This window comes from Mauremys reevesii, linkage group 1 (genome assembly GCF_016161935.1).
Source record: "Mauremys reevesii isolate NIE-2019 linkage group 1, ASM1616193v1, whole genome shotgun sequence".
In the NCBI taxonomy this organism is placed as follows: domain Eukaryota; kingdom Metazoa; phylum Chordata; order Testudines; family Geoemydidae; genus Mauremys; species Mauremys reevesii.
The window spans coordinates 298,947,030-299,177,061 of record NC_052623.1 but is presented as its reverse complement, the minus strand read 5'-3'; the positions used below and the strand labels follow the sequence as shown (position 1 = coordinate 299,177,061).

General features: G+C 42.0%; 2 protein-coding genes, 2 long non-coding RNA genes and 1 pseudogene across 9 annotated transcripts; 3 read left to right on the top strand and 2 right to left on the bottom strand.

Annotated features, from left to right (window-relative positions):
* The first annotated feature begins 228 nt into the window (after positions 1-228).
* On the top strand, positions 229-51,012 carry TBK1 (TANK binding kinase 1). 3 transcript variants are annotated; one of them, XM_039502242.1, is made up of 21 exons: positions 229-453; positions 12,610-12,729; positions 14,990-15,130; positions 16,189-16,318; positions 17,055-17,236; positions 18,241-18,401; positions 19,837-19,947; positions 26,881-27,060; positions 29,234-29,430; positions 30,085-30,143; positions 31,951-32,042; positions 32,603-32,704; positions 40,285-40,360; positions 42,772-42,896; positions 43,004-43,080; positions 43,412-43,451; positions 44,953-45,054; positions 45,150-45,246; positions 46,039-46,145; positions 47,113-47,184; positions 48,159-51,011. In XM_039502242.1, the coding sequence occupies exons 2-21, from the start codon at positions 12,643-12,645 to the stop codon at positions 48,208-48,210; spliced, it is 2,190 nt and encodes a 729-aa protein (XP_039358176.1). In that variant the 5' UTR covers positions 229-453; positions 12,610-12,642; the 3' UTR covers positions 48,211-51,011. The 3 variants fall into 3 exon arrangements, with proteins under 3 accessions (XP_039358176.1, XP_039358185.1, XP_039358192.1); XM_039502251.1 differs by having other exon boundaries at positions 230-453; positions 42,775-42,896; XM_039502258.1 differs by lacking the exons at positions 229-453; positions 12,610-12,729; positions 16,189-16,318 and having other exon boundaries at positions 15,020-15,130; positions 48,159-51,012.
* A 16,753-nt stretch (positions 51,013-67,765) lies between these two features.
* Positions 67,766-207,157, top strand: RASSF3 (Ras association domain family member 3). 4 transcript variants are annotated; one of them, XM_039502108.1, is made up of 6 exons: positions 67,766-67,885; positions 116,913-117,034; positions 196,493-196,600; positions 199,936-200,203; positions 202,271-202,386; positions 204,335-207,157. In XM_039502108.1, exons 2-6 carry the CDS (start codon positions 116,984-116,986, stop codon positions 204,482-204,484), a joined length of 693 nt encoding a protein of 230 aa, XP_039358042.1. In that variant the 5' UTR covers positions 67,766-67,885; positions 116,913-116,983; the 3' UTR covers positions 204,485-207,157. The 4 variants fall into 4 exon arrangements, with proteins under 4 accessions (XP_039358042.1, XP_039358050.1, XP_039358036.1 ...); XM_039502116.1 differs by lacking the exons at positions 67,766-67,885; positions 116,913-117,034 and adding an exon at positions 141,710-141,871; XM_039502102.1 differs by lacking the exons at positions 67,766-67,885; positions 116,913-117,034 and adding an exon at positions 141,989-142,338.
* Positions 162,450-175,863, bottom strand: LOC120383855. The gene is made up of 3 exons (XR_005588549.1): positions 175,544-175,863; positions 174,919-174,995; positions 162,450-162,525 (listed from the first exon to the last, which is right to left on the bottom strand). It is a non-coding gene; the product is annotated as an uncharacterized LOC120383855 (long non-coding RNA).
* On the bottom strand, positions 178,310-202,945 carry LOC120383848. Its single transcript, XR_005588548.1, has 4 exons — positions 202,712-202,945; positions 198,433-198,531; positions 193,467-193,745; positions 178,310-178,486 (listed from the first exon to the last, which is right to left on the bottom strand). It is a non-coding gene; the product is annotated as an uncharacterized LOC120383848 (long non-coding RNA).
* Positions 207,158-208,906: 1,749 nt separating the features above from the next.
* LOC120375604 lies at positions 208,907-228,573 on the top strand (annotated as a pseudogene).
* Positions 228,574-230,032: the final 1,459 nt, after the last annotated feature.

Below are 230,032 nucleotides of genomic sequence, written 5' to 3'. Positions count from 1 at the left end.
TGGTGGAGGAGTCTGAGGCGGCCCGGGGGGCAGGGTCTGAGGGGATGGATGGGGGTGAGCAGGGCTGCTGGGGGGTCTAGGGATGGGTGCGGTTGAGGAGGATGTCGAGGGATGGGGGGACAGGCGGGGGCGAGGACTGAGGAGGGATGTTGGGGGACGGGCGGGGCGGGGTAAGGAGGGATGGGGGGCGAGGACTGAGGAGGGATGTCGGGGGACGGGCAGGGGTGAGGTCGGTGTAGCTGGGGCCGGGATCCGCGCTGTGGGACGCTCCCCCGGCGGGACCCGGGGCTGAGGAGTCCCCGCGCGGAGGCCTGGCCTGACACGCAGTGGTACCGCCCCGCCTCCCCGACGCCACCGTTGCAGGAAGCCGGAAGCGGCGGGAAGAAGCTTTAGCTTGGCAGGGCCGGGCTGGAGGCGCGGATCGCGGTGCTGGGACGGGGTCCCTGCCTGCAGGTAGGGCCGGGCCCGCGCGGGAGAGGTGGCGGGTCTAGGGCCGGTCTCACGGGGCAGCGCGGTGGTGGGAGCCGGGGCTTGGGCCGCTGCCGGAGGCTGGGCTGTGACACTCGGGGGGCGGGATCAGGCCCGCCAGTGACTTGCCGCGTGAGCTCGGGACCGAGTGGGGAGAAGGAACAGGGGCCAGGCCGGGGAGCCCGCCGCTCCTGGGGGCAGCCCGGCGGCTCCGCTCCAGCCCCCCAACCGCCCCGGTGACCTGACCAGGCCCCGTGTCCTCTGCCCCCGGTGCCGGGAGTGGGGCAGGTCAGTGAGGCGCCTTTGGTTCCCCAAGCTGGGCTCTAGTCCCAGGGCAGCAAGCATCAGCCTGGGGCTGCTGGGGCTCGCCTTGGGGTGACAGCGCTGCTGAGTTGTGGCCGCGAGTTGAGATTTTCAACGTCTTTAACATTAAACACAACAAAATCTTATGGTACTGGAGCGAGAGCTTTTACAAGCTGCCTTGAAAATCTGTCCAGATGGAGGAGGGAGTCTCCTGTAAGTGATACATATGCTGGGTAAGGCACTGAGTTGGTGCCTGGATGACATGGTTTCTGACTCCAAGAACAGAATCCTGATTTGTCCACAGATGTATATGAGTTTTAATGACCTCATCTCAGAACTGAACCACAGTTCGTTCAGTTATTTCAGGGGTTCTCAAACTGGGGGTTGGGACTCCTCAAGGGGTTGCGAGGTTATTACATGGGGGGGGGGGGTTACAAGCTGTCAGCGTCCACCCCAAACCCTGCTTTGCCTCCAGCATTTATAATGGTGTTATATATATAAAAAATCCTTTTTAATTTATAAGGAGGGGTCACACTCAGGGCTTGCTCTGTGAAAGCGATCACCAGTACAAAAGTTTGAGAACCACTGAATTATTTTGTTTTTAAATCTTGTAGTCTCTTCAACTAGGCACCTATGGAGAATGGGGGAGGGAAGGAGGAGGAGGTAGGAACCATTATCTTTTGTGGAATACAAGCTTTCAAAATTTAATTTAAGAAAATAATTCTAGCTGATGGAATAATTCCAGCTTTTGTATGTTGTGAAGGCCAAGACTATAACACGATTCAAAAAAGAACTGGATAAGTTCATGGAGGAGAATAAAAAGAGGCAGTTAGAGACAAAAAGATACCTTTTAAATTTAAAAGGTAGCATCCTATTGAGGAAAACAGAAAGGAACATAAACTGTGGCAAGTCAGGTGTAAAAGTATAATTAGGCAGTCCAAAAAGGAATTTGAAGAGCAACTTGCCAAAGACACAAACTAACAGCAGATTATTTAATTACATGAGAAGCAGGAAGCCTGCCAAACATGGGGCCACTGGACAGTTGAGCTGCTAAAGGAGCACTCAAAGAAGGCAAGGCCACTGCAGAGAAGCTATATTTTCAATTCACCTAAAACAAGTACTGTAGTGCAATCTCTTTATCATGAAAGTGCAACTTACAAATGTATTTTTTTTTGTTACATAACTGAACTCAAAAGTAAAACTTTAGAGCCTACAAGTCCACTCAGTCCTACTTCTTGTTCAGCCAATCTCAAACTTTGTACTGGTGACCCCTTTCACATAGCAAGCCTCTGAGTGCAACACCCCTTATAAATTAAAAACACCTTTTTATATATTTAATACTATTATAAATGCTGGATACAAAGCAGGGTTTGGGCTGGAGGCTGACAGCTCGTAACCCCCCATGTAATAACCTCGTGACCCCCTGTGGGGTCCCGACCCCGAGTTTGAGAACCCCTGCATTAAGAGAAACGAGTTTGTTCACATTTATGGGCGATAATGCTGCCTGCTTCTTGTTTACAATGTCACCTGAAAGTGAGAACAGGTGTTTGCATGGCACTATTGTAGCCAGCGTTGCAAGACATTTACATGCCAGATGTGCTAATGATTCATGTGTCCCTTGATGCTTCAACCACCATTACAGAGGACATGCGTCCATGCTGATAATGGGTTCTGCTCAATGACAATCCAAAGCAGTGCGGCCCAATGCATGTTCATTTTCATCATCTGAGTTAGATGTCACCAGCAGAAGATTGATTTTCTTTTTTGGTGGTTTGGGTTCTGTACTATCTGCATCAGAGTATTGCTTTTTTAAGACTTCTGAAAGCATGCTCCACACCTTGTCGTTCTCAGATTTTGGAAGGAACTTCAGGTTCTTAAACCTTGGGTCGAGTGCTGTAGCTATCTTTAGAAATTTCATATTGGTATCTTCTTTGCATTTTGTCAGATTTGCAGTGAAAGTGTTCTTAAAATGATCAACATGTGCTGGGTCATCATCTGAGACAGCTATAACATGAAATACATGGCAAAATGAGGGTAAAACAAAGCAGGAGACATATAATTCTCCCCCAAGGAGTTCAGTCAAACATTTAATTAATGCATTATTTTTTAACAAGCGTCATCAGCATGGAACGATAGCCGAAGCATGAAGAGGCATATGAATCTTTAGCACATCTGGCACATAAATATCTTGCGATGCCAGCTACAACAGTGAATTGAAAAATACTATTTATTTTGTTTAATCGTGCAATTAATTTGTTGAAACTATTGTAAAGAACAGAATTATTAGACACACAGATGGATATGATATGTGGTGAAAAGCCACATGGACTTTTCCCCTAATCTATTAGAATTCTTGGAGGGACGGGGGCGGGGGGGCTGCTGTTCAAGAATCACGTGGGCAAGGGTGATCCAGTATATACAGTATACTTGGACTTTCAGAAAGTCTTTGACAAGGCCCCTCACCAAAGGCCCTTAAGTAAAGTAGGCAGTCATGGGATAAGAGGGAAGGTCTCATGGATCAGTAACTGATTAAAAGACAGGAAATAAAAGGTAGAAATAAATGGTCAGTTTTCACAGTGGAGAGAAGGGAAAAAGTTCGGTTCCCCAAGGATCTGTATTGGGATCAGTACTGTTCAACATGTTCCTTTTTCAAAATCATTTATGGATAGACAGTGAGGTGGCAAAGTTAGCAGACAATGCAAAATTACTCAAGATAATTAAGTCTAAAGCAGTCTGGGAAGAGTTACAAAGGTATCTCAGAAAACTGGGTGACTGGACAGCAAAATGGCAAATGAAAATCGATGTTGATAAGTGCAAAGTAATGCACATTGGAAAACATAATTGCAGCTATACCTACTTAATGAAGGGGTCTAAATTAGCTGTTACAACTCAAGACAGAGATCTTGGAGTCATGGTATATAGTTCTCTAAAAACATCTGTTCAATGTGCAGTGTCAGTCAAAAAAAAACAAAAACAAAACAAAAAACCCCACCTTAAATGTTAAGATCTATTAGGAAAGGGATAGATAAGGAGATAATAAATATAATAATGTCCTATATAAATCAGTGGTATGTCCATGCCCTGAATATTGTGTGCAGTTCTGGTTGCCCCATCTCAAAAAAGATATATTAGAGTTGGAAAAAGTACAGAGAAGGGCAACAAAAATGATTAGGGGGATGGAACAGCTTTCATTTGAGAAGAGATTTAAAAGTACTGGGAGTTTTCAGCTTAGAAAAGAGACAACTAAGGGGGGCTATGATAGACATCTACAAAATCATGAATGATGTGGAGAAAGCACGTAAGGAATTATTTACCCCTCATACAACACAAGAACCAGGTTTCACCCAATGAAATTAATAGGCAGCAGGTTTAAAATAAACATAAGGAAGTACTTCTTCACACAATGCACAATCTACCCACGGAGCTCGTTGCCAGGGGATGTTGTGAAAGCCAAAACTATAACCGGGTTTAAAAAAGAATTAGATAAGTTCATGGAAGATAGGTCCATCAGTGGGTATTAGCCAAGATGGCCAGGGATGCAACCCCATGCTCTAGGTGTCCCTAACCCTCTGACTGCCAGAAGATAGGACTGAACAACAGTGGATGGATCACTCGATAAATTGCCCTGTTCTGTTCATTCCCTCTGAAGTGAACAGGATACTGGGCTAGATGGACTATTGGTCTGACCCCGTCTGACCCTTATGTTCTTAAGATCTTGGGGGCATAGTTCATGTCTTAAGTGTTTGTACAACAACTAGCACATTAGAGGTTTTGGGCATCTTCATAATACAAATAATGATGTTTGCTGGGGAGGAGGCCCAAAAACCAGAAGCAGAGAGAATGGCAGCAGAGTAGAAGCCAGGAGTTTCAGAGAAAAATAACGCTCCTCCTTTCCAGGGGGTAAGGGTTTTGAATTTACTAGAAACAACAATGGATGAGTTCCCAAGAAGAGTACCTTAGTAGGAATCCCAGCAGCTTTGGTGTGGGGGTGGTCAGACTTTGCCTTCTCCTCTAGGCATTGCCCCTAGACAGAGGGACCTCTCAGTGTTGTTACGTCTTCCGGCTGTTAGAGGTCTGGTAAATTTTTCAAGTCCTAGGTATTATGCATGCAAAGCAAAACTGGGTCAGTTCCTCCTGCTGACTAACATACAAAAAAGAGCAGTAAGCTTCTCATCTCAACCAAAGCAGTCAATGCTCCCTCCACTAGAAGATCAAAAATTAAAATAAAAATAATCCACAATCCATTCCTACTATATACAATCCCTTCCTGGATTCACCAAGCACTAACCTGCTGACAAATAGAGAAAACCTCCCCACCAAAAACTGAAAAATGGTCAGGATGCTAAACCAACACCTAAAACACCAATATATGAGTCATTGGGAAGAACAAATTAAAACAAATAGTAAGCGAGACTGCTTTAGGTTCCTATACAGAACTACTTCCTCATCAGTGATCGTAAGTTAGAAGTGAAAGTGAAACTAAGTTTTTAGAGCTAGTTCAGAAAGTTGCAGTCATGCAAGGACAACAAAGGACAGGTTGAGACAGGGTGACATTCTAATCTAAAGTCCAAGGTACAAAGACATGTGAGAAATTATTCCTAGCAATTTGAAAAAAATAAATTTTAATGAAAAATCCGCTCCCTCACTCTGGGGAAAAGGGAGAGAAATTACAGAGAAGGCAATGTGCATCTTTTCCGGAATTTTTAGTATCTGTTTCCTTTTTTCTTTCTCAGTTTTTGCCTTACCTTGCATACTTTTCTTTTGTCCTGCTATGTTGTGTACTATATGCTCTGTTTTGTCCACTTCTCCTCAAAGTTTTAAATGCATTCTCTCTTTCTGGGTGTCTCCATTTTAGTAACATCAGTCAGTATCATCCTAGTTGTAAATCTCTAAGGGAGGGAAAAGAATGAGTGGATTTGGGAAGAAGAGGAGGAAAAGGAGGTAGAGAGAGACAAAAAAGAGGAAGTAATAGATGCTGCATACACATAAAAAGATATATTCTGAACTATTATAAGAAAAAAGGTGGTGTGAAGCCAGAATGGGAAAGGAAGCAAAACAAAAGCAAGGAGAAGATGTAGGAAGTTATATTTTTAGAAGTTAAATAGGAAGTTGATTGAAGATTGTTAAAAGCAGGTCAGAATACAACTGTTTTATTCCTTTAAATTGAGGGTTGTGATGTTGGGGGAATGGTTATTTTTCACCTTGGCTAGGGTGAAACCAGAGTAAGTTGCAATGGTGTATTGTATTAGTTAGGAAGGAATATGTGGGCCCCAAGAACAAAGGTGTTAATATGACCCTATAACTGTCCAACATGAAACAGTTTTAAACAAGGCTCAGGGTTTGGAATGCAAAGACCTGAGCCATCTTAATACCATGGCAAACTCATCATTAAACATTTTAAAACCCTTTATTAAAGATACAGGGGGGAAACAGAAAGGTAGAGCATTTTAAATGTAAAGTATTAAGTCACGCTTTCGTTTTAAAAACATCCCTTATTCCCTTTAGCTGTGGAGAGTCTTTAGAACAGGGGTGGCCAACCTGAGCCTGAGAAGGAGCCAGAATTTACCAATATACATTGCCAAAAAGCCACAATAATACATCAGCAGCCCCCCATCAGCTCCCCCCCCGCCATGCTCCCAGCACCTCCCACCCACCGACAGCCCTACCGATCAGCGCCTCCCCCTCCTTCCCTGCACCTCCCGAAACAGCTGATCATGTGGGGGAGGAGCGAGGGCACGGCAGGCTCAGGGGAGGGGTGGGAAGGGGTGGAGTGGGGGCAGGGCCAGGGGTTGGGCAGCGAGCACCCCCTAGCACATTGGAAAGTTGTCGCCTGTAGCTCCAGCTCCAGAGTCGGTGCCTATACAAGGAGCTGCATATTAACTTCTGAAGAGCCGCATGTGGCTCCAGAGTCACAGGTTGGCCACCCCTGCTTTAGAAGATTACAAAAATAGAAAAAGAAAATCCTTGTGTGCAGTCTTTTAGATGGTATTGAAGATAGTAATTACTGTTATTTTGGGGAAAAGTTAGCTGAGATGGGCTGGAGCTGGCATTGTTGCTGTTATTAACGGCCATTCATAGGAAAACAAAACACAGACAGAAGAGGAAAGAAAAGAACAGCAAAGATAGAAAATGCAGTGTCTGTCTCTGGTGTTGATTCTTACTTATTACCTCACTACTGGGAAAAAAACCACAGGTGTGGCACAGTGTTTTCAGCTGCTCCAAGACCTGACATACTTGTACCAGCATCAGGCTGTCCAGGGTATTGCTTTTAGCTGCCTTTTTCTGGTCACAGGCTTGTAGCAGTGTTGCAAAATAAGCATCTGCTTAGCCAGCCAAGATTCTGTATTACACAGAAGGAAAAAGGAGGGCTAGGAAAGAGAAGAAATAAAGTGGTGAAAGAAAAGAACACCCAAGGAGGGGAGACAACAAAGTCACATCTCAGGTGGTGTTTGGGATTCAGCAAGTGGCGGTGGCAATGTCATCTGGTTCCCCCTCTTTGGAACTGATGTCCTGATCAGACATTTCTCAGAATTAGGATAAAGGAGGTCTGGGGACCCAGGAGACAGTGGGGATGGCAGCCATGATGATGAAGTTTCTTCCTTCCCCTTCTCTTGTCTTTCAGCCAGCCAGCATTCACCAGAGCTAGCTTTTCCTGAAGTCTCTTTTTGAAGACTCCAAAAGGGAGTGATGGTCAGAATAGCTCAGTGGTTCTCAACCAGGGGTACGCAGAGGTCTTCCAGGGAGTACATCAACTCATCTAGATATTTGCCTAGTTTTACAACAGGCTACATAAAAAGCACTAGCAAAGTCAGTAGAAACTAAAATTTCTTAGAGGCAATGACTTGTTTATACTGCTCTATATACTATAAACTGAAATGTAAGTACAGTATTTATATTCCAGTTGATTTATTTTATAATTATATGGCCTCCTGAAAGGGGTACAGTAGTCTGGAAAGGCTGAGTGCCACTGGAATAGCTCATCCCCTCTTCTCTCCCCATTCACCAGCTAGGCCTAATTTCCAACAAAACAGTTTTGGTCTGTTGATTTCCAGTCCAGCACTTCTCTTGTTTACCAGGCATGACCTTGGCATAGTCCTTGAATTATATCAGTAGGCCTTTTTGTTTAGGTTAATACAGTCTTACTTCCTTTTGCACCTTCTCACATCAACACTTGTTGTTATAGGTTACTGAGACATTTTATAAACTTTCTATAACTTTTTACAGTTGAACTCACAATTCGTGTAAATTTGTAGGCCCAATCATCACAAGTGCAAGCTCTTGTTTGCACCAAGGTGCCACGTGTACATTAAGCATTTCCACTGGTGTAGCTATATTAGTGTGATTACATCAGTACAAATATCCTAGGCTTAGATCTGATTCCTATTTTCACTGTTTGAGATTTTTATCAGTATTTTGTACCATATTGTAAATGGCTTTCCTGTCTGCTAGATTTTGTCATCCATCAAATGAAATCCTAGATCTGATAACATGCTAGTCTGTTTTTTAGGGTGCTATGGCTCATGCAATTCTTTTCTATTGGTCTTGGCATACATTACCTTTCAAAATAAGAGTGGAGGAGGACAAGGGACCTCGTATGTAAAAATGTCACATTTGTATCTTTTGGGCTGTGAGATGATCACTTTCTAGTCAGTCATTAAATTGTTTAGTTTTTGTGTACTTACTATCTATGTGCACTTTTCTGCTGAACAAACAAGATTCAGTAGATTTGCCTCTTGGCAAGAGGTAGTCAAGATGGCATCATGCAAAGCAGCAATCCCATCTTCACTATATCCATGCCACCTGGCACATCACAGGTAGTGGGTCTCATTATCTGGAAGACATTTTTAGCCCAGTGTTTTTTCAAGCTTTTTCATAGCATGGACCTTGTTTTAATACAGAAACTGCCCCAGATTTCCTCAGGGACCTGTCTCCTGCCATTCAGGTCTGCATAACATCTCCTTGGCATCTACAGCAGTTACCAATATGGGAAGATTATGTTTGACTAGTATTTTAGGTACTTTTAGTAGAGCTGGTTGGGAATTTTTGAGGTTTTGATGAAAAGGTATCACAGAAGATTTCCACTGTTTTCTGACCAGCTGTTATTTTGGAGTTGTCTTTAATGCCTTTTAGCAGCTTGAGAAAAGGAGGACCAGCACCATGTGACCAGCCAGCTTGCCACCCAATTTGTGTACTGCTGTCTTTTGTGCTATATGGAGCCCTTCGTCCCTAGCCCATGTGTTAAGAAAGAGTAATGATGGAAATAGATAAAATACAGTAGATTGGAGCTGCTTCATAATATTGGATCGATTTTGCAAGAAGTCCAAGTCTTTACCTGGTGACTCCACCTTTCACACATTACAAGATGATTGGACTTGTCTAAATGCCTTGGGACTGGCTTATAAGAAACACTTTACACATAGTAATGTACCTTAATGAGAATCTAATATTAGAAATTATTAGAAGTAGAAACTTGTTCAGGCAAAAATCATTTGAAAATTCCTGTTTTAATGCTGTGTTTGCCTGACTACTACACCTCTACCCCGATATAACCAACTATAAGGCGGGTTCGCATACAAGGCGGTAAAGCTCTGACACGCTGCTCTGAGCAGCGTGTTAAGGGTGCCGGGCCAGGCCGGAGCTGAGGGGTTTGATAAGGGGCAGAGGATCTCGGGGGTGGTCAAGGGTTCCCCCGCCCAGGAGCTGGGGGGCAGGAGCTGTGGGAGGGCACTTTTGGGGGCCCCGCAGTCCCAGAGTGGCACGGGGGGGGGGCGGGAGCAGTCCGCTTTGCTTCCCTCACCCCGGCCCCAGCCGTGTTGCTCAGGGGAGGGAGTTTGAGGGAAAGGAACTTCCCCCCCGGCACTCACCAGCAGCAGCGGAAGCGGAACAGCCCGGCTCCAGCCTGCTCCACTCCGCCAGCTCCCAGCCGCAGCGCTCCACTTCCCGCCACGGGTGACTATGGGGGGGGCCTCCTTTCCCCAACCTCTCCGCACTCACCTGTGGTGGAAAGCGGAGCGACGCGGCCCCAGCCTGCTCCGCTTTCCTTGCCCCGACCCCAGCCGTGTCGATGGGGGGGAAAGGTCCTGCACTCACCTGCCCGGCGGGAAGTGGAGCATCACAGCTGGGAGCTGGCGGAGTGGAGCAGGCTGGGGCTGGGCTGCTCCGCTTCCCGCCGCCAGTGAGTGCGGGGAGGTTGGGGAAAGGATGCCCTCCGCACTCAATGGTGGAGGGAAGCGGAGTGACGTGGCCCCAGCCGGCTCTACTCTGCAACCTCCCAGCCATGGCACTCCACTTCCCGCCACAGGTGAGTGCGGGGGGGCATCCTTTCCCCAATCTCCCTGCACTCACCGGCAGCGGGAAGCGAAGTGACATGGCTGGGAGGTGGCGGAGTGGAGTGGGCTGGGGCCAGTCGGCCCCGCCTCCCGCTGCTGCTGGTGAGTGCCTGTCTGGGGGCGGGGGGGTGGGGTGAGTGGATAGGGGGCAGAGCAGTCAGGAGATGGGGGGCGGTCCTGGGGGTGATTAGGGACGGGGGTCTCTGGAGGGGGTGGTCAGGGAACAAAGAACGGGAGGGCCAAAGCAAATTTGATATAACGCGGTCTCACTTATAATGCAGTGAGATTTTTTTGTCTCCCAAGGACTGCGTTATATCGGGATAGAGATGTATTAGAAAGGTAGGCCCCTGCCTTGTGCTAAGCACCGTAATGTGCCTGATTAACTGTACTTGATATTGCAGCACAACGTCCTCCATTCTGTTCATTTTCCTGTGGTAAAACCCCTTCTGTGTTGTTACAGACTTTCTTTGCTGTTGTATGAACCAATGATTTCTTCAAACAGAGCTGAACAACTTAGGTGATAAATATGTTTCCCTTAGATCTCTCTAAGAACAGAAAGTTCTTTTATATCTTTTTCCTGTTATCATGCGGGTGGGGAGGCTTGATAATGCTTTTCATAAGAAGAGTAAGGAGGCTTTTCTTGGGGTGCTAGCAGGAATAGGGGGAAAAATCCTGATACAATGAATGACCGAACTGATGTAATTCAGGTTATCTTTAACTCTGAAGTGTTCCATAATTTATGGTAACTTACTGTTTTCTTTAGGCATTGGCAGCACACACAGTATATGAGATATTACAGTGTCTCCAAACAGTGTAATAGCTGGTTGTATTGGGCTTCTGCTGAAACAATAATATTATTGTATTGGTTGTGTATGGAAAAATAAGAGATTTGCTTTAATTAAAATAGATACGTTGTGGGCCTTTTTTAAATTTGGAAAACTTAGAATCTCTTATTAAAATCAGGAATTAACTCATAACATGATTGAGTTCTATTATTAATAATTGGGGGAAACTATCCAGGGAAATGCTGCTTATCTGGCACACCTGTCGTCAGAAGCAGTTTATAACCCATCTGAGGGCTAGAAATGGGTCTCTGGTTGCTGACAATTTTCCTTTATACCATGCTAGAGTAAGAGTGAGCCTGTTATCATCTGTACCTTTCCAAGGACAGCATATAGGGTGGCTTTTATTTATGTTACTTAGGCCCCGATTCTGTAGGCTACTTTATTCAGGTGCTGGGGTCTGCTTGTGGAAAACATAGTCATTCTGTTCTATATAGGTCTTTATACCATCTGGCTCCTCACTGTAGTATCTGAGCGCCTTCCAGTCATGCATGTTGTTTGTTCTCTCATCCTCTCCTCAGGTGATGGAGCATGTGCAGTGAAGTGTCTTGTTTAGGTTGGGATTTGGGGTTGGCTTGTTTTTTATACATGTGTCTGTTGCTATGTGTTTTTATTAGAGAAGGTGAGGTGAAAGAAGTGTGCTTTGAACTTGAAGTGAAAAGTGGCAGGGTTTGTGCTGGTCCTTAGTTCCTTGGGAGAGGGGTGTCATTCCACAGTCTCAGACTGTCCCCAAGAAGGTTCTGTCTCCCACACAAGTGAGCTTTACTGTGGTTGTAGAGTTCCGTTATGACAGAAGAGTGGAGTTGTTGACCCAGTCTTTGTTCCGGAGTTTTAGATGGTCTTTTGGGCATCCTGGGCCAGGTCATGGACCACTTGGGAGAAAAAACTGAGACCTTGTGCTTGATTTAAAGTTCTATGGGAAGGCAATGTAGAGAGCAGAGGACAGATCTGATGTGCTCACAGTAGCCTGTGTTGCTGAGAAAAGAGACTGCAGCATTTTCTATTAATTAGAGTTTCCCGAGTGCTGAAGGTTCTATGCCCATGTATACTGTATTGCTGTAGTCCAGCCAAGTGGTAATGAAGGCAGGACTGGCTCTAGGCACCAGCACCCCAAGCACATGCTTGGGGCGGCAGTTTTGTGGATACAGACTAACACGGCTACCCCTCTGATATTTGATATCACATAAACCTGCTGTTATCTCACTTCCGTTATGCAGTCTCTCAGATATGCTGAACCATGAAACTTATAGAAATATTGTTTCCCTTAAAGGAAAGACAATTCCCACATTATTTGAAACCTTTTGTATTATTCTCTTCTATCTTTTATGGTCTCTTTTGTCAGCTTCTAAATGGGGCACAAAGAATGGTTATTGAGACCTTTATTTGATTTTTAGTTTATTCTTTCAAATGGAGCAAGGGAAAAAGAATACCTCAAACTCGGTGACAGATTTTATATCTGAAGTGTTAATTTTGATTTCTGGTAGCATTTAGCTTGCCTTTGTTTCCTTTCTTCCTGCCTCCCCATCTCTCTAATTAGTGGATTTTTAATTCCTCTATTAAGTCTTTAAATCTCTGGAGTAGTGTTTCTCTGTTTCATTAAGAATGTATTGATTTTCCTTTAATTTTTGTGTGTGCAATATACTCAGTAACATTTTTTTATTTTTAAGCTTGAAAAGAGAATCAACTAATCGAGAGAGAACATGCAGAGCACTTCCAATTATCTATGGCTTTTATCTGACGTTCTAGGACAAGGAGCCACTGCAAATGTTTTTCGTGGACGACATAAGGTTTGTGTGGTAACAAACTGGTTACCATATAATAAATATTTTTTTCAAGAACAAGGATCCTTGTATTAATTCTTAAATAGTCTTCCTGTCTTGTTTCCTTTGTTAATGCATGGAAGTTGTTTTTCTTTCTTTAATTAAAAGAAAAATACTGCCTATATACTAAATCCACAATCTGGATTCAGTAAGAAAACAATCATTAAACCTGGCACCTGTAATGTGAAAGCCCTTGAAATCTGTTCATCAGCCTTTTATGGAAAAGTTTTGATTTTTTTTAAATTGGATATGTCTGTATAAGAAAACAACACAGCTTTTATGATATTTTATCTTAAAGTCCCTAATAATCAGGAAAAAAGTGTAAGATACATGTTTTTAAACACCTTTATCATTGTTATTAACAACACAATTGGTATTAATACTGAAATCATTTGTAAAATGTACCATTCTTTTCACTGTGCTTGCTCCATGCCTTTTGCATTTTATCCAGTTTGGACAGTGAAATAAAGCAGTCATTTTCTGGTTCTTATGCACAAGTACACAATGCTGCTTCTGGTTCTTATGCACAAGTACAGTGCTGTTGAGTTTCCAACAGTGCAGGGAAATGTTTAAATAAACAAGTAGAAAAGACTCTTTTGGGGCCTAAATTACTAAACGTATATGTCCCTTTTAAACTGGAAAGAAATATATATCCGTGTCTTTTTAAAGAAACTGTTATTTCTTAACTCATTTTGGTGGGGGGGGGATCTTAATTCCAGATAAATATTCTGTTTGGGCTCTCTTTACCTAAACTTAGTTTCTAATATCTGAATGTATTATTATTTAACATTATGATAGTGCCCCAAGGCCCTAGCCAGGTTCAGGTAACCATTGTGCTAAGTGCTATACAAATACAAAGTAAGACATGATCCCTGCCTCACTATGTTTTTGTTTCCAGGGGTAGATTGGTTTTAACATTATCCAGAGTGCTTAATTATGTCTTAATTTATTTAATTGCCTTACTAATGTAAATAAAAACAGTGAGAAAAATAACCCACCTGCTAATACCTTCTCTTGACTATAAATTATTAACAATCATTTTATAAATTTAAAGGAAAACTGAAAGGATTTTTATCTGCCAAGGTGTTTTGGGGGGGGCTTTTGTTTTCCCCTGAAATAGCTCAGGATATCACAAACTGTAAAAGCCAGGGCTGCCGAGAGGAGGGGGCAACTGGGGCAATTTGCCCCAGGCCGCTCAGGGACTCCGCGAGCCCTGGCGTGGCGGCAGTCTGGATCTTCAGCGGCGGGGGTGGGGGGGCCTTTAGTGCTGCCGAAGACGCAGAGCAACTGAAGGGCCCCTTGCTACCGAAATGCCGCCAAAGACCCAGACTGCTGCCGGGTGAGTACAAGCGCCGCAGCTCTCCTGCTTTGCCGCAGGTCCCCTGAATCCTCTGAGCGGCCCTGGTAAAAGCATATGGAGCTGCACTGCTATTTGAGATGTAATGGCTATCCAGTGGTATAGGAAAAATGCTAAATCCCAGGATTCAGGTCAGCAGATAAATAAAGCCCGAATCCTGCAAATACTTTTACATGATTAGCCCCACTGAATTCATGTGAGTAACTTTTTCCAAAATTGAGGCATAAAACAGGAACTAATTTTTAAGTGTGGTGTTCTAAACTGTATTAATTGTAGTTTTTAAACCTCTACATACTTGGCTATGGATTTGGCGTTTTACACAAATTTTCTAGAAGATGATTTTCAATTAGTCTTTGTACAGATACTAAAATCTAAAGTTACCCCTCAAATTTCTCCATCTTCCAGCTTTGTGAAAAATTACCCCCTAATTGGTGTTTATTACCTGAATTTAGATGGGAGTTGAGGCTGTTCTTTGTCATCAGATTACATATTTTCTCTCTCTCTCTCTCTTTCTCAAATTGCCTTAAGTTTCCAGTGTGTTCTGGCATTGTCTGTTAATAACCCTCAAGTGTTTGTAAAGAAGTAGCTTATCTTGAGCCATTTTTTCCTTCCTTCTTGTTTTTCCTTACAGCCCCCTATTAAACTAAACCAATATATTCATATAGTAAATATTCCAATAACCAGATGAACATACAATATTAATAAATTATTGCAGAGAAGCTGCCATTATATCATACTTGTATATAAGTTTGAAAAGTGTTCTGGGATCCTTCAGGATGACTGGTACTGTATAAATGTTAATTACCGGTATTACAGCTTTTTTGTACTTGACTTTGATTTTTAAAAATAATCTGAATATTTTTCTGATAGAAAACTGGGGATTTATATGCCGTCAAAGTATTTAACAACATAAGCTTCCTTCGTCCTGTGGATGTTCAGATGAGAGAATTTGAAGTATTAAAGAAACTGAATCACAAGAACATTGTCAAATTGTTTGCTATTGAAGAAGAGGTAATTAGCTGATGTGGTTTGTAGTAATGCCATCCATGAGCTCTGCGTATGTATTTCATGTAAACTCAGCTGTATGGGATAAGGTTGTATTTTTATTAAGAAGTATATAGGAGCCTCTTCCGACTGGCTCCTCTCCTTTTGCTGAGAATCTCACCTGACCTGGAGCCACAGATTGAAAGATAGCAGAGGCTGAGTGCTGATACTGCTACTGAAATACATAACTGACTCCTAACAGCCTAGCACGTCAGTACACTTGCCCTGCTGTCTTTAGCATACAATCAGGTTCAGTGCACAGGCACTGAATCTCATCCACTGCATCCACATGTGCATATTATGCAAATACTGTCCTAATTATAAAATCTTAAATTGAAATTATTTAAGATAATAGATTTTAATTACACTACTGTATATTTTTATATTAATATGGAATGCATGCTACTGTATGATTTGTTCTTGCTTGATAATTTTGCAGCTTATTCATAACCCCTCACTTTAAAAAATTATAAATAAGATTTGAGGTGTTCCACCAGACTGTCAGAAGATAGGCATCTTGCTGTATAAAGTTCACATAATGATAGAGCAGATGTAGAATTGCATCCAGGGATGAATTAAAGTAGCACTTCTCAAAGTGAGGCTGGCTAGGGGTTCACAGGAAAATGACTAAAATGCAGAGGTAAGTAAAGACTTTGGGGAGGGGGAGTAATCGAACGAGAGAAGTAAAAGTGCTGCTCCAGGCTCTTCTCCCACTGTAGTTCCTCATTTTTCATTTGCCTACACCACCTGCTACTCTGAGAGGGCCATTTTAAAGGTGAAGAAGGGCTAGCACCCATAATCTTTTGGTCTCCCTAGTTTCTTCCACATCAAGATAAATTTTAAAATGGAACCAGGTTTTCTTTTCTTCCTTTTCATTTTTTAAAAAGCCATCAGAGTGAGACTTGTATATAAAATAGCATCAGGTTACAAAGCTTTGAAAATAGGAGACTATGACTTGATGTAATCTCTGGCATTATTAACAGTCTTCATATCATTGCCAAATCTTTATTTTTTTTATTTTTCAGACAACCACTAGACACAAAGTACTTGTTATGGAATTTTGTCCATGTGGGAGCTTATACACTGTTTTAGAAGAGCCATCTAATGCCTATGGGTTGCCAGAGTCTGAGTTCTTAATTGTGCTGAGAGATGTGGGTATGTGGGATTTAATTTTTTAAAACTCTGTCTAATTTTCCCTGTTGCTCAGCAGTTGTTTGGTTTAGTTTGGAATTGGAGTATTAAAATTCCTAGTTTGACAGTGTAGATGAAATCATATGGATTATAGTATTACTTTTAATCTATATCAACAAATGTAGTTGCATTATAAAGCTATTTATGATTTTTTTTCTAAAAATTAGATTTTTTTAAATGCAAAGATTTTTTTTGTCACACACTGGACTGTCTTCTTGACAGATCATCACAGAATAGATTAAGAGGAGTGATGAAGTCCACCAGTGTCTGCCCCCTATCGCTGCAGGAAATCTGGCAATTAAAATACGTCCACTTTATCTGCTCAGTGTTCCAAAGGATGATGGCAAAACCCATTGTCATCTCTTGTTTCCTACATTGTAGACATTCCTCTGGGAAGAGAATAAGATCACTAAGGATTATAAAATCTTATCTAAAATATGGAAGAAAATAGGTTTCAGGAAAGGCATTTTTGAGAGCAAGATGTGCCATTATATGCTGTTTGAAGAAGAAAAGGCAAAGATAATTAGAATAGAGACAATAGGATATTCTAATCCTAGTAGCAGCAGTGGTCCTTGCCCTTCTCCTATGCACACACTGAAAAACAATAGTCTATGAAAGTATATATGCTTTTTTGGTATTTTAACGTGTCCTGTCTGTGTTGATACGTATGTACTAACTGCTATACAAATCTGTATTTAAGTGGCTGGGATGAATCATCTCAGAGAAAATGGAATAGTGCACCGTGACATCAAACCAGGCAATATAATGCGAGTTATAGGTGAAGATGGTCAGTCTGTTTACAAACTGACAGATTTTGGAGCTGCTAGAGAGTTGGAAGATGACGAACAGTTTGTTTCTCTCTATGGCACAGAAGAATATTTGGTAAGCCATTTAGTTTCTGACTGATGGACTTGTTAAAGCATGGGGTATTTCTTAGTGAAAACAGAATAGCTGAGAGACAGAACCCCAATTGGGAATTCATTTATCAATGACACATCTAGTCCGGTAGTTACTGTTATAACATCAATCCTACCTTTTGCATCTTTTGTCATGCTGGGCCTCTGCTGATCTGGGGAACAAGCGCGTTGAGGTCATTTCCTGACCCAGATTCTCCATGTTTCATTGGGTGATATAAAGAATTGCAGCATAGATTGATTAGAGCTTCCTTCCCTCTCCCTCTCTGGATATTTTTAAATGTTCTCGTTAACTGTTTGGATGATGCTGGGTATTGCTCAGATCCACTTTCCTGGTATTTTTATTGACCAAGCAGTGTGCAAGGGCACTGTAACTTGGAATTTCCAGTGTAGTGTTTTAAAGTCAGAGTACTTTAATTCTAAAAAGAGACAAGTAAGGGAGCCAGTATAGCTAAAATACTTAAATTGAATTTGAAAGTAAGTATATTTTTGTGGAAAAACAGAAAGAAAACAGTTGTCCCCTCTGCTTCTGTTTACATGCCCCTCACATGTCAGTGTCCTAATAAACGTTCTCAATGCTCTTTTTCTGTGTTCTTCTTAATGCATTTTCTGAAATAGTCGTTTTTGTAATGTTTCTCTTCCTCTCCTTTTGTGTGGCTTTTCTCTCCTAATCTGTAATTTCATCTGAATTTTCTTGGCTAAATTCCCTTTACTAGATTTTGAACTTTATTGTAAAAAGGGTGACTATAAACGGCTACTGGCTCTGGCTGAACAATTTTGCAGTATGTTCTTGAAGCACCTGTTGTGTGAAAAGCTTATGCAAATTCTACAGCAGACGCTAATTTCCCTTTTTGATGAAAGAAATGCTTAGAAAGTTGGTGTGGCCTGCTGTGGTTGCTTGCTTGAGTTTTGGTGCTTTATAATGGTTTACAAAGCAAGTAGTTCTAAGTTTTATCCTTTTTTCCCCTTAAGCATCCTGATATGTATGAGCGAGCAGTGTTGAGGAAGGAGCATCAGAAGAAGTATGGAGCAACAGTTGATCTGTGGAGCATAGGAGTGACATTTTATCATGCAGCAACAGGGAGTTTACCATTCCGACCTTTTGAAGGGCCTCGCAGGAACAAGGAAGTGATGTGGGTAATTTAGAGGGAGAGTTCTGTCTGTTCATAAATGAATTCAACCAATAAAAATATCTGTATTAAGAGTTCTATGCACATGCACATAGCAAACAGTGTAAAAATAATGCAAATGATAGGTAGATTTCATATTTAGCAAGGCTACTGCCATGGGAAGATTTCATATTTAATAAGACTAGTATCTCATGCAGCACATTAGACCGAATCATGCAGCAGAGCCTCCAGAAAATTGTGACACTATCTTTTGAAGCCTCTTGCCTTCTTTGCTGCACTTGTGGTCCAGTACAATCTGTGAAATCTACATTGTGTAATTTTCTTATGTTACATTCAATTAATTTTGTAGTGTCTAAGATCTTATATTTTCAGTGCTTCTAAATTCTATTTTAACTAGTAGCTGCCATTTAGGTGTTGTCAAATAACAGCCAGAAATTTGGCCAATTGGGAGTTCTGGCACTGAAGAAAGTATGGGAGCTGTTTTTGGTATCCAGGAGGCAGTGAAGTCTTTTGCTGCTGAGGAGGAAATGCATCTTATCATTCCCTCTCCCTTTGCAGACAGAGATTTGGGATAAATTGGAGTTAGAGGCTTAATATTTTAAAATGAAATTTTAGATTCTAGAGTGCAATTATGCAGCAACTTAAAAATCAGTTTTCTGCAACAGTTTATGCAGCTGCATAATTGAATTATGTACAGGGCCTTACTATCATATATCGTACATTTAATTTTTCAAACAGGCTATGAAGCATGAAAGCAGTTGCCTCTGATGTCAGTTAGCTGTTTGAATCTTCCTTGTCTCTACACCGTGTGTGTGTAAAGTAACGTTTTTCCTAAAGCTAAATACAATTTAATGCAGAGTTCTCTCCTTTCACACTTATTCCTAAATTTTTTGTTCAGAGTTGGGAAAAAATTGTGAATATACAAAATTGTGCCAAAATCTGTGGCTATTTTAATATTAATGTAATCTCTGCTGAACCCAAGCTGTATTCCTTTTTTCCCAAATGAACATTTTTGGTAATTTTATGCTATACATTCCCTGGAACGTTGCACGTTCAATCCAGTAAATGCCTGTACTATACGGACATAAAAATCTGACTTTGACATTTTTATTTTTTCCAGTGAGTTCCTGGATCCCCTCCCTAATTTTTCTCAATCCTGAGTCAGCCAAAGGGGCTTCTTCAGTTCAGCATAAGGTGTTTCTTTTCATTAAACATTAAGTGTATTATTTCAGCACCCTCTGCCAGTCTGGAGATGAGCCTTGAGCATTGTACTCCTACTGATTAGCAGATTGGCCTAAATTCTTGTACTAGCTTTAGAATTTTTAATTTACATTACAAGGTCCCATTAGAGGACCCATTTACTAGACTTGTACTTGAAGAGATAGTAATTCAGGATTGCATATTTATTTTGCATATTTATTTTTGTAATATCTCATAGGTATAAAATTATCACTGGAAAGCCTTCTGGTGCCATATCTGGAGTACAGAAAGCAGAAAATGGACCAATTGAATGGAGTCGAGATATGCCTATTTCCTGTAGTATTTCTAAGTAAGCTTATTTGAATTTTTTACCAAATACTGCAGTGCTAGCTGAGTAAGGTTTTTCTCATTATTTTCTCAGTATAAGATGTTTGGGACTCTGGCTGTCTCTGACTTCTTTCTTTGAGTTTTTAAAATTATGTTCTTTTATGGGCTACGAAATGCCTTTTTCCATTCCATCCAAGTGCTTCTGTAATTGTTCATTTACCCAAGAGCACTCAAGTGGTGAAAAAGAATAATATGGCCAAGAACCAGTCTGTGCAGGGAGGGGGAGAATATGCTATTGCACAGGTAGGCATTAGCTCCATCACCAAAAGAGAGGATAATTATTACTGTGGATATACTGTAGTTTGTCTAAACCTCAAGTTTGACCTCCATCCTCCTGCCTGAGTGTCCTAAAGGGATTCGAAGAGCTAGAAATTATACACATGAATTTAATGGGAAAAAAGTCAGTAGAAAGAGACTTAAATTCTTCCCCTTCCTCTGGAACACAGTCATCTTTGTAGACTTGATACCTTCCACTTAAATATCCAGTTCTTGATCCCTGTAGAGCCTTATGAAAATGTTCCTCCTTGTTGGTATTCCTGTATATAAAATAGGATTTAACATTACAGAATATTATTTGCTCATAGGAACCATACCAGGCTAATTTGGGCTCAAAAGGACAATTTTCCCTCATAAACGTTGCAGTCAAACATCAAGGGAAAAATGAAGGTGTTTAAATCAGAATAATCCAGCTCTCAGTATTTTGTTGACTAATGCCCCATTTCAGTAGATGCATAAATAAGCAAATGAGCCAAAAATACGTAGGTCAATGGGACTGCTCACATTCTTAAAGCTACACGGATGCCTAAGTACCTTGCTGAATCAAGGCCTAATTACTAGGGCTGTCGAGCGATTAAAAAAATTAATCACGATTAATCGTGCGATTAATCACACTGTTAATAATAGAATAACATTGAAATATTTTTTGATGTTTTCTACATTTTCAAATATATTGATTTGAATTACAACACAGAATAGAAAATGTACAGTGCTCACTTTATTTTTTATTTCAAATATTTGCACTGTAAAAAACAAAAGAAATAGTATTTTTCAATTCACCTAATACAAGTACTATAGTGCAGTCTCTTTATCATGAAAGTTGAACTTACAAATGTAGAATAAGGTACAAAAAAACTGCATTCAAAAATAAAACAATGTAAAATTTTAGAGCCTGCAAGTCCACTTTTTGTTCAATCAATCGCTCAGACAAACAAGTTTGTTTACATTTTCAGGAGATAATGCTGCCCACTTCTCACCTGAAAGTGAGGACAGGCGTTCTCATGGCACTGTTGTAGTCAGCGTTGCAAGATATTTACATGCCAGATGTGCTAAAGATTCGTATGTCCCTTCATGCTTCAACCACCATTCTAGGGGATATGCGTCCATGCTGATAACAGTTTCTGCTAGATAACAATCCAAACAGTAGAAGTTAAAAACAATTATCAAGTAGAAGTATGGTTTTTAAGTTGAGGGTGTCCCTCTCACATTCGGATGCAGTTTGAGACTACGGATTTCAAAGAGCTCCATATAACAGTAATTCAACCTGATTTTAGCTTTTGAGTGAAGTCCCTGCCTCACAGTTAGTTGTTTCATAGTTGGGGGCAGTAATTTTTCCTATAAACTCTTGTGAAGAAAATAGAGCTGTCTCCATTAGAACAAGTTGGGAAGGCTGTACATTATTTTTGAAAGTGGTGCAGAGAGACCATGTTTAGCCGTCTGTTAGAAAACTATTCAGCTATAGGTATGTGGGGTGGGATTTTCAAAGTGATTTAAGAGCACAATATCTGTTGACTATAAATGGGATCTGTGCTCCTAAGTTACTTAGGCTCTCTTGAAAATTGCAGGTTTGATTTATGGACCCATACCAGCATGTTAATAATATTAATCTCTGCATTAGCCTGTAATGAAGAACAGGTACAAATTCAAGATACTTAAGATGGCTGCTGCCACACCTTAAAGTAATCACTTGAAATTTCCATAGAATCATAGAGTCGTAGGACTGGAAGAGACCTCAAGAGGTCTTCTCGTCCAGTCCCCTGCACTCATTGCAGGGCTAAGTATTATCAGACCATCCATGAGAGGTGTTTGTCTAACCTGCTCTTAAAAATTTCCAATGATGAAGATTCCACAACCTCCCTAGGCAATTTATTCCAGTGCTTAGCTACCCTCAAGTTTTTCCAAATCATAGAATCATAGAACTGGAAGAGACCTCGAGAGGTCATCTAGTCCAATCCCCTGCACTCAAGCCAGGACTAAGTGTTATCTAAACCATCCCTGACAGGTGTTCATCCAACCTGTTCTTAAAAATCCCCAGTGTTGGAGATTCCACAACCTCCCTAGACAATTTATTCCAGTGCTTAACCGCTCTGACTGTAAGGAAGCTTTTCCTAATGTCCAGCCTAAACCTCCCTTGTTGCAATTTAAGCCCATTGCTTCTTGTTCTATCCTCAGAGGATAAGAAGAACAATTTTTCTCCCTCCTCCTTGTAACAACCTTTTATGTACTTGAAAACTGTTATCATGTCCCCTCTCAGTCTTCTCTTCTCCAAACTAAACACACCCAATTTTTTCAATCTTCCCTCATAGGTCATGTTTTCTAGACCTTTAATCATTTTTGTTGCTCTTCTTTGGACTTTCTCCAATTTGTCCACATCTTTCCTGAAATGTGGCACCTGGAACTGGATACAATACTCCAGTTGAGGCCTAATAAGCGTGGAGTAGAGTGGAAGAATTACTTCTCGTGTCTTGCTTACAATACTCCTGCTGATATATCCCAGAATGACGTTTGCTTTTTTTGCAACAGCGTTATACTGTTGACTCCTATTTAGCTTGTGGTCCACTAGGACCCCCATATCCCTTTCCATGGTACTCCTTCCTAGGCAGTCATTTCTCATTTTGTATGTGTGCAACTGATTGTTCCTTCCTAAGTGGAGTACTTTGCATTTGTCCTTATTGAATTTCATCCTATTTACTTCAGACCATTTCTCCAGTTTGTCCAGATCATTTTGAACTTTAATCCTAACCTCCAAAGCACTTGCAACCCCTCCCAGCTTGGTATTGTCCATAAACTTTATAAGTGTACTCTCTATGCCATCATCTAAATCATTAATGAAGTTATTGAATAGAACCAGACCCAGAACCAATCCCTGCAAGACCCCACTCATTATGCCCTTCCAGCATGACTGTGAACTACTGACAACTACTCTCTGGGAACGATTTTCCAACCAGTTATGCACTCACCTTATAGTAGCTCCATGTAGGTTGTATTTCTCTATTTTGTTTGAGAAGATCATGCAAGACAGTATCAAAAACCTTACTCAAGTCAAGATATACCACATCTACCGCTTCCCCCGCCCCTCCCCCCATCCACAAGGCTTGTTACCCTGTCAACAATTTGTTCTTGACAAATCCATGCTGATTGTTGTTTATCACCTTATTATCTTCTAGGTGTTTGCAAATTGATTGCTTAATTATTTGCTCCATTATCTTTCTGGGTACAGAAGTTAAGCTGACTGGTATGTAATTCCCTGGGTGTCCTTATTTCCCTTTTTATAGATCGGCACTATATTTGCCCTTTTCCAGTCTTCTGGAATGTCTCCCATCTTCCATGACTTTTCAAAGATAATTGCTAATGGCTCAGATATCTCCTTAGTCAGCTCCTTGAGTATTCTAGGATGCATTTCATCAGGCCCTGGTGATTTGAAGACATCTAACTTGTCTAAGTAATTTTTGACTTGTTCTTTCCCTATTTTAGACTATGATCCTACTTACCTCATTTTCACTGGAATTCACTATGTTAGACATCCAGTCGCCACCAACCTTCTTGGTGAAAACTGAAACCAAGAAGTCATTGAACATCTCTGCCATTTCCACATTTTCTGTTATTGTCTTTCCCCCCTCATTGAGTAACAGGTCTACTCTGTCCTTGTCTTCCTCTTGCTTCTAATGTATTTGTTTCCTTTTGTGTCCCTAGCTAGTTTGATCTCATTTTGTGCTTTGGCTTTTCTAATTTTGTCCCTTCATACTTGTGTAATTTTGTTTATACACCTCTACCCTGATATAACGCGACCCGATATACCACAAATTTGGATATAACGCGGTAAAGCAGCGCTCTGAGGGGGCAGGGCTGTGCACTCCGGCAGATCAAAGCAAGTTCAATATAATGCAGTTTCACCTATAATGCGGTAAGATTTTTTTTGGCTCCCGAGGACAGCGTTATATCGGGGTAGAGGTGTATTTATCCTTTGTAATTTAACTGAATTTCCACTTTTTGTAGGACTCTTTTTTGGAGTTTTAGATCATTGAAGATCTCCTGGTTAAGCCAAGGTGGTTTCTTGCCATACTTCCTATCTTTCCTACGCAGTAGGATAGTTTGCTCTTGTGCCCTTAGTAATGTCTCTTTGAAAAACTGCCAACTGTGTTCAATTATTTTTCCCCTTAGACTTGCTTCCTATGGAATTTTACCTACCAACTCCCTGAGTTTGCGAAAGTCTGCCTTCTTGAAATCCATTGTCTTTATTGTGCTGTTCTCCCTCCTACCATTCCATAGAATAATGAACTCTACCATTTCATGATCACTTTCACCCAAGTTGCCTTCCACTTTCAAATTCTCAACCAGTTCTTCCCTATTTGTCAAAATCAAATCTAGAACAGCCTCCTCCCAGTCGCTTTCTCCACCTTCTGAAATAAAAAATTGTCTCCAATACATTCCAAGAACTTGTTGGATAATCTGTGCTTTGCTGTGTTATTTTCCCAACAGATGTCTGGGTAGTTGAAGTCCCCCATCACCACCAAGTCCTGTGCTTTGGATGATTTTGTTAGTTGTCTAAAAAAAGCCTCATCCACCTCTTCTTCCTGGTTTTGTGGTCTGTAGTAGACCCCTACCATGACATCACCCTTGATTTTTACCTCTTTTAGCCTTACCCAGACCAACCTAAACTACCCTTGCTGCAATTTAAGCCCATTTTTTCTTGTCCTATCCTCAGAGGGTAAGGAGGATATTTTATGTACTTGAAAACTGTTATCATGGCCCTCCCTCTGTCTTCTCTTCTCCAGACTAAACAAACCCAGTTTTTTCAATCATCCCTCATAGGGTAATGTTTTCTAGACTTTTAATCATTTTTGTTGCTCTTCACTGGACTTTCTCCAATTTAGAATCATAGATTAGAGTTGGAAGAGTCACCGATACCAGATGGCATTCACCCAAGAGTTCTCAAATAACTCAAATGTGAAATTGTGGAACTACTAACTATGGTTTGTAACCTGTCCTTTAAATCAGCTACTGTACCCAGTGACTGGAAGATAGCTAATGTAATGCCAATATTTAAAAAGGGCTGTAGAGGTGATCCCGGCAGTTACAGACCTGTAAGTCTAACATCAGTACCGGGCAAATTAGTTGAAACAATAGTAAAGAATAAAATTGTCAGACATACAGAATAACATAAATTGTTGGGCAAAAGTCAACATGGTTTCTGTAAAGGGAAATCATGTTTTACTAATCTGTTAGTTCTTTGAAGGAGTCAACAAACATGTGGACAGGGGGGATCCAGTGGACATAGTGTACTTAGATTTCCAGAAAGCCTTTGACAAGGTCCCTCACCAAAGGCTCTACATAAATTAAGTTGTCATGGGATAAGAGGAAAGATCCTCTCATGGATTGAGAACTGGTTAAAAGACAGGGAACAAAGGGTAGGAATAAATAGTAAATTTTCAGAATGGAGAGGGGTAACTAGTGGTGTTCCCCCAGGGTCAGTCCTAGGACCAACTTATTCATAAATGATCTGGAGAAAGGGGTAAAAAGTCAGGTGGCAAAGTTTGCAGATGATACTAAACTGCTCAAGATAGTTAAGGCCAAAGCAGACTGTGGACCTCCTTGCCTGAGGAGGTTGTGAAGGCTAGGACTATAACAGGGTTTAAAAGAGAATTAAATAAATTCATGGAGGTTAAGTCCATTAATGGATATTAGCCAGGATGGGTAAGGAATGGTGTCCCTAGCCTCTGTTTTCAGAGGGTGGAGATGGATGGCAGGAGAGAGATCACTTGATCATTACCTGTTAGGTTCACTCCCTCTGGGGCACCTGACATTGGCCACTGTCGGTAGACAGGATACGGGGCTGGATGGACCTTTGGTCTGACCCAGTACGGCCGTTCTTATGTTCTTTTGTTAAGAGACCTCAGGAGGTCATCTAGTCCAACCCCCTGCTCAAAGCAGGAGCAACCCCAACTAAATCGGATCACATATCACAATTTGTCCACATCTTTCCTGAAATGTAGCACCCAGAACTGGACACAATACTTCGTGCTGATTAGGCTTCAACTGAAGTAGAGCAGAAGAACTACTTCTTGTGTCTTGCTTACAACACCCTGCTAATACAGCCCAGAATGTTTGCTTTTTTTTTTTTTTTGCAACAGTGCTGCACTGTTGACTCATTTAGATTGTAATCCACTCTGATCCCAAGATCCCTTTCCACAGTACTCCTTCCTAGGCACTCATTTCCCATTTTGTCTGTGTGCAACTTATTGTTCCTTCCTAAGTGGAGTACTTTGCATTTGTCCTTATTGAATTTCATCCTGTTTACTTCAGACCATTTCTTTGAGTGCTTCTTGCCCCTATCCCTGCCTTCATGATGAAATTAGGATTCAGTATTTGCCAAATTCCAAAGGTAAAATATTTGGTACTCAAATTTTGAAAAAGTGAATATGGTATGTCTGTCTCTATTCAGGAAAAACAGTAGGCAATGTTGTTGAACAGAAGTTGTCAAACAGTAAAGGAAAGGAATGCTGTAGAATTTCTCAAAGTACAAAAATGTCCTACTTGTGATCTGTCCAATAGGGAGATCTTATAATGTCAGAATTAGAAACATTCCAACTTGTGGTGTCTCTTTTTTGTGTATTCACAGGGGCCTGCAAGTACTGCTCACGCCTGTTCTTGCAAACATTCTTGAAGCAGATCAGGAAAAATGCTGGGGATTTGACCAGTTTTTTGCAGAGACCAGTGACATACTCCACCGAAGAATAATTCATGTCTTTTCGCTACAGCAAATGACCTCACACAAAGTTTATATTCACAACTATAATACGTAAGCATTCTTTCCATATTTTCACTACTTCTGTCTTATCCTGGCAAATAATGCTGTGACCTCAGATCACATCAGTATGACAGATTCAGTAGCCATTCCTTGACAGTTATCTGGTTTGGGGCAAAAGAAATGTATGATGATGATGTGTGCTGCAAGTTTGTAAGGCCCTCCTATGTCAAGCACTGTGTGTATATATGATGTGAATAGGTGTACGTTATCTTTTTGTTCTGGCCTCTTATTGGTTTGTCCCTTTCTTTTTCTCTGTGATTCACCCTTTGACAACAGAGGCCAAGTACTATGTTCTCCAAGAAATTGTGACAGGGCAAAGTCCCGCTCCTGTCTTCTGCTGTGTCTACACAGACTGTTTGGAGACTTTCAATTGTTATTCAGCGCCACGTAGTTTATTTACATTGCTTTTTCCACCACCTTTAGAGATCTATACACCACATTTACAGCATCATATTACACATACATCAGCCCTCTGCTGAGGAGACAGAAGAGATCTCTCTGCCCTGAGAGCCTTCTTAGTTCTGGCTCGGTTAGCCTGCATCTCCCCACATTGGTTCCTTCCTGTGGTTTCCTCTACATTCTGTGTTAATGTGTCAATTAGCTCATTAGTCCTCTCCGAGCTCATTTTAATCCACTGATTAGGCACAGTCTGGTCCGTCCAGGGGGAATTAATTGATGTTTAAGTGGTCAGAGTGGTGGCTCAGCTGTTTTGTTCCCAGCACTATGTCACAGGAATCTTTTGTAATGCTAAAATATTTTTAAGATATAAAACTTTTTAAAGGGTCTATTTTATTTCTTCTCACAGTGTCATTGAGCTCCAGTCTAGCTTTTCGCTTCACAAATTCCGCTTCTACTGTTCCTTAAGAAAAATCTGTCTTTTTATCGTATTGATTTTTAAAAGGGCTGGATAACAATATTTGTAATTGGTTCACACCTGTTTTAGTATGCACATTCTCATGCTTCAGGGTGTAAGATCACCACCTGCAGGTGTCATGAAGATTTTTTCTGTAATGTACAGCACTGGACAATTGACTAGGTCAACGTTTCTCAAACTGGGGTCAATGAGGGTGTCTCCAAGGGGTCCATTGGCCCCACTGTTCAACTCCTCCCCTTCCCTCCCAGCACCTCCTGCACTCCCGGGAACAGCTGTTCAGAAGCGGGGATGGCGTGCACTTGGGATAGGGAGCAGAATCATGTTCGGGGCTGCTGGTCCCACTGATCAATTCCTCCCCCTACACACGGTGGAACAGCTGTTCAGTGGTGTGCAGGATGGGGTGTGCTTGAGGGAGGAGACAGGGAAGAGGAGGGAGGGGCAGGGGTGGAGCAGGGGCGGGAAGAGGTGGGGCGGGGTAGAGCCTTGGGGGAGGGGGGTGGGTCCTGGACTGAGTGGAGGGGCTTGAGGGTCTGCAAAAAATGTAAATCAAAATGGGGCTCCTCGGGTTGTTAAAGTTTGAGAACCGCTGGACTAGGTGATAGATTATGGCTAGTAAGTATTATTGGCCGCTGTTGGAGACAGGATACCAGAATTGAAGAACCAATAGTCTCTAGTACAACAAATGCTTTATTTCCTGGTACTAGTGCTCCATGATCTGCACTGGCTACCTATGGGTTTTCAGTGTGCATTTAGGGTGCTGGGTTTGATTATATATAAAAGCCTAAATGTTCTGTGACTTTGCTTCTTGAGACACTGCCTCTCTCCTTGTGCCATACTGCCACACTTGCCATCAGTAGAACTGACTCCCTGTCAATTTAAGAGAGGGGCTGAGAGTAGAGTGTTCTCTGTGAGAAGCTCCGAGCTCTGGGTAGCTTCCCTCACTGGGTCCAAAGTCACCCTAGTCTATTACCCTTCAAAACATATCTATTTATGCAGGCTGTTGCGGAGATGGGCCTTTGAGAGAAATCAGATCTGTGGAGAGGAGTTTGGTGTTCTGCAGGCAATTTAATTTTATTTTTGTAATTTGTGCAATAGTTCCCAGGGCCTTAGCTAGGCTGCGCACTGTTTATTATTTGTGTAAATCTAATAATTTATATAGGAACAAAACCAATACTTAATTCACTAAATATAAAAGGTATATTTAAAAAAAAATCTGTGAATTTTTTGCATCCTGTTGCATTTTAGTGAATTTGATCTGGTTGTTTCCTAAGTGTAATGTTTTTCTTACAGAGCTGCCATATTTCATGAATTAGTCTACAAACAGACAAAAATAACTTCTCAGAACCAAGAACTGATATACGAAGGCCGTCGTTTAGTACTAGAGCCTGGAAGATTGGCACAACATTTTCCTAAAACCACTGAAGAAAATCCTATAATTATAGTAAACAGAGAGGCTGCGAACATCGTAGGATTAATCTATGAAGAAAGTATGTTAAAGTCTTTTCTGCCTGTTCTTAAATAAACAAGATTAGGCTGCTTATAAATGTTCTTTGAAAATAGGTTTGATTACTGAATATTTCTGACCTCTAATAAATATATTAAAATCTTGGATCAAGAGTTTGTCCATATTTAGGCACCTAAACAGGCCTGATTTTCCTAAGTACTGAGTATCCATCATTTCCCATTGACATCAATGGATGCTGCTGGTACTCAGTACTCGGAAAAATCAGGCCACTTATTTTGATGCTTAAATATGGATTTAAAATCTAATTTTAGACCATTTTTTAAGAAGTCCTGGTCCCTGAGCATTAATATAGGTAGGATTTAGTAATGTGCATGGAATTGTAAAATTATTTTGTGAACCACGATATTTAAATAAGTTGAAAGGAATTTTATAAAATAGCACTTTTTAAGTAATCTTATTCTAATTTCCAGTAATATCTGGAAATTCAAGTGTTCTTGAGCTCTGATTAGTCTTTCTAGTCTGTTAACAGAAGCAGTTCTTATTAAATTTGATGTTTCACTGAACACACACAAGAAATGTTTCTAAACCAAAACGTATATTGTGTATTCATTCACTAATGTATTACAGACTTATTACATATGAAATATAAAATAAAAGTCCATCTCTTATGTTTCAGTTTCACTTCCTAAAGTACATCAGCGGTATGACTTAGACAGTGATGCCAGTATGGCTAAAGTGAGTATTTATTTAATTAGAACTAGAATTAAATTGCTATCTCAAATAAACTAAAGCTACCTAATGTTGAATTGAATAATATGAGCCATCTTGTTTGTTTTTTTAATGGGCAATGCTTTTATAAATGTGTGTGTGAGGGTATCAAATGACAAATATATATATATATATATAAAGCTCTTTCTCTCAATTAGTACCTTATATTTATATTAAACTATCAGTTTTAAGTGGCTAATGATTGTAAAATGCTTTGAAGGCAAAAAGCATTATAAAAGTGCTGTCCATTATTATTCCTCATCTGCATTTTGCTGGTCTGTGATTTTCCTGAGGGGAAAGTCAGTACTGAAGAAATTAAGGACCAAATCCCAAAATCATTGCTCAAGCAAAACTTGCATTGAAATCAATGTGAGTTTTTCGTGAGAAAGGGCTGAATTAAGATTTATTATACTACAGTAGGTTTCAACCTATTTTCATTTGTTAACTCCTAAATATTTCAAATGGTGTTGTGGACCCCTTTGAAAATCATAGACAGTCTGTGGACCCCCAAAGGTCTGCAGGCCACAGGTTTATATGTCTAATGGATTTTTACAAGTTGAGTTCATTTACAGTCAAAGAAAATGTTTTCCTACCCTAGCCTTATACAAAAAGATAAAAAAAAAAACAAAAAAACCCCTACAGGTTAGATAACTTTCAGATAAATAAGTTTTTAATCTATTAAGTTCTGATTTTTATTTAAAGAATAAATATTAAAAACAAAAAATTACTTCATAAATATTTGTGCATGAAATTTCATATTGAGTTATGTGCATAGGAGACAGTCTAAGGTTAGCAGAAGAGAAGCAGATCTGAGACTGTCTTCCCCTGTGATGCTAAGCAGGAGAGAAATAAGGAGTTCCTTTCCTGAACTCTGTAGCAGAGAGGAGTCTCAAGGACTCTTTAAAAGAGTGAAATCTCTGATGTTTCTTTCCTACAGGGTTTCTGAAACTCCCCTGCCTGACAGAGCTCCATAGGAGAAAAGTAGAGAGTCCACTTTCAGGACATATTCTGTAGCGGTAGTGTACAAGTATCTACTGTTGACTTCACTGAGTCACATATATGGTAGTGGTAAAATTTGTGCCCCGTGAAGAACTCTGTTCATGTGCATCTCCCAAAGTGTGCAAAAGTCTTATGTATTTCTCCCTGTAGGCCTCCTAAAGTCTTTCAAAGTTCTCATATTTGAAATTGTATTCATCATAGTCCATGGCATAAGTAGTAAGCTATGAGTAATAATATCAATAACTTTTAATTAAAAAAAAAGTTAAATTAGCTTCTGCTTGAGATTTTGTTTAGATATACATCTACCTAGAATTCCAAGTGTTAAAAAAAAGTTTGTAAGCAGAATTGGGTGGACGCCAAAAAAATGGGACCGCAGCCCTACAATTTAAATGTATTATTTAAAAAAAAAATTCTTTACATTCCTATACACTGCTGAACACATTTACTTGTAACTTTCTAGAAAATTAAATCTGAACTCCAAGAGTATGTGGTATAACTTTGATTATGACACTTACTTTCATGCCTAATGGAGTCAGAGAAATTTCAGTGTAATGGAAAACTCATCTTTGCTTTAACTATGCTGCCATAATAAATATGTGGATTCCCCCATACACTCTAATTTATGGGCAAAGTGACCCCATTTTGTGTTACCATCTTCATGTTCTAATTTCTTCTAATATTAATCAATGTTGCTTTCTTGTGATCCATTGACTTGAAACAAACTACAGTGTTGTAAGCACTGAATTAGTACTGACATTGTTTATTTCTCTGTCAGGCAGTAACAGGTGTTGTATGCTATGCCTGTAGAGTTGCCAATGCTTTGCTGCTTTACCAGGAATTAATGCGAAAAGGAATACGATGGTTAATGTAAGTGATTGATTGATTGAATTTTGCTGGGTATGGTTTCTTTATCAAGACTTGTTCTGGTCGTTCACACATTGCATAATTTTGTGGGCTTCCAATGACTTCTGAAGCTTTCTTCCTTCCCCTTCACCATGGGTGTGAGTAGACTTTCACAGTCTCTCAAATATTTCCTCCTCTCTCATCAGGGGTAACTCTGAACACCCACTTTCTGAACACTAGATCCTCAGTATCCATGTTATTTAGTTTAATCTGCTCCTACAGAAGTTTGGATAATTTTAACTTAAGTATAGTGTCAGAACATATGACAAATAAGTAATGAATTTCAAAATTTTAAATGATGATTTTGGTAGTTCATGTTGTTAATAGGATTGTGAAAGATCTCTCTAGCTACTAAACTATTACTGAAGTAATGTCTGCCGGAACATTGGAATAACATTTTATATGACAGTAGTATGTAAAATCTTAGAGATATTACTTTCCATTACCAGATTACTGTAGGCAAAGATATGTGATAAGAAGGAAGTGAAAACTTATTTTTGATAGACTGGTGCTATTCTTTCCAGTGAAATAATCAAGGAAGACTACAATGAAACGGTGCACAAAAAGACAGAGGTTGTCATCAAGTTGGATTTCTGCAACAGGAACATTGAGATAGCTGGAAAAATGTGAGTAGAAACACTGTATTGTTCTTTGGAAGTAAATACATTGCACTGCCAGTGGAAACTGGATGACTTGGTAGTTTTTTCTTCTCAGTGACAGCTATATTTAAAGATAACTTTATTTACCGTGTGTCTGCACACAAAAAAGGTTATTACTTTTTAATTACAATTGTTTCACTGATGGCAGTGGCCTAGCACCAAGTGAGATCAGGAGTGGTCTTGGACCTCACTGAATTCTGCTCCTTAAGTTAGTGGAAAGGAGAGTAACTGTTGAGTAGTGTGTATTACTCTTATCTCCTTCCCCCCTCCCTGCCTGAGTTCTCTTGATGGCTTAGGGAGCTACAGTAAAGGGTAGGACAAATAATCTAGTAGTTCAGTCATATGGTAGCGGTTATAGCAGTAAGATTGCCTTGCGTATGATTTTAAAGATGAATAAAAGTGTAATGAAGGCAGGCTGTTAAAGACCTGGGGTCCCTGCTGCAGAGAGTGGATTTTAACATTGTAATACATGATTGCCTTTAATATTTCTGTAAATATGACACAAACAAACTACATTTAAAAAAACATGATGAAGGTTGCAAAGTCAAGCATTCACAAGTTAGGAAATGCCAGAGTTAAAATTGCCTGTGCACGCAGACTTGAGGTTGCATTCCTTAATCATGACACCATCTTTCTGTTCCTGCAATCTCCTGTCTCATTTACTATACACTCTTCAAAGTCTGCTACAGAAGAAGCTGGGATACTACAGACAAGAGTCTCCTTCACTATACAACCCTGATTCATCTCTAGAGCAGGTTCGTCCTGTACACTGAATGAGGCAGGGGTCCTATGGAAATTATATTGTGTGTTAATAATTTGTATAGTCAATTGTGTGACCACACTTTGGTTTATTATTTCGTTATGAAATATACTTAAGAGACCAAATAACCAGTTCAGTCGGGTTTATTAATATAGTACAGGAAAAGGGTTCTACACAGTACCAATCTTCTGAAAGCAGTCCTGTGCAACAGTATTACGTTCACCTTACGCAGAAGGTGTGCTCCTTGAAATTAGATCCCTAAAGCCATCTTTTTATACCCTACCTCTTTACCAGTAAAAGGTACTATATACATCACCTGAAACTGGATTCAATTAATCAGCTTTTTACCTTGTTTATTTCTGGTACTGTGGTGTACCCCTTTATCTTTTGTTCCAAACCCAGGCTTTCCAGGTCATGATGCACCCTTAGCATTGTTCTGAGCACATGCATTCCAGGTACTAAGGGTCATGAAGACACCTCCTAGGCTTGTACCAGAATAAATATGTTTGTGAGGGTAACTCCCTTACTGTTGCTATGAGGAAACAATTATATGATACTGACGGTTTTCCTACCTACTTAAGCAAAAGCTTTCTTCAGCTAATGGAAAGTGTTATGGGATACAAAGTGTTATGGGATAAGTGAACAGGATTATAACAAATGCACATGCTAATTTGGGCTACATGTCTGCTATATTAATGCTTAATATGTGTACTTAATACCGCATATATATGTTTGCTATAAGTCAACCATATGTGATTATGGAATTAAAAACTGTATCATGATGTACAGTAACTCCTCACTTAACATTGTAGTTATGTTCCTAAAAAATGCAACTTTATGCGAAACAATGTTAAGTGAATCTAATTTCCCCATAAGAATTAATGTAACTGCGGGGGTTAGATTCCAGGGAAAAATTTTTTGCCAGGCAAAAGATATTATATACATATACATAAGTTTTAAACAATTTTAAACAAACAGTTTAATATTGTACACAGCAATGGATGATTGTGAAGCTTGGTTGAGGTGGTGGAGTTAGAGGGTGGGATATTTCCCAGGGAATGCCTTGCTGCTAAACGATGAACTAGCACTCGGCTGAGCCCTCAAGGGTTAATACGCTGTTGTTTAATGTAGCCTCACACTCTACAAGGCAGCATGGACTGAGGCCAGAGGGAGGAAACATAATAGATGCAGGGCAGTAGCTGCAAACACTTCTTGTAAAAACTGAACATGATGATGAGCCCATGCTATCCAGCTGGAGTGCACCACTCCCTCCTCCTGACAGCACATGCATGGCTGCACAGGTGCTGATTTTCCAAAGTGCTGGGGAGTGTGTGCATGAGTGAGAGAGAGAGACATGCATTTCCCCTTTAAGTACACTGACACCACTTCAAGTACATTGCCCTTTTAAGCAGATCAGACAGGAAGCAACAGCTTCCAGCAAGGTCCTTCCATTCAGTCCCTGAGCCCTATCCCCCTCCTCGTACGGAGCGGTGGGGCAGGAGCAAGGGGACATCCTGATATCAACACTCCTCTCCACCCTCCCAACCACTCCCAGCAAGGAGGAAGCTCCCGGGAGCAGCTCCAAGGCAGAGGGCAGGACAGGAGCAGCATGGCAGTGGGGGGAGGGCCATCTGAACTGCTGCTGGACAGCTGCCGAGCCACATACTTTACAGGGAATTTAGGGGAGCAAATGAGGGAGGGGCTGCTGGCCCACTGGTTCTAATCCCCACAAGGAGGGGCTGCTCTTTCAGAGAATCCTGCAAGCAGTGGACAAAGCGGAAAGCTGCCAAACAACATTATAAGGGAGCATTGCACAACTTTAAACGAGCATGTTCTCTAATTGATCAGCAACATAACAATGAAACATTAACTGGACAACTTTTAAATGAGGAGTTACTGTATGCACACACAGGGTCAAATTAAGGTTGCACACGCAGTCTTAATTCTGGCATTGCCTAATTTTTGAGTGCTTGTCTTTGCAATCTTAAAAATATTATTTGAATATACTGATTTTTGCATGATTTCCTTAATTTTAAAAAAATCACACTGAAAAAATAGAAAATGCATCTTTTAGCATCACATTGACACCTTTAGATCCACCACACAGACCTCCGCTGCTTGAGCTAAAGGAGTGAGGGCTGAATGCTCGAAGAAGTTAGATACCTGGAAAAATCACTCTGATTCTCAAAGCCTGGTGCATAAATTCCTTCACAATGAATGGTAAGAGATAGGTGCCTTAGACTAGAGCCCTGCGTGGGACTATTTTTTTTTTTAATCCCACTCCTATCCCAGCCTGCAATACCCACTCCCACCTGCTCCTGCATTGTTTCTTGCATTTTTATCCCGCTCCCACCAGCATGTATATATAAACAGAATTCAGGCACAATTTTTACCACTAAAAGAATAAAACAAATCTTGCTTAAACCATATAAAAATACTTTAACTCTTGTGATAATCGACATCAAATCTCTTTCCAGGCCTCACTTAAATTTAATTATTAAAACCTTTATTTTTAAAAAAGAGAAAAACTTGCTTTACATTGCTGAAATTCTATTTATGACAAACTGATGAGAGATTTAGTGTAATTTGTGGGAAAATACTAAATCTCTCATCAGTTTGTCATAAATAGGATGTTCCCTGCTGCCCCCCATCCGATCCTGCCCACAACAAACTACATTTTACCCTCTCCTGCTACTATGGCAGCAGATCTTGCAGGACTTATGGGATCCCAGACCTGCCGCAGGGCTCTACCTGAGACTGCAATTCACAAAAGCCACCACACTAGACATGGAGGCACCTAAGCTAGCCAGTGGGAGATGCCAATGAGAGGGATATATGCTAAACCTTGCTCCTCTCATGGATATAGGTGCCTGTTTGCGGTTCTGAAGTTGGGTATCCTCTTTAGAGTTGGATGCCTTGGGGCTGTTTTAGCAAGGAGCTATTTCCGGTGGTGGTGCCCACTTTCTAAATTTTAGACCAATAGTTTAGGGCACTCACCTGGAATGTGGGAGACCCAGGTTCAATTGCCCCCTCTCTGCCAGAGGGGGAGGAAGACTTGCTCAGGGATCTCCCACCTCTCAGGTGAGTGCTCTAACCATTGGGTGATGAGATATTCTCATGTGGCGTGCCCTCATTCTCTCCCATTGAAGTTGTTGTACTCTGGATAAATAAATTAGTCATTGGAGCAGGGGAATTGGATCCTGGGTCTCCCACGCATTGGGTGAGTGTGTTAACCACCACGCCATACAGTCATTCTCATACATGCATTTTCTGTCACTTGCTCTCGTTTCATTCGGACCCCGTATGTGATTTAGGTGGTTGAACACCTATCTTTTCCCCTTTTTGTCAATCACTGTGTGACTTAGTTAGGAGATAGGTGACAAGACACCTTCAGAGATGCAGCTGTTACTGGTGGGGGAATTCTGCACCAAAAAAATAAAAATTCTGCACACACTACTTTAAAATTCTGCATATTTTGTCAAAATAACACAATATAATCACAGCAGTTTCAGTTATTTTAGTAATTTATTTCAAAATACCTGTCAGCAAGTATGTCTGTAACAATACAGAAGATAAAAAAAGATTCAGCATTTTTTGAGATTCCTTACTAGCCATATTAATACAGAACTCTGAGTAATAATTCATTTAAACTGCAGTACAGACCCATATTTCCTGCACCCCTCAGAAGCAGTGCAAAGACTTGGGGGAGTCAAGGGTAATGGAGGAACTGAGGAAGAGGGAAGTAATTGATGGGAAGGAGCCTGGGTATGAATTTGAAGGGTTGTTGGGTATGGGTGGGAAAAGTATGGAACAGGTGTTTTGGGGAGTTGGGGAGGGATTGTTAGGGAGCGTCCCCATGCCGACCGTGGCTGACCCTTAGCCGCTCCCATTCAGTCAGGCAAATTTGCCCTGTCCCCATGTGTCTTTGTGCCCCCACTCAGCCATCCTCCTGCCCCCCCTGTAGCTCTGCACTCCTCCCTCTCTGCCCATGTGTCCTTGCACCTTCTCAGCCAACCCCCTCCCCTCATCTCCATGTGTCTCTGTCTGTGCCACCACTCAGCTACCCCGTTCCCTCTGTAGCTCTGCACCTTCTCCCGCTCTGCCCTGTCATCCCCCACTAGCCATTATTAGCTCTGTCTGACCGCCCAGCTGCCCCATGCTGTATGTCTCCCGACCTGGCCTGACAGGCACTGTGAAGTAGGCAGGCTCTTTCTCTTCGCTATCATAGCTGGGGCTTGCCAGGAACAGCTACTGTGTTCTAGTGCCACAGCACCCTCTGGTGGGCAAAAAGTGGAACTGCAGAAGTTTCTTTTCTCCTGGGAGCTGCTGCTCTGTTCTTGTGGCACAGCGCCTTCTGGTGGGCAAAAGGTAGAACGACAGAAACTTTTCAGCTGAAGCTATTTTCTGCCCCCTCTACCCCCCCAAAAAATTAAAAATATGCACGGTACATGAAATATGCACAGGTGCAGTGATGCAGAATTCCCCCAGGAGTAAGCTGTGTGCATACTCAAAGGCAGAAATGTAGGCACCTAGGGAACTTTTAGTGCAAAAACTTAGGTGTAGAGCAAGTGTAGGCACCTGCAGGGTTTGGCAGGGGGTTTTGTGCATTGCAGTGGTACCAAACCCAGGTTTTAGCTGCCAGTAATAGGGACGTAGGCACCTAACTCCTTTTGAGCATCTGGGCCTACCTAATAGCAGTAGTACATTGTTATCCTCTATGTGGACCTGCACTAAGGGGGATGAAACGCTTTTCCCATTGGTTTCACAGATATTTGCTGAGAGCAGAGGAATGGTGAGACTCGGGTGTTTGGGGTTCCATTCCAGGCTCTGCAGAGGAATGTGCTCTAGCGGATACAGACTTTTCTGCCCATTCCCCAGGAGCATGACCCCTTTTGCTCCATCCCACCCAGCCTGTCCCTGTCAGAGTCCTGTCTCTTTCTCATCCCAGCCCCATCCTTGTGTAGCGAGTGACCTTCTCTAGTCCTCAGATTTTTCATCCGAGTTCTAGTCTTTTTCTCTTCCCTTTCCTTGTCTGATCTGTTGCTCCCCCTGCCCTCTCCCCCCAGGCAAAAGCCTCCACGTTCCCCAGTCCTGTTCTCTCTCCCCAGGCTTCAATCTCAATGTCCCTACCTACTCCAGCATCTTATCCCAGTCTGTTTGCCCAGCCAGTCCCAGTTTTACCCCTACACCTTGGCTTATTATATCTGTCTCTCCTGCCTCCACCTTCCCCCCCGTCTACTTGTCTCTTTGCCCAACCTGTTCCAGTCTCTCCTCCCAATTCCTAGTCCCAGTTTCCCTCCAACATCCCCACCGCCAGGAGCCTACAGTCCCAGTCTGCATCCCAGATTCCTTGTCCCATCTTTATTCCCATTGCTGGGCTGCCTCTTGTACTCTCTGTATTCAAATCAGGCAGCTTCCTCTACCACACTAACTGGACCCAGTAGGGGGTGCATTTTGAGAACGGGAGAGACACTCTCCCTGTTTTTATGTCTAGTGTCCCTTCACAGAGCACAGCAATCAGAGCTGTAATTGCAGGAAAAGTACTGTTCAGCCCCGGGCTGGAGCATGCTCAGTGTGGACAGAATCTTTGGAGCTTTTAGCTGTTAAACTCTAAGGATTTGACTACGCTGCAGCTGTGATTTGCAGCTAATGTAGACAAACCCATGCTTGCTGTACTCTCCAGCTCACTAAAAGTAGAAGTGAGGACACCACAGCACGGCTGCACAAGCGAGTATGTATCCAGCGGGACTGGGTAGGTTTGTGCAGCCTACACTGAAACCTGCACCATGGCATCCTCAGTTCTCTTTTTAGCAAGCTAATTAGAGCACAAGTAGTGTGGGTATGTCTACGTGAGCTGGAAATCACAGCTTTACTGAGCATATGAAAACTGCAATTTTTCAAAGGCTTATAACTTGGTCAAATCTGAGCAGATTTTCACTGGGGTAGCAAAAGGCACATCCTGGATACAAGGGCCACCTCAATGCCGAATTTCAAATCCTTTGCTCCAAAGTATGGTGATGCAAGTGCTTGTCAAAAAATAAATTAATTAATTAAAAAGCTCACCAGACTTTTTTAACATGGGCAAACAATGTGTTTTTCCCTATCCTCATTCTTGGAAACAGCAGAATCATTTTGGCTGAATCTTTCTGAAAAAATTCAGTCTGAGGCAGTCACCTGGCATTGAAAACTTCAACCCAAAGGGTTAAAGTTTAGCAAAAGTTATGAGCAATTGAAAACTGGGTCTTATAATGGGAAGTGGTTGGGTAACCTTAATAGGAAGTGCTACCAGCCCTTCCTATAATATTTGGTTATAACCCAGGTTTTCCAAGATGTTTCCATAGTCGTTGGAGAACTGGTGCTTGATGTGTTTGACTATTTTTAAGGAGTACATTTCAGGAATAGATTGAAGTGATTACATCAGACGTTTCAGCTGTCTATAGAATACAAGTAATGAGTGAAAAGCAGGAATGCTAGGAATGCAAATAGTTTAAAACTTTTTTATGGTTCAGTGAAAATATGGAATGAAGGGGCAAGAGTCTGTTACTGAACTAATGTTTTGTTTGTTGTTTAGGGAAGCTTTAAATTGATTGCTTCTCAAAGTTAAACATAATTTTGGTGGATTTTTTTTTAACTTTCTAACTTTTGTTAGGACAGGGTAGACAATTGTATTAACTTCTTGTTTTCAGTTCTAGGAACAAAATGATCCCCAAAACATGTTCTTTGTTTGTTTAATACAAAAGTATGAACAGCAGTCATGTGTTTAACTGAATTACATTTTTATGAACAGATACGAAAATCTGATGCAGATCCACTTGGAAACAGAAATGGATGAAATTTCAGAGATACATACTAAACTATTGCTTGTAAGTGTCTAATATTGTAATGAGAAGTTCTCCTCAAAATATTGAGTGTACCTGCATAAAAGTCCAAAAGTGCAGTTTTGAAAGATGCTTTCTACAAAGGAAAATCTCTAGATTTTCTTAGCAGCTTTCCTCTTCTTCTGAGAATTTCTTAGCATACGAAAATTCTGATGAGGTTATTTTCTAAAGAAAAATACAGCTGTGTTATCTGGCATTTTACCAACTGGAAAGTTCTATAAACCAGCATTTTGGGAGGGTGTGCGGGGCATGGGCTCTGGGAGAGAGTTTGTGTGGGAAGGGGCTCAGGACACGGGTCTGGGGCATGGGAGAGATTTCAGGGTGCCGGATCTGGGTGGCATTCACCTCGGGAGACTTCTCGCAAGCGGCAACATGTCCCTGCTGCTCCTAGGTGGAGGTACAGCCAGGCAGCTCTGCGGTCAATGCTCCTAGGCAGAAGAATAGCCATGAGGCCTCCATCCGCTGCCCCTGCCCCACTCTGAGTGCTGGCTCCACAGCTCCCATTGGCTGGAGACTGTGGCCAATGGGAGCTGCCGGGGCTGCGGGTGGAGGCAGCGTGCAGAACTGCCTGGCCGTGCCTCTGCCTAGGAGCTGCAGGGATATTTTGCCACTTGCAGGGAGCTGCCCAAGGTGAGCTCTGCCCTGATCTGGCACCTTGAAACCTCTCTCATGCACATTCTAGTGGAAAGAGCAATGTGTCCACTGAAGGAGTCATCCCAGTTATCAGACACTCAGAAAAATAATCTTAGCACCAAGCTTTAAAAAATCTAAATGTGTTTATTTTGCATTTCAGTTGGAAAGATCCCAAAGTTCTTCACAGATTTTGTAAAATGTGTATGAATCATATCACTATCATGTCCTTTGAAATCTGCAGAGTTTAGATTAAAAAAGGAAATTTAAAAATATTAAATAATGGAGAATTTAATATTTGTCCCAGGATAGTATTATAGTAAAGTTGTTCCTTTTCTATAGGCTATGTAAATAGGAGAATGAAAAACTATAGAGTAGTTTTAATTGTCAGATACAAAACAGACGAGGAATATTCTTGTGGGATGTAGAGAAAGTGAAGCTTTGAGTTTCTCACAGAAAGAGCTAGTATGGCATATAAACCCTACTGGATTTTAGCTGTCCCTGTGCCCACACTAACTCCCCCTTGTGGCTCATCTTGGGAGTGGAGATTACATCTCCGGCATGCCAAGAATTTCATACTCAGGGTGATACACCTCTACCTCATTATAACGCTGTCCTTGGGAGCCAAAAAATCTTACTGCGTTATAGGTGAAACCTTGTTATATTGAACTTGCTTTGATCCACCGCAGTGCGCAGCTTCCCCCTCCCCCCCGCCCCCGGAGCACTGCTTTACCGCATTATATCCAAATTTGTGTTATATCGGGTGGCGTTATATAGAGGTTATATAGAGGTAGTGGTGTATATTGATGGTATCTCTGATGGGCTCTTTGTTGATTCTCTGTCAATATTGGGCTCCTGAACCCAGTTGTCATGAAATAAAAACTGATTTTATTAGCAAATTACAGAAACAGATAATATTAAAGTAAAATGGTAGGCACATAATACATTAACTTGGGCAAATATCATGGAAAGGTGGGTTTTTTTTAGGTAGGTCGTATGGTTAGAAAGTTATTTTTTATGACCTTGTGGAGTTCCATGATTGATGTTTCTCAGTGACTTCAGATCTCCTCTGTTTAAAAGTGTGTGTTTGTGTGTGTGTGTGCGCGCACACACCTCAACAAAATAAAGATCATGCAATAAGAATTCAGTTAATAATTTTTTGATATGCAAGCCGAAACAAAAGCCAGCTTGCTATCTTCAAGTAGTATTGTTTCTGTAGCATTAACAGTGTGAATAAACAACACAAAATGCATTGGGAGATCTAGAGGAAGACTATCTTACTGTATTTTTCTTGTCTTTTGTAATGGGTTGGTTGCAGCATTTGTATGGTTGAAGGTTGGTGTTATGAGGCTTCATGGAGAAAGAGTTTGATGCACTGAAACAGGGAGGAAGTTCCAGGATTGGGCAGTATAGGAGAAAAAGCATGAAGATAGGTGAAAGAGAGAGACAAAGAGAAGATACTGTTTACTGAGAAAATAAATGTTAATTAGCAGAAATATTAACTCCATAGAAGATACTTTTCCTAATAACGCCATGTTTTGTATGTTCTTAGAGTGAACATTTGAGCTGCTAAATACTTCATAAATTGTCTAGGCATATTCCTATGGTTGGAGACAATTAGTCAAGTGAGGACTAGGTCATGGAGGTGGTATTATTATTATTATTTATTATAACTATACTAAAGTGAAAATGCACTAAATCCCATCTAAAGTGCAAGATCACTTGTGATTTTTGGCAATGGTAGTGGTGAAACTGTTGTTCTTAAGCAGCTTTCTAGCTCTCGGGGAACAATAGAGCCCAGTCTTCAGGACATTGAAGATAAACTGTCTCCTGGTGGATTGCTGAGTGATACCTGGGCAAATCAGGAAGGCACACATCCCAGAGACAGAAAGTAAGTGACAACTTCACATTCATTGCTTGAACATACTCTGATTTCTGGACTGACCTACATTCATTATAATTAACCTTTTGTTTCCACCCACCCCCACCCCCTTCTAGTCCAGAAAAGCTACAAGTATTGCTGAGTTCTATCACAGATATTTATTATCAGTTCAAGAAAGACAAAGCAGAACGTAGTAAGTAATTTTATTTTTAGTATACATTAAGAATAAGTATAAAGAACAAGTTAGCCTTAAGTCTGTTCAGATATTTTTAGTAGTGATGGGGAGAGACGGCCAACAGTGAATATGTCCTCAGTGCTCTGTAGGACAACAGTTAAGAAAAGAATCTGAGGGAGTCAGTGAACCACAACTTTGGTTTTATAAATTTAAACATCTGCATTGAAAAAACTAAATGTGAATGCTTGCTACCTAATGCTTACCCAGACAGGAAAAAAACAATTCTGTAGGATGATGGCTAAATTAATAAAATTAAATCAGTAATATCTTTGATTTCCTCTGATACTAGGACTTCCTTATAATGAGGAACAAATCCACAAATTTGACAAGTAAGTGTTAAAATTACATTTAAAAAAATATCACTTGTGCTAAGGTCCCTGACAAATCTTTGGTAGTTACCTTTCCTGCTGGTTCCTCTTTGTTTGATATATTATAAACTCTTTTGAACAGCAACTTTCTTTCTTTTAATTTCTGTCAAGCATGATGAGAGATTTTATGCATATTTATTAATCATAATTATCTGCTTCCTAGAGATGGGGTAACTTGATGTACCTTGAAATGTGGATGTTAACCACTTGGTCTTTGTCTGAGGGCATATATGTATTTGAGTGCATGTGTATGTAAAATACCTTGTGTCCAGTAGACATTTTGTAATTCCTGCCTCCTTCCTAATTTGCTACTTTTAAGGAATATCTACAGTAGATATCTTTCCCTAGAGTGTTCTGCCTTTGCTACTACCAGTGGCACTCCAGTGTTTTCCCTTTGGGGTCTCCAAGTGTCACTTGGGATCCTGAGCACATCTCATTTTACTCCATACACTCCCAAAAAGAAATTGCTAGAGGATGGCATATAGTATTACTTTCTGTTTTGCGATTGCAGTGATTTCAGCGCTGGTGATCTGAGAACTCAGCTCCTAGATTTTGGGTCTTTTTGGTGGCAGCAAAATTACTTAGCTGGCCATTCCAGTCTTAATTGTAGCACTTTATCACTGGGTAGGCAAGTGAGCAGTGTTCATTTCAGCTGCTTCCTGGGCAGATGACGGTTGTGTGAGATTAATGAGAAACCAGGTACTTTGTCCATATGTAAACCATACAGGTAAGATTACCAACTAGCCAATATTCAAGACTTTATTCAGTAAAAGCCTAAAAGCTGACATGTAGTTGCAGTCTTTCAGAATTTCACATCCCATGATTCCACTTCCTACTTCACACATACAAGCATGGTTAGTGCTGAGACCACTGCCTATCAAACTGACCAATATTGTCTGACTGTGTCCTCCTTTGCCCATCTGTATCCACTTCTTGTCTTATGCTTAGACTCTAAGCTTAATGGGGTATGGGTCTGTCTTTTTGTTCTCTTAGTACAGTGCCTAGCACAGTGGAGTCATGAGCCATGACTGATGCTGCTAGGCACTATGGTAATACAAATAATGAATTATAGTAATTTCCTCTGTCCTTTCTATCCATCATTTCCTTTCCTTTAATATAATCAAAGTTTCAAATTTCAAACGGAAAGAGTAACATGAGTGCATAGTTTGTAAATAATAGTTAAAACTAGCCAAAGTTTTGCCTCAAATGTGACATTTGAAATTGGAACATCTTGGAAATTAATTTTGAAATATAACCTGGCAGTTTATCCAGTATAAACACATTATACTAGTGAATTATAATGAATTATAGTAGCACACAAAATAAGTTGGATAAAGGTTTTTTTAGACATTTTAAATCTTCATATATACCTCATATGCCTGAAAGCTTTAAAGAAATAATTTGGGGAATGAAGTCCTGCAAGTGATATAACAATAATCTGTTCATTATTTCTGTATTGTAGGCAGAAGCTGAATTTACATGCCACAAAAGCCATATCTCTGTTCAAAGATGAATGTGTCAGCAAGTATGAGACATTTTTGGACAAAGCAGAGGACTGGATGAGGCAAGAGACTGATTCATTAGAATTCAACATTGTGACAGCACCATGATTTTGCTGATTGCCTTTTTAAAATCGTTTTTTTATTTTTTTGCTTTCAGAAAGATGCTTCATTTGAGGAAGCAGTTACTGACGATCACCAGACAGTGTTTTGATATTGAAGAAGAGGTATCCAAATACCAGGACTATATAAATGAGGTATACTGGTCCTAAATTATGTCCAGTTTTTAGACTGAGAAAAAACACATTTTAGGAACAATATAAAATTGGAAGAAACTGTTAAAATCTCTGCCATGAGGCAGGAGTTATTGAATTTTTTAGCACTCGGACAGTTACCATTTAGAGTGCAGATCTATTCAGAGCCACCAGGTTCAGTTCAAAACCAGGTTCCCGGGGAAAAATCAGAGGCATGAAAGTGTATATCTTGCTTTCTTCTGCAGAATATAACCATTCATTAAAGATGTGTCAAACGTTTAAGACATTCAGACATTATATGTATTAGTCTTCGTTACACAGTGTCCCCAAATACAGAAAGAAGTCTGGTGGCAAATAAACATATTTTAGTACAACAAAATTACTTTTAAAAAACACAAGTGTAAAAATGGAGGGAAATCCAGCTGATCTCCCTGAGCAAAAGTCTGAGAGGAGCAGGGTCATTACTATATTTATTAATAATGTTACTTGTGCCTAGGGGCCCCAGTCATGGATCAGATCTCTTTTATGCTAGGCACTGGACAAACATACAAAGGGATTGTCTCTGTTCCAGAGAGCTTACAAAGTGTAAGATGAGAGAATGCAACAGACAGACAGGGGAGAGCACAATGAGTCAATACTACTCAGCATGATAGGCCACACACAACTGCCTAACCATTTTCATGGCTTTTGTAGGGGAATATTTCAAGGAGGGATTTGAAGGTGGACATTGAAATGCACATGGCAGTTTGTTGGCCTGTGATCATGTTACTTACTTACCATATTTATTTATTGCAGTTACAAGAAACTTTGCGACAGAAAACGTTTGCAGTTTCCACTGGGATCAAACATACAATGAATCCAATCTATCCAAGTTCAAACACTTTAGTGGAAATGACTCTTGGGTAAGAATTAGGTGGATAATTGTAATACATTCATATGCTTTCTATAAAGAAATTAGAGAAAATTTGGGTTTTATGAACAGGGGCGGCTCTAGGCACCAGCAAACCAAGCTGGTGCCTAGGGCGGCCAAATCTAGGGGGCGGCAGGCTGGGCCGGTGGACCTGCCGCAGTCATGCCTGCGGGAGGTCCACCGGAGCCGCGGACGACCGGACCTGCCGCAGGCATGACTGCGGAGGGGGCGCTCGTCCCGCGGCTCGGCTGGACCTCCCGCAGGCATGACGGCGGCAGCTCACGCGGAGCCGCCGACCCGCGAACCGTCCGCAGCCGTGCCCGCGGGAGGTCCGCTGTTCCCGCGGCTCCGGTGGAGCTCCCGCAGTCATGCCTGCGGCAGGTCCGCTCGTCCCGGGGCTCCGGTGGACCTGCCGCGGGAGCTCAACCGGAGCCGCGGGAAGAGGGGACCCGCCGCGGGACCGAGGAAGGGCGGCGCAGCACACCGCGCTGCCTGGGGCAGCCTACTTTCTAGAGCCGCCCCTGTTTATGACCTAACTTAACTGCTTTAAAAATGGAAAGGGAAGTGACTACTGCATAAAGGTGGGCATTAGCTGTCTGTTACAAAAACAAACTGGTATTTCTGAATGCTAATGTACTTATGGGCATGAGGGAAAAATCATACCATTCACTGTTTCCATTTATCACTTTTGTCAGATTTTGTTCTCAAGCCAACCTAATATGCTTCTCCTTTACTTTGTACACGATTGCAAGTTACTGGAAACTTCATTGTCACGAGTCACTCTAATGTTTGGGCATCTTCAGAATATTTTTTCTTCCAATTTTATTATTAGAGAAACTGTTTCTATTGTACAATTTTGACACATTCATTTCATAATGAATGTAACATTAAAACTGGCATTCAATGGATAAAACTGTTTATAATCACTGAAGACCTTTCTTTTGCTTTTTATCATACAGTATGAAGAAACTGAAGGAGGAAATGGAAGGTGTTGTTAAAGAACTAGCTGAGAATAACCACATTTTAGAAAGGCAAATAGTAATTTTTACTTTTTGGTGGGGGGTGTTATAAGTTGGTATGGAAGTTAATGGATCCAGTGAGCAAGAAAATGGGAAATTTTATCTCTTGGACAACTGCAGTATAGGTACCTGTTTCCAAATTGTTGCTCTGAGACATGTTTCAAGCTGATTTGGCCACAGTTGTTAGCATTGTTTTCAAATAAAGACATTTGTTCCATTACTGTGGAAATCAATAAATGAAGGTAAAAGCACCAAGACAGCTGAAATTACCTACAGCCACTTAATGGAAGTAACTGTTGCTCAGAGTGGTGAATGCTGGATTTACACAGTATTTCTTGAAGTGATTCACAGGCTCTTATCTAAACTTTTTTAATTTTCAGATATCACTTTAAGTTTAATAACTATGGAATGATACCAATCTGTGTTAGTCATTCAGCAGTTTGAGCATTAGCTGTAATGAAACAGGACTGAGAAAACAAGTCACTCATACTTTCTATAAGCATGCTGAAACAATGCTTTCTTTAATAGCACTGAAAATGATTATATTCTGTCTATGCTAGCAGTCAAATTATTTTCATTCACTAGTTCAGGAGTATCCATTGCAGATGGTAGCTGTTAGTAATGGGGTCCGTTTTCTAGTGTAGATAGTGCTACACAGGTGTTATGATCTGCCTAAGGCCTCCTAGTGAATTAGTGAGTCAGTGGTAGCGCTGGGCTAAGAACTCACTTGTTCCTGGTTCTCAGTCCTATGCTTAGATCATGCAGTGTCCTGTTGTGTGCACACTCTTCGTGTGTCTTCAAGAATACTGTTTTAAGAAATAAATGTGTTGGGGCGTAGCAAGAGGGGAGGGAAGAATATAATTAAGTTATAGTTAAATGAACTAAAAAAAGAAACACATTTTAATTTTATTCTAGACTAAGGATTAATTTATTGTGTATTAAATCAATTTAAATCAGCTAAGAATAAAATGTTTCTTTCACTTTAGATTTGGTGCTTTGACTGTGGATGGTGGCCTACGGAATGTAGACTGTATCTAGTCAACAAAGGAGCATGAAAGGACTGTTCATTTTTCACAAAAAAAAATGCTATAAGGGGCATTTAAATGCAGAAAAACCATTCTGTACAGCAATTTTTTTCTGCAACTCTAGTATAACAAAAGTATGTAAATATGTATATACTGTAAATATAACCATTATATCAGTCTTTTTTGTTAATGTTAAAATAGAATTACTGATACGTTTTCTGAGATGGTTAAACATTTTATCCATTTAAAGAACTCTGGCAAAGGCTTACAGCATGCATAATGCTTAAATAGACATTCATTGAATGTTGATTTTTAGGTCATGATTTACTTTTGTTTCTTGAAAGAGAACTTGTGGCTAGAACTAGCCTGCATTTAGAGAAGTTATTAATAGTTTTTAAAGCCGTGGTTCCCAAACTTGGGGGGTGTGAAATAATGTTTGGGGGGCACAAAGCGGGGCACCACTACTTTAAAGGGCACCTGGGCTCCCCTTAATACCAGTATGTTATTTCAGAACCTAGTCAATGACTCATCATCAGCTACAGTACTTGAATGAAGACCATTTGATCTTGTCTTTGCTTCTGTAATTCAATGTGAACAACATGCACTTAGGACAAAGAGAGGAGATACGTTTCTTCCCTCTTGTCTACCAAGTTAATAGATCACTTGTGAGTCAGAAAATAAATTCACAAGGTTTTTAGTCCTGTCCATGTTGGATGCCATGTTCTCCATGATAATCATTTGGCTAAGTATTATGGGAGTTTAGTGTTGGAGTCCATAAACCATTTTCCATCTTGCTTCAGTGCTTTTAACATCAGCAAAACAACTATTTTTTAAAAATGTAATTCTCAGAAAGAGACCAAAACCAACAAAGTACAATATCACAGCTTATGACTAATAAGACTTATGACTAATGTTAAACTTGTGAGAGAAAATATAATAATACTTTTTTACATCGGTGGTACCCCATACTGCAGGCTTCTGGCATCTAACAAAAATCATTTGAAACTAAAAGCAGCTACTAAATAGAAAAGTTAGCACATTCAGAACCAGTAAGTGCACCCAGCCCAACCTCAAATACAAAATTAATACTACACCCTGCTCCTCCAACACTCCACAACTCAGCCCAAAACATGGAGAAGAAAACTGTCTGCTCCAAAACCTACGAAATTAAAAAGGAAGCAGACATCCCGAGTCTTGCCACCTCCTGTAGTCTGCTGCATATTGTTGAGGAAGAGCATTCAAGGATCATGGGCCTCATCCTTTGGGCCTGAAGCAACGGCCTCATCCTTTCTCTTTTGAGACCATGCCAGGGATGTCCAACAGTTCCATCTCTGCCATTCCTATTTTCAATAGAGCATGTAGGGTAACATGTAGTCCCTCAAATAGATTAGTCCTAGATTATTTCATGCTTTATATAACAACAGTAAAACCTTGAAGCATGCAACCAAATGAAAAGCAGCCAGTAACAGGTATACGTGTGTAAGACTCAGTTTTGTGATGTTTATTCCTTTGTCTTTCTGCCCCCATCACAGTATAGGAATAAAAACATTAAAATGTATTTTATACTTAAAATGGAAGTTATGAAGTTGGTGTTTCTGGTTGGTTGCTCCAATATTAAAGCAGGATATATACACTGTTTTATAGTCTCTGATACTGGGTTCCTATCCTTACCTGTTCAAATATAATTTACCCCTACATATAGTAAAAGATGTTCCTCAGCTTGCAAACTTTTTTAAAAAAATTGCTCTCCAAAACCCATTTTTTCTGGTTTAGCCATGTCATTTAAAAGTGTTTACTGCGAAGTATTTAAATTATGGGAATATTTTAGGGCCAGATTGTGCTAGCATTCACATGAATGTCATTAAATTTTATGTGCATAGATGTTTGAAGGATCAGGTCCTTAAATTGTACATAAATGTAGATTAGAATCACTGAGATTATTTCTATGCCTGTGTTGTTTTGTTCATTATTTTAAGGTATTTTAACTTTGGAAAACAAATTATATTGGTTGAAAGATCAAATTTTCAGAGAAAAGAGAAATGTAAGAGGAATAGAGGAGTCTTATTTCTCTTACATTGAAGCCGTCTGAATGGGGAGAGTTAATTGTTGTAAACATAGAGTTTGTATGCCACGGTTTACAGTCGCTTACTATTTTCACAAGGATGAAAACGTTCAATTTTTTTTTCTATCATGTTTCTTCATAACATGTCAATTTAAAAATACTGCTGGTTTTAGTCTTGTAAACCCACCACTAATGTATGTAGGCTTGTTAAAATTGTTTTGAAAAATAATTTGTTACATCTGGCTAAGGGACTTGAAGTAATCAGTTAAGCATATTACTGATTACTTTCTTATGAAACTTCCCTTACTGGCTTTAGTCCTTGATGCCTGGTGTGTCATGAGATTGGCTTTGTTCATACCAACTGTCATAATATTGTGAGTCCTTAATATGGAAAGTAATAGGTTTGCCAAGACAGACAATTGATAGTACTATGGGTTTTTTCCCCCTCTGAAACAGAATTACTACTTTAGAGTTATAGTGTTAAGTAACTGATTCAAGTAATACATTAACAAGCCTGTCTACATATTAATTGTAAAATTGCATGAGTGAATGACTTGTATACATAAATACAATATCAACAACTTATTCCAAGATGTCTTTAATTTCCAGGCTTCTTTTCATAATTTATTTTCATTTTGTTTTGTAAAAATTGGCTTTTAATGTTCATGATATACCATTATTTCCCCCTTAAACCCAAATGAAATATAAGGAATAAAATTACAAATGTCAAATCATTATTTAGATTGCAGTAGCAGCAAAAGAGCGCTCAGTACTGTCCTAATACAGAAAAGAGAGTTTCTGTCCTGCACAATAATGGAAGCACTAGCATAGACTAGGTGCCAGCAGCAACTAACTTTTTTACCACTGTATTGTTTAAACTTGTTCTGAGCAGTGTGGGTGTGCACATGTTGTGTCCCATCAGTGCCCATCCTACCTGATATCTTTTCTGCACAGGAGCTCCCACTGGTGGAGCTGAATCATTGCTAATAAAAATAGCAGAAGCTTTAAGAAAAGCATCACTATAGTCACAGTATGTGAGACTTCATAAAATACCTAAAAGGTATAATGCTATGGCATGAATTACAAAAGGCAGCAGGAGACACTTCAGTCATAAACATTTTAAAAAGTTGAACAAGCCTTGAAAGGGAGAAAAGGTGAAACAAGGAACAAATGAGCTAGAGAAACCTGTTTGGGTAAAATTAGAACCAGTCTAGCCAATTCTGAAACAGCTCGTTCTTTCATTTAAGTTTGACTGTTCAGTATTCCAATATGTAACTTTCATGCATGTTTCCTACCTGTCACTTTCTGATTTTGATTTTGATTTTTTTTTTGATGGATGCATTAACCGTAATAGTTCCAAAATGACTAGTCTCCAACCAACCTGAGACTAATAGTTTCATTGAAGCAGAGAGGAAAGATCAATTTTTACAATAATGCTTGTTGGAAAACACTAGGGCTATCTCTAGTAACCAGAGGAGACTAGGGTCTGGTCTATGCATAAAAGGTTTGCCACCACAGCTGTGTTGGTTAGGAGTGTGGGGAAAAAATCACAACCTAACCAACATTGCTATGCAGGCAAAAGCCCTAGTGTAGATGCGGTTATATCAGCAAAAAAATCCTTTTGCCTATATAGCTTATTTCATGCAGGGAACTCTTGCCAGTATAAGCTATATTTCCACTACGAGGATTTGCCAGAGTAGTTATTCTGGCAAAAAGTCTAGTGTCGACAAGATCTAGGCATGCATGGAAGAACCTCTGCAATACTGTAGCAAGGTCATGTAGCAACTGCTTTAGTTAAGTTACCGTAAACCTCCTTTTTCAGTCATTCAAACTTTCTGAAAGCTTTGCCTCTTGAGCTGAAGATTTTCATGTTTAGTGCCAACACAAAGTTTCTTTTGATTAATTGGAGCATACTTCAATCAAATCTGAGTTCTGTACAGCTTAAAAAGCAAGTTTTCCTATTTAATAATTGTGCAACTTATTTGTATCACAAAAACAGATGAACTGTTATATGTGAAACTTTGTATGGATATAGACCTTGCTCTGCAATGTACATGATTTACTACAGTTTAGAAATATGGGGTGAAGAAATTAGAGTTGTTCCTGTTTAAAATTTGCCCAGCTACTCATAGAAAACACAGCTAAGTTCTGAGTTATGATATGAATCCTGAATGTGCTACACATGTGCGCAAAGCTAACTTAGCTTTCCAATAAAATCCCTAGTCCCTTACTTGCTAAAAACCAGTATGTGCATTTGTTCAAAAGGTTAAAGGAATCCCAGAACTTGGAAAAGGGATCTCCCTTCTGCACTCCTCCAGTATTCTCCACCAAACTACTTTGCCCATGGCTTGGGGCACGTTGGGACATTTTGCTATAAGGTAAAGCTTGTCTGTGCAGAAGACAGCTTTCTGAGCAACGAGTCCAAGACTGTGGCACAAACTCTCAAAAAACCTAATCAGCAGAAACCTTAGCACCTTCCCCTCTAAGTGCCACTTCTTCCACCTTGTCTTCTCTAATAAATATATATATTAAACAAACAAAAAATTCTACCAAAATGAAATACTGCATTGCACCCAATTCTCTGGGGGAAGATGTTGAGAGCGAGAGAACAAACTACATATGACAGATTTCAGAGTAGCAGCCGTGTTAGTCTGTATCCGCAAAAAGAACAGGAGTACTTGTGGCACCGTAGAGACTAACAAATTTATTTCAGCATAAGCTTTCGTGGGCTACAGCTCACTTCTTCGGATGCATAGTGTTTTCCATTCTGTGCATCCGAAGAAGTGAGCTATAGCCCATGAAAGCTTATGCTGAAATAAATTTGTTAGTCTCTAAGGTGCCACAAGTACTCCTGTTCTTCATATGACAGATGTTAGTCATGTTCAATGTACTACTGGAAGGTGCTCACATACTGTGGGGATGAGAGCAGGTGGTATAAGAGTCTATTAGGGTATAGTGATAGCTGTGCTATAGTTAAGATTGCATTACAGTTTTAAGAGGAATTTTATACTTGTATTTGTAAAAATCTCAAAAATGGCAAAAATATAAATTTGGAGCATTTTGAAATTTTCATGGTGGTTTGATTAAAAAAAATTAATTGATACAGAAAGAATTAAAAAATCATCCTTTCTGGTGATTTTTTTCCACAAGATTGTCCTGGTTTTCTTTGTACCTCTTTTGCAAGAAATCTAAAATACTGTGCAATTTGTCTTTTGGGTACATTTTTGCTTCTTGTGTATTGATTCTTAGAATATCAGTTACACAGTAGCATGTGTCTATAGAATATTTTATTACTTTTTATTCATAACAAAAGATATGTCAAATTTTAATTTGGTGACATATTGGCTCTGGGGGTACGTCTACACTACGGGACTATTCCGAATTTGCATAAACCGGTTTTGTAAAACAGATTTTATAAAATCGAGTGCGCGCGGCCACACTAAACACATTAAATCGGTGGTGTGCGTCCATGGTCCGAGGCTAGCGTCGATTTCTGGAGCGTTGCACTGTGGGTAGCTATCCCGTAGCTATCCCATAGTTCCCGCAGCCTCCCCCGCCCCTTGGCATTTCCGGGTTGAGATCCCAGTGCCTGATGGGGCAAAAATCATTGTTGCGGGTGGTTCTGGGTACAGCCTCACCCCTCCCTCCCTCCCTGACAGCGGCAGACAACCGTTTCGCGCCTTTTTTGCTTTGCTTGGTGAACCGTGCAGACGCCATAGCACAGCAAGCATGGACCCTGCTCAGCTCCATACCGCAATCGTGGATGTTTTAAACACCTCGCGCACTCTCGTGCAGTATATGCTGAACCAGGACCTTCGAACCGAGGCGAGTAAGAGGCGGATACGGCAGCGCGGCGATGACAGTGATGAGGACGTGGACACAGAATTCTCTCAAACCGCGGGCCCCTGCGCTTTGGAGATCCTGATGGTAATGGGGCAGATTCTATCCATTGAACACCGATTTTGGGCCCGGGAAACAAGCACTGACTGGTGGGACCGCATTGTGTTGCAGGTGTGGGACGATTCCCAGTGGCTGCGAAACTTTCGCATGCGTAAGGGCACTTTCATGGAACTTTGTGACTTGCTTGCCCCTGCCCTGAAACGCCATAATACCAAGATGAGAACAGCCCTCACAGTAGAGAAGCGAGTGGCGATAGCCCTGTGGAAGCTTGCAACGCCAGACAGCTACCGGTCAGTCGGGAATCAATTTGGAGTTGGAAAATCTACTGTGGGGGCTGCTGTGATGCAAGTAGCCAAAGCAATCACTAAGCTGCTGCTACGAAAGGTTGTGACTCTGGGAAACGTGCAGGCCATAGTGGATGGCTTTGCTGCAATGGGATTCCCTAACTGTGGGGGGCGATAGATGGAACCCATATCCCTATCTTGGCACCGCAGCACCAGGGCACCCAGTACGTAAACCGGAAGGGGTACTTTTCAATGGTGCTGCAAGCACTGGTGGATCACAAGGGACGTTTCACAAACATCCACGCGGGATGGCCAGGAGGGTTCATGACGCCGCGTATTCAGAAGCACTACTCTGTTTAAACGGCTGCAGCAAGGGACTTACTTCCCAGACCAGAAAATAACAGTTGGGGATGTTGAAATGCCTGTCGTTATCCTGGGGACCCAGCCTACCCTTGATGCCATGGCTCATGAAGCCATACACAGGCAGCCTGGACAGTGGTCAGGATCTGTTCAATTACAGGCTGAGCAAGTGCAGAATGGTGGTGGAATGTGCATTTGGCCGTTTAAAGCGCGCTGGCGCACATTACTGACTCGCTCAGACCTCAGCCAAACCAATGTCACCTATGTTATTGCTGCTTGCTGTATTCTCCATAATCTCTGTGAGAGTAAGGGAGACCTTTATGGCGGGTGGGAGGCTGAGGCAAATCACCTGGCCGCTGATTAAGCGCAGCCAGACCCCAGGGAGATTAGAAGAGCACACCAGGAAGCGGTGCGCATCAGAGAAGCTTTGAAAACGAGCTTCATCAATGGCCAGGGTACAGTGTGACTGCTGTGTTTGTTGATGAACACCCAACCCCCTTGATTGACTCAGTCCCTGTAAGCAACTCCCCCTCCCCCTTCGAGTACAGCTTACTTATGCAAATAAAGTCACTTATATTTAAAAAGCATGAATTCTTTATTGATTCATTATAAAAAGAGGGAGAGAAGTAAGGGTGTGCTTTGGGAGGAGGAAAGGAGGGATGGAGAAGGCCATTAAAAAAAATTCAGAGTAACGGCATCCTTCTGGTTGGGCTGTCCACGGGGGTGGAGTGGGCGGGTGCACGGAGCCTCCCCCCACGCGTTCTTACACGTCTGGGTGAGGAGGCTAAGGAACATGGTGAGGGGGGAGGGTGGTTATACAGGGGCTGCAGCGGCACTCTGTGATCCTGCTGCCGTTCCTGAAGCTCCACAAGACGCCGGAGCATGTCAGTTTGATCACGCAGCAGCCCCAGAGTTGCATCCCGCCACCGCTGATCTTCCTGCCGCCACCGCTGATTTTCCTGCCGGTCTTCCTGCCGCCACCTCTCATCTTGGTTGTCCCTCCTGTCCTCACGTTCACTGGCCTCTTTCCTGTAATTTGAAACCACGTCCTTCCACTCATTCAGATGAGCTCTTTCATTGCGTGTAACTTCCATAATATCCGAGAACATCTCATCTCGCGTCTTCTTTTTCCTCCGCCTTATCTGTGCTAGCCTTTGGGATGGAGGAGGGACGCTTGAAAAATTTGCAGCTGCATGAGGGAGATAAATATTTAGAAAGATACATTTTACAGAACAATGGTTATACTGTTTCACAGTGAACATCAGTATTCACCTAGCACATGTGATTTCCTACAAGGTCGCATTTTTCATCTTAATAGTGACCGCTTGCAGCTCTGGGTTTACAGATCTCACAGACACATCAGGTCCAGGCATCAGAATTCAGCTTGCATGCGGCCATGGTAAGCCACTGTCTCAGTGATTTACCCTCCCCCGCAACGCATGGCTAATACCACGCTAGCTCCCTGCTAATCAACAACCTTCCCCTCCCCACCCACCGGTGACCAAACAGAAAAGATCATCGGCATTTCACTCCTCCTCCCCGCTCACGTGCAGGAAAGTGTTTTTAAGCTGCTGCATTCCACGAAACCAGTAGAAAAATGGCCACCCCCCTTACTTAAATTCCTGATTTTTAACCAGGTTATCCTGAACGATATCACTTTGCTGAGGATAACAGAACAAGATAAAGAGCAGATGCTTCTTGAATGCCAGCAGTCCCCGGGACCATACGCTGCGATGCTTTGCCACGCAATGATACCTGATTACTTGCTACATGCATGGCATGGTAAAGTGTCCTACCATGGTGGGCGGAACAAGGATGCCTTGCCCAGAAACCTTCTGCAAAGGCTTCTGGAGTACCTACAGGAGCGCTTCATCGAGATGTCCCTGGAGGATTTCCTCTCAATCCCGGACCTGTTAACAAACTTTTCTAAGTAACTATACTGTCTGCGAATGCATCCCAAGTCCTCTGGGCAAATCAATCATTAAAAAAGGCTTGCTTAAAAAACACTGTTTGCTATTTGCAAAGGTACACTCACCAGAGCTCCCTTCCAGGGCGTCATTCTCTGGAATAGTTGCTTGTGAGGGCTGGGAGCAGGGTAATTCCGTCAGTGTGATAAAAAGCTCCTGGCTGCTGGGGTTCACGGAGTGCTGTGTGCTCTCTGCGAGGTCTTCCTCTTCTTCCTCTTCATCTTCCCCGTCTGCATAATCCTCAGACATGGCAGAGATTACAACCCCCACCTCGGAATCCACGGTCAGGGGTGGGGTACTTGTGGCGCAGCCCCCTAAAATTGCGTGCAGCTCAGCATAGAAGTGGCATGTTTTTCGACCTGCCCCGGACCTTCCGTTTGCTTCTTTGGTTTTCTGGTAGGCTTGTCTGAGCTCCTTAACTTTCACTCTGCACTGCACGGAGTCCCTGCTGTGGCCTTTATCCGTCATAGCCTTAGAAATTCTTTCAAATACTTTTTCATTTCGTCTTTTGGAACGCAGTTCTGTTAGCACTGAATCATCTCCCCATATAGCGATCAGATCCAGTACCTCCCGTGCAGTCCATGCTGGAGCTCTTTTTCGATTCTCAGGAGACAGCATTGTTAACTGTGCTGATGAGCTGTGCGTGGTCACCTGTGATGATGAGCTCTCCACACTGTCGAAGCAGGAAATGAATTTCAAAAGTTCGCGGGGCTTTTCCTGTCTACCTGGCCAGTGCATCCGAGTTGAGAATGCTGTCCAGAGCGGTCAGTGGTGCACTGTGGGATAGCTCCCGGAGGCCAATACCGTCGATTGCGGCCACACTAACCCTATTCCGATATGTTAATACCGATATTAGCGCTACTCCTCTCGTCGGGCAGGAGTACAGAAACCGATTTAAAGAGCCATTAAAATCGATATAAGGTGCCTCCTAGTGTGGACGGTTGTGGCGTTAAATCGGTTTTACGCTCCTAAAACCGATTTAAACGCCTAGTGTAGACCAGGCCTGGGAAGGAGAAAGTTCCTGAGCTGGGAAAGAGGAGAGCAAGGAGTTTGTATTGTCAATTTTAAATGCTCTTGCAATTCACTACCCTTATGATTGACTACACCAACAAACCCCAATCTAGAAGGCAGGGAAGAGGCGCTGAAACTCTTCCCCCTTGCCCTCTGCAAACAGAGAATCTAGGTCTCTAATATGACAAACCCCAATCTTGTCCACTGCATCACATTGCTTCCTTTCAGAGTGAGTAAACCAGATTTCCTTTTCCTCTCTCCGTAACTACTATAAACCACACTCCTCTCCCAGAGCCAAGTATAGAATACAGGGATTCCTAATTGCCAATATTCTACTGCTGACTGCTAAACAGTTGTGTAATCCATTGTTAGGGTGTGTCAATTCCTCTTCCAGTGACTGTTCTAGAACAGAACTAGTAATTATTTCTGTAGCTCAAAAGGTAAAAGGCCTAAGCTAGGGATCTGCAGATCAAAGAATTCAAATTCTGCTGCTAAACTATATGAAGGCTGGCATGGTCACATGTAAAAGCAGCAAAGAATCCTGTGGCACCTTATAGACTAACAGACGTTTTAGAGCATGAGCTTTTGTGGGTGAATACCCACTTCGTTGGATGCAAGTAGTGGAAATTTCCAGGGGCAGGTATATATATGCAAGCAAGAAGCAAGCTAGAGATAACGAGGTTAGTTCAATCAGGGAGGATGAGGCCCAGTTCTAGCAGTTGAGGTGTGAAAACCAAGGGAGGAGAAATTGGTTTTGTAGTTGGCAAGCCATTCAGTCTTTGTTTAATCCTGAGCTGATGGTGTCAAATTTGCAGATGAACTGAAGCTCAGCAGTTTCTCTCTGAAGTCTGGTCCTGAAGTTTTTGCTGCAGTCTGTCCTATCTCGAGGACTCTCTTTCTGCTCTGCCACCCCCACCAACATGATACAGTTCTGCGGCGATCTGGAAGCCTACTTTCACCGTCTCCAACTCAAAGAATACTTTCAGGACAACACTGAACAGTGCACTGATACACAGTTACCCTCCCACCAACAGCACAAGAAGAACAACTCCACATGGACTCCTCCTGAGGGTCGAAATGACAGTCTGGACCTATACATTGAATGCTTCCGCCGACGTGCACAGACAGAAATTGTGGAAAAACAACATCACTTGCCTCATAACCTAAGTCGTGCAGAATGCAATGCCATCCACAGCTCAGAAACCATCCTGACATTATAATCAAAGAGGCTGATAAAGGAGGTGCTGTTGTCATCATGAACAGGTCTGACTACCAAAAGGAGTCTGCCAGACAACTCTCCAATACCAAATTCTACAGGCCACTTCCCTCAGATCCCACTGAGGAATACACTAAGGCCTGGTCCACACTAGGACTTTAATTCGAATTTAGCAGCGTTAATTCAAATTAACCGTGCACCCGTCCACACCAGGAAGCCATTTAATTCGACCTAGAGGGCTCTTTAGTTTGAATTCGGTACTCCACCCCGACGAGGGGAGTAGCGCTAAATTCGACATGGCTATGTTGAATTAGGCTAGGTGTGGATGCAAATCGAACTTACTAGCTCCGGGAGCTATCCCACACTGCACCACTCTGTTGACGCTCTGGACAGCAGTCCAAGCTCAGATGTTCTGATCAGCCATACAGGAAAAGCACCGGGAAAATTTGAATTCCTTTTCCTGTCTGGCCAGTTTGAATCTCATTTCCTGTGTGGACGTCGTGGCGAGCTCAGCAGCACTGGCAGCGATGCAGAGCTCTCCAGCAGAGGAGTCCATGCAATCTCAGAGTAGAAAGAGGGCCCCAGCATGGACTGACCGGGAAGTCTTGGATCTGATCGCTGTGTGGGGCGATGAGTCTGTGCTTTCGGAGCTGCGCTCCAAAAAACGGAATGCAAAGACCTACGAGAAGGTCTCCAAAGCCATGGCACTCAGAGGATACAGCCAGGATGCAACACAGTGCCGCGTGAAAATCAAGGACCTGAGACAAGGCTACCAAAAAATCAAAGCGGCAAACGGACGCTCCGGAGCCCAGCCCCAGACATGCCGCTTCTACGAGGCACTGCATGCCATTCTCGGTGGGTCTGCCACCACTGCCCCACCAGTGACCGTGGACTCTGAGGATGGGATAGTGTTGATGGGCAGTTCCTCGGCGATGTTCGCCGATGGGGAAGATGAGGAAGGGTTTGTGGAGGACGAGGCAGGCGACAGCGCTTACAATACTGCTTTCCCCGACAGCCAGGATCTCTTCATCACCCTCACAGAGATCCCCTACCAACCCTCCCCGGCCGTTAACCCAGACTCTGAATCAGGGGAAGGATCAGTCGGTAAGTGCTATAAACATGTAAACATTTATTTTTTAACAAAACAGGAATAAAAACTATATAAAAAGGTCAATGCATATAGGGATCGAACAGTAATCCTCCTCGGAGAGTTCTACGAAGCTCTCTGACAGGTACTCGAAAAGCCTCCGCAGGAGGTTCCTGGGGAGAGGTGCCTTGTTGGGTGCTCCGTGGAAGCACACTCTTCCGCGCCAGGCCATCAGGAGGTATAATGGGAGCATCGCCTCGACCAGCATGGCAGCATAGGGCCCTGGTCTGTGCAGGGATTCACGCAGTATTCGCTCTCTGTTTCTCCTGGAGACCCGCCTCAGGGTGATCTCGCTCGGTGACTGCTGCATCTAATTAGGGGAATTACTTTAATGTTACTATTGTGAATGCTTGACTTTTCCTTTGCATAACAATGACCGTCGTTTAACAGCCACATGTTGTAGGCTGCAGAGGAAAAGCATACAGGGATCTTTCCCGGGGACAGCCGCGAGGGGCTGGAACAGGGTCAGACTTTATGCTTTCCAGATTGCCTGCAGCAGGAGGGCACTGCTATCCATTAACTGTTAAGCAGCCTAAAGTTTACGGCTTACCAGGCCTGGCTGCTACACGGATTCTGCTGTCCTGCCCCGCTTGTCCGATCTCCAGTGCAAGACCCCAGGCAATGAAAGCGAATGCCGAAAATTCGAACTTGTCCTGAGAGCACATGAGATTAGGTGCCCTGTATGGTCTTGTTCACAGAAACTGAGTAGACTGTGTTCAGTGTTCGCAAACATGTATCTTTGGAAGGAAATCACTGCCTTTTTCCCATCACACAGCTGCAGCTCTTTCCCGAACTGCCCCGGCATCCCCCTCACAGAGGCTGGCGCAGATTAGGCGGCGAAAGAAAAAGACTCGGGACGAGATGTTCGCTGAAATGATGGCCTGCTCCAGAGCCGAGGCGGCCCAGCAGAGCCAGTGGAGGGAGACCCTCTCTCAGCAGCAGCGCTCACACAGCGAACAGGAGGACAGGTGGCAGCAGGAAGACCAGCAGGCGACTCAAACACTGCTTGGCCTAATGAGGGAGCAAATGGACACGCTCCGGCGCCTTGTGGATGTTCTGCAGGACCGCAGGCAGGAGCAGAGAGCCCCCCTGAACTGTATCTGCAACCGCCCTCCCCCGCCACAAAGTCCTGTCCCCCCCTCACCCCAAATCACAAGAAGGAGGGGCGCTAGGGGCCGTGAAAACTGTCACTCCACCCCAGCAGAGCGCTCATGTACCAAACAGCTCTCATTCCCTAAAGTATGAGAATTGCTTGCCTTCCTGGCTCACCCGATCCCAAATCCCAGTTTCATCCCCCAACTGTGTAGTTGAGTATTAAAAACAGTTTGCTGTTCATTACTGTTTCCGTCATGTTTCTTTGCAGAAGAGTTTGTGTGAAGGGGGGGGAGGGGGTTCTTAATTGCATAGGACAGCCACCATTAACAGGGTACAGACATGGGGGCAGGATCAACAGCAGGTCACACACAGAGTGCAGTCACTAGGCACCTGGGTCACTCTGCAAGGTGTCTGCTGCCCCAGGTCAGTCTGGGAGGTGTATGTTGCCCCAGGGTCCGAGCGCCTGGCATCCACAAATGGCAAGGCAGACTGCCCTTACCATGCCCTTCCACCCTAGCCATGAACCTCTCCTATGCCCTGAGCCCCAGCCAGAGCCATCATCCCCCCACACCTACTCACCCTTCCCACACACCCCTCACCCCTTCCTGCAAACCCACCCCTTCCTGCACATCCTCCGGTAACCGTCCTCCCCCCCCCCCCCAAGGACCGCTGTAGGAGCAGGAGCATGTCAGTCCTCGAGTGTAGAAGCGGTCTGTACATCACTGCACACCATACCCACCACAGTCTGCGTCCCTGTTGGAACCCTTGAACGAGAATTCATTAGTAAAGAAAACTTTGTTAATTAAAAATGTTCCAATAACTTTATTTTAAACGTCTGTTGGAAGGGGGGAAACCTGTTGAATGGGGTATGTAACCGCTGAAAAAAGTCAATAGTAACTGAAACAGGGGCAGGTTCAGCTTCTCTGTAAAGAGACTGGACAGTCATAGGTTACCCTGCTCTCTGAGGAACCTAGCTTTCAAAGCCTCCTGGATGCACAGCGCTTCCCGCTGGGCTCTTCTAATGGCACGGGTGTCTGGCTGAGCGTAATCAGCAGCCAGGCGATTTGCCTCAAGCTCCCATCCCGCCATAAAGGTCTCCCCCTTGCTCTCACAGAGATTGTGGAGCACACAGCAAGCTGCAATAACAATGGGGATATTGGTTTCGCTGAGATCCGAGCGAGTGAGTAAGCTCCTCCATCTCCCCTTGAGACGTCCGAAAGCACAGTCCACCACCATTCTGCACTTGCTCAGCCGGTAGTTGAAGACCTCCTTGTCACTGTCCAGGGTGCCTGTATAGGGCTTCATGAGCCAGGGCATTAGCGGGTAGGCTGGGTCCCCAGGATCACCGCGCTGCCGGAGCCTCCTCGCTCGATTTCTCAGCAGCTGACTGTGGAAGAGGTGTTCAATAAGGTGCGAGGAGTTGACAACGGCCATAAGTGCAGCGATGATCGCAGCGGGCTCCATGCTCGCAGTGCTGTGGCGTCCGCGCTGTCACTGACCAGAAAAGTGCGCGAACAGAGTTCCCGACGGCGCTTTCAAGGAGAGAGGGCGGGAGTGACGGTTGAATGATGACAGTTACCCAAAACCACCCTCGACACATTTTTCCCCCAGAAGGCATTGGGGGCTCTACCCAGCATTCCAATGGGAAGCGGGGACTGCGGGAACTGTGGGATAGCTGCCCAGAATGCACCGCTTCCAATGTCGACGCTTGCCCCGTTAGTGTGGACTCACAAAGTCGAATTAGTGTCCTTAGTGTGGATACACAAATTCAAATTCATCAGGTCGAATCCACAAATTCGACCTAAGTTAAATCGAACTACTCTTGTAGTGTAGACATACCCTAAGAAACTGCACCATCTACTCAGGACACTCACTACACTAACACCAGAACAAATCAACATACCCTTAGAGCCCCGACCAGGGTTATTCTATCTACTACCCAAGATCCACAAACCCGGAAATCCTGGACGCCCCATCATCTCAGGCATTGGCACTCTCACTGAAGGACTGTCTGGATATGTGGACACTCTAAGACCCTATGCCACCAGCACTCCCAGCTATCTCCGTGACACCACTGATTTCCTGAGGAAACTACAATGCATTGGTGACAGAAAACACCATCCTAGCCAGCATGGATGTAGAGGCTCTCTACACAAACATCCCACACACAGATGGAATACAAGCTGTCAAGAACAGTATCCCTGATGATGCCACAGCACAACTGGTTGCTGAGCTCTGTGCCTTTATCCTCACACACAACTATTTCAAATTTGATGACAATATATATCTCCAGATCAGGGGCACCTGCATGGCCCCACAATATGCCAATATTTTTATGGCCGACCTGGAACAACGCTTCCTCAGCTCTCGTCCACTCACGCCCCTTCTCTACCTACGCTACATTGATGACAACTTCGTCATCTGGACCCATGGGAAGGAGACTCTGGAAAAATTCCACCACGATTTCAACAGCTTCCACCCCACCATCAACCTCAGCCTGGACCAATCTACATGGGAGGTCCACTTCCTAGACACCACGGTGCAAATAAGTGATGGTCACATTACCACCACCCTATACCGAAAACCTACCAACCGCTATGCCTACCTTCATGTCTCCAGCTTCCATCCCGGGCACACCACACGATCCATTGTCTGCAGCCAAGCACTGAGGTACAACCACATCTGCTCTAACCCCTCAGACAGAGACCAACACCTACAAAATCTCCACCAAGCATTCTCAAAACTACAGTACCCGCACGAAGAAATAAGGAAACAGATCAACAGAGCCAGACGTGTACCCAGAAGCCTCCTACTGCAAGACAGACCCAAGAAAGAAACCAACAGGACTCCACTGGCCATCACATACAGTCCCCAGCTAAAACCCCTCCAGCACATCATCAGGGATCTACAACCCATCCTGGACAATGATCCCACACTTTCACAGGCCTTGGGTGGCAGGCCAGTCCTCGCCCACAGACAACCTGCCAACCTGAAGCATATTCTCACCAGTAACTGCACACCGCACCATAGTAACTCTAGCTCAGGAACCAATCCATGCAACAAACCTCGATGCCAACTCTGCCCACATATCTACAGCAGCGACACCATCAAAGGACCTAACCAGATTAGCCACACCATCACCGGTTCATTTACCTGCACGTCCACCAATGTAATATACGCCATCATATGCCAGCAATGCCCCTCTGCTATGTACATCGGCCAAACTGGATAGTCTCTACGGAAAAGGATAAATGGACACAAATCAGATATTAGGAATGGCAATATACAAAAACCTGTAGGAGAACACTTCAACCTCCCTGGCCACACAATAGCAGATCTTAAGGTGGCCATCCTGCAGCAAAAAAACTTCAGGACCAGACTTCAGAGAGAAACTGCTGAGCTTCAGTTTATCTGCAAATTTGACACCATCAGCTCAGGATTAAACAAAGACTGTGAATGGCTTGCCAACTACAAAACCAGTTTCTCCTCCCTTGGTTTTCACACCTCAACTGCTAGAACCGGGCCTCATCCTCCCTGATTGAACTAACCTCGTTATCTCTAGCTTGCTTCTTGCTTGCATATATATACCTGCCCCTGGAAATTTCCACTACTTGCATCCAACGAAGTGGGTATTCACCCACGAAAGCTCATGCTCTAAAATGTCTGTTAGTCTATAAGGTGCCACAGGATTCTTTGCTGCTTTTACAGATCCAGACTAACACGGCTAGCCCTCTGATACATGGTCACATGTGATTCACACAGTAAAAAGACTTCTTTAAAACAGGTTTGTACCTTAAAGCTATGACAAACTGTAAATTATGGTGTGGATCACCAAAATACATGTTTCGCATTTCACCTCTCTCTCACTTTGCTTGTAGCCTATTGGTCAAAGTGTGTGTTGTGTCCCGTGTTGTGCTAAACCCATGAGTTATCTCCTAGATCAGCTTGCATCTCCTGCAAATTGCTTCATATGTCTCTTCTTTCTTATGCTCTGCAATATGCTAGTAATACTTCTTTACTTTTTAAAAATGCTTTGAAAACTACAGGACAAAAGTGCAATTTAAGTATATTGGTCAATTACATTCTGGCAGCTTTGGTCAAGGGTGGCTGGGTTCATCAATCGCAGAGCATTATGCAAAGTTTGAGATTTTTTAAGAAATGTATTTTAGTTATGAGCTCTGTGTTTAAACTTTTGCAAGCTAGCAGAGCAGGAAGCAGTGGAGACCGAAACAACTTATTTTTGAGCATCTCCGACATAGGCATGTGAAGCAGCATCAGAGTTAAGCCTCCCAAAGTCAAGAAACCAGTTAAAATTAATGCTGCAACTTTAACTCCTGCCTCTGCTTCATGACACTCTTTAATTCAAAATTTAATGTTCAAAATGATCTGGACAAACTGGAGAAGTAGTCTGAAGTAAATAGGATGAAATTCACTAAGGACAAATGCAAAGTACTCTACTTAGGGTATGGTGGGTAGTAATTGATCTATCGGGGATCGATGCCCATACTCCACCTTGGCAGGAGGAGTAAGCAGCGTCAATGGGGGAGCCGTGGCAGTCAACTCGCCGCCGTGAGGACAGCCAGGTAAGTCGAACTAGATATTTAGACTTCAGTTACGCCAATAGCTGAAGTTGCATCTCTTAGATTGATTTCCACTCCCACCCACAATGTAGACCAGCCCCCAAACAATCAGTTACGCACATACCAAATGGGAAATGACTGCCTAGGAAGGAGTACTGCAGAAAGGGAGCTGGGGGTCAGAGTGGATCACAAGTTAAATATGAGTCAACAGTAACACTTTTGCAAAAAAAGCAAACATCATTCTGGGATGTATTAGCAGGATGTGAGAAGTAATTCTTCTGCTCTACTCCATGCTGCTTAGGCCTCAACTAGAGTATTGTGTCAAGTTCTGGGTGATGAGGACAAATTGGAGAAAGTCCAGAGAAGAGCAACAACAATGATTAAAGGTCTAGAAAACATGACCTATGAGGGAAGATTGAAAAAACTGAGTTTGTTTAGTCTGGAGAAGAGAAGACTGAGAGGGGACATAACAGTTTTCAAGTACATAAAAGGTTTTTATAAGGAGGAGGGAGAAAAATTGTTGTTCTTAACCTCTGCAGATAGGACAAGAAGCAACGGGTTTAAATTGCCATAACGGAGGTTTAGGTTGGACATTAGGAAAAACTTCCCAACTGTCAGAGTGGTTAAGCACTGGAATGAATTGCCTAGGGAAGTGGTGGAATCTCCATCATTGGGGATTTTTAAGAGCAGGCTGGACAAACACCTGTCAGGGATGGTCTAGATAATACTTAGTCCTGTCTTGAGTGCAGGGGACTGGACTAGATGACCTCTCGAGGTCCTTTCCAGTTCTATGATTCTACATGATGGGTGTGATTTTTCTAGTACAATAGTTCTACACCCTCTCATGCCTACTACGTGGTACCGTCTATTCATTACTCTTTGTAGGCTAAACAGCCCATCACAGTAACTTACCCAAGTAAACCTGATCCCTGACCTACAGCTTCTCCGATCCAACCAGCAGGGCCCTGGCAGAGGGTGGAGGGGGCTCTGTGACACCGGATCCGTCTGCAGTCTCCTAGCGCTGCCTGGCTGTAGTGACACCCGATTCCCCATGCAGAGGGGCCCAGGCAGAGGAGGGAGGGGGCAGTGTGAGAGACATGATTCACCACCCCACGGCCCCCCCCCACAAATTCCTTTGGGCACTGGCAGAAGAGGAAGGGGGGAGTGTGGGACACATGATTTCCCCCCACACACACACACACACACTCTCCCCATGGCACTGGCAGAGGATGGAGGGAGCAGTGGGGGACACATGAATCACCCCCCCACACACACAGACACAAACTCCCCTGGGCACTGGCGGGGGGGGGCAGTGTGGGACACATGGTTCCCCCCCCCCACACACACACTCCCCTGGGGACTGGCGGGGGGGGCAGTGTGGGACACATGGTTCACCCCCCCACACACACACACTCCCCTGGGGACTGGCGGGGGGGGGGGCAGTGTGGGACACATAGTTCCCCCCCACACACACACTCCCCTGGGGACTGGCGGGGGGGGCAGTGTGGGACACATGGTTCCCCCCCCCACAGACTCCCCCGGGGACTGGCAGAGGATGGACGGGGCTCTGCCCTGGTCTGCTCAGTGCCCGCCCTGGGCAGCCGCAGGCAGCGCGATGCCTCCTGCCTGGGCGGCTGCAGCCGGGCGAGCGCAGGCGGCGCGTCCTACCTGAGGCGCCTGCCGAAGCTGCGGGCTGCGCATGGCGGCGGCGGCCCCCCCGCCCGGCGGGGCCCCCAGCCCGCGGGAGAAGAGGAGGCGGCTGCCGCGGGTGCCGGTGGTGAGGGCGCCCCGGGCGGCCCGGCCCCCTGCGCTGCCGGCCCTGGAGCTCTTCATGCCGCTGCGGGAGCAGCCGCCGCAGCCCCGCGCGGGCAGAGCCGCAGCCCCGGGCCCGGTCTGCGGCCGCCGGCGCCCCGGCCCGCAGCGCCCCCGCCACGTCCGGACCATCTTCGAGCCCGAGCCCGAAGGCCAGCGCGGGCAGCGGCACCGCTTCAGGCTGGAGGAGGCGGTGCGGACCTGGTGCGACCTCTGCTGCCACTTCATCTTCTCCCAGAGCCTGCGGTGCGCGGGTGAGAGCGCCCCCACCCCACCCCGTGCTGCCCAGCGCTGGTGCCCCCGGCCCTCTCCCTGCCCTCGGCATCTCTCTCCCGTCCCTCTCCCCGCCTTGTCCTGCCTCCTCTGCCCCTGCTGCTTCCCCCCCCGCCCCCTTCTCCAGTGGTCTCAGCTTCCCTCCTTCCCCGCCGGGGACAGGGCGACGTTCGCTTAGAGCCACATTCAAACCAAACTCCCTGGTCTAGGTCTGTACCTCGCCTTGCACAGGGCCTTTGAACATGGTTGGGTATCTGACACTAACAAGCTAAAGCTGACTAGGAACCTACTTTGGTCACAGTCCTGATTAAGCCAGGTGCCTAGTTTGGTCACAGTCCTGATTAAGCCAGGTGCCTAGTTATGAAATAGGGTTGTAAGGCATCTAATGACATGAGAAATATCTACAAGTATCTGCTGGTGTAAACATCTGCGAGGGCAAGAAGCTGCTTAGGGTGGTTACAAGGAAATCCAGGATGATTGAGTAATGGGGTGGAATTTAACAGAAACATTTAGGTTGTACATCAGGAAAAACCGGCTAATACTGAGATCTGTTCCTGGGGAGTAGTTATCTAAAGGGTGTGGTGGAAGCTTCATGACTTGGAACATTTAAACTAGACTAGACAAAAAACTGAAAACACACAGTACGGAACAATCTTATATTGGCGGAGGAAGGGATTATTGATTTTTCTAGATCTTGCTCAGCTCTGACTTCTGTATTATACAGAACTGTTTGTAAGTAGAATCATTGTAATTATTATAATTTTTCATATTCTATAAGTTAGAGAAGGAAAATATATTAGGTCATCTAGTCCATCCCTCTTCCATCACAGGGTTGTCCTTGCAGCATGTTTTCCATTAGCAGGGTTTTATTTTTGTATTATTTCTGGTGTGGGGAAGAGGAAAGCCAACTACTGGGTTTTAAGTACAACCATTTTCTTGAGATCTCAACTAGTTTTAGTTATATCTCCATCATTTTCAGTCTCATTTTTGTGTTGTCATTGCTCCAATAACATACTTCATATATTTGTATAAATGTGTTTTTGAAAGTTTGTACATGTAACAAAACCACTACAAAGAAAACAATAGTTATGCTCTGTGAACCTGCTTTTGTATGTGAAGACTAGAAGGAGATCTGAGGTGGTTTTTAACCTGGTGCTCTGAAACTAGTTTTATCTTGCAACCCCATTTTCAAACTATACTTCTTCCTTTTAGCAGAACACCATAGCACATACCTTAGATACAACAGATTTGTGATATAATTTATGGAAGTGTGCGCTATGGACCAAACTAACCTTCCCTGAAGCAGTCCAGAGATTCAGTCCAGACAAATATGATTCCTTCAGCTCACTGACACCATAGACAGGTTTGTGGTACATCCTCAATCTGGTTTTCAGCAGTAAGTATCTTAAATTTATTGAAGAGACACCATCGGTCTGAAGCCTACTCAATTTTACAAAATGAGTTAAAAGTAGCTTCAGATACTACACTTGCCCTTGCAGCTACCTGCTAATTTTTGTCATTTTAAGACCATATTTGTAATCTGATGTTAACACTGAAAATGCCTTTTTCTGTTTATGTGTATTAAAATTAGGAGTTGAGATGGGATAGCATACTGGTTCAGATTTCTAGGGGTACACAACAAACCTAATCTGAAGGAACCGTGTGGGCACAGTAAGGTCCAAATAACTATACAAAACATGTAAGGCCAAGCACCCTAGCTACATATATACACTGCTGCTGTGGCTGGATTGTGGTAGTTTCTGAAACACAAAAAACAAATGAGGGCCACTAGAGGGCCAGCAAACTCTTTGAAGGGATACTGCCCAATTCCTACACACACTGTGTACAATGAAGAGTAGTCATATAATGTAGTCCACTCCCATACACTTGAGTTTTCATGTGTCCTCTATAGAGAGGATATGCCATTAACTATGTTTCTAATTTGTGCAGTTTCACTAGCTAGTCTTCAGTTTCTCATAACTCATTTTAGACTAAGATGTCCTTTTCTTCTACCAGGTGAAATACTAATTCATTGTTCCATTGTTTAGTTCTTTAATTTTAATTACAATACTGTAACATAAAGTACATACACAAATACCTCCTCATTGTTATTTGTTACTTTAGGAGAATGTTCTGTGTTTAAAAAATTTAATTTAGTGCTTGTGAACCATGCTAGCTTGACATCCTTGCAGTCTGAAGTTTTCTTTTTGTCACATAAAGGATGAGCAGCTGCAGTGGAAGCTTCCCCACACTATCCTACCAACGTCACTCTGCCACTTTGGATAAGGTTCACCTCTATGGCTGTAGCTATACTAGTCTTTGTTTCTAAAATTTCCCACTATTGCTTACAGTGCAGTAGTCCTAATGGTGGTAGGAACAGTGGGAGTTTTATTGAACACAGTGAGTTGCTTGCATTTTTACCATCATGTCATCTAATCCTGATCTGAGCAAGTCTAGACGATGTGAAAAAATCACCAGCAGTGAGAGCTGCCTTGTCTAAACTACATCTCCCATTGATGGGGGTGCAATAGGGTTGGCAACATTGGGAAATTTTAGGGAAGAAGCCACTCAAGACAAGGAAAAGGCTAGTGAGAGGGTAATTGTCTCCATATCCATTCAGTGCTTCTGCTTTAGCTGCTATTGTATCAACACCCCTATGCATCTTATTCAGGTTTGAATACTTGTATACAGTATATTGAGGGACAAAGGTCTCCTTGTATGACAATTGCTGTGAGATCCATTCTTAGTAAAATAGTTCCAGTTCAAAAAACTGAAACAGTTGTCATACTATGCTACTGAGATTAACCTAGTGTAATCCTCAGTGGACTGAAGTGTTAGACTGCAGGAACTGTTATCTCCTTTGCCTTTGATTTACATCACCAAGCCTTTGATTAGCAGCTGCTATTTGAAACTCAGGGAAGGACAGAAAGAGCAATCAATGGATAATTCTCTTAGATAACATTCCATTCTGGCTGAAGAGAAGGTAGTAAACTTGTATTGGTTTCTGGTAAAGTGTAAGAGTTGCTTTAATTAGTCTCCTTGCTGTTCCAGTTTTACGCAATACTCTATTGGTTTGAATGAGAATACTTAATATAACTTGATTGTGCATGAAAAACAATTTAGCTTTAGTATAACTGTGAGAGGCCCCATGATGTTTTTATATAAAAATTGACTTTTAAAAAAATATATTGTATTTATTAGCTTATGTGATGGATCAAATATTCTGGTGCTAGTAGGAAAAAAAATCTTAAAATTTCAGCCTTGATAATATATCCTCTAGCAAAACTTTCCCTTCACAGGCACAGCTTTCAGTGATTATATCTTCTCTAAAACTAGCGCCATCTTTATGACTTACAGTACTTCAAGCCTTTCTGTCAAATTGCAGTTTCAGTAGCACAGGAAATGGGCAGATAAATAATTTATAACCTGTACATGAATACATCTTTTTTTAAAAGCTGTAAACAATAACTCAGATGCACAGATATTTCAAGAAGTTGATATTTTATAGTTTTGTAATATTTTTCTTGTATTAAGGCAGTCATTGGCTTTATTTTTTTCAGCATGAACTCAAACCAAAGCCCAAAATAATAGAAAATCCTGGAGAAAGGATGGAGGATGGGAAAAGCAAGCATATGGTGAATTATTTTACCTCAAAACTAGAAAATGGTAATTACATACCATGGCCATTAGCATCATATTTTTCACAGCCTACCCTTCTGCAAGTATTTAGAGAGGACCAGGGCCGGCTCCAGGCCCCAGCACGCCAAGTGCCGTGCTTGGGGCGGCATGCCGCGGGGGCGGTGCTCTGCCGGTCCCGGGAGGGCAGCAGGCGGCTCTGGTGGACCTCCCGCAGGCGTGCCTGTGGAGGGTCTGCTAGTCCCGCGGCTCCGGTGGACCTCCTGCAGGCGTGCCTGCGGATGTGCCACCGGAGCCACGGGACCAGCAGAACCTCCGTAGGCACGTCTTCAGGAGGTCCACCGGAGCCGTGGGACCGGCGACCGCCAGAGCGCCCCCCCGCGTCGTGCCGCCGTGCTTGGGGCGGCGAAATTGCTAGAGCCGCCCCTGGAGAGGACTGAAACTAAACTAGATCCAATAGTAATGGTTTATATTTATCTATTGTGCCTTCCTTTTGAGGATCTTACAACACTTCCCAAACATTGGGCCAGGTCCTCACCTGCTATCAATTGCCATATATTCACTACTTAATTACAGTGATTTAAAGCTGCTGAGGATCTAGACCATTAATGAGTTTATCCATGCTATTATAATTCCCAGTTTATTTATTGGGGAGCTGAGACAGAGAGGTCATTGACTTTCCCCCAAAGACATCTCTGATAGAGCAAAAACTAAAACTCTGATCTCCTCATTCTTAAGATATGTCTATATTTGCACAATATTTGGATGTGTAATTCTCCCCTTGTGACATTCTATAGGTAAATTATCCACACTCCTTTCCTCAGCTCTTCCTCATCTTTCTTCTTGTTGTCCTCCACATTTCAGTTGCATTTTGTAACTATTATGGTTAAAATTAAGTGAATCAACAGCAAGAGGTAGAGGGCACACAAAGACAGACATCAAGGTTCAGTTGGAGAGTTCAGATCTTTCACTCTACTCTAATTCCCAAAAAACTGACTATTTGTAGAGTATATATGTGAGTGTTCCCAAGTATGAATTCCCCTCCATCAGCTGTGGTACTTGGAGAGGCAGGATAGTCTTCTGATTAAAGTACAAGAGTGGGGCTGGTCCAGTACAGCTATGCCAGTAGTAGCAATGGTGGAAATTGCAGGGTCCAGGCATTTTTACAATTGTATCATTGACTCCTGCAAGGGGAACTTCACTTGTGTTATATTGCCACAATTCAACAATGAGGTGTTCTGACAGCTGAAGCAGAGGGAGGACTGGCTGACTAGTATGCTAGGTCTGGTATTGCAGTAACCTATAAAGGTTTCCACAGTTATAGGGAATTTATCAGTCAGAGGAATTCCTAAATGCTTTAAAACTCACTTTACTCACCACTAAAATGGTATATACCCCATGTGTTAAACAATAGACCACACCATTACACCACATTTTAGGGAAGGAAGTGACGAACAACAACAATGTTATATTGAAACTCAGATAATTTAGTTAATCACAATGTAGTTTTCATAAACATAAACTAGACTAAGATGCCAGGACTAACAGCCCTACTTTTGCCAAAAATGTCTTGGGTTTTCTAATGGCCACAGGAGTTGCTGTATGTCTCATCTGAAAGTCAACACCTCCAAAACAGCAGGATCTCCCAGCTGGATCATTGGTGTGCTACTGGGAAAGAAGTAACCATGTACCAAATCACCAAGAGATTCTAGGATCACCAGAGGTGGTTGGGTTGTTGTTTTTTTTTAATTTTTTTTCTATCCAAGTTGTGACCAGGATCAATTCTGTTTGGTTTGACAGGTCAGACAACATCAGAGCTTGAGGTGCTCTCACTGTAGACAAAGAAACATACAATTAAAGAGAACGTCAAAATAAAATTAACTCAGAAAGTTCTTTATGGCTGTATCAAGACAATGCGCTAAAATAGTGTGTGCGCACAGGCATGTATGTAGTACCAACTAAGAGAAAATGACCGCAAGATCTTTGCATCAGGGACTGTCTTTGTGTTTGTTGTATTTAGCACAATGGGGCCATGATCTTCATTGAGGCTTTTGGGCACTACCACAGTACAAATAATAATACAGAATTACTGCAGTGCTTGAAGAATTGTCAAGGACATGATCAGGATGTCAGGTCAGAACTCAGGCAGATCTAATGGTCAGACCCATGGGGCTAGCCAGGCCTGGAGTTTAGAGCAGAGCCAAGGATCAGGACCACACGATACCCCAGGGCATAGTCAAGAGCAGAGCTGAGAGGGTCAGAACCACGATCAGAAGCTAAATACCTGAGCCAATGGGTGAGCCAGAGACTTGGTCAGGAAGCAGAGCCAGGGCATATCAAGGATGAAGAAGGGTAGGGGCTGATAGAGGCACAAGAGCAGGTTGGGCAGGAGGTGGTACAGGAAGCAGGACCAAGCACCACACATTGAGCAGCCAGCAAGTTGTGGCTGTTGCTGGGTTTAATAGTAGTTAGCTCCATCCCTCCATCAATCAGGAAGTGCAGTCAATCAAGCAGCCTCTCTAAAGATCAGCTGTGTCTAGTGTGTTGCTAGGAGACTGCCCCTGCTGCATCTGGCTCCCTCACAACTAAATACTAAATGTTTTTTGGGGGGGACCCAAAAGTCTTGTAACTGGTTGTTTTCATTCATCTGATACAGACTGAAACATATTTTTGAACAACTTGGATGAATAAGATCAGGATTGAAACATACAGTTCAAAGGAAAATGTTCTTTCATTTCGGAAGCAAAGGGACAAGGTGCATATTATTCAAGAAGCAAAGAAGCAGATCTTATTTCTTAGAATAAACTAAACCACTGATTGTATCTTTATCTGGATGGACATTATCCCAGAAAGAAAAATCAAGTGCTATGAACTACTTCTGTTAACAAGGGACTTTGTGGTTGAGCCCTTGTTGCTGTTTGGGGTTACTTTTCAAGAGAAGTCTTTCATTTTTTAGGAGACCAGAGCTGCATACAGCCCTCTTAACCCTCCCATCCCTAATTTTCCAGATTAAGAAATAGACAGATACTCCAGATCTACATAATGCTGTTGTCTAATTTGACCTATACAAACAAATTGGTTTGAGACTTGTGTGGTCTGGATTATTCAGATTGAAACTAATGTAATTTAATGAGTTACAATAAAATACAATTTGTCATTTTTTAAAAAAAGATCCAAAATACTGAATGTAAGAATTCAATGAAGTAATAATAATTAATTGCTTGTGTTTTGCTACTGGCATCATAATTTAATGTTATGTACTGTAGAAAATGTGTTCTTGTATCATGTGACCGGTTCTGGCATTTGGAAAAAAAAATAGGTGTTTATATTGTTGTTAGATGGAAAAGACACATTCTTAACTTTTGGCTGCCAGGATTTGGAATATTGTTTGTGGGTTTGGAAGGACAACATTTTTTAATTTGGTTCACGGAGTGGATGCATGCTTGTTGCAAGGGGAGGAAAGAGAGTGATTTTGTATATACTAGCTCTACATTTCCTAGTGCACACACACATCTCTGGAATAGTTTTTCTTTTTCCCTTTCCTCAGTCTGGAGGCTGGCATTATTATTTATAATACACTGGTTCATTGAATCATAGGAAAATGTTACTGATTATTTTCAGGAAATTTATCCATGATGATTAAATCTTTTCTTTTTTTACCTTATTAACAGCATGGGTGTGTATTTCCATGTATGATTATTATAAGTATACTTTTAAAATATGCAAAACACTGCATACCTGAACAAAGACAAGTTAGGGAACCCAACTGTCTATGCGGAGAAGAGTCCCAACTTCAGGAAAAGATTAAATCAGATAATATTTAGAGGTACCATCAGTTAAGAATAGGCAATTCCTTTTAGGCCATTCCTTTTAAGCATTTAGTGATGAAGCAATTCTGGGAACTGCCAGACACTCCATTTAAAAGCTGGCACTTATGAAGTGAAATCTAATGCTTTTGATGACCATACTCTGTATATGTAATTAAATATATACAAATGTAAAAACTGTAAGGAACTGGGAATCAAATAAAGGTTTTAAAACAGGTTAATGGATGTGTTGTGCTTGCATACTAAAAGGAAGAAACAGAATACTTGTATTAGAGTTCTGACATTTGAGTCTTACTTTAAAAATCAAATACAGTAACTCCTCACTTAACATTGTAGTTACGTTCCTGAAAAATGTGACTTTAAGTGAAACGATGTTAAGAAAATCCAATTTCCCCATAAGAATTAATGTAAATGGGGGGTTTAGGTGTGTATATATATATATATATATATACACACACACACACACAGAGTAGAAGTTTAAACAAACAATTTAATACTGTACACAGCAATGATGATTGTGAAGCTTGGTTGAGGTGGTGAAGTTAGAGGGTGTGTGGCGGGGCGACGACCCACCGGCACGGCACCTCCTGCTGCTTGTCTTGGGAATTAGCTCTTCCCGCCCATAGCACCCTCTGCAGGCCAGTGTCTTGCCTGTCGCTGGCCCCTTGTCCTTCCCAGACCCCAGTGCCCTTTGCCCAGGGGTTCTGCCCACCACAGTACCCCCTCAGTCTGGGTCTCCCCTTCCAGGGGAACCCCCAACCCCCTATCCCCACCTTTCCTCAGTGGCTAGTGCCCGTCATCATCTAGCCCCTGCTCCCTGGGGCAGACTGCAGTCTGTAAACCACTCATCATCAGCAAGGGGGGATTGGACCAGCTGCCTCTGCCTATATCTGGGTTACCCCTCTGCAGCCCTAGTAACCTTTTGTGGGCCCTTAACTCAGCCTGCAGCCTGGGGCTTTTCCAGGCTGGAGCTCCCCAGCTCCCTCTGCCCTTCCCCAGCACTGCTCCACCCTAGATACCCTTCTCAGCTTCCCAGGCAGAGAGGTCCTTCTCTCTCTGAAGCTAGAGAGCATGTCTTTTCTTCAGCTTCTGGCCCACAGCCCTCTTCTAAGGGACAGCTGGGCCCTGATTGAGCTGGCCACAGCTGTGGCTGCTTCTCCAATCAGCCCAGCTTTCCCCCCTCCCCACTGCAGCCCTCTCCCAGGGCTGTTTTATGCCCTTCAGGTCAGGAGTGGGGTGACCACCCCGCTACAGGGTGGAAGTGGGTGGGATATTTCCCAGGGAATGCCATACTGCTAAATAATAAACTAGCATTTGGCTGAGCCCTCCAGGGTTAACACATTGTTGTTAATGTAGCCTCACACTCTACAAGGCAGCACGAATGGAGGGAGGGGAGACAGCATGGCAGACAGAGACACACACCCTGTGTGTTGGAGAGAGAGAGAGATGCGCATCGCCCCTTTAAGTACACTGACCTCACTCTAAGTACATTTCCTTTAAAAAGATCAGGAAGTTGAGACAGCAGCTGTGGCCAGCTCTCTCCGTCCTGAGCCCTGTTGTGTCTCCCCCCTGTGCTATATGGAGAAGGGGTAAGGGGGAGACAGGAGTAGGGGGGAGAGGGACACCCTGACATTAGCCCCTGTTTTCCCCCCTCCCCTGCACAGCAAGCAGGAGGCTCCCGGGAGCAGCTCCAAGGCAGAGGGCAGGAGCAGCACATGGCAGTGGGGGGAGGGACAGCTGAACAGTTGGCAATTGATAGCCTGCTGGGCAGCTGCTGCACAGGGAACTTAGGGGAGTGGAGAGCTGATGGGGGGGCTGCCGGTCCACCCTGGTTGCAAGCCCCCACCAGCTAGCTGCAATGGACTGCTCTTCCTGCAAGCAGTGGACAAAGCAGGCAGCTGCCAAACAACGTTATAAGGGAGCATTGTGCAACTTTAAACGAGCATGTTCCCTAATTGATCAGTAACAAAAGAACATTAACCGGGACAACTTTAAGTGAGGAGTTACTGTAATCAGTTCAATTAGTATGTTTTGAGTACGATTTTAAAGAGATCTTTCAGTCCTTAATCAGTGTCCTGCTTTTATTGTAATGTTGTAATTTATACATAATAATAGGTCTAATAGGTTATCTACTGGTTAAGCATGGTTAGTGTATAGGAATACCAATGTAACTATACCAGCAAAGTTGTGGTTTGCACTGGTGTGGTAAAATCACCCCCCATGAACAAGACAAGTAATACTGGTAAAATCTTTGCTGGAACAGCTGCATCTACACTACGGGCTTCTGTCAGCACAGCTGTGTTGGTCAGGGGCATGAAGAGGTCTGTTACCTGACGAACATAGCTGTGTTGGTGGAAGCCCCTAGGGTAGACACAGCCTAAAAGATCTCTCAAACTTGGGGTATATAGACTTTCTTGGGCCCTGAGGCTGCAGAGATCTTTGCACAACCAGACCACTGCTCCCTTGCAGAACTCAATTGACTTCCATGCTGGCAGATCCAATTGCAGGATTGAGGCTCCATTCTGTAGTTCCTTTTATATTATTTAGTTCTTTCCTTATTGCTTAGATTTGATTGTTACGTTATGCTGCATAAATAGTATCGGGTTATAGTAGGGTGTTGGTTTGTCTTTTACAGTTGAAATGCCCCAAACAAGAACCTACTATTTGCATTTCTTTCTCTCTCATTGAGAGGCTCTTCTATTTTCCCCTTCTCATCACCAAAAGGATCATTGTTCACTCAATCTTCCCTTGGATGTTAGAGGACTGGCATGGTTTCTTTTGGAATTCATGGGTGACATTCCATTTTTCCACCAGAAGGACGTAGTGGAGAAGGACGTGAAGAATTCATTAATATTCTCATAGCACTTGCAGGCCCTGCTATCCTGGGATAAAGGAACCAAGTTTAATTTTTAACAGTATTTTATGATGATACTCAGAATATTCAGTAGAAAGCTATTACTGAAGCATAACAAGCGCAGTGCAGATTAAAAGGATATAAGATTTAGATATTCTTCAATATGTAGAATATGTATGTAACCAAAAGTCTTTTGGGTGTGTGTGGGAAAAAGAAAAACACCTAAATCAAACAGACGAACAAATAAAAATCCAGTGTGTATCAGAGTATTCTAAATGCCTCCTAATTATCAACAAGGTTGAGGTGCTCCGTTGAAGAATTGAAGGTAAAATGTGGAGAGGGAAAGCTTAAGTATTTTTAACATCTTCCTCTCAAAAATATTTCTTTTTTTCTCTTTGAAACAAATGTGTGGAACGTACTCTTGAATTTTATGCAATAGCAATTTAGGCTCCAGGAGCTCTCTTAAAATGTTATTCTACAGAGTGAGAACTGAAACAGCCTCTGGATCAAACTAGAAAGGGTTGTTTAGTTTTTTCTTAGGTGAGTTGTCTTACGACATCCAGATTCTCCATGTTAGAAATATCCCAAAAATGTTTTTTGAAAATCACATTGCATTGTGTATAGGTCATACTTGCATTCAGAATATTTTACTTTAAAATTGTTACACAGCAATTAATGCTGCTCAATATTTAGTAAAGAAAGTGTTCTGCTACTTGTTCATTTGGCCTAATGGGCTCCAGTCCATTTATCACTTAGTTGTAGTGTGCCCATCATTTATTTCCCTTCTCCTCTTGTCAAGTTCTGTCCTCCCTCCTTTTCTCTTGGACAGTTTCTTTCTTGCCCTTGTTAATCTTTCTCCCGCCCAACTTGGCCACAGAAGCCACTTTTGCAGTGGTTCTCTCTCTCTCTGGATGTCCAAGGGCAGTAGTAAGCTTCATGGGAGGTAAGCTTTTCAGGACAGGTGTGTTTGTACAACATCTAGCACAACAGGGCCTCAATCCTGCTGACTGACAGTGAAATTGAGGTGGGCGATCAATGTGCTATCTCAGTGGATGGACCGATCAGGGTATTTATGTGCAGGTTGGCAAAGTATCACAGGAAGTAAGTAATGGCACTTTTTTTTGTCTAGATGGAGTTTTGGGCTGTAAGACAGTTTAGTTTTTCCTAGCTTACTCTGAATACTGACAAACACCTTTCTGACTTTGCTCATTAGTGTCTCAAAAGAGCACAGAGTGTATGGATTCTTAGGGTACGTCTACACTACAAGATTATTCCGATTTTACAGAAACCGGTTTTGTAAAACTGATTGTATAAAGTCGAGTGCACGCGGCCACACAATGCACATTAATTCGGTGGTGTGCGTCCATGGTCCGAGGCTAGCGTCGATTTCCGGAGCGTTGCACTGTGGGTAGCTATCCCGTAGCTATCCCATAGTTCCTGCAGTCTCCCCCACCCCTTGGAATTCTGGGTTGAGATACCAGTGCCTGATGGGGCAAAAATCATTGTCGCGAGTGGTTCTGGGTACAGCCTCACCCCTCCCTCCGTGAAAGCAGCAGACAACTGTTTCGCACCTTTTTTCCTGGGTGAACTGTGCAGACGCCATAGCACAGCAAGCATGGACCCTGCTTAGCTCAATACCGCAATTGTGGATGTTTTAAACACCTCGCGCATTCTCGTGCAGTCTATGCTGAACCAGGACCTGCAAAGCCAGGCAAGGAGGAGGCAGCTACGGCAGCGCGGCGATGAGAGTGATGAGGACATGGACACAGAATTCTCTCAAATCATGGGCCCCTGCGCTTTGGAGATCCTGATGGTAATGGGGCAGGTTCTAGCCATTGAACGCCGATTTTGGGCCCGGGAAACAAGCACAGACTGGTGGGACCGCATAGTTTTGCAGGTGTGGGACGATTCGCAGTGGCTGCGAAACTTTCGCATGCGTAAGGGCACTTTCATGGAACTTTGTGACTTGCTTTCCCCTGCCCTGAAACGCCATAATACCAAGATGAGAGCAGCCCTTACAGTGGAGAAGCGAGTGGCAATAGCCCTCTGGAAGCTTGCAACACCAGACAGCTACCAGTCAGTCGGGAATCAATTTGGAGTTGGAAAATCTACTGTGGGGGCTGCTGTGATGCAAGTAGCCAAAGCAATCATTAAGCTGCTGCTACGAAAGGTTGTGACTCTGGGAAACGTGCAGGCCATAGTGGATGGCTTTGCTGCAATGGGATTCCCTAACTGTGGGGGTGGGGGGCGGTAGATGGAACCCATATCCCTATCTTGGCACCGGAGCACCACGGCACCCAGTATGTAAACCGCAAGGGGTACTTTTCCATGGTGCTGCAAGCACTGGTGGATCACAAGGGACGTTTCACCAACATCCACGTGGGATGGCCGGGAAGGGTTCATGACGCTTGCGTCATCAGAAGCACTACTCTGTTTAAACGGCTGCAGCAAGGGAATTACTTCCCAGACCAGAAAATAACAGTTGGGGATGTTGAAATGCCTGTCGTTATCCTGGGGGACCCAGCCTACCCCTTGATGCCATGGCTCATGAAGCCATACACAGGCAGCCTGGACAGTGGTCAGGAGCTGTTCAACTACAGGCTGAGCAAGTGCAGAATGGTGGTAGAATGTGCCTTTGGCCGTTTAAAGGCGCGCTGGCACACATTACTGACTCGCTCAGACCTCAGCCAAACCAATGTCCCCATTGTTATTGCTGCTTGCTGTGTGCTCCACAATCTCTGTGAGAGTAATGGGGAGACCTTTATGGCGGGGTGGGAGGCTGAGGCAAATCACCTGGCCGCTGATTACGCGCAGCCAGACACCAGGGAGATTAGAAGAGCACACCAGGAAGCGGTGCGCATCAGAGAAGCTTTGAAAACGAGCTTCATCACTGGCCAGGGTAGGGTGTGACTGCTGTGTTTGTTTCCCCTTGATGAACCCCCACCCCCCTTGATTGACTCATTCCCTGTAAGCAACTCACCCTCCCCCTTCGATTACAGCTTGCTTAAGGAAATAAAGTCACTATAGTTTAAAAATCATGTATTCTTTATTAATTCATTATAAAAAGAGGGAGAGAACTGAGAAGGTAGCCCAGGTGTGGTTTGGGAGGAGGATAGGAGGGAAGGAAAAGGCCACTAAAAAAATTTCACAGTAATGACAGCCTTTTGGTTGGGCTGTCCACGGGGGTGGAGTGGGCGGGTGCACAGAGCCTCCCCCCACGCGTTCTTACACATCTGGGTGAGGAGGATGTGGAACATGGTGAGGGGTGAGGGTGGTTATACAGGGGCTGCAGCGGCACTCTGTGATCCTGCTGCCGTTCCTGAAGCTCCACCAGACGCCGGAGCATGTCAGTTTGATCACGCAGCAGCCCCAGAATTGCATCCCGCCACCGGTGATCATCCTGCCGCCACCTCTCATCTCGAGCGTCCCTCCTGTCCTCATGTTCGTCCCTCCTGTCCTCACGTACACTGGCATCTTTCCTGTAATTTGATACCACTTCCTTCCACTCATTCAGATGAGCTCTTTCCTTGCGGGTTACTTCCATGATATCTGAGAAAATTTAATCTTGCGTCTTCTTTTTCCTCCGCCTTATCTGAGCTAGCCTTTGGGATGGAGTAGGGAGGCTTGAAAAATTTGCTGCTGCATGAGGGAGGGAAAAAAGGGAGAGAAGTATTTTAAAAGATACATTTTACAGAACATTGGTTATACTCTTTCACAGTGAACAACACTATTCACCTTACATAGCACATGTGATTTCACTACAAGGTCGCATTTTGCATCTTAATATTGAGTGCCTGCGGCTCTGATGTTACAGATCTCACAGACGCAGGTCCGGGCATCAGAATTCAGCTTGCATGCGGCCATGGTAAGCCACTGTCTTTCGGCTTCTGCAGCCTTCATATATACAGTGCTTTACCCATCCCCCCACCGCATGGCTGGTATCATGAAAGCTCACTGCTAATCACCCCCCTTCCTCCCCCACACCGCGTGGCTAGTAGCTGGGAAGATCCCTGCTAGCCAAACGCGAAAAAGCTCATCGCTATTTCACTCCTCCCCTCCCCCCCGCTTGTCTACGTGCAAGGAAGGATTTTTTTTAAGCAGCAGGCCACAAGCCCAGTAGGAAAATGGGCATCTCTGTCCCCTTAATTAAATTCCTGATTTTCAACCAGGTTACCCTGAACGATATCACTCTGCTGAGGATAACACAGCGAGATAAAGAACGGATGTTTCTTGAATGCCAGCAATCACCGGGACCATACGCAGCTATGCTTTGTCATGCAATGCTACCCGATTACTTGCTACATGCATGGCATGGTAAAGTGTCCTACCATGGTGGACGGAACAAGGCTGCCTTGCCCTGAAACCTTCTGCAAAGGCTTTTGGAGTACCTCCAGGAGCGCTTCATGGAGATGTCCGTGGAGGATTTCCGCTCAATCCCCAGACATGTTAACAAACTTTTCTAAGTAACTTTACTGGCTGCGAATGCATCCCAAGTCTTCAGGGCAAATCAATCATTAAAAAACGCTTGCTTTTAAACCATGTTTTAAATTTACAAAGGTACACTCACCAGAGGTCCCTTCCATGGCTTCATTGTCTGGGATAGTGGCTTGGGAGGGCTGGGAGGGTAATTCCGTCTGGGTCAGAAAAAGCTCCTGGCTGTTGGGGAGAACGGAGTCCTGTGTGCTCTCTGCAAGCTCGTCCTCCTCTTCTTCATCGTCATCTTCCCCATCCGCAGAATCCTCAGCCATGGCTGAGATTACAACCCCCACCTCGGAATCCACGGACAGGGGTGGGGTAGTTGTGGCACAGCCCCCTAAAATTGCATGCAGCTCAGCGTAGAAGCGGCATGTTTTTGGCCCTGCACTGGACCTTCCGTTTGCTTCTTTGGTTTTCTGGTAGGCTTGTCTGAGCTCCTTAACTTTCACTCTGCACTGCACTGAGTCTCTGCTGTGGCCTTTTTCCATCATAGCCTTGGAAATTTTTTCAAATACTTTTTCATTTCGTCTTTTGGAATGCAGTTCTGTTAGCACTGAATCCTCTCCCCATACAGCGATCAGATCCAGTACCTCCCGTGCAGTCCATGCTGGAGCTCTTTTTCGATTCTCAGGAGACTGCATTGTTACTTGTGCTGATGAGCTCTGCGTGGTCACCTGTGCTGATGAGCTCTCCACTCTGGGCAAGCAGGAAATGAAATTCAAAAGTTCGCGGGGCTTTTCCTGTCTACCTGGCCAGTGCATCCGAGTTCAGATTGCTGTCCAGAGCGGTCACAATGGTGCACTGTGGGATACCACCCGGAGGCCAATACCATCGATTTGCGGCCACACTAACCCTAATCCGATATGGTAATACTGATATTAGCGCTACTCCTCTCGTCAGGGAGGAGTACAGAAACCGGTTTAAAGAGCCCTTTATATCGATATAAAGGGCCTTGTACTGTGGACGGGTGCGGCGTTAAATCAGTTTAACGCTGCTAAAATCGGTTTAAACGTGTAGTGTAGACCAGGCCTCAGGCACAGTAGTCTGAGAGCGTGTGTGTGGGGTGGGGAATTTGAAGGAAGTGAAAGGAGTGTGATGAAAAATAGGCTGTGCATTACCTCTTTGTATGTTTTTCTTTCGTATTCCAATTCCAGTTAATATGTTTTAACAGCTGCCAAGACTATGTCAAAAAGTAGAGGGTACAAGATACATCCTTCTGTTTTCTGCCTGTGGAGAGAAAATGTACAAGATTCACATTCATTCATTTGAAGTGCAAACAGCTTGTAATCCCTATCTCCAAATGCAAGCTTCAAAAAAGGATATTTACAGCATTACACTACGTAAAGTAGGTTCAAACTAATTTTGTCTTAAACTGACCAAATTAGAATGCAATAACATAAGAACTATAATCTCTAATTGACAGGCGATAGGCTTCATGGTTAACACAGTAATATTTTCTGTTTTCTATCTTTGACCCCATTCCCTTTGTAGATAGCTCTGTGCAAGCTCCCAAAGAGAAATCTACTCATTTTGGCACATAGTAAACCAAAGCCTACAGGCAAGGTGATCTATCATTCACTGAGTCTAATACTGTGTGTCAAATCATATGATAAGACTGCTCAATATCCCCTCTCCAATCCTAGCCTTTGGCTTTATTTTCCTCTGTTTTCTGGAATGTAACTGCTTACAAGAGTGACCTTTCTTGCTGACTGTCAAATCAAATATCAGTCACTTATAAATTATTATTATTATTATTATTATTATTATGACAACAGTACCTGATAGCTGGCTAAAATTAAGATTAATTTGCTGTTTCCATTATAAACCTTTCTTTTAATCCATTAACAGCTTTTTGTGTTTAATTCATATTTAAGTTTTACACACGCATACAGTACATTTACAACGACTACCTTAAAGAAAGTTAAAGTTGCAATGTGAAGCACAATATCATTTCCCAAGAATTAGCCCATTATCATCATACTTAACCACATCAGCGTAGTATGCCCTCTCTAACTTTCATTTCAGCATTTTCGCTATTCTCTCTTGACATCTCCACATTCCAAACACCAAAGAATACAAAATAAATCACATATGCCAAGTTACTTACCTTATAAAAAATGTAAACAAATGTCTCCTGTATATTTACATTGTGAGTTATACAAAATCAGCTGTTATACTGTATGTACAGCACAGTAACAAACAAAAACAGCCACAAATATTATTGAAATGTACACAAAGACACTTGTTTCACATGTATGTTCATAATATAATGAAATAACAAATTAACTGGTTGGAGTTAAAGTTGTACTTTGCAGTGTGATTTTCTATCTTCATAAAAGCCAGCAGTGGAATTAGAGAATTACAGGAAGTAGGAAGGCTCCTGAAGGAATCCCTGGGTTGGGGTGGGGGGAAATCTAGAGTATTTATGACTCTCAAGCAGATGGCTTGAAGAGTTTAATCCTGGAGGGAGTAGGTTAGGAAGGAAAGGGAGTAGAGAGACTTGCCTTGAAGCTCAGGCAGATATAGTCCCATTTTACAGAAGTGAAAATTGGAAAAACAAAAGAGTTAAGTGACTCACCCAAACTCACCAAGGTTCATTAGAATCGGGACTAGAACTTGAGTTTCTGTTTGTCTGCCCTGGACTGAGTCCACTAGATCAGTGTTTCTCAATGACTGGTCCGTGGACTGGAGCCAGTCCCTGAGATCTCCCTGATACAGTTTAGGAAGTCAGCAAGCTGGTCCATGGTATCAAAAAGGTTGAGAAACACTGCACTAGATCACTCTGCCAGAGTACTTGAAATCATTTTTGGTTTACTACAGTGGCAGGACTGGACATGGACACAGCTATACAGTATGAGACTCAATTCTTTATTTAAGTCTTTATTTTAGAAGTGTCTTTCAGGATATACTGTAATAATAATAAGTAATATATCTCAGGATATCTAAATTATATTTATTCCTTCCTCAGCTTGAAAGATTTGTGATTTGATTGGATTATAGAGATCCTGTTGTATTAAACACTTTTGGCCGTATCATCCCCTCCCACAGGAGAAGGTGTACTTGAAAAACTGTAGGGTGTTGACCCGATGGCATTCCCAGTGCACCAAAGAGTCAAGGACATGGTACTATGGCTTTACAACTGCTGTGGGCCAGAGGCATGGATGACTGGTACATCCATGCTATTCACTGTTCTGCCTTCCCCCATGACAAAATGGCTCCTTTGAATGGGTCATCATTAACATATCACATGCTAGAATTTCCATGGGTGAACAGAGAGGTAATGCACAGAAAAAGTTGCATAGGTTCATAAAAGAGAACAAAGCTGCTTAAGACCATCTTTCCCATTACATGCTTTCTGTCCAGTTTTGGACCCAAAAAATGAAGGCCATATTTTGGCACTTTAACAACAGGTTACATCCTAATCCCAAAAGCCCCATTTCTTATGTAACTCCCACTGAAGTCAGTAGGAGCATTGTGTATGGAACAGCTGCAGGATGTTCAGTGCTCAGTGATTTAGATACACCAAGTAATGCATCTTGGTGCACCAGGATGATTGTCAGGTGCAATCTTAATGTAGTTGGTTTTAGCACTTTTTTATGTCTTTCGCCTATAACTATAATGCATGTAATATTTTCATAAGGTTTCTGCCATTTTTCTCCTTTCCCTTCTTAGTCCTTGTTTTCTTTATTTCAGTGTGACATTTACATTTCTGGTATATAAATAATGAGAAATCTTAGTATTTCAGTGGTAAACATAGGGGCCAATACGTGTGAAAGACCTTTAATCTGACACCTACATAAAAGTACAAAAATAAAACAAAACCAACAAAAAAATCCCACCATTGGAGCTATGCCAATTTATTCACAAAGGCGTGAATTGTTAAATTTTATGACAGCTTGTTTTATTTTACTGAGAAGCAGGAAGATACAGTAGATTTCCATTTGTAAAATCTTTTAAATGGAAGCAAGAGTCTGGAAGAGTCATAAATTACTGATTGCTGGTTAATTTTTAATCCCTTCTCTGTGTGTGTGTGTGTGAGAATGAAAGAGAGAGAGAGAGTGTCTGTAGCTGCTGGGAAAACTTTTTTTTTTTTTTGAAAGCACAAAGATATAGCTAGTTGCTGGGAGAAAGTTTCTGTTAGGAGTGGGTGAACAGTTGAGGTGGAAATCTGAACCAGCAGTAGTGGAATTTGCTGAGCAAATATGGAAGAACTTTAGTTTTTACAGTCTTAATCTCAGTATTTATTTTATAGCAACTGCATAGGCTTGACAGGCATAGGATTGTTACTGTTAAAAAATTATGCCCTGGTAAGGAATCTGTGTCACAATAGTTTGATGTTGCAATGTAGATATCATCCTGTAGTTCTGCAACATAAAATGACAAGTCAAGAAGAAGGTTTCTTATGTTGCATGGGTGGGAGGACTTACGACTTCCCCATGGCTTGGAACCTGTCTTATTTCTATTGTTTCAGGCCAGGTGAATAGATCCAGGAAAGCTATTAAATAGGTAAGCGGGGAAGCTTGTCATTGTGGTAGATGGCTTCAACACTTGTAGCCAATCCTATAATAATAATAAACTATCTAAAGATTTATTAACTAGAAAAAGGAAATAAGAGTTATTTACAAGGCTGAAGCAGGTAAACAAACACACACAAATGAGTTACAGTCTTAAGTTTCAAAAGGTAATAGAAGCTTCTGTAATAAGCAAACTCTATGGGTACCACTATATAGCAATTAGACACCTGCGGCTGGCCTGTGCCAGCCAATTCGGGCTGATGGGTCTTGGGCTGCAAGCAGGGCCGATGCAACCATTTAGGCGACTGCGCTAGGATTTGGGGGGCGCCATTTTCTTCGGCAGTGACCATGGCGGCCGGATCTTCGTCTGCCCCGGTCGCCACTGGCGTTTAGGCGGAGGGAGCTGGGGCAAGGGAGCATGGGGAGGGCCGCCTGCAGCAAGTAAGGGGGTGGGGGATGGCATGCAGGGGAACTCCCTGCCCCAGCTCACCCCTGCCCTGCCTCCTCCCCGAGCACACCGTGGCCGCTTCACTTCTCCTGCTTCCCAGGCTTGCGGCGCCTAAGCTGATTGGAGCTGCTGCAATGGGGGCGCCTCAGGGTAGAGGGGGGCAGCTGCCGCAGGGGGGGCACCTCAGGGCAGAAGGGGGGAGCTGCCGGGGTGGGCGCCTCAGGGTGCAGGTGCTAGGGGGGCAAGGGCGCAAGGTGGAAGTTTTGCATAGGGAACGAAACATCCTTGCACCGGCCCTGGCTGCAGGGCTATTTCATTGCTGTGTTGTGTTGACTTGGCTCAGGCTGGAGTCTGTACTCTGGGACTCTCCCATCTCGCAGGGTCCTAGAGCCTGGGCCCCAGCCCGAGCCTAGATGTCTACACAGCAATGAAACAACCCTGCAGTAGGTCTCATTTTCATGGGGCGGGGACAGCCATGTCTTTTGTCCTCTGTTCAACAATGGTTCATCTAGTATTGATGGGCCTTCTTTTGTTAGGCTGCGCCCTCATTAATGCTTCTCTCCTGTCTGGTGACTTACAGTTACAGAGCAAATGCTAAAATATTACCATATAACATGGAATACAGATATTATAAGTGAGATTAATGCATGCCGCAACTTACAAGCATTCCTTAAAGTCTAAACACTAAGCACATTTTTATAACTCTAATGACTATTTTAACAATACTAACATACAGGTGAGTCAGGGTGGTTCTAGCTATGTATTTGTCAATGTTCAGTTGAGACTGAGGGGCCTTGGCATGAGCTGGTGCCTGGTCTACTAGCATTACAGGGCTCTTGCAGTCTCTTCTGTTGAAGTTGTGCTCTGGATAAATAGTGAACGGGTAAGGGCCTACTTGAATCTCAGGATGATTGTCAAATAATTGTGGCTGAGTTTTGGACAAGACATGGAAAATCACGGAAAAGTAATAATGGACCTTTATTAATTGCTGGAAAAGCTAGCTGTGTGCAGGGCTGACAATGGGAGCCTAGGCTGCATGTGGGGCTGACAGCAGGAGCCCCGGCCACATGCGGGGCTGACTGTTAAAATGTAATATACATACACCTGAATTTAGCATCAAAATTGCTGTGAGATCCTCAATATCATGAATTAAGTAGGGCCTTATGAAAGAGTGATTAGAGCAGGGGGGCTGGATCCATTGTAGCTGTCTCTCTCTATGGCCCAATCACTCTTTTTTATTTATCCACAACAGAATAGCTTCAACAGGAGAGACCAAGGGAGCTCCACATCAGAATATCTCATAGCTCAGTGGTTAGAACACTCGGGAGACTCCAATTCCAATCCTTTCTCCCCCTCGTCCAGGGAAGAGGGAATTGAACTTGGGACTCCACCATCACTTCCTCCTTCTGGAACAAGGCAAGCACCTAACTCATTCCCATGAGAAACTATGTAGGTGTTAAACCAAGAGAGGGATTCCCATTTGTGGATTAGTGACAGAACTAGGCACTGCCCTACAGCCTGGATTTAGGCACCTATCACTGAGAAAGGGGTGGGGCTTAGCAAACACTGTCTCCCATTGGATAGCTTAGACGGGGAATCGCTTAGCATGCCGGCTTTTGTGGATCACATCCTTTGGTGCCTATCTCTGCACATTCATTATATAGGGCGCCTACGTGCTAACTTGGATTCTTACATCACAATGTTGTTCCTGTGATTTCCAAGGTACCTAAAAGGTGCCATGACAATCTGCGTTGATATGCCTAAGTTCCTTTGTGGATTCCACCTTCTGATTCTGAAGCCAGAAGGAACCATTATCTAGTCTGACTTCTGTGTAACACAGGCTCTGGAGTGTTGCTCACTAGTTCCTTCATAGTGTCCAAAACTTATGGCCAAAATAGAGCATATCTTTTAGAAACAGAGATCCAATCTTGATTTAAAGTCTTCAAGTAATGGAGAGCCTGCCACATTACTTGTTCCAATGGTTAAATACTGACTGTTAAAAAACTGAACCTTATTTCAGGTTGAATTTTGCAGGTTAACCTGTTTGTTCTTCTTTGAGTGCCAGTCCCTATGTGTATTCCCCACATGGGTAAGCATGCCTTCCATGTGTCTGAGACTGGAGATTTGTAGCAAGTAGTGTCTGTTGGTCTACACCTGTGCAGTTGTCCTGCTCATGCTCTGAACTTAGGGCATAAATGGCTGTGCTGGCCAATGCCTCTCCAGTTCCTTCTTACCTCCACATGGCCTGGGAATCCTCTGTGTCCATTACTATCCTCCTTCTGAATTTGTAAATATATGGTGTAAGTAGTTTTTAGTAAGATTAGACTTACTATTTATAATTTTAGTATGTTTAGTATTTTTTATAGCTAGTATAGTTGTAGAGTTCCTCCCCTTCTTGGGGAGTTTCTCCGCACAGAGAAGGACTATGCCCAGAGTCCCAAGGTTTAAGAACTGTATCTTCTGCCCTTGCTTCTTCTCCATGAGCTACAAACACCGTGCTGCTATTACTTCCTTGGGGAGGCTCACATCTCTGCCAAATGCAGCATCTGCCGCTCCTTCCCTCCTTGAACCCATGTGCGATGAGAGCTCCATGTGCAGAATCACCTCATGGAGAAGGCCATGAGACCCTCATCAGATCCAGGCCAGGGAGACCCTCCTGTACAACAGGCTCAGATGGTGAGCAGCACCCCTTTGAGCATCAGCTCCAGCGCAGAGGCCAAAACTGTTATGCCTAATAAACCCTCTCTCGAGAAGAGGGGAAATGAATATAGACACCAGGACAGATCCCTGTCCAGATCTGCCTCTAAGAAAAAGGATCCCTCCCTGTCTTGGTCCAAGCCAGGTGAATATTTGCAAACGGTTTCTAAAAATTTAGGTCCACATAAATCTTCCATCCAAGAAGGGAAGGTATTGGTACCAGCTCCAGTTTCATCTCATAGACCGAAAGATTAGCACCTGCTTGTTCAAACTGGGGGCTCCACATTGGATTCCCATTCTACACCTCTGGTATATTCCATCTGGGATCCCATGAGTGCCAAAGCAGCGGATCCTCTGCCTCCAAACTCCAAATCTCCTTGAACTCTGGGAAGGACTGAAACCTTTATATCCCTGGATGATATTTTTGCGTTACCCTACTGGCAATCTTCTCTTCTATCAGAACTGGTCTTCCTCAAGGGTATTTCAGCACCAACAGAAACCATCTTGAGGAGAAGAGGATTCTCCCTTACACATCCACTAGCCAGAGCATTCTCCCTCCAGTACTGCCGGTACCACTAGTAGAAAAGAAACCTACCTTTCCATTGGATGACTCTAATATTCCTACAAGCTTTTCCCTCTGAGGGAGACAAGCCCAGGCAGAACCATAGGAGGTCTTGGAGCTAACCCATTCTGGTTTTCCTGGGGTCCTTGTGATCCAAACATTAGATGCCCCAGATCCATGCAAGAATTGCACTGGTCCTCTTCTCCCATGAAATACCATTCAGCTCCATTAGAGTCCGTGGAGGAGGAAGTCGAGCCAGATCCAGTGGTTATGGTGATTTTCATCCTCATCACTAGATGAGGCAATTAATCCATAATCCCCTTCCCTGCCTGATTACCACAGGCAATACCAGGAGCTTTTGCAGAGGGTGGCAGCTGAGCTCCTGATCCCTCTCGAGGAGGTCTGTGACACCTAGCACAGTCTCTTGGACATCCTGCGACCCTCTGTTTCTTGTAGGGTGTACCTCACAGTGAGTGAGGACATTTTTTAACCTGTTAGGAGTGTGTGGCATATTCCTGCCTCCTTGTGCCCCTACCTTGAAAAAGACTAAAAAATGCTATTTTGTAACATTTAAAGGGGTGTTCCTATTTACCCACCCTATACCCAACTCTTTGGTAATGCAGGCAGCTTCAGAGAGGTCCAGGTTACAGCAACCCAAGTTGACTCCAAATGATAAGGGCACTAAATACCTTGATCTTCTGGGGAGGAAAGTATTGTCATCAACCAGCCTCCAATTCAGGAACTGTTAGCAAAGTATGATCACACACAGTTTCTGGAATTCAGTGACAAACTTCTCCAGGAAGACAGAGTTCAGTTCCAAGCCCTCATCAACAAAGGCAGGTTGGTGGCTAAAACATCACTCCAGGTTGCAGTAGATGCAGCCGATACTGCATCTAAAGCCATTGCAACAGCCATAATCATGAAGCACAAATCATGGCTTCACTCTTGGGGTTCCCCAGGGAGGTCCAGAATACCATCAAGGACCTGCCTTTTGAAGAGTCTAATCTCTTCACTGAGAAGATTGACAAGTCACTTCACCATTTCAAGGACTATGAATCTGAACCTCAATGTCTATCAGGAATGGTCTAGACAGAATTTGGTTCTGCCCTGAGGGCAGGGGACTGGACTCAATGACCTCTCGAGGTCCCTTCCAGTCCTAGAGTCTATGACTCTATGCATTGAACTCATGTCTGTCTGTATAATCTTTGACCTAAACTCTCTCTCTTTTGTTTTTTAATACATTTTAGTTTAGTTAATAAGAATTGGCTGTGGCATGTATTTGGGTAAGATCTGAAACATTTATTAAACTGGGAGGTAATATGTCCAATCCTTTGGGATTGGTAGAACCTTTTATTTTATATGATGAAATAAGATTTACAGAAAATTTCAGCATATTTGATGTGGGTACCTAGATGGAGGCCTGAGGCCTGATCACTTTAAGGGAACTGTGTTGTTGGGACTTCTGAGTAACCAGTAAAGTAATAAAGAAGCTGTTTTATGCTGGCTTGGTAAATCTAAGTATTGGAATATCCACCAGCTTTATGGAGATTGTCTGCCCCATTCTTTGTAGTTCACCCTAACTGAGTGACCACAGCTGGCTCCCCACTAGGACCCCAGTCACAGAGGCATTTATTTACCTGGACACAACAGAAAGAGTTGTCACCAGAATCAGCAGGTATTCCTTCTACTTTAGATTATCGCCTGTTCCTCAAGATGTCAAAACTTCTATTAGCTCCTTCTGGGTCCACCTGGCAGCAGTCAGTGCCTTCCACCCTCCAATGGAAGCCCATTTTATCTTTACTCATACAACTACATTTTGTTTCCTGAAAGGTCTTATTAGGACCTTCCCACCATTGGTGAAACCTATACTGCAATGGGACCTCAATCTGGTTCTCTCGATTCTTACCAGGCCACCCTTCAAACCATTGGCCATGTGCCCCTTGTTGTACCTGTCCATTAAGGTTGCCTTTGTAGTCACTATCAGACTGGCCAGACAAGTGAGTGAACTGGAAGCACTCAGGGCTGACCCACTGTACACATCATATTTAATAAAGAAAAACTCATCCTTTGCCTCCATCCAAAACTCATCTCCAGGATAATTTCTGAGTTTCATATGTACCAACCTATCATTTACTGGTATTCTTCCCAAAACCTCATGCTTCTGAATCCAGTGAGGAGAAGAGACGGCACTCTCTTGATAGCAGATAGGTCTTGGCCATTTATCTGCAAAGAACAAAAATGGTTAGGAAAACACAAGCCACTTTTTCACTATAGCAGAGCTTTTTCACAAGGACAAGCATTATCTGTCCCTAGACTTTCTAAGTGCATTTCTGGATGCATCATTCTTTATCAGTGTCACATGTTCTCTGCCCTCCCCTTCGCAATGGGGAGAGAACCCACTCTACAAGAGCATAAACAACCTCAACTGCATCTCTTTGAGAAGTACTGATGTTGGACATTTGTAAGGCAGCTTCCTGGAGCTCCATCCACACCTTTCTGAAGCAGGAAACCATAGTCCAAGACTCTTCTGCAGATGCAGCTGGGGACAGCAGTATTACAGACATCCATACCAACTACAGGCTCACACCTTCCTCCTGTTTGAATATCCATGTGTGGGTTACACATAGGAACCAGCACTCAAAGAAGAATGAGAGGTTACTTACCCATAACTAGAGGGTCTCTGTGATGTGTGGTCCCTATCTTTATTCTACTACCCATCCTCCTTCCCCTCGGCTTTGGATCTTATCTGATTAGTGATAGAAGAAAGAACTGGAGAGGTGTCAGCCCACGCTGTTATTTATGCCCTCTGTTCAGAGCACAAGGAGGGCAACTGTACAGGTGAGGACCAAAGAGACACTACTCGCTACAAATCTCCAGTCTCAGGAGTATGGTGTGGAATACAGATAGAGAGCACAAATCTCAAAGAACCTGCAGGTACAGATAAGTAACCTCCATTTATGAATGTAACTACAGAACACTAAGAATTAAAATCATTAAGATTTATTTAGCAACTATAATTGCTATCTGACAGACTGGACACTATCTGCCATAAGTAATATATATGTTTTATTAAGATACTGAAAATTGTAAAATGTAAAACTTCTCAGTTGTCATTCTTATCAGTAAAGCCATTTTACCACTTCATTGAGATGATATGTTTTGATTTTTATAGTGAATTTTTAAAATGACTAATAAAATACTAGTACTAACAAAAATAATGTTAATATTTTTATTTTTTTAGATGAATAAATATCCCTGTCTTCTGAGCCTCCTGCTAGCACTAACAGTAAAGCCCTTACATTGAAGTATTAGTTTTAAAACATTGATTTGTGAGTGGACTCTTTATCAAGTTGTAAAACTAATAGTTTTACTCAGCTGCTGTCTGAATGAATAAGCATTTCTTTATCAGTGGTCTGATTTTCAAATGGTTTTTAGATTCAGTTTTCAGTGACATAATTATTGATTATTCATTTATCCAGTAATTGGCAAATCCTCTTTATTTAACTCAAAATTATTTCATCTGATGAGAAAAACAAGTTATCTAATGGGTCTTTAACTCTGATTCTTGCATTTTCTGAACTGGTGACCCATTTGTGCTAAAACTGTCACTTTGTTACTAGATGCCTGATGGCACGCATGTGTGCAACTAGAACAATAGACAGCTCTCTCAGCTGGAGTCCTGGCTCCTCCACTTTAATTGACACTGACTGAAGAATTGTGACAGATCTAGTATAAAAGGAAATGTTTGTTTTGTTTTCAGAGCCATATTGACCAAAGGAAATGCAATCTATCTAGCTTGCGTCTGAGAAAGGGCAATGTGTTAAAATGCCTGACGTATAAAATGGAGTTAAATATTTGACATATTTTAGCCTATAGGAGTACAAAATGAGCTCTATTTACTGAAATTTTGTGAACTTAAAACACTTGCTTACTGCATTTTAAAATGTTGTCTGAAAGGCTCTGTGTTCAATAATTTAGTTAATGTTGGTTTTCAATATGCTGTAACATTTCAGGTTAGCAGAAGAAAGTCAAATAGGATATGAAGAGCTGAATTGAAAGATGTAACATAATTGGAGGAAAACATACCAGAATTTGGACATGTAAATGTTCATACAGTTTAAAAAATACATGCAAGACCACATGTTGTGTGTTTGTATATTAGTGCATGGGTGTATATATTAGTATATTGAATCTCTGGCTATATTTAAATTCATGTCTTGTCTGAAAGCACATAGCGGTGAGATGCTACATAAAAACCTTAGAAAACTAGATAGTAGTAAACAAATGGACTCTTAAATTACTTTGATTTTGCTTTACAATGCCTTTATACTGTTGGGTTTTTTAAAAAATAGTGTTCATCTATAGAAATCTCTTTTTTTAATGCAGAGAAGCTTCATAAAATAATTTTACAAGAAACCATCCATATGGCACTGTTTACAGGAAAATCCTTTTGTCTCAAAAAGAGCTCTTGCAAGGACACTTATCATACAGTTATCTGACATTAGTTTCAGTTTGCAAGCTAGACATGGCCCCTAGAGGACATCAAGAGATTTTAAAAAGCCTTTCTATGGAATACAGTTTATTTTTTTTGAAATTATTGAAAAGACTCAGCCCCGAAGCATTATTCTTTCTTTAGCCAAAGCATCTATTAATATAGATGCTGCTTCTTGTTTTAAAGAGGGAGGTCTAAAGGACATCCAACTGAATGACTGAGAGGGAGGGGATTTAGGACTAACAGGTGGTCTTGAGACATACTGGCTGAGTCTCAGTTCACATCTAACATAATATGTGTGGGTATTCGTGGGCTTTCCTTTCTCATCCTGTCTGTATATTTCTGTTCTTGATGTAACTACAGAGTACTTTTAGCTATGGCAATAAGAAATGAGTTTAGCAAAACCATAAGAAGGATAGCACAGTTTTTTTACTGGTTCCCAAAATCACTGAGCAGCTCAAGAAGAAGGAAATTCAAGCTTCTCTGGAAGTCTGCTGGTAAGTCTGCTGCTGTGATTAAGACAATTATCTTTTCTTTTTTTTCTCTGCTAAGAAAAGAAACTAAAGCTGAAAGTATGTTTACTTTATTGAGAAAACTTTTCCAACATAGTATTCTTTGCTCTTGGGCATCCTGTACAAGATCCTTATGGACACAACTGTAGAAATTATGTGGAGGTACATATAGTGTATTGGTCAGGATTGCTTACACGCAGGATACTACTACAGCTTTATAATTCAATCTTATTAACTTTCATTTCTACAATATTTGGTTTCCCTTTTTATGGGGTTAGGTTTAATTCTTTGTCTCTCTCACATATGTGTACTTATGCGCTCTGAGTCAGGAACTTCTGTCTCAAAGATCGATCAATCAATTCTTTTAAATGTTAACATCCATTCATTTAGTGCTAAAATGTTGGAATGCTAGATGAAGAGGGAATTTGCTGAGGACCTTGACCCATTATGTCAGACTAGCTGGTCTTACAAAATGGGAAGCAAGTTAGAAGAGGACTTGGTTTGGTAATGAGATACAATCTTTAATTTCTGTTAATCACTTGAAATCCAGCCCAGCTCAGCAGTGACTGAATGTCGTTGCATCTGAAGACTATTTAGTGCTTTATGTCAAATGAGTCAGTGGTTCTATCAAAGTTAATGGCAAAATTCCCACTGACTTCACTGAGGCCAGAATTTCAACCCTAATCTTCCCTTCCTCTTAAAGTATACAGTAGTACTAAATAATAATGATGTCTAAATAGCACTCTCAGAAGATAAGTTTAAACTTTACATATGATGCTTTTTTATGTTAAATAATACTTTTGTGTACATACACAAACCAATTAAGAATGTAACAATAGACACATTACTGAAAACTTTAGTCAGGTCATTTATATGTCTAAATGATTATGCAGGTCTCTTTTACTCAGTGCCACTGAAATGTAAGATTGTCTACGATTTATGAGGAGGAAGGAGGAGGATTCTGAGGTCCAGGCATATAAAACAGTAAACTCCAATGTATTTTTCTCTCTCCCCACCCCTACATCCAGTAGTTTTACTGGAATAAGGCTTAGTTTTCTGTATTAATTTTTATATGTATTTTTATTACTTTTGCATTAAAGGTGCATAGGCTGTCAGAAATGCCCTGGGTATCATTCTCCATCAGTTCCTTGTGCTGATGATCACAAAGCCTGTGGTGTTACTGGAAAGATGGCACATGAAGAAATTTTGGAGAATGTTGTACCCTAACACAAAAGAATAAACACTAAAATCAACACAATATTTTTATAAGTGGTATTCCCTGATCTGTTTTGTAGGACTCAGGCACATTTTAACACACCAGAGGTTGAAAAAAATTTGAAGGAGAACCAGGGCCGGCTCCAGGCACCAGCGGAGCAAGCACGTGCCTGTGGCAGCATTCCGTCCATTCTTGGGGCAGCACAGTCTGGGTGACATTTTTTTTTCCTGCTTTGGCAGTTCGGGCAGCGGCAGTCTGAGTGGGTTTTTGTTTTTTGTTTTTGCTTGGGGTGGCAAAAATGGTAGAGTCGGCCCTGAGGAGAACCTATCAGTTTCTGTTGCAAAGGATCTGATACAATTCATAATCCTATTTGGACATTAGAAACGTAATAAGAATTGTACTAGAATTCGTGTTTTACAAGAGAAGTGAAATGTGGGCTCCATTGAAGTCTGTTAGAATTTTGCAATTGACTTCAATGGGGCCAGAGTTTCATACAGGGTTCCTTCCTCCACCCATGATCACCAAACTAGCCTTTGATGATTCCCAAACACTTTAAAAACAAACAAACAAACAAACAAACAAAAATAAAACAAAACCCCCTATTTATTTAGGAAGTTTTAACAAGTTTACAGATCCTTGCCATGTAAATATCAGAAACAAAACAATCATTACAACAGTTTGCATAATGTGTCTTTAAAGACAGCTATCTCCATATTCACAGATTTAACGGACCAACCAGTTTTTCCCCCCTATCTAAGAAGTGGCATATTCCTGCCCTGCTCCTAATATGGTACATCACACTTGGGGGGACCTACTCCAAATCCCATGTATTTCCAGTCCCAATACTTCCTCTGGGTTTGCCTTTATTGTTAACTTAAGCAAGAAGAAACAAGTTAATTGTGTCACATGATTATGGTAGGTCTTGATATTCAAAAGGCATAAATTTGATAGTGTCACATGTAAAAAGATATAGCAGGGTATATATAATTAGGCGCCTGCTCCTGATTCAGGGGCCCTGTAGATCAGCCTGCCCCCAGTTGCTGACCTTGAAGGGAGAGAGGGAGAGGAGTACTAGATGAAGTCATTTTGTTTAAAAAAAAAATCAACTGTAAAAACATTTTGGAGATTTCTAATCTACTGCCTATTGATCAGTGAAAATTCTCTATAGCTATCATACTAATTTTTTGCTTGGATGTTGGAGAAATCAGAACCAAATATACCATTTTTCAAGGAGGGCTCAGAAAGAGAGCAGGCTTCTTTTAGGAAGAAATTGCCACAATGAGATTGATTGATTTTTTTCAAGAAAATGTTTGGTAAAGTCTGGAATAGAATCAGAGCTGGCCTGCATTACATTAGGAAAATCAGCAATAAAGGCTTTTAATTCTTAATCTTTACATTACAATTTACAGCACAAATCCTCTAGGCACTTGCTGCACAACTGAAACAATAGGTTCTAGACACTGTTCACATATATTGATTAATTGCTGCTGCTAATGCTTTAAGTGCACTTAGTTTATTCATCAATATATAAAATTTTAAAATGTGTTAGGCTAGGAGAATGCACTGTGTAAGGTTCTAGTTTCCTTTTTAAAATGCATTATGTGTTTGTTTGTGCAGGAGGAGAAGCTGGGGGGCTGAGTGCAAAGGGAGCTTGTGGAGGGGTTGGGTGCAGGTGAGATGAGGGAGAGCTCTGGGCCCCTCCTTAGGAAAATTGTGGTTGTGCCCCTGAATGCTGGCCACTGTCAGAGACAGGATGGTGGATTAGGGTCTACATAGGTCTGATCTTGTATGGCAGTTCCTCTGGTGCTATGGATGGAAAGCAAAGTTTAGGCCTGTTTGTAGCAACAGGGGCCCCAGTGCATGGTTTCAACTGGAAAAGATATAAAATTACTCCTAAGGGAATTTTGTCCAAAAAATTAAAAATTCTGTGCCAAAAAATGTAAAGTTCTGCACACAATATTTAAAATTCTGCAAAATTCTGCACATTTTATTAGTCAAAATAATGCAATATAATCACGTCATTTTCAATTATTTTGGTAATTTATTTAAACTACAGTACAATGAATGGAGGTGGAAAGCATACCGGGTGCACCGCAATAGCAAGCCAGAGGGACAGAGTCTCTCTCATTCGCTCACTTGTATGCACACCCAGCCCTGCTTCCTCCCCCTATGGTGACTGACATCTCCCCACACATGCATGCACTCTCCCCCTCTCACACTGATTTATGTCTCTGTCAGCTGAGAATTCCCCCAGGAGTATAAAACACAACAGTTTAAGTGGTGGGGGGTAGGTGGGAATTGAATCTCACTTGTACTGAAACTATTATAAAACATTCAAACGGGCACACATATCAGTGAGATTTATACAGCTCTGTTTCTAACCCAAATTGAGTCTTGTAAGAATTTTATTTTAAGGGCTTGGCTACACTTGTAAGTTAGAGTGCATTAAGTCAGCCCTGGGTGCCCTAGCTCCTGAGGTGTCCACACTGACAAAGCATATAGAGCGCCCGGACTCTGCGGCTGGAGTGCCCCTGGTAATCCACCTCCATAAGAATGCTTGCTGCGCCCCGGCTGGAGCACCACGGCGCCAGTGCGGACTTCCTGGTCTATTAATGCGCTCTGATTGGCCTCCAGAAGTGTCCCACAATGCCTGTTCTAGCCACGCTGGTCATCACTTTGAACTCTACTGCCCTGCCTTCAGGTGACCAACCGTCAGACCCACCTTTTAAATTCTCTGGGAATTTTGAAATTCCCCTTTTTGTTTGCTCAGCAAGGCATAGAGTACTCTCAGCGCATCTTTCCAGGTGACCATGCCTCCACGCTCCAGGCGATCCCCAGTATGGAGCAATGGCGTGGTGCTGGACCTCATCAGTGTTTGAGGGAGGAAGCTGTCCAGTCCCAGCTGTAGGAATTGCGATACTTTTGGGCAGATATCAAGGGAGATGATGGAAAGGGACAATGACCGGGATGCACTGCAGTGTAGGGTTAAAGTGAAGGAGCTGCGGAATGCCTACCACAAAGTGCAGGAGGCAAACCGGTGCTCTGGTGATGCCCCCACAACCTGCTGTTTCTACAAAGAGCTGGACGCAATACTTGGGGGCGACCCCACCTTTACTCCAAAAACCACCATGGACACTTCAGAGGCCATAGCAGCACAGAGTTCAACAAGGCAGGAGGAGGAAAGCAGGAGAGAGGGTGCTAAGGAGGAGGGGGAAAGCTCGGCATTCCTAGATGCATGCAGCCAGGAGCTGTTTTCAAGCCAGGAGGAAGGTAGCCAGTCGCAGTGGACGGTGCTTGAGGAAGAACAAATAGCAGAGGAGGTGCCCGGTAAGTGGCTTTTATTTTGGGAAGGTAGTTGTTCAGTGCGGGCTCTTGGGGCGAGGAGGGTAGCAGGGTTAGGGCTGCATACATGCCTAGATGCGGAATAGGCATTGATGTGCTCTCTCACATGGGATTGCCACTCTGCACTTGTTCTCTTCTTTTGGCCCAATCCTCTCCTCTAAGTTTCCCCTCCCTGTATCCTCCCCCTCCCTACCCTCCCCCTCATCTATCCACTCCAGTTAGTGTCATCTGCAAACTTGTTGAGAGTGCAATCCCATCCATCCTCCAGATCATTAATGAAGATATTGAATGGCCCGCCCCCTCTGCTCCCTTCCCACAAGCCACAGCGCCAGAATGGGAAGAGGTGCTCTGTGGGATAGCTGCCCATAATGCACCGGTACCAATGCCGCTGCAAGTGCCTCAAATGTGGCCATGCCACTGCGCTTGCCACTGATAGTGTGAACATACGGCAGCGCTTTCCCTGCTGCGGTCTCCAAGGGCTGCTTTAACTCACAGCGCTCTACATCTGCAAGTGTAGCCATGCCCTAAGCTGTCAACTAAAGGGAATGCTTAAAGCTTAGTGGTTCTGTGTACATCTGAAAAAACTTTCATGAGAAGGAAATGAGAAGTCATTAGCAAATATTTAAACTAGCCAGATCTTTCTCACAGTCAGCAGCAAAAAGTTACACTTTACCTCCAGCAGGAATTTGCATATGACTTTTTTGGCCTGGGTTGCAATTTTGGGGCCTCATCTAAAGCTCATTGAAGTCAATGAGAGTATTTTCATTGATTTCAATAGATTTTGGGTCAGGTCATTGGAACCCAATCAAATAAATCCATGTTCAAGGTACACACATGTAAGAATACATGTTCTGTACAATAAACTGAAACAAGTATAGAAACATAATGACATCCTTTTAAATGAATGCACCATAAAATACATTTATGAAGGTTTAAACTTCTATAAAAACTAAAGTTAAAATGATATGAAAACTGATGAGATAAAAGGAAAGCCTGTTTTTAACTACCTATCCAAAATATGTTTAATTGACCAACAGAGCCCCCTGATACCTAATGAGGGCATAGAGAAACTAAAATAATGTAATTTTGGTGCAATAAGAATATCCATTTTTCCTATGTTTACTTTATAGTTATTTGTGAATTAAAGCTTTTATCCTAATACTACACCAGGTTATATGGAGTAGCCCCCTTGCTTATATTGAGTAGCACTCCCTCCACACATAGTCCTATTGACTTAAACTGGGCTACTCTATTTGAGTAAAGGTAGCAGAATCTGACCTACTGTTTGTAAAACTACATAGCTGGGAAACAAAGAAATAAATGGTGTTAGTAGATTACTCTACTCTTGTCGAAACAAAGTGTTGCATTCAAATTATTTTCCCTTGTAGGGAACAAATTTAGAATTCAGTAGAACCTCAGAGAAGTATAAACACCTCAGGAATGGAGATTGTTCATAACTCTGAAATGTTCATAATTCTGAACAAAACATTATGGTTGTTCTTTCAAAAGTTTACAGCTGAACACTGACTTAATACAGCTTTGAAACTTTATTAGGCAGAAGAAAAATGCTTCTTTTAACCATCTTAATTTAAATGAAACAAGCACAAAAACAGTTTCCTTACTCTGTCAAATCTTTTTTTTTAACTTTTCCTTTATTTTTTTAGTAGTTTATGTTTAACACAGCATTGTACTGTATTTTTTTTTGGTCTCTGCTGCTGCCTGATTGCGTACTTCCAGTTCCGAATGAGGTGCGTGGTTGACTGGTCAGTTCATAACTCTGGTGTTTGTAATGCTTAGGTTCTACCGTAGTTACTTTCTATAGTTAAGTATCAGAGGGGTTGCCGGGTTAGTCTGGATCTGTAAAAAGCGACAAAGAGTCCTGTGGCACCTTATAGACTAACAGACGTATTGGAGCATAAGCTTTCGTGGGTGAATACATGCGTCTGATGAAGTGGATATTCACCCATGAAAGCTTATGCTCCAATACGTCTGTTAGTCTATAAGGTGCCACAGGACTCTTTGTCGCTTTCTATAGTTGTAATTTTAAAAAGTGACAGGCTATGGTACACTTATTTAATTCTCTTATCTAGTGTTGAGATGCACATGTAATTTCCATTTTGTTGTAGTCGTTATTTATTAATAATTTTTATTATTTATTATTTTGCAGTGCTATAGATGTAAATGGTACTTCAACAGATTACAGACAATTAAAAAACAGTGGCCATTCCCTAAGGACTTTACAATCTAATTGCAAATATATGAAATATATCCATGTGCAATCTTTTCAGGTACACTTATTGGTCTGATTTGGAAAATTCAGCCCTACTGATCTGAATGTTCTTAATGTTCATTGAGTAACGTCCACATCTAATGTTCAGATAAGTATACATAGACTGTTAGTGAAAATATACCATTTAATGATTATTTGATTACAATAAGTGTGTTCTTTAAGGTTCAGTTTCCTTTAAAAAATATTTTCTGCATTTGTTTTACATGTTTCTTTTTATTCAGAGCATGTCTGTAATTTTTTTTATTGTGGTACAAATCCTTTGAATGAGACTGCATCACGTGACTCCCAAAGTGCAATATCAGAGGGGAGAGAGAAATGCAATCCTCATTCAGTGTTACTGCTTTCCATTTATTTCCTTTTCCCTTTGCTATTCCTGGACTGGGTTAGTTTTCTCCAGCTATATTTTCTAGGGGGAAATTATTTTGTTTTGTGCCCACACTTCTAATCTTTCTAAACTACTTTGCATAATTTCTCTGTACTGATTAGTATTCATAACTCCTCCCAGTTTAATACCATCAGCAAATTTCATTAAAGGGTTTTTTTACTCCTGCTTTCAGATAATTTAAATAAGATGTTTAATAAGATTAGACAACACCAGTCCCCATGGTATCCTTATAGATACCTTTTTCCCTTTCCTATAAAAAAACCTCAAAATTTGCTTGGCAAGATTTATTCTTTATATGTCTTGTAACAATTTGGATGGAATAGGAAGCCAATAAAGGTGCAGTTGTAGTATTAAACAAAGCACTTTCCTCATCAACACTCACTTTGGCCATGTGCTTCAGGGTGCAAAATGAGAAGTGGCCATCACCAGCGCTATCTGGAGAAGAAGCTGTGGACCAGTGGTGTATGTAAAGGAGTAGTTATTAGTTTACTAGATATGAATGACTTACCAAATGAAGTGATGTAGTGTTAGTGTGAGAACGATTATGCTGATAAATATGTTAAGCCACCAAGCCCAGTGTGAATTCAACATTTCTAGAAGTGTGTGCAGACTCAGACTGAGCTACGTGCTTATGCAATTAATACATAGTGCTGTACTTTCTCTCCTGAGAAACTAGAGGCCTGAGTGCATACAAAACATTACAGTATGGAGCACTATCACAATGCTGGTCAGGTTGGGTTGGGGTGGGGTGAGTGGACCTGGTCTTTCTAGTCTGTCTGTTCCCTTCTGTTGCCCCCTCTGTTCCTCACCCACCCACTCCACTCTGCCGCCTGCATAGTGGAAGTTCACAGTGAAACTTTAGGGTATGTCTACACTGCAATTAAAAACCTGCTACTGGCCCATGCCAGCTAACTTGGGCTAAGGGGCTTGTGCTAAGGGGGCTGTTTAAATGCGTTGTAGACTTTCAGGCTCAGGTTGGAGCCCAGGCTTTAGGACCCTGTGAGGGTGGAGCGTCCCAGAGCTGGGGCTGCAGCCCAAGCCCGAAACGTCTGCATCACAATTAAACAGCCCCTTAGCCCAAGCCCTGCAATCACGAGTCAGCTGGCACGGGCCAGCCGTGGGTGTCTAATTGCAATGTAGACATATCCTAATAAGGGGCCTGATTTAATTAGATTCCGGGTGCTTTACATGAGGAGTCTAGTGAGTGATCACTAATGGGATCTGCACTGCTAGCTCCTTCACCATCATATTTTAAATATAACATACCAATTTCATCACCTATTTTAGGTGCACATTTACTTTCCTATGTGGATCTTTTGGCACTTCACCTCCTTTGGCTTGACTCCACTCTTGCCCCCCATCCACATTTGAATCCTAAGAGGAAACAGGATCCAGGTTTATTTAGCAGGGAAGTCTCAGAATTTAGCCTTCATGAAGACTAGTCTTCCAGTTAAGCAGTTTATTCTGCGCCTATTAAAATGTAAGTCCTATTTTAGCATTTAAATCCATCACCTTAAGGGGTATTCATTGATCTGCCAGTAGAAACTATCCTTTCTGATGTTCAGACTGAATTTTCTGGCCAGGATAGCTGTATCAGAGTTCTTTTCAAAGCTCTGTTGAGCACTGTTCTGTAAATCATCTAGAACGGGCATACTCACTTCTATAGCTTAGTGAATTGAAAATGTTGCCTCTGCAATGTTATTAATTCAAGTAAGAAACAACAGACTCCACTGGGAATTAACTCAAGTTTCCTTCGCATTACAAATAACTTAAAACTAAGCTGCCCCTTTCATGTCATTTCATTTTGGATAGTTTTGTTTTACATTGAAGAACAAATGAAAGAAGAGTACATATTTGTGTTAACTTTATGCCTGCTATTTTGCTACTCAGCGCTAGAGGGTACTAGAGTAAATATTTTTTGAAACCAGTTTAATTACAGCACTGCTGTAATTTTCACACTCCACAATTAACTGCTGGAAGAAATTTGCTTAGTGTGTATGTGTCAATTTTTTCCACTTTATTAGCTTTTTAAATGTAAGAAAGAGAAAATATTAGTGCACATGTAATTCCAGAAAGACAATTATTAGAGACAGTAGATCTTTGCAAATATTGCAAACCATTTTCTCTTGTTTTATTTTTAATTTTTAAACAAATTTGCTTCAGCTATTTTCCACCATATTTTGTGTTTACCTCTGCAGAAATTTATTCAACTATGTTTTATTAACACAGATGTTTGCTGAAAGTGAATATAAAGCTTGTTGACTCTACTACTCCTAGAAGGTGAATTTTAAATGCATTTTCTGAAAGTACCCACACAAAAATACGCTTGTTATGAGTACAAAACTTATCCAATAAGGAAACAGGAAAAAGTACTACAGGATTTAAGGAGCCAATCACAACTAAGAACAGAGATTGAATTTCAAAAAGCAAGCTATAGAATAAATTACTTCTCTAAAGGATTTAACCAAATAATTTTGAATAATAAAAAAATTTGAGAAAACCGTGATCTGTTCACAGAGGTATCACAAACATTACAAGCGGTGAAATTTGTGTAATAAATTATTTGTTATGAATTATTCATTCATTTCTAATAGATTAAAAATGCAAATATTAGTGTTGTCATCACTCAATTTAATTTCAAATCTTGTGATCTTTAGTGTTTCTCTCAAAGGCCCACCTCAGGGAGTCAAGTGCTGACATGAGAAATTCAGCTTTCATTTTTTTTAAAAAGTAAGTTGATAGCCTTTGTGGTAGCTTGAAAACTTGACCCAAATGCACCCTAAAGGGTTAGAAGTCAGAAGACAAATAAAATGAATGTTTATTTAATCTTATGATTTTAAAATCAATTTCATGCTATTTTGAGGCCTGACTCATGATTTTTTAATTCTTAGGGCTGGCAATATGGAAATCTAAGATACAATATATATATAGTCTTTTGTATCCTTCCCACAAATAACGACTAGTTTAGGAAAAAAGATTACAGAGATGCTGACTTCATTGTCATGCAGTTTCCACTAAAACAAGTCCATGTATTATAATAATTTGTGTAATGGTCTTACATGGCCATGAGCTTTCCCATTGTCTGGATATCCCATCTCTTAAATAATATTTATGAAGATTTATGCTTTTCCTGAATCAAGTAGCAGGAGTATGCAAGTTTTAGCTATAATAACCTCTAGGTCAAGCATTTCCTTGCAGTTAATGATCAGTTTGGTTGGAGTTGTGGACCCTTGAGTTTTACCTTGCGATTGTAACTCAGCCACTCATTAGCTGCTAGAAAATGCTCAACCCTAGCAATACTTCATAAACAGTGTGAAAATATAAATACTTGTCACAGGGTGGCTGGCCGCTGTAACTGAAATAGGTCCCTGTGCCAGAGCAGGTGTTCCCAGTCGGGCTGCACCTGGTCTATAAAGGATCTGAGGGAGTTTAAGAGCTGGAAGGGAACAGAACTGGCTGTGAGAAACAGAGTGAGACAGGAAGCTGCAGTAAGCTGTAATAAACAATGGGTAAAAAATGTTCTTACAATTATGCAAAATAAGCATGTTGTTGGAATGGGAAAGCAATTTTTAAACATACAGGGTCAAATCCTTCAGGCCTCAATTCAGCAAGATACTTAAATCCATGTACAACTTTAAGTGCATGAGCAGGTCCACTGAAACACAAGCTTAAAGATGTTGTGCATGTACTTAAATACCTTGCTGAATCTGGGCTCAGTCCTTACTCAGGCGCAATTCCCATTGTGCAACATATTTAAGACCGATCGCTAGACTGCATTTGTAGTTCATTTAGTTACAATACAATATCGCAATGTTTAGAGCTGCCTAATAATTACTAGAATCCTATACAAATAAATGAGCATAAGAAAGATATATTACTCATATTACGGTAAATCAGACGATAAAAAATCATAGAAACTATTATTGAAGTGAAATTGAACTTAATGGTCTAACATCAGATCTGTTATTTTGGTTCTTTTGTGGTGGATCTCTGCTCCAGTTGTGCCAACCTGTAGCACAGAGAATAAAGCTTACAATTTCCTACTTCAGAAATATAAGCCTTTACCAATTGAAGTAATGGAGAAATATTGCTGTCAGTAGTAGTAGCAGCTGAAATGTAGAATCTTAGTCTTGCTGCTACAAGACGGTCACAAGCTTGAGACAGTCTGTCATTCCATCTGAAATAGTAGTGAGGCACCTACAGGCACCAGCCAATATGTAGGCGAAACCAATTATTAGTACAGTGGCTATACAAAATATATTGCTCCACAGAGTCTTAAAAATATCACTACATTCCTGTGTGTTCCACCTGTACAGTAGGCAAGTGCTCCTGCATTATGAAAGCATCCTTTGAACAAGAACAAAGCATAGATGTTTAGTAGCGATTGGACATCTAACATAGTGAATACCAGTGAAAATGAGGTAGGATCAGAGGCTAAAATAGGGAAAGAACAAGTTAAAAATTACTTAGATGTCTTCAAGTCACCAGGGCCTAATGAAATACTCCCTAGAATACTCAAGGAGCTGACTGAGGAGATAGCTGAGCCATTAGCGATTATTTTCAAAATGTCATGGAAGATGGGACAGATTCTAGAGGACTGGAAAAGGGCAAATATAGTGCCAATCTATGAAAAGGGGAATGAGGACAACCCGGGGAATTACAGACCAGTCATCTTTACTTTAGTACCTGGAAAGATAATGAAGCAAATAATTAAACAATCAAGAACAAATCACATCATTATAGCTTTCTTTGACGGGGCAACAAGCCTTGGGGATGGGGGGAAGGGGTAGATGTGGTATATCTTGATTTAACTAAGGCCTTGGCTACGCTTGAGAGTTACAGCGCTGTTAGTGGCTTTATAGCACTGTAACTCACTCTCCGTCCACACTGGCAAGGCACATACAGTGCTGTATTTCCCTGGCTACAGCGCTGCTTGTACTCTACCTCCACGAGAGGAATAAAGAGTATAGTGCTGCTGCTGCAGCGCTGGGGAGCCAGTGTAAACAGGGAATAATCTTAGTGCAGTGTAACTGACCTCCGGAAGCTTCCCATAATCCTTTTAAGTAAAGATTACTCTCTCTGTTTTGTTGTGATGCCTCTCTTTGTTTTGTTGTGAACTCCGGGCTCCCGAAGCTGCTTATAAAAAAGACAAACACAGCTACTGTTTGCTGTGAATGAGCAGAGGCAGGCAGGGGGCTCCCTTTGGAATGCCCACAGCTAGTGTTTGCTTGAAGAGAGGGGGAGGGAGGGGGCTTGAGGAGAGAAGCAGCACGGCACGCGGGAGAGAGTGGGGGTCTGTTTTGGGGTGGCTGCTTATCAGCTGCTGTTTGCTTTCAGTGAGTGAGAGAGGGGTGGGGAGGGAGTCAGAACTTGCAAGGCAGCTGCTGACAGAGTGTCGGCTCCAAAAATCCACTCTCTCTCTCCCCCACGGTCCCTGTCACACTCCACCCCACTCCCTCTTTTGAAAAGCACGTTGCAGCCACTTGAACACTGGGATAGCTGCCCATAATGCACCGCTCCCAATGCTGCTGCAGATGCTGCAAATGCGGCCACGACAGTGCGCTGTCAGCTGTCAGTGTGGACAGACTGCAGCGCTTTCCCTACTCAGCTGTACGAAGACAGGTTTAACTCCCAGCGCTGTACAGCTGCAGGTGTAGCCATACCCTCAGCTTTTGATACTGTCTCACATGACCTTCTCACAAGCTAGGAAAATACAATTGAGATGGAGCTACTATAAGGTGGGGGCATAAGTGGTTGGAAAAACATTCCCAGAGAATAGTTATCAGTGATACACAGTCAACCTGGAAGGGCATATTAAGTAGGTTCCCGCAGGGATCAGTTCTGGGTCTGGTTCTGTTCAATATCTTCATCAATGATTTAGATAATGGCAGAGTGTACACTTCTAAAGTTTGCGGATGATACCAAGCTGGGAGGGGTTGCAAGTGCTTTGGAGGATAGGATTAAAATTCATAATGATCTGGAAAAACTGGAGAAATGATCATTGTAAAATTAACAAAGCTGCAGTTCAGTAACAGATCAACTGTTGGCCTCCCTTGCCTTGTGGCGTGCCTGCTGCAGTTCCTTTGCTTTCATGCAGTATTGCTGCTGATCCCTGTTGTACCCCTTCGCCTGCATCCCCATACAATCTGCTCATAGATTGTCCACATTTCTACATCTGCACCATAGCTCTGCCTGCACAGCCTTTTTTCCCTACAGGCCCAGAAGATCAAATACCTCTTGTCTGCTATAGGCAGGAGCATGTCGGAAGCGTGTAACCAGCATTGTTGGTTGGGTAGGTGCCCTCAAGGGAGCGCTTCTATGAGTGCTTACCAAGTTGGGCAGTCAGGAAAATGCATTTTAAAAATATGCAGGTTTTTAAAGTGGGGGGTGGGGGCTGGCTCAATGGTTTCCAGTCTCTGACCCCTGGGCAGTGGAGTCGACAATTGTGATTAGAATGGTCATTGTTAGGCATTGTGGCACAGCTCCTGGAGAACTGTTAGGGCTGACATAGGTAACGCAATGTATATACTCACACTGTAGGTTGACCAAGGCTCAACACAATTCTGGGAAGTGATGTTACTGCATTGCCATAATGGGGCCCTTACATCAACCGGAGACAAATGTGAGTGTAGATTCACGCACAACTAGGGTAATGCTAGGTGACTTATGTTGACCCAACTTTGTACCCTAGACCAGGCCTAAGTCATAGATTTATAGAAAAGTCTTTATTTTCTAATTTCTATTAAGGAGAAAAATATAAGAAGGAATAAAACATTGTTATATATAGCCCTTTCCCCTCATATGTACAGATTAAGGCAAAACATTTTAAACTTTGTACATTTGTGTTGAAGTTATTTTCAAATGCAAACACTTCCACATTGTCCTATCCCCCCACTTTTATCATGAACAATGTTGTTAAAATGGATAATTTGGCTCACTGAAGTTTTTCAGTACTACATTCGATTTTAGTAAACTGGACCATCTCTAAGAAGCCAATCAATATTCAACGTGAGGTGTAGCATATTACATCCTGGCTTCTATGTTTGTTAACAAGGTTACAACTCTTTAAAGTTACAGGAAGATTATAGTTTAGTTCTTGTTGCTAAACCATTTATCTGCAGTTGTACCCCTTTGATTTTTTAGCTCAAATTTTATTTTTATACAGCAAATACACAACTTATCAGTGTAACCAGTAAAAAGCTTTTGTAGGTGACAGGCATAATGATGGATTAGTGTTGTTGTTTTACATGAATTAAAAATAGTAATAATCAAAATTATATTTGGCAGCTGTATAGAAGAAAAAGATCATTATTTTATCAAAAATGATTAAAAACTGCACTTTGTCCTTTTATACTATTAATATGTACTATCAAATAGCAATTTTTTCATTTGCAGTTACATCCTTCACTTTTCTGTTTGAAGCTCAGTGGATTTCTATATACAGTATTTTCTTATTCCTTATAAACCCACAGTGTCCTTTTATGAGCCCCTATAGCATAACTACATACTTTCTTGATCAACTTTTTTTATCTGCTACAGAGCAAAGGTTAAATTTTTGAAATACAATAGATCAGCTGTTCCATTTTTTATTCTTATTCTACAATAAATGAATAAGCTTATTGCACCTTTTCTGTTTTGGCCACTGGAGCTTATTTATTTGCATACCAGACAGGAAAGAGAGGAAGGTTGGTTGTGCAGCATCCCATGTTCTGATCTGCATTGCAGATGATGAAAAGCAGATGATATGCCTGGCATGTTGGCCAAAGTTTTCAAACCTAGGCATCTAAATAATCACTTGATTTCTCAGAGGTGCTGAACAGCCTAAACATCACTTGAAGTCAATATGGATTCTGAATGTTCAATACTTCTGAAAACCTGCCCATTTCTAGGTTTCTAAATATGGATTTTGTTGACTAACTTTATGCATCCAGATATTAAACTGTTACTTATTTATTGCTTATATATATTTCCACTAGTATTTTTAAGTGGATTGGGACAGTTATAGAAAGAGAGAAGAGCTGTGAATGATTGATAACTTGTACTTTCCAGCAGAGCATTAGTTGCTTGAAAGATAAGAGACCTAGGGTATGTCTGCACTGCAATTATACACCTGTGGCTGGCACATGCCAGTTGACTTGGGCTCGTGGGGCTGAGGCAAAGGGGCTGTTTAATTGCAGTGTAGATGATCTGGCTCGGGCTGCAGCCCGAGCTCTGGGACCCTCCCACCTCGCAGGGTCTCAGAGCTCCAAGCTGAGCCCAAATGTCTATACCACAATTAAACAGCCCCTTATCCTGAGCCCAGCAAGCCGGAGTCAGCTGGAACAGAGCAGCCGTGGGTTTTTAACTGCAGTGTAAAGATACCCCCACTGCCAGATCCTCTGACCTGATACATCCCCTTTGTGCCATTCAGTTTAACAGCCTTCCTGGAGATTCTTCCAGTTGGCTTAGCTGGTTTCCTAGCAAATTTCCCTTAGAAGCTAGTTAAGCCAACTGCATAGTCCCTTTCTGCCTCTGGAATGGCTATGGGGGATCTCTCTCCTGATGACGAAGAAGGCCTCATGGCCTTTGAAGTGAGCCCGAAGACTGAAGGAGTAGCCATATTACTGCAGACAGTCCTTGGCTGGCAGAATGACCTTTGAGGGCTATTGCAGATGGGCACAATTTACAGCAGTCGGGAGAATGTTCTATGTTCTGATACAGATTAAGCTAGCCCTGGGCCAGCCCCAGAGTTGCGGGGAGGCTGGGAACATAAAGATTCTGCAAGTCAGGTATAAATCCATTTAGCAAAGGGAATTATAGAGAGGTAAAACCAGCATAAGAGCAGAACTGAGCTGCAAACAACCTATATTTAGCAATTTCTTGAAACCCAAGTAATCCAATTTGTTTTCTAATTTTCCCATGACTTCTAATGAACCTGGTGAACCAGCCCCAGTCTGGAAACAAAAATGGAAAAATGGAATGTAAGCATCTGAGACTTATTCAATAATGTAAACATAACCAAAACAAGTCCAAACACTTAAGTCAAATATCAGTTAAGTTCAAATTCAAATGTAGGATATTAATAGTAAAGGCACTATATAAATACAGTGTAAATCAAAAGGAGTCATTGCCACATGGAAATTACATTGGTTTCTCCTTCCTTCTGTGATCTGTTGCCTGAAAATAGACTTTTGAATAAAAATATGAAGCATTTTCCAGGAAGCTCTAAAAGTATACTTCTCTTGCAGCAGCTGTAGTAATCATCTTTCTTGTGATGTTGGGAAGCAAACCACAATCAATCAAGTAACATAGGTTGTACTGGCTAACTTCCTAATCTATGGAGTAGTAGAACTATACAGCATAGCTTCCTCAGAGCTTGAAATAAAGACTTATTCTGAAGGATTTATTTCAGTTTAAAAAGATACACGCATACGTCTGTCTTCTTTGTACTCTTTGTTTTGGTTGCACACAGTCTATAGTATGCATATTCATTTGAAAGTCAAATTTGCCCAGGTCATCACAGGAATTAGTGTTCTAATTTACAAGGGCCAGAAAAAAGACCACATCAGAATGTAGGGACTTGTGCTCTTGAGCACCATATTTCTTCCTTGCTCCTATCTGAGCCAATGAAGCTCAATTACCAAGGTCTGTTTGTTGTAGCATCTGCTCAGCTGCCTGCCTATTCAGTTGCTTGTCTATTTCTGCACAACGCTGCAGAGAATCGGTTATGGGAACTGCTATTTACAAGCTATCAAGCAAAATCAAGTTTCAAGTGAAGAAAACACAAGTATCAGGTAGGGACTATGCACCTAAATGAATGCTTGGGACACTCACAGTTTACCACAAAAGCAAAATACAAGTGGTCTCAATATCACATAATTTTAGAATTTATTTAATTGTTTTTTTCTTCAACTTTAGGCTGCTGAATAAGGCAACTTGAATCTAATGCAATAGTGAAATGCTAAGTAACATAAAATGTTAGATTTTGCCTCAGCAATTGACAACACAATTTTTAAAAGATAATATTTGTATATTTAATAAATATTTACACATTTACATTTGCATTTTTAATTTATAACACCAATGAGATAAGTATAGCTAAAGTTTTCATTATACATATACCTCACTTTTACAATAGTTTTATTTCAGAAGACAGACTTAATATCTTACTGATTAATTTGAGCAGGTCTTTTTTTTTATTTTTTTTTTTAAAGTCAGTGAATGTTTTTGTTAGCAGTACTTGTTAAAGGTTTTGATTTCTTCCGGAGCAACAGACATTTCAGATGCCATCAGAAAAGAATACCAGATTCTAATAAATTTCCAAGCAGAAGTCCATTGATAATCTAGCAAAATACTGATCTTAGAAGCACAGATAATTTTTTCTGAAGTTCAGATATTTTGGGAGCAGGAGTAGTAACTATTTCAGTAAAGGATTATCCAATAAGTAAATTCCCTTTAGTCTGACAATACTTGTACCTCTGTTGTACATTGTACTCCTATCTGTGGAATAGTTTTTTTAAAAACTGAACTGCGTGGGTAAAATGTTCTAATTGTGTTTCTGTTATAGTAGAGATAATCTTTTCTTTTTCAGTCTCACTCATTAAACTTACATTCAGTCTGTTAAAATCTAGCTTATGACAGAAAGCCTTAATTGGATTTACAGAGATGAAGCTTTTATGTTTTCTGCAATTATGTCTCTAAGAGTCAGGAGGAAGTTATGGGCCTGTCTTATAAATGACATTAAAGACACACAGATTAAAATGAATGATAAATAAGAAACAAAATAGCATTGAAAGAGAATGTTTCCTAATTTCATTAGTTAATCCTGTCTCAGAATACTATTTAACCAACACACTGTTCCCTAATATGATTTGTCAAAATGATTGTGTATATAATGGGAACATGCTCTATATACACACACAAACTACATAAAAACATTATTAAGGTTGCAAAGTCAAGTACTCAAAAGTTAGCAATGCCAGTGCTACCTTAATTTGACCCCCCCTCTCCCACCTAGTGTATATGCATTATGAGACAGTCTTTAATTACATGATCACATACTGTTTTTCCACCATAAGCCCCCTGCCGCAGTCAGTGCACTGAATGGACCATACTCACTAGCTGAGCATCTATTTAATGTATTATTTTATTCTTGTTATTCATGAGTGTGTGCTTTAGGACTGATTGACTGAATGGCACCCAGACCCTACTCTGAATAGAGAATTATTAACTTCCTTGTGGGCTTTTTTATGGTGCTCATCACTATAGTATCTGAGGTCTTCACAGACATTCATGATTTTGTTTTCACAATGCACCTGTGCAGTGAGGGGTAGTATCTAATATTCAGATGGGGAACTGAGGCACAAAGTATTCACAGTCAAAAGTGTTCATATATTTTGGTTGCCCAACTTGAGACACACGGGACTTGATTTTTCAGAGGACTTAGCATTATATAGCACTTTATATGTTCAAAGCACATCTATTGATTTCAGATGCAGCTCTGAATGCCTAGCACTTCTGGAAATCAGACCCAGGGATTCAAGTTGTACATCCAGAAAATGAGGAATACACAATTAGTTGATGTTTGGTTGAAGTGCCTTGCCCAACATCACATAGGAACTCTGTGGCAGAGGTATGGATAGAATCTAATTCTCCAGGGCATAATTCGGCTGCCCTAACCATGAACTATCCTTTCTCTTCCTTTAGTCTCCTGCCTTATTGATTACACACCCTGCCAAATGAAAACACAAATTCCATCATGTAGACACCCTCATGGGTCATCAGCAGGGTTTGAACTTTCAGATCTACTACATAGACCTCTTGCCAGTTGAGCTAATGGAGTAACTGATAGCAGTAGAAAGGGACAAGACACATAAACTTTGCTAGTGAGCTTCACAGATATTTGCTGATAGCTGAGGAATGATGAGACTCAGGAATGTCCTTCCCTGATCTCAGTCTCTTTTCCCAACCAGTCTTCCATCACCACCAACTTGGCTCCCAGTCTCACCTCCAGAGTCCTTGCCCCAGTATCTCCCCACTAAGTTATCATCTGAATCTCTCCATCTCCCCCAAAAACCTGGTCCCACTCCCAATCTTCTTGTTTAGGCTCCTCATGCCAGTGTTCCCTACCCCAAGGCTCCCTGTTCCAGTCTCCTTGCTAATCTGGTCCCAGTCTCTCTGCTCCCACCTAACTTCTTGATGATATGGCCCACAACAAATGGGGCAGTTTCAGGGAAAGTCCTGCTTGGTCCCTGTAGCCCTAAGCTGGACCATGCTCATTGTAGATGGAATCTTTGGAGAATTTAGCTGCTTAACTCTAAAAAGTCTTTACTAAACATGTGAACTGAGATTTTTCAAAGGCTTATAACTTTGCCAAATTTGGATTTTTATTCGCATGAACATGAAAAGGCACAACGCTGTCACCAGAGCAAAGCCCCTACCAAATTTCAAACCTTTGCGCTAAAGGATAGAAATACTAAAGTTTTCAACTAAATGGTTGGTTTTATTTTTTTAAACATTCCTAACCTCATGCTCAGAAATGGCTGAACCATTTTAGCTGAAACTTTTTGAAAAAACTCAACTTGAAGCAGTCAACCCAGCATGAAAAATTTCAGTCAGAATGGTTAAAGTTTGGGAAAACTGTAAGCAACTTAAAACAAGGTCTTAAAATGGAAAATGTTTTGAAAACTTAACTATAATTGGCACTACCAGCTCTGCTGGTTTTTGATAGATATGAAAACAGCAAATCTAGCAATGTTTCTTAGCAAGCCAGCAATTGCTTTAAAAATGGCATAAAAATAAATATTTATAGGTTTGAGGGTAGAAAATTGAAACCTGATGAGTCTTTTGTCAAAATAGAATTATGTTCTATGTACCTATTGTTATTGATTTAAATATCCAGTGGTCATCACAGCTGATCTTTGTGAGCCAGGAAGTGAAGTTTATACATCACTACTGAATGCAGGTTTCTGATGGTAATACTTTACCACACAGAGTACCTGTGACTTGATGTGTGTTTGTTATCCAGCTGTCAGTGTGCATTAATTTATACCTAAAGGGCACTGAAGCTGGGGTCATCTACAGCCTTTTATCTGAACTTTTGATCTGAAAAATGCTAAGTGTTGCTATGTCCATTTAACAGACTGGTAAATTGAGTTTAAATGACTTGTCCAAGATCATTCAGCAAGTCAGTGGCAATGCCAGGAAAAGAATGCAGGAAACTTAACAAAATCCCCTGTTCTCCTTTGGACAATATTTCCTCTGTGGTAATTAAATGATAATAGTTAATAATACCTAGCACATACCATTTGTAGACCTCAATTCTCTCTAGAAAGGTGTTTTTTCATTTGGCAGGGTGTGTACTATTATTAGCCACATTTTTCAGATGGGGAAACTGAAACTCAAAGACGTTAATTAATTTGCCTGACCTCACACAGGAAATCAGTGTCAAGAGATCTGGTTTCTGTAGCTGATTCTAACCCCCAGTTTCATCTCCTATCTACAAGATCACGCTGCCTCTCACAGGTATACTAGATAGTTCATGAAATTCATAAGTGTCTAAACATAAACTGTTTAAACAGCTTAGGAATTTCACTTTGTAGCTTACTTTGTGGGAGGGATTTTAAAAAAATTATAGCATACATTACATTAAACACGTGCTATTTTGGAAAGAGACCTATTTGCATTCGGATTCTAATTTGCATTAAAATGATTTATGTTACTCTCAACGCAACAGCAAGTTCTTCTCTAAATATCTTTTCTTTATCTATATGTTTCAGATTGCAGATATACATGTCACTCTCACTGCCGAGATCTGGTGCATCTAGACTGTCAGCAGAATGGAAAATTAATGGAATGCATCTCCATATATGACGAGTTGGATCAAACCAACAATGGTCAGGTAATATGTTTTGCATTTGCAGAATAGCTACTATCCAACTGTCAGTTACATAATAAAGAACTTTCTTCCTGTTCCACCCATCTATTCAAGATCAAAATGTACTTCTACTGGTAATTCAGTAGCTGATACTTTCCTGCTAAATCAATACAGAATAAATGTACCAGAAGTTCTGTGCTGCTGGAGGTATAATATTTTGGATAAGAAATAAGGCCAAGGGCTTGACCATTTGTGATAAAGATCCTGCTCAAGTTTTGTTGCGAAAGAATAAGGGTTTTAATCCTTCTGTTGTGATCAAATTCCAATTTGGGTAATTTCATATTTGCTTACGTAGATACTTCTCAAATTTTAAATAGAAACAATGTGCTTTTTCCTTTCTTTTCCTTAACTATTGTATTATGTTACTGCTTGCTTTCCACCCCTGAGGAGGGCCTCATATCAATGTTTTTGTTTTTACTTGTGGTAGACTTCAAAACAGTACAAACAGAGGAGTTTTTCTCCTCACCTGAAAAGGCACGGAGTTTACAGTCTGTGACTAATACACTCTACTGCATGCGTGCACGCACTCACTGTCAATCAGCTGTATAGCTAGGGCAGATAGCACCACCTATTATTATTAAGGTTACCCAATACTTCCCATGATAAGACCCTATTTTCAATTGTTTATAGCTTTCCCAAACTTTAACTGTTTGGGCTGAAATTTTCCATGCCAGGTCATTGCCTCAGTTTAAATTATTATTATTATTTTTTATTTCAGCCAAAACAGTTCAGCTGTTTCCAAAAACAAGGCTAGGGGAAAATACATTGTTTTGCCCATGTTACATTCTGGTGACTTTTTTTTAAAGCTCTAGTGCCCCCAAGCTTTGGGAAAGGGACTTGAAATTTGGCAGGGAGTAGCCTTTGTGTCAGGGATGTGCCTTTTGCCATCCCCATGAAAATCGACCCACATTTGGCCAAGTTATAAGCCAAATGGCATAAGCTTTGAAAAATGGCAGTTCATACATGCTTAGTAGAGACTTCTTAGATTTTGGAAGCTAGATACCCTAAATAGTCCATCCTCAATGGGCATGCTCCAGCCTGGGGCTGAGCAGGACTCTTTTCCTACAATTGTAGCTCTGGGCTACTGCAAGCCATGCTAGGTCCAGGCATCTGACCTGAGAGGAAGGAGCCTGTCTCTCTTGTGTTCTCAAGGACTTCCTGCTGGTGAAGGAGGAAGCAGACAAGTCAAATGCAGAGAGGACTAGGATATATGAATGATCAAGGGAGTAGATTGGGGCAAGGAACCTTGGGGCGGGGGGGGGGAGTAGGACTAGAGCCTGGGGCTGGAGAGAGAGAAAAACTCGGACTGGGAGTTGTGGGGAGATTGGTCTAGTGGGGTAAGGAGACTTGGACTGGGATTGGAAGCCAGGAAGAGACTGGGATTTCTTCTTCCTCAGGTCAATTTGTTTTCTCAATTGGTGTTGTCACTTTGTTTACCTTAGATGAAAATGTACTTTTGTTTTCTTTTGCTTGTGATCAAACCATGCTGTTTTTTTTATCTGCCTGTTAGCTTGATCCATGCAGACAGGTAAATGCACATTCCTTTGTATAGGACAGGCTTGTTTATTAGCTGCCTCCACAACATTTTAAAGACTCTATTTCCAGCATACATACATAACTCTTTATACACAAACCATACATATATCATTCAATGATCTCCATTACCAGCATGTCATTGTTTTTTTATATGATATCTTACAAGATGCTGTTTGGCTAAATATTCTGTCAACAGTGTTAGGTGCACCCTTTGCCAGTTGGCATAAAGGGGCTCTTGACTCACAGAGGAGACAGGATAGAAGGGTCAAGCTGGAAGGAACAGGCAGAAAAGTCTGTTCCCACTATAACACTCATATCCAGAGCCTGGAATGGAACACAAGATTCCTGAGTCTCACCATGCCTCTGCTGTCAGCAAGTATCTGTGAAACCCACTGGCAAAGGGTCCCATTCCTTTCTAGTGCTGATACATGTAGGGTATGTCTACACTGCAAGAAGAGATACAGGACAGCAAGTTTCTGAACCTGAGAAAACGAACTTGGACTCCTGGGGCTTGCACTACAGGACTAAAAATAGTAATGTAGATGTTTGTGCTTGGGCTGCAGCCTGGGATCTGAGACTCACCCCCATCACTGTGTTTCAGAGCCCAGGCTCCAGCCTAAGCCCAAACATCTGCACTGCTATTTTTAGCCTCATAGTATGAGCCTCATGAGCTCCAGTCAGTTGACCCAAGCTCTGAGATTTATTGTCACAAGTCTTTTTTTGCAGTGTACTCATACCCACAGAGGATGACAACCTACTACTGTTATCTATCACTCCCTTAGCTCAAGTGACAGAGGTCTGTGATGGATGAAAAGGTTCCAACCCTGCTGATGACCCATGCTGCTGTCTAGATGATGCCACAAGATGGAACTTCTGGTTTTTTTCCGATTTCTTTTTTAAAAACTAAGGAAATTACACACACAAAATTACACTAAGAGAACATTATTATGATTGCTAAGTCAAACATGCAAAAGTTAAGAAATGCTTGCTTTTGCGTCCTTAATTCCACCCCCGTGTATATGCATTATGATATCTTTAAGTACATGATCACATTTTTCCAGAGAACCCCAACTCATTCACTGTACAGGGTGGATTGAGCTCTGGGGGTAAACCAGGTTGTGTAATGAAGAAGGCTGTTCTCTGTAGGACCCGGCTTCATTTGTTTCAGAAGTTGGCAGGTGTGTAGTGAATGAGGCAGGAGACTGCAGGAAGAGAAAGGATGGCCTCAGGGTTAATGTAGCTGAATGCTGCCCTGGAAAATTAGATTCTATTCCTGCTTTTTCCATGAATTTCCTATGTGATGTTAGTCAAGTACTTTAAGCCAGAATTTTCTTAAGTGGTCACTAATTCCTCATTTTCTGGATGCCAGACTTTAGAGCTTGGGATCTGATTTGCAGAACTACTGAAAATTCACAGCTACAACTGAAGTTAATGGGAGCTGTACCTATAAAGTGTTTGAACATATAAAGTGCTATATAATGCTAAGTATTCTAAAAAATCAGATCCTAGGTGCATCAGTTTGGACACTTTTGACCTTAATATCTCTGTGCCTTAGTTCCCCCATCTGTAAAATGAGATAACACCCCTTCACCTCATAGGTGTGTTGTGAAAATAAATTCATTAATGTTTGTGAAGCACACAGATACTATGGTGATGAGCACCATAGAAAAGCCCATTAGGAAATGTATAATTCTGTCTTCACAGCAGGGTGTGATTAGTGTGCTGTAAATAAGGCCTGGAATCACCTGTTGAATAAGGAGAAAACAAAATATTGAATAGCTGCTCATTGAGTGAGTACTGTCCTTTTGGGTCACTGAATGAGTCCCGTGTAAAAAATAGCAGGTGATTATATAATTAGTGCATCATACTGTTTATGCATAAGGGGGCCAAATTAAGGTTGTAGAGGCAACTTTTTCAGTGATTGACTTTGGATTGAAATAATGTTCTTTCAACAAAGTTTTGCTCTCTGTGTGTAATACACACACCCACCCACACACAAAGCTAACTAAGGGACATATTTGATGCTTATGTGTTATGCTCCTTCTCCTTAATGGAAATTATGTGACTAGGAGAACATATGCCTAAATTGGCTTACAGATGAGGAGACGGCTGCAGTGGTAAGAAACCACAGTCTGCTGAGAAAATTAAAACATTTGCACTTGCAGCACTAAGAAATGGAATGCAGTCAAATTCAAGAGAAAATGTAGAGTGCGATTTAAAATGGGAGGTGAAACAGTTATTATGACAATGAGTTCCCCATTAGAACAACATAGGCAGGGTCTGCCTCAGACAGCAGATTTCAAAGAAACAACAGACAATCCCCAGGGGCTCATTGAAAGAGGCCCCCCTTGGATAGCTGAAAGAAAATTGGGCAGGGAGAGAGAACACTCCAAGGAGATTTGGATGGGAGTAAATCAGCCAGGGTTGGTGATTTGAAGAAGTCCTGGCAGAAAAACACTATGTAAATAGGCATGCTTGTGTCATTTGTAATTTGTAAATTATTTCTTTTCTTTCTGTTTGGACTGACGTTACAGGGTCTGCTCACCACTAGAGCATTTCCTCCTAGTCGCTCTGGGGATTAGCTGATGCCAGGTCTGATGCCTCTTTTCCACCTCTTGCCACGTGCCCTGCCTTCTCTTCCTGGCTTTCAGTGAGGCAAGATGCTCTGTGTACGTGGCTTAGCCCTCCAGCCAAGTCACATGTGTCCTACCCTTCCAGGGTATCAGTCTCTTCCAAACAGGCTCAGGCAGTCTTCCTGTTTGCTGCCCAGCAGGTGCCATTTCCCCAGTGGCTGGCAGGGGAACCCAGGCCCATCCTCTACTCCAGGTTACAGCTCACTGCTAGTGCGCCTCCTCCTGGTCACTCTAGGGATTACATAAGCCACCTGATTCCCCTTAGCTATGGCCTGTCTGGTTAACTGTCCCTCTTCTTAGCCTACATTAACCTCTTCAGGCCAAACATGAGATTAACACCTGATCACAGTTGGGTCATAAAGGGCATCACCATTTTGGACTCCATTGGCATAAAGGGTGGAACTGAGACAGATGGGGGGATGTTGTGCTGGGGGTTGGGTGAAATCTCATTGAAGCTGTTGGGTGTGACAGCCACCCTTCATTCAGCACAAATATAAGAAGCAGTTAAGCTCCTTTTTGGAGCAAAATACCTGAAACAGTAGGAGACACCACCCAAAACTCAGGGTACATACGAAACTGGTCAGAAGCCAAGCTCAGAGACGGATTAAGATTTATTGGGGCCCTGAGCACAAAGAACATGTGGACCCCCATTGCAGTGGGGCCCTGCCACATACTCTTTCTCTTCCTCCCAAGTCTTCACCCTCTGGCCAGGCCAAAAGCCGGAGCTGAGCAGTGGTAGGAGCCGCTCAGGGGGCCTGGGCCGCTGTGGGCCACCTCGGACCCTCTACCTGCCCTGGGCAGCGCACCCCAGGAGGCGGGGACATGGGGTAGGGACTGCTCTTGGGCACCCCAGCCTCCTGCCCAGGGCAGGTGGAAGGTCTAGGGCCCCCGACAGCAACCCAGGCTCCTTCGGGGACTCCTACCACTGTCCGGCTCCAGCTTCGCTGGGGGCGGAGCCTCAGGGAGAAGAGGAGGAGCAGGGAGCAGGCCACAGTTCTGGCACCCCCTACTTCTACACAGGTTCCAGCGCTCCGATGGAAGCCCCCAAATTGGCTGGGGACCCTGAGCATCGGCCCCATGGGCCCTTGCGTTAATCTACCACTGGCCCCTGGGCAGGAGATGATGGAATGCTTTATACTCTGCTGCTCCTTTAACGTCAACATGTGGAGTCTGTTGGCCTCAACGCTGAGAGTTTCACTGTTGTGTGGGCAGGCTTATGGACACTTGGCTTTTGGACTTTTTCAGGCACCAGAGGATTCAGCATTTACCTTGCTAAGGAAGGCAGAACAGACATTTGCCATGTAGTTTCTTTGAGCCCCTGGCAGTTGCTAACTCAGTAGTTCTGTGTTACCTATAGCAAAGCTGTTCAGCCTGTTTTCAGGCACAGGATGACTCACCTGACACTCTAGTTCAGACTATTCTTACAGTTATTCAGTTGCTAGCAGTGGCGGAGAGCAAACAGATTAGTTTGGTAAAATGGCAGTTGGCACAAGACCTTGTTGCATTAAAATGACCTTTTCATTCTTAGAACAAAGTGTCTGGCATGGGGAGCGTTCTGATGTTTTCTTTTTTACCTGGGTATTGTACCCATTGTGACTGTGGTTTGTGGGGTTTGTTTTGAAGTTTTTATTTAATACACATGAACAAAGACAGAGGCAGAGCTGTTGGTCCAAAATGGAGGGGCTGGGATCATTTCCTTTTGGCTTGTTGGTGAATCACATGCCACTCGCTTACCGTAATATTTTCCTTTTTGACGGATGTTATAGAACAGCTGGGTGCCTGCTCCATTTTAGCCAGATAAATAATGCAGGGATAGGAAGGCCCATGAAATACTCAGCACTGGACATCTTCCCCTACCTCACAGCAGCTTCTCCCCACACAGTATTCTAAGTTGAACATTCCAGTCACCCCTTCTTCCCTCTTTATACAGAGATGGGCCTGCCAAGTCCAGCTCCTGGTCTGGGATCGGGTTCTGATGTCGATTACGCATCATTTTGGATCAGGCCCGAAAGGTCAAAATCTCAGTCCTGTTAAAAGTAATGGCAAAGCCCCTGTTAAGTTCAGAGGGACCAGGATTTGACACTGCTTGTGTGCCTTTGTTCACACCTGACCGCTGGGATGATACCCTCTTCTCGGACTTCACCAGCTGACTTTTGGGAGATCCCTCCTCCTAAGCCTCTTGACATTGTCTGACCAGTACTGGCCTCTGCTTGATTGCTGGTTTATACCCCTCTCCATTACAATCTCCTCAGCTTGTCTTTGAGTAAGCAAAGGGATTTGCTCTGGGCAATGGGTCACATTGAATTACAGCTAGTCACAATTATTCCATCAAAACCTTTTTTTAGACAAAAAATGGCCATTTTAATGTTCTGGGGTTTGGGAGTTTTTTTTTAACAAAATCTTCTTTTTTTTTTTTTTTAACCTAAAACTGGAAAGTGTTCCATTTTGGGTAATTTTTTTCAATTTTGAAAAATCAAATATTCCTGCAAACCAAAATGTTTTCACTTTTTCAGTCAAAACCTAGAAAGTTTTTGCCATTTTTTTTTCATTTCTTTCAAAACATTTTTTTTTTCATTTCTTTCAAAAAAAAATTCTGGAAAATACTTACCATTATCTGACCAGCTCTGACCAACTGTCCTGTCTGCCCAGCTAATGGGGTAAAATCACAGTCTCTGGCTATATCTTCATTGCAAAAAAATGTATTTTGACATCGAGATAACTAACCTGAGAGAGTTGTCTTGCTATAAAATCCTAGTGAAGACAAAGCACTGTAGCTTTTACTTCCATGTCTCTGTAGCTAGTTGAGGTCACCCTCCTAGCTGTGGGACTTTGTGTTGACTTTGACTAGCTACATGAAGGTAAAAACTACCTGTGCCTTGTCTCCACTAGGATTTCACATCAAGATAGAGATATCAATATATTTATTATTATTTATTGTATGTATTCTAATAGCACCCAGGAGTCCTAGTCATGGATTAAGATTCTGTTGTGCTTGGCACTGTACAAACAGAACAAAAAGATAGTTCCTGCCCCCATGAGCTTACAATCTATGGGTATGTGTTCACTACCCACCGGATCGGTAGGCAGTGATCAATCCAGCGGGGATCGATTTATTGTGTCTAGTCTAGACGTGATAAATCAACCCCAGAGCGCTCTCCCATTGACTCCTGTACTCCAGCTCCTGGCCACCGCTGCTACTTCAGGGCTCCAGCAGCAGGGCTCTGGCAGCAATTTAAAGGGCCGCTGCTGAGAGCCCCAGGCGTTTTAAATTGCCGCTGGAGCCCTGGGGCTCCCGGCCACCGCCGCTATGCCGGGGCTCCGGCAGCGGGCCTCTTGCGGTGATTTTAAGGGCCTGGGGCTCTGGCTGCTGCTCTCCATTCAATTTTATATTGAGTTAGTGATCCTAATATCAAAACATACCATTTTTGCAGTGAACACATAGCCTTAAACTGAAATAAGAGCAGCCACGCTGGAGTTTACACTGGTTTAACTAAATCAGTTTAAATTCACCCCTTCAGTTAAACCAGGGCAACTTTTACATGTAGATAGCCCCCATGATTATTACATTGCCTTATATTTGATGCCATCAAAGAATGAATCAAAAATAGCAATATATTGACAAGGTAACACATGCAGGGTTAGGGTTACTGCAAGGCCCAGGGTTACAGTTAGGCAAATATTCAAAAAAACATGAGACAGACAAATCAAGACCATAGGTTCTTCCACAGGCTGTCGCTTAATAAATTGATCTTACCTCTCCATCAAAGGGCATCTCCTGTTGTCTTATCCTCTTGCACAGCTTTTATACCAGTGTAACTCCTTTGACTACCAGTGGAATTAGACTGAGGGCCGATGCCCAAAGTCTTGCAGCCACATCCCAGGGCCCAAGCCTGAAGCCCTGTGGGCTGGGGATGGAGCATACAGCTGAAGCCCAGGCCAGAGAAGGTGGTGGGGGCCAGGAGTGATGGGGAAGAGGGGTGGTGAGCCCGGGGCCCTGCGGCTGGGGAACAGAGCCCGCCACTGCGCAGCCAAAGCCCAGGGTGGCAACGGGCACCAGGGACAATTGGAGGATGGGGGTGTGAGCTTGGGGCCAATACCCACCACCACATGGCTGGGGGCCCGAGCCCGAAGCCCTATGGCTGTATCTCAGGGTCAGAGCCTGAAACCCTGTGGATGGATCCTGGGGTCCATGCCCAAAGCCCTGTGGCCAAATCCTGGGTCCCAAAGCCCTGTGGCCAGGGGACAGAGCACATGGCTGAAGCCCAGTGCCAGAAGAGGTAGATGCGGGGAGAGAGATAAGCCCGTGGCCGGAGAAGGCAGCGGGGGCCAGGGGTAATCTGAACACAATATATATTTAATGTAAAATACCATCTGTGCTTTTCTGTGGCATAATTTTTTTTGCTAACTCAAAGTTGTTAATTCACTTGCAAAATGCAACTGTAGAGCTAACAGCACCTACATCATATTTAAACACTTCTTAAGGAAACAATATAGGTTTGTGAAATTCTGTAAGTGGGAGGTGCTGCCTTGTAATTTGAAAAAAAAACTGTTGCAGGACTTGCTGCAGTGAAGAGTTTAATCAGAAATGATTCTATAAAACTTGGCTGTATGTATTTGTGCAAATTATAACCAGGGGTAACCATACTTTGCCTGAGGAAGGGGAACACTGCAACTTGCTAGGGTGCTAAGAGATGCAGTTATGATAATTTGCATTATGTGGATTAGATTGCAGTTTTATTATTATTTCTTGTCTTTAACAAACAAGGACAGCAGTGGTTGGGGCAGCACTGGAGACATTTTTTTGTCGGGATGTGTTCAGACAAGTGGGTTTTGGTTGCCTGGAGAAAGAATTGTGGTGAAAGCAGGAAGGCTGATTTTACTGTTATATTATTTAATGTCTTTTTATATGTGTCAGACACCCAGTTGTTTGGGGATAGGCACCACAATAAATATCTCAGTATGATAAATAATTAAGTGTCTCACTTAATGTGAAGGTAAATAATGAGACTCAAAACATACATCCACAGGCAGAGAGCCAATACCACCCAAAAATGAATGGGTGCTGGCTGGGGAATTTGTGTGTGCAGTGTAACAGGCAGTTGTGCTAATTCAGTGCATCCTTGCAGTCGCCTGCACCAGCTCAGCTCCTATGGAATTCCCGTTGTGACTTCACGCTGCTTTCCTCTTGCAGAAAGCTTCATGTGAGGCTGGTGAAGGTTTAAATGGGTGAGATTTCAAAATGGAATGAGTGAGAGAGTGAATGCCTCTTTGGACACAATTTCTAGAACTCTTAATTGCAAGAGTGAGGGCTTTGCTATACAGAGAAATTGACTAGCTATTATGGAAGAGCTTCCCGGATGGACACACTGTTCCAAAATAAAAGTGATTTTTTAAAATTCTAGAAGAATTACTCAACTTTGGAAGTGCACTAATTACTCTGGAATAAAAGTGACTTTTATTCTGGAATAGTGTGTGTCCATCTGGGGAGAATATTCCAGAGCTATTCCGGAATATCTATGTCAGACAATTCCCTGTGAAGACAAGCCCTGAAGTATTAAAAAGGCAGCAAGTAGAACTGGTCAAAAGAATTATCAAGATTTTTAGTGAAAATTTCATCTTTTTTTAAATTTAAATTGAATGTACTTGAAATTGTATTCATTTATTTTTTACCAGCTCTAATGTCAGTGTTCGTTTATCGACCTATCCTATTTGCAGCTGTTGGAACCTGCAGAGAGAAATAGTCACTGCTGACTATTGACTCAGTGCAGCAGGGGCCAGAACCAAAGCCCTTTGAGGTCAATGGGATTCTTCTGTGTGCTTTGGATCAAGCCCTAGTGTGGCCCAGTAACGCCACTCTGGTTATAAGGAAGGTGAGGAATGGCTTTTTTTTTTTTGTCTTAGCCTAGCAAAGCTATGGAAAAACAAATAACCACATATGGATATAAACACATGTATTTGTGTAATAAAAATGTGTATTAATTAGTACAATTTCTGTAAAATTATATTATTTAAGTAGTATTCATGCCCTAGCTATTAATGACACATCTATTGGAAACTGTACTGTCACTAGAGATGTGTCTTTTAAAAGCAATGGCAATGATGTCATGTTGTTTGAACTTTCTGGGTGTAGCCACTGTGTTTACCCAATGTAAATAAGTTGCAGACTCTCCCTGGAGAAAACATACAACCAGATTCTGAGCTCATCAGGAACAAGCTCAGCACTTCATGGGCTTGAAGGTCATAATTACCTTATATGGTGTAATGTTTTGGTCTTGATTTTCATTCAGCCTCTTGTATACCTCCATTGCTTGATGTAGGTTCAACTCAAGTAGGGACTTTTCATCTCTTAATTCTTGTGACCATGATCTTCCACTGCCCTACAAGTTCCTTGCAGCACTTGGGGCTACAGAAGCTGTCATAAGACAAGAGGCTGCTACTTTCAAAAGCAGTGTGACAGCAATGCTAAGGAATATCTTCCTGCAAGCGTCATTGTTCTGAATTTTTTGTTTTTAATGCCAGCCAGAAAATTGATATGATGATTCACAGATGCCATTACTTGGCTTCTCTAGTTTTAATTTATCATGTGGATGTTATATCCATTCCATCGAACAAAATCCAGCACCCTCACCTAACCTTCTTCAAGATCTACATATTCATACTATGGCTGTGATATCTTTAATCAGATCTTTCATCCCAGAAGTGCGTTCTGGGTTTGGATGACTTTTCACAGTGGTCCTTTTATTTATTAAGCCACGTTATCTACATCTTATTTGATATGCTGACCAGAAAATGAATTCAGGAATAGTCGGTCAGAACAAAAGGGGCAAATTGCGCTGCTGGGAGCTTGTACTCAATGTGATACATCCACCAGCAAATGAAATTAATTGGCTTGCAATCTCCCACTTACTAAAGGTATTTCCCATAGGTATTACTACAAACATTTAAAATATAACCCCCCAGTCATTCCTCAACTGGCCCATCATGGAAAAGACCAACTGTGCAGACTTTATCTTCATATTGTGTGCATGTATGGTGGGGTGAAGCTGCCTCCACAGCATTATCCTCTTCTGACATGGACAGGCCCTCCATAGTGCCAGGAGTTAGTAGAGGGATGGAGCAAGGTGGGGTCATGAAGGGAGGAGATTGCTCTGCCCTTAAGACTTATGGAGAATCTGGAGGAAAATGTGTGCATTCTAAGTCTGTATCAGGTTCTCTGTGAACCTCCTCTGCTCTGTAAATCTCTCTTAAGGGTGAGTTCTGGGGCAGCTGATGGCTTGGGAGTCCCTGAAGCCATGCTGCTTGACAGCCAGAGAGTGCCCCAGGAAGAGTGCAGAAGTATTGGGCTTTTGTGTGTCTCCCTCCTGTGCTTCAGGAGGCTGCATGACAGAAGGCAAAACCAGCCTAACCCTCCCTTCCGTTGGTTGGGAAAACTTTAATGAGAGGACCCCACAAACCCTTCTGGAACATCACTAGTAGCCCTATAAGCCAGTGAAGCACTGCAGGGAGAAAGACCTGTGATGTCTGACCCTGTAGAGAGGCATTACACTTGTTTTAAGATATATTGCCTGTGGATGTGCTGAAGTGAGTATGGTAAGCAAAAGTACTTGCTATACCTTTGAAAAAGTGTAGCCTGTGCTCCCCTTAGTATTGACCTGCTTTTGCTTGCCAGCACGCTGGATGTGTGTGGAGTCATGGCCATGCCCCTTCTAAAGCTTTGTCTTCACTGACACAAAAGTGTTTTTAATATTGAGATAACTAATGCACAATAGGTATCTGACTGAAAAATCCGAAATGGTGTTAAGGCACTTGTAGTTTTTACTGTGAGATAGCTAGGTGATGTCAGCTATATACCCCCAACCCAGGGCTGACCCTGCCTAGTTTACGTCATGATAAAAACATAGTGGAGACAAGCCACTTTAGATAGGTGCTAAAAAGGTGTGGACATGGCAGCATGGGTAGTGGATAATGTAAACCCATCACTTGCAGTCAAATGATTGAAGACTTCTGAGTTGGGGCTGGGGAGAGAGGACTCTTGTGTCACCCCATTCCACCTCCAAGAATGTGGCTTTCAGCACCACTCCTCCACAAAGTATTCTCATCAACACTATCCAACCTCTTTCTACTTGCCACCCTGATCATCATCTTTCTTTATAGGATTCCTCTGCCTACAAATATAACTAATCAGAAAGAAATAATATGATTATTAAGAAGCAATTTATTGTAGGGATTAGAGCATGATACTAGGAGTTGGGAGACCAGGCTTGTAGGACTAGTTCTATCACTGATTTATTGTGTGGCCTTCAGGAAGTCACTTAGACCACAATTTTCTGAAGCACCCATTAATTTTGAGTGCCTCCATTTTTTGGGTGCCCAACCTGAGACAACTCGGTCTGATTCCCCTTCCCCCTCCCCCAGTCCTGCTTCAACATGTCTCAGGTTAGGCACACAAAATTAGCAGACATTTTTTTAAATGGTGGCATTTACCTCTGTTTGTTTCCTATATAGAAACTGGGGATAGCAATACTTACTATCTACCTACCTCACAGCTGTATTGTGAAGATTATTCTTTATAAAGCATTTGGTACAATTTTCATAGTATGTTTAATACTATAAAATGGTTAATAGTATTATATTCTGAAATGTATTTCTTAATCTCTATGCCATAAGTATGTTTTTACTGTATTGGAAATCTAGATATGCTTAAGATTCACTCAAGAACTGCTGTAGAATGATTTATCTTGGAAGAGGCTTTGATTGTATCTGTTAAAGAAACATTTATTGGGGTGGGGGAGGATATTCTTGAACCTAAGGTATCACAAATACGGCAATTTCCAAGGAGTATCAATTCTGGGGCCAGTCTTTGACCATTTGACTCCTTTGTGAGTGGTGATATTGCAATAGTTAATTATGACTGAGGTTAGGATCAGCAGAAGTAATTCTCTGAAAGACACAAAAGTGAATTAGAAGCACCTGAAACTCATGCTTCAAACTGAGCATATAGGTACACTAACTTTGCACATGTCACTAAGTGAGGTTGAAATCCTGACTCCATTGATGCCTATGGCAAACCTCCCATTGATGTCAGTAGGTTCAGCATTTCCCCTGGAGACGGTAGGCATTTATTAATTATAATTTGACTTTTAATGCTCCTCTGTTAATAACTTCATTGCCTCTTTAAACTGTGCTTGCCTGCTGCAGATTAGCATACTTTAGTTCCGGAGCACTCATGGGCTGAGGGGAAGGAACCTGTTCCCTCCCTCCTCAGCCAGAAGGCTGCTTGGGTGACCCAAGACCTCTTATGTCAGGAATGTAAGCCTGCACCTCACCCTTCCCAAAACCTTTGTAACTTTAAGAATAACTGACATCTACGCATTACACAATGTGCTACAGCAGCATTTCACAAAGAGGTCCATTAGGCTATGTTATAGCAAAAGTTGCAAGAGTAATATTTCCTGGTCATTCTGCACTCTTCCGTGCACTTTCATTTCTTTTAAGGCACCTGTGTTTTTTGGCTACAATAAGGAAAGGGAAAAAAAAAGCTAAATCTTGCCAACTCCCTTCTAGTTTTGGCAGTTTCACTCTAGTTACTTCCAGGAATTATCTCCCTGTCACAGATAGGCTGTCAGTGCCAGATTTGGGAAAACCCTCCTTCTTTCTTGTTTTGATTAGGAAATGGATTCTTTTCAAAAGCATTCCCCTTCCCCACTCTCCCACATTTTCACCATGGTCATTCAGTGATGGCTGCTTCCAAAATGCAAAGTGTGCTGAAAATAAATTTGATAAGTGCCCTGCAGAATCTGCTGCCAAGGTTGCTATAGACAGTTCAATATTTGCTCCACTCCCATCTGTCTGTTTCACTTTGGCAGAGACTGATACCTGGTGGCTCAGGCATTTACACTGACAAGAGGATGTGGCTCTTAGAATGTTACACATGAAGAATTAAACGAAAGAATACACAGCCATTGGCTCCTGAAGCTATCTTAAAAGGACCCTGTAAAGATGGTTTTTAGGCAGATGATGTTGTAAATACACCACACCCGCAACAAGAAGATGGAGTGAATAAATTTCCCAAGAAGGATGGAAAAGTACCTGCCACATGGATTTTATATACTGTCGGTCCTGAAGAGGAGGAGCTAGCAGCTTGGCATCTTTGAGAAAGCAGGCCTATGAAGGGATTAGCTAATGCTGGCTCAATACCATCTTTAGTGACAGGACCACTGAAGAAAACAGGGCCTGAGAATGAGCTGGAGACTTTTCTGGTCACCTTCAAAAGGATATTCAGTGACTTCAACAGCTGGGGCCATACGTAAGTAAGGAAACTTCCTCCACCTACTGGGCCCTGGATGCAGTTCATCAGGACTACATGCAAGTGAAGGCAGCTCTTCTAAACCATGTTGCAGCCAGAGGCTGCCCTAAGAACAAGTACTTGGGCAAGAGAGAATGCCACATCAGAGGCTTGTCCATACTGAATACACACAGAGGGATGCTTTGTGATGAGGATGGGAGTAAGACTCCATGTAAGACCTACAGCCCTACTAAAACTGCAACAAGGTCTAAATATTTTCATTAAAAATTGTGCAGGGTTTTGCTAAGAAGTTCAGTTTTCATGTAAAAACTGAGCTTTCAAGGGGTGACAAATTTGTTAAAGGACTCTTAAGTCCAAACATAAACAAGATGGCTTTGTGCAGACAGCTGAACATGCAGTATTCTTTTTTCTTTAGCTACTTCACAGTGGTATTGCAAGGCCAAATTAATGTTTTATGAAATACTTTGAAGGCCTCAAATGGACATGCACATTATAATCATTTATTGATTGCTTAATAGTCCTGGACATACAACTTGCCCCTATAACATTCCAGGAGAGTTGGAACTTAAGTCCAACAACAAGAGAAGAAAAAAACTTTTAAGCCAAAATCATGGGGGGTGGGGGTGAGTGGGATTTGTTTTGTTTTTGAGGACTGACTTATGATTTTTGAATGCTTTGATTGGTAATACTACTATCATTAACACATAATGGTAGCCAGCAGGGTAGGGCTCACATTCGGCTGGTACATGGTACTGGTACCTCTCTTACGTTGCTATCTTGTTTGCTGGAATCTCACTTACTTTTTTTAATTAAGTCTTTAGCTCTATGGTTGCAAAGAAGACTTCAAAACTGTGAACCAAGTGTAATGGGTGCAGAGATGTCAGCAGAAAGCCTGGTTTTATACTGGCAATGAGAATGCCAGGACCTGGAGAAGAAAGTATGTTAAAACAAACAGTGTGAAAATGTAGTAGCAAAATTTACCACTGCAAACCTTGCTACTGCAGTGGTACAAGTAGTAAAGAAAATGTCTTTGGCATCTTTGCTCATTAAATTTCATTTTCTGCCATGGCGATGTTTGTCAACTCGAGCACTATTTTCACAGTGACAAGGTGGGTGAGGTCATCTCTCTTATTGGACCAACTTATGTTGGTCCAATAAGACCAACTCTGTGAAGTTGGTGAAAGAGACAAGCTTTCAAACTTCACAGAGCTCTTCTTCAAAGTAACTAACAAAGCCAATAAAAGTGGTTGGAAAAGCTCTTTCCCAGAAGAGGTGTAAACAAGCTAAAATCACTTACTCAAGCAGTTATTAGCACTCAAAATTTTGACCTTGAGCTATGTCAATTCACTGTGATTCAAACCATCTGCACTCTAGAACAATTAAAAACCTTCAGACCTCCTATGAGTTTCCTTCCTCTGATTATAACTTATGTGGTGTAGTAAAACACAGAAGTAAACAGCTAGTTAGTGCAGACTTTTGTGCCTATTTAATTTTATAGTGCAATTCACATACAACAATTCCCCTTTTAATGGCAGTTAGCTTTCATCTGGAAAACATAACATTTCAGTGTAAAGCACATGCTATAGTTTATATGGCTTTGAAACAATTTGAATTAGAAGTGCCTGCTCTCACTCATTCACAGACCTCCAAAAAAATTGTCCTTTGGGGTATAATATTTTCCACACTTGATCTTAGCTGAACAGTGAATTTAAAAAAAAAAGTTTGAGGAAAATCTGTCCACCATTTTGGATATGCAGTGCTGAAATATAAACTGTGTTCACTGTATGTTTAAAAGAGAACCCCCCCCCTTTTGACACAGAACTCAAAAACATTTGAATTCTGAAATGCACAAATGTAAATAGTTCTTCTTTTGGAGTTTGTCCATGATCACATTTGGATAAAGATTCTTATAAACAATTTGAAAATTCCCTTCTGGGGCAGGTTTGGGGAGGGGCGCTGCTCCCCTGGCCCCAAATTAACCCAACCCTGAACCTGCCGCGGCTGGGGCGCCTGGACCAGCTGCTACTGGGGCACCCCTCCACCAGCCCGAAGCCAGCCCTGGCCCGGACCTGCAAGGCTGGGGGATGGGCGCCTATCCTGTGGCCCCTGCCCAAGAGCTGCCGTGGCAGGGAGAGGCGCCTCTCCCCCCAAGCCCAGGTGCTGCTGCGGGCAGAGAGGGCTGAGGGGGAGTCCTCTCTCCATGCAGTAGCCCCAGAGTATCCTTCTGCACCCCAAACCCCTCATCCCTGGCCCCATCCCAGAGCCTGCATCCCCAGCCGGAGCCCTCACCCCCTGCACCCAACCTTCTGCCCCAGCCCTGAGCCCCTCATCCCCAGCCCCACCTCTGAGCCTGCACCTCCAGCTGGAGCCCTCACACCCCTGCATCCCAACCATCTGCCCCAGCCCTGAGCCCCCCCCCACCACGCCGAACCCCTCGGCCCCACCCTCACTACATGAATTTTGTTATGTGCACCAAGATGAAGGTGATGTGTTACACATCACCTCCATCTTGGTGCATCACCTCCATCTTGGTGCACATAACAAAGTTCATTCCGCACATGGGTGGGAAAAATTAGAGTCTCCAGAGTAAAGTTATACATTCTCTGTACTCCAACCCTTTCCCATCAATGAGGTCTGACCTTCAAAGCATAATACAGATATGGATCATTTAAATATTAACATTAATAAGACCATGCTTTCCTCTTCTGTTTTAAAACACAAGGAAATTATATGTGAAATGAATACAATTTTAAGGTGTTTTTTTTTCATTTTAAAATTATAGGCAGGGAATGCAATAGAAGGCACCTAACTCAGATATATTACGAATTCTGTAAATCTAACAGTATAGAGCTAATAATTAAACTATTACTTATTCCTTTTAAAAAGCATATGTGAAAACAAGTATCGGGGGGTAGCCGTGTTAGTCTGGATCTGTAAAAAGTGACAAAGGGTCCTGTGGCACCTTATAGACTAACAGAAGTATTGGAGCATAAGCTTTCGTGGGTGAATACCCACTTCATCAGACGCATGTATTCACCCACGAAAGCTCATGCTCCAATACTTCTGTTAGTCTATAAGGTGCCAAAGGATTCTTTGTCGCTTTTATGTGAAAACAGTTGTTTAGGTTGCAAAGACACACAGTCAAAAATTAGGAAATGCCAGATTTACAGATGCCAGTGCAACCTTAAATTGACCCCTTGGCTGTACCTATAGACTGAATAAGGCAGGGGCCCTGTGGAAAACAGTATGTGATCATGTAATTAAAAACTGAATCATGATGGGGCTGATTCTGAATTAAAGATGCACAAGCAACTGGAAATCTAGCATTTCCTAGTTTTTGACTGCTCGTCATTGCAATCTATTCTTTTCTGATGTAAGTTTTTGTACATAATTTCTGGATGAGGGGAGGTGCGCCTTTTCAGGGAAAGGTGAATTCTGTTGCATAATCATCAAGGTTTGAATTCTGAAACTTCAGCACAGCTACACCACTATAGGTGGCAGTAGGAGAAGGCTGTTATCCCAGTGTGATGATGGGGGAAGCTGCTAGCACCATGTGCTCTGTCTAGGAGGTAGTCCAGAGTAACTCATCCTAGTCCCTCCACCCCCTTGATATTGGCGAGGGCTCCTGACCTATGTAATTTGTGAGAATCTTGGATTTTTCTTGTTCTCTGTTCTTGCTGCTGTGCCTATTGCTAGGGCTGAGTGATGGAAAGTAGAGGAGAATCAGAGCTGTACAAAAGCAGGAAGCCTCCTTTCATCAGTGCCTGAGCAGTGTAATGGCTTTAGTTCTGCTGGACAACTCATTAATGTAAAGACATTTCCCTCCTTTCTTCCCTGCTCTTTTCTGCTGTCTAGGGATGAGTCTCTAGGCTAAGAAAATTAGAGTTCATGATTCCCCACCAATGGAGCTCCACCAGTGGATACTGTAGACAAGTCTCAGGAGTGAACGGGTACAAGGGAACTCTTACAGCAATCTCAGACATTCCTGTCAGCTTTTTAAAAAGATGAATGTCATCTGTAGTGTATGAGTAGGTCAAAACTTGCGATTTGGGTATCCCCCTGCCATCAGCTCAAAGCCAGGAAATTGATCTTAAATCCATTAAAATGTGAGTTCAAGACACTGTATGCATCACTCTTTAATTTATTTTAATAATATATTTCCATTTCCTTTCTTTGCTTTTTCCTATCTCTATGTTTCCTTCTGTATCTTGATACATCTTTTGTCAGTACTTTCTCTTTCTTCCTAAAACTTTCTCTTTAACATGTTACCTATCTGATTTGGTTTTTCTTTGGCATAATACTTCCTTTGTGTGTTTTGTTCACTGTATTTACCCCATTTTGACCCTCTGTCGTCCACTCCACTTCTACCCTCATCCTCTTGGGTAGGATGAGAACACTTTTGTATGGTGAGCAGGAGATGGAATACATTTGTAAATGTTGGCTTCCAAATATGGCATGAGTTGGTGAGCCCTGGCTAAAGCAAAATTAGAATTAGGGTAAAATTTTCAAAGGTACCACAGTCTCATTGAAAGTCTTGAAAATTTTACCCTTATAGCTGTGCTGTAGAAGTACAGAAAACTATCATTAATTTGTTTTAGCAACTGGTAAACTGAATTTTGTAAATGAACAAACAGACAATGCATCATAAGGAATGCCCTACTCCACCTAGGTACAGGAGGTATTCTCAGTAGAGGATTATCAGGAGGACCTCCACAGGATGACTTTCAGCACAACATCACAGAGATACAGAGTTGTTGATGACCAATGTCAGGATAGTGACAGCATCATTTCCTTCTGAGGATGCAATTCAATTTCATGAATTGTTGATAGGATGACCTCAAACTATTTTTTTTTAAATGGTGGTTGAGGGTGAGTGGAAAAGGCTAGACAATGGCTTTCAACAACTGGCTTTTAAAAGTTAGGTCCAATCAAAAGTTATACCCCCTTCTCTTGTCACTGTGTTAATCAACAGTTTCCAATACTGGTTATTAAAATAATACTCTAAGTTCCAAGCTGCAGTGTGGATGATCTCTAGAAAGTTTCCATTGCACCTCTAAGCAAGTTTGTAATTAAATAGAAAAAATGACACATGTAAAGTGTAACAAGAGGATCTCTTTTTCTTTGCCTTAGAAATCACACTGCTGACTTGATTGCCTGACTGGAAGGCCCCACCTCTCATTTATTTACTGGTTTCAAGACAAATGCTGGGAATCAAATTGCAGTTATAGTATATTAGGACTGGCATTTTCCTGGTATTCATAAGCATGCAAGCTTCCACAGTTGTGGTGTCTATACTTAAAACAGAAGGTCTGTTTCTGTTTTACGTACACATTATTATAGAATACATTTCTTTAAAGTTGTATTTTCACATAGAGCCTCTACCACTGTTATAGTTTAATCATTATGGAAATTTCTGTGTTTTACTGAAAGTGTGAATCTTGATAAAAGAAGGGAAAATATAGATGGTGTTTCAGTGGTATCAGCACTGAACAAAGACTGTTGGATGACAACTGATCAGAGGGGCTCAGCAGCATTCAACAACTTTGTGAAAGGAGAGTTTTACTAACTATTGTTATTTATTATTCATTATTATGTATTTCAGCCATGATATCTAGGTACACAAGATATAGCAAACACTATTTAAAGTTACAAGACAGAGACCCAAACATTAAATCAGTCTCCATTACCAATTAATACTATATGGGATTTCTTAGCATACCTCACAAGAAAAGACAATAAGATGCTTTGTGATACAGAATTTAGAGGATATAAATATTTGGCTTTTTTAAGTTTTGAAGAAAAATCAGGATACCCAGCAGTCTTGTAACAGTTTATCGGTGCTCTGTTACCAGTTGAATGACTATCAGGTTGATAAAATCTGAACCTGAATCTTTTTCATTTGGCAGGAAGGATTAACTCTCTGTTCAAAGCTTTTCCTATTTTATTAGCAACCCTCTAATTTACAATTCTCAGTATTTCAGAATGCTGATTGCAGACTAGCTGTAATACTATTTACAATAAAATTAACTTTCAGAATTATATCCTATTGAAATTATTAGCATCCTTATAAACCAATATTTTAGAAATGTGTATGTTGTAATAACATACAGTGGTTCCCAGTATGAATCACAGATATTATATTTATAATCAACATTGCAGGAAACTAACAAATTCATCTTTCCTCAGTCACTTTCATAATGCAATCAATGACATGCCTCAGAGCTCTCTTTAATTTTGGGAATGAATTTACTTTGATTGCCTCTGATTTTTGCAGCTCATCAATTCCTTCTCTTCCGTAGCTCAATGGTATCTTGCTGAACATGTGCTTATGGATTTTCCTTCATTAAACTATATTTTTAGCTTTCTAAATGTCAGGAGCAGAATTTTTGGGGAGGTGTTTTATGGTGAAGGGTTTGCTTTTTGGGAGTCCTTTCAGTGCCCTAGGGTTCTCTCTCTTGTCACCTGCTTTACACCTTTTAGGAGACATTAACCTGATCCTTCAAAGACTTAACCACATGTGTAACTTTATGCACAGTAGTCCCTATTGGACAGGCTCTGTCCCCTACTCTGCCCCCATATGTCACTTGGGCAGAGAACGGAGCAAGCACTAAAAAGAACTGAGGAAGGATTCCTCTGACACAGGCATGGTATAGAGTCACCAGAAGTGGTCCAATGCTACACCCTCTCACGGGCCTTGGCATAGATATTGTGCAGGAGAGTTGGGGAGGGCGTGGGCCTGTAGGACATTGCAATATGGAGATTATGGGCTGTAACATAGCTCTTGGGAGATTGCCAGGGACTGTTTTGGACTTTTGAGCAGCCTAGAATCTAAGGATGCAGCACAGGATCAGACTTATTATCTTCAATGTCAAAGTCATGTATATGCTTAAAACTCTGCTGTCCTTCCGATTGTTTTGTTGTTTAGCTAGAGGCTCAGTCATTTTAAACAATGTAGGACCCTCTAAGCCTACTCCTCACCCCATCTTTTACTTCCTTGCTTCCAAGGGCCCAGTACCTTTCCCATACTCCAGCCTCGTGAGCAAGAGAAAAGACTGGGACTTGTTTATGGAGCTGGGTCTTCTGCCTGGTGGTGCAGAGCACTATTACTAGGCCACCCCAACTGGCCAGTGAGTGTCTGATAAAGTTCCTTTTTGATGAGATTACACACTCTTAAATCATCTGACACAGAAAGCAAGAGCAAACAGAACACAGTTATTGCTGGAACTGATGTAAACTCCACAGAGTTTTTTTTATCAGTGATGAATAAACTAATACTTTAATGCAAGCAAACAAAAAATGTTTACATAATGAAGTCACTAGACTCTAAAGAACAGTCCACTTTTATTATATTAGATATCTTACTTCATGAAATTATGTTTGACAATTCAGAGTCCTTGCCAGGTTAGTCAAAATGTTCATGTTTGTTTTCCTTTTATAAGGAAAATCTCAGCTTTAACTGTGCAGCATTTATGAAGCTGAACCTGGTGTTGCATTTCAATAAAGTGAACTTTCAAATCCTTAATGCAAGTATAAGGCTGCAGGTTAGCTCTACCTATAATGGAAAATATTCACCTTGTTCTTTGTGTAAAATACATGCAGTCGTATTATACAAAGTTCATATTTTCCTGCACTTGCTTTATATTAATGATTATTCATGAGAACATTATTCTAGAACACTGTATGCCTGTTACTATTTCTGGTCACAGATGTATTATTTGGTTCACAAACTTTTTAACTTATTTTGACCTTAGAAGGGCAGTAGTTTAAAAACCTATTTTAAAATTAGATTTCTATAGACACTATGCTTTTTTTTAAGAATGTTGTTCTCTAGTCCTCTTACGTGGGTATCTGTAGTATTATTTGGATTCAATTCTGTTTAATTTTTTAAAATGTGTTCTCCATTATCTATTGTCCTCTTGCCAGTTACTCAAATGATCACAACAATGGATTGCCAGACTTATTTCTCAGCAGATTTAGTTTTTCTTTCTTTCTGTGACTGATTGACAGCCAATGCACTCTAGAATATGACCCAATAATTATATTATGATTTGCTATTGTTGTTCAAGAGAAAATATATGGTTAGTAAAGACAGTTCATTAAGCAAACAGAAACCAGCAGGAGTTCTGGTTGATTACATGGGCTGTGACACTTGTTCCATCTGACCTTGGGAATCACTTGACGATCTAGCACTTCTGCCATAGAAAAATATTCTGTATTTGAACTGAGCTTTCTTAGATGGATATTCACCCCCTTTGCCTCCTTCCTTTTCCACTTATTGCAGCATTTATACAGCTCTATACATCTGTTTCACAAACACTAGCTAACTTTATGCTGCGTAGTGCTTGTAAGTGTTGTTTAAATCTTTGCCATGTTCCTTGACTTCTAATGTCATTATGTTCAGATAACACTTCATTAATTCTGCACAAAAACAAACCTGCTTCCAGCAGAGTTATCAGTAAGTATATCTTCCAACTGTGGATCTTTGTTTTCAGTATGCACTATTACTTTTTTTGGTTAACTAATTGGTAAAGCTTGTCAGGGTGGAGTAAGAAAAAATCTGTGCCTGGTAGTCTGTGCAGGACCCAATCCAATGCCCCATAAGCAAATGAAAAGCATTGGAGGAAGATTTAGGTCAAATGAATTCCATTTGGAAGGGGGCAAAAAGACTTGGAGGAAAAGTGCACTTGAGGTGGGTGGAGGAGGAAGATCAAAGTGTTGGTGCAAGTGTAACTGACAGCTCAGTGTGCCTTCAAAACCTTTTTTTTAAAAAAAGATCAATATATGATATAGTTGGGGGAAAATCTGGGATCTTTTGTTTCTTTTGCAGAGTTTTCTGGAGAACAGTCCCACTTAAATGTCTCTGTGGGGAAATTGAGAGCTACGTGAAATGGATGAGGCCATTTGCAAAGACAGTGGAGAATGATGGAAATGGAAAATTTTAAAAAAATCTAGTAACCATCAGCCTACTTCTCTGCACTGATCTCTTTTCACTCTTGCCCCAACTAAGCCATACAAATAACTGCTCTCCTTTGGGCCTCCTACTCCTGCCTCCACACCTTTGCCAATGCTGTAGTTGAAATTCCCAGCTTGATTGCCATCCCTTCATCCGCTCCTTCTTCAGGTCTCTCCTTAAATATCACTCCTTCCAAAGGCCTGTATCTCCTAATCATCCCTTCAAGGAGAGAACTTTTAAAAACAACTAAACAAAAGTTGTAGACCCAGCAAGACAGTTACTAATTCTTACGCCTAATTGCTTTGTTGGTTGTGGGTTCCCTGATCTCTGTTGTTTAGGTGCATCTTGCTTTAGGACTGGTCTATCCTGGAGTAGAATACTCTAGGGCTAGTCAGTAATGGGGAAGGAAGCAACCAATGTGTGTGGATGGACAGTTTGTTGGTGCAAGGATCCCAAAACTCCAAGTTAATTGATATTTATATTGTGCCAAGAGCATGCCAGACACTTTGAAGATGTGTGAAGACAGATACCCTACCCCCTATCTGAGAGGTGGTGTAAGCACAGACTTGCCCCAACATAGCTAAATCAGTTTTAATTCACACCTTTTGTTACCACAGTGCCAGTCTGGGGGTGGACATTCTTCTTGGGGAATAACACTGTTTGATTTTGCTTCAATTGGAAAATTGCTTTAAACTAAATTGAAGTAAAACTGACAAGCTACATAAGAACGGCCACACTGGGTCAGACCAATGGCCCATCTAGCCCAGTATCCTGTCATTAGACAGTGGCCAATGCCAGATGCTTCAAAGGGAATAAACAGAACAGGGCAGTTATGGAGTGATCCATCCCGTCATCCAGTCCCCCAGCATCTGGCAGTCACAGGCTTTGGGTTTGCAGTTTTGTTGTAACCCTGTTGGTTAGAGAGACAGAAACATAAACCACATGTATTTCCGAAGAAGAGTATGTGTACACCCAGACTGCGCCTGAAATAACAAGTGGTGGGTGTTAAAATGGTTTTTGTTGCCTGGATGCTAGTTTGAGAGCAGAGCAGCTCTTAGAGAAGGGCAGGGTCTCTCTGTCTTTGCTCTTCCTGCTCAAATGCCTGGCTGGAAGCTTATTGGCACAAGGTAAGTAATCAACGCACTAAAGATGGGGGGGTTTGAGCCATCAAACTGGCCCTCCCACTGCGCTGTCTTCTTCCTTCCCCGTTACCGATCCCACTCTCACCCCAGGCGTCCATAACAAAGGTTTGGCGAGCGCTGGGTGTGGAGCTAGTTGCATACAAGCGAACCGCTCAGCGCCGGCTCTGCAGGAGACGGTGCCTCCGCCCAGCTCACCTGCTGTTCGGGGACTAAAGTCCAGCCCAGCCCAAGGTGAGCAGGGAGAGGCGCCGGGGGCTTCTGGGCTGTTTGTTTGCACCACCCGCCCCCTCCTGCGAGGCGGGGGGCGCTGCCGGCCGCCGGGCCAGTCCCAGCCGCCGGGGGAGGAGGCAGGGGCGAGGGCGGCGCTGTAGCCGGAGCTCCCCTTTGGGCTGTGCTGCCCCGTGTGAACTTGTGCTGCAGGGAGGCGGGAGCCGGCGGCTGCAGCCGCATCAGCTGTTGCTCCCGCGTCCCGGAGGCCTTGGGAGGGAGAGCGAGCAGCGGGCCCCCATGCGGCGGCGGGGAAGGGGGTCTCCGCCTGCGGGCCCCTGCAACAGCAGCGGCGGCCGCTGACGCTGCCCTGGAGGAGCAGCATGAGCAGCGGCTACAGCAGCCTGGAGGAGGAGGAGTCCGAGGAGTTCTTCACCGCCCGCACCTCCTTCTTCGGGAGGCCCCCGGCCAAAGCCAGGCCCGAGCTGCAAGTGAGTGCAACGTCCCCGGGCCGGGGCAGCCCCGGCCTCTCCCCCCAGCGCGGGCCGCATGTGCTGCCGGCTGGCCCGAGGCGGGACCAGATCCTCGGGCTGTGCCCTGGCTCGTCCCGCTCCAGGCTGCCTCCCCCCGCCGGGTAGCCGCTCGCCGGGCGCTGACCCCCCCGCCCCCCTCCGCCCCCGGCTGCCTGATTTCAGGCCTCCACGTGTGCCGGGCCCGGCTGTGAGGCAGCAGCAGAAGTTGCCGATGTTTTTTCACCCCAGCGAAGTTCCTTTCCCCTTTGGGGACAGGGAATATTTGCCCTCGGTCCTTACTGGGCCACCCCCACGCCCCGATTTAGAAAATGCACTTTAGAGGATCTGTGGAATAAGCTCCTCCGTGTAAGTCTGGTTTAGTGCATGCACAGCCTGATCCGGATCGCCCCGGTCAGGGCCAGGGTCCGGTCCGACTCCGCTGCTCGGTCCTGCCGTGTTAGTAACTGTTGCATGGATGCCGTGGAACAGCCACAAAACCTGAATAGGCGTTAACCAAGCTCCAGGATTCCCTGGTAGCCGACAAGAGTGGGTAACACATTCCAGGCACCGAAATCAGGAGCTTCTGTCTCCTTATTCTGCCTTAGATGGTAATGAGGCATCCTCATCTCCCGAGGTAACACTGACACCTCCTCTGCACCGTTCCAAACCCAACCCCTTCCCTCCCAGTAAACCCTCTACCCCTCTGGATTAAGGTGGATATACAGTACTGAAATAAAGGTTTTCAAATATTCTGTTACAGATGAGCCATAATCAGTAATTTAAAACAGCATGCACATTGTGTTTGAATTGAAATGAAATAAAAATAATAAAATAATTTTGTTTACTGACTTCCATGCTTTAGCTGTCCCAAAGTGCATTACAGACACTTCAGATACTGATGCTCGGATAGCAACGTGGCATCATTAAGTACTCAGCAATAATTCACACAGTCTGGATATGAAATAATGCTTACTGAGAAAGGGAATGTTGGCCAGATCCTTACTCCATTTGGGGAAATGTCTTGGAATCTTTAATATACAATACGTGTAGAGAAAAGACACCAGTTTTAATACTGTGGCAGCCCCTAATAGTGCTCAACAGATATAACACTGGATATGTTGTTAAAACTGGGACTTGAGCTCTCTGGTCTGGCTTAGAAGCAAGAGTGCTACTGAGACTGAGCACACTGACACTAGATTGATAATTAATTTAATTTAAAAAATATTTTAATTGAGAGTTTAATTTTTTTTTTGATACTTTTGTGGTTTACTTTTTGTGGTAGGCAACCAGATACCAGGCTAATGGACAATCTTATAAAAACTTAGATAGATAAACTCAAAATTCTTCAGTGTGAAAACAAAGTTATGGAGCCTAGATGTTGAGATAAAAATCACGTTTTCCTGGTAGTGAGTAATCATGCTCTCAGCTTTCCGTTTCCCGCTTTCCTTTTAGTTGTAGTGTGGCTCTGTACGTTTGTTTTGAGCCCAGCAAGCATGAGTTGAATTGAGGTAAGGACCATTTCAGCCTTTTGATGGGGAGCGAGGATATGAGAAATGTAAAGTGTCTTGTTTAGTAATACAAGATAGACTCAGAACTGAAACGTTTTTTTTTTTAAAACTCTGCTAAATGGTCAGTACTCGGGTGTTATCAAATAAATATTTCATTAACTAGGTGTACCCTAGTCTTATGAGTTCAAAATACTGAAAGTTTGGAGGTTTGAAAATGAAGCAGCAGCAACTCACCTCTACCAGTACCAGGATTCAATTAAAAAATGTCAAGTAGATGCAGTGTCCCATGAAAGATGCAAAGTAGGGGTCAAACATTCTATAGTAAACTTTAAAAGCAGCAAAGAATCCTGTGGCACCTTATAGACTAACAGACGTTTTAGAGCATGAGCTTTCATGGGTGAATTCCCACTTCATTGGATGCAAGTAGTGGAAATTTCCAGGGGCTGGTATATATATGCAAGCAAGAAGCAAGCTAGAGATAACGAGGTTAGTTCAATCAGGGAGGATGAGGCCCTGTTCTAGCAGTTGTGGTGTGAAAACCAAGGGAGGAGAAACTGGTTTTGTAGTTGGCAAGCCATTCACAGTCTTTGTTTAATCCTGAGCTGATGGTGTCAAATTTGCAGATGAACTGAAGCTGAGCAGTTTCTCTATGAAGTCTGGTCCTGAAGTTTTTTTGCTGCAGGATGGCCACCTGAAGTTCTGCTATTGTGTGGCCAGGGAGGTTGAAGTGTTCTCCTACAGGTTTTTTATAATAAACAGTTTTTTTATAATATTCTGTAGGAGAACACTTCAACCTACAGTGGCTGTACGTCGATGTAATTTAGGTCAACGTAATTTTGTAGTGTAGACTTGCCTTTAGTTTGTATTTCTTTTCACTTTCTTACTACTCCTTCTTGCCGCTGTTCATCATCCTCTCCTATGTTGTTAGCAGTTCTAGGCCCTGTGCCTGCAAGCTATGCCCCTTCAAAACTTGGCTCATATGAGTCTTCCTGTTGAAGATTATTCACGTGAGTAAGACTAGACAGCGTTTGCCCTTGTGTCTAACATTAAAAGCTCTTACCAGCAATAAATGTTTCACCTAGTAGCACTTCTAGTGTCTGATCCGGTAATGATGCTTGGTAGTGCAACAACACGTTGTCACAGAGTACAAACAGTGAGACTTTGCTATTGGGCAGCTTGAAATAGAATTCAGCTATATCTGTGACTCTGCAGTCTCAGAAATACTCAGCTAAATATTTCTAGTCACAAAGCTTATGCTTATCAGTTGCATTGGTGCTCCTTTTTTTTAACCGAACATAGATGGTCATGTGACTACTGAAAGATTCTTTTCCTTGGAAGGGAAGCTGTCATAATAAGACTCTTTGTGTATATATGAGGATGTTACTTTGGTTTGGGTTTGAGGCTTAGTCAAAAATGCATGGTAAAGCCCCTGATAGCTAGAGGGCAGTTGCTGTTCCTGTGTCTTTTTTCAAATGCACATACTGTAATTTTGAAGTGTGTTCCCCCCCCCCCCCCAGTCTAAGACTAACCAGTGGTACTCATATTTAAATATAACCAATTTAAGTACGCCATCTTAACTTTGTTTTACACCTCCACACCTCTCCATACACACCCACCCAAAAGAACGAGTGAAAACTTTTAGCTTACAGCTTTGCATGCAGAGAGAGACGTATTGGCTTGCAGGCTTCTTTTATCTGTCTAAAGAAATCAGCACTCACATTGGATCTTTAGGTCATGTTTAAGTTGCTAAGTGGGCAGGGAGAAAGGAATTGGAAGCAAAGATCAGTTAATCTGTATAATTAGTGGACTATTGAGTTTTTGTCCTGGAGCTAATGGTCTGCCCACCATAACAACAGGAATTAAATTGCATAACAAGAGAAATTAAATGAAACCACTTCTGGGTTAGAAATTTAAAAACTCATAATGGCCTCTCTTTATAGCTTTATAAAATGTAATGTCTTCAGTGGAGTTTTTTAAAACCAAGGTAACAGGTTATTATGTCTCATTTTTTTTCATTTTCCCACCTTAAAAAAAATCTAAATAGAAGTATTGAAATTAAAATAATGTGAGATGAAACACTATTTGTTGTTTCACATTGCTGTTGCTGAGTTTGAGCGCACTCTCTTCAGGGCAGGGATCTTGTCTTCATAGCAGTCTGTCAAGTGCCTATCATGCTGTTGGTACTCTATAAATAAGAAGCATGTTCCGTTTCATGTAGTACAGATTGCAATTAATGGTCCTACCTATATGACATGATGCAGTTAAAGGGTCACTCTTGGAGGTGGTAAATCCCAGCTTGGATGCCATGTCCGTATCATTATTCACCTGTATGGCTTTTTTCCTTCCCAAAACAAAAGCTTTAATGCTTTTCTTTTAGAATAAATAACTTTTTTCCAAATTCCATCAGTCTATCACTTGTAAAACTGCATGCTGGAAGAACACAAAGTTTTGATATAAAGTAAAATGAAATCACTACTAAGCTTCCAAGGGGTTGTTATGCAAACAACACAGTAGCTTAAAAAAGATTTCTAAGTAAATTAAAGTATTTAATGGTCAAACTAATTATATACATTTTTCAAATTACATCAGTCATCTTATCAAAAGGGAAATTAAGCTGGGAAGAAAATATGTTTTCATTGTTATGGTAGGGTGCTCAAAATGCAGCTTGCTTTGTGCCACATTGTGGCCCATGGAAGGGGATATTACTTTTTTCTGTGCTTTCTTTTATCTTCTGTGGTATCAGTAATACAGAGACATGAGGCGGAACTGTGGAGAGACTAGACTACATAAATATCCAGGAGGGCCTGGACTACTGTAGCTCCTTGTTTCACTGTTATATGTTTTCTAGATGAAATTGGAAGAACTGTAGAAAGTTGGGTCCGGAGATTGAGACTATTAGTATGTGAAGTTATTCCAGTGTGTAAGTCTCTGCAATATCAGGTCTTACAGCTTTATATGATCTAGTCTGTGTGGCTCTTCCATTCCCTGTGCAATGTTTCTCAAACTTTTGAAAGTTGAGCTCCTTCTTCAGGAAAACACAATCATGTCTGCCAACCTGTCATGTTGTTAGAGGTCTACAGATCTTCCTTTATACATCTTCTATGCCAGGGGTTCTCAAACTGGGGGTGGGACCCCTCAGGGGGTCACGAGGTTATTACAGGTGGGCTCGCAAGCTGTCAGCCTGCACCCCAAACCTTGCTTTGCTGCCAGCATTTATAATGGTGTTAAATTAAAAACACTTTTTATATATTTATACAGGGAGGTCACGCTCAGAGGCTTGCTATGTGAAAGGGGTCACCAGTACAAAAGTTTGAGAACCACTGTTCTGTGCCTTCTCCTTCCCCAGCTAATCCTTTGCATTCCCCCATTTTGGGCAATGCCGATGTAGATCTTCATTATACTTCCTTGCTTTTCTTACAGGCTTTGATAGCTGGTGAAATAGTTAACAGTGTCGGCGTTTAAAGTATCCTCACTGGAATCTAATGTAGCACTCCATTGAAATGCCTGGGACAGTTCATATCTCCGAGATATTGTTTAAGGCATTCTCCATACTCATGCAGACAGCCATATTTGGTTACAACTTGCTTGACGTTTTGAAGGTTTTCTCTTTGCGCTTTTAATCCACTTCATAGGTCCTTGTGAAGTGTACACGGGTGTTTTCCATTTCTTTCCGTCAGTCTCCGATATTCCTTTCCCGCCCTCTCTGCCACCTTCCCCCCCCCCCCCCCCGGCAAATCATCATTCCCTACGTCTTGGCTTAGTCTTCCTTGTCCCACTTCTCCATTCTTTTCCTCCTTTTTCCTCTTACAGGTACAGGTCTCCATGGCCTCTCTTGCCCTTCCCAAGAGTCAAGTTGTGGTTTCTTCCTCTGCACTGTCTACATTATGAATCTGGTGCTGGCTTTATACCTTAATGTCCACCATTAGGCTGAGTTTCACACAGTTGGCCATTGTGACCCTTTCTACAGAATCCCATGGAGTTTCTGCTCAGTAACATTAACTGGAGAAAACATCTCCCCTGATTATTAGAACAAATGAGGATTCTATTTTTAGATTTTCTTTTTACCCAGAAAGGTTAGACTTGTTTGACAAGCAGTCATGAAGTTTATTAAAGTAAAACTAAAAATATCCAGTAATGTGGTTTATTCTTTTTATAATTCCTTTGGCAGTCAGGGGATATTATGCTATAAACATTCTTTCTTACAGCTAAAAAAATTGAAAGTCAAGAGAGACCTTTTACCCTATCGTGATGAACTTAGTATAAAACCCTAGATAAAAATCAGTTGCTGTCCATACTGCTCTTGTTTTATCCAACAGGAGGCAGTGCACTGCAACCACTTACTTTCTCTCCATACCAATGCTGGGAAAGGAGATGCTGAAAGTTTTAAGAGAGCTTTTTTACATATATAGTGACACTGTCTGCCAACATCACTAATGGAGCAAACCTTTTTGAGGTTCATGTTTGTATCTTTTTTTGTTTCTATCATTGGGCAGACTGGTGTGGAGTTTACGTGCATGTTGCTTGCCTTAGAGCAAGGTTGATGTGCTTTAGCATTAAATCATTACCCACCCATGCTTTTGTAACAATCTCAGAAGCCCACAGAGTACTTTTCAATCAAAATGTCTTAACATACATTTAGGCGTTCTCTTTTTGTACATAGTAGAATTATTGCAAGTGGCTTACTATAAGCTGAGCATGATCACAGTTGGGGTCTGATATTCATGCGGTTGTATTTTTGGGGCTTATCTAATGTCAATACCTCCAGAAACGAGGTAGAAGTTCCAAAATTGTGTCTTAAATATTTTGCTTGCTGGTAGGAGGTGAATGTAATGTCCCTAAGGTGGTTTGAGTTACTGGAACATCTAACCTGTGCTGTTACACTCAGCAAATCAAATTAAAGGTGTCATGGCATACTTCCGTGCAAAAACTCACTGATGGCTGGAGTTGAAGACACACAGCGATGCACACAATACTGTATATACATGTATGAGAAAAAGAAAGTTGAAATGGATACTACTTGGAAAAATATCTTGTCACAATGTGCAAAAACCATTAATGCTGGTATGGATTAACAGTTCTGGGTAAACATATTAGAAGAGGATTTGAGGTGAGGCAGCAGATCTGTAATGCAGCATAGACTCGTAGCAGTATCCTTAGGAGCCAATCTAAGCAATTTAAGTGTCATAAAGATATAATTGCGGTGGACAAATCCCCTTGCCGTACATCCAAGAATCTGGACTAAATTCTGCTTTAATTCATAGCAAAGTAACTCTGGAATGACATCAGTGGGGTTGCACAGGATGCACGTAAGGCCAGAATTTGTCCCTCATTTTATATGCTCAATTTCTATTTGAGGGTAAAAATGGTAGAATTTGTGTAGCAAATTTGAAATAAGAGCATTTGCAAAGCAATATCCATGTAGCTATAATTTTCCTCTGTAAGGCTCCAGTTCAGCAAAGAGCTTAAGCCCTTGCTTAAGTCCTATTGACTTGAATGGAACTATAAGCACATGCTTCAAGTTAAGCACGTACTTCACTCAGGCCTAAATTCAGCAAAGCACTTTTCTGTTGCTGTTGCAGTTATTTCAGCATTGTCAAGAGGCGCGCACACACACATAGATCCACACACAAATTTCCTACCACATGGTAGGTTTTAGTTGCTTTGGGACAAGTGACATCCCGTGCATTTTTTCCCCCTGCGAAGAACTGAGAATTGCTTTTCTGTAAAGTTGACAAAATGCAGCAGAGTTTTGAAGAGCGAGTGTCCTGTACAACCTTGTATTTGGATAAGTTAAATGGTCACATGCTTTTTGTAGCAAACCTCACATAGTGTGCAGGAGAGGAATCTGGGTGCCTGCATATAAACAACAAGGTGCCCTTGTGGCACCTTAGAGACTAACAGGTGCCACAAAGACTCTTTGTTTTTGCTGATACAGACTAACATGGCTACCACTCTGAAACCTATGCATATAAGCAGTCTGCTGGAGTAAAAGCAATAGCAGTTCCTCCATGTCCAGTTCAGAAGAAATGGCAAGTGTAAAATATCCCCACCCATGTGGGAGTATTTTATAGTTACCGTGTGTGTGTGTGTGTTTATCAAGTTCACTGCCCTTTGCTTCAAGGTTGCACTTACAATAGGGTTGATGTACTTACAGTGTGTTAGCATTTCATCTGTTTCATATTTAATAGAGTTTCATTAACAGACATTGTTAGGCTTGGTGTAGTTTGATCAACATTTTCTGAAAAAGTAATTTGGCCATTTTTTAACTTAAAGTTGGGGCGGGGGGGAAGTCTGAGGATTTCAAAGACTGGTCTTGTTCTCTTTCCCCCTCTTTCCTAGACAGCTTTGAAAATTCCACACTGCGTAACTGTTGAAAATGACATTTGGTAAGCCATTACCCTTTTTTAAAATGAAGTAATTCCTCTTCAGAAAGGTGTACAACAATAAAAGTAAATGTTCTAAAACCAAGTGGATGTATATTTTTATATGAGGTACAGAGCATGTGTAATAACTACTTTTCCATAATGTTTTTCTGTCTTTTTTTGTGTGTTTATTCGCCTCATTAGTTACTAAGTTTTAAGTAGTACTGGCTGAAAATTTTCCATTGAAACTCTTTCCCAACAGGAAATTAGGTTTTCACCAAAATAAAACTTCTCAAAAAAACATTCTGCTTTCTAGAGAACATTTTGACGTTTATTTTCATGTGTTTTTGTCCAAAAAAAAAAAAATTTGTCTGTAAATCAAAAAATGTGTATTCAGAAATAGCACTGTGGTACCTCATGAGAGTTGTGGTTTGGGTGACTCATGCCCTCATTCTGTTTTATGGGTCAGATTCCCCACCTGGACTACATCTCCCATGATGTACCATGATGGAACAGCAAGAGGGGAGATGATGATGCATCATGAGAGATATAGTCCAGGTGGGGAAGGGATAGCTCAGTGGTTTAAGCACTGGCCTGCTAAACCCAGGGTTGTGAGTTCAATTCTTGAGGGGGCCATTTAGGGATATGGGGCAAAAATCTGTCTGGAGATTCGACCTGCTTTGAGCAGCAGGTTGGACTAGATGGCCTCCTGAGGTCCCTTCCAACCCTGACATTCTATGAGAGATGTAGTCTGGCCAGAGAGCCCAGCCCATACAGGAGAATGGGGGCATGAGGCACTGTGGCAGCAATTCCAAATAGAAATTCTTGGTTTTCATTCAAAAACTCAGAGTTTTTGATTTTTTTCTCCCCCCCACAAAAAAAAAGTTAAATCTTTTCTGTGGAAAATTTATATGAAAATGATTTACTTTTTAAATTTTTGTCTGAATTTTCCTGAGTAACTTTTTTTTTTTATTTAGCGCATGTTTCAGTACAGTACTGATAATTACTCTCTGTTGTCCACAGCTACTGTGGTTACTCCTGTTTATTAAGGCTTTGTATTGATCTAATCGTAGGTGTACTGTATTTCCGTGTGTGAATCCCATGTAAGTTAATGATAACTTGGCCATAGACTTACATGGCAACAGGATTAGGTGTTGAGTTAAAAACTTCTGGATTTAGTTTTTTGTTTTTAGTGAAAAAGTGGGGACGTTAAGCTTCTTATGTTAAGCTATCTTTGCAATATTCATACCAAGTTGTTAGGTAGTAAGAGGACATGCGCTGCAATAAAGGTTATTACCGCTTTTTGGTAGCACGTGCACTGGATTACAACTTACCACTTCAGAAAAGATTTAAAGGAAAACCATAGTATTTAATATACAGAGCATCTCCTTTTTCATACTGTTTAAGTACATTCTGAAGGATGATGTTAATCAGAGAGCAAAATTTATCTAAAACCCATATAAACTTGGTGGGATTATTTATTACTTTGATATACTCGCATATAAAGAAGTTAAGAATATGGAAAGCTCTTTGCTTTGTTGAACTAATCTCATCTAATTGCAAACATCAACCTTCATATTCTTTTTGTGGCATATCTGGCAAATTCTATGTAAATTAATAGGTAGCTGTGCTAATGATTTCTACATGACATGATCATGTGACATATGTATTCTGTGGTGCAATGTAAGAGTAAAAATATGGTGTGTATTATGTGACCTGTATTGAGTCATTAACCGTGTGCACAGTGATTGCAGTGTATGGGATTGTGCCTGGTATAATACTATAGAGTGACTTGCTATACGTGTTGATGCAAGACTTACTTGAAATAGATGTTACTTGTGCCACTGATGACAACGGAATTTTACATTGTTGAATTTTTATGCACATAAATAAGAATATCTGGATGCTGACTTTTACCATTTCTGAAGCAGGTGATTAATTTGATTGCAACCTGGTTAGCAGCAGGAGCAGAGTTAACTTGTAACAGGTCGCTTATTGATCTGGTAAGTTAAGAACAGGAAGAAAAAGTATGGGGAATGGCAGAGTCCATCTTAGAACATAAAACATAAGATTGACTCTACTGGGTCAGACCAATGGTCCATCTAGTCCAGTATCCTGTCTACCGACAGTGGCCAATGCCAGGTGCCCCAGAGGGAGTGAACCTAACAGGTAATGATCAAGTGATTTCTCTTCTGCCATCCATCCCCACCCTCTGACAAACAGAGACTAGGGACACCATTCCTTACCCATCCCGGCTAATAGCTATTAATGGACTTAACCTCCATGAATTTATCCAGTTCTCTTTTAAACCTTGTTATAGTCCTAGCCTTCACAACCTCCTCAGGTAAGGAGTTCCACAAGTTGACTGTGTGCTGTGTGAAGAAGAACTTCCTTTTATTTGTTTTAAACCTGCTGCCCATTAATTTCATTTGGTGGCCCCTAGTTCTTGTATTATGGGAATAAGTAAATAACTTTTCCTTATCCACTTTCTCCACATCACTCATGATTTTATACACCTCTATCATATCCCCCCCCTTAGTCTCCTCTTTTCCAAGATGAAGAGTCTTAGCCTCTTTAATCTCTCCTCATATGGGACCCATTCCAAACCCCTAATCATTTTAGTTGCCCTTTTCTGAACCTTTTCTAGTGCCAGTGTATCTTTTTTGAGATGAGGAGACCACATCTGTACACAGTATTCGAGATGTGGGCGTACCATGGATTTATATAAGTGCAATAATATATTCTCTGTCTTATTCTGTATCCCCTTTTTAATGATTCCTAACATCCTGTTTGCTTTTTTGACTGCCTCTGCACATTGCGTGGACATCTTCAGAGAACTATCCACGATGATTCCAAGATCTTTTTCCTGATTAGTTGTAGCTAAATTAGCCCCCATCATATTGTATGTATAGTTGGGGTTATTTTTTCCAATGTGCATTACTTTACATTTATCCACATTAAATATCATTTGCCATTTTGTTGCCCAATCACTTAGTTTTGTAAGATCTTTTTGAAGTTCTTCACAGTCTAATTTGGTCCTAACTATCTTGAGCAGTTTAGTATCATCTGCAAACTTTCCCACCTCACTTTTTACCCCTTTCTCCAGATCATTTATGAATAAGTTGAATAGGATTGGTCTTTGGGGAACACCACCCCTCTCCATTCTGAGAATTTACCATTTATTCCTACCCTTTGTTCCCTGTCTTTTAACCAGTTCTCAGTATGGAGTATGTGAGAGGGTGTGACATACTGGATCACAATCCAGACTAGGTGTGGGCTGTGTCACCTCTACCTTGTAACCTGGGGTGCCCTTTACATTGCCTTGCTGCTCTAGCCTCCAATCTGGACTGCTCACAGGAGCCTCCAGTTTGTAAGTCACTCTCAGCTATGTCTGTGTATGCTGCAGCCACCCTCACTTTGACTCTCACCAAGCTTGGTTATACTGCACAGTGACCCCAACACCCACCTCCTCCACCCCCCAGTCCTGGATCGTCTCACAGAAATATATGTCCTCTACTGCCCAGGACAGTACACATTAAGTCCATTATTCCTCTAAAGGAATAATATGCCAGTTTATTATTTTAAACCCAGACACTTCAATCTGAATGCACTGGATTAGATAAAACAGTAAAACAAGTTTATTAACTACAGAGAGAGATTTTAAGTGATTATAAGTAATGAGGCATCAAAGTCAGAAATGCTTACAAGAAAAATAAAGATAAAACATTTACTAGTGACTACCGTAATAAACTATATTAGATTCAAACAAAGCTTTTCACCACATGCTCCAGCAGATTACTTACCAGTCTCTCAGGTAAGCCTCTCCCCCACCAGTCCAACAGCTGTTTTCCTGTATCATTTTATGTGTATTGCCAGATGCAGATGGGAAGAGAGAAGGATGTCTTGGGGCGTCTGCCCTTTCTTATTATAGTCCTGTTCCTCCTTTTGAGATGCATTTCCAATTGGCAGCAAGGTGACAGGCAGTCTGATGAAGAAAGAAAACTCCATACTGTTTTTCTTTGCTAAAATGTAGATTTTTGACCCTGTCCACTTCCTTGCCAAAGAATGGCCACTTAGCAGGTAGTGGTCCATCAACCTTGTTGGCACCTGGCTGAGGCATCAGTTTGCTCTTTGTCTCTGAGGAACTAGTTTAGCCATCCCCCCATATTTATTTGGGTAACATACTTCAGTCATGATTTCAGCTTATGGTCATAACTTTACATATAATGTTGCTATGTGCATTTTGCCATCATATTATTGCTCCGCAAGTTGAGTATTTAAATGATACTTCACAGGGCATACCTTGTACAGATATTATTACAGTAGGGTGTGAGAACAGGGGTATGTTCTGTAACAGAGGATCCTTGTTGCAAAGTGGCCAATAGGACATTGTGCCAGCCCTTAAGAACAAAATGGCAGGGTTGAATGAGAGGCCCAATAAGAGTCATCCTGGAGACTGGGAGGGAGTTTGAAGTCTCTTTACTACCTTAAGAAAACAGACCGAAAAAAAGGAAGGAAAGGGGACTACAGCCCTCTGGCTGCAATAACTGACTTTAAAAGGGAAGTTCTTCTGATTTATTATTCGTGTTACTGGAGTGCAGGGGTAGGCAACCTATGGCACGTGTGCTGAAGGCGGCATGCAAGCTGATTTTCAGTGGCACTCACGCTGCCCGGGTCCTGACCACCAGTCTGGGGGGCTCTGCATTTTAATTTAATTTTAAATGAAGCTTCTTAATCATTTTAAAAACCTTATTTACTTTACATACAACAATAGTTTAGTTATATATTATAGACTTATGGAAAGAGACCTTCTAAAAATGTTAAAATGTATTACTGGCACGTGAAACCTTAAATTAGAGTGAATAAATAAAGACTCGGCACACCACTTCTGAAAGATTGCCGACCCCTGCTGTAGTGCCTACAAGCCTAGTCATGGGCCAGAACCCTGTTCTGTTAGGTGATGTACATACACAGTACAAAAGGAGGAGAGCTCCACACTCACAGCAACTACAGCATCCAATCCCTATAGGCAGTGATTGGCATTGGAAATATTCCAGGAGTTCAGTCATAGGGGCCGTTATCAGTACAACTAATCTTACACTGCGAGTAATCAGGGCCCCATGTATTGTACTGCACAGAATTTATCCTTTTGCCATATGATTTGTGAAGCAGAACATAAGGCCTTTTTTAAAATGAAAGCATCTTCTCAGCTGTAACCTATCCTTCCCATTTATCATTGGGCATTCCACCCATTCATGATTGCATTTGCATGTACAGCAATTGCTTACATGGAAAAGTAACATCAGGAAATATTTGTTGAATTAATATATTTTTAGCTGTCTTTCAGTGCAATTTAGTAGCCAGAACCTTGAAGAGCCAGTACTATATATCTAGCCAGCTCTTAAAGCACCAGTAAGTGCTCGAAGGACAACAGTCTGACTGTTTGAGTTAAATAAATACAGTATTTCTTCACTACATTGCTGTTGTCTTCATTTAAACTCAAGTTGTATTTAATGGTGGTGTCCTTCTTAAATTCCCTTTTTTGCTCTTTACGTTGTGTTTATCTCATGTTGATGCCCAACAGAGGCTCCACAACTGACAAGATGCAGTGTGCTGTTTCTCTTTATTGTCTGCCTCTTCCTAAAGGCCTCTGTTTTCGAGATGCAGGATGGAGAACTTCTGCTATGCTCCTTAAGCGGATCACTATCCACTTCTGATTTCAGTCTGAGCCCATTTTGCACTGCTATACGTCAGGTTTATCGGCAATTCTGTTATAAACCCCTTCTTTAGAGATTCTGTATCTCTGCTGGAAAGATTGCTCTGGGCTTTAACTTGTCTGACATGTTCTCAGACTGGGAAATTTGTTTTTATAAAATTTGAAAAACGGTATTTGGATGTTCAGCCAATCGTGTGATCTGATTGGCTGAACATTCTTTCGTCCGTTACTATGTAAGAGGTATTTTACCATTTAAAAAAATAAATAAAGGTCTGTGGGAGTTAAAACTACCTAACATTCAGGTCCTAATACAAATATAAAGAAGTAAAGAAACTGGAAAAATAGTTCATGTTTACGGTACCCATAGTTTTATATGTGCTGTAACTACAGCATTGTTCTAAAGACACACCTCAGTAAAGAATATTATCAAAGGTAAAAACACAGTGTGACTGCTCCCTTGCTAGTTCATGGCATTGTGCATTTTGATTTTGCTGTGGTGGCATGAGTTGGACATGGGTCTAGGACCTCAGCCTGGACTTATTTGTCTTAATTCTGAATTCTCTGGCTCTTGTGACTTAAATTCAGACAGCTAATATATTTAAAGTTATTTTTTATTTAATATGATGGTTGTTCAGTGGCATTTTAAATCCAGGCAAACTGGCTCCCAGGCTGGGCTAGCACACCCTTGAGCTTGGTCACAAGGTGCAAGAGATCATCTGGACAAATGGTCAAATTTTCGGGGAAAACAATACTTGTATGAAGATAGTAATCAGACATGACATGACCCAGGTACAAGGCATTTCCCTAGTGCTTAATAAACCAATAAGCCATGATAAAATGTGCATTAATAGCTACGGAGACGATATGATGGACATATAAATACTGAGAGAGAGAGTTATTGGTTCTCAGCCTCTCCACAATGTGAGCTAGAAAGAGCTTGATTATGAAACTGTTACTGTTTGGAAACTCCATTACAGTCCAGCTTTCAGAGATCCTATTGACCACATGGCAGATCTGGTAATACAATACTGCCTGAGAATACTTTCATTCCAAAAACACATAAGAATCATAAGATATTAGTCCTGTGTTTTGTCACAATACTTCCTGGATAGCTTTCTCCAAAATCAATAGGTGAATTTGTGAGCTGTTATAATAATGTTCAATAGTGGTGAAATATGTTGGCAGTGCTTTGTGCTGGCTTGTTCTCATGGGAAAACATTTGGTTTATTCTTAACTGTTATTACTGCATGACTTAATTGCAAAAACTGAGCACAAAATTCTCCTGTTCAACAGTGCAGCATCTGTTGAGTTCTAGGAAAGCATTTACATCATCTTTTCGTGTGCCATCTTGCAAATTGTTCTGCCACTTCTACAACTATGACAGGTTTATCTAAGAGCTTTAATTAAATTATTGGAAGAAGAGTTTTAGTTCATCAGATGTCTCTGGTGTTGTTCCATTGCTGCTCACAAGCATAGAAAGAAGCATGCCATGTCTTAAAATAAACATTAGAGGGCTAACTATGATATAAAGTGTTCTAGTGGGATGAAGATTATGAAATGCCTTTGTTGGCATCTTTTTAGTAGTTTTGCATGTTTTTCAGCACCCATTTGTCTAGTCCATGGAATTATGCAGTATTTTACAATGGGAATACTAGAGGAATTTGGTGGATGGTGTTTTGTTTTTTAAGTGTAGGGTTGATATATTCTGCCTAAGTTGGCAGCTGCTTTTGATCCAGTTACAAGCTCACGTGATACAAGTCTTATCTCAAGACGGGGAAACATGATTGTTTACACTGTGTTAAAAGGCTGATTGTTATATGCAGTGAAACATCAAAGTGGTTTCCAAATGTAATATCAAGTTCTGAACTTTAAAATTCACAGCTGATTAAAAAAATTCTTCAAAGCATATTTGTTTTTAATGAAGAAATAAAGATATGCTCCCCTCTCTTAGAACTGAGCTCTTAAAGTTCTAATTGTCACTGGGATATGAAGACATAGCTTTTGAATTGTGAAAATAATAGATCCAGAGCTAGACAGGTGTGTGGCTCAAGAACAAGATGATAAAATAACACGGTCCATGAAAATAGCATGGTAGTTAGTTACCAGAAGTAAAACAGAGCCTAGTGATTTTCCTTGAACAAAGTTGATGGGAGACCTGGAAAGACTTTTTCTCTTTGTAATTACAGCTCAAAATAGTTCTATAGGGGCTATGTTTAATGCGCTCATACTCTATGCTTGGTTTCAAATTTAAATTGGGGGCTTTAGTAGAGAGAGTTTAGTTTTAGTCTTGTCTCAGTTATCAACATCAAAGCAGTATCACAAAATGGAATAGAAGTTGTTTTTTCTCACGATTGGCCCAGTAATGGAATGTTGAGTTGTGTGAAGCAAACAAAAGACAAGACATAGCTGTATTTCCTTGCAGTAATCATTTCTGGTAGTGCTCACAAATACTAGATGATGATGTGCTGGATGCTTTCCAAATAGAATGGGAGGAATGGTCTCTGTCCCAAGCATCTCACAATCTAAAACCAGACAGAGGGTTGTGGAGACAATAGTTGAAGCTGTGTGTGATTGACGTTGTCCCAAGGGAGACTGTAAAGTGAAAAGGGGACAAAGGCTCTGTCCTTGGCCAAGGGTTGCCCCCAGATACTGTGAGAAAGGAGGAACCACCAAGAGAGATGCTGAAGGCAGAGTGAGAGAGGCAAGAGGAAAAACTCAATGAAGATGTCAACAAAGGAGATGATTAACCATGTCAAAAGCTGCAGACAGATAAAGGAGAATGAGGATGGAACAGAGATCCATGCTACAGTGAGTACTAGGAGATGGGGGGAGAGATGGAGATGAGTGGTGACAAAGCTTTGGTGCATTCAAGAGTATTTTCTTAGTTTGGAAATGTAATGGTAATGTTAATTTATAACTGATCTCTTAATTGTTTTAAGGCTTTGACTTAATTGTGCAGTGAGTGAGTACAGCTCCAGTATGGACACAGTAGCTTGTGTTACTTTGCAGTGTGACTGCTCTCACTCCAACTAGGCTAGTTTTGAGAAGAGTAACTTGAGTGCAGATAACTCCAGTAAACTCTGCAGTCAAGACCAAGCATCTTTACTAATGTTTCACAGTAATGTTACAGATAACCATAAGGTGGCATTGTCACTTGTCCTATGAATATTAATTTATTTTTGCTCCTCTTCCTGTATTTCATTGATTAGACATTAGGGTTAGCTAAACTGGAAAAAATTATATACATATAAGACAAGAAGAATACTAGTTATATGGTGAGCAGGACTATAATAACCTAAATTTAACTTATACTTGCTACTTCATGATATTAAAAAAATTGCTTTAGTCTGTATTTATCTTTTATAAGTCTCTTCTGTGGCTTCAAAATTGCAATATATTTAAGGGCTACAATTAGATGCAAGATTTTAGAAGCCATATTGTTTTTTCATTTAGGGAACAAATGAAAAAGTGCTTCAACTTCAAATCAGAAACTACATCTTGCACTCTTTGCCTAACTTGGATACTATAGTTATTCAAACATATTTCACATTATTCCAATGGAATAATGTATTTGCTAATAAACATTTAGTACTAAAGTCTTTTGATTTACTTTTTAAACTCTGCAGGTAGGTGATGGTGGGTTTTTTTTGGGAGGGGGGCGGAAGATGGGCGTACAGGGTGGAGAAAATATGTTGCATACATGTTGAAAGGACTGCATATTACATCATTGTAGTTTCACATAACAAAAGGTTAACATCTGAAGTCATTGGTTTGTAATTATTATTGCATTCATAGATTTGTGCCTTAGTCAAGTTATAGAATGATTAAGTAAGGCTTGAAAAACAGTGCTGTCTTCCCAAGGGTGAAGATGGGTAACTCTAGTGCCATCTACCCTACTGCAGAGACAACTGACCTAAGTGGTCTCAATGTTTACGGCTGTTTTTTTTTTTTTTTTTAGAATTCTGTGAATTCAACAATGAAACCGACAAAATTCTCAGTTCAGTTTCACTCTGCTGTTGCTCTGTAAGGATATAGAGCGGAGGTATCTTTCCCTCTGGCCAGTAGGCTTAATTTTCATTGGTAGCCTGGTGTTAGTTACATTTTTTTCAAGTCCTGTAAGAAAGTATTGATTTAATTGGTACATTAGTTGCTAATAGGCTGATGTAGAAGTTACTACAGTCACAACTGATTAATTCAGATGTGTATCCAAAGATGATAGTGTGCCACTAGTGTAATTTGTTTTGTCCTCCTTATTTGTTAATCTGCATAAAAATTGACTCTGTCAAGTGATTTGCATTAACTAGATCTAACTGTGTACTTTCTTACTACTTTCAAAGCACAGTGGAAGTTGAACACATTAATCCTGCTTCAGACCTGTAAGAAAAGGTTTTGACTAGAGCTAGGGACAATTTTTATTTTTAAGGAAATTAAAACTGTGGAAAAAATGTTAATTTCCTTTGAGTTTTTTTTAAAGGTTTCAAATAAATTAAAGGAGAAAAAAAGGTTGTTTGGTTTTCTTTTTTTGGTATCTCTTCCCTTGTGTTCCCCCTTCTCCCTAATCTCTCTCTTCCTCCCCCTTTTTTTCCCCATTGGTCCAGGGAAGCGAAGGTTGGAGAAAATCAAAACATTTTCATTTTGTATCACGTTGAACATTATTATTTGTTTAATTGTAAAATCAAAAATTTCTATGAGATTTTTGGAGTGAAACAATTTTTTGTTTTGTTTTTGCCCAATATTTTCCAGGAAAAATGTTGACCAATTGTTTACTACTTTTTTTTTTTTTAAACCAAGGTCAGAACTATTAAATATCAGCCCTTCTCTTGAAAGGGAGAAGACAAAAAATAGGACAAGACTCAGCTGAGTAAGGCACTGCTCATAACCAGGATTGTGGAGAATGGTTTAGTTTGAACCAATACTAGAATAGCTTAATTTTTATAAAGTGTAAAATGATCTGCTCTTTTATGAGGATTAAAGCTAGTTTCTACCTTGATAACATTTAAACAGGAATTGCAGAGGAGAAAAGTTTTTTGTTTTGTGTTTGTCTCCCTCCCCCACCCCCCTTTTGCCCTGATAAGTCTCTGAAACGGACTCTAGTAGTTACCCGAAACCTGCAGGTTGGTAACAAGGGACCCGATAATGATGAGAGGCTTAGAGCCTTCATCTCTTAATTGACTTCACCAAGGGTTTGTCTATACTTGCAGCACTGCAGCTGCGCCACTGTGAAGAGGCTATGCACACCGATGGGAAGGCTTCTCCCTTGGCATACATACTCTACCTTCCTGAGAAGCAGTAGCTATGTCAACCGGAGAAGCCTCCTGTCGACATAGTGGTGTCTACACCAGGGGTTAGGTCGGTATAATGGCATCGCTCAGGGGTGTGAAAAATCCAACGTAGTTATACTGACATAAGTCTGTACCAACATAAGTGGTCTCAACTTGCAGGATAAGCTTCGTTGTTAGCAACACCTTACTTGAGATCTTTGAAATGGGTTTAAATATCTCGATGTTTATAAAATGAAGTGTGGTTCTGTTTATTTGAATGCTTAGAGCCTTGTGTATATTCCTTGTTGAGAGATGGCATTGGCTCTGTGCTGTGCAGACAAGTCAGAGAAGAGCAGGTCAGTGTATTATTTTTAGTCATCTTTTCCCTGCACATGTTTTGGGTGTGTGTGGGGGAGGTTGTACTTATCCAGATACCTGTTGGACTGGCTTTGGAGCTGGTGCCATCACTTCCGCCTTTGATATTTGTGCATATCTTTTTAGGCCCCTTTCATGGCTGTGCTTCCTTAAGAGGTCAAAAAACATTACAGTGTAATTGCTTTTTAGAAAACGTTAATTCCACTTTACAACAGATCTTTGTTAAGCAATTGTATTGGTAGACATGAGTATTCGAGTAATTATTAATTGTAGTTGCTCCTTTTATCAGAAAATGATTGGTTAAAGCTGGAACCAAGCTGGTCTTTTTCAAGCAGGTCTTCAGCATGCTCAGGCTGTACTCCTACAAATATCTTGTTTGAGACCAAACATAGAAGCCAGGAAATTGTGTGGAAGTGAGTGGGTGACTGAAGTCTGAAATATTGCCGCTTTTAACAGGCACATGCATGCTTTTTCTTTACGGCTGCGTTGATATAGAAAAGTGTATCATTTTATTTTGGGCCAGGCAGGCAGTCCTGGAGCACTGAGTGGAAGCTGCTCCATTCTGTCACCCTTTGTAGTTTTTTAGATTCTCTGCTTATGACCTTCTGAATTCTGGGAAAGTGTCCAAGTCTTTTACGCAGTCTGAAGTGCTTATCTCCTCAGATTTTTATTCTGTGCAAGAGAATACACATATCTACTTAGCAAATGCCCACACTATCACAGTTACATGTCTAAGTAATCTCTCTCTCTCTCGCCCCTACAGAGGGTATGCAGTTACAGTTCTCCTGGCTTTTTCTCCTTCTGGAAGCCTTTGGTTTTTCAGTTCTTGCTCTTTTCCTTTTGTGGAGAAGCTGTTCCTTTTTTTTTTTTATTTAGTAGTGTTGTGTTGACTGTGCACTAATCACCATTCAGGTAAACTCTGTCCTCTTATCACTTTGTTGTCTCTGGAGGAAAAAAATAATATATCCAATGAGCAAAAGGAACTGTTATTTTTGTGTTTGTGTTTTGCTGTGCACTTGCCCTTTCAGTTATAATTTGAGGAGCTGTGGGGGATGACTTCACAAATATTTTTAGTTTAGTAAAATAGTATCAAGAATAAACATTATGATCTGTACTAAATGTAGTCCTGCTTTGAGCAGGGGGTTGGACTAGATGACCTCCTGAAGTCTCTTCCAAACCTGATATTCTGTGATTCTAGTCAATTAAAATAATGTTTTAAAAATATTTGTCTTGAAAGTCCCAAGCTCTCTCTAGCTTGTTACTCTGTGTTCAGAATACAAACACCATTCAAGTCTTTAAGACATAGACTGCCCTATAGCCATCCACTCTCACTGATACTGGGAGTCTAGTGCAGTGGTTTTCAAACTTTTTTTTCTGGCGACTCAGTTGAAGAAAATTATTGATGCCCGTGACCCAACAGAGCTGTGGATGAGGGATTTGGGGTGTGGGAGGGGCTCAGGGCTGGGGCAGAGGGTTGCGGTGAGGGCTGCGGGGTGGGGTAGCGAATGAGGGGTTCAGGATGGGGGCGGTGCTCTGGGCTGGATCAGGGCTCTGGGGTGCGGGTGCAGGCTCTGGGGTGGGGCTGTGGATGAAGGGTTTGGGGTGCAGGAGGGGGCTCTGGGTTTGGGGGGCTCAGGGCTGAGGTAGAAGGTTGGCATACAGGAGGGGATCAGGGCTCTGGGATGGGGGAGCAAGCTCTGGGGTGGGGCTGTGGATGAAGGTTTTGGGGGGCTCAGGGCTGGGGCAGGGTATTGGGGTACGAGGCTGGGGCGCAGGCTTACCTTGAGTGGCTCCTAGTCAGTGGTGCAGCGGGGGTGCTGAGGCACTGTGCACCGCGCTGCGCCCCGGAAGAGGCCAGCAGCAGGTCTGGCTCCTAGGCGGAAGCGTGCAAGCAGCTCTGTGCGGCTCTCACCCGCAGGCACCGTCCCCCCCACCGGCTCCCGGTGCGGAGCCGGTGCTCAGGGTGGAGTTAGTGCGTGGAGCCTCATGACCCCCCAACCTAGGAGCCGGACCTGCTGCTGGCTGCTTCCGGGGCACAGTGCGGTGTCAGAACAGGTAGGGACAGCCTGCCTTAGCCGGGCAGCACCGCTGATGGGACTTCTAATGGCCCGGTAGGCGGTGCTGACCAGAGCCGCCGCGACCCAGTGCCTTTCATTCCGCCAGCCAGGACTGCAGTTTGAAAACCACTGGTCTAGTGCGCAGTAAGCTTTTTGTTTTGCATATTAACACAGTTAACTGCTGTATTTCCAGTTCTTATTGTAGACAGACCTAATAGCCTTTTCAATTATTTTATTTTTATTAGGAGCAGTTGTTCCACTTTACAACTCATAAAAACATGATGTGAATGTCTTTGACAAGTGAGGAATGGTCTGACTATTCCCTATCCTCCCTAAAATTCCATAAGTTTACTGGAGTGCAGAGGATCACCTTCCAATGCCACATATGTGGCCTTCCTTTCCCCCCTAAAAAGATCTTGCATTTCGATATCTGCTTTTCCAGACAGAGACTGTACATGACTCCCTCTCAAGTTCTACACTTTATTTGGCCAGAAAGCTTTCTGTTTAGGCTTTCGAGTATGAAGCATTCTTCTTCACCCAAAGACTGAGCAGATGGACAGCATTCAGGATGTCCTGCCATAGGAAGGAATAGTAGAGTAAAGGGGAAGACAAAATGTGCATCTAAGAGTTACAAACTCTGAAGGGTATAGTTTTCATTTTAAAGTAGGCATCCCAATATTAAACTTGTCTTCTCCCTCCTGGAACTGACTGACTGGACCCATACCTCAGTATTGTGCTATGTCTTGTCTCTTCCTGTTCTCTCCTCCTTCCCCCGTGATAAAGGTTTTGTACAATATTGGAGATGTTTCCTGACGGACCCTGTAGCATAGTAATGACTCCTGGATGCAAACAGTGTGGCAGGCTTCTAATGAATTTTCTGGAGCAGCTTCAAAAGTTACTGATATTTAATATTAAAAAAGAATTACAATAGTTAAAATCTGTGTGTAGGGGGGAAATGGATACGCAAGCTACTTCTATGTGAAGCACACCTTGGCATTTCTTTGCTATGAAAATAGATTTGACCTGTTTTTCCTCTTATCTCATCAACATGTTTGCTGTGTAAACTGAAGGGAACAGAATGTTTTTGCTTCTTGCAGTGTCTGGCCTGAAGAACCAGCAGAGAAAGAAGGGATGAAGTCTTTGTAGGAGACTAGGATAACGTTCTTGAGAACTCTTTTAAAAAACACAACTAACCTGAAAACCCACCATTTGGTGCAATCTGGTGTTACAAAAAATCAACAAAATTTGTTCTTTAAAAGTGTATTTCTGAGCCTTGGACAGGGACTACTTATCAGTATCCGGAGCAAGGGATGTGATACTTCCTTCTTCCCATGCTACTCTTACCATGTTCAACATGAACGCAGGGCTACTGGGAATCCTTTGTAACTGCTGGATATCCTGCAACCCACTACAATATGATGATTTTAGATCTGAGCCTGACCATGCACATGACACTGCATATGTTCCCAGTATCGAATTGATTATATGAATTTCACATATTTAATACACACTTTAGAGTTACTTTCATTTACTCTTCCGGTGAGGAACGTAACAACCTAATGAGCTGTGAAGGGAAGGATGAGTATTTCTCATTCCCAGGCTTCAAACACTGTATATGGGTTTTTTCTTTTTGTAGTTAATACACCATAAAGCAGCAATATAATATTTAAATAAGACTAGGAAATCTCCAATCTAACTAAATTTCTATTTCCCTTTTCACACCCACAAACCCCAATCTTCCTTTTACATGGGGAACACAGTCTTATTACCAAAGCGGATCAATTGCATGAATTCCCCCTTGCTTAATATGCAGCATGAAAGAGTGTGATGTTAAGGCTATAATAAAGGTCTAAACAAGCCTGACGCTTTGTTTTCAATTTTGTGGGCACCCTGTCACAAGCATTCTGTGATTTTAAATGTTAAGAACAGACTTTAAGACTTATCTTTAAAATTCTTGGCACTTGTAATTGTATTACAGTTGTTTAAGCAGATACTGTATTTTTGTTGCTTTTCTTCCTGTGGGAAGAGGTGAAGGATTTTTGGTGTTTAAATGGACCTGATCATTTTCTGAGCACCACAAGTTCAGCAGAAGTCTGTGAGAGCTCAGGTGCGTGGCACCCTTGAAAATTAGGTCCCGGTTTGCTTGTTTAAATTCCAAAAAAGCCTCCTCTGCATTCTGACCTAGTGAGCTGATAAATTTTGTATTTAAATTAAAGGTAATTTGAATGTAACAAACAACATTTGAGGCCTGTAGACATCTAATTTAAAACTCTATGTAGCTTGTTCTTTAACAAACATATTTACAGTGCTAAGAAGTCCCTAGCTATTGTAATAGGCACTTTTAAAAACAAGGAAGTCAAAACAAATTTAATAATGGAAGTGCTGCTTGAATATGACAGTAGGAGCAATCTTGCTTTTGACCTTTAATTTACACAAATAGAGTTCAAGTCAGTGACACTTGGCAACTTCCTGTTGGAGAATATGAATGGCTATGTGCATTCTGAATGGTATGTTTGGTTGGGTGTGATGTTTGAGTGATGGCTTCTCCCAGGTTTTAGAGAACATTAGAATTCAGTTAACGTTCAAACATTGGAGGAGAATCTACTTTTCATTTCCTCTTTAATGGGCAATTCCAGATCACTTGGCCCTATGACTACATATGAATAAGAGTTTAATTTCTGTGCCCTGGTGTCCACCAATCCAAATAGATCCTTTATTAGTCAAGCCGAGTGGCAACCAATATTCTTTCAAGTTTTGGCTCCCTCAGGTCAAACAAAGCTCTCTTGCTTTTTCTGCCTCCAGTTTTCTTCTTGCCTCTTGCTTCAGCAGAGGGAAGCATCTGCCATTTTGGTAATCTGTCTAGTTTTAGTCCATTCCTCACCCCCACCCACTCTTTTCACAGCATAAGCAGCAACCCCAAAGAAAAGAGGTTGCAGTGTTTTGCAGCCTCTATAGCCAGCTCCTTCATGCACTCTGAGAATGCCTCAGGCCTCTCCGAAGAGGCATGGCTGTTGGTGGGAGATCAAAGGACAAGCTTCAGATAATCGAGACTGCACAACACCAGGGAAGCCTCCAAGCAAAGACACAGCCTTCCATTGAAAAATCTTTTGAACTCCAAACCGCTGGAGGCTGTGAAGTGGTGGGTATCCAGGACTTCTACTCTGCACAGCAAACCAAGAGGCTGGGCTAAAGAAAAATACTTGCTCCTAGGATAATCTCTTTGGTTATCCAAATTTATAGCACAGTCCAGTGTGAATCTTTTTAAGATTCCTCTCCTCTGCAGAGCTCCCTCGCCTGGGTCTGGAGTCCATGGGACCCCCTTTTCTTATGGCATTACTTTACTTGAAAACAATTTTGTTTTAAATAAATGCTGTATTGCCAGTTCTCACATGATTTCCATCCCCACTTGTTTCAGAAGCTCTTGTATGATGGCTTGAAGAGTTTCTGGCCTCACTTGATTGGGGAGCAGGTGGCTGCTCTCCCTTCCCTCCCACTTACAGTAGCTACCTGATTTCTCTCTTCCTGTTCGAACAGCCACCTACTGTCCCTGTCCCTGGCTCCACCAGGTATCCGGTTCCCTGCCACCTAACCTCCCCTATGATTGGTCTCAGATCTCTTGAACTCCTGGTGCCCCTTCATTAACCCTCTTCTCCCCCACCCCCACCTTGTTGTTGCAGCTCTCGCTACTACCCAGCAGGTGCCTACTACACAGCCCCTTCCCCAGCCCACTCTGCTCTCTTCTCCTTAGAGCTCTGCTTCCCTGATCCTTTCCTTTTCCTTCCACAGACCTGGCCTGGGCAAGTACCTGCAACTCAGACCCTCAATTCCATCCCCTCCCGCCATCCCTGCCCTACCTACTCCCTCCTTCAAAGTTTCTGCTTCCCTGATCCCTCCTGTCAGCCTTCGCCATTCCTTGGCCCTGACAGGTACCTGTTTCCTGGCTCTTTCCCTCCCCAGTCTGGGTTCCCCACCAGTAACCTACTGCCCTGAACCTTCCCTGGGCCCTGCAGCCACTTGCTTTCCCAACCAGCTAGAGCTTCTTCCCCTCCCAAATTCCATCAGCTCCACACTGCCCCATCTCCCAAACTGTTTCTTCTCTCCCCCTTGCCCTGGAAGTCTGTGTGGTGGGAGTGTGGTCTTGAGTCCCCTCTCCAGGCTTCTGAGGGTGAGTGTCTGGCTCAGGTCCCACATCTTCTGCACCAAGGAGATCACTGTCCTGCCGCCAATCCATGCATCCAGCGAGGTTCTGCTGTCATCAGCATCAGAGGAAGGACCCCTTCTCTCTTGCTGGGCTGGCACAGCCAGTTCCCACATTTAACCAGCTGAGCTCTAAAGGCTTGGGATTCTCTCTGGGATAGCCTGTATATGGGTGTGTGAATCCCCTGATACTGAAAAAAGGCTTTCTGAGGGCCCTGTCTATCAAAGGGATGGGGTGGGAGTTGGTATTCCATTGCTTTCCTCTGCATCCCTCCAGTCCTGACTGAGGGCTTCCTGCAGACGAGCAGCAAGATCTGGGGCAGTAGGGTCCACAAAAATCTAGGGGGGGACTAATTGAGTGTATTGGGAGAAGGGGGTGGCAGTAACAACTGACTTTTTGGAGGCAGTGAAGTTTTGTGCAGCTCCGTGTGTGATTTTCCTCGTCCGTGAGAGTCGTTAATGTCCCACTCAAGCAATGGTGGTGAGATCAGTGACTTTTTCACGCTGTTAAGAAATGTTATATGTGGAGCTGCACAGACTTTGGCAGCTATGGGGACAGGTGGCTGCCACAGCCTGGGAGGGTGAGAACTAGGGAGTGGGACCTGCAGGAACCTGCTCCAAAATTTTGGAAAGGCAAGAGCTCTTTGCATTATTTTGAGAGGGGTCAAGATCATCTTAGACCTGCAATAAATATGCAAGAGCTGGCAATACTGTACTTGTCACACACGTACGATTGGAGTAGGCCGGGGGAGTTCAAAACTCAGACTAAAGATCAGGATTTAATTTTTTTTAAAGAATAATGATTTTTAGGCTAATCTTGTGATTTGGGGAGGAGTGTGTGGCTCTTGTTTTTTGAAGTCTTAGGGTTGGTGATACTGCAATTATTCTCTCTAATTCACTGGTTCTCAAACTTTGGTACTGGTGATCGCTTTCACACAGCAAGCCTCTGAATGTGACCCACCTTATAAATTAAAAACTACATTTTTTTTATATTTAACACTATTATAAATTCTGGAGGCAAAGTGGGATTTGGGGGTGGAGGCTGACAGCTCATGACCCCCATGTAATAACCCCGTGACCCTCTGAGGGGTCGCAACCCTCAGTTTGAGAACCACTGCTCTAGTTAGTACGACTCCTGAGTCTAAATACGCTATTTCCTGGTCATGCTGACAGCTGTGCCAGATACCCCAAACTTCTTCGTAGGGCTAACCTTGACTGAGGCTGATTCCTGGCAGCTCCATTGCATAGCTGCCTGTGTGAACAGAGCTCAATGTTAGAGCAAACAAGGCAAGTTAGAGATGTGCAGTTTTCATTTCTAGAAATTTGTTTGCCTTTGGCCACCGGACCTCATTCCAATCCACTGGCTAAGACAGAGATGAGCAAACTTTTTGGCCCGAAGGCAACATCTGGGTGGGGAAATTGCATGCAGGGCCATGAATGTAGGGCTGGGGCAGAGGGTTGGGGTATGAGAGGGAGTGCGGGCATGGGAGGGGGTGCGGTGTGCAGGAAGGGGCTCAGGACAGGGGGGTTGGGGTGTAGGGAGGGGTGTGGAGTGCGGGAGAGGGCTTCGGGCGCGGGTTGGGGGCTCAGGGTAGGGGGTTGGGGTGCAGAACAGGTGCAGCTGGGGGCTCAGGGCAGGGAGTTCAGGTGCAGGAGGGGGGCTCAGGGCAGGGGGTTGGGGTACAGGAGGGGTTTGGGATGTGGGCTCTGGCCTGGCACCACTTACCTTGAGAGGCTCTGGGGTGGCAGCAGTGTGCCGCGGGGCTAAGGCAGGCTCCCTCCGTGCCCTGGCCCCGCACCACTCCCGGAAGCGGCCAGCATCATGTCCCTGCGGCCCCTGCAGGCAAGGGCAGCCTGCGGAGACCTCTGTGTCCCCCTCCCCTGGGGGCCACAGGGACGTGGTGCTGGCCGCTTCCGCATTAGCCCCTTGGCGCTATGGGGGTGGCAATCCTGTGGGCCGGATCCAAAGCCCTGACGGGCCATAGTTTGCCCACCCCTGGGCATGAGAGTACTGTCAGAGGAATGATGTGTCCTATTCTGTCTCCGGAATAGTCTGTTTTAAAATAGATCTTTCCTACAAGATGCAACAGGTGGTGGGACCCTCTGGCTTTCACCCAAGCTGAATTCTCAGTCCCAGGGTACTTCAAGCAGGTTTCTCCCCTACTCCCTCTACTAGGGAAGGCATTGCAAAAATGTTCAAAGGACCAAGTGAAGATTGGCTTGATTTTTATTTTTGCAGGCCTAATGGAAATGTCCTAGCACCATCAAATTTATTTGTCCATTGTACAAGTTAGTTGTTTGCCTCTACCAGCATCCAGAAAGCTCTATCTATTGTTCTCGCTGTTGTGCACGTATGTAATAAGGGGTTTTGGACAAAGTTCTATGTATTTTATCCAAAAAAGAAGGAAATGCAATAGTTGATTATAGAATCTGGACTATTTTCTCTCACTGGTGTTACTGTAAGGATTGCAGCTAAAAAAACTGACCTCCAACAGCATTTCGCTTCCTGCAATGTGTGTCTAATGAGGGATTGGCCTCTAGTTACCTCAGAGGCCAGGTTTGGTTCTCACTTCCATAAGGAACATTTCTCACAGATCTCATCAAACGCCCGACCCTTCTTGGGCACTCACCCGACTGCTGTGAGGGAACCAACTGCTGGATCCCATGTGCTTTAAGACTCCACAATATGTGTGGAGGTGTTAGGGACACCAAGCACACTCTTGGGGTGCCGATCCTCTATCCTGAGAGCTGAGACCTCATGATCCAGCTGTCCCACCCCTAGACCACTCCCAGAGTCCACTGTAGCTTAAGGAAACCCTCTCACAAAACACTGGCCATGTGCAGGCTGTGGGTCTGCAGTTTACCTCTTTAGGAACATGTTATAGGTGAAACACGCAAAAATGTACACAGAGAGACCTTACATAGGAGTTTAAAAACAACCACTTCTTGCCTTTTATAACCTGAGAAGTACACAGATCTATTTAAAAACAAAACAAAATAAAAAAAACCTACATACACTTCCCTGCTTTGGTTTCTTCCCCATTCTGAATATTCTTGTACTGGGGTCAGGGTTCTCTGCGTGTGTCAGGAACCTCCTGCTGCTGCTCATAGCTTGACTTCTGAACAATGGAGCCTCTCTCCCTAGGGCAGCTTGCTTATTCTGACCTTGGTTGGTCCTGCAGCTAAACTCCTCCTCCCTCCCTTTCTTCCCCGCCCCCAGTTATGAAAGCATGCCTGGCTCTTTCCATCCTGCCCAAAACTCTGAGGCTTCTCCTCAACCCACCCAGTCTCTGTGATTTGTAAAGGCTAGCATCAACACCTTGGGTTCATTGTCCTGTGTTTTGAGAATTTTCAATTATCTGAAAGGGAGCCCCTTGCAGACAAATAGGAGGAATTAGCTTCTCCTAGGCATGTGTTAACCCATTGTCCCTGAATAGGTGGTGATTGAGTTCTGCCAGCCCCTCCTTTGTACTTCCTCTGGGAGAATCAAGCTTACAGCCTTATCAGCACTGTCGGATTCCATGATACAATTTCATAACAAATTCATTACATCAGTCAGAATTCATAAGTTGTACAGTCATCATATCACCATTGGGAACTACCTGTTGGTTTCCATGCAATAATTTTTCATTTGTCTAGGATGGTGTCCTACTCTGTTGTTAAGCTTCCACATAGCTCTGTAGTGCCTCCCTGAAACCTGACTGCAGTTTTGAACTCTTGACCAGGTGGCCTGTCTGCACACACGCACACACACACACGCACACACACACACACACTCTCTCTCTCTCTCCCCCCACCCCCACCCGGAAAGTGGCCTTTCATGTAGCCACTGCTGCAGCTAGGAAGGTGACAGCGTTTGTTTTTTCTTTTCTGAAATTTCCTCTTCCTTGATTTTTTCCATTGGGATAGGGTCATTTTATGCCCCTGGCTTAACTTCTGTGCAGAATTTCCCCATTTTATTTAAATCAGAACATAACATTACCTAGCTTCTTTTCCAATGTTCTTGCAGAAAGAGAGACTATTTAGTCTGTATTGGGGAGTTACTGACTTTTGCCTGTTTTTAATGGCAGATTTCAGGAAATCTGAATCTTTGTGCTCTTTGAAGACTGCAAACAAGCGTCTTCTCATTTTGTCCTGGTCAAATAAATTCATTCTCATGTTGCAGAGGCTTACAGGATTGCAGATTTCTGTTGCCCTGTCATAATTAAAGCCAACTGTATTACTTTCACATCTGCCTCTGAGATTGAAAGGGGAGATGCCTTAAGTGAAGATGTGTGCCAGGCTGTCATTTTGAACATGTAGGCTTTCTTTGAGAACTTGACAATCTCTCTTCCCCAGAAGCTGCTTTGAATTGTCCTGGCAGTTATCCACTAAGATGCTAACATCAATGTTGTTTGTTTGTGGCATCTTTGTCCTTCTGTGGGCTCCTTTTCCATTGAATATGTTGCATATTTTGCAGGGGAATCTTCACTTGAAGTAATCTGTTAACCTGGACTCTTTCCTTTTTTTATATATATATTTATATATATAATTAGGGCCTTACCAAATTCATGGCCATGAAAAAAGCGTCACAGACTGTGAAATCTGGTCTCTCCCCATGAAATCAGGTCTTTTGTGTGCTTTTACCCTACACTATACAGATTTCATGGGGGAGACCAGCGTTTCTCAAATTGGCGGTCCTGACCCAAAAGGGAGTTGCAAGGGGGTCACAACGTTATTTTAGGAGACGTTGCAGTATTACCATCCTTACTTCTGCACTGCCTTCAGAGCTGGGTGGCTGGATAGTGGCAGCTGCTGGCCGGGCACCCAGCTCTGAAGGCAGCACCCCACCAGCAGCAGTGCAGAAGTAAGGGTGGCAATACTATACCATGCCACCCTTAGTTCTGTGATGCTGCTGGTGGCAGCTCTGCTTTCAGAGCTGGGCTTCTGGCCAGCAGCCGCCACACTCCAGCTTCCCAGCTCTGAACGCAGTTCCACTGCCAGCAGCAGCGCAGAAGTAAGGACAGCAGTACCACAGCCCCCCCCCCCCCATAACCTTAACCTTGTGATCCCCCCCCAGAATGCCTTTATGGGCCAGGACCCCTAAAATTACAACACCGTGACATTTCAAATTTAAATAGCTGAAATCAGAAATTTACGATTTTTTAAAATCCTATGACCATGAAATTGACCAAAATGGACCGTGAATTTGGTAGGGCCCTATTTATAATATGCTGGTCACATCTGTCTCCAGTGGTGGCAAAGGGGAGAATTTTTACATGCTAATTTCTTTCTGTGCCCCACTTCTGTCCATTCAGATACTGTGAACTAGCAATCGCTTAGTGCCAACTGGCAAGGGGCACAGAGGAGATATATAAGGGTGACAGATCTCCTAGGCAGGGTATTTACATTCTAGTTCACTAAAGAGTGTTATATGAGATCTCTAATAAAAGCTTGTGTCACACTGGGCATCAAAGTAATTGTGAAATGAATGTGCAGATGTTGTGTAAGGAGTTATGTATATACAGGGAAATTATGTTCTTAAGAGCTGTGTCTACGGGACTGGTCACCAAGAAAAGTGAAAAACAGGTTTTCTTTCAGGCAGTAAATGGTTATCTATATGTCTGTTTACACATCGTATGGTTAGAAAAATACAGTATTGAGATGTTGAACAAAATTATTCAACGAATAAAAGGACATGAAGAACAGATATTCTTCAACTGCCCATACACTAATGCTAGTAGTCTGGGTAATAAACCAGAGGAATTGGAATTGCTCATTTATGAGCATAAATTCAATCTCGGTGTATTACTGAAATCTGGTGGGATGATTTGCACAACTGGCATGTTAGAATTAATGGTTCTAACCTATTTAGGAAGGATCGAGTGTGCAAAAGGGGAGGAGAGGGAGTGGCACTCTGTCAAAAATGGCATGACCTGTTTCAAAGTCACTGATAACCAGGATGAAAATGATCTTGAATACACATTGGCCAGTGTCCTAACAGATAAAGCACAAGATGGTATCTGCTACCGGCTACCAAATCACACTGGGGAATGGGATGACCACGTCTTTACCCACCTATGTACAATGTGTATGGAAAAAGAACTGTGTGATTGTGCGGGACTTCTTTTAAAGTGGCATAGTCTGGGGGTCTCAAGCTGCCAGTACTAAAACTTCCTTGGAACTTCTAAACATTATAGGTGATATTTCCCAACTCCCTTCGTATCTATGAATCTATGGTTCAAAATGAGTGTCTACTCGCCAGTCTGAACCAAATGCTAATGAAGGATTGAAGTTTTCACAGAGAGAGAGAAGTAACAGGGTGTCCCCTCCGCCCATTGTTTACTTCTTCCTATCTTGAGGTGCACATCTAAGGTTTGTTCTAGTATATGTTAGGGGACAAAGAAGACACCCTGTCATCCTTGACCTAGGAAGTAAACGGACAGCGAGTTTGCTTCATGAAAGAGGGATCTCAGCCAGGCTTGGTTGAAAACATTGGAAAGAACTTTGGGTGAGAGAAGATTCTTTAGCCAGGAAGATAATTTGTTAATTAAATTTAGTCTCTAGAAAGCATGTTATGATTTTGTTTTCTATGTAACCATTCTCCCCCTGCCCCCTTTGGGAACAGTGAAATGTAAAAATGGAGAAAGAGCTGATTCAGCAACAGTGCAGAGTTTCACAGAGCAACTGTAACAGTAGTCATCTTGTGAGTATGGGACATACTTGTTTCACAAAGGCAGAGGCATTTTAGGCATTTGTGGTGTCATAGGATTAGCCCATCTGCTCTGGTTATCAAATGCACTTCATATAGCCAGTGGTTATTCATATACAGGGCTCCTATTCCTTCAGGAATTGGAAACATCCATGCAAACTACTTCTGAAGATTACTGGGAATATTTTGAAAATCCACTGGCCCCTCTAAACTTAATGAGCCATTTAAAAATCAATCACACAACTTAGCTGCATTATCTCTAACCCATAAAGTCTCAAGAACTTGTTTTGTTTTGCAATTTAAGAGTGTGCTTAAGAGCTTACATTTGTCTACTTAAGTGAATGTTACTGAACAAGATTATCCGAACCACAATAATTAGCAGTGTAACTCACGTTTTCACATTGGTTTTCCTAGCACTAGTTAGGACCACTGATGTTTACAGCTTAAGTAGATATATCTGTCTTTGCCTCTGGAATACAAAAATGTCAGACGAATCTAGTCTAACAAGATTAAAAACTAATAACTGATGGTAGTGAAAGGAGCCAGGAGGGGACAGCCATCTTCATTTGGATTTAGGAGGAACAGAGAACACAGAGCTACCTCTGAATCCAAACAAACCTATAATGTCTTAACACTAAGCTTCCTGTTTAGAAACAAGAACAATTTAATTGCTTAAGAGACCTTCCTCCATTTTTCTCTCTTTACAGCTGGATAAGGGGGACTCAATGTTTGCATTTCCCCACTTTAATCAAGAACAAAAGCCTGTTAGGATTTTACTATGAGTATACTTGTGAGCTTAAAGAATGACGACTTTAATCTAACAATCATCAATTAAATGTTTTAGGAGGAGGGAGATGGTGTATGAGGTAGCATGAGTTATACTAAGGCACAAGTTTCCATACTGCTTAAACTATTGGCAATAGTTTTACTAGAAATGAGCATGTGGGGAGACGACTGTTGATTAAGCACGTTTCTAGAGAAAAGTATAGCATACCCCGAAGTCTGACGTTTACTTACAAAATTTTAAGGTAGAAACTGATGCAGGAAATTGAAAACTGTCTATTTCAGAACAACATAAGTTTAGCTGTCACTTTTTTCTATTTCTCTTTCCTCATTCTTCATTGTCAAATACATGTGCATGAAAATCCAGTCTTTGTCTCTTAAGAACTCATCCACTTAAGAACCCATCCACGTTTATTGCCTTTGCTGTATGACAGCACAATGGAGTCTTTGTTATGTTCTCAGCCAGGAACTGTGCCTAAAAAGTTCAGGTATGCATTCGATACCAATATGGCTTACCCAAGGACTGTTCTTCCACCATCTGTGGGGGAAAAAAAGCATCCCCACCAAAATAAAAAAATAGAATAGCTGTAATATCTAAAATTATTCAAAACTTTGACTTTGCACACAGATGTTTCTTTATTAACTACATAAAATACTGTTGTTGAGTTCACTTGAATTCTGTACAGAACAAGGCTCAGTGAACAAAAACCAGAAGATGGGAAGGGAAATTGGGACTGGCAGACAGTGTGGACAGGGAACATGGAACATGGATGGGATGTTGTCCATAGGACCTATGCCTCATTTGTGGCAGAAGTTGGTTGGGGTGTAGTGGATGAGGCAGAGGATTATAGAAAGAGGAACAATGGTCTCCTGGTTAAGGCAGCTGAATTCTGCCCTTGAAAACTGGATTCTATCCCTTCCTCTTCCACAGAGTTTCTGTGTAATGCTGGGCAAGACACTTAAACCAAAGCTTTTCCCCTGTGGTCACTAACTATATTCCTAATTTTCTGTGTGCCTAACTTGGGACACTTCATTCTGATATGCAGAAGTTCTGAGCAACTCACAGCTACAACCGAAATCAATGGGAGCAGTGCTTTGAACATATGAAGTGCTATATCATGCTAAGTACTCTGAAACTATTAAATTCTAGGTGTCTCAAACTGGGCACCATTAATTTTCGGAGTCTTCTGACTGCCTTCTCTCTGTGCCTCAGTCCTCTATCTGTAAAATCAGGATAACGCCCTCTGAGACTGACATGGAGCTGCTATGTAATAATTTAAGAGTACTGAGATGTAATAACTTTATACATGATGTATCTGACCAGCGAGATGAAGTTGTTGTACAATGGGTTGTAAGATTTTCCTGTACAAATGTATTCATCTGGCTTAATAGAGGGCTCTTGGAAAAACAAGAAGGAAAACATCATAATAGCTACAGATAAGAAAATCTTCCAGCAGACATTGAGGGAGGGGGCAATTACAGGACAATGGTATACTTCCAGGCTCTAGCCTGAACTGACAGTTGTTTTGCCATGCTGGGAACAAGATCAAAAGGAAATAAACAGTTAAAAACCACTTCTAAGGAGGAGGGGCAGGGGCAGGTTAATTATCAGGAGCTGTCTAGAGGGACAGTCTGACTAGGGTTGCCAGCTTTCTATTTGCAGAAACCTGAATACCCTTGCCCCACCTCAGGCCCCATCCCACCCCTGCCCCTTCTCCAAAGCCCCACCCCATGCTCACTCTATCACCCTTCCCTCCATTGCTCGCTATCCTCTACCCTCGCTCATTTTCACTGGGCTGGGGCAGGGGGTTGGGGTACAGGAGGGGGTGAGGACTCCGGGAGGAAGCGCAGGCTCTGGGGTGGGGCTGAGGGGCTTGGGGTAAGGGAGGGGGCTCAAGGCTGGGGGTGGGGCTGAGGGGTTCAGAGTGTGGGAGGGGGCTCCAGGGTGGGGATTAGGGTGTGGGCTCCAGGTGGTGCTCACCTCAGGCAGCTCCCAGAAGCGGCAACATGTCCCTCTAGGTGACATGTTCCTTGCCAATGGAAGGTACAGAGCTGGCGCTCAGGGTGGGGACACGTGCGGAGCTTCCCTGGCCGCCCCTGCACTAGGAGCTAGTGGGACATGTTGCTGCTTCCAGGAGCCACCTGAGGTGAGCACCACCTGGAACCTGTACCCCCAAACCCCTACCATGCCCCAACCCCCAGCCCCAGCTCAGCCACCCAGAGCCTGCGCTCTGAACCCCTTCCTGCACCCCAGCCTGCCAGCCCCGCTGCGGCCAACCGGACTTTTAATGGCTCAGTAAGCGGTGCTGACTGGAGCCACCAGGGTCCCTTTTCAACCGGGCGTTCCAGTAAAAAAACGGATGCCTGGCATCCCTAAGTCTGACACAAGGGGTACATGTGCACTGTAAAAAAAAAACAAAAAAAACAACAAACCCATAGCAACAAGTTTCAGAGCCTGGGTCAACTGACTCAGGCTTGTGAGCCTAAAAATTGCAGTGTAGATGTTTGGGCTAGGGCTGGAGCCTGGGCTTTGCGACCCATCCCCCTCGTGGTGTCTCAGAATCTGGCTCTAGCCATCGCCCAAATGTTTACACTGCCATTTTTACCATCACACTAGTTAGCAGTTATCCTAGTAAACCTGAACTAATTAAAATTGTAGTATGATTCTTTGGACAGTGGTGCACCTATCTATTTGTACAAAGATGAAGTTTTAGGGAAGATATTTCAAGTAGACTTCTAAAATGAAATCAAATACAGATGGTTTGAGTGGACATCACTGGGAAAGAAGAACAAATAGTGATTACTAATCATCCCCAAATTCCCTCATTAGAAAAGTGACAGTATTATTATCCAGTTGCGGGTGAGCGTGGGTTAGTTCATTATTTTAACAAGATTGCATCTGTAGTGGGAAAAATAGCTGCTACACTTCATTTGTAATAGAACTGGTAGGCAAATAGTATGAAGCTACTTAAGAAAAAAATTGTCTTACTTTATCTTCTCATTATGTTGCCATTAATCTCAAGATGTGGCCCTTTTTGACTAATATGTTTTGACTGGATATTATGAATCTTGCTGCAGTTTGGTAGTACTGTGATATTTTCTAGTCTGGCTGATGCTGTAGTATGTATGCTTGGCTAGAAAAGTGCTGTTTGTTTGCCTGTAGACTTGTTAATTATCCTGTAAATGTAAAATATAATTAGTGACTTGTTAGTAAAACTTAATAGCTTGAGAGTGAGAGATGTATATAATATTTTACTAAAGCAAAAACTGGCAGAGTTTGCATCTTAAAAATATATTACCTACAGCACTATTTCTTTTTAAAATGACTTACTTTGTGTAATTAGCTTGGTTAGACTAGCCTTGTGCTTCTGAAAATAATTAGATACCACAGCCAGCTGCAGCTGGTTTGTTCCCAGCTTCACATCATAACATACATTTGATTAGAAAACGTGACTAGTGAGGAACTCCTTTAAATCCCACTATTTCTGCACATCTGTGGTATTAGTACATTCTCTTGGCTAAAAGCTATGCCCTTTTTCTGTACCTGACTGTGGGCCAGATTCTGCCTCCTTTACTCATGTTGAGTAGTCCCTTTACCACATGAATATTTCTGTTGGTTTCAAGGGGACTAAACATAAGTGAGGACCAGATTTCTGCCACCTTCTGAGACGGGGGTTCTCAAACTGGGGGTCATGACCCTTGAGAGGGTCGCAAGGTTATTACAGGGGGGTCGCAAGCTGTCAGCTTCCACCCTAAACCCTGCTTTGTCTCCAGCATTTATAATAGTGTTAAACTAAAAACACATTATTTATATTTATAAGGGGGGTCGCACTCATAGGTTTGCTGTATGAAAGGGGTCACCAATACAAACGTTTGAGAACCACTGTTCTAAGAGCAGCTATTTGTTTTAAACCAAAACTTGCCCTCCTTATTGTGAACAGACCTGAGATTTTTATCTTTATAACTGTAATGTAATTTCATGCTGAATAATGAAACAGAAACTGTAATAAACATGGTATGGATCCTAGACCATGCATGCTCCACCCTGGATTGGCAAATCCTCAGACAGGGCAGGAAAGAGTCCCCAGAATGTGCTATCGCACTAATTGGCAGCACTTCCTAGAACAGGCCCCCCACCCCCACTCTGTGGACACCGTGAGCATCTCACTTGTCCTGGACTGCCTCCTTGCTCTCAATACATTGGGCTTAGCTCTCAACTCTATTCGGGTACACTTGGCAGCACTTAGTGCCGTCCTTCCTACCGGTGGAGGGCACCTCTGTCTTTACAAACCCCATCACTGAGCTTCATGAAAGGCCTGCTCAACACTTTTCCACCGGTTGTGAAGCCAACACCTCCATGGAACCTTAACCTCATTGTCTCCGCCCTCACGAGACCACCCTTCGAACTCATGACAACATGCTCCATAGAATCATAGAACTGGAAGGGACCTCGAGAGGTCATCTAGTCCAGTCATCTGCACTCAAGGCAGGACTAAGTATTATCTAGACCTACTTCTCTGTGGAAGTGCCATTCCTGGTTGCCGTCACCTTGGCCAGATGAGTCAGTGAGCTCTCTGCCATGATGACAGACCCTCCTTACATGGTATTTCACAAGGACAAGGATTCCTTAAGACTACCCCCCCCCCCCAAATTCCTTCCTAAGGTGGTGTCCGAATTTCAACTCAATCCATCCATCCACTTACTGTGTTCTATCTGAAGCCACATGCCTCCCCTACTGACAGAGCCCTATTCTCTCTCAACATTCACTGTGCCCTGATGTTCTGCTTGTACAGGACTAGACCCTTTAGGAGGTCTCCAAGACTCTTTGTCACCATTGCAGAGAGATCAAAGGGAAAAGCCATCTGTTCCCCAAGGATCTCTAAATGGGTCTCAGGGTGCATGCTGGCATAAACGCTCCAACCTACCCCCTCCCGGGGGTATGACAGCACCTTTTGCAAAAGTGCAAGCTGCCTCCTCAGCCTCTCTAGCTGATGTCCCATGGCAGGACATCTGCAAGGCTGCAATGTGGCGCTCTAGCCACGCGTCTATAGTGTACTACACCATAACACACACGGCAGCAGTGGACACGGACGTGGGCCATGCTGTATTAGATGTCTATATCATTAGCATCCTCGCACCCACCTCTTCACTGATTATGACTCGTAGGTCACCCACCTGTGGAATACACATAGGGACCATCACTCGAAGAAGAGGAGGCAACTCACCTGTAACTTGAGGTTCTTGGAGATGTATGGTCCTTCTCTGTGTTCCACTACCCACCTTCCTTCCTCACTGCTTCAGACTCGAATCTGCAGTGGTAAGAGGGGAAAGTGGAGTGGTGTCAACCCACACTGCCCCTTATATCCTTGGCCAGGAGCATGAGGAGATGCATTACACATGTGCAGGTCAACAGATACTGCTTGGAAACACCTCCGGACTCAGGCACAAGGTGTGTATGTGCACCCACATGTGGAATACAGATAGGGGACCACACATCTTGGAGAACCTCCAGTTACAGGTGAGTAACCTCCTCTTCTTCCACCAAGAACATTACATGTAAATAAAATCCAATCCTGTAGATAGACCAGTCATAATGTTTTGTGCACAAAACCAAACACACAACTTGAATTACAGGAGTTCGGTGGTTTAGAAATCTGAACTTTTCCATCTTCTCTCTAGCTCTTTAAAGTGGCTCCATTTTCTTCTATTTTCTGTAAATCTTGATGGTAGTTGTGGGTTGTGTGGGTTTTTGTTTTTATTTTACTCAGGACTTCATATAGCATTGAGGGGATTTTTTTTCAGGAAGTTACCATGTTTTTAAATAAGTCAACATAATGTTTTCAATTAGGCGTTAGACTGGGGTGCATATGTGCACCCATGCAGTTTTATTGTCTGTAAAATAATTGCTCCTGTATTGAAATTAGGTAGCTATTTGTATCAAGCACATTCCTTTTCTCTCTAAGGATGTTGGCTAAATATCAAAATGCTTCTTCAGTGAAATTGCTTCACACTGGGATAGATTTTATGATATCTGACAATAGCAGAAAGTAAAGTGTCAGACAGTATTTGTGAGGCTTTTAAAAGTAATTGACTCTGGTTCTGCTTTTTTGTTAATTTTCAGCCTTTAAGATTTTTAAAGGTGCTATTACTGTTGGATCATTCCCGTGCTAGTCACAGCCACTAAGCCTACACAGCCTTTAGTAGTTTATATTGTCATATGTATTATAACTTCTGTGATTGCCTATCAATAGGCTAGGCTAGAATCTGATTCTAGATTGGACTGCCTTACCTCTTTAATACTGGTCGTTAGTTCTAGTCACTTTCAGAATGTGAGAAAGTTTGCATTTTGCATAGACTCGCTTCTCTTCACACACGCACTGTATGAGCCATTATGGGTTTCTCATGTCTTGATGAGCGTCATAATTGAATTACCTTAAACATAAGTTGGGTTTAAGGAAAGGTGGAGTAGCAGCAACACTTCCTTGTGACTTTAGTTTCCTGTGCATACGAATGGGGAAATTGCTGTTTGGAATGAAGAGAGAATAACTTTTTTGAACTTTGTTATAAAATCAACACATTCTTCCATGTGCCGGTTTAAGAACAAAGCAACTAATTTTTTGTTTCCTGGTGGCCTTTCTCCAGCACAGCAGAATAAATTGCTTTTGGACTCTAGCCACTGAATCAGGTTGTGAGTAAGCTACTCTTTTCACCCTCTGCAATTTTAGCAGCAGTCTCTTGGCCTTCCTTCATTGAGGAGAAAAATGCAGTACTTGGGGCAAAAGTCTGCAATGTTTCGGTGCCATGAAATATTAAACTGAATTTTCTTCTGCTCATCTTGGGCTATCTTGGTGAAGGTAATGATCCTATGGTCTTCTTGTCAATTTTCCAATATTGATAATTGCACAAATATCAGTCTTCTTGATAAAACAAGTTCTGATGTCTAAGACTATTAATGAGAGAGTGAATGAAGAATTTATATTGCTTTCTTACACAGTCAGTACACTGCTAACATTGAGCTAATAGTGGGGTAAAGTGCTTTGAATTACCTAACATAAAAACAAATGTAAATCCTAGACAGTCTCAACTGCAAAGGCTTCTCTTTTGTTTCTTCTGCATCAAGCTTTTGACTTGGGTGCTTGTTTTGAAGAGACTGGCCATTGCGGGATCCAACGTTTTTAAGTTTTTCTGTAGCCGTTCAGTAGATCAGTTATTTTACAGGGCCTATTGAGACAGTTAGCATTGCTGTAAAAGCACTTTGTGAAGACTCTGTTTTCTGAAAAAGACAGTTATTCTAATGAAAAATAGCTGCAAAAGAAAAAAAACGTCAGAAAGGAAGGGAGCTTGAAGTTCAGATTAGTTCTTAACTTTACTGCCTTAAAAAGACATCTCAGAAGGTATGTAAGTTGGCTGTAAACTTATACCATGCCTGTCTGCTGTGGTCAGATTAAAAATATGAAGGAAAAGTTTTGTGTTTTGGTGGGACAGAGACAGGTATACTTTTTTAAGGAGGTCATCATTGTAAAAATAAATTGTTTAATGTTATAGGAGTGATTATTTTATAATGTAAACTGCTTGTCCTTTATAAAAGAAAAAAGCAAAATAAAGCTGAGACTTTATTTAAAAAAAAAAAGATAGCTGGCTGCACTTGTTCAAAAAGAATGGGGGCATTTTTCTTTAAGTTATGACTGTGACGGTTTTGGGGCCCTTGGAGTGTCACCTGATGTGCTGGGGTGCCACAGAGGCATCCTGTTCTGCCAGCCTGGGTCCCCTTTACCTGGCCTTGCTGGGTTAGGCTCCCCAGCCTCTTCCAGCCAAGCACACAGGCAGGGCCACAACCACCAGCACAGAGAGACAGAGACCCATCTGCTCTGGAAGGATTCAGCCTTAGGAGCTCACCCCAACACTCTGGTGCCCACTCCCTTTAAGGGGTACAATCCCAAAGCTCAATGTGGAGGGAGATGTGCACAACGTCTTGCTTCCCCCCATTAGAAATTACATAAACTGGGTTATATTATAAACAAGCAGTAAGTTTATTAACTACAACAAGTGAATTTTAAGTGACTATAAGAGGTAACAGACAGAACAAAGCAGATTACTAACCAAATAGAGCTAAATACGCAAGCTAAGCTCAGTATACCACAGGTTACAAAATGTAATTTCTTACCCTAAATGTTATTTTAGGTAGGTTACAAAGTTTCTGTGGTTCAGAGTTCCTGTTATATTTCTTTTCAGACTGGACCCTTGTCTCAGTCTGGACTCCCCCTCCCTTCAGCTGGCTTTAGCAGTCATTTCTCTTGGGCACCCTAGCCATGGAGAGGAGGAGTCCCTGTTGGCTTCCTCTCCATCCTTAAATAGGATTTACATAAGGTGTGAATCCTTTGTTTCCCAGACTTGACTCCCCTTCCCTTCCAGTGGAAAGTTACAAGAAGTCTCAGGTAATGTTTAGTATCAGGTGACAAGACCATCTGACTCTATAGTGTCAAGCGTGCATGAGTCAGTGGCAGTATGGAGCATCCACAGGAAGGCCGAGCCTTTTCACAGTCCATTGTCCTCACTGATGGGTCATCAGCCCTGTCTGGCTTTTCTGTTGTTGTACCTGAAGTGTTAGCAGTGGCCATCACCCCAAAGTAGCATAGTTGAAATACAGTTACAAAGTCAATATTCTTAACTTGAGATACAGAAATGATACAAGCATACAAATTGGATAATCATATTCAGTAAATTATAATCTTTCCAATATCAGAGGGGTAGCTGTGTTAGTCTGGATCTGTAAAAAGACATAACCAGATCAGCCACAACATCACCGGTTCATTCACTTGCACGTCCACCAATGTAATATACGCCACCATGTGCCAGCAATGCCCCTCTGCTATGTACATCGGCCAAACTGGACAATCCTTATGTAAAAGGATAAATGGACACAAGTCAGATATTAGGAATGGCAGTATAAAAAACCTGTAGGAGAACACTTCAATCTCCCTGGGATTTAATCTCACTAGGAGATTTAAAGGTAGCCATCCTGCAGCAAAAAAACTTCAGGACCAGACTCCAAAGAGAAACTGCTGAACTTCAGTTCATTTGCAAATTTGACACCATCAGCTCAGGATTAAACAAAGACTGTGAATGGCTTGCCAACTACAAAAGTAGTTTCTCCTCCCTTGGTTTTCACACCTCAGCTGCTAGAAGAGGGCCTCATCCTCCCTGATTGAACTAACCTTATTATCTCTAGACTGATTCTTGCCTGAATATTTATACCTGCCTCTGGAAATTTCCACCATATGCGTCTGACGAAGTGGGTATTCACCCATGAAAGCTCATGCTCCAATACGTCTGTTAGTCTATAAGGTGCCACAGGACTCCTTGTAACCTTTCCAATGATATCTTACAAGACCCATTTTGCATAAAATATATCTGTTATGTCATATTCATATCATAAGCATATTTTCAGAAAGAATATGGAGTGAAATGTCTCAATGACTTCATAAAAATGTTCAGCACATGAATGTGGTCTACATGAGTTGCACACACATTGAACAAAAGAGATCCCATAACTTCTCAAAAGCATTCCAAGAGCTAACACTTCCCCCATGAGGAATTTACCTAGTGGACTGTAATTGCTTCAGAGGACTGTCTTTTTTTTAATTGCTACTGTTTTCTATTAAAGCTATGGCCTGCTTGCACTGGGGAAACTACCTACCTACTGAGTCTAATAACATTTCATGGGAGTTGTAGTGTTAGACAAGGCTCCAGAGACCAGAAACATTTTCACTGTGTGATTTTAAATTTGTTTTAAAACAAGTCTAATCAAAACAATAACTTAAAAAAAAAAGTTTTGTCAGGCAGAGCCTTGTCTACATTCTAACTTTCCCCAGTTCTAATACCAAAGCTAGTGTTAGAGCCAAGGTGTAGGGAACTCTTTTTAACTTGACTCCTTGTAGACATAGCCTGTATCTAGGTGGAATAAAGAATAAATGAGTTAATCTTTCAGCTACTCCAACCTGGGTTCAGATTCTGGGTTTGATTACAAGTGAAATGGAATTTGGTCTCATCCTAATTCTCTGTTGGTGCAAATTGTAAAACTCCAGCTCAGCCACTTGCATCTGAAGAAGTGGGTATTCACCCACGAAAGCTCATGCTGCAGAACGTCTGTTAGTCTATAAGGTGCCACAGGATTCTTTGTTGCTTTTACAGATCCAGACTAACACGGCTACCCCTCTGATACCAGCTCAGCCAGTGGCTCCTTCCCCCCTTGGGAGTTTTAGACTGAGTGTTGGGCTGGATTTTTAGTTTTCCCTCTGAATCTGCTATGCTTATGGTTATTAACTGAGCCCCTGTAGCAGGGTGCTGGTGCAAAAGCACCTAATTAGCCCCTGCTCAGCTAGCCCCAATCAGGAGAACTAGAGCTATAAAGGCTGGCTAGCAGCCAGTGCAAAGGTGGGGGAATGGCCAGGGAAGGGGTAGTCTCCAGGCTGAAGGGAGACCCCCTGTAAAGAGACGACAAAAAGCCTTGTAAGTTTGTACATAGTATCGCTGGTGGTGGGAACTGTTTGTAAATAAAAGCCACGGGTGCTGCAGTGAAAAAAAGCCTCACAGTGCTTTCTTAAGGGAGCGCAGACCCAGCAGGGGGGCGGCCCAGGAAAGGACCCGGTTACAGCCCCTGACATTATTTTAGTGCTGTTAGTAACTGAATAGTTCAATTTTGGCAGTGCTTAACCTTCTTTCCAAGTTCCAGTGATTAGCTTTACACTGTATCTCATATAAGCTTGTTTAAGTACTGTTACACCATATAACCTTATCAGTTAAAATCCAGACCCTTTGAGTAGGATCAGGAGAGGGTGCTAATCCATTTCACTACATTAAGCCACTTGTATTTGGATAGCCAAGTGTCTTACTTACACTTTTCCTATGCAGGGTATTTGATAGTGGCTGATTATTTTCTGTTCTTGCTGGTTCATAAATCTAGTTTGATTAAAATCTGCGCAAGACCTAAACAGTTGTGAAATGTTAATTCAAAAACTATACAATGTATTACTTTAAAAATGGTGTCAGACTGGCTTGTAACCTGCTATGCCTTTTGATAGAAAATCTAGGGCCACAGCTTCAAATGCTATTCTTCATACAGTTTAGTTTTGGACTCTAAACAAATGATTGCTGTTTAACAATTGGCATGCAACCCAGTTTTGAAGTACAGCCATGTAGGGTCTGACAGAATTTGTGCTAAGGGGTTTTCAGAGTGAGGTCATGATAAACTTAAATGAAACTTGAGCTGCTGCTTTAATGTCACTAGCAAATATAATTAATCTCTCTAACAAATACACTCATACAGTGAAATGAATACTGTATTTATATTGCCTCTGGTTTGTGGAGAGGAATATTTAAAGAAGTAAACTGTAAGGATTTTTGGCTTGATTCTGTGCTTCTTAAAATAGCTAATTTAAACATAGGTTCTGGAGTTCTGCTAGCAGGTTGTCACCGTTCAGGTTATGTCTTAGCCCTGGTCTACACTGGTGAGGGAGGGGGGTTGACGCGTAGTTGAAGTTGGCGTATCTTAGGTCAACTTACCTGGCCAGTCGACCACTGCCACTCCCCCATCGACTCCTCTGACGTCTCTCGGAGTCAATGGGGAGCGCGATCGGGGCTTCATTTTATCGCATCTACACTAGACATGATAAATGGACGCCTGAAAGATTGATCACTACCCACCGATCCAGCGGTTAGTGAAGACCTGCCCTTAGTTTTCCCTGTGACAGGGCTTTGACAGTATGTTGATAAACACACAAACTGGTGTTTTTCTCTTTTTAAATAATGTAAAGTAACAAATACTCTCTAGAATGTCTGTACATTTTTTAAAGCATTTCTGCCAAAAAAAAAAAAAGTTACACCTCTGATTAGCAATATAATCCCACAAAGTCCTGTATTTGAGTATTTAATGATGTGAGTCTCTTACCTTTTTTCAGAACCCTTTCATAGTGGCCACACAGCACAGACACCTGAAGCGTTTCAGTGTTAACAGGCTGTTGTGTAGAATGCTTTTGAAATCATTCTGTCTTCTGAAACTACTATTCAGCATAAGAGGAGGCATCTCTGCCCAGCAAAATGATGGGTTTACATAAACTGCTTCCGATTTCTAGGGCAATGGAATAGGAGACACAGACCACAAGCAGCACTGACTGCAAAAAGAAAACTCAGTTGGTAGATTGTTACCTCCACCCTATTATCTTTCTCTTTCCCAAGAAATGTCTCCTTCCCAACTCCAGAAAGAGCCCTCTGTGGATCATAAATAGATCATGGGCTTGGGCAGGAGCAAAGCTTGGAGCTGGTTTCCTCACAGCCCCTCGCCTAACACCTCTAGTATCTTCTGCCTCTACCTCCTTCCTGCCTCTGTTTGGTTTGGAGGTAGTATCTGTCAGTTAACAGATAGATACAGCCAGTCTCTCCACTTGATGATCCACAGATGGGTTGCCAAATGAAGTCTGAGGGCATTTTCTGAGGACAGGGTGCCATTTCTTGGGTAGGGGGAAGGTGGTGTTGAGTTCCTTTGTTTCCCAGGAACATCAGTGTATGGAGGAAACAGCTTGTTTACTTCAAAATTAATTCAAGTCAGTGATTTTTAAATTGTATACATCTCTTTGGTGGTAGTGGAATGTGCATTCATTTTATTTAAGTTGGCAGCTCACTTTATTGAGGTCAGTGCATAAGAAATCAGGATATGTTCCCCCCCCCCCGTTCCTCTTCCCCCGCCCCAGAAAAAAAGACCCCAACAAACACTGACTTTTCCATGTTCACCCTGGTACTAGTTAGGTCCCTTTTCTAATGGAGATGTGATGTAGTTAGTTTGTTTATTTCTCATTGTATTCTTCACAGCTACAGGTCTCTGGTGTGGAAGAGTGGATGGACTTCATACTCTTAGGTCAAACTTTAACCCCTCTGTCTTGAAGCATGTGTTCAAAGTCACCATTTATAGCGTAAACCAAGATCATGGAGTCTTCATGATATGACAGGATCAAGTGTTGCTTTGTGTTTGTGGTGAGCGTGGGTCTGAGGACAGGAGGGGGTAGAGTGCTGGCATTGTTTAAAAGTTGGCTTTAGCTCCCAAGGCTATTTGGTTCTTTGAATTTCTTAAGAAAATACTTTATTCCCTTTTTGGCTCAAGTACAATTTTCCTCCATTATGTCTCCCTTCTTCTATCAAGCCTTTGTGATGTGTTCTGTTTAGTGGAGCTTGCTTTTCCTATACTAGAGCTATCGCTTAAGGTCACTGCTGCACTGGAAAAGTTGGTTTCCCTTGTGGATGCAAGTAGAAAAGTAGAATTCTGTTTGGAATGTGATCTAGAACTCATTAGATCAAGTCCTGAATTGTTGGGTTTTTCCCAAATTTAGTGTGAGGGCCTAGTGTGTCTAGCTGTTTGGGTATAGCAAAAAGATGCTCACCTAAGACCAAAGCTTGGACTTCATGTGACACAGATGTAGTGTGTGTGGGGGGTGGGGGTGGAGTTGGGATCACAGTTTGTTCTGCAGCTCACTTAAACAGATATTTGCATGATGTTAATACTGTTCATGTGCACTTGTATCACATTAGCATCTAGAGGCCCTGACAAGGCTGAATCCCCATTCTGGCACTTCAAGTACAGAAGTGGGGCCCGCAAGGATTTTAAAAATCAATTCTGGCCACTCCAGGCTTGTATTACACTCCCAAGGTTTGAGCTTTTCTCTGACCTTGACTGGGTAAATGCTGCCACCACCCAAATGCAAAACCCCCTTTGAACCCAGGAAGGAGCTACCTTGGGAATTCCTCCCCGTGGGGTGCCCTCAAGCCCTTCCAGCCCCCTCCGGGGAAGAGCTGAGAAAGAAAACAAAGGAAATTAGCTGTTGCCACCAGCTAATCAAACAACATGCACAAACCTCTTAGGACACCAAAAATCCAATCCTGTTCTTAAAAAAGGTAAATTTTATTAAAAACAAAAAGAAAGAAAATACATCTGGAACTTAGGCTTTTACTAGATTTTAAAGGAGCAATTCCAAAAATTAAGCACCCAAAATAGCTTTTGTGGGGGTTCAGCTTAAAGGTTACAAGCAAACAAAAGCATCTGGGGTTAGCACAGAGGTGATCCACAAGCCAAAATAAAGAAATAAACCTGATCGTGTCTATCTAAACATTCCGGGTCCCAATGATTCCTTCGAGATACCTGGTTCAAACCTTACACAGCATTCCTGGCTATAGCATTGCTGCTCCGTGTCACTGCAGCCCATTGAGAACAACAGAGAGACAATTTTTTCCCATTTTAAAAAGTTTTAGCCTTCCCATTGGCTGTTTTGGTCAGGTGTCTACTCCCTTTTCTTTACCTGGGGACTTTTTAACTCTTAACAGGTAAAGCAAGCAGCCACCAAGAGGGACTTTATAGCTAATTGGCTGGCTGGGTGCCCATAAAAGGGAGCTCCCCTCCTTCATTTATCACAGGTCCCAACTGAGATTGGGCTCCTATTATGCTATGGACTATACGTGCATGTAGTATGTGTCAGTCCCGGCCCTGAAGACCTTACGATCTAAGTAGGCAGGACAGAGGGTGAGAAAAAGGAAGTGTTATTTCCCCCGTTTGGTAGATGGGGGAACTGAAGCACGGAGAGGTGGTGACTTGTGAAAGGTCATGCAGGAAATCTGTGCGAGAGCTGGGAACTGAACCCAGTTCTCCAGTATCTTAATCACAGCGCAGCTGTTCTCCCTGATGGAAACAAATGCACACACGTCCCACCCTCTCCTGCCTGCTACTACTGCTTAGAAACTTGTATTTGAGACTCAAAGAAGCTCTTATACTTAGTTTGAAGGTTTGTTACCAAATTCAATGGAAATTCTGGGAACCAGAGATGGGTGCTTATTTCATAGATACTGAAAATATTTCTTGAATTTCATAGCAAATTAACAGCTTGGCCCTTGACTGAGAGGCTGGTGTTGTGGATCTGAAGAAATTATACATAGGCTCCCTAGAATTGCACTGAATATTGTTTTTATCACTATTCATAATTGTCATCAAGAGGAGAAAACAACAAATGTGAGGCACAGGAATGGAAACAGGCCCAGAACACTGAGCAGCAAAACACATTTTCTCAGTTGAACTGGGAGGAGTAGATGATGATGACATGGCCTGCGGCTGTTAATGAGAACATCATTCCAGTGTTCTGGCTTGCAGTTAGTGACAGTATGACGCCACACCTCGTATAGTTCCCGTGTTTTAGTCAAAATACATGTATACAAAAATACTGTAAAACTAAACCCACTCAGCATAGTGGCCTTGTCTAGCACTGGGTGAAGAAGAGCTTATGGCCTCTGCCAGGATGGCATGACGTGGTTGTGTTTCACTTCTGTGCTCATGACACATACTGTGAGTAGGACAGACCATTGGAAGCAATCACTGGAACTAACTACTGAAGCAACTATTTGCAAAATCTGCATTAGCAAATGAAAACATAAATAAATCTGTTTCAGTGATGTATGCTGGGTCAAATGCATTATATGCATATATATCAGTTGTATCTGTGTAATACGTGAAATGTATTGTGACGTATGCATCTGCTACTATTTGTACTGTACTATCTGCTACTGTAATGCACCTGCTCCAAGGAGCTGTACCAGGACTTACAGAACAGGTGCTCAGGTCACAGACAAAGCAACAGTTGAAGGTAGTACTCTTATCTATTTGGGGATTAACTGAACCGGTCTGTCCTCTCACTGGCCAGCGAGAACTGTTGCAGGAACAAATGGAGTGAGACCTGCTTAGCTGCAACACCTAATCTGCAATAGTTTTTCCCTCCAGTTAGTGTAGCTAAAGCAATAGAGGATGAATGAGTTCCTTGCCAGCACTCCCAGTCTCAGAAAGAATGTTTTTACATAGTATCACCCACATAGTCATTGCACAGAAGAGTTTACTGGCCTCTGGATCAACCCCCATAATCCATGTGAACATCATGATACTTAATTGCTGCCATTGTTAATTTACTGTACATGCTATGTTGGATGCATACAAGGTTTCCAAACTGTGGTGGATATTTATTTCCTTATAAGTCAGTGGAGTTGTACTGATGTAACTGAAAATGGACTTATACTGAATCAAAGTTTAATTAGCAGAGGACCCTTTCTGTAAGGTAAAGCAGGATTCTCAGCTTGGGGGGTTGTGACCCAAAATTGCATCAAAGGGTTGCGCGGCTGGCCGGACTCAGTTCCTTGCTCTGGGCATTGTGACCTGGTGCATGGGTTCACAGCACTGCTCCAGGTTTGGCCTAGCTGCTGCTCTATCATGATGATTTGGTGTGGGGGGTGGGAGCGTCTGGGCCAAATTTCAGTGAGCAGTATTGCGACCCCAGAGGTTGTAGTACCCAGAGCAGGGAGCCAAGCCGAGCTAGCCCCATGGGACAGGAGCCAGGAGAGGGGTAGTGGTCATGTTTTCCAGTAAGTACTGGCCCCTGATGTATCCCCCGCTCTGCAGCCGAGCAGTGCCGGGGGGGTGGGGTGGGGGAGCAGCATCATGTCTCGGGGCATCTCGGGAAGTCTCTGGGTTGTGACAGGCAATCAGGGTTTACAGATGGGTCAGTTGAGAACCCCTGAGGTAAAGAATACAGGAGGCAAGGAGAGGATTGTGGGAAGCTGAAGAAAATGTTTAACAGTTCTCGCAAAATCCTTCTTTTCCTTGATTTTAGCCTGGGCACACTGGCCAAAAGAAGATTACTTCTGCCACTATTGCTTTGTCTAGCCAAGCTTTGGATCAGAGACCGTGATAAGGATTAATTACATACTGCAGGTGATTTGGCTCTGTGGGTATTGGGAAGAAATGGCATGGCATCTTGCCAGCAAATTTTGGATGTTGGATGTTTGAATTAAACTAAAGATCAAAATCCATGGGTGCCACAGATATTCAAGAGTTGACAGATGTGTTAACATTTAGCTGGAGATACCTAATCAGAATGACTGACTCCTTGATGACAGCAGCAAAGAGTCCTGTGGCACCTTACAGACTAACAGATGTATTGGAGCATGAGCCCGACGAAGTGGGTATTCACCCACGAAAGCTCATGCTCCAATACGTCTGTAAGGTGCCCCAGGACTCTGTTGCTTTTACAGATCCAGACTAACACGGCTACCCCTCTGATCCTTGATGACAGTAGACTTGATTGCACTAGCATTCCTTACAACTTTCATGTGGTATTTCTTCATTTGTTGCCTCTCAGTTGCAGTTGTGCAGGATTTCCCCCCTCTCTTCAGACCGTGTAATTGTTGTATAACCTTTGCTGATTAGACAATTTGTGATGTTAAATTGCTTGCGAAGGAATTTTTTAGTTGGTTTGAAGTGCATCCCTCAGTGCACAAATAGTTGCAGTGTTTGAGCTCTGGTTATGTAATTTGTTATCATTTGAATCTAACGCTTTTTGTGCTTCTAGTTCCCAGACTTGGGTTTCCTGGGATAATGGACTTGAAGTGGAGGCATAACTTTTTTTTTGGCTGAAAATAAAATATTTTCCACAGATTCATCACCTTCCTTACTGTTAACTGACCTGAAACTAACATAAGGTGCAGAACATTGATTGAAGTAAATTGGGAGTCTTTCCGCTGAATTTAAGAGGAGTTGGATCAGGCCCATAGAGACCTCAGAGTTCAGATCCTTATTGCTTTGCTGCTTGTTTTCTCCCCCACAGCCCTGTTTTTGTATATAATTTGCAGTTTGGAGTTAATCTGCATACTGTTTAGATGCTCCATTAACAGTTCAGATGTACATGGTGGCAAAATCAATGATTGTTTTATGTTTCTCACTGCCATGTAATAATGCATCTTATGCCTTTCCCTAAGAAAGGCCCTGCGTACTCTCCAGCAAGCTGGACTAAAATCTGCGGCAAGGCTCCCTGGTTTTCTGTGGCATTTTGGTGAAAGAAACTGGAATTTCTGAGGCATGTTCAAAATAGAGGGTCTTACTGAATTAAATATGAGTGAGTAATTTCATATGAAAATAGCAATGAATATTATAGTGATTAAAGTCTTGTTCTTCCCTAAATAAAACACACTATCTAAAATGGCTTTATGGGCTTTCCTATTCATTGTCTCATTGATTTCTATACCAAATTTGCTCAGATTGCAGATAATTTTTTTTCCCCAGCTGTCAGCCCTGCAGACTTACCCTTTGCTGATAAAGGCAGGTTGGGTTCTTTTCGTTATCTCCCCCAATAGCATTTCTGCAGGCCAAATTATGCCCTCCATGATCTATGTAGCCCTGTCAAGGAAACAGGAAGCTGGTTTTGGAACCAGATAAATGGGTTGAGGCTTTTGACACTGGGAAAGGGCGGATTAATCTTTTCTTTCCCTCCTGTTCCCTGTTGTTTTCTCCTCTGGACAGTAGTTGTGGATGGTGATGCAGCAATCCTTGACAGTGGTCAACTCCCTCCTTCCCCATCCATGACTGCATGCAACAAAAATGGGCAAACACATCAGCTAGAAGTATCTGCTAAACAATCAGCAGTAAAATAATTACACATTTTGATTTTCAAATGGTATTATTAGCGTTCAGAATTTCCACTATTGAGATGAATGAGGAGTTCACACCTCTCAAAGCTAATGTTTCAAGCTGTCTACCCCTCAGGAATATGGGTCTGAATCAGTGCCAGTTTGGAAGAACATGTTCACAACTATAAGGGCTAGAAACTTTTAAAATTTAAGTTTAGATTCTTGAGCACAATTCTGTGGCAGGTGCTTGCTCCATAAATTCTGTGGCCAAATAATTGCAGAATACACCGTTCCCTACTCATAACATATCTTTTGTAATGGGATGAAAATTGAGGGTGCAGTAGTTGCCTCAAATATTTTTTTAAAATTTAAAACAAAAAACATAATGTTTAGGATGCTGGTGTTTTCAGATTCTTATTATTTGCTGCACATGTAATATTGCTACAATCTTTTATATTTAATAATTTCTAAACATTAAAATTGCTCCAACAAATTGTTCTCATTTTAAAGAAAAAATGACTTTTTTTATTTTATTTTATTTTTTTAGCACAAAGGGAACCCTTTGCAAAACTATAGAAGTCCCTAAAGTAGTAAGGGAATAAAAAGCATTATATTAAAGTGCTAAGTATTACTGTACTTACTGCTCTCTAGGAACAGGTTACAGGAGGGGAAAAAATAAAAGGATGATAAATATTTTTAATTTCTCTAGTGAGAGGGGGGGAGTCTTGATTCTGAAAACTTCCAGATGGTTTGGTCCTGCTTGTAGTGGAGTTGATCACTGTGCCACAATATTGTAACTTCATGATAAAAATGCTGTAATTAAGGAACTAATAGCATTCTTATCATAAAAGCTGTAAAGTTCATATCTAAGGTGGGTGGTACCCTTATTTTACAAATGGTGAAACTGAGACAGAAATTGTCTTATCGAAGACCCCAAAGGAAGTTAGTATTTGAGCCAGGATTAGAGTTTGGGAGTTCTTTGTTTCCAATCCTTTGCTCAGACCACAACTTTTTTAGCTGTAGGGAGGATGGCAGAGTCATGTGTCTTTATTCATGTATATAGTAAAAAATCAAAGAATCTAAAACTCTCAGCTTTGTATAGGCTTTCTGGCAAGCAAAAATGTATAGCTCTGCATCAGATACAGTGTTGTCACAAAAAGAACAGGAGTACTTGTGGCTCCTTAGAGACTAACAAATTTATTTGAGCATAAGCTTTTGTGGGCTACAGCCCACTTCATTGGATGCATGCAATGGAAAATACAGTAGGAAGATTATATCTATATATAGATATAGATATATACAAACATACACACAAAGAACATGAAACAATGGGTGTTACCATACGAGAGTGATCAGTTAAGGTGAGCTATTACCAGCAGGAGAGGAAAAAAAACTTTGTAGTGGTAATCAAAATGGTCCATTTGCAGCAGTTGACAAGAAGGTGTGAGGAACGGGGGTTGGGGAGGGAATAAACATGGGGAAATAGTTTTACTTTGTGTGATGACCCATCCACTCCTAGTCTTTATTCAAGCCTAATTTAATGGTGTCCATTTTGCAAATTAATTCCAAGTCAGCAATCTCTTGTTGGAGTCTGTTTTTGAAGTTTTTTTTGTTGTAATATTGCGACCTTTAGGTCTGTAACCGAGTGACCAGGGAGATGTTGTCACAGGGTTCAGTTCTGGCAAATTGAAATGCCTGCCAGCTGTGCTGGGAAGTCTCAAAGAGATTATGTTATAGGAGTGGGTTTTGAGGTCAGGAAAATCCATTTCTTAGGCCAAACTCCTCCAGGGTCCATTTGGATGGGTAGTCTAAAATACTGACCCTTGACCATTGTGCATGTGGTGCATGAGTACTCCTGTGTTCAGAGGTACCCAGATGTTTCCAAGCCAATGTATTCCTCTCCTAAGAGAGGTCTTAAATCATTAAAGTAGAGAGCTGAATCAGTTTCATACTATATATGGTGTTCATGCAAGTGATAGAAATCTGAGTGTATTTATAACACTGGTTTGCTGCAGTAATGTGGATTGGGAACAAATGCTTTTTTGGATAATAGCCAATGCTTAGGATTGGTTTTATAGTGGCATGTAAAATCAGTATATCACTTGTAAAGACAACAGTTGAAAAACTGATAGGGGGTTCTTAAAAAAACAACAAAAACCTTGAATTTGGAGAAGCAATATATGCCTAGATGCGTACGTGTGATGTATCATATAAGCAGAAAGATAGACTATTATAAGTTGATGACTGCTGAGATGCCCATATTCCAATACTTATACATTCTTGATTTTACTTATTTACCAGGTACTGGATTTCTTATATATTTTTCTGCTTTGTGCAGAGATAGTTTCTTTTAATTACATATGCCTTAAATGTAATACTGTACTGATTGGAAAATATTACATAGCATTGAAATGAAAAAATCTAATCATGAAATGAGTTGAGCTGCTTTGCATACTGATAATAAATATTTGAACAAAAATAGTTGGCAAAAAATGACACGTGTTTTTGGGTGTGTCAGTTTAACTGTTTATGATCAGCACAGCAGCTTTTTTGACATACCTCATTTGCTAGATCTTTGTATTACTATATGGATAACTGTTGTATATGGAGCCTGTATAAGGTAATGATTGGATTGCACTGTTTGCTCATAGCCTAGAATGTAAATGGACTGTTGTAAGATTGCCAATGTTTGTTTTGTTCTAGGATGCTCAGAAAGAGAGAGAAGCCCACACGTATCTCAGTAAAGAAGAAGTTAAAGAAAAGATTCAAAACTATAATTCATCTGTTACTGACAAATTAAAGATGACCTTGGTAAGATTCACATAGAACTGCTGTAGTTTATAATTGAATAGCTGAATGTAACTCCATATAATGCATTATTTGTCACTTTGTCTTTAGCATTTTTCATATGCAACTATGGCTTAATGACTTTGTAGTGTACTACAGGAAAAGGGCCATTTCTTAGCCCTGAAATGTATTTAAGCCACTTTCAGCCCTCATTTGTTTGGGGTTAAGGGGATAAGGGTAGAAACCACAAACCTGTACATGGTGTTGTGAAAAGTTAACATGTTTAAAATACTCTCAACTGTCAATAAATAAATGGATTCCTTCCACCTCTCAGTTATACCAGTACAGCCAGCACAGGGAGAATATGGCTGTTTATTTTTATCAGACTGTCTATGTCTCTTATAAAACTACGATACCATGGCACCCAAACATGTTAAATCAAGCAAAAATAACTCTTTTAGTTATGACACTTTTTACATTAATTTCAGAAAGTTGGATTTCTGGGGATGGTTTTAAGAAGTAGATTTTCAGTGTGATAAGAATATAAATAATTTTTTTACATAATAAAGAAGTTAAGATGCACACTGATTCTTGACTTCTAAATCTTCTATGATTAAGTTGATTGATAAAATCCATATTTACCTGGCTAAAATGTTATAAGTCAATCTATATATAAAATGTCAGATCCTTTTATGTTCCATTAGATGTATTGTACATCCAAACTTAGAAGTTCTGTTACATTCTAAATTACTTTATATATGCAACCCTTATCTACTAAACTGATTTTTGTTATGTATTTTCATATGGTTTGGAATTAATACTTGTAAAATCACGTTGCCAAAAGCCCTGTAATGCAGTAACATTTGACTAATTACTTGTTTTCAGAACTAATTACAATAAGAAACTTTCTATGTTGGTTAGGTTAGCATAAGCGTTTAGCCTGAGATATTCAAAGAGATAAGTCTATTAGGCCCCCCATTCCCATTGAATTGCAATAGGATTTGGGCAGCTAACCCCCTTTGACAATCACAGCTTTAAGCATTGCACAACTGTGTGTGACCTTGTGTTATGTATGTATGCAAAGTTATTGTAGAGTGTGCTTTTAATATAAAGTATATGCAAATATATCTGCACATATATAATATTACAAACAGAAACTCTGTTAAAAACATTATTCTGGTTGCAAAGTCTAGTGCCCAGAAGCAAGGAAATGCCAGAATTTCAGCTCTCTTGTGCATACGCATTATGCAGTCTTTAATGAGCAGGTATTCAATATTTTGTTGTCTCATTTTTCAGTGTTTGGCCCCCAAGCCTTATTTACTACTGCACATTATATTCAGAGCAGGGTTTGAATAGAATTATTAATTTCCTCATTGGCTTTTCTGTGGCACTTATCACTATAGTATCTGTTTCACTAATATTAACTAAGGTATTTTTCACAACTCCCCCGTGAGGTGAGGGACTAGTATTATCTCCATTTTATAGATGCGGAACTGAAGCACAGAGAGATCACAAGTACCTACTAATTTTGGATGCCCCATTTGAGACACCTTGAAATTGACTTTTCAGAATACTTAGTTAGCATTATATAGCACTTCACATATTCAAAGCACAGCCCCCACTGGCTTCCATTACAGCTGTGAGAGCTTAGCACTTCTGCAAATCAGACCCCAGGGTCTCAAGTCAGACCCCTAGAAAATGAAGAACACACAATTAGTGACCACCTGTGTGAAGTTTTTTTGGCTTGCATGACATGGCTAGAGTCCCATAGGAACTCTGCAGCAGAAGCAGGAATAGAATCCAGTGCTCCAGAGAAGCATTCAACTACCTTAACCCTTGCTTCATTTACTACACACCTTCCAGTTTCTGCAACAAATGAGGTAGGGGACCTTTAGACAACAGCTTCCTTTATCACACAGCCTGGACTTATTCCCACAGCCAGTCCGTCAGGGGTCCTGTGGAAAAAACAGGATATGATCAGGTAATTAAAGACTGTAACATAATGCACATGCACAAGGGGGCCAAATTAAGGATGTACAGCAACTTGTGGCATTTCCTATTGTTGAGTGCTTGACTTTGCTACCTTAATAATGCCCTTTTAACTGTGTGTGTGTGTTTTCCTAGTTTTTTTTTTTAAGTAAATGGAAAAAACAAATTCCACCATGTTGACATGGGTCATTAGCAGGGTTGGAACCTACAGACAGACACACACACTCACCCACCTGCTACTTGAGCTAATGTAGTAACTGCTAGCAGTAGTAGGATGTCATCCTTTGTGGACCAGCATGCAGAGCAGGGGGGAAGGGAGAACAGATGGATGCGCTTTCCCAGTGAGTTTCACAGTGGGTTTGGCAAAGTTATAAGCAACTGAAAACAGGGTCTTGTAATGGGAAATGTTGGACAACTTTAATATTAGGAATTGCTACCAACTCTGCCTATTTTAAATTTAAAAAAGTGTATGAATGTGTTTGGGGGGGAGTTTGTGACTATACTAGTTTGACAATCTCAAAATGTATTCTCTCTAGTTTAAATTTTGTTTCATGTGAAAGTATACCATAGAATAGGTGGAAGAGGGATAGGTAAAAAGGAGATGCTTTGGTTTTATTCTTCTTTCATACGGAGCCTTTCAGTGGCACTTTTCTCAAACCTGTTAATTTTTTTCCTTTGTGCTTTTAAAAAAAAGTTTATATTTAAAATTTAAGGAAACCATTGAACAAGTTTTCATTTGTAAAATGTTGTAAATTTTCTAACATCTGTGTTATAAATTGTAAAGGTTAATTTGAGGTCACAGTTTGAATTACAAGATCTCACATGCTTCCTGACTAATATGAATAATAAATTTATAATATAAAATAACAAGCCAGTATCTTGCAAACTTATCTCAATTTTTTCCCCAACTAACCACAGTGTGAGCTCAAAAGATGGATTAATTGTTTGTATGCAGTAGTGGGATCTCCCCTTTGTAACCTGCTAAAGCAGAACTCTGGCAGCTTGTTGGGAATACCAGTTCTCTCTTGTTTCCACCATCAGTTGGTAGCCTGGTGAGCTGGCTGCTTAATTTTTCTACCAAGACTGAAAATTTACCATTAGCTTTCATAGGATTATTTGCTTGATGCCTATCTAGATCTCTTAGAATTCAACTGTAATTCCAAAAACTAAAGTGAATTTTGTGGCAGCCATGGAGGAATAGGTGAATGTGTCTGTGTAAAACACTGACTCTTACAAAAAATATTTGCCTCATGTATCATAACACATTTTAAAGAGTCCATTGCAATCTGTACTTTATTGCTATTGATGCTGTCATAATAAATAGGCCACTATTAATTTTATAAAATATTGTGCTTGTCTTCCTGCTGCAGAACTCAAATGGGACTTACACTGGCTTCATCAAAGTTCAGATGGAACTATACAGACCTATTACTGTACAGACTTCTGTGAATCCAGGAGAACATGCTCACAATAACAATGAGACTTCATTTTACTTGCCTCCAGGCTACATGAATAAGCTTCATATAAGCAGCATTAACACTGTTCGTGAAGTTATTGAGGCCTTGCTCAAAAAATTTTTAGTGTTTGACAACCCTGCCAAGTTTGCACTTTATAAACGCTGTCACAAGGAGGATCAAGGTATAATTTAGATTTGTTGTCTTCTGATGTTGGAATGGGCAAAGGGTTGGGAGGTGTACTATAGCTGTGTTTGAGATAAGCAGGATGGGAGAGGGCAGATATGGGAGAGGTGACGATAACTCTCTCATTTCCATAAATTCAGGTTACAGGTTCTTATTTTGTGGGGTGTGTGTGTGGGGGGGGGATGTCTTTTCTGGTTGTGGGAGCAGATTGGCTATTTTTCAGGTGTTTGGAGAGTAGGATGAGAAAGCATTATTATCTGAGGAGTGAGGCCCTGGGGTTTGTTCCTTTGTAGAGCCATCTTGGTTTAGGCAATGGATGGTAAGATGTTTTGGGAATAAGGGGATAAGAATATATAAAGGGGAAAGTATTTGTTGTTTTATAATTATACTTACAGGGAATGAGAATTTGCTGGAATGGGTAATAGTATGATGGGAGTGTAAGTCTCTTGGGGAGGTGATGTGTGGGAATAGGACTTTGCAGTTTGTCTATGGTCCCTCATAGAAGGGAATGGGGAACCACTCTGAGGCGGCTTCACTCCTATCTAGGAGGATCCAGAGAGTGATTTTGGGTGACCACTAGTCTCCTCGAAGATGCTTTTCATTGCGAACGTGAGGTTGCTAGGGTGGGTAGTAGAGACATGAGTTATGGTGGCTGCAATGTACAGGCAGTTGTAGATTTCCATAATGGTGGATCCTGGTGGTGCAATGGAATGGACTGACTGAATATCTGCTAGAAATTGGGACTTGGAGGAGATGTACTTGGTAGCTGGCTGAGATTTGTGATGAGACTGAGATAATGTTTAATAAATTGGAGGAAGCAAGCAGAAGAATTGGATAGTTATATGAACTTATTCTTTTAAAATACTGTTTTAGCTGAATAGCTAATGCTGCAAAAATGAATAGACATCTATATACTGTCACCTACAGTCTACAGTGTGGCTCAGTGTTAAGATAGAAAATATTAATGTCTTATGTTTTTTGACTTATGCTTAGTGATATTGGAAAATAGTTAGCAGTAGAGTTTCAAAGGTAACATTCCCCTGGAATGTAACAGGTGTTTTTTCAGTCTGTTAATGTGCTTGATGTGATTCTCTCCTGGGTTAGTTAACCTGTACACAGAGGAATCTCTCCTTGCACTAAGTGCTGGTAAAAGCTAGGAGTGCATGTACATCAGGAAGTGCCAAATGAAAAGCAAAAATAGATACTCAAGGGGCATTTTCATTTTGTCAGCTTCTTGCTCTCACACTTGGAATCCAGCTGCTTGAACTGACAATGACAGTAGCCAGCTGAAATATGACACTTCTTGCCAGCAGTCATTCCATCTAAACAGGCAGTGTTGTCTTGTAGACAGTGTGCATGTCTGAGAGTGTATGTGGAACCTTCACTGAAGCCTTTTCTTTAGAAGTTCTAATGGCGGTGGCCAGTCATAGCAAGAACTGGACCAAAAATACAAAATGCCAGAAGCTCCAATCCTATAGCTTTCAAGTAGGGCCCCCATATCATACAGACATGGAAGTGGAGGGAAGGCTCTTGCTTCCCTCTACAAGATTTAAGCCCTGTGTTTGTCCTCCTGTCACTTAAGAATCCTTGGGATGGGTGGGGGTGGGAAATATCTGTAGCCACATTGTGCCCTTGGGCACCCTGCGTAGAATGGTGATGCAGAAGGAACTCTGCAAATTACCAGCTAATTTTCCAGGTTTAAAACTTTTGTTTCTGTTCTTCTTATGTGCCATTATGCTGCTGTTTTTTTTTCTGTTTTCTTGTTTCTTTTGAATATGCATTAAAATAAATATTAACGTTGGCTAAGAGCCAGGTCTTTCAGTTTTGAGTGTCAGTTATTGCACTCTATTATGCACAATACATTCTGCTCAGTCTTCCCAGCAACGGCTGTTTGTACAAAAATCTCCCCAGCAGTGCAAAGGTTTTGTAGCTACAAGTGTATATTTTGGGGTGGAGAGTGGAGTGTTTGTTTTTAAAAGATTTTGCTCCCTAGCACACTTTCTATTAATAGTCGAAACCTTTTATTTGTAAAACTGAATAATAATTGTAACTTTCCCTTCTGCAGTTTATACATGCAAGCTCTCAGACAGAGAACATCCCCTCTATCTGCGTTTGGTAGCAGGTCCCAGCACAGAAACACTCAGTTTTGTTCTGCGTGAGCATGAAACTGGAGAGGTTATGGTAAGTTACATCTGTGTCTTTTTTGTTTAGCTTCACTGATCTGTTAAATACACTCATTCTCTCTCTCCGAAGTGTCTTTTCATGATGATCCATTTTAGTGTCTATATAACTATACACAAAATTGTGAAATACTGACCAAAAGTAGCTATGCAGGTTATTTCAAGCATGGAATATTAAAGCAGTGAGTACTACAGTGTAGCTAGAAAAGAGTGTTCGTTTTAGACCCCTCCCTACCCCCCCTTTCACATGGGATACACCTTTCTGAACAATTCACCTTGGGCTGAATTTTTCTATTCTTGGGCTCTGTTCAAGGCTGAATACATACTTTTGGAGGGAGAACGGGGTAAAGATGAGCAACATCTCTTCATGTTTTGAGTTCCGCAATGGTGAGAAAAACTTCCCGTTTTGAAAACAAACACTCCCGCATCCCCAATACTAAAAAGTTACTGAAATTTGAAATTAAATAGTCCTCAAAGTACAGTACATCCACAACCAAGTTTTAAAATAACTGGTTGGATAATAAAATTATATAATTATGATAACTGAGTATTGAAGTTAGTGTGTAAATCATTTGTGAGCATACGAGGTATCTCACATTTATAGCAGCGTTTAATCAAAAACCCCACCCTCTTTGTGACATCACAATGTACATTTTCCCTGCCTCACCTGGCCAGGGGGTTGGCTGGTGCTGTTAGGCAGCTACTGGAATGGTTTGCATCACTCTGATTTGTAAATATTTCATTGAAACAAAATTTCCTCCACCCTCACCCCCAAAGCATATCCCACTGGGAATCAACAATTGGAAATGCTTAGGAACTAGGGACGAGTCACATGAATAGTCCCACTGTTACATAGTTAACCAAACAACAGCAGCAACTGCAAAGGTTGGAATTCTTCCCTCCCAATCCTTTTACCTCAGTCAGATGTGAAGTTCAAAGCCTACTTAGGACCATGTCAATACTAATATTATTAAGCATCAGAACATTTAAAAAAAGAGTTTTTGCATTTCATTTTCTTCTATGTCAGTGCAATGTTTTGAAAGTTCCAAGTTGTAATTTAAATTGTCAGTAAGCATGAAATTTAATGTAAATACAGCAACATTAACTGCTACTCTGCACATTCTGTATAGTTTATAGTATATTGCCATTTGTCAAAACGTATGCTACAAGAAAAACAGGGATAGAAATTTATACATATGTGTAACGTGGCCAAGTTGATGTTTCTGTAGGAAACTTTATATTTCCTTTTTATTTTAACTGCGCAAATTTGTGTTAACTTGGCTTTTGTACACCATATAGCAGGAGTAGTCAATTATTTTTTGTCAAGGTCCACGTTTCTTGGTCAAGGTATAGTCCAGGTCCAGACTCCAGAAAACATAATTAAAAAAATAACAATAATAAGTAAATAAAAAGGTTCCGGAGTCAATTCAAAAGTGTCTGGTGCTCCGGGTTTGGCCCGTGGTCTGCCTATTTACTACCCCTGCCATACAGTAACACTGTTATTAGGATGTAGATGAAATTACTTAGTTCCAACTTTCATTCATTGACTTAATTAGGATTAGGTGGCTACCATCAAATTATAACTCAGTCTTGTGTCTGGAAATGTATTGTATTAATGTATTATTACAGGTAATGCTGTAAAAGAGTGTAGAGACAGGTTTTTCTCTCCCCCCCCCCCCCAGTGTGTTTATTTTGTGGATTTGCAGACATTTCATGTGTAGTTAGATTCCCCATTGTTCCTCACAGAACAGAGAAGAGAAAAATTTAAAAAAGAAAAAAAACACAGAAGTTGGCAGGAGGGACCTCCAGCCTAGTATGAAAAACTATTTTTAGCTCTTCTCTTGATGCAGAATAGATTTTGAGTTAAGTGTCCCTTTAAAAATACAATCTGAGTAACTTGTGTATTTCCGGTTCACTACATCAGTCTTTCCCATTTTTTTTCATGCCAGTGGGAAGCCTTTAGCCTTCCTGAACTGCAGAACTTCTTGCGTATACTGGACAAAGAGGAAGATGAGCAACTACAGATCTTAAAGAGGCGTTATGCAGCCTACAAAGACAAACTTGAAGAAGCCCTTGGTGGGGTGTGGAAACCAGGTTAAAGTGGGGCCAAAGAACACTCAGGAAAAATGCCATGGAGCATGCCAAACTCAAATGTACAGAACAGCAGCAAAGATTAGTTTTCTTTATTCAGAAGACTGGTTTGTGAAGCGAGGGTTACCTGTACTTTTCTATAGATTTAGACCCATAAATCAAGGCACTTAGAGTCTTGCACCTATAAATAAGGAATTCTGCATGTCTGTACATCAACTTGCAACCCCCTGTTGTGCCTTAGAGGGCTTTCCAGGTTACCTTTGTGTAAGCTCTGAATCTGTTATCTAGGATGCTAACAAATAAGAATTTTTTTACCACTTTTTATTATTTGCTTTAATATTAATGATAGCTTTAAAAGTAAGGAAGTGCAAATTGATCATTTTAAAAATTAATAAAACAGCTTAGCCATGTGTGAACAAAAATCAGATTGGAGCACTATGTTTGAGATTAAATAGATTTGCACTACCTTTCTGTTTTCAAATATTTACTGTGTAATTTGTGAGAAAACAGTTATAGGTGGAAAGGATGTAAAACCTTTGAGGTTCTGTGAAATTGTGGAAGGTTTTAAAATAGTCTTACTGGAGAAAGTAAAGAGCAAGTTGAAAAGAAGGCAAGAGCTGAGGAAGTGCTGTAATAGCTGATGGAAGATTGATGTAGAGTGGAAATACAAATATAGAAGAAGAAATGGAATTTTATTTTTTATAGTGAGTAGTTGTAAAAAAAAAGTTTTAGGATGTTCTAATATTGTGAATAAGTTTTAGAATTGTGTACATTCTCACTAGAATAGAAATGAGGATAATTAATACAAGTACTGGAATGGAAGGAAGGAAGGAAGCTAAATATTAGTGGAAATTAAACTGACTATATTGGAGAAAGCTAGTTCCTAAACATGTGAAAGCATGTGTGGGTTGAGATGTGCAACAAACTTAATGAGCTGTTACCTGCTTGAATTTTGAAACGTGGATAGTGAGTATATCTCATTTTTATAAGGAACACCCACCTAACTGGTCACTGAATGTCTAGATTAGAAATATAGATGCAGGTACACTGGTCTAACTGAAATCAGATCTTTCAACTGAGGTCAAAGAGCCATTTTTTAGGATGGACAATTTGAAATTGTCCAATCTTATGAAGACATGAAAGCATCCTCCACTAGTGTGTTTACTTAAAGAGAAGTCGAATTTCTTGTTTGCATTTCCAAGGAAGCAGAGAATTAGAATATATTGGTCATGTTGTAGATGAATGGCTTAATAACTCCAGTTCTGATAATTAGAATTTTTTTCTACTAATTATATTTTTAAAAAATGGTCCAACAGCTAGTTACCAAATTCTGTACACTGCTGATTTACTTGATTAAGAGTAGGAAAAAAATGTAGCAAAAGAAAATTTTGTACTTTACTGTAAATGTAATTATTATTCTATCAGAAATATTTATCTAAAGAAGCACGTTCAAAGATACCAAAGAAATGGGTGTGCAATAAAAGCATGAAGAAGGTTTGAATAACTGACAAGTTTTAGTCATAACCACATAGGGAGTGGTGATGGTGGTCAGGATTTATGCTAGCAAACAAATGGATAAATAGTGATGACGATTCGAGAACAGCAATTGTTTCTCTTACTGTAAAGATGTTCATTGTGAATTCCCAAGGAATAGTTGACGTTTTGGTGACACCTAGTGGATAGTCTGTGAAACTCCAAGCTGTTTCTGTTCTTTATACGAATTTGACATAATTGTGCCTTTGTTTCCTTTATTTAGTAATGAACAACTCCTTTTTTGAGGGGGGAGGCGGGGGGGATATTTTTTGCAGACGCCTCAAGACAATCATACATTTTTAAAGTGTTAAGAGAACTTAAAAAGTAGGACTAACTATAAAAATATATATGGTATATCTTGTTTGTTTTTATTTTATTTCACATGTAACATTGTAGGGCATGTGGGACGTTTATCATCAAAGTGAGACACTTTACCACAATGGTTCAGGGAGTACTTTTACATTTTGTTAACATTGTTTTTCTATAAATACTACAGCATATGGATGGGTATTCTATTAACATCCACTTAATTTATGTAGTGTTACCCATAACAATGTAATCATTAGATAATAGTTAACGTTGAACCATTTGTTCTTCAGATTTAAACACTGTTTGAGTCTGTAGTTTATAGATATGTGAAATTTTTTACTTGAACTAAATTATCTGTCTTTAAAGTGGGCATCTTCATTTGCTTTAGCCAAAACCTCAATCAGTGTCTTATGCACTACAAGTTTTAATTTGGAAAAAAACCCTTACTGTATTTTAATTTTGTCTTAGTCCACAGTTAATTGTTAAGGCTGTTTTGTTTTATTTTTGTACACACTGGTTACTACAACAGCTTTAATTTAAATGAAATGGTCAAATCTGGCCCATTTTTTTTCTTTTTAATTTTATTATCAAATGATCAAGCTGTCAAACCTTTGTTGCAGAACTGTTTTGTATTCATTATGTGATGGTACCAGAATTATGATTAAATGACCTGGGGGCAATGCAGGGAAACCTTTAAAATTTATGTCTTAAAAAAAAATTATACTATTTATAATTTTGACAAGTTGAATTTTATTTTTATAGGGAAGTTTTTGTTCCCCTTGATGTTGTTATTGAAATGGCAAATGATAGTTCCATTATTAAAGTTGAAGTTGGCAGTACTTTGTCATTTGTGTGGTGTTTACTTACCTTGCTAATATTGTATTACCTGAAGTTCAAGTTGTGTTCATTTAATGCTAAACAAGACCTCTTTATAAGGAAGCTACTTGGCAAAATACAGCTTCCTTTTAAGCACAAATTAAGATTTATTACTCTGGGAGGAATTCTGCGCCAAAAAATAAAAAAAAATTCTGTGCACATTTTAAAATTCTGCAAATTTTATTTGTCAAAATAAGACTACATAATCATGGCAGTTTCAATTATTTTACTAACTTATTTCAAAATACTTGTCAGCAAGTATGTCTGTAACAATACAGACACACACACAAATTCCCCCAGGAGGAGAAAGTTAAAGAAACCCCTATGACAACCCAGTTCCTGTTTCTCTGCCCCCTCCCCTCCAGAGCCCAGCTGGGGGGCCAGACACCTGCAACCCCTCCCCCCCACAGCCCAGCTGCAGGGCCCCTCATTGCCCAGATACCCGCAACCCCTCACCCCGCTGCAGGGCCCCCCATTGCCCAGATACCCGCAACCCCTCACCCCGAGCCCAGCTGCAGGGCCCTCCATTGCCCAGATACCCGCACCTCTTTCCCCCCAGAGCCCAGTCATAGGGTCCCCCACCCGAGACACCCACCCGCATTCCCCCAGAACCCAGCTGCAGGGCCCCCCAGCCCAAACACCCACCCTCTCTACCCCTCAGAGCTCAGGGATCCAGAGGGAAAAACAGCCTGATGCTAAATCCCGGGCTTGGGTGGAGTTTCCTGTGCACCACTGCCTCCTTCCTTTAGGGCATGCTGGGAACCGAAGCTGCTGGGAACCCTCTAGCTCTCTCCCCTTCCCCCAGCAGTGTCTTCTATGTGAGAGCTGAGCAATGCTGGGTCCAGCGGCCCCTAGTGGCGGCCAGCAGCACTGCAGCCCATTTCTGTGGGGGAAAGGAAATTTTGCATGCACAACATTAATTTCTGCAAAACTCTGCATTGCGCAGTGATGCAGAATTCCCCCAGGACTAATTTATCTGAGACAAGAAATATTTACTTTGGTATATATATGCACACTATCAGCATAAAGTTTATTTTTTATTTTGTCTCCTGGTTTGATTAACAATATAAGCACTCACACTGGCTTAGTAGACAGAGTATTGGATTCGGATTCTGGAGATTTAGGTTCTGTTCCCACCTCTGCTATTGTCATCCTGGGTGACACTGGGCAAGTCACTTCACCTTCCTGTTCCTTAGTTTTCCTATCTGTAACATGGAGGTAACAAGGAACAGGGAGGTGAAGTGTAAAGCACTGTGAGATCTAATGATGAAAAACGCTACTTAAAAGCTAGCTGCTATTTAATTACTTATAAATCAAAAGAAAAATTCCTTGTCTCCTAAGAACCTTGTTACGAAAAGGCTTAATTCGGTACATTATTTTCTAGCACCAGCACTTGGATTAAGGGTGCTTTGAATTTGTAAGGGACATGCTCAATTCAAAGGTGGCCCAAAATTTAGGTTTTGGAAGAACATAATTTTACGAAACATGAGACCAGAAGAAATGTTTGCATGGATTGTTTTCTTTAAAATTCCAATAGTAAGGGTAGTTTTTAACAAAATAAACACTTTCTTTGGTAATGGTTGTAACTCTAAACATTGCAACATTGAGATTTTGTCACTGTCCAAATTGATAACAAAAAGGAAAAAGTAAACACAGCAAAAACAAGAAGGGATTGGAGTATTTAAAATTATCTGGTTTTAATATTGTGTTAGTATCATGATTCTGTATGTAAATAACAAAGGAGAACTCTTTAACTCAATTGGCAGAGGCAACTTTCTTGCTGTCATTGCAAACGTTATTGGTATTTACCTTTTTGCCGTCGCCTATTGATCCAGAGCCATTCATGGAGGAGCTCATTTATTTTTACTTTTAAGTTCAGTAATGTGTATGTTTGCTGTGAAGTAACTGTACTTTCTTCTTTGAGGAGTGTCCCTGTGGGTGCTCCACTTTAGGTGTCTTGGCGCCCTGCGTCTCTAATCAGAGATTTGTAGTAGCAGTGCCCGGTTCGCTGCACATGTGTGGCAGCCGCCTCCCCCGCTCCAAGCAGTTACGCCAGGTGTGCAGCCAACCATCCCCCCGTTCAGTCAGAATGACAGCAGCGCCCTTAACAACTCTAGATATTCCTCTTATTTCAGCCCAATCAATCACCACATCGGTCGTCATGCGGAGGACTTCCTGGCTCTATCTCACTGGCTTCCCCAGGGAAGTTCAGGCTACCGTAGAGGACTTACCTTTCGAAGGCCAAAAATTGTTCGCAGAGAGCACGGATGTATCCTTACACACCTTGAAGGACTCCCATGCAACATTAAAGACACTGGGAATATACCTCCCCGCGAACAAAAAGAAACAACGATTCCGGACTGCCCCATACAGCCAGCCTCAATGAAATTATGACCAACACCGCAAGCAGAGCCAGACGAGATGCTGACAAATGCAAGAGCAGTCATCTACATCTCAACCATACACTTCCGGGCAAACATTTTGAAGTGTTGGTCGAGGACACGAGCCCACGTTCTCCAATTCCAGAGTCACTTTTAATTTCCAGCCCATTTAGGGACTGCCTTACAACTTTTTACCCAGTCTGGAGAACTATCACCTCAGACAAGTGGGTTCTGGAAATTATACAGACAGGCTATTCCATCCCCTTTGTCTCTATTCCACCTACTCACCGTCTTCCCCATCCCTCTTCAGGGACCCATTTCACGAGCACCTGCTACAGCAGGAAATAAACCATCTCCTGCAATTAGGATCTGTGGAACCCATGCTAGCTCAGCACAGGGGCCGGAGATTTTATTCACATTACTTTCTTACTCAAAAGAAAGCAGGCGGATGGAGGCCCATTCTGGACTTGTGCAAACTAAACAAGTTCATAGGAACACAGCACTTCAAGATGGTTAACCCTAGCAACTATAATTTCAGCATTGGAGAAAGGAGATTGGCTCTTGGCTCTGAACCTATAGGATACTTACTTTCACGTCACTATCCACCTGGCGCACAGGAGGTTCCTCTGATTCACTGTTGGGAACCTGCACTACCAGTACAGGGTGCACCCCTTCTGCCTATCCATGGCCCCAAAGGTATTTTCCAAAGTTCTCGCCGTTGCAGCAGCACATCTTTGCAGGCAGGGTGTGATAATCTTTCCCTACCTAGACAACTGCCTGTTAAAAGCACCAGCATACCAGGAGGCAGCTGATGCCACTTAACGACTATAACCCTGTTTACAAATCTAGAGTTATAAATCAACCTTCAGAAATACACCCTAACTCCAACCCAACAACTGGAATTTATAGGAGCACACCTCGACTGTATCACGACATCAGCACGGCTACCCCAACAACGTTTTCTTACCTTAACAAACCTAATTACAACAATATGACACAGCCCACAGATGTCCGCCAGAAAGTGCCTACAACTTCTAAGGCACATGTCAGCTATGATGTTTGTTGTGAAACATGCCAGGTTTCATATGAGATGTCTACAAACCTGGCTATGCACTGTCTGTATTCCTCAGACATCCATCAACAGACCTCCTTACAATGCCCAGCAGGGTGATGGTGGACAAAACAAACAAATGTTTGCTCAGGTGTCCCCTTCCAACGGGAACCCCCATCAGTAACTATCACCACTGATGCCTCTCTGGTGGGATGGGGGGCACACTTGTCTGAAAACACCATCCAGGGCCGCTGGTCCCTAGCGGAGTCGAATGTCCACATACATCTACTGGAGCTACAAGTAGTCTGAAACGCCTGCCACCACTTTCTCCCCCTTATCTGCAACAAAACTCTCCAGATTCCGACGGACAACTTGGCAACTGTTTTGTATAAATTGCCAAGGAGGGCCTGATCTTACCTGCTCTGCAGAGAAGCAGTTCACCTCTGGCAATGCAACATATCCAACAACATACATATCCTGGCATCCTGCCTACCTGGAAGCCAGAATTCCACAGCAGATAACCTAAGCAGGAACGTCTCACAAATGTATGAGTGGGAGCTGGACCCAGGAATACTGCAAACTATATTCAAACAATGGGGATTTCCCTCAACAAACCACAATGCCAAATGCCCACAATACTACTGCTCCCGAGCTGGACTGGGGCACAACTCTCTGGGAGACACCTTCCTTATCAAATGGGAAGCCCCGCTCCTGTATGCCTTCCCTCCAACCCCCTTATTGAGCCGTGTCCTTCACAAGATCAGGAAAGATAAATCCAGAGTCATCCTAATTGCACCAACATAGCCCGCACCAACACAGCCCAGACAAACATGGTTCCTATATCTGGACCAGATTGCTGTGAGACCACCACGAACTCTTTCCCTTATGTCTCATCTGCTGACACAGGATGCAGGACGCCGCCGTCACTCCAACATTCCAATACTCCATCTCAAGGCTGGGCTAATCCATGGATGACAGAACTTGAAACGTGCTGTTTCAAGGAAGTACAGCACATTCTACCGAACTGCCGATGACTATCCACACACAAAAAATATGTGCACAAGTGGAAACGATTCTCCATCTGGTGCCGGGACAAGCAAATTACTCCACAATCGGCCCCCCTATGTACAATCCTCTATTACATATTGACATTCAAAAAATCGGGCCTTTCCACTAGTTCACTCACAGTGCACTTATCAGCTATCACCACCTTTCATGCTAAGGTGGACAGATTCACTGTCCACTCATCCACTGACCAAGCACTTTCTCAAGGGTATAGAGCACACTTATCCCACGCTAAGGGACTTGACCCCTATGTGGGACCTCATCCTTGTTCTCCGTGCCCTCATGGGCAAACCCTTTGAACTACTAGCGACCTGCTCGTACTTGCACTTATCCATGAAAGTCACCTTTTTAGTAGCGATCACATCAGCAAGAAGATTGAGAGAGTTGGGTGCTCTAATGGTATACCCACCTTTATACCATATTCCTCAAGGACAAAGTAGTCCTACGACTACATCCTAAATTCATACCCAAGGTCGCCTCCCCCTCCATCTCAACCAACCCATTTACTTACCTGTATTCTTCCCCAAGCCACATGCTGACAACAGGGAGGTGTCCCTACACACGCTGGACATCCGCAGAGCGCTGGCATTCTATATAGAGAGAACAAAAACATTCAGAAAATCATCCAGACTATTCATATCCACAACAGAAGGGTCACAAGGTCAAACCATTTCCAAACAGAGACTTTCTAAATGGATCTCTAACTGTATTCAATTATGTTAACAAAAATACAATGTGCAAGCTCCTTCCAGACTTTGCACACACTCCACTAGAGCTATGTCCACATCGATAGCCTTTCTCAAAGATGTACCCATCACTGATACTTGTAAAGCAGCTACCTGGGCATCACCCCATACTTTCTCCCAACACTATGACCTAGAACAGCAGTCAGCTGCAGATGCTCACTTTGGACTCTCGGTGCTCTCCACTGTACATAAATCAACTCTGAAGCCCCTCCTCTCCACCTGAGGGGCACTGCTCTACAGCCACCTAAAGCGGAGCACCCACAGGGACACTCCTTGAAGAAGAAGAGAAGGTTATTCACCTGGTGCAGTAACTGAGGTTCTTCGAGATGGTTGTCCCAGTGGGTGTTCCACTACCCTCCCTCCTCTCCTCTACTTCAGAGTTTCACGTCAATCCTCTGGGGTACAGAAGGAACTGGCGGGATGGTTGGCTGCACGCACGGAGCGGTGCGAGGTGGCTGCCCTGCGTGTGCAGCCAGCTGGGACACTGCTACTACAAATCTCCAATTAGAAGCGCAGGGCACCAAGAGACCTAAAGCAGAGCACCCACAGGGACAACCACCTCGAGGAACCTCTGTTACTGCACAAGGTGAGTAACCTTCTCATCAATTCATTTTCTATATTCATGTTGTAGCAGCAAATAAAGCACGTTAGTTGATCTCATGCACAAGAAAATGTGCCACATGTGTTTCTCAACTGAAATTAGACAAGAGAAACATTGCTAAAAAGTGTATTTAAATCAATATAGTATTAACCAGTACAGTATTAATGTTTTAATAGGTTGAGAGCTGGTGACAGTGAGGCTAATGACTGAGGACCTGATCCTGGACTCCCTACTTGGATAAAACTCCCATCAAAATTCCCATCAAAGCCAATGAAAGTTTTGCCCACACAAATACTTCAGGAGAAGGCCCCAAATAGCTGCACGTAGGGTATCTTTTAATCTGGGCTCTGCGTACTCCACAGCAAGCATTCCTAAATTTCACAGCAATATGAATTTATTAATGAAATACTCTTTATTCCCATTTGTTGCCTCTCTCTAAACATGACTAATATCAATTGGTGGTGTTAACTAAGCAACATAAAATTCATTGATGAAATATTTTCAACAATGGTATTTTGGAGGATGGATTTTTCAAATGCTGTCCAGGCAGCTCCTCTCCTGCACAGCTGTTCATGCAGCCTGACTTAAAAAATCCCTCATGTGTGCCTGGGAATAGTGGAGGTTTGGCAGGCGTGTAGGTTAAGATGGGACAGCTGCAGGCAATGATGCCAGTTGCATTTTTTGTGGGGGTGAGAGGGTGGGGAGGGGTAACTTATAAGATATTCAAATAAAGAGGGAATTTCAAATTGAAAAAAACCCCGTGACTATTTAAACAGCAGTCTGCTTTGTAATAGCATCATACATATCTGAAGGCTTTATTTTTAAAGAGAACTTTTTTCCATTCTTACAGTCTAACTAATTCTTCTGCTTAGTGCCACAGCACAGTCACAAACTTCTCTTAGGGTCGTCTAATGCAATGTTAAAAGGACTGTGATTATCTCAAATCTGTGAGATCTGCTGCATGATTATAGAAAATTAGAATATAAAGAGAGGTAGACAATTATTTTGAACAAACATGATTAGAATGGAAATTATGAAAAACACATGACAGTGAGTGAGTTTGTTTCAAGATGACTGTGATGGGGCGGCTGCCCCTCACTGGCAGAAAAGGGGTTAAAAGCAACCCTAGGGAGGCTGTGCTGGAGGCAGCCAATCAGAGAAGGGCTGAAGAGAGCAGCCAAGCAGGGCCATATAAAAAGGGAGCTGCAGGGCAGAGGAGTTAAGTTCTCTGCTGGGAGCCCAGGGAGGAAGGACTGTGTCTCTGGAGAGCTGAGAACTGCCAGCACCCTGAACAGAGCAGTGCTGCTAACAGGCCCGGGAGAGCAAGAGACAGCTCCTGGCTGGCTGCTGGGGTTTGCAGGCTAAGGCCCTGAGGCAAGGGCAAAGAGGATGTTGGGGCCACGAGGAAGTGGTCAGACAATACACTGCAGTAGCCACTAAGGGAAGTGTCTGAACTGCGGACTGTAGGACCCCCCAAAGGGGGGAGCAGTGTGTGGCATGGCTGGAGGGCTGTATCACTGAAGAGGATGCCGCAGTCCTTGGGGAGACATGGGTCCTAGAGCAGGTGAGGCAACACCCAAAGAGGGCACACTACCATGCAGAGCTAATTCCCAAGGCCAATCAGCAGGAGGAGCCAGAGGGGTGTGTTAACCCAGTTACAATGACATTTTAGAGAATTTCTTTTGAATGAAAATATCTTGTTACTTATATCTTGGGAAGAAAATATATAAACATGATTACTGTCTTTTTCATGTCAATTGCTACTTAAAATCAATTCACAGTCTGATATCTTCCAGTGTGGTTAGGCCTTGTTTATTGTTCATTTGGTACAGATTTGAAAAACCATTTCCGGTCCTGGTTGGATCTTTGTAAGTAAATAAGAAACTTCACAAAGGGTTGAAGAATCTTCCAAGGATATGTGAAAGGTCCTGAATCTTTTACCGTTGATGATGAAGGTAAGTAGATAATCTACACAAGAGTTAAATAATGGATATGTCCAGTTGGTCTAAGTATTAAAAAAGTCAACTTGATGAATGAAATTTAAAGGCAGAAAATAGGGCTGTAGTAATGACTGGTTTGCAGGATCAACAATCCAAGAATAATAAAACAACCATTTGCTCTCCCAACTGCTATTGTGTATTTATAAATTACCTTTCTTAAATTTGAAAATATTTCATGATGATTTATTTTTTCTGCTCCAAGGAGGGTACAGCCAACATATCTACTACTGAATTTTAAACAAAGCTGGCAGTCTATATGGAAACTGACTCAAAAGATCATTTTATGATAAGATGGCAAATAGGGTACCCATTAAAGGTGATCTGCAAATATTTTACAAAAATTAAGCTAAGTGTTTTTATGTAAATTCTCCAAAAAGTGAGGATAACACGGACAGTCAGCACAGAACTAGTTATGAACCTACCTTTAATTTTTTCCATTTCAGGTCTCTCACTTAACTGTCAAATCCAGCATACACCATACTGTTGTTTCACATTTGAACATGGAACTAGAGAGGGACGAGTAAGTCGTGGGCTTTTTTTAAAAACTTCATTGCACAATTGTTCAATAATTTTTAAACCCTTTGGGGATATAAAGTAACTTTGCAAAATTCTGCACTGTAATACAAAACTTCTACTTACATGTCTACATAATCCACTGTGTCTCTGTGGTAGCTGTGAAGCAGCAGAATGGTGTGTTCAGGGACATTATAGATGAATGGGAGACTTTATGGACCATGCTATATTATTAAATCGGCTCTGCATCTTTTTCATCAAGCTTTTTCACCCAGCTGTTTTCCTGCTTTCACAGTCTGGTTGAGGTAGGAACCTGGATGAAAGTTTAGCTGGTTTAGGCTCAGTCCAGGAAAGACAGGTGATGGTTTTTAGGCAAAGCAGAAGCTCTAAAGGAATTAACAGGTGCTGTGACTCCACTTTCTATTGAGGGAATATGTCCACTGTCAAAATTGCTCACAATTTTTGGGGTTTTACTGGATTTATCTGTGCTTCTAAATTTCTCATGTAATTGCAGAGAGCGATGACTTTTTAATAATGTTTAGCTGCCTGAAAGAAGGACTCGAGGAATTTATGGGATGGGGGTGGGGAGTTGGTGGCTTGCACCCTCCTGATTCCAGGACTGCGAAGATTAAGTAGGTTACTGCACTGTGCTCTGCAAGGGACTATTTTTGAAGACCTCAGAAACTTCAAATGTGGCATTATGTGGCTGCTTTCCTTTTAGGTAGGGTAGAATGATGAGCTCAGTGCTCTGTGTTCTGTACTGACTGTTTATTTCCGGCACAATTGAGTTTTGATTATATTGATTTTCCATTTAGCCCCTGAATAGCCTCGGCCCTTTTATCTCCAAGATCTCTTCTCTCACCGTGTTCCACGGTGGTAGCTGCAAATCAGCTGGAGCACTCCTGCTTGTTAGTGCCCAGTGTGAAATGCATGGCAACTTTTCAGGAGCGCATTTTCAGCTTTGGAATTAACTCCCTCCAGTGGTATGTCTTGCTGAGTTTTGCTTCTTTTATGGTGCAGTATGACATGTATCTTTGGTCAGACTTCCCCTAATTGTGGCTGTTTGCACTCCCCTATCATGGGTCTGACTTAGCTGGTCTTCTCCTATTTTGGTTTTTTTTTTTTGGAGGGGGAGTTTATGGGGGTAAGGGAGAGGGGTGCAGAATGTCGAGTTTCTAGAGGATGGTGAAGGTTGGAATAAATTTGGGAATGTTCCCTGATATAGAGAAATACTGTTTTAACTGAGACTGGACCCAGATACTATGGTGATGAATACTTGTAGTAAATTGTAAACAACAAAATATACTGTTAAGAAAAATCTACTGCAAATCCACTTACAGTCTTTGCATTAACTGAAATAGAGCAAATCAGCATAATATACAGGGTGATAGGAAATCACACTGCAAGTCTAATATTTCTCTTTGGAAATATGAACTTTGGTATGCAAAGCACTATGTATTCTAGCTACTTCCAGCATGCCTGGGAGGGAGCTGAATGCCTATATATTTGAGAGTAGCAAAGTTCAGACTTACTTTCCCAAGAAAAATTAAGTGAAGTGTCTCAAGTACTTTGGACAAACAGGTGCTTCCTGTATGCTGTGAATTCTCTATCATTCCCTTAAGCTTTAAAATCTAAATTTGACAGTTGATATCTTGCAAAACTGTCCATCAGCTGACAACATTTTTCCATGGGCTTGCACACTCCCAGGGTGAGTAGATGCTAGGAGTTTTTGTAATTGTTATCAGCCCTAGTGAAAGTGCTCACTTGGAGTAGTTAGGGCTCAGCATTTTTACCAGTCTCCTGGCCATCATGTCAGAGAGGACATGGTGGTAAAACTTCCTGAACCCTGTAAACATTAGTGCTTGCAGTATCGTTGGATAACAGGTACACATTTTTCTAGAGAGGACAAGGCCAAGGTGGCAGTGCAAGGAGCATGTAATCAAATCATCCTGTCAACTTTACTGCAAATCTGTACAACTACAAGCATGGCAGAGGAACGTTTCCAACATGGTTGATCCATGATATAGTTAAAGCACATTCCATTTTGCAGTGTAGATAGGACTTCAGTCATGTCCCTGAAACATGCCTTGGACTATCACAGTGCCCTGACACAACTGTAACTGTAGAGTAGACCAATCTAAAAGGTTGCAGAATGTACCTGCTTTTTAGTGAATATTTGCCAAAGGAACATCATGAACAATTTAAGACCATCATAAATGAGGGTCAGATGTTAACAAAGACATCTTTACAGGCCTCCTTGGATGCAGCTGACTTTGCAGTCTGATTCATATTCACTGCAATCATGATGCAATGAGAATCTTGGCTCCAGCTGTCTGGTTTTCCTAGGAAGGTACAGACTAGTATAGAGGACCCTCCCTATATTTAGGGGCAGTAGAACCAGTTCTGCTTCAACTCAGGGGAAAAAGGGTTCTATTCCAAGTACTTTCTTGTCCCCCAAATAAAACAGGATGGAGCCAATATTAGATCTCGGATGTCTCAGTAACTACATGAAACCATTCAGGATAGTGACACTTGCAGCTATAATTTCCCCTCTAGATTCTGGGGATTGTTTGCAACACTCAGCCTTCCACATTATGATTCACCCCTCTCACAAGAGGTTTGTTCGATTCACAGTCAACCACAACCACTTCCAATACTGAGTGCTCCCTTTCGGCCCTTCCTCTGCCCCAAGAATATTCTCAAAGGTCATGGCAGTTGTAGCTGCTCATCTGCGTCATCTAGGCATAACTGTTTTCCCCTATCTCGATGACTGGCTACTGAAGAGGTTCTATTGGTTGTACAAATGACAATGTCCTTGTTTTACAATTTAGGCCTCCAGATCAATCTCGAAGTCTGTTTTGATCCTGGTTCAATGGATAGATTTCATAAGAGTTGCTCTAGAGCCCGTGTAAACCGGAGCTTAGCTACCTGTGTTCAGACTTACGAATCTACAGAATCTTATTACAAGCCCAGGCTCAACAAACAGTTTGGGTTCTGGACTGGTGCACAGCCAACCAGATGGTCTTCTCAGCTTCCGGGTGCACCAAACACTATAGCTGATGACCTCATAAGACACTTCTCCCAGCATTCCAAGTGACAGTTGTATTCATGAGTCCTCAACAACATATTTCTAATCTGGGGATTTCTAGAAGTGGACCTTTTTGCCATCGCAGCCAATGCATGGTGCAAGAGGTTTGATCTTCAGTCACCAGTAGATGCCTTCCTCATTTCATGAACAAAGGTCCTTCTTTACACTGACCCACCAGTGTCATTGTTCTTTTCTCAACAAGATCAAGCAGGACATGGCCAAGGTCATTTTGATTACGACAACTTGGCAGAGACAAGTCTGGTATCCTCATTGCTCCTTCCACCTCTGTATGATCTTCTCAGCTGAGGTCAGTGTTTCACCACCTTTGCTGAGTACAGCCTGGGCAACGTCCCGCTGACCCCTCCTAAGGCAACGAATGGTTTGCCAGAACACCTTTGAGGCCAGCTGGTAGTCATTCTCCATAGTCTCTACAAACTCCTCCCAAGCATGGGCTTTCGCTTCAATGACTGCCTCAGCCGCAGCCCTCTCAGCCAGCCAGTACTTCTCAGCCATATTAGGAGTCCAGTTTGCAAGCATTGCTCGGAGGCCTCCTTCTTTGACTTGACAGTTTCCCTTATCACTGGAGTCCACCAGCAGGTCCTAGGGTTGCCACCATGACGAGCACCAACCACCTTCAGGCCACAGCTTTTCATGGCTGCCTCAATGATTGAGACCCTGACCATGGTCCACTTGGACTCAATGTCCAAGACCTCACCTGGAATGCAGGAGAAGTTCAATCCCCACCTCCGGAAGAAGTCTTTCTGCACAGGGTCCTCCACGAGATGTTCCCAGGCGACTCACACTGATTGTTTGGACCGCCCGTGTCTACCAGGCCAGCATCCCATGCATCGGATCCAACTCACCACCAAGTGTCTCTTCACCTTAGTGTCCAGAACATACAGCCTTAGGTCTGACGAGATGACTATAAATTTGATCATCAGTCTTCAGCCTAAGGTGTTCTGGTACCAAGTACATTTATGAGCAACCTTGTGTTCGAACATGGTATTTGTTATGGACAATTCATGACTAGCACAGAAGTCCAATAACAATTCACCTCTCAGGTCCAGACCAGAGAGGCCCTCCTGATCACTCCCCTCCAAGTATCTTCATCGTTTCCCACATGAGCATTGAAGTCTCTCAGTAGAACTACAGAGTCTGTAGGGGGCGCTCTATTGAGCACCAATCCCACTGTCTCCAGATAGGCCGAGGACTCTGAACTACTGTTAGGTGCATAGGCGCAAACAACTGTCAGGGTTTTCCTCTCTGATACCCAAAGTCTCATCAAGGTGACCCTCTCCTCAATTGGGACAAACTCCAACTGCACATCACCCAGTCAGGGACTTGTGAGTACCCGTACACCTGTCCGGGGCCTCTCACACAGGGCCACTTCTGAGTAGGAGAGACCACCCTCCATAGAGAAGTTTGTTTCCACAGACAGCCAATGCTATGTGTGGACGTGAAGCCGACTGTATCTAGTTGGTACATTTCCACCAACTCTGGCTCCTTTCCTGCCAGTGAAGTGACATTCCACGTCCCTAAAGTCAGTTTCCATTGCGGAGGGCCAGTTTGTCATGGTCCGTCTCTCCTGCTGACATTCTGGCATCGCACCCAACCCTCACCCTTCGCCTCACAGGTGGTGAGCCCACGAGACAGATCCAAGTCCCCTTTTCAGGCTGGGCCAGGCTAGGTTATATGGGTAGCCCGACCACCAGATGCTTACCTGACACCACCCCCCAGGTAGGTCCCAGTATCCCTCGTCCAGGGGAGGTTCACGTGGTCATTTTTGGGCTGTCATGAGAGTCTTGCGGTGGATTTTTTTTTTTTTTTTAGTCTGGAACCTCCCCCCAGACCTATTGGCTTAGGGTGACCCTACCAGGAGCACTAGGCTCCAGACGACATAGCCCTGGGGTTTGTCGAAACATGCAAGCCCCTCCACCACAACAAGGTAATGATCCTCAGAGGGGATGCTTGTGTTTTTACTTTAGAAATCATCGAGAATGTCCAATCTGGTGTTTCCTGTTTGCTGAAGGATGTGCTGGAAGTCTTATATGTGACTTGTAGGGCTTTGTACCCCTTAATTGAAGAGGAGTATTAGTTGAATCTTTAACAAAGGCAATTTTTCTCCAAGATTTTCTTGGGGATTTGAATCAAACAGCTATTAACAAAAACAAAAAAGAGTTTTAAACAGTCTGATGAGAGATCATTTTTTGTTAGTTTCACAGCTTCACAGCCATGATCTTTCTGGTACTATAATTATAACAATTCTTCAGTCATCCATAAACTCTTCCTGGAAAAATGAGGGAGTCAAGCATTTTTTTAAATGGTGGGGGGACAAAGCCCATAAAATTGAGGCAGACAAAACAAAGATTTTTTTTCAGCCTGTCTTTATAAAGAAGCAAAAAGGGCATAGAACAATTTTTTTTCCTTTGTAGGTTACCTTTGAGGGGCTACCAGAGAATCCTTGTAAGGATCTGAGTTATTGAGGGAGGTGATACTCACGTTAACGCTTTTCTATCTGTGTGCCACTGCATCGTTGGTTTCTGAACCCACTGGTTCTGTAACTTCTCCTTTTTTACTCAGGATTTCCAGACAATGAACTTGTGTGTGGCGGGCCTCAGGGAGTACAAATGTATCAGGATGGTTACTTGATTGTGGCAGATTTTTATTTTGGTCTGTACAGAGTCAATCCATGGACAGGAGAGAAAACCCTTCTGCTCTTCAGTGAAAAAAGTGACACCACTCTGCTGACTTAGGGAGTTAGATTTGGCCTGCTTTTTGCCCTAACTGTAAGTATATGGACTAAAGGAGCAAGAAATTCTAATTCTTAGAGACCAACATCATATTTGTGATACTGGGCCTGGGCCTGAGCCTGATTGAACATTCATTGGCTTCAATGTGCCCTATATTCTTAATAACCAGGGATTTTTTTGGGGGTGAAGTGGAGCGTAGATATAATGTTGGGCCGCAGTTTAGACATTACTCCCTAAAGGCCAAGGGCATTCAGAGGTGGGATTTTAATTTGGGCCACTTTTAGAATATGGCGAGCCATGAAGTTTGGATCTGAACTTTCAGAAATTTCAGAGTTGTTCAAATCTGGAGTATTTCTAGTTGTTTGTTTGAAATCCATATGGTGACTGAAACAAGAGTGTTCTGGATTTCGAAAGTAGAGAACTACAGTAGAACCTCAAAGATACGAACACCAGGGTTACGGATTGACCACGTGAAACTGGAAGTAACCAATCAGGCAGCAGCAGAGACACCCCCCCCAAAAAAGCAAATACTGTACTTGCTTGTATTGCATCTTAAAGGTAGGCACATCTGGGCTCTCTGTCCCTACCTCACCCCCATGCACAGGGCAGCCACCTGCAGCTAGAAGGTGAAGACACTGGGGCTGCCAGCCCAAGGTAGCCAGAGTCAGCAGAGCAGGAGCATCACTGGGGTCTGCGCCACTTTCACCCCTTCCTCTCTTACCCCTACCAGAGACGGATGCGCTGTTTACACACTTCCATGCACCCCACCCCATCCCCACCGGCTGGGAGGAGGACAAGCTTGTAAACTCAGTCCGACCCAGGGAAGGAAGCTGCTGCTGAAGCCTGGCCTGGAGTTTCAGCATTGGATCTGGAGTCCGAACTGTGCTTTGTTCACAATTCCAAACATTTCAGAGTTACGGACAACCTCCATTCCTATGTACACCAATAATTGAACCACAGTAGACAATAATTGTTGTTTACATTGGTTGCTCCTTGAACCAGTGCTGAAAACTGTTTAACTATTAGTGTACAGAGGACTAAAACAATTTCTGCACTGTTAAAATGTCAGCAGAGGCTGAGGCCTTGTCTATATTTTTACTTTTTGCACAGTTTGTCCAGCATTGCTGTAAGTGCAGAGTTAAATGATGCACTGATAAAACACTTTTTCCTGAGCTACATTAGTGCTTCCAACATTGCTAGCATCATTGGAGCTCCACTGGTGCTAAACCCATGTGAAAGGTCACAGAGATGCATCCTCACTGACAGCAACTGATCAGTTTCTTAGACACCCATCTTTCACTTCCAGAATGCCCCTCTGACCTTTGGAGGAAGTTTGGAAAAATGTGGTACTGGAGCTATTGAGCTTCTCTCCTAAAAGAAAATTCTCAGAAAATAGCAGTACTATTTTATGATTGAAGACACATCTGATTTCTAAGAATATCAGCCTTATGAATATAGTTTCTTGGTTCCAGTTTTTAGCCCAATGTGTTAATGACTCATAGGCATGTAGTGCTTAAAATGACTCAGTAAGAACCATTTGAGGGAGACCAAGATGCTAAATGAGGAGACAATTTCATGTTTGTTTCTTTTAATTAAAAACTAATTTTGTGATATTAATTATATAACATTTGGCATTCCATGCCATGATTTTTAGTGTCCAGCAAAGTTATAAATTTACACTCCCAGGCTCACTTTTTGAAGTTGTTGTGCAGGTTTCCTTTGAGGATGAGTATTGAGAGGTCAGGTACGGAGAGATAATTTTGTGAAAAGTGTTTCCTCACAGCTCGGAAACCCAGCCAGGGGGGGAGAGAGTCTTGAAGCCTGGGTTCCAGCGCAAGTGGGAACATATGCACTGCTATTTTTAGCCCTGCAGCCCCAGCCCTGCAAGGTCAAATCAACTGATCCAGGCTCTGAAATGTGGTGCTGTGAGTTTTTCTTTGCAGTGTAGATACACCCTCTGAGTGCTTCTCTCTTTCCCCAACAGAAGTAGGTCCAATAAAAGATATTCCCTCTCTCACCCTGTCTCTCTAATAGCCTGGGACCAACTGGGATACAACACTGCAAATATTGTGTTTTTACTTTCTATCATATATTGCATGTTTCAGGATAGTTCCACTTTCAGAAAGCTGACTGATGGGATGAGTGGAAGCGGGTAGTTTAATTTAAAAGATAGATCAGGTACACTTTCTGACTTTGATTTTGTCCATTGCATTTGATCATTGAGTGTTTTTGTTAATCAAGTGTAGATGGAATTCCTTTTAGGTTCTTTAATGGACTAGAAATATCATGTAACAGGACCATTTATTTCACTAATTCAAGTAGCAAATAGGGACATTGCAGATATGACGTGAGATGCTCTCCTTAGCCATTTGTAGGGGTGATTAAATATATTTAAAGCATCATTTGGTGCTGGTGGTACTCTGAACCACCACCCAGAAGAAACAGCTTTGATTTCCAGTTTTGGTCTCTTGCTTGTGTGGCTGGTTTGAACTATGCAAGTTGTAGATGCAATATGCTCAGCCCTGGAGGTGGGGAAGATGCTGCATTGCTCTATAGCTTCCTCCCTGGCCATTTAGAGAAGTAATGTTAATGAACTTTCAACAGAGTCTTATCCAGTCTTCCTTGGCTGTAAGGATGTGAGAACTTAATGACTGGCAATTTAAATCAGAAGAATATTAGGGTGCAGAGAATCCAAAGAGCTTTTTATGATCTGAAGATTCCTCTTAGAGATTGGAAATCAAGTGATGGAATTGAATAGTCCTTAAATCATCAGTGCTGCAGTCCTATAGCATAGCGTAGTCTCATCCTTATTTAAATGCTGACAAAGGGCTTAGCAGCACAGAGATAGACGTAAAAGCAGCCCCTGCCGTGTGGAGTTTACAGTTAAAACAATCTAAATTTGTCATGCAGATCATTTAGTAAAGGAAGCTTGCTTAAATTATGTGGGGTATTTTGAAATGAAATGTCAAATCTTTATTTGCCATGACAAGCAGGCGTGATGCTGTTTCCTGATTTGCCTGGCTTGAGGGAGAGGCTTCAAGCAGCTTGGCAAAGCAGGATATGCCTCAGAGTGAGTTCTGATTCAGGGCTTTACTGCCAAACTTTTTCCTCTAGCTTGTAGAGGAAGAAGAGAGGTTTCCCTCTCACTTCCTGAGGGCTGTGATCAGCCAGGTGTACAACCCTGGATTTTCACTGAAATAAACAGTGAACAGAGCAGTCTGTTCCTTCACAGTGTGGCAAACTTGTCTTTTATATTAAGATTGTGGTACTAGGTGTAAGGTCTGCTTTTTAACTAAATTGTTTAACTGCTGCCTATTTTGTGTTAGCTAGATATTTAAAAAAAATCAGGATTCAGTTACTAAGTCCTTTCATTTTTTAATGACTTGTTTTGGTTAAGGTCATAGAAACTAACCATCTTGGATGTTTGCTGGCCTGTGACCTTGTTACAAGAACAGCCAGAACTCTGTTCGGTGGCCTGTACATGGCAAATGTATTGTCTCCAGATGAAGACTACATATTAATCACAGAAACAAGCACATGGAGAATTATCCCGTATGTAAAACCTCAGTTTTCCCTCCTGGAATTAAAACATTGCAAATCAGGTTAGGCTGTTGACTTGTTGATTTAATTTCTAGTCACAAGCATAATTTTCTAATGCTTTAGCTGAAACTGACCATTTAAAAATGATAATATTGGAAATGTTTAAAATTAACTTTTTTGAAGGCCAATGCTTGAGGTTTAGTTAATATTGAAATGGAAGTATGCTTTAAATGGAGGAGGAAAGCCACTCCACCCAATATAAAGTTTTTATAGATGCTTGCTCGTATAAGGCTACTGTACTTTGGATCCTAATTTCATCAAACCTTATTGCAATTGTCCTGCTTAAATAATCCTTCCTTATAAACACTTGCACCTCTGGACTTCCTAAAGCTGCCCTCAGAAAGTGGAAACATTTGAGATTAGCATTATTAGCCAAATACCCCATTCTTCAAATTAAGATGTTTAATTTACCATGGTTTTCCATTTTTAAAAACATTTTACAGTGTGTGTGGGGGGGAGAAGGGGGATTAAAAGGATAACTTAGTACAGCAGTTCCTACTCTTGAATTTTGGTAATCTCATACAACATCAGAGCTAATTTTAACATGCTAGAGCAGAGTTCTCATTTTACAAAGAATGTGTTGAGTTCTGCAAGTAGTTTTCCCTGCCTGGAGCCACTATAAGGTGCTGTTCTGAGGAACAGATTTAAGTTATGTAAATTGTATGCAGTTAGCATCGTGATGGATAGCCAATAAATAGTATCCCCTTTGTTCAAACAGAGTTGCTGGTTCTGATGAAGCCCCTTCCTCTACATTTTGAAAATCCTCTCATGTGAATTGTACAGTAACTGATATACTGTACTGTTTCACTGCCTGTCTCTCAATGGCTGCTGCACCTAAACCGATGTAAAAATCTGAATTCACTTTTTTTGGCAGCTATTGGCTGAGTGGATCTAGTGCTGGTCTGAAACCTACCTACCTGCCTATCCACCTAACATCAGACTGTCAAAGAGAGGCACATACAGACTAGGAATATTTACTCCTTGCTTTCCTAGTTTCTTTTGCTCCTTTTCTGAATGCTTTAGGACCTTATCCCTGAAGAGACTTATTGCAAAGGTGAATTAAATCTGACACTGAGTAATAATAGTACTGCAGTAGCGTGTTTGAACCTCAGGCCTGACCTCTACTTAAAACTTATTCTGGAGAACTGTTGGTTCTGGCTATTGTCTTTTGTTTTAAATGGGCTTTGCTATGCTGCTGTAAGCAGTAGTATAAACAGTTCTACCAGCAAAGTAGTGATGTTGGCAGTATGGCTTTCTTGGCCAGGGAATTGATGTAAATGGTGCTGGCAAAAGCACTGTTGTTGGTAAAAGCAATGTTTGACCTAGGAAGGTGAACCACTACAGCATACCAGTATAACTATAGCTGCAATCCCTTAGTGTAGACAAAACATCATGGACACGACCCCACTGTATGAGTTGCCATACAAACATGGTCCCCATTCAAAAGCACTTATAGTCTAAGGCTTGGTCTACACTGTGGGGGCGGGGGAGTGTGTCAATCTAAGTTACGCAACTTCAGCTATGTGAGTAACGTAGCTGAAATCGATGTACTTACATATACTCACCGCAGCGTCTTCACTGGTAAGTTGACTGCTGCCACTACCCCGTCGACGCTGCCTGAGCCTCTCGCAGCGCTGGAGTACAGGAGTTCACAGAAGAGTGCTCGGGAGTCGATTTATCGCGTTGGATCAATCACTGCCCACCGATTCGGCCGGTAGTATAGACGTATCCTAAGTATGCTTCCTTCTGCATTTTGATTACTTCTATTCTAAGGCAGTTGTAAAGTCTTAAAGTATGACACCAAGCTGGGATTTTACTATTGGAGCACCATTATTTGCCTGCACATATAGAAAGTCAGCACTAAGACTTCATCTTTCTCCCATAGAGTAAAATTATCACCCTGCAGTTGACTGAGATTAAGCAAGTTGCTTAGGGAAATTTGAGCTCATCTTTTCTTTCCTAGTACTTGATACATCATTTTGATTGGGATTGGTAAGTGATTTCAACTCTGCTTTAGCAAGTCCACATTGTGACAGATGGCCAAAAAGGGTTAAGCAGCTCGCAGGCTAAATGACCCAGAGTCAACCTTTAGAGACATGTTGGAAAAGTATGTAAATGGTAATTGGGGCCACTCCATGTTAAATGGGCTAGAACTTTGAAATGCAAACCTGTATTGTTAGTGAATTAGAGGTGATACTAATTGTATGTTTACTTATGTCTTGTTAGATATTAGCCATATAAACAAACCATTTCTGTTTCTTACTACAGCTATTGATTCAGCGATCAAAAGGGAATATTAACATTTAGATGACTCGAGTGAAATTAAAGTCATTGTCTCTTTAAAGTTTGTGACAAACTGCTTAATGGCTAAATTTCCTTAATTTAATCCATATATAGTAATTACTGGTGATGTTTAGGAAATAAGATACTTTCAAAAGCCTATTGTTCACCCAGGACTGTATGGTCAAAAGGCTGCTAGAAAACTGTATAAAAAGACTCTTGAGACCTGATCCTTTCATCTCAGATCTGTTTAATTCTTTATGCAGAGGAAACTTGAGTCATAAGACTGACTGAGATATCCAGTCCCACGTGGATATGAACATTGGCCTATAGCCTATGGATTAATTGTGAAATAACTCTTTGCAACTATAACGCTCACCATTGCTACTATGAAACTGGTCTCAAAACTCTATTCATGTTCATGATCTTTTAACCAATACTCTTTTTTAAATAAATTTTAGTTTAGTGAATTAGCTGTAAGCGTGTATTTTGGTAAGATTTGAAATATTCATCAACTTGGGAGGTAAGGTGCCCAGTCCTTTGGGAGTGGTAAAAAATTTTTATATGATGAATACAGTTTTCAGTAATCTTAATCATATGCGACTTGGGTGGCTGGGTTGCTAAAGGGAACTGTGTTTTCTGGTTAACCAGTAAGGTATTAAAGAAGCTGTTTTGTGCTGCCTTAGAAAATCTCAGTAGTGTAGTGGAATACCCATCAGCTTTGGGGACTGTCTGCCCCATTCTCTGTAGTTTGCCCTAATTGAGTAACCTCAGGTATGGCTCCCCATCTCTCACACATTATAGAGTAGTCCTTTTTGGCAATTTATTATAATCCCCACCACTGCCCACCCTTTCCTGAGATGCTAAGGCAGTGGCTGTATTTCAGGAGTTACCAACCTGTTACTTACCATAGAGCTATCAGACATCCAGCTGTGGCAGAAACAGTTGAGTGAAAGTTATTACAGTGTGCTTTAGCTGTTGGTTTATTTGCATCTGCCCACAACAGTAATGTTATCTGGCAAGTGGCAAATCTGCATGGTTACAGCTGTACCTACATAATCTCCCTTCTATTAATACCAATTTTCCTTTAATGGAACATGTTCTGAAATAACCAATGCCTTCTTACATTTTTCCAGGTTACTCCAGTATCACTCTAGAGCATCTTTCTACATAAACATGACTTAAAGAAACTGTAGAGCCTTTTCATGACCCTGATGGTAGCAGAATGGGCCATGAGGGATGTCTTTGAGCACAATGGGAAGATACATTGAGGTAATACAGAACAGCCATTTCTTGGGTGCTAAACTAATACACAAAACTTGACAGTTAGGTATGCTTACAATATACCTAACTCGCGTACATGGAAAGAAAAACAGTGGTGTTTCTTCAAACTACTTCAAAGCATTTTCAGAAATACAGCTCTTCTGCACACTATAATATTGAACTTTCCTCCAACATTGTACAAGTATTTCAGCTAGAACTTAGATCAGATAATGCTCCATTTTGGCTCTGGATGCAGAGGGATTATACTGATAAGTAAGCAATTATCCACTTTAAATGAAGGTTGAAATCCAGTAATACAGGATTGTGTAAGATGTGAAGTTGCACAGGCAGATGTAGAAGTTAAGCTTTCCTCTGACTGCTTGAATATAGGCTAATCTCCATAGGGCCTAGACCTCAGTGATACTTAAAGCAACCTCTAAGTGTACATTTCATGTTCGTTGTAGTCACGTTCTTCTAACCACCTACTTATATTTTGGAAAGCAGTAGGGTGCTCATTTGCCCTTAAGAGCATGGGAAAAGGTAGAACTCTCTTCTGTACTACTAAGGATTTGTAGTACTCATGCTCATTGATTAATTAGGTTACTTACAAACACTGATTTCATGGTAAACAGGGGTGTAACTCTACCCCATAGTAGCCTGCTACACACTAGAAGTTCCCTAGTGTGCTTTGACATATTCCCATTTCAAAGAAGGGTAGAGCAAAGTGTGCTAGGAATTTTAGTGGACGGCAGCAGCGTCCACATCGATACTGACGTCATGTCAGGCTAGGGTGGGGTATATTTACACCCCAGCTTGTTTGTGTAGACAAGACCTTTGATCGGTAAATAGGCAAGGATTTCTGGGTAAGCCACAAGGAATTTTCTATAGCTGGCAATCTTACGTATGAACTATTTTGACAGAAAAGCTGACACTTAAGTATGACAACTGGCCTATGCTCTAGATACCTGACTGAGTCCTTATCCGGACACGAGTATAAATGCACTTATAAACTAGTATAACAAGTTTATCTAAAGTAGTTTAGAAATGGGTATAATTAAAGTGAGCATAACACTGTATACAACTGTCTGTGTTAATACCAATTTAGCATAAGTTAATGTGTTCACAATCTTAATTTTGTGACAGGTAAGGTTCTGTAAAGAGACACCACACCCACCCAAAACCTGAAAAACATAGTAATAAAGGGAAAAAGTCTCCTAGATACTTTGCTACCTTCAATGGGCAATAGCATTCTGATACTTTCACTTCCCTTTCCACATACTGAAAAGCCATACAGCATTACCAACCTCAAGAGATCAAATGTCATGATATTTTAATCTCTCCTGAATCTATTAGGTAAAGTGATTCTAGCCCCTGCTGCTGAAGCTCACTCCCCCCTGACTCTTTCCCAGCAATTAATCCTGTCTCCCAATCCCTACCCACCCTACCCCATCCTCACTTCTGTGCCTCCTGGGATTCTTCACCCTCCTGTTCTGGGAGCCA

Coding starts and splice junctions, on each gene's coding strand:
- TBK1 (XM_039502242.1), top strand. CDS start 12,643: ATGCAGAGCACTTCCAATTATCTATGGCTTTTATCTGACGTTCTAGGA. Junction 43,081..43,411: donor GAAAGACAAAGCAGAACGTA/GTAAGTAATTTT, acceptor CTCTGATACTAG/GACTTCCTTATAATGAGGAA. Junction 47,185..48,158: donor AATAACCACATTTTAGAAAG/GCAAATAGTAAT, acceptor CTTTCACTTTAG/ATTTGGTGCTTTGACTGTGG.
- RASSF3 (XM_039502102.1), top strand. CDS start 142,231: ATGAGCAGCGGCTACAGCAGCCTGGAGGAGGAGGAGTCCGAGGAGTTC. Junction 196,601..199,935: donor ACAAATTAAAGATGACCTTG/GTAAGATTCACA, acceptor TTCCTGCTGCAG/AACTCAAATGGGACTTACAC. Junction 200,204..202,270: donor CTGTCACAAGGAGGATCAAG/GTATAATTTAGA, acceptor TCCCTTCTGCAG/TTTATACATGCAAGCTCTCA.